Source organism: Heterodontus francisci, chromosome 25 (assembly GCF_036365525.1).
Source record: "Heterodontus francisci isolate sHetFra1 chromosome 25, sHetFra1.hap1, whole genome shotgun sequence".
NCBI lineage: Eukaryota > Metazoa > Chordata > Chondrichthyes > Heterodontiformes > Heterodontidae > Heterodontus > Heterodontus francisci.
In genome coordinates, this window is record NC_090395.1 from 71763496 (window position 1) to 72020472 (window position 256977).

Consider the following 256977-nt stretch of genomic DNA (forward strand, 5'->3'; position numbering starts at 1 on the left):
AGGAAAGCTTGCAGCTGAGAAATGACAGTCTAGCACTGTCTGTTGCATTGGAGGGAAACTAGGACAGGGAAAGATACCTACAGTTTGTGTAAACTAGTGCCAGGATCTGCAAGGCGTCCAAGAAAATGAAACATCCTGCCAAATCTACAATGCAACACTGATGCACAATTTTTTTTAAAAAAAAGAAACCTAGATTGGAAAGAAAATAAATGAGACCCAGGAAACCGGTTTAGAGTTGGTTTAGTATAATATATTTCAGCTTTGAGAGAGACATAGAAATCAGCTTTCCACAGTTTTCCTATAAAAGACCCATTTTTCCAAAGCATTATGCACAAAACATGTTTAATTAGAATACAACTGTATAGTGAAAGTAAGGTGATCTTGTAACTTCCCAATATAAAACGGAGTCACAATGACCAAAAGTAGATGTTAACTGTTGGGATAAGTCCATCAGGGAACATTATGGACTAAAAATGTCAATAACTATCATTGAACTATTAGTGCTTGATAGGGAGAAGAGGTGCAATGATAAAAGGCCAATATGTAATCAACTCTTAATTTCACTTGCAACATCTACAACATTGGAAACGTGTCCATGCTTTTTTTTGTATAATCATACAACTAAACTCATCATTAAATCCACATTGGCTATAACCACTATGCAAAAAGGTGAAAATACTGTCTGTTCAAGCGATGCACATGGCAAATTTCAGGAACAGTATGTGCAAACTGTCTTCTGGAGATCTTTTTTAAATCGAAGATATAAAAACGGGTGAAGCCTCTTCAGATATGTTAATTTTTTTTTGAAATTGGAATGCTGGCACTTTCCAATTAGGCAACAGTTCTTCATACCTGTAAACATCAAAAACAGCACAGTTAGTCACAGAATTAGATACACAGATAAATTCACATGAAAACATTTAATGGAAAATGTGATTACATTGACAAGAAAACACCATCTATATTAGTTGACAATACATCAAAAACCATAACAGCTAAAGTCTCCATATCATACAGAAGTGGGAGAAGAGGATACTTTGAAACAGAGGAAAAGATATTTGGTGTCCAATAAAAATCACATTAAACATTTCCAAAGACCCCTGTCAAAAACTGGACTTTGTTCAAACTGAACATACATATTGCCTGTGGATCCAAACTAATAAGAAATTCATCAAATCTCAGTCTGTGATGGCCAACAGTCGAAGGACATACAGAACTGGTTACTGTCACAGTAATTGCAAGAGGAACTGACCAGAGAGTTGGCAGAGAAAACAACTGAGGAATGTGAGCAAGCGTATAGAACATTCGAACTTTGGGATTGGACAAGATTGCAATGTTCTCTTCTGACCCTGTACACTCCCATACAAATGCTAATTCAGAGAAGCTCTAGTTATCCATTCAGAGTGTTCGATACTGGTCACCATATTATAAAAAAGAAATTAAGAGGCACACTGCAGAGGGTGAAAAACAGATTTACCAGAAATGCAGGGATATGCCTATCAGGAAAGGATAAACAGGCTGGGTCGCTTGAAAAGGAAAGGCTGAAGGGTAATCTAATAGAGGCTTTTTAAAATTATGAAAGGTTTTGAGAGGAGACACAGATGGTATGTTTCCATTGTGAGGATGGGAAAAACTAAAGGCCATCAGTATAAGATAGTCAGCAAAAAAAAAGATTCAGATGAAACTTCTTTAATCAGAAAGTGGTGAGAATGTGGAACTCACTACCGCAGGGAGTGGTTGAAGTGAATAGCACAGATACTGTTAAGGGGAGGCTACATAAACATGATGGAGAAAGAAATAGCAGGTTATGATGATCGAGTTACATTAGGAAAGAAGGGAGGAGGCTTCAGTGGCACATGAACACCGCATACATTGTTTGGGTCGAATGGCATGTTTCTGTGGTGTACATTCTGTCTAACCCTATGATACTGCCCTACCTTTCTAAGGGGAGTGATGGTAAATTTAAAGCTGTGGTAGACTGTTACTCCTCCCACTACAACTGACATACATTCACTTTGTTGTTTACAGTAAGTGAAACACAGGAAGTTGTTCATGTGATCAGGGCATTTACACACCATTGTATGTCAAAACAGAGATCTGCCTAATCACGGTCACTAGATCACCAGGTCAAACAGCATAACCTAAGGTTAATTAACAGGAATTAAAACTTCAAAACGGAATCTACAGCATAAGAAAGCAAGAGCTAATTCTGAACCAGCACCAAAAATGCACTGATCAGGAATTTTATAACACCAATGGTTCATTAATGTGCTTTAGGGAAGGAAATCTGCCACCCTTACCTGGTCTGGCCTACATATGACTCCAGACCCAGAGCAATGTGATTGACTTTTAACTGCCCTCTGAAATGGCCTAGCAAGCCACTCACTTGTATCAAACCGCTACAGAAAAGTTAAAGAATAAAACCAACGGACCATCCAATATCGACTTTGGCATCGGAAGCGACAAAAATGCACCCTGCCCAGTCCTCCTCACCAACATCTGGGGACTTGTGCCAAAATTGGGAGAGCTGTCCCACAGACTAATAAACAGCCTGACAGACACACTCACTGAATCATACCTTACAGTCAATGTCTGAGACTCCTTGATCAAGAAACATTGGGTGCTTGTGATAATAATCACATGATTGCAATAATCATGGGTGATTTTAATCTACATATAAACTGAAAAAAAATAATCAGATTGGCAATAGTAGCCTGGATAAGGATTTAGTTGAATGCTTTCGAGATAGTTTCTTAGAACAGCAAGTTCTGGAACCAACCAGACAGCAAGTTATATTAGACTTGGTATTGTGTAATGACAGGATTAATGACCTCAGAGTAAAGGCACCTCTAGGTAGCAGCGACCACAATATGACTGAATTTTACATCCAGTTTGAAAGAGGGAAGAGTGGGTCTAAGACTAGTATTTTAAACTTAAGTAAGGGCAACTATGTGGGCATGAAAGCTGAGCTAGCTGAAGTGAACTGGGTTACTTGGCTAGGAGATAGATCAATAGAGAAGCAGTGGCAGACATTTCAGGGGATATTTCAGAATACTCAGAATAAGTATATTAAGAACAGAACAGAACAGTACAGCACAGGAACAGGCCATTCGGCCCTCCAAGCCTGCGCCAATCTTGATGCCTGCCTAAACTAACACCTTCTGCACTTCTGGGGCCCATATCCCTCTATTCCCTTCTTATTCATGTATTTGTCAAGATGTCTCTTAAACGTCGCTATCATATCTACTTCCACCACCTCCCCTGGCAGCAAGTTCCAGGCACTCACCACCCTCTGTGTAAAAAACTTGCCTCGCACATCCCCTCTAAACTTTGCCCCTCGCACCTTAAACCTATGTCCCCTAGTAACTGACTCTTCCACCCTGGGAAAAAGCTTCTGACTATCCACTCTGTCCATGCCGCTCATAACTTAGTAAACCTCTATCATGTCGCCCCTCCACCTCCGTCATATTCTTACTAGAAAGAAAAATTCCAAGGGGAGGATCCACCATCCGTTAACTAAAGAAATTAGGGAAAGCATCTTCTTCTTTGGCCTCCTTGTCTCAAACTTAAAGAAAAAGCATATAACTGTCCAAAGATGAGTGACAGGTCAGATGATTGGTCAGAATATCAAAAACGGCAGAGAATGACGAAAAGGTTAATCAGGAGAAAGAAATTAGACTGAGGTGAAGCTAGCTAGAAATGTAAAAATGGATAGCTAGAGTTTCTACAGATATTTAAAAAGGAAAAGAATGCTGGTCCTCTAGAGAGTGAGAATGGGGAGTTAATAGTTGATAATAAAGAAATGGCAGATGAAATGAAAATATTTTGCTTCTGTCTTCACTATAGAAGATACAAAAAACATTCCAGTAATAGCTGTAAATCAGGAGATGGAAGAATCACCAGGGATGCAGGAGCGAGCAAACTGACGAAGCTGTGGGCTGACAAGCCCCCGGGTCCTGATGGGCTTCATCCTACGACCTTAAAGGATGTTGGAAAGGATGTTTCCTCTTGTGGGAGAATCTAGAACTAGGGGGCACTGTTTTAAAATTAGGAGTCGCCCTTTTAGGACAGAGGAGATATTTTTTCTGAGGGTTGTGCGACTTTGGAACACTGTCTTAAAAGGTGGTGGAGGCAGGGCCATTGAATATTTTTAAGGTATAGGTACGAACATACGAATGAGGAGGAGTAGGCCCCTCGAGCCTGCTCCACCTTCAAAGAGTTCATGGCTGAACTGATTACTCCACATTTCCACCTACCCTGATAACCTTCCACCCCCTTGCTGATCAAGAATCTATCTACCTCTGCCTTAAAAATATTCAAAGACTCAGCTTCCACCGCCTTTTGAGGAAGAGAATTCCAAAGACTCATGACCCTCACAGAAAAAAATTCTCATCTGGCTTAAATGGGCGACCTCTTATTTTTAAACAGTGAGCCCTAGTTCTAGATTCTCCCACAAGGGAGACATCCTTTCCACATCCAGATTGATTCTTTTGCCTAACAAGAATCTAAGATTATCAGGGGTAGATGGGAGGGTGGAATTCGAGACAAACAGATCAGCCATGATCTTATTGAATGGCGGAGCAGGCTTGATGAGCCAAATGGCCTACTTCTGCTAATTTGTATGGTCGTAACCCTGGGTTACCTACCAGAGATGGCGGAACAGTGGTATACAGTTGGGAGGGAGTTGCCCTGGGAGTCCTCAACATTTACTATGGACCCCATGAGATCTCATGGCATCAGGGCAAACATGGGCAAGGAAACCTCCTGATGGTTACCATCTACCGCCTTCCCTCCGCTGATGAATCAGTACTCCTCCATGTTGAACACCACTTGGAAGCAGCGTTGAGGCTAGCAAGGGCATATAATGCACTCTGGGTGGAGGACTTTAATGTCCATCACCAGGAGTGCCTTGGTAGCACCACTACTGACCAAGCTGGCAAAGTCCTGAAGGACATATCTGCCAGACTGGGCCTGCAACAGGTGGTGAGAGAATCAAGAGGGAAAACCAAACCTAACCTCACCAATCTACCTGTCACATAACATTATTGGTAGGAGTGACCATTACACAGACCTTGTGGAGACCAAGTCCCTGCTTCACAGAGGATACCCTCCATCATGTTGTGTGGCACTGCCACTGTGCTATACATGATGGATTCAGTACAGATCTAGCAGCTCAAAACTGGGCAACCATGAGGAGCTGTGGGCCATCAGCAGCAGCAGAATTGCATGCAACCACAATCTGTAACCCCATAGCCTGGCATATCCGCCACTCTACCATCATTGTCAAGCCGGGGGACCAACCCTGGTTCAATGAAGAGTACAGGAGGGCATGCCAGGAGCAGCACCAGGCATACCTAAAAATGAGGTGTCAGCCTGGTGAAGCTACAACACAGAACTACTTGCAGGCCAAACAGCAGAAGCAGCATGCAGTAGACAGGGCTAAGCGATCTCACAACCAACAGATCAGATCTAAGCTCGGCAGTCCTACCACATCCAGTCGTGAATGGTGGTGGACAATTACACTACTGACAGGAGGAGGAGGTTCTACAAACATCCTCATCCTCAATGACTGGGAAGCCCAGCACATCAGTGCAAAAGACAAGGCTGAAGCATTTGCATCTATCTTCAGCCAGAAGGGCCAAGTGGATGATCTATCTTGACCTCCTGAGGTCCTCAGCACCACAGATGCCAGTCTTCAGCCAATTCGATTCACTCCACATGATAACAAGAAACTGCTGAAGGCACTGGATACTGCAAAGGCTATGGGCCCTGACAACATCCAGACAGTAGTACTGGACACTGTGCTGCAGAACTAGCCGCGCCCCTAACTAAGCTGTTCCTGTACAGCTACAACACTGGCATCTACCCAACAATGTGGAAAATTGCTCAGATATGTCCTATCCACAAAATACAGGACAAATTCAATACGGCCAATTACCGCCCCATCAGTCTACTCTCGATGAAAGTGATGGAAGGTGGCGGTGACAGTGCTATCAAGCAGCACTTACACAGCAATAACCTGCTCACAGATGCTCAGTTTGGGTGCTGCCAGGGCCACTCGGCTCCTGTCCTCATTACAGCTTTGGTCCAAACATGGACAAAAGAGCTGAATTCCAGAGGTTCAGTGAATGACTGCCCCTAACATCAAGGAAACATTTGACAGAGTATGACATGAAGGAGCCCTAGCAAAATTCAAGTTAATGGAAATCGGGGGGGGGGGGGGGGAGGTGGAGAAATCCCCAATGTTTGGAGTCATACCTAGTAAAGGCTAGCTCGGGTCTGCAAATGAAACCCGACCCAAGCCCGACAGAGCCACATCTGACCCCGAGCCCTTTCATTTTATCTGCACAAGCTTAAAAAGCTGTAACGAAACAGCCTTTCAAGTCAATAAAGTACATTAACATTGGAGCCACTTACCAGAGGTGGTGATGGAGCATGCCCGACCCGGCTCAACCCGACCCCGAATGTCGGACCCGGAAGTGCAACCCGACCTGAACCCGACACATCGTCAGGTCCCGTCAGGTTTGGGTCAGGTAGCCATGCTCTAATACCTAGCACAAGGGAAGATGGTTGTGGTTGTCGGAGGCCAAATATTTCAGCCCCAGAACATCGTTGCAGGAGTTCCTCAGGGTAGTATCCTAGACCCAACCAACTTCAGCTGCTTCATCAATGACCTTCCTTAAATCATAAAAGGTCATAAGTGGGGATGTTCACTGATGATTGCAGAATGTTCAATACCATTCGTGTCTCCTCAGATACCGGAAGCAGTCCGAACTGACATGCTGCAAGACCTGGACAACATTCAAGCTTGGGCTGATGTGTGGCATGAATATGTTACTTGCCACTCAAGTGCCAGGCAATGACCATCTCCAACACGAGAGATAATCTAACATCGCCCCTTGACGCTGAATCCCAAACCAACATTCCAGGGGTTCCCACTGACCAGAAACTGAACTGGACCAGCCATATAAATACTGTGGCTACAAGAGCAGGGAATTCTGTGACGAGTAACACATCTCCTGACTCCTCAGAGCCTGTCCACCATCTACAGGACACAAGTCAGGAGAGTGATGGAATACTCTCCATTTGCCGGAATCAGCACAGCTTCAACAACACTCAAGAAGCTCGACACCATCCAGGACAAAGCAACTTGCTTGATCAGCACTCCATCCACCACTGGCGCACAGTGGCAGCAGTGTGTACCCTCTACAAGATGCACTGCAGCAACTCAGCACGGCTCCTTTAACAGCACCTTCCAAACCCATGACTCAACCACCTAGAAGGACAAGGGCAGCAGACACATTGGAATACCATCACCTGCAACTTCACCTCCCAGCCACACACCAAACTGACTTGGAACTATATTGCCATTTCTTCACTGTTGCTGGGTCAAAATCCTGGAACTCCCTTCCTAATAGCACCTAGGATGTACCTACACCACATGGATGGCAGCAGTTCAAGTAGGCGACTCATCACCACCTTTGCAAGAGCACATACGGATTGGAAACAAATGCTATCCTTGCCAGCAAGAATCACATCCCAGGAAATAAAATAAAAAGCTTCACCAGAATATGACAGCTTAAAGAGTAGAGCTCAAAACTGTTCACATTATTTGCGAAGTTAGAAAGGTTTTCAAAAAGATGTCAATAGGAAGTAGCTAGAAAGCAGAGGGCGCTGCACATCACAATATGAACCATTGACGAAGTGTGTTCTTGCTCCTTACTTTTCCTCAGGAGCTATGTGTAGTTCTACATTTTAATCGAAGTGCTGGACCAGTGCCAGCTAACATTCACACAAAATTATACAAAAAATGGAAATTGCTTTCAGCACAACACTGTCAGAAAAGGACAGAACATGACCCAGATACATTAAATAGTATAGCAACGCCATTATACTTTAGCCCCACATCTCAAGATCTCTGCACTTTTCCAATTATAGCCTCTTGAGCATCCCCAATTTTCTTCATCCTGCCACTGGTGGTCATGCCTTCAGCTGCCTGGGTCCCAAGCTCTGGAATTCCTTCCTGAAACCTCTTCACCTCTCTCTCCTCGAAGATGCACCTTAAAACCGACTTCTTTGACCAAGCTTTGGCCACCTTCCCATATACCTCATGTGGCTTGGTCAAATTTTGTTTAATTCTGTGAAGAACCTTATACATCAAAAGGCAGGTTGTTGTGCTGGATAGATTCAGAGTTCAAGCTTCACTATAGTCAGCTACCATACTAAAACAGGCACATTGTGCCAACTCTTTCTAGCTTCTACAATACAGAATATTTCACCACTTCATCTTCGAAACACTTACAAAATGAAAGTCATAGGAAAAGGAGGAGGCCATTTAGCCCCCTCGAGCCTGTTCTGCCATTCAATGAGATCTTGGCTGATCTGTGACTGAACTCCATATAAAATCAGAAGTAGGGATGTTGGCTGATGATTGCACAATGTTCAGCACCATTTGTGACTCCTCACATTCTAAAACAGCCCTAGTCCAGATTCAGCAAGACCTGGATAACATCCGGCTTGGACCGATGTGTGACGCGAATGTCACTTGCCACTTAAGTGCCAGGCAATAACCATCTCAAACAAGAGAATCTAACCATCTCCCATTGACATTCAATGGCATTACTATCACTGAATCCCCCACTATCATCCTGGGTGTCACCAATGACCAGAAACTGAACTGGAACAGCCACATAAATGCTGTGGCTACAAGAGCAGGCCAGAGGCTGGGAATTCTGCAGCAAGTAACTCATCACCTGTCTTCATGATGCCTGTCCACCATCTACAAGGCACAAGTCAAGAGTGTGATGGAGTACTCTCCACTTGTCTGGAAGGCTGCAGCTCCAACACTCGAGAAGCTCGATAGCATCCAAAACAAAGCAGCCAGCATGATTGGCACCCCATCCACCACCTTCAACATTCACTCCCTTCACCACCAACGCACAGTGGCAGCAGTGTGTTCTATCTATAAAATACACTGCAGCAACTCACCAAGGCTCTTCAACAGCACCTTCCAAACCCACGACCTCTACTGCCAAGAAGGACAAGGTCAGCAGATGCATGGGAACACCACCACCTGCAAGTTCCCTTACAAGCCACACGCCATCCTGACTTGGAACCATATCGCCGTTCCTTCATTGTTGCTGGGTCAAAATCCTGGAACTCCCTTCCTAACAGCACTGTTGGTGTACATACACCCCAAGGACTGCAGCAGTTCAAGATGGCTGTTCACCACCACCTTCTCAAGGGCAATTAGGGATGGGCAACAAATGCTGGCCTAACCAGCGATGCTCACATTTCCCCCATACGACTACAAAAACCCACCTTTTCCCCATATCCCTTAATATCTTTGGTTAACAAAATTTTAAATCTGAGGTGGATTTTAACAATTGATCTTGCACCAATTTTGTGGAAGAGAGTGTCGAAACTTCTACAACCATTTGTGTGTAGCAGTGTTTCCTAATTTCACTCCTGAAAGGTCTGGCTCTAATTTTTAGACTATGCCCACTAGTCCTGGACTGCCCAACCAGCGGAAATAGTTTCCCTCTATCTACCCTGTCTGTCACCCTTGGAAACTTGGATCAAATTACCCCTTAACCTTCTAAATTCCAGGGAATACAATCCTAGTTTGTATAATCTCTCCTTATAATCTAACCCTTGGAGTCCTGGTATCAACAGGTAAATCCATGCTGCACTCCCTCCTAGGCCAATATATCCTTCCCAAGTTGTGGTGCACAGAACTGCTCACAGTGGCCAGCATTCTATTAGCCTTATTGATTATTTTCTGCACCTGTTCATGATATTTTAATAATTATGTGCCTAGACCCCCAAGTCTCGACCTCCATTGCTTCTAGCTTTTCACCATTTATAAATTACTCTGTTCTATCTTTTTTAGGTCCAAAGTGGATGACCTCACATTTATCTACATTGAAATCCATTTCCCACAGTTTTGCCCATTCACTGAATCTATCAATATCTTTGTAATTTAATGCTACCATTTACTTTGCTTACTATGCTGCCTGTCATCAGCAAATATGGACATGTGGCTTTCTATTCCATCAACTAAACTGTTAATAAATACAGTGAACAGTTGCAGCCCCACAGATTCTTTTGGGACTCCAGTAGTCATATCCTGCCAATTAGTGGAGCTGCCCATTATCTGTACTGTCTGTCTCCTGCCACTCAGCAGTTTCCTAACCAGGTCAGCTGGCAGTTTTCTCTCCTCTGAAGCTTGTAGGGCCAAGCCAAGTCCATGACTTGAGCGGGTGACTCCACAGTGCAGTAATGCAGCAATCACTTCAGGCAAAACATTAAATCAAAGTCCATCATCCATTCTGGTGTACTAAGTGGAGGCTGAAAATCCCAAGGCATATTTGAAGGAGAGCAGGGAGTTCATTCAGTTCCTTGCCCAACATTCATCCCTCAACCAACAATGAGAATGTATTCATCTCCAGCTGCTTGTGGGCATTTATGGAGGCAAACTTAGTAGCCATCTACTTTGCACCGCAGTGTTACACTTGCGAACAATTACGTGTATGTGAGGCACTATAGGGCTTCTGGGAGATGTGAGAAGTCTGTCTTTTGCTATTTAAATTGAATTTCAATTTGAAGATTCTGTACTGCCCAACTTGCCAGTCTGAAAACTGAAGTGGCACTTGTATGCCCCCTGTAGACTCCCTCAAGTGGAGAATCAAGCAGTGCGTGCCAGAACAAGTATTTAAGCACTGTACTTCTGTGAATAAAACACAACCCAACCCTTTTACAGCCTCCCTATCTCCTTCAGTCTGGCACAATTAAAAAAGGAACATCTTGGAAATGTACAGAAAGCCAATCAGCATCTAAAACACAGGTTACTGTTTGAGGGGAGGCAGTTCCCTTTATCAGAACTAGTTGAGTGGATTTTCAGGAGGCATAGTTTTTATTTTAATTGCACTGGGGGCATGAGTGAACTCCATTCACTAGCTCTGTGTTGACTTCAGGTCCTGGGGTCAGAGTCTAGATTGTAGCAAAGATGGAGGAGAACCCATCAGGTCAAAAAACTTAAAATAAACTTAAATTTCGCAGACTGAAGAGTAATTACAACAAAAGCCAGAACCTCAACATTGCAAGTCATATTTAAACAGCAGTTGGCATTCCAACAGTAATTCCTGATGTGATGAACAGCACCCTCAATATGTCTTACCTGGCTCAGACCTGCTGCATAGCAGAAATTTAAAGCAGCATACATTGGGATTTCTTCTTTTTACACTTTTCCACTGGCGCTTTCCTATTGATCTGTCTGACCAGGTCATAAAAGATCTGCAGAAAGAGGAAAATGAAACAGTTTTGAGCACAAATAAGATTAGGATGGGGGAGAAGCAACGTTTCACACTAAATTCTGATGGGGATAGGTGCTGCATGTTAGGGCATCAAGTTAAATACACTTCACCTGGCAAAATAATGGAGGTGTTCTTCCTGCATTAGAACAGTGAAGACATTTTTAAAGTACTTCATTAGCTCTAGAGTGCTTTGGGACATCCTGAGGGTCATGAACAGAGCTAGATAAATGCAAGTTATTCTATGCTATTGATAGATTGATAGGAAGAATAATTTATTTTGTGACTGGGGGGGAATGGGGAAGAGATTAAAAAATGCTCATTTTTGTGATAAACCTAATTTCATTAGTATTAAGAAAATGCATCAGGTATACTCAAATATTAAATATCTTTTACTGCAAGGGAATAGACTAACCATTACATTCTAAAATGCTGCCCGATTGCAATAATTTATGCAAGACTTTAAATTTGTGATGGAGCAAATGAGTGAGCGGAAAGCTGAATCATAACTTTACTTCAGCAAACAAGCAGAATTTCTAGCAGTTTATGCCCAGCGCGCTGAATTTGCCCAAAGTGGTCATTCTACCCAAGTCAATATATTACTTTGCAAAGACTGTGTATTCAATTATTGAAATTGAAAAATGTATTGGCAAGTTAGTGGAGACCTTTATCTAAAAAGATGATTAGCGCTCTGGTCAGGCTGAACCCTGAACAGTGTTTATCCAGGTGGGAAGCAGAGAAGGACCACAAAGCTGTCCCGATGTCAGTGGGAAGGTTACATTAAAAAAATTGCCCTCAAGAGGTAGTGTACGAAAGGGGATACAAGATGTATAGATGGCAATAAGTGGAAAGAAAAAGGTTAATCCATAGAACTATTTGAAATTATAACTGTTGGACTGGTCAAGGGAACAATAAGTACAAACAGGGACGAGGTAAATTCAGGACAGGCGTCCAAAAGCACTTCACAGGGCTGAGGAGGCAAAAACTTGAGTTGGTGACATAACCTTGCCCAAGAATGACAACTGCAACTATCAACTCAGTTTTCCTGAGTGTGCCATGCAGTATCGGAAAGATGCTTCATCAGGATCATGCACATTTGCATCATTCCATGTTACATCACCACAGGATAGTAACAGAGGTCATCTTTACCAAGTTTATATTAAAATGTTTTATACCCATTGACTGAAGTTGATGTGCGAAAATGGTTTAGGTATTGCCCCCTGCAACACAAGTAAAACATCTTGCTGCTCAATGGCTGCAAAGTTTACTCTATACTGGAAAAGTCAGCAGTCATTCACCTCGTATCGGATGGGGGCTTATATATCTCAATATTGTGCAATACACCATAACCTTAAATGCGAGAGTGAACTTTTCTCATGTTGGCATGGTGATAATGACTTGTGTGTTAAGGGTAAGGGAGACCATCAGTGGGGAATGGAACACTTTGCAATGTGCACACTAAGTGTCAGCATTAAGCATTCCCAGGCTAGGTACAGCATGGTTAGACAAAGCAAAGCTCTCTTTTCTCTACCCCAAGTATGTGCCTCAACCGAACCTATTGCATCAGTGAGACAATTCTCCATTTCTCATATCAGCTTTCCTCCCTGACAGAAGTGACCAATTATCTTAAATGAGGGACAGTTCTGGGCTGTGACCAGCCAAAATCACATCATATTGAACTTCAACACCCAAATGTGGACATTTGGCCTCACCTCATTAACATTGATCTTTGACTTCGCAGAAGACTCTAAAAAGGCACAGTTGTTCCATTGTCTTGCTAGGTTCTGGCCCTGTTCTTTGCCCACTACTCGCTCATCTTCCAAGTCACATTTATTGCCAACCAGAATCATTGGAACCTGGAGGAAAAATAAAGCAGCAGTGTCAGGCTATTGCTAGTGACAAGACACACACTCAGACATTCCAAATTTTGACATCCCAAATCAACTGATGTTCCATTATTCCATCAATTTTACCCATCTATAGAATTTGGTCAATGGGTAAAATGAAAAGCCTAATGCTTCATATTCTGTATTTATTAGAATAATCCCATACCCATTAGCCTTTAATTATAGGAATAGAAAATTATGTCAGAGATTCAAAGCTATGGTGGCTGTCTAAATGGCCAGATTCCCATCTGACACAGTAAGCCCCATGGTGTCAACTATAACAGCAATCAGATTTTTCTTTTAAAATTAGGATATGAAATTAAGAGGAGTTGCATTTATATCAAATGAAAGTTGAACACTTCAAATTTCCCAGAACAGGTTGGCATCCATTTACCACATAACTCAATAATAGCACCGCCAACTAGGATGTGGGTGAAATGGGCCTACATTCCAGCAAACCTACATTAATAACGACACAAAATGATTGCAGTAGAATCACTGCCAGGTTTCTCCAATATGGTTTAGTTTAGGCACTAAAGTTTTGCTCAATACCAAAGCCTCTTATTGCAACACAAGCACCTTACTGTTGCAGCACTAATTTGTGTAAGCAAACTTCAGTAATAAAATGTTAAGTACGCCACCTTGTATTCATTTACTGGGAACAGTACTATAAGATTTAGATATCGAATCAGGTTTACATCTCGGCTTTACAGTACAGCGTGAAAACCTTCTTGGAAATCGGCTCACTGGCTTGAGCTTACAAAGGATTCCTTGTGGACCAGGCAGTAATTTAATAAATCTCTGGGTAGATATGACCAGAGAATGGGCCTTTCCCCGATTTATGGCTTTATTCATTCAATTGGGATCAAAACGTCTTAGCATAAAACTGCCATAACAAAAGACTGGTACCAATTTTTAAAAATATATTTCTCAATTAACTCTTGGACCTGGCTACACTAACAATACTGCATTTATTGCCCACCTCTAATTGTCTGGAAGCAGCAGCGATGTTTCCCCATGAACTGCTGGTGATTCCATTAAGGCCATTGAATATTTTGATGATGATTCTGTTCTGTAGCAATTGATTTACAACTAAATGAAAGCTTGCTAGATCACTTTGCAGAGCATCAATAGTCAACAAAATATAACAGAGAAATAGGCCATTCAGTTCTTCGAGTTTCCTCTGCAATTCAATATGACTATGGCTGATCATGTACCTAAACTCTACCTTCCCACCCTATCCCAATATCCCTTAATTCCCTTACTATAAAAAAAGCTATCGGTCTGTCTCGATTATATTCAATGACTGAGCATTCACAGCTTTGTGGGTAGAGAATTCCAAAGATCCACAACCCTTTGAGTGAAGAAATTTCTCCACATCATTCCTAAATGGCTGACCCCTTATTGAGATACTGACCTTCACCACCACCCCCGCCGGTTCTAGACTCCCCAGTCAGGGGAAACATCCTCCCAGCATCTCCCCCTAAGAATTTTATATGTTTCAATAAGATCACCTCTCATTCTTCTAAACTCCAGGGAATACAGGCCCAGTCTACTCGATCGCTCCTTATAGACCAATTCCTGGGATGAGGGGCTTGTCCTAGTGAAACTTTGTTGCACACTATTGTGGGGCTGGAGTCACCTATAGATCAGAGAGGATTGGGGTAATATATGCCTTTCCCTATAAGAAGTTAGTTTTCTTAATGACAACCCAGCAAATTTCATGCTCATTTTTCTTAACTCGAGGCCATGAAGTACCAAATTTGTTAATTCAGTTTTACAACTCACCAGAGTGGACAATTACTAATGAACTCTGGGTTTTGGGATGCAGTAATTACTATGCTACCACAATTTCCTCTAAAAAAGCATTTTTATAAAAAAAATCTGTAAAAAAAAATGGAGGATAGGAATAGGGAAACACTTTCATAATCAGCAAAAGATTCTAGACTTAAGTAGGAATAAGAGCTGGAATATATGAACACATCAGTTGGAGGGTGTTTGTGTGCATTTACACTGCAAGTTTAATATCTGCATGAAGAGATTTTGGCTTTCCACCAGTGCTGAGGTGAAGTGAAAGTCTAGAACCAGGGCTCAAACCTGCCTTCAGACTAGAACAGATTGCGACATTCCTGGAGAAAGGATGGAGTTGCCTTTCACTGTTCCACTTTGACACCAAATAGCGCGTGTAAATCCAGCATATTGCCAAACTTTTACAAAGCACTGAACCGTCAGTACGTTTTAAAACTTACCTTGCCTCAACTCTAATGTTGAGAGTGCGGATTCTCTCTTCCCCACCCTCTAAACATTTAAATCTCTAGCTGTCAGAAGACAGCTCTGCGCATGTTCATGTATGTGCAAAGTTTTCGCCTAAACAGGATGGCCAAAGTTCCAGCTAGGCAGAAGCCAAGTAGTGTAAACAAGGTTCATCCTGGTTGGAACCTTAACTGCAGCTTCAAGGCACCCTAAATATAAAGTTAATAAAGGTACACTGACAACCAGGAAGAACTGGACAGCAAAGCAGAAACAGGTAAAGTCTGTGTTTTAGTGGCTTGCATGCAATTACAGGAACCTCGATTAATGTAGTACATTTTTTCAGCATTACTGCATACCTGAAATCTTACATAACCAGTCAAGTTAGGGGATGGTCTGTAGGCTAAGACAGCACAATGAAGTTTTGAAACATGTATGGCTCAACATTTCAAGATTTCCCTTTAATCTGTTTTGCTGCACTTCAAACCCAAGATAGGCCTGTGATTTGTGCACCAGTTATTACTCTAAATAAAATCCTCTGCAAAGTCGCTGGGATCAGCCCAGTAGCAGATCTTAAAAGTTCACTTATTTCATGTACTTGTAGAGGACTAATTTGCGGGTTTATGGGAATAAAGCTAGATGTGGGACCAAACTGCACAGCTCTTTCAAAAAGGCGGCACAGCCACGGCAGGCTAAATGGCCGCCTTCTGTGCTGTACGAGTTTATGATATATACTGGAGCCTTTCGCCAACTTGAAAATTTCTTCTGTGTAAACGTGTCTTTCATAAACAGGTCTAAAATTTTGCAACGGTTGCACCATGGACAAATCGTCCCTTCTCCACCCCAACAGAAGCAGCTATTAAAGAAAGCTCAATCGCTTCCCCCTTAACAGATACTGTCAATATTATGGCTGCTGCAAGAAGCAAACTCAATCACCCAGCAGTCGATGTCTCCATCGACATTGCAATGCTGTGCATTCAGTCATTTTAGTTCAGTCATGAACTCACTAGACATCAGGCTATTTTAGATTGAGTATTATGTAATGAGAAAGGGCTAATTAATAACCTTGCTATAAAGGAGCCTTTGGGAAAGTGACCATAATATGATAGAATTTTACACTAAGTTTGAAAATGATATAGCTCATTCTGAAATTAGGGTCTTAAATCTGAACAAAGGAAACTAGGAAGGCATGAGGGGCAAGTTGAGAAAATACACAAAGATTGACGGTAGACAGGCAATTTCTAGTATTTAAAGTAGCATTACATGGTCTACAACAAATATACATTCTAAGACACAAAAACCAAATCGTGGCTAACAAAATATAAAAATTGCATTAGATCAAAGGAAATGGCTTATTAGGTTGCCAGAAAAAGTGGTAAGCCCGAGGACTGGGAGCAATTTAGAACCCAAAGGATTACAAAGAAACTGATACAGAAAGGGGAGAGAGAATATGAATGCAAGCTAGCGAGAAACAAAGTGGACTGTAAAAGCTTCTTTAGGTACATGAAAAGGAAAGGATTAGCAAGGACAAACGTGGGCCCATTACAGGCGGAGACAACAGAACTTAGAATGGAGAATAGCGAAATGGTGAAGAAACGAAACAATTACAATGCCCCTGTCTCCAAGAAGATACAGAAAATCTCCCAGAAATACTTGGGAACCAAGGGACTTGTGAAAATGAGGAACTGAGAAATTAATGTTAATAAAGAGGTTACACTCAAAAATTAATTGGATTAAAGGTCGATACATCTCCTGGACCAGATGAGCTACATCCTAGAGTGTTGAAGGAGATGGCTACAGATAGTGGATGCATTGGTGATTAGAATTTTGAAAGATATAGATTCTGGAAAGATTCCTGCAGACTGTAAAGTAGCAAATGTAACCCCACTATTTAAGAAAGGAGGGAGAGAGAAAACGAGGAACTGCAGACCTGTTAGTTTGATGTCAGTAGTAGGGAAAATGTAGGAATTTATTAAGGATGTGATAACTAGACACAGAAAATATGACTGGGCAGGGTCAACATGGACTTATGAAAAGGAAATCATGTTTGACAAACCTGTTGGAGTTTTTTTTTTTGAGGATATTACTTGCAGCATAAAGGAGAACCAGTGGATGTGGTGTATTTGGATTTTCAGAAGGCTTTTGATAAGGTCCCACACAGGAGGTTAGTAAACAAAATTAGACCACATGGGATTAAGGGCAATATACTGGTATGGATTGAAAATTGGTTTACAGACAGAAAACAGTAGGAATAAACTGGTCAATCGTAGGATGGCAGGCTGTGCCTAATGGGGTACTGCAAACATCAGTGCTGGGGCCATACCCATTCATAATCTAGATAAATGATTTGGATGTGGTGACCAAATGTAATATTTCCACATTTGCTGATGACAAAACTAGTTGGAAATGTAAGTTGTGAGGCGGATGCAAGGAGGCTTCAAAGGGACTTGAACAGGCAGATGGAATATAATTTGAATAGATGTGAAATTATTCACTTTGGTAGAAAGACGGAGTATCTTTAAAATGGAGGGGGGTTGGAAAGTACTGATGTCCAAAATGATCTGGGTGTCCTTGTTAGTGAGTCATTAAAAGTGAGCATGCAGGTGCAGCAAGCAATTAGGAAGGCAAATGGTATGTTGGCCTTCATTGCAAGGGGTTTTGAGTATAGGAGTAAAGATGTCTTGCTGCAATTGCACAGAGGCTTTGTGAGACTGCACCTGCAGTATTGTGTACAGCTTTTGTCTCATCTTAGGAAGGATATACTTGCCACAGAGGGAGTGTCTGGAATGGCAGGATTGTCTTTTGAGGAGATTGAGGAAACTGGGCCTGTATTCTCTCGAGTTTTAAAGAATGAGAGGTGATCTCACTGAAACTTACAAAATTCTGACAAGGTGGATGCAGATAGGATGTTCCCCTGGCTGGTGAGTCTAGAACCAGGGGACATAGTCTCAGAATAAGGGGTAGGCCATTTAGGACTGAGATGAGGAGGAATTTCTTCACTCAGAGGGTGGTGAATCTTCGGAATTCTCTACCCCAGAGGGCTGTGGAAGCTCAATCATTGAGCATGTTCAAGACAAAAATGGATAGCTATCTGGATACTAATGACATCAAGGGATATGGGGATAGCACAGGAAAGTGGTGTTGAGGTAGATGATCAGCCATGATCTAACTGAATGGTGGAGCAGGCTTGACAGCCTGAATGGCCTACTCTGGCTCTTATGCTCCTAGTAACCCTCCCCATTCATATCTATAAAAAAAAAATCAAACTTTTTGATTTTAATCAGAATCTGGAACTGGTGAAAAAATTAGCATGTAGAATAATCTTTGAAATGGGTACACTCAATGAACCTGCTCCAAGTACCCAGTTAAAATATATTCGAAGATCTTTTCAGAAACAAACATTTCGGAACTAAATGTAAAAACACAAACGGCACCACATTCCAGCAAGAACTTTTACTTGATTTGGATAAAGTAGCTTGGCAAAACGTTCTAATCTTTCTGATAGGAGAAAATCATATCAAAATGTACTTCAAATAGACTATGCTTCTTACAAAACTGCATGCCAATCATCCCAACAGCAGAGCAAAACCTCTGCGACTACTTTCCATTTTAATGGAACAGCAGGTTTACACATGAAGCAGTAGTTTTGAAGCGAACCGTTGACCTAGGCTTTATGTCAGGAGACGAGACTAAAATGCACTTTTCAAAAACGCAGGCCAAAATATCAAGCTCACAACTTGTTCCAAAGAAATTGCCATTCAAAATTGCTTCTCTCATTCCTTTCTGAAAGATGTAGATTACATTGTTTAGAACAAAGAATCATTTTAAGTTAACAAGTACTTCAGGTACACCATACTGTTTGTATTGGCCTGCTCAACTTTTAAACCAAATACTATAAATGAATGTGGAATCACAGATGTCAATCTGCCAAAAATACTTCAGTCCTTCTTAGGAAATCTTATCAAGGAAGCCACATTGATGGCTGATTCAGAGAACTTTGGGGGAGAGAGTTACTAAGTTTTACTTGTCATCCTAAATGCAGTCAAAATAGGGCAGGATTTGCACATACCCCAGCAGAATTTGCACTACAAAAGCCACCAAATGACTTACAATCGTCAGAGATGACAGACATCTACCCAGATAAAAAAATGTCTGCATACTTAATTTTTCCTATATAAATTCTTATGTCCACATTGATAATGGAAACTGCCTTTGTAAACTTATCACAGCTTCTCATTAGTGGTGACAACTGTAGCGCCGTATAGGCATATGTGTAATTACAGTGCAAGAAGTTTGCATAAGCAGGTTCTATTAAAGAAGTGGGCACAGGAATTTAGAATGGCAACTGAATTGTATCTGCAAGTCCTGCAGATGACCAGACAACATTTCCAACCATCCTTTAACCTTTGCTTCATTTGAATACACTTGATATTGATTTCCCACATGTAATGCCATGAAAGGTCACCTTGTTGGAAGAGGAAAAAAAAAAACTGGTTTCACTTTTTAAATGCATAGAATTGCATCAGCCGTGACTCAGTTGGTAGCACTCATGCCTAATAGTCAGAAGGTTGTGGGTTCAAGTTCAAATCTAGAGATAGAGCACAAAATCTAGGCGGACACTCCAGTGCAATAGCGGGGAGTGTGGCATTGTTGGAGGTGGCTGTCTTTTTGATGAGACATTAAACTGAGGCACCAGGCTGCCCTCAGGTGGACGGAAGAGAGGCATGGCATTATTTTGAAGAACGGGAGTTCTCCACAGTATCCTGGCCAATATTTACCCCTCAACCAACATTGCTAAAACAGAAGCAAAAGGCAGATGCTAGAAATCTGAAATAAAAACAAATTAGTTGATTTCTGATGAAAGGTCACAGATCTGAAACATTGACTCTGCTTCTCTCTCCAGATGCTGCCAGACCTGTTGAGTATTTCCAGCACTGTCTTTATTGCTAAAACAGATTATCTTGTCATTCTCACATCACCATTTGTGAGAGCTTGCTGTGTGCAGATTGGATGCTGCGTTTCTTGTATTACAATAGCAACACTTCAAAAAAATGGCTGCAAAGCACTTTATGTCCGGAGGTCATAAAAGGCCCTATATAGATGCAGGTCTTTCGACATGTAGCTTGAAATTTTTAAAACACAGTAAAACCCACTGAATACATTTGTTTACTACAGCTTAACACGTTACCACCAGATCAGGAGTGCTACCACAAAATCAAATAGCCTATTTTCAATGTTGCACACATCTAAATTATGCTTCATAGTCCTGGGCATATAGTACTATGAGCGGGATTATGGATTTCTTACCGAGGCACTTAAATCAGAAGTTTGAGATTGGTCTCAATGTCAACCGGTTCCAGTAATATCCACTGTCACAGGCTGAATGGCTTACCCGGAGACACCCTTGTTTGAAGTCACTCCAGCATATACTCACACCCCTGAATTGGAGAAACCATGTAATAAAATCTACAACATGGATTTAAGAAGTCAAGGGGTCACCAACCTGAAACATTAACTTTTTCTCCACAGATGCTGCCAGACCTGAGTATTTCCAGCATTTTGTTTTTATTTGGCTCTTCACCAACTTCATTTGCTTGCAATCTGTATTGTCTCTATATTGGAACACGGAGGTCACTCCAGTTACATGCAAATCTGTTCATAAGCAAAAGCAAAATACTGCAGATGCTGGAAATCTGCAATAAAACCAGAAAATGCTGGAAGTACTCAGCAGGTCTGGCAACATCTATGGAGAGTCAAACAGAGTTAATGTTTCAGGTCAATGACCCTTCACCAGAAAGTTAGAAATAAGGTCGAAATGGGGGAGGGTAAAAACAAGAACCAAAGGGAAGGTCATGAAATGAAAAAGAGTTGTGGCACAGAGCTAAAGGGAGTAATAATGCGACAAGTAAAGAGACAAAAGATGTGTCAAGAGGTGGTGTGGTGAATGGAAGAATAATGAACAGCTGCTGGCCAAAAGCAAAACAAGGGAAAACAAGATTAAGATTGAAACTTGCAAAGAAATGGAAACAAAATGGGGGAGAGGTGGTGGTGGTGGAGGAGGGGGAAAAGATTATGGTCTGAAATTGATGAACTCAACCTTACAGTTCAGAATGCTGTAAAGTGCCTAAATCAAAAGAGGAGGTGCTGTTCCTCAAGCTTGCGTTGAGCTTCATTTGAACACTGCAGTGGTCTGAGAACAGAGACGTCAGTGTAAGAGCAAGATGAGAATTAAAATAATACGCCACAGGAAGCTTGGGGTCATGCTTGTGTACTGGACAGAGGTGTTCCCCAAAGCAGTCACCCAATCTGCGTTTGGTCTCAACGTAGAGTAGATCACATTGAGGGCAGCAAATACAGTACACTAAATTGAGAAGTATATGTAAATTGCTGTTTCACCTGGAAGGACTGTTTGGGGCTTTGGAAGGTGAGGAGAGAGGAGGTAAAAGAGGTGTTGAATAACCTGCACTTGAATGAAAAAGGTGTGTGGGGAGGGGACGGGATATCGGGGTTGACTGACAAGTGGATCAGTGTGCCGCAGAGGAAACAGTCCTTCAGAATGCTGAAAGGGGAGGGCAAGATCTGTTTGGTGGCAGCAGAAATGGCAGAGGATGACCCGTTGAGTATGAAAGCTGGTAAGGTGGAAGCTGAAGAGAAGGTGAACCCTATCGCGGTTCTGGGAGGGAGGGGAAGGGGTGAGGGAAGTATGGGAAATGGGTCAGACATGGTCGAGGGCCCTGTCAACCACAGTGGAGGGAATCCTTGGTTGAGGAAAAAAAGATATATCAGAAGCGCTAGTGTGGAAGACTGCATCATCAGAACAGATGCGACAGAGATGGAGAAACTGGGAGAATGGAATGGAGTCTCTACAGGAAGCAGAGCGTGAGGAAGTGCAGTCATGATAGCTGTGGGAGTCAGTGGGCTTATAATGAATGTCCATAAACAGTTGTTTGTGGAAAGGGGATTGATCCAGAACAGGATCCATGTGTGCATCAGACAGATCCTGATCCATTTCCTTTTTTGGAAAATTCAGAAAACCTACACAAAAGGATTCAGTAGAGATGGAGGAAGAGGTGAATGCTCATTTGATGCACCATTAAGTCAGATGAGCACCTGTAGGGCTTTATCCTGAAAGCGTACACTTAGAGCTTCAGTTACCTCACACATTTGGTACAGTTCAACCTCTTAGTAAACTTTGAAACAAAAGGCTGAACAAGAGACAAAGGGAAAAGTACAAAAGGATATAATTCAATTATGTCTCAGACACAGCATTAACTAGTTAATGAACACAGCCGTGTAGGATTTGCAAGAAGTACATCATGCAAGAGTCAAGGAGTGTGGGGGGGGTGGGGGGGGGGGTGCAGTCACAGGGTGCCTTGAGTCACACCATATCTCTGATCTCAGCGGTAGCAGGGCTAAGTCACCTCAGACAACTCGTGCATCACCTAGCAACAAGTTGTTGGCAGTGGTATTGAGAGAAACGCAAGCCAGGTCATCTGCCCAACTGCAAGAAATGTAGGGAGACTGAAAGAAAGGACAAGAAATAAATACATGCAGAAGCAGCAGCATTCCTAATACAGATCTTTGTCAGGGCACAGATCAGGTTTTCCAGCTGAAGCAAGTTGGTCAACAGCTGCCTCACTAGCAAACTGGTCCCATTAGGACAATCACTAATCATAAAATGCTCAACCAAAATGGAATAATTCTCACCACAATATTTAAGGACCAAGATACAGACTTCTTAGCCTGTACCTTTGGTGCCAAATATTAATACTTGTCCACTGGAAATAATCATCAGCATTACTGTAGCAAAACAGTGATCATACTTCAAAAGTACTTAATTTGTTGTAAAATGCTTTGGGACATTGTGAGGTCATGAAAGGCACTATATAAATGCAAGTCTTTAAGTACACACCCTAATGTCTCATGATGCAAATCCCCTCAAGGTCAACTGCATAATGCAAACAACTGAGTCACCTTCAAAGATGATTGTGATCATTGTGCCCTTGATCTTTTGAGGTACTGTGAAATATCCTGTAGCCAAGATCAACTGCACCCCACCCCACCAGCCCCTGATCCTTGCCAATGTGACTTTTGCTTTGGTTAAGTTGAAAAGCCAATAGACATCCAACCTTTCCTCATTTTAAAGTTACACATCAAAAAGACAGGTATGTGTCTGCATATTAAAACCACAAGATATTTTTAAAAACTGTCCAAATCTGTTTAGTCATGCAGACCCCCCCACCTGCCAAGAATGAGGCATATTGATTTTGTCATATGAGCATTGATTTTAAACTGTTACTGGAGCGAGGCAATGACTTGTTAAACAGATCAGTTGTGGCTGGAAAAAACATTTGCATACCAACAGACAGTGCTTGGAGGGATAAAGGGGCTATTCCCTGCTCCAATTTAACCCACAATGGACTTTCAGCACCAGGTACTGTGTGTAAGAGGAGACATTCCAAGGTCGGCTAAGACAAGAGAATCCACAGACAGACATGGTCAGACCAGCTAGGCACATGACTAACCCACTTGGCAACCTGGGTTTTTCTGAATTGTACAAAGAGTTTGAACAGAGAAAAGACTGTTTTGCTCCTGAAGTGAGAAGACCTCTCCTGTCTGCTCCCATCTCTTTCTCACAAGCCTCTGGACTCACTGAGGACACATGAACTTCGAGAGAAAAGTCTCCTACATCAAACAAAGTTTAAGAATAATACTGGGCCCCAACAAAAAGCCAGACATACTGACAATCAAGGACTCTACTGTGAGCTCGAAGAACAGTAACCAAAATCATCTTCTGTTAATGCTTCAAACTATTCCACTTTATTTCTTCTGCTCTTTTCTGTCTCTATCTGCATGTGTGCATCACATAAGCATGCTAGCGTAGACGTTAACCGAATTAGAGTTTAAGTTTAATAAAGTTCAACCTTTTTTCTTTAAACTTAAGTAAACCTGTTTGGTTAGTTTAGAGTCATAGAGTCAGTCGTACAGCATAGAAACAGGCCCTTCGGCCCACTGCGTCCATGCCGACCATAATGCCTATCTATACTAATCCCACTTGCCTGCATTAATTCCATATGCCGCTATGCCTTGCTCATTCAAGTACCTGTCCAGATGCCTCTTAAATGTTGCTACTGTTCCTGCCTCCACCACCTCCTCTGGCAGCTCATTCCAGAAACCCAGTATTCTTTGTGTGAAAAATTTACCCCTTTGATCCCCTTTAAACCCCCTCCCTCTCACAAATCTATGCCCTCTAGTTTTAGTCATCCCGACCACAGGAAACAGACTCTGGCTATCTACCCTATCTATGCCTCTCAATTTTATATACCTCTATCATGTCCCCTCTCAGACTCCTTTGCGCCAGGGAAAACAGACCCAGCCGATCCAATCTCTCTTTATAACTCAAGCCCTCCAAACCAGGCAACATCCTTGTGAATCTTTTCTGCACCCTCTCTAGCTTAATCAATCTTTCCTGTAGTGCAGCAACCAGAACTGCACACAGTACTCCAAATGCGGCCTAACCAACGTTATGCACAACTGTAACATGAGGTCCCAACTCTTGTACTCAATGCCTCGGCCGATGAAGGCAAGAAAGCCATATGCCTTCTTCACCACCTTTTCTGCCTTATAATTGGAAGTTAGTGAACAAGGATTCACTAAGGGAAAGCTAAAAAAAAAACTGTTTAAAATTAAACCCAGTTACAGTAAGACTAGGTGCAGGATGAGAGGGAACTCGAGACCCCTTTCTCACCTGGTTGTAACAGAAATTTGGGGGCTACCGTTTGGGATTTTAACCACAGACAAATGAGAGAAATTGGAAGTGGGAAGCCAAATAGCACCCAATCGAAAAACAGCAAGATTCCAATACAGGTTTTCTTGTGGTTGTGTGCGCTTGAATACCAACAATTCTGCAGCTGAAGCTAGTAGCTCCCCAAGCCAGGGAGAAGTAAAGCACTGTCTATGGAGGAGCTGAGGAAAATGGCTGAGCAGTGTGGGATTACTGTACGTGGCAAGGCTAGGAAGTCTGAACTCCTAAGACTAGTGAACAACCATTTTTCCCTTGAATCTGCAGCAGAAACAGGGTTAGAAGTGGACTCCGACAGGGTATTGTTAGCAAAGATACAATCGGAACAGAGGAAACATGAATTTGAAGAAAAGGAATATGAGAGCGCGAGAGAAAGAATATTCCGGAAGGAATGCGAAGAGAGAGCGCTGAAACAGTTTGAATTAACTGGGGGGGGCGACAGTGTAACCCCAATGAAAGCATGGCCAATATGGAGGAGCATAATTCAGGGCTGGATCTTCTTCTTCTTTGGCCTCCTTGTCCCGAGAGACAATGGGTAAGCGCCTGGAGGTGGTCAGTGGTTTGTGAAGCAGCGCCTGGAGTGGCTATAAAGGCCAATTCTGGAGTGACAGACTCTTCCAAAGGTGCTACAGATAAAATTGGTTGTCGGGGCTGTTACACAGTTGACTCGCCCTTTGCGCTTCTGTCTTTTCTCCTGCCAACTGCTCTTCAACTCGCCATTCTTTAGCCCCCGCCTTTATGGCTGTGCGCCAGCTCTGGCGATCACTGGCAACTGACTCCCACGACTTATGACCAATGTCACAGGATTTCATGTCGCGTTTGCAGACGTCTTTAAAGCGGAGACATGGACGGCTGGTGGGTCTGATACCAGTGGCGAGCTCGCTGTACAATGTGTCTTTGGGGATCCTGCCATCTTCCATGCGGCTCACATGGCCAAGCCATCTCAAGCGCCGCTGGCTCAGTAGGGTGTATATGATGGCGATGTTGGCCGCCTCGAGGACTTCTGTGTTGGAAATACGGTCCTGCCACCTGTTGCCAAGGATTCTCCGGAGGCAGCGAAGATGGAATGAATTGAGACATCGCTCTTGGCTGACATACGTTGTCTGGATATAGAAATGTTAAAACTATCTCAACCAATCCCAAAATTCAATGAGTAAGATGTGGAAGCATTTTTCTTGTCTGTCAAGAAACTGGCAAGGCAGCTAAAATGGCCAGCTGAGACCTGGCCTCTTATTACCAAAGCAAGCCAACCGGAAGAGCCCATGAGGTTTATTTCCTGTTGCCAGATGAGAGTTAGTCAAATTATGAACTGACAAAAAATGCTATCCTCGGGTCATATGAATTCATATCCGAAGCCCAGCACCAAAAGTTTATAACCCTCAAGAAACAAGCTGATCAAACTTATCTGGAGTTTGAAAGTAGTAAGCAGCAGGCTTTTGACCAGTGGCTGAGGGTGCTTAAAATACAGCTCAGCTATGAGGATCTCAGAAGTAATTCTGAGAGGGGAATTTAAAAACTCTCTCCCACTCTCCATAAAGACTCATGTAAAGGAGCAGTGGGTTCAGAGAACCCGGCAAGCGGCCGATCTGGCTGATGAGTTTGCATTAATTTACCTGTCGGTTTCCCAGAGGAGACCCTTTCCTAGTCGCCCCCAGAAATCCGAAAACGGCAAAGGGTAGGAATGTGATAGGAACCCAAGCAGTCCTGGGAGAGAAAGAAAAGCGGGAGACACAGGGGGCCCTCCTCTAGCCAAAAGGGAAGGTGCTGTGAGCAGGAGTGAGACCCGGAGACCCGTGCGCTTCCATTGTAATAAGGCAGGTCATATAAAGGCTGACTGCTGGAAACTAAAGGGTTAATCGGGGCACATCCATTCAGCGAAGAAGGAATCTTGGATAACAGCACAACGGAGTAAACTGTAGCTTTAACTGCAGTAAGAGTGCAACCCAGGACATTAACGACTGCCAGTGCAGGAAAAGTTAATAGGAATCCTGAAGGCTATTAGGGTTTTGTGTTCGAAGGGAAAGTGACCCATATCCCTCGAGTGGGGCAAGCAAGCCCATAGTAATTCTCAGGGACACAGGGACCACTAGATCCCTTTTACTGGGAAAAGGCCTGACCTTTCCCCAGACTGCAGTAAACACCAGAATGGTGGTGAATGGTATTGGAGGGCAGTGTATGCCTGTACCCCTGCACTGGGTGCACCTGGAGTGTGACCTAGTTTCGGGACCGGTGACCGTAGGGATTGTCCCTAGTTTGCCTGTGGACGGGGTTGGCCTGCTCCTAGGTAATAATCTGGCAGGGGTGAAGGTGGTAGCTCCCCCAGTAGTGAAAGAAAGACCGCAGGAGGAGAGAAAAAGAGACAGGGCAGTGGCAGGAGATGGTCCCCTGCAGTTTCCCTGAATGTGTAATGAATCAGGTCATGATCAAACCAGCTCCCCCAGAGCAGACTGAATTGGCACTGCAGGCCATGAGGTCTGTCTGAGACTTTCTTTGGGAAGTTAGAAGACCCAGCAAGTGAATTCAATAAATTTTCCCTAGCTGAGGCTTAGCGAGCCAACCCAGTGCTGCGAGAGTTAGCACAGTCTGAAAGTGAAGCAGAGGGTGTCCCTGATTACCTCATTCTTTAAATAGTAGCACTGATGAGGAAATGCAGTACTCCTCACAGACCTGAAAGCAAGGAGTGGACAGTAGTTCACCAGTTAGTGGTGCCACAGAGGTACTGGAGAGAAATAATAAGGGCCCACGAGACTACAGTGGCTATACATGCCGGTATACAAAAGACCAAAGCCCATATAAGACAGCAGTTTGACTGGCCAAACTCCACAAAGATGTGGAGGAATACTACAGGAGTTGCCACATGTGCCAGGTTGAGGGGAAACCCCAACCTACAGTGAAACCTGGACCCGGGTCCTGTACCACTCCTAGGAGGGCCCTCCAGCAGACGGCTGGTGAACTGTAAGGGGCCTATGCCGAAAACAAAAGGGGAGAGGCAGGTACAGGGCTGGCGAAAGTTTAGAAAAGGAAGCGAAAAAGCGACCAAGAAGGCAGGTTAAAAGAAGTCCAGGTGGAATCCCAGATAAAAACCTCTACTGTCCGGTCAGCCAACCCTAAGAAATTTGAAAAGTTAAGACCCCACATTCTCCTATGTAAATGCAGGCACCAGAAGCACCCTGCCAGAGTTGCTAGTGGCATTTACAGGAACCTGCCAAGACAAAGACCTCTTGGGAGCAGAGAAACCCTGAGGGTGATGCCTCACCTAGTCCAAGTGCCGCAGGGGAGTACAATAGAGTCTGCACAAATACTTGAAGGCAGGAGTGTCCCAGAGGACAATGGGGAGATGAGCAAAGAATCCTCCTCCACAGTCAGAGGAGAACCACCCATCCCCTGAAGTCAAAAGTCTTTGCATTACTCAGCAAAACACTGAAAGTATGTTCAGGATAGACCCACCCACTACTGACTCTTAAAAAAAAAGATTCCAACTCAGGGCTAATTAAACCTAACCATCTCAAAGACACTGTAGGAAATGAAGGAAAATCTCCCCAAAGAACCACATCCTAATTGGGATGCCAAAAAAAAAAAAAGAACAGTTTAAAGCAACACTGCTACCAAGAAAAGACAGGCTGTAAGAGAGCGCGAGAGACACGCATGCTTTTTCCTGTATATTTTCTCTCAACCCTTTTTAATGAAATGCACTTTTCTCAAATCGCATTTCATTCCGCTGGATGTGAAGGTGTCATGCAGACCCCCAACCTGCCAAGAATGAGGCATATTAATTTTGTCACATGAACATTGATTTTAAATGGTTGCTGGAGTGAAGAAATGACTTGTTGAACAGATCAGCTGTGGCTGGAAAAGACATTTGCATACTAAGACAGCGCTTAGAGGGAAAAGGGGTTATTCCCTGCTCCAATTTAACCCACAATGGACTTTCAGCACTAGGTATTATGCGTAAAGACATTCCAGGGTCGGCAAAGGCAAGAGAATCCACAAACAGACGTGGTCAGTCCAGCTAGGCACATGACTAACCCACTTGGCAACCTGGGTTTTTCTGAATTGTACAAAGGGTTTGAACAGAGAAAAGACTGTTTTGTTCCTGGAGTGAGAAGACCTCTCCTGTCTGCTCCCATCTCTTTCTCAAGCCTCTGGACCCACTGAGAACACATGAACTTCGAGAGAAAAGTCTCCTACATCAAAGGTTGAAGAAGAATATTGGGCCCCAACAAAAAGCAAGACATACCTACATTCAAGGACTCTACAGGGAGCTCGAAGAATAGTAACCAAAACCATCTTCAGATATTGCCTCAAACATTTCCACTTTATTTCTTCTGCTTTTTAAAAAAATTCTTTCATGGGATGTGGACAGCGCTAGCTAGGCCAACATTTATTGCCCATCTCCAATTGCCCTCGAGAAGGTGGTGGTGAGCTGCCTTCTTGAACCGCTGTAGTCCATGTGAGGTAGGTACACCCACAGTGCTGTTAGGAAGGGAGTTCCAGGATTTTGACCCAGCAACAGTGAAGGAACGGCGATATAGTTCCAAGTCAGGATGGTGTGTGACTTGGATGGGAACTTGCAGGTGGTGGTGTTCCCAAGCATTTGCTGCCCTTGTTCTTCTAGTTGGTAGAGGTCGCGGGTTTGGAAGGTGCTGTCTAAGGAGCCTTGGTGCATTGCTGCATTGCATCTTGTAGATGGTACGCACTGCTGCTACTGTGCGTCGGTGGTGGAGGGAGTGAATGTTTTATTTTTTTTATTTAGAGATACAGCACTGAAACAGGCCCTTCGGCCCACCGAGTCTGTGCCGACCATCAACCACCCATTTATACTAATCCTATACTAATCCCATATTCCTACCACATCCCCATCTGTCCCTATATTACCCTACCACCTACCTATACTAGGGGTAATTTATAATGGCCAATTTACCCAACAACCTGCAAGTCTTTGGCATGTGGGAGGAAACCGGAGCACCCGGAGAAAACCCACGCAGACACAGGGAGAACTTGCAAACTCCACACAGGCAGTACCCAGAATTGAACCCGGGTCCCTGGAGCTGTGAGGCTGCGGTGCTAACCACTGCGCCACTGTGAATGGGGTGCCAATCAAGTGGGCTGCTTTGTCCTGGACGGTGTGGAGCTTTGAGTGCTGTTGGAGTTGCACCCATCCAGGCAAGTGGACAGTATTCCATCACATTCCTGACTTGCGCCTTGTGGATGGTGAACAGGCTTTGGGGAATCAGAAGGTGAGTTATCCGCCATAGGATTCCAAGCCTCTGACCTGCTCTTGTAGCCACATTATTTTTATGGCTCTATCTGCATGCATGTATCGCATATGCATGCTAGTGTGGGCATGTCGCGTATCCGTAGGTGTTAAGTTTAATAAAGTTCAACTTTTTCTTTAAACTTAAGAAAACCGGTGTCCAGTTTCTCTGCCTTATAATTAGAAGTTAGTGAACAAGGATTCATTAAGGGGGAGCTAAATAAAAGTGTTTAAAATTAAACCCTATGAAGGAAATATCAGGTGAATGCTGAGAGGGAACCCTGGACCCCTTTCTCACCTGGTCATTACATATTCCACATCAACTGGGCAACACTGGAGGGAAAATAGGGCATCAGGGTATGGTGATGCAGACTAGTATAAATTCACAAAAAATATATGCTTTTACATAAATTGTCAAAAGGATTTGTAGAACCAAACCAGATTCAAAGCACACATTTTTGTAAAGATGCTCATTTAAATAGAGACAACAGGAAATTTGATCCAATGCACCAAGCCTTAATGCTTATGGAGGCATAGAACACAATTGGCAAACTAAATCCCCACCACTGTGGAAATTCAAGGTTTTTTTTGGGGGGGGGGGGGGGGGGGCCGGGGGGTGGAGGAGAGTGTTGTGTTCTTCTTCTACAGTGTAAACGAGTCAATACGTGCAGCAAATCTGAACCACTTGGTCTCCATTTACTATACGCAGTGTGAATTCACCTCCAGGTTCAACAAAGCCTTTCAGCATTACAATTTCTGCAAAACGTCTGTACCCATTGAGCAACAATTATGTTAGACAAAGACATACACATTAAACTGTGAAATCTTCCTGTATATCCACATATGGTGGTAGACTGTGGAATCTTACTGTATTTGGAATAAATGATATGGACTCTTAGTACAATGAAGCATAGCTTATAAATTGAAGATAAATAGTGCCTGCTTTGCACTCATCAGCACGATATGGCACGGTCAAATTAAAATAAATTATATCTGGTACTAAAGTGTACATTAACTCCTTAACACAATATATTGCATGTAAACTGAATATACAAAACTGGCATCTTTGACTCAGTTGTACAATACACATTCAGCAACACCATTTGAAACTGCTGTTTTATACTGGTTAACATTTAATTGAAGCCTTCCACATTCATTTTTTTTCAATGTTATAAATTTTGACCTCTTTAGTACTAGGATGTAAAAACAGTTAACCTACCTTCATGACCTCTATTTTCAACAAGAATGCAGCAGCCTTTTGCAGCTACAAGTTCCTACAAAATGAGATTGCTTATCGTTTTAATAAGACTGAAGAAAAGTGGTCAACACAATGCACTAACACAAATGTGGAACTTAAATTTAGAAAAGAACAGTACAGCACAGCACAGGAACAGGCCATTCAGCCCTCCAAGCCTGCGCCGATCATGATGCCTGTCTAAACTAAAATCTTCTGCACTTCCGGGGTCCATATCCCTCTATTCCCATCCTATTCATGTATGTGTCAAGATGCCTCTTAAATGTCGCTATCGTACCTGCTTCCACCACCTCTCCAAACAGCAAGATCCAGGCACTCAACACCCTCTGTGTAAAGAACTTGCCTCGCACATCCCCTCTAAACTTTGCCCCTCTCACCTTAAACCTATGTCCCCTAGTAACTTACTTTTCCACCCTGGGAAAAAGCTTCTGACTATCCACTCTGTCCATGCTGCTCATAACTTTGTAAACCTCTATCATGTCGCCCCTCCACCTCCGTCATTCCAGTGAAAACAATCCAAGTTTATCCAACCTCTCCTCATAGCTAATGCCCTCCAGACCAGGCAACATCCTGGTAAACCTCTTCTGTACCCTCTCCAAAGCCTTCACATCCTTCTGGTAGCGTGGTGACCAGAATTGCACGCAATATTCTAAGTGTGGCCTAACTAAGGTTCTGTATAGCTGCAGCACGACTTGCCAATTTTTATACTCCATGCCCCGACCAATTAAGGCAAGTATGCCGTATGCCTTCTTGACTACCTTATCCACATGCGTTGCCACTTTCAGTTATCTGTGGACCTGTATGCCCAGATCTCTCTGCCTGTTAATACTCTTAAGTGTTCTGCCATTTACTGTATACCTCCCACCTATATTAGATCTTCCAAAATGCATTACCTCACATTTGTCCGGATTAAACTCCATCTGCCATTTCACCGCCCAAGTCTCCAACCGATCTATATCCTGCTGAATCCTCTGACAATCCTCATCACTATCCACAGCTCCACCAACCTTTGTGTCATCCGCAAACTTACTAATCAGACCAGCTACATTTTCCTCCAAATCATTTGTATATACTACAAACAGCAAAGGTCCCAGCACTGATCCCTGCGGAACATCACTAGTTACAGCCCTCCATTCAGAAAAGCACCCTTCCGCTGCTACCCTCTGTCTTCTATGACCGAGCCAGTTCTGTATCCATCTTGCCAGCTCACCTCTGATCCCGTGTGACTTCACCTTTTGTACCAGTCTACCATGAGGGACCTTGTCAAAGGCTTTACTGAAGTCCATGTAGACAACATCCACTGCCCTTCCTTCATTAATCATCTTCGTCACTTCCTCAAAAAACTCAATCCAGTTAGTGAGACATGACCTCCCCTTCACAAAACCTTGCTGCCTCTCGTTAATAAGTTCATTTGTTTCCAAATGGGAGTAAATCCTGTCCCGAAGAATCCTCTCTAATAATTTCCCTACCACTGACGTAAGGCTCACCGGCCTATAATTTCCTGGATTATCCTTGCTACCCTTCTTAAACAAAGGAACAACATTGGCTATTCTCCAGTTCTCTGGGACCGCACCTGTAGCCAATGAGGACACAAAAATTTCTGTCAAGGCCCCAGCAATTTCATCCCTTGCCTCCCTCAGTGTTCTGGGGTAGATCCCATCAGGCCCTGGGAACTTATCTACCTGAATGCTTTTCAAGACGCCCAACACCTCCTCCTTTTTGATAGCGAAATGACCCAGACTATCTACACTCCCTTCCCTAGACTCATCATCCACCAAGTCCTTCTCTTTGGTGAATACTGATGCAAAGTACTCATTTAGTACCTCGCCCATTTCCTCTGGCTCCACGCATAGATTCCCTCCTCTGTCCTTGAGCGGGCCAACCCTTTCCCTGGCTACCCTCTTGCTCTTTATATACGTATAAGCCGCCTTGGGATTCTCCTTAATCCTGTTTGCCAACGACTTTTCATGACCCCTTTTAGCCCTCCTGATTCCTTGCTTAAGTTCCTTCCTACTTTCTTTATATTCCTCAAGGGCTAAGTCAGCCTTCTCGCCCTTACAAATGCTTCCTTTTTCTTTTTGACTAGGCTCACAATATCCCTCATTATCCAAGGTTCCCGAAACTTGCCAAACTTATCCTTCTTCCTCACAGGAACATGCCGGTCCTGGATTCTAATCAACTGACGTTTGAAGGACTCCCACGTCAGTTGTTGGTTTACCCACAGTCGTTCCCAATCTAAATTCTTCAGTTCCTGCCTAATATTGTTATAATTAGCCTTCCCCAAATTTAGCACGTGCTAAATTAGCTCAAAAACTACTCTTATCCTTATCCACAAGTACCTTAAAACTTAGAGAATTATGGTCACTGTTCCCGAAATGCTCCCCTACTGAGACTTTGACCACCTGGCCGAGCTCATTCCCCAATACCAGGTCCAGTACGGCCCCTTCCCTATCTCGATATTGTTTCAAGAAGCCCTTCTGGATGCTCCTTACAAATTCTGCCCCATTCAAGCCCCTAGCACTAAGTGAGTCCCAGTCAATATAGGGGAAGTTAAAATCACCCACCACTACAACCCTGTTGCTTTTACATCGTTCCAAAATCTGTCTACATATCTGCTCCTCTACCTCCCGCTGGCTGTTGGGAGGCCTGTAGTAAACCCCCAACATCATGACTGCACCCTTCCTATTCCTGAGCTTTACCCATATTGCCTCGCTGCATGACCCCTCCGAGGTGTCCTCCCGCAGTACAGCTGTGAGAGAGTATCATTCCAAGATTGACTGCCTCAGCCTCAATTTCAGGCAGATTATTTGCAGTAAATGGCATGAGTTAATAGATACAACTACTATGTGTTAGATGGTACAACATCTGCAGTCTTGTTGATAGATTTATGTATAATCAAGTCTGAACTCCACCATTGGTGGCCATGCCTTCAGTCGCCTAGAAATTCTCTCCCCACAGCTCTCCACCTCTCTATCTTGCTTTCCTTCTTTAAGGTATTCTTTCAAACCTACCTCTGACTATACTTTAGTCAACTGACATATCTTTTTTTTGTAATGCTCCTGTGAAGTGTCTTGGAACCTTTGGTTACATTAAAAGGCACGATATAAATAAGCTCTCATTGAGCTACATTAACTGATTACCAATGTTACTGTCAACATCTTCCAAAGTGTGCTCCACATTCGTGCAGGCTCTTTTAGAACTAATGTCATGTCAGTAAACATGCCTCATGAAACCTTACAACATCCAAGAATTTTGTGCCTTTTGCTAGTACAGAATTGTTGACTACCAACACAAACTGACATTGCACTTGCCACTGGACAGTGAAAATATTGCAGTAGGATGCAAAAACAAAATTATGAAATTTTTATCTCAGTAACACTAAAATCTGGTCCAGCAGTTCGATTTTTGTGGATGGTTTTATGCCCTTACAATTGTGTCGTATATGCAACAGATCGCAATTGATACGCTCCTGAAACCAAATTACCAAATGCACATGTGAAGCAAAGGTCTCAAAACAGCCCCATTCATGGTGATCAAACATTTGCAGAAATGGCACCTGCCATGGAAACAAACACGACACAAGTTCTTGACACCTGTACATAGCATTTAGAAAGCTACGCAATACCAGCAAATTAAAGGTTCAAATCCTCCTGCAGGGCTGTAGTAAAAATGTTTTAAAAACTTTCAACATCTGTCAAGACTGAAAAATCCAATATATCTTGTCCACAATGGAAACGTCTCAGCTACACTCCACACTCTGGAATGGCATCCAATGGGAGTAGCTCCCCTCTGTCAGGTGGTTTTGGATTCAAACCACATTAGTCTTGAACACACTTTTGTGCAGCGTTCAGGGGCTTCTGCATTGTTAGTGCCAGAGGATCACCATTCCCAAGGCTTGCAGCACAATTAGATTCACACACTAAAACAAATGTTTACAACATGGCACGATGGGCTGAATGCTCATTAAATGATACAGCACAGAACAGCGACCAGTGAAATAATATTCAAACTTGCAATTTAATCTGAAACAGAACTTGTACAGAGGCTTCGGAGCAGGGTAGGTTGGGAAGAAAAAGATTAAGGTTTTTGAGAATGTTGCAATATTGAAGTGTTTAATGTTAAAGTACATAATCATAAAAATGCAGTGGTACTAAGAGGAGGCCTTCAGAGCTGGGACATCTGACTTACTCAGTTCTGATGAAAGATCACAGACCTGAAATGTTAACGGTTTCTCTCTCCACAGATGCTGCCAGACCTGCTGAGTATTTCCAGCATACATACGAACATACAAACTAGGAGCAGAAGTAGGCCATTCGGCTCCTCGAGCCTGCTCCGCCATTCAATAAGATCATGGCTGATCTGTTTGTCTCTCAAATTCCACACTCCCTACGAACCCCCCCGATAACCTTTGATTCCCTTGCCTAACAAGAATCTATCTACCTCTACCTTAAAAATATTCAATGACCCTGCCTCCACCACCTTCAGAGGCAGAGAGTTCCAAAGTCGCACAACCCTCAAAAAATTCCTCCTCGTCTGCCCTAAAAGGGCAACCCCTAATTTTAAAACAGTGCTCCCTAGTCCTGGGAGCACCCACAAGAGGAAACATCCTTTCCACATTCACCTTGTCAAAGCCGTTCACGATCTGATATACTTCAATCAAGTCTCCCCTCACTCTTCTAAACTTCAGTGTAAATAAGCCCAGTCTGTTCAACCTTTACTCATAAGACAACCTGCTCATTCCAGGTATCAATCTAGTAAACCTCCTTTGAACCGCCTCAACTTTTTGTGACTCCTGCACTAGAACACCTAGATCCCTCTGCACCTCGGCATTCTGCAGTCGTTCTCCGTTTAAGTAAGACTCTGCTTTTTCATTCTTCCTGCCAAAGTGAACAACTTCACATTATACTCCATCTGCCAGACTTTTGCCCACTCACTCAATCTATATTTAATGTCTGCAACCTCATGTCCTCTTCACAACATTTCCTACTTTGTGTCATCTGCAAATTTAGCTACCAAGCCATTGCTCCCCTCATCTAAGTCATTGATATAAATTGTAAAAAGTTGAGGTCCAACACAGACCCCTGCAGGACTCCACTTACCACATCCTACCAATCAGAAAAGGACCCATTTATGCATACTCTGTTTTCTGTCAGCCAGCCAATCTTCTATCCATGCTAATACGTTACCCCCTACACCATGAGCTCCTATTTTGTACAATAACCTTTAATGTGGCACCTTGTCGAATGCCTTCTGGAAATCCAAGTACATCAACGGACTCCCCTTTATCCACAGCGCATGTTTTTATTTCAGATTTCCGGCATCCACAGTATTTTGCTTTTACTTCCCCTGTAACTTCAGTCTGTGGATGGGGTGAGTTCATAAAGAGCCCTTGATACAGCAAGAGTTACAAGCCAATTGTATGAAGGAGCTGAACATACACAAGACTAAAGCACCTTGGGCTAGTGACCATATACCACTATCAGTTCAGTTCCCTTGCACTCCAATTCCAAGCCAGTTTTCCCACTGGCATTAGCATCCTGTAGTTTTGAACCAGTTTAAGGAATAAGCTAAATCAGTTACAAGGAATCATGGGTAACATCTTAATGGTGAGTGATCGACAATATCTCATCTGGTTTACACAAACTGTGACAGAGTATCAGTTTGCGGCAGATGGTTTAAGGGGACAGGTGATAGAGGGAATGGAGTTTTTTTTCTGCTCATAGTAATGCTAGCATTCAAGGAGATTAAAACCCAGAAACAGAGCTTGTACTACCAGCTCACAAAGGCAGATGTTTGCACAGTGGAGTATCAGCATCAAAGCACGATGCAGTCACAGTAGACCTGAGCCCACAGCCATTCCCCCTCCAGGACAATTTCTGACCAAGTATTAAAACAACCACCATTTCCCTTGGGACAACCATCTCATCGAATTCACATCCTGTCCTGTATTATAAATTTGTCACATTTAATAAAAACCTCATACCAAAATTCAAAGAATAAAAATGCAATACCGAGGGGAAATCGACACCCTCATTCAATTAAAGTTTTAAATGCAGTGTTCAATTCGGAGAGCTGAGTTTTGCTTTTAGTCTCTAATTTAAAGATGACCGAATAACTGGAAGGAACTTCCCCTTTTTCACTTGAACAGCCTTGCTGAATGAGACTGAATAGATTTTAGAAAGAAATTGCCGAGATTCAACCCATTATATCAGAGAGAACAGTTCATTCACTCTTTGCCACAAAAGCGCTTTTTTGAACAAAAATGAGCTTCTTGTAATTAGCGTCTCCGGGCAAGCATGAGGCTTATATTTCATAGGGCTTAAAAGCAAGACCAAAACTGGGAAAGTGGAAAGAACAGTACAAGTTTCTTAGTGTGCCAGCTCCTAAGTCAATTGTGCATGCAACTATAAGATATATTCTCAATTAGCATCAGCAATGTTACAAAGAAATAATGTGAAGGACTTGTGGTTCTTCTAGATGTTCTCAACTCAACATGCCTCCTCTGATTCACACAAATTCTAACGTCCCAGTTTTATCTGTTCCAAATACACCGATGAGGAAATTCACAGGCTCAAGTGTCTGAGGCAATGCAACTATTCACATTTCACAATTGCATGCACAGACTCACTCTGCTGTTCAAAGCATCAGCAAGTTGCCTTTTCTCATTACAGATGATCCTTTCATGGAATGGGGAGGATGAACTGTAGGACAGGGAACAGCATCAGGCATGACTCAGTGGGTAGCACACTCACCTGAGTCAGAAGGTTATAGCTTCAAGTCCCACTGCAGAGACTTAAGCACAAAAGTTCAGGCTGTTACTCCAGTGCAGTAACGAGGGAGGTGCTGTCTATCGGATGAGACATTAAACAGAAGCCCTTGCATGCTCCTCAAGGTAGACGTAAAAGTTCCCATGGCACTATTTTGAAAGAGTGTCCTTGTCAATATTTATCTTTCAAATCAACACAACTGAGATATATAACCTGGCCATCATCACATTGCTGTTTGTGGGATCTTGCCATGTGCAAACTGGCTGCCACATTTCCTACAACAGAGACAACACTTAAAAATATTTCATTGGCTGTAAAATGCTTTGGAATGTCCCGAGGTTGCGAAAGATGCTATACAAGTGCATGCTCTTTCAGGAACGCGAAGAAAATTGGTGCACAAACATTTAGGAAGGATTCACCATTAGTCTTTAAAAGGGGGACAGTTAAGAAGTAATTTCATAAATGCAATTCAGTGGAACCAAATATTCCTCCTACTCCTGCCCCACAGTACAAAACTTCCCTGGTTCTTGCTCCACAGAAGTAATGTGTGTCAGGATGTAGTTTTATTAAGTGAGGATTTGTGCAGTGTGCCACTGATCTTCAGGGATGTAGCTTTTAGCAACATAAAAAGGAACTGTTGCTTGTTATTCATACCAGAAATAAAAAGTTTTCTACAGCAAACAACTTTGCTTAGCAACAGACTGCATAAAAACTGACATTTTTAACAAGGGCAGTTTAAAAAAAGATTATAACCAGGGTTTTGTTGCTGGAGTAGGAATACAGGTTCTATAATTCAGATCATTCAATTCCTCTGGTCAGCAATCTAATTGTGTAATCCAGCTACTCTGGTTACCTTTTCTGCCGTGCACTTCCTCCCCTCAATAAGCCCTTCAAGATGGCTAAGTGCAACTTGTGGGCTGCTACCATGTCTGCTCTATTAATTTCACAAAAAAAACTATTGAGCAATATGCACAGACTGCAAGATTATTTGATTACAAGCTGGCAAGCATTGGTAACAGTTACAGCACATTGCTGCCACTGAATGCTTCGCAGAATGATACAGCATAGGAGGCCATTTGGCCCATCTTGCCAATGCTGGTTCTTTGATCAAGCTATCCAATTAGTCCTATTCAGCTGCCTTTTTCCCCATTGGCCCTGTAACTCCCTTTAAAAAGTTATCAATGAATCTGCTTCCACCAGCCTTTCAGCCAGGGCATTCCAGGTGTCTGTTCCTGCATCCCCTTTAAAATTGTACCATTTAGTGTATATAACCTCTCCTCCTCCTTCCCAATACTCCTATAACACAGAAGCTTGTGCCAAACCATAAACCAAGACTCCCACCCAACCTTCACCAGAACTACATTACTTTGTTCAGTAACTCAGATTATATTTGAGCAGCACTCAAATGATTCCTTGTAATTTTATTAAAAAGTGAGATTAAGATACCAGGAGGTAATTAGTAAAGTATTTAATAAGATCAGCAAGTTGATTTTTTAAAGCTTTTGGGAGCATTTGAGCAATAACCTAGTTTCCACATCAAAACTATTTTCATAAAAAAAAAGATGGACTAAATAAAAATATTTGTATAATTCTGAGGAAAATCCTTCTGGTGAATATATAGTAACTTACTTCTTAAATTCCAAGACTAAACATCAATGATGAACCCCTCTTGAACAGCACTGATTTTTTTCTTGCTTTCTCCTGTCCTTTGATGACCACTAGTCTTTTATATTCTGACTTTCTTAGCCTGTCTCCTTTGACTGAAGTGCAACACCCACAATTCCGTTATTATGCAAGTTGACTCCAAAAAGCTTGTTGTTTCCTCTTTCAGCACACTTATTTCCCATTATTAGCTCTTAACTCAATAAAGGCCATGTACTCAAGGCTGGACCTACTGCTCCCATGTGTGGAGAGGAGACACAAAAGCTTTCTTAAACTGAGGACACAAAAAAATGGTCTGTGGGCAGTCTATCTTTTGTATCTCTTTTGCTCAAAACTATTACCATCTCACCATTTTAAAATCATTACTACCATGGTCAGAACACCTCTGAACTTTCTACTTTTGTCACTTCTAATGGTGGAGGAAAAGGATGATGATTGGGAGGTGGGGGTGGGAGAAGGGGGAGGAGAGGGAGACATGACGTAACCTGAACCTGCTTACATAATATTTATAAATGCCCAACTGCAGTAATGTTGCATGGAAATGTAAAGTAACACACACATCCTTCCTTCTTATCTTTAAAAAAAAGCTGGTCAGTTATTTTTATCAACAGAAGAAATTCTAAATTCCGGAAGGTACATGGCAACAAGACTTGTTTGAACTTCGAAGGCAGAAGCAGAGTGATTTCAGCATGGTGCGTGCGGATCAGAATTGGTCAGGGTCAGACACTGAGCCTAGCACTTCAGTATATTAAAAGTTTAATACCAGCCTCTGTACAATCAAGTTTGGAGTTTGATTTTTTTCATGAATTAAACTGATTTAGTGGCAAGGTGAGAGCAGAGTCAGAGAAGTTCTTACATTTGAAGTAACAACCCAATTAATTGTATAAACATTTCCAACCTTACCATTTCAGCAGTTAAGTACACTTTCAGCAGAATTTTACCAGCCCCTCAGCATCGTGGATCGTGGCAGGGAGGCCCTGCCGCATAATACCGGCAGTGGCAACCCAATTATAATATGTAAAGAACTACTTACTTTTCCTGGTTATGCATCCTGCCGTCTCTTGATCCATACTTCCGCATTTTACGTTGAAAGGGCGGCCGTCACGTGCCATCCTTTCCACGAATCTGAGAAGTCGATGGGACATCAGGAGTACTTGACAGTGAAGTTAAGTTGAGATATACAGGGGTCTGAACTCTGCATACTTGAAGAGGGATTGTGGGGGGGGAGTTACAGGGGGCAAAGCTCTGCATACTGGAAGGGAGGTGGGAGTGGGGTGGGACTACTGGAGACAAAGCTCTGTAGGCATGAAGGGAGATATTGCATACCCTCCCTCCGTGAATGGTGCCCGCTCTGCACCATTGTACGTTTGTGTGCGATGGAGCAATGGCACTCTAGTCACCCTGTGTGGGGGGAGGGTGCCAGAACCAGCAGGAGTGTAAAGGTTACCTGGCTGGTGGGGGCAATCGATGCAGCTGGTAGAATCATGTGATCATGCTGTACCGCTCTTAAGAGCAAAGATGGGCGATGCCATGTCACGCCACAGTTAATCCATGAAAGCAGCTGATGTACCAGTTAACAACAATGCCTGCCGTGTTAGGAGCCTTCGATTAAGTGAAGGAAACAACTTCATTTATCAGATATAAAAACAAGAAATGCTGGAAATACTCAGCAGGTCTGACAGCATCTGTGGAGAGAGAAGCAGAGTTAACGTTTCGGGTCAACGACCCTTCTTCGGAACTTCGAAGAAGGGTCACGGACCCGAAATGTTAACTCTGCTTCTCTCTCCACAGATGCTGCCAGACCTGCTGAGTATTCCCAGCATTCGCAGTATTTTGCTTTTAAGTTCATTTATCACATGGAAATGGGTTTGTCTCACCCTAGATTGTGAGATCCACTTCTCCCGAGGATCCATATGTGCCGGAGGCAAAATCAACAGGCAGGTGCGGTCCACGCAGAGTCCCCCGGTCGTGAGCAGCAGCCTCCAAGGGGAGCTCACCATTACAGGTCACCGCGCATCTACAGGCCCCACATGACATACCAGTGGATGTCAGAGCAGCAGTGTCAGAGGCAATTGCGCATGTGGAGAGTGCGGTGACATCTCTGTGCCCTGCTCAACAATGACCTGCAACCCATGGCTTTGGTGGACATCCTATGCCTGTGGTCCTAGTTGTGGCAGTGTCTCTTAAGCTTGACGCCCATGCAGCATTTCAGGGGCCCACCGGAGACCTTTGTGAGATCACAGAGTCAGCAGTGCACAGCTGCAACAGGGAGGTCATTGATGCCCTGCACCGAAGGGCCAATGAGTATGTCCACTTTAGGATGGACCCGGCTGGCTGGGGGAAATGATCATTCATCCTGTTCCGGCATTGGACCCTTTGACAACGGATGGCCCCACGGCTACTCACCTCCACTGCCACCTCCAGCCAGGCTGCCTTGGTTAGGCTGGAGGGCCTCTTCTTGTCATCGCTGGGGAAAAGGACCCCCCGCCTTGCCCGCACAGCCTGGAGGAGAGTGAGCAGGGAGGCATCACTGAACTGTGGGGCCACCCTAGAGCATCCCTCTGCCATCCTCAGTTTTTGGTGCAGTCCTTTAAATGCAAAGGTTATTCCGCAGTGTAACTGCTCTAACTTCTGGCTGCAAGGCTTTTCTTGCACATGTTTGAAACCCAATGCAGGACTAGTGAGGAAATCTGTGCTGTTCTCATGGTTTTCATCTATTTCAGATCGACACATGTTCATGTACACTTTGCTTCTGCAACAACTGATAATAAATGGGTCTTTTTCCAAATGGTAGGCAGTGACTAGTGGGGTACCGGAGGGATTGGTGCTAGGACCCCAGCTATTCACAATATACATTAATGATTTAGATGAGGGAACTAAATGTAATATCTCCAAATTTGCAGATGGCACAAAACTGGGTGGGAGGGCGAGTTGCAAAGAGGATGCAGAGACACTTCAGGGTGATTTGGACAAGTTGAACGGGCAAGTGCTTGGAAGAAGCAGCATAATGTGGATAAATGTGAGGTTACCCACTTTGGTAGCAAAAACAGGAAGGCAGATTATCTGAATGGCTATAAACAGAGAGGGGAATATGCAACGAGACCTGGGTGTTCTCGTACACCAGTCGCTGAAGGTAAGCATGCAGATGCAACAGGCGGTAAAAAAGCCAAATGGTATGTTGGCCTTCATAGCGAGAGGATTCGAGTACAGGAGCAGCGATGCCTTGTTGCAATTATACAGGGCCTTGGTGAGGCCACACCTGGAATATTGTGTGCAGTTTTGGTCTCCTTATCTGAGGAAGGATGTTTTTGCTATAGAGGGAGTGCAGCGAAGGTTTACCAGACTGATTCTTGGGATGGTGGGACTGGCGTATGAGGAGAGATTGAGTCGGTTAGGATTATATTCGCTGGAGTTCAGAAGAGTGAGGGGGGATCTCACAGAAACCTATAAAATTCTAACAGGACTTGACAGGGTAGATGCAGGAAGGATGTTCCCGATGGTGGGGGAGTTCAGAACCAGGGATCATAGTCTAAGGATACAGGGTAAACCTTTCAGGACTGAGATGAGGAGAAATCTCTTCACCCAGACAGTGGTGAGCCTGTGGAATTCACTACCACAGAAAGCAGCTGAAACCAAAACATTGTATGTTTTCAAGAAGGAGTTAGATATAGCTCTTGGGGTGAAAGAAATCAAAGGATATGGAGGGAAAGCAGGAACAGGTTACTGAGTTGGATGATCAGCCATGATCATAATGTATGGAGGAGCAGGCTCAAAGGGCTGAATAGACTACTCCTGTTCCTATTTTTTTTTAATGTTTCTGTAATATTGATGTAATATTTTTAATTGAACTTGATCACAAACCTGAAAGTTAATACTGCTTCTCTCTCTCCGCAGATGCTGCCAGACCTGCTGAGTTTCCCCAGCACTTTCAGATTGACAGCAGTCCCACTCTTCAATAGTGAGGCAAGTATTTCTTTGGCAGCTGTAAGGAAACAGTTGCTGGGGCCCTTTAAATACACAGCTGACAAAAGGTCCCTCACCACACTGGATGTCCTGCCTCTCCCCACATAATATGGGGGGGCGGCGCATCAGTGATGCTGATGAGCCCCCCGCGGGCAGGCAGCCGACTTCAACCGCGCCGCGGCGATGTGCAGCGCGCTAATAAAATTCAGCCCTTTATGTCTGCACTAAAAAGGTAAACAATTTGTTCAAAGCTGCATATGTTAAGCAAGGCACATTAACTTCTCAAGTTACTCTGCAAAAAGAGTGTTAGAGGTTGAAGGAAAGCACATCAACCTATCTGAATATAAAATAGTTGTGACCGATTGTGATGCAAAAACATTTGATCAATCGTTCATGTCATACAAAAACACCTGAAGTGGCAAATGTCAACAGAGCCTCAGCCAGATGGGACACCCCTTAGAAAACCTCAAAACAAAATGCTGAGGCTTTGGTAAGAGCTGCATTTCAGAATAATGAATGCTATGCGAATAATTAAAATAAAACAACGATAGCTGACAATTATAGTTCAATTAGCCCAAAGTTAAGTGAAAAATGTCAGATCATACATGATGCTATTTGTGTTCCTCTACAGGTCAAATGTCCGTAGGAGCAGTCCCCATCAACAGAAGCAACAGATCATGCCTCACTAACTTGCTGGAATTCTATCAACTAACAGATAAGGACTAGCAAGTCAATATAATGTACTTGGATCTTCAAGAGGACAGTTGATAAAGTTCCACACACAAGACTTCTAAAGGAAGTTAAACAGAATGGCAAATTAGCTCACAGGACTGAGGACTGCCTTGGCAACACACAGAAGGTGCTGATGAATTGAAATGCTTGATTGTTGTTGTTGTTGTGGTGGTGGTGGGGGTGGTGGGGGGGGTGGTGGGTACACAAAAGAGAAGGCAGTGACCAGCACAGTTCCATGGAAATCTATTGAGTCTTCTCATCATTTACAACATTGATAAAAACTGGAGAATACCTCTTGTAAAGAACATTTGTTGTTATTGCGTGGCAAGGATATAAACAGCATTAAAGAACAGATGGACCGATTAAGCATATCACCAGAATGAATGATACCAGCAAAGTAACATACACAGGGACAGGAAACATCAGGCACATGCACACAATAAAGGATGCTCTTTTGTATGAGTGGATGCACTTGATATTATGAGTTTGAGGTACTGCGGACACTTCCTGCACACAACAGGAAATCTTTGCCCCAAATACCCCTTTCAGGTGAAGCAGTGATTTACTTGTACTTCTTTCAATTTAGTACATTGTATTTGCTGCTCACAATGTGCTCTCCTCTACATTGGGGAGACCAAACGCAGATTGCGGATCACCTCCGCTCAGTCTGAAAGCATGATCCTGAGCTCGAGGAACAGCACCTCATTTATCGATTAGGCACACTACAGCCTGCTGGACTGAACACGGAGTTCAACCATTTCAGAGCATGACGGGCCCCCCTTTTTATTTTTAGTTTTTTAAAATTTTTTCTTTATTTGTTTATTTTAGTTTAGTTTGTTTCTACTGTGCTTACCCACTGTTATTTTTCATGTTTGTGCTTGGGGTTAGGACTATTCATTTTCTGTCAATTAACACCCTCTCTGTATTCATGCTTTGTCTTTCAGCACACCATTAACATACCGTTTGCCTTTGCTCCATGACCTTCTGGTCAGTTATTCTCTGTGACCCTGTTCCATCAACACCTTGACTTTTGTTATTTCTTGCCCCACCCCCGCTTTACTTGCTTAAAACCTTTTACATTTCTAACATTTGCTAGTTCTGATTAAGGTTCACTGACCTGAAACATTAACTCTGCTTCTCTCTCCACAGATGCTGCCAGACCTGAGTATTTCCAGCATTTCTTGTTTTTATTTCTGCTGAAAGCCTGTCACTTTTCAGCTTTCAGATTCGTAAGACCCCTTTCATGTTGAGTAATATAGAACAAATCCCACATCTTTGCACAAAACAATCTCTTGGGACCCTGCCAATTAACAGTCCCAATAAATGCATTAATTTGTATCTGAATGCGTTCATCTAGAATTAGATGACCAATTCATATTTACTTAAGTGTTTTAATCTTGAAGCAGATTCTACAGACACTACTGTAAGAGCTGCTACAATTGTTAAAAGTTTATAAATGCCCAAACTGAAGTCCATCAACTGCCCAAATCAGAAGGTACAATGCAATGAATACTCAGTCTTCCATTGTTTCAAAATCAGAATATGATCAGCACAATACAAATAAAGCTAAACATAGGAACACATCATAAAACCCAATGCAAAGTTAGCAGCAGGTCAATATTTGAGCCTATGAAAACTAAGACAGTTGTAACAAAATTAACTGTAAAGTAAATTACCTTTTACTCCCTGCTCCTCTCCTCCGAACAGAGGAATATGCAGACATTAAAAGTGACTGAACCACGTGCCATTTCTCCTCAACTAGTTCAGCAACAGAATTGGCATTGAGAACAAGCATTCTGCCCACCCAGAGCAACTGAATTAATTGCATCAACACTGGACCTTTATTGAAGGGTCACTATTCACTTCATGTTGTTGTTAGCATGGCAAAGCAACACAAGAAAATATTATGAATCTTCCAAAGGCTTTCATGGTCAATTATTCATAAAGGTTGGAGGGTTTAACAGTCTACCCTGATCTTTAAATATTCAAGAGTCTTCTGGTCAAGCTGCCCAGCATAGAACATTAAAGGGGCAAAGTTGGTCAAACAATTGCTTAATTTATATAGTACTAAGCCTGGACTTCATATAATTAACGACAAATATCTGGAATTAAAAATACTTGAAAAAAGTGAAATCAGTTTAAAAATGCAATCATTGATCCAACTGCAGCACAGAAACACCGCTGCTGTGGTTTGCACACAAGCTCCAGATTAGATAGTTTCCCTGGACAACAGAAGGATAGAAAATATGAACCATTACACAAACAAGTCAAAGGATCTGTCAGCATCCAGTGTTTGAGTTCCCTCCTTCCCCAACCCAAACACGAAATGATCTACCTCAGACAGTGGTACTTCAGGTGGGTATTACAGGTTTATGTCGTGATGGTTTGGGATAGACTCAACATGGCCTTGCCCCATACGATTTTCACATATTTGTGCATCTCTTCTATTGTTCCACCCCACATTCATTCTCTGTGGGAAAGCCCTACTGAGTAAGCTGACTAAAGACAAGACTACAAGCTTGAAAATATTCATATAAAAGATATCATACATCAATTCAGAGAACCAAAGCCACAATAGAGCAACTAACTCAGGTACAGTGTAAGAGCTGGAAATCAAATTACTCATTCAATTTGGAATTCAGTTTAAAGCTTTAAACCTTTTTCAATCCGTACTGTACATAACTCAATGCGCTTGGCTGGATGTTGTACTAATTCTACATGGTTCAATTTCTCAAGCATTGAAGAATAAGCTTAATAGGGTTATGTCATTTCAGATAAAACTTTTGAATTTTTTTGCAGCTACTTTCAAAGGAGACTCAGTGCAAGGGAAAAGCGCCTTCATGCTTAGCCATCTTCTGAAAGGACTCGACCAATTCTAGGTATTCTCAGCAGCGATGGTGCAAGTAGATGAGCCAGAACATCTGTTTACATTATATTCTGATGGGATAAAACAGACTCTGGGTACCCACTTTAACCCTACATATAAACAGGTTTCAATGCTTTCAAACTATTTACATCCATTTATAAAGTTGTTCTTGCAGATTAAAGTTATATTAGAAATGTTGTAACAAAAGCAGGCACAAGGCTACTCATTTGTCATTAAGTAAAGATAAAGTACAAAGTTGCAAGCTTTCTTGTCTGAACAAGTGCTGACAATTAGGGAGAAAGAGACCTTGAAAAGAGATGAGATTTAGCAGTAAGTGAATAGAATTTGTTTGAGAAATTAAATGCAATGCACACCAATACTAAAAATGCTAATGCAATTATAAAGTGCACATTATATATTTAAATATACTGAGTCAGGATGATTGAAGTGACAAAATATTGAGCAAAGCATTTTATTTCACAGGTAAGCTATCAAGAGTGTGACAGATGCTGTTATATATGAGTGAGAGAGATCAGACATACAACAGTTTACAGTATTAGAGTGAAACTATATAGTACAAAGGGAGGGAAACTGTTTGGAATTGCGGTGTTTTGAACCATGAAGTTGGACTGTAACTAGTTCTTAATAGACTGGGGAAACCTGATCCAATTTGATTCGCTTCTCTCTCCACTACCCCGCGCCCCCCCCAGACAGAAATTCCTGTTCGGGTGGGGTTCCACTAGCAGCCCTCCAGTCACTCCATCAGTGGTAATGCATGTTTGAACCAAGGCAACTGGTGTTTGTAGACAACTGGACTATAGGGTGCATAACAGTCAAGCTTGAACCTGAACTGACCCAAAGATCAGCTGTGGTTTTCCATCCCTTACCAGCTGATTTGCTAACTCAAAGCAAAGCAGTGGCGCAGCGGTTAGCACCGCAGCCTCACAGCTCCAGCGACCCGGGTTCAATTCTGGGTACTACCTGTGTGGAGTTTGCAAGTTCTCAGTGTCTGCGTGGGTTTCCTCCGGGTGCTCCGGTTTCCTCCCACATGCCAAAGACTTGCAGGTCGATAGGTAAATTGGCCATTATAAATTGCCCCTAGTATAGGTTGGCGGTGGGGATGTGGTGGGAATATGGAATTAGTGTAGGATTAGTATAAATGGGTGGTTGATGGTCGGCACAGACTCAGTGGGCCGAAGGGCCTGTTTCAGTGCTGTATCTCTAAACTAAACTAAAAAACCAAATATTTTGCTGGATACCAGGGAGCAGGAACAAGAGAAGTTAAACTTAACAGTGAAGGATAGACTTGGGGGGACGGGGGTAGCAATACTTTCATTCTCTGGTCATGCTTTATCATCTTGAATTTGGATCAAGAAAATTTCTACTGGCATTGAGACCCTAGGGATTCAGTTCTCCGTCACTGCTAGACCATCTGGGTGATCTTTTCTGTTGGGGAATTCTATTGTGCATCATTGTTGTTACACTAAGAGTAGAGGGGGAATGCAATCCAAAAGGTACATTCCTGACCCCAGGAAATTAGGACGATGCAAAATCTGCAATCCCACCCTAGGTGCTTTCAGATTAATCTCAAACTGCACCCCACACGGTTTATCAAGCAGCCATTCTGATACTGTTACATCACTAAAATAGCCTAGCAGGGACTTATGATACAACATTTTAAAAGAAAAACAAAATTGGGCAACATTTCCTTCTATAAAATAGGAACTACTTTGAACAAGGACTCTTTTTCTCTTCCCCCACCCTTTAAGGAATAGCTTCACCCCTGGTGGTTTATTTTTATAATCGACTGGCATTGCATACAATGGATTTTGGAGTGTTGTAGCATTCTAAATAATTTGCATTTATATAGCACCCTTAACATAAAATGTTCCAAAGCGCTTCACAGCAGCATTATTTAATGGAATTTGGCATCGAACCACAGATGTTAGAGCAAGCCACAGGGATGTTAGGCAGATAACCAAAAACTTGCTTCTATGGCCAAGCTTTAACAGCATCTCAAAAAGCAGAGAAAGAGAGGTAGAGAGGTTTAGCGAAGGAATTCCAGAGCTTGGGGTCTTGGCAGCTGAAGACACGGCCACCAATACTGAAGCAATTAAAATTGGGATGCACAAAGGGCCATAATTGGAGGAGTGCAGAGATCAGAGAGGGTTGTGGGGCTGGAGCAGATTGCAGAGAGGGGTTGGGAGGGGCGAGACCATGGAGATTTCAAAACAAGGATGAGAATTTTAAAACTGATGCATTACTTAGCCAGGAGCCAACATAGATCAACGAGGACAGCGATCGTGGCTGAACAGGACTTGGTGCAAATTCAGTCACGGGCAGCAGAGTTTTGAATGACCTCAGGTTTACTGAGGGTAGAACATGGGAGGCCAGCCAGGGGGGCACTGGAGTAGTCAAGTCTCAAGATAAATGTATGGATGCAATTTTCAACAGATGAGCTGAGGCAGGGCGAAGTCGGGCGATGCTAATAGGTGGTCTTGGTGGTAATGCATATGGATGGTCGATAGTCAGCTCGACAAAGTTGTGAAGTAAATTTGATCGGTTGCACACTCACCAATAACTGAAAGGAGATATGAATTTAGAATGGTCAAGATGAAATGATGTGACTGACTCTAGAAATGATCTGGGTGGCCAGTGCACACTGTTCCCACGCCTACATTTCAAGAGGATTTGGAACCATGCGAGGAAGCCAAAACCATCAGTACAAAGTCAGACTTGGCATAGTCATTTAGTTTATACTCTACATATTATTTCCAGTTAACTCGTCCTCGAGAACTTTTAACTTCAGTTTTCTCTTCAATTTTTAACTGCATAAATAGTTTTTAAAATTCCATAGGAAATTAACTGTCTTTTTTTGACTAGTAAAATATACCTGATCAGAAATGTAAGTAATATTGTCCTGAAATTCTACTGCACTCAAGGGGCAAAATATCAAGTTTACTTACATCTTCCGTGTCCTTGACTCGTAGGATCTGTTCTCTCAGGTCCTGTAAGTCATTAAACGTTGACTGTGCGGTTATAGAATATACTAGTGCAAACCCCTGGCCGTTCTTCATATACAGATCTCTCATTGCCGTGAATTGCTCCTGCAATGGACAAGAGGGACATAAATTTGATGTTTCATCAGCTACAGGATTTGTACATGTAAATTTTGGTAGTAAACCTTATAAATCTTATTTGTCAAGAAGCACAGCAAAACCTAGGAGGATTGAAAGAATGAAAGAAAATTTGAAACGCATATAATTTGTTGCCCCGATGGCTTCAGCTGTTGTTGTATCTTCACACTCTGGCAGTAACCATATTTAGACCAGCTTTTAGTCCTGTACAGCGGGAGGGTCTTATGGGTTTCCACAAACTATACAATGAAAAGGTGGGGAGGAGATGCGGGAGAGACAAGGATCAAGCCAGAATTCAGAGTCAGAGATCTGGGTCTCCACTCGCCAGTACTGAATGGGGTTCAAGTCCTCCATGACTTTAGTAAAATAGGCTTTGGATGACATAGCTGAGGGGAATTTTGGTCACGAATGTACTTAATTTTACCTCTCAAAACAGATTTTTTTTTTAAAATTAAAAGAAACAAAACATCTAACCGTAACCTGCACCTAAAACAGTCAAGTTCACTGCGCAAATCAAACTTTCAACACACGTTTGCAGCCTTGGTTCTTCCTCACATTGCATGGCTGAGACTTCACTATCACCCGAGCTCTTTTCGACCACTCCTCCCACCCCCTCCCAGTCATTTAGAGGTACTGAGCAAAGGATCGCCCACATTCAGCTAGGAACAATTTGTGGTATAGGAAGAAACCTGTACTTAGAAAAATCTCATACTTCATGTTTTATACTAATACAATGCTTTAACTCAATGGAAATCAAGACGAATACTAAGTGGCAGTACCATCCCAAGACAATGCAGCTGATCTGAGCCAGGGTGGTCCACTGCAACAGTTCCTGAACACAGTAATAAACCCAAATCCAATAGCCTCAAACAAAAAGCTATATTGCAGCCTTTTGCAATACTGTATGAAAAACATGACAACTGTGTGGTTAACAAGCAGTTTATGGATTTAATGAGAACTGCGGAAAAAGTTCTGATGCCACTATAGATGCAGTAACGGAAATGCACATTTGTTTTTTTTTTTATTTGTTTAGGAGATATGGACATAGTTAGCAAGCCCAGCATTTATTGCCCATCCCTAATTAATCGAGGTGGTGCTGATGAACTGCCTTCTTGAACTGCTCTAGTCCATATGGTATAGGTACACCCACAGTGCTGTTAGCGAGGGAGTTCCAGGAAATATCCAGTGACAGCGAAGGAATGACAATATGGTTCCAAGTCAGGATGGTGTGACCTAGAGGGAAGCTTGCAGGCGGTGGTGCTCCCATGCTCCTGCTGCCCTTATTTTTCTCCCTGGTAGATGTCACCAGTTTGGAAATTGCTATTGTAGGAGCCTTGGCGAGTTGCTGCAGTGAATCTTGTAGATGGTACTTACTGCTATTACTGTGTGCCAGTAGTTGGATCTAGAGCACTAGTTTGATTAACTTAGGGCAGGGTACCTGTTAAATGCGAATAATTGAAAATTACTAAAGTTGGAGAAATCATTAAAGTTCTGAAAAATAAATCTAAAGTTGGAATGCTGTACTGCCTGGTTTAACACCAGAGGGAGCACCAGAGCTCAAAATCTCCTGGCAAGAACCCCACGGTGCTGTATTCTGAGAACTTCAGGTCTTAGAGCAATGTATCCAGCAAGACTATTCCCTGAATTACCCACAAACCAGACCAGAAGTCATTCAATTGCCAGTCTGCAAATTCAAGTTCAAACAAAAATTTCATACATGGGCTGCACAAAACAAGAAATAAAATGCACTACAGAATTTTATGGAACAAAGTCAGTAGGCCATGTCTTTTGCTGGCCTGATTTTCTCTGCTAGACTGCCACTTCAGATAGATTTTGACCTTCATCGGAACTCAGCTGCAACCCAAATATCTAATCGCTTTTGATTATTTACTGGCATCATTCCATTGAGATTCTGCCATTTGTAGGAACAAGCAACTCTTTCAGCACCAGAATTTAAATCTATTTGAGTTTAGAACCAAATATTTTAAAGAAAAATTCACTAACTTATCATATCCCCAAGGTTTAGATTAGGAAAATTGTAACCCAATTCTACCATTGGGATTTAAACTCAAAAGTAAAAAATAAATTGAAATCTTTGGAAATACTGCACAGTGCAGAGGGGAAAGATTGCAGCAACTATTAAAGTTCACACAGAACTGGAATATGAGGGTTACTTTAAACTCTAGCAGGGGTCTTAAGTGATTACTTAGAAGGCATTTTGACTACAGAGGAAGCTTAAATGACTAGATTTATCACAACTTATTTACAGGATAAGAAAGACACTTGGGTGCTTGTTGGCCTCTTCACTATATTGCAGCACGTCAGAGTATCATCTGCAATACAACACAAGATAATTCCACTCGGGTATACATGGAAATTAATCATGCAGAGTATACTCTGCATTAATCAACAGATGCTTGAGAACTGGTTAGAAGCAGCCTCCAGTATTGTTTGTATGTTATGCAATCACTGTTGTGTAGCTGTATTCAAGCACTATAGGGCTCCATTGGGCAATATTTCACTAACTGGCTGCAAAGCTTTACCTGGACTCAGTTAGCCCTTTGCAAAACCAATCTTTCTCGAGATCCTCTCAAGTTGGTGAAAATTCTAATAATGTTCATTTCAATCCACAAAACAGCCACCTTGTGGGTATATTGTGCAAGTATGTCAAAGACTATAATGGAGTACAATGTGGGAAAGTGTGAACTTGCCCACTTTGGCTGGAAGAATAGAAAAGCAACATATTATTTAAATGGAGAGAAATTGCAAAACTCAGATGCAGAGGGATCTTGGTGTCCTAGTACACGAAACAGTTAGTATGACGGTACCGTAAATGATTAAGAAGGCAAATGCAAGGTTGTCATTTATTACAAGGAGAATGGAATATAAAAGTAGAGATGTTTTGCTACAATTGTACGGAGCATTGGTGAGACCACATCTAGAGTACTGTGTACAGTTTTGGTCTCCTTACTTAAGGATATAATTGCATTGGAAGCAGTTCAGAGAAGGTTCACTCGTTTGATTCCTGGGATGAGAGGGCTATCTTATGAGGAAAGGTTGGACAGGTTGGGTCTGTAATCACTGGAGTTTAGATAAGAAGCGATCTTATTGAAACATAAAAGATCTTGAGGGGACTTGGCAGGGTGGATGTTGAAAGGATGTTTCCCTTGTCGGAGAGACTAAAACTAGGGGACACTGTTTAAAAATAAGGTGTCTCCCATTTAAGACAGATGAGGAGAATTTTTTTTGAGGGTCACGAGTCTGTGGAATTCTCTTCCCCGGACAGCAGTGGAGGCAGGGCCATGGATGTTTCTAAGGCAGAGGTAAACAGATTCTTAACAAGGGAGTCAAAGGGAATCAGGGATAGACAGGAAACTGGAGTTGTGTCCACAAAGAGATCAGCCATGATCTTGTAGAATAGGCGGAGCAGGCTAGAGGGACCGAATGGCCTACTCCTGCTCCTAGTTCGTATATATGTACCAGCTAGCAATGCTGCTGAGCTATGCAGCACTTGTATGGCAAGGAGGAGCTTATAATGGGGATGAGGCAGGTAGTGCATGCATGGTAAGGAATCACTATGCTTCAAAGATAAAAGATCCAGGTATGGTAGTGTAGTGGTTTTGGTACTGGACAAGTAACTCACTTGTCATGAGTTTAAATCCCACAATGGCAAGTTATGAAACTTAATTCAATAATTCTGGTCATTTGAGGGCTAGCATCACAAAAGCTGCTGGATTGTTTCATAAACGCAATCAACTCATGAATATCTTTCCAGGACTTCCACTCTTGCCCATCTGACCTATATGTGACTCTAGGTGGATTCTTAATACCCTCAGGGAAATATTCATTTGCCAATTTTGCCCATATCCCCTCCCGTCGGCATCACAAAGGGAGCGTTCCCTCCGTGAAACCCTAGTCCACTCCTCCATTATTATCCCCAACACCTCGTCCCCTTCCCATGCAATCGCAGGAGGTGCAACACCTGCCCTTTTACGTCCTCTCTCCTCACTATCCAAGGCCCCAAGCACTCCTTTCAGTTGAAGCAGTGATTTACTTGTACTTCTTTCAATTTAGTATACTGTATTCGCTGCTCACAATGTGGTCTCCTCTACATTGGGGAGACCAAACGCAGATTGGATGACCACTTTGCGGAACACCTCCGCTCAGTCCGAAAGCGTGGCCCCGAGCTTCTGGTTGCTTGCCGTTTCAACACACCCCTCTGCTCTCATACCCGCATCTCTGTCCTAGGCTTGCTGCAGTGTTCCAGTGAACATCAACACAAGCTCGAGGAACAGCATCTCATTTACCTATTAGGCACGCTACAGCCTGACGGACTGAACATTTGAGTTCAATAATTTCAGAGCATGATGGGCCCTTTTTATTTTTAATTCTTTTTTTCTTTATTATTTGTTTATTTTATTTTAGTTTGTTTCATCATTTTCTTTTACCATATGCCTACCCACTGTTTTTTTCATGTTTGCGCTTTGCGCCAGGGCTGTTCATTTTTCTGTCAATTAACACCCTCTCTGCACTACCACTTTGTCTTTCAGCACACCATCATACCGTTTGCCTTTGCTCCATGACCTTCTGGTCAGTTATCCTCTGTGACCCTCTGTCCTATCAACACCTTGCCTTTTGTTATCTCTTGCCCCACCCCCGCTTTATTGGCTTAAAACCTACTACATTTCCATCATTTGCCAGTTCTGATGAAGGGTCACTGACCTGAAACGTTAACTCTGCTTCTCTCTCCACAGATGCTGCCAGACCTGCTGAGTATTTCCAGCATTTGTTTTTATTTCAGATTTCCAGCATCTGCAGTATTTTGCTTTTACTCTAAAGAATTCAAGTTAATCAAATCTGAAGATACAATTATCTGACCAAGTTTTTAAAGACGTAACCAGGTATTCACTGACAGATTACATCTTTACAGGGATATCTTGGAGGGGGTAAACCTCGTCACCAGAACAGAACTGAAGGAGGTTCCAAATTCGAAAGGCTAGATCATATTTCCAGATGCTGATGGACCTGTATATCCCTAGCATTTTCTTCCTTCATACCTATTCTCAGTTGGTAATAAGCTTCTTGATTAGAGAGGGAGAGGGGAGAAAAAAAAAAAGTCATGCAGAAGTTTTAACTATTGCCAAGGCTGTCATATTGACCAATTTATGTAAACTATTTTCTGATTATTCATGCAATGCTACAAGATGCAGTTTTATAAAAATGGTATTTCATGGTGGGCAGCTACTCAAAACTTATACAAAAAGGAAATATTTCTTACTGTTCCTGCTGTGTCGAGGATTTCAAGCATACACTGTTGGCAGTCTACTTCAACTTGCTGCAAAGAGAAAACAGAATATATCTTAAGCAAACCTATCCACGTTCAAATACTGCTGCAGCAATTTTAACAGTACCCGTTATGCATTCATAACCAAAATCCCTCAAAGGATTAGAAGATATGATGCCTGACTCTCACTGGCACCGATTGAAGATAGGAACAGGAGTAGATCATTTTTGAACCTACTCTACCAATCAGCTCATGGCTGACGCATGCCTCAACCCCATTTACCAGTCTTTGATTCTTAATCCCTAGACACCCTTGCTTGACAAACATCTGTTGATCTCAGCCTTGAAAATTTCAACTGGCCTCCAAAATGCAGCCTTTTTGGTAGAAGTGCATTCCAAATTTCCACGATTCCTTAGTGGGAGAGTGCCTCCTGATTTCACTCCAGAACAGCCCCTCTCTAATTTTAAGATAATGTCTCCTTGTTCTGGGATGCTCAAGATGAAGTGTTTTGGCACTGGGGAATGGAACAGTTTCCATTTTGAGCATCTAGTTCTAGTTTCAAATATTTGGGTCAAGTTAAATATGCATGGTTAGATAAATGTGCAACCTTTAGAAGAGCACCCATTACTGCACTGACTTTTTCTAGGTTCCACACCAGCCATCCTGATTATGTAATTTAGTTTCATTGGCAGAGGGGAGCTTTATGCTGTGCAGCAATACCTAGATTAACACTGCTAAATTTACTGTACATGAAACACTGAAAATAGCATGGGGACCTTTTTACACTGCGACAGGGCAGATTGCAGCAATATTGCACTGTTAATGATTATCCATAGCTTCTAGTTACAATAATTTCCAGATATCTCACTGTGGAAACTTTTTGCCTCTTAGTTCAGTGCCAGTTCATTGATCAAATCAATTATCAACTTAATCCAAATTTATTGAGAACTGTTTCACTTCTGCACAGTGAGTCAGAAATGAAAGCAATGAGCCCATGCTAAAGTCGATCAGATGACAACACAAAATGGGAAGTTTTAATATAGTCCACTGTTTTGGATTTACTTTTACACAGTTTCAACTGAAGTTATTAGGAAAAAAGGGAAGTAAGTATATGCAAGCTTTTAGAAAATTATATAGCGCCAAGCTTTTGGATCTAAAAAAACGGTCACCAGAGCTGAATCTGTAAGGTAATCAATTCCTGCTGCATTTCATTTTTTAAATTCAGCAGTATCAAAAGCAATAACTTTTGCTCTGACACTCCTGGAAGCGCCAACTTCAGCTGGAAGCTTCTGATACTTTGCATAAGCAACGCGTCACACATTATTGTAGACATTAGGCTTCAGGAGGCTTTGGGCCACAGTGGAAACCGCTGTAGAGCCTGATCCCACCCTCACTAAATTTCTGGCAGGTGCTGGATAATAATGAGGAATAGGAAGTAAAAGTCAGTTCAACCACCAGCTCAAACAAAATGGGACAGTTGGCTGATTGTTGGTATGACTTGAAACAGGAAGGGCCTGACTTGGCTCCCTGTATTAGAAATCGCCTCCAAGCAATTAAATTAAATGGTGGCACAGGATATGCATGCCAGTTAACAAGATAAAAAGATCCCTAGACCAAAATAAGGGAAGATAACGTTCCTTGCCCGTTTGAAATACAGTATGAGACAGCTAGGCACCATCTCCCCACCCAATATAAAGCATTTATTGGAGCAGTGAATGCTTAGTTGGCTATAACATTGGACCCTGTAATGCATTCAAGGAGAAGCTAGTTAAATACATGAGGGACAAAGGATTAGAAGATATGTTGATAGAAGATGGGTGGGAGGAAGCTCAAGCGAAGCATAAACAGACCAGCAGGGCCGAACAGCCTGTTTCTGTACTGTAAATTGCATATGATCTTGTGTAATTGAGAATGGTGTGCTTGAAAAACTGTAGGTCAAGTCCTTCACTCAAGCAGATTCTCAATTGCAATTTGCTGCACTCCTACTCACTTATTACTAATGACACCATAGATATATTTAGTTTTTTTTTTTAAATTTCAAATCCTGTACTGTTAAGCCTCTGCAGCCCAGCCTGCGCACTTATCTAGTAGAACACTGCATGACATCAATTATACTAAATTCAAATCAAATTGCCCTTCAATTAAAATTGAAGGGCGGTCAAACAAACAAATCATATTTTGGTACTGAAATGTTGCGAATGCAGCCTACATTACCCCACTCCTGAGCAGTTAAGGGCAACCCCCAGCTACCTCCCAATTTATACCCTGGGCTGTTTCTCATCTTATGCGTCAGAGCTCAATTTTGGAATCTGGGGGACAGGATTTTCAGCTAAGTGTACCTGACTGGAACGTCCACCAGAAATGCTGTCGAGGCTGGGGGTCAATTGAAAATTTCAAAACTGAAATTGATAGATTTAATAAAAACCTACAGCAGAGATGGAGACCATTCAGCCCATCTTGCCTGTGCTGACTCTTTAAAAGAGCAGTTATGCTTAATCTCACACGCCTGCTTTTTATTCATAGTTCTGTAAGATTAAATAGCTGTCCGACTCCCTTTTACAATTTACAGGATCAGCTTCCACGACCTTTTCAGGTAAAGCATTCCAGATCCTGACAACAGTGAGAAAAAGATTCTCATCTCTCCTCTAGATCCTTTGCCAATGATTTTGAATCTATGACCTCTAGTTAATGGACCCACTCACCAGAGGGAATAATTTTTCTCTTTCTGCTCTTTCCAAACCTATTTTGAAAGCCTCTATTAGGTCACCTCTTAACGTTCTCCATTCCAAGGAAAACAGTCCTAAACTTTTCCAACCTCTCCTCACAAAAGTCCACGGTAACATCTTGGTAAACTACCTCCCACCCTTTCTAAGCCTTTATATCTTACTTGAAGTGTAATGCCCAGAACTGTCCACAATACTCCAGCTGAGGCCTAACCAGTGATTTAAAAAGTTCTAGCATGATCCCTTTGCTTTTATATTCTATTCCTCTATTTATAAATCCATTTGCTTTTTAACCACCTTTGCAACTTGCTTTGCCACTTTTAAGGGCATGTATATGGACACCAAGGTCTCTCTGTTCATCTACACTTTTCAAAATCATGTCATTTATAGTATACTGTCTTTCCATTAGTTCTCCAAAAGTGCATCACTTCACACTTCTCCACATTGAACACCATCTGCTGTGCTTCTGCCCATTTCACCATCTTGTCTACATCATCCTGAAGCCTATAATTATCAGTAGCTATGACTTTGCCAAGTTTTATATCAACTGAAAACTTTATAATGCTTCTCCCCACACCAAGTCTAGGAATATTAAGGGTTATGGAACAAAGGCAGATAGATGGAAGAAACAGATCAGCCATGATTTAACTGAATGGAGGACATACATGCTTGAGGGGCTGACTGGCCTGCTCCTGTTGCTATGTTCACCACAATCAGCTTTTTAGATATAATCCAATATGTAGATGTGATAAACGGCTTTGCAAACAAACTGCATTTAATACAGTAACAGTATTTTTGGAGCACTGTATTTTAAAATGCAACACTGTTACACATTCACTTTCTTGAAGCTGACTAAGCTGAAAAAGTGTGGGCAGTGGAAAATCCTAATCTAAATAGCAAACTTTGGATGACTTAGCATTTTTGTAGTATGGAGATTGGGAGACCAGACCAGCAAGGAGAAAATTACAGATTACGAAGGTGATCAGGACTTGTAACTGATTCCTCAATAATGGAAGTCTAACACAAAAGCAAAATACTTTTGCTGGAATCTGAAATAAAAACAGAAAATGCTGCAAATACTCAGGTCATACTATACTTGCTTAAACCCGTTACATCGCCAACTTCTTCCAGTTGTTACAAAAGGTCATTGACCTGAAACGCTGTTTCTCGCTCCACAGATGCTCCAGCACTTCCTGTTTTTAATGCAAGGCTAAAGTAGGTTTAAATGGACAGGATGGATAGTAACGGAGAAATGAAGTCGAGGAGCATGCAGCAAAAAAAAAAAATTCAGATTTCAATATAAAAATACTTTAACAGTATTCAATCTATTCCTCATGATTTAGGAATGCTCATTTATTTTCTAAAAACTTTGCTTTTGTATTGTTTAGTGGTCGCCATATGTCCAGAAGACAAATGTAATGTTTAGGACTCTGATCCCACATGTAGAGCTCTTATTGGCCCAGTAATGCGTCCACATACACATACTGTCACCATTAACATACCCCATTTACACAAGTCCAGAGAAGCCGGTTTTCAATAGTTAAGGTTTAGGGACACAACCTCAGCACCCACTCCCATCAAGCAAAATGCTCACAGAGACATTGCTTTTTAACACTAAATCCAGGACAGAACACTAGTCAGCTTCACATCACTTACCTGGTCAGGTTATCTGAAGCCAGGTGCACAGAATCACAGCCCCAATATCAGGTTTATTTCTCAAAAGTGGCACTGAGCTAGGCTGGCTGTCAATCAGTACATTGGACTATTCAAAAATATATTTGGTCAGTTTTAGGGCAACACCCAACAGGGCACATTTATTGCACATTCTTAGTAGCTTCAAGATGGTGGTGGCGGCGAGACTTCCTTTTGAACTTCTACAGACCTTGAGGTAATGGTTCATCTATGATTGTGCTAGGTTCTCTAGCTAGCACAATTATGTAGCCCTGCCTGGTTCAGATTACAGAGTCTACAACACATAAATAAGCCATCTGGCCTAACTGGTCTATGCCTACATTTATGCTTCACACAATTCTCTTCCCACCAACTCTTCACCTAGCCTGATCAGCATACTCCATTTTTCCGCCTCATGTGCTTAAATAGCTTCCCTTAAATTTATCTATGCTATTTGCCTGAACTACCCCTTGCAGTTGCACATTCTACATTCTTTGGGTAATAAAGTTTCTCCTAAATACCCTATTGGATTTATTCGTGATTACCTTATTTTTTACAGCCTCTAGTTCTGGTCTCCCTCACAAGTGCAAACATGTTCTCCACATCTACCCCATCAAACCCTTTCATTATCCTAAAGACCCCTATATCATATCTCTCTCTAAGCATTCTCTCCTTTAGAGAAAAAAAAGAGTAGCAGCCTATTCAGTCTTCCCAGATAATTATAACTTCTCAGTTCTGCTATCATCCTTATGAATCTTACAGGTAGCAGATTATGAAGCAAACTACAGAGGGCTGATATCTTGTTTGTCAAGCAACTGCAGGAGGAGACTGCAGATTCTTCACAACAATTTACATTTAAACAGGCAGACAAATAGACAAGTGTATTCTTTCTTCGGCCTCCTTGTCACGAGAGACAATGGGTAAGCGCCTGGAGGTGGTCAGTGGTTTGTGGAGCAGCGCCTGGAGTAGCTATAAAGGCCAATTCTAGAGTGACAGATTCTTCCACAGGTGCTGCAGAAAAATTTGTTTGTCGGGGCTGTTACACAGTTGGCTCTCCCCTTGCACTTCTGTCTTTTTTTCTGCCAACTGCTAAGTCTCTTCGACTCGCCACACTTTAGCCCCCGCCTTTATGGCTGCCCGCCTGTTCTGGCGATCGCTGGCAACTGACTCCCACAACTTGTGATCAATGTCACAGGACTTCATGTCGCGTTTGCAGATGTCTTTAAAGCGGAGACATGGACGGCCGGTGGGTCTGATACCAGTGGCGACCTCGCTGTACAATGTGTCTTTGGGGATCCTGCCATCTTCCATGCGGCTCACATGGCCAAGCCATCTCAAGTGCCGCTGACTCAGTAGTGTGTATAAGCTGGGAATGTTGGCCACCTCGAGGACTTCGGTGTTGGAGATACGGTCCTGCCACCTGATGCCAAGTATTCTCCGGAGGTAGCGAAGATGGAATGAATTGAGACGTCACTCTTGGCTGACATACGTTGTCCAGGCCTCGCTGCTGATGGGCAAGGTACTGAGGACACAGGCTTGATACACTCGGACATTTGTGTTCTGTGTCAGTGCGCCATTTTCCCACACTCTCTTGGCCAGTCTGGACATAGCAGTGGAAACCTTTCCCATGTTGATTTCTGCATCTAGAGACAGGTTACTGGTGATAGTTGAGCTTAAGTAGGTGAACTCTTGAACCACTTCCAGAGTGTGGTCGCCAATATTGATGGATGGAGCATTTCTGACATCCTGTCCCATGATGTTCGTTTTCTTGAGGCTGATGGTTAGGCCAAATTCGTTGCAGGCAGCTGCAAAACTGTCGATGAGACTCTGCAGACACTCTTCAGTGTGAGATGTTAAAGCAGCATCATCAGCAAAGAGGAGTTCCCTGATGAGGACTTTCTGTACTTTGGACTTCGCTCTTAGACGGGCAAGGTTGAACAACCTGACCCCTGATCTTGTGTGGAGGAAAATTCCTTCTTCTGAAGACTTGAACGCATGTGAGAGCAGCAGGGAGAAGAAAATCCCAAACAGTGTGGGTGCGAGAACACAGCCCTGTTTCACGCCACTCAGGATAGGAAAGGGGTCTGATGAGGTGCCGCTATGCTGAATTGTGCCTTTCATATTGTCATGGAATGAGGTGATGATACTTAGTAGCTTTGGTGGACATCCGATCTTTTCTAGTAGTCTGAAGAGACCACGTCTGCTGACGAGGTCAAAGGCTTTGGTGAGATCAATGAAAGCAATGTAGAGGGGCATCTGTTGTTCGCGGCATTTCTCCTGTATCTGACGAAGGGAGAACAGCATGTCAATGGTTGATCTCTCTGCACGAAAGCCACACTGTGCCTCAGGGCAGACGCGCTCGGCCAGTTTCTGGAGCCTGTTTAAAGCGACTCGAGCAAAGACTTTCCCCACTATGCTGAGCAGGGAGATTCCATGGTAGTTGTTGTAGTCACCGCGGTCACCTTTGTTTTTAAGAGGGTGATGATATCGGCATCGCGCATGTCCTGTGGTACTGCTCCCTCGTCCCAGCACAGGCAAGGCAGTTCATGTAGTGCTGAGAGTATAGTAGGCTTGGCACTCGTGATTATTTCAGGGGTAATGCTGTCCTTCCCAGGGGCTTTTCCGCTGGCTAGAGAATCAATGGCATCACTGCGTTCCAATTTTGTTGGCTGTACGTCCAGCTCATCCATGACTGGTAGAGGCTGGGCTGCATTGAGGGCAGTCTCAGTGACAACATTCTCCCTGGAGTACAGTTCTAGGTAGTGCTCAACCCAGGGGTCCATTTGCTTGCGTTGGTCAGTGATTGTGTCCCCTGATTTAGATTTGAGGGGGGGGGGGGGGGGGGCGATCTTCTTGATGGTTGGCCCAAAAGCTCTCTTAATGCCATCATACATCCCTCTGATGTTTCCGGTGTTGGAGGCCAGCTGAATATGACTGCATAGGTGTTGCCAGTAGCTACATATCTCTCTCTATCATATATATATATCTCTAAGCATTCTCTCCTTTAGAGAAAGAAAAGAGTAGCAGCCTATTCAGTCTTCCCAGATAATTATAACCTCTCAGTTCTACTATCATCCTTATAAATCTTACAGGTAGCAGATTATGAAGCAAACTAGAGGGCTGATATCTTGTTTGTCAAGCAACTGCAGAAGGAGACTAGTCTTCACAACAATTTACATTTAAACAGGCAGACAAATAGACAAGTGTATTCACTCCACAATTATGCTAGAGCACACATTAAAGCATTCTCTGAAGATGATTCATGCCACTTTGTCTCAATTCTAGTCTGCAATATGTTAACCTAAGTTGCAGTTTTTATGAACTATGGCATAAAAGATGAGCACTACGTGTCAACTTTATAAAAAAAAAATCAGTAAAAGATCCACACCTTGCAGATATTCCATGGTTTAGACTAGGTTGTCCAATACATTAGCTACATTTGGCCAACTGGAAATCCAGATGTGGCTAATTGTATTTGGTTATCAAATTAAAAATGAGTGATTGACAGTCATTGGGCAGGTGATCTCAATACTCACATTTGCACTATGTATTTATTGTAATGGTACAAGATACAGAGGCCTCCCCAACCATTATGCTCACACAAGCTTATAGTTCCTCACCATTTAAAAAAATTCTGTTTTTCTATGCTTTGTGCCAAAATGAATAACCTCATGAGATGAGGAGAAACATTTTCACTTAGATGGTTGTGAACTTTTGGAATTCTCCAAACCAGAGCATTGTAGATGCTCAGTCGTTGAATACATTCAAGGCAGAGATCGATAGATTTTTGAACTCTAAGAAAATCAAAGGATTTGGGGATTGGGCAGAAAGTGGAGTTGAGATCAGAAGATGATCCATAATATTGAATGGCAGATGAACTGACAAGCCTGCACCTGCTCCTATTTATGTCCTTATACTATGAGTCACATTAAAAAGCAAACAGCCATCTCAGTAACTCAAAGCTTATGGAATGTTTTTGTCTATGTGGAAAGGCTATGTACACACATATACCAATACCACCCACCTGCCTTTTCCCACACCAGCCTCCAACCAACCTCATTAAATCTCACCTTTCTGTAGGAGTCTTCTATTGTTGGGTCATACTTTTCAACAAATATTCCCTGGACAAACTGTACAGTCTGAAAGAGAAAATACAAAATATATCAGTAAACATTCACTAATAATCTACAAAATACTAGTTTCACCCCAGCTGGAGTTCTGGGCACTACATTTTAGGAAGGGCATGAAGACTTGAGAGAGTACAGAAAAGATTCACTAGAATGGTTTTAGGGCTCAGGAATTACGGCGACATGGAAAGACTCCAAATGTTGAGATTGCTCTCAGTTGAGAAGGCCAAGAGGAAATTTGATAGGTTTTAAAAAAAAATTATGAAGGTTTTAGACAGAGCAAATAGAGAAACTATTTTCAATAGCTGAAGGATTGCTAACTAGAGAGCACAGATTTATGATTGACAAGAGCCAGAGGAGATGTGAGGAGGAACTTTTTAATGCTATTAGTTAGGATTCAGAATGCACTGCCTGATAAGGTGGTGGAAACAGATTCAATAGTATCTTTCAAAAGGGAATTGGGATGAACGCTTGAAGGAGAAGATTGGATGGAATTGGAAGGGGAATGAGACTACCTGGACTACTTTCGGAAAGAGCAGATACAGAATTAATGAGCTTAACATCCTCTTTGTGCTGTATTATTCTGGGATTCTATTCAGAATGTCCTGCAGGGGTAGGACAAAAATGGGGAGAAAAAGCACAAGACTGAAATGTTTAAGCTGCCGGGCCAAGAGCACAAAACAATATACACCTAACACTGCAGCTTCAGAGACATATGAAGGGCGGCACAGTGGCGCAGTGGTTAGCACTGCAGACTCACAGCTCCAGGGACCCGGGTTCAATTCTGGGTACTGCCTGTGTGGAGTTTGCAAGTTCTCCGTGTCTGCGTGGGTTTTCTCCGGGTGCTCCGGTTTCCTCCCACAAGCCAAAAGACTTGCAGGTTGATAGGTAAATTGGCCATTATAAATTGTCACTAGTATAGGTAGGTGGTAGGGAAATATAGGGACAGGTGGGGATGTTTGGTAGGAATATGGGATTAGTGTAGGATTAGTATAAATGGGTGGTTGATGGTCGGCACAGACTCGGTGGGCCGAAGGGCCTGTTTCAGTGCTGTATCTCTAATCTAATCATGTCTACCTAGTACCACAGGTGAATGGCAAACAGGACATATTAATAACCACTATTTCATGGTTACAAAAATTAAAACAGAAGTCATGGACACAACTGCTAGAACCAAAATCCATGAAAAGACAAAGGTCAAAACTTTATGCAGCTTGCATGTGGTGTTTTGTATCGATTATGTTCATTATTGTAGTGGCTTGTAAACTCCAGCTGAGGTTTATTTATATATTGCTTTATAAAACACACCACTGGTTTGGGAACCACAGCATTGAGCACCTGATAATTGAGCATTACCAATGACAAAATACTGATTTTACTTTAAACAAAAATGACATTTGCCAGGTAGGGGTGAAATCTTTAAAATGAATAAATTTGTATTAGGATGAAGAATGGCTGCAGGGAAGCTACAATAGACTGTTACAATGTTTTATAAGAATTTTAAAAAGTATGGTAATCTTAAAGATTAAACACACTGGCCTAAGCTTCCTTACGAGAATGATGAGTTAACCCAATATGTTCATGTCAGAAAATCTAAACCACTAATTACAACTGTAATGGGTTGCAAACACGAGTCACAAACTACTCAAAATTCTTACCAAGGGGAATGAGTGTTTTTTTTTAAAAAGTGATTCTCAGCTATGAAAAAGTTATAAATTAAAAAGAACAATGCTGGAAACAGTCGGTCAATCAGCATCTGTGGAGAGAGGTAGTTAACCTTTATAGGCCAATGATCAGGAGATAGATCTGAATGAGTCAGGGAAGTGAAGAAACTGCTTTTTGTTTTATGTAAAGTTCTAATCAATTAACAATTCAATAAAAATTTAATTCTGCAAATGTGGGCCATTCTGTTGCCTCAGATAGCAAGGTAGAGGGTGAACCAATTTAATTTTTGTGGTTAAATGGCAGACTCTCCAGGAGCTGTGTTTTATTGTATCCAGCAAAGTTGAAACACGTGGAATAAAAGGGAAAGTGGCAGAATGAATATGAAGTTGGCTGAATAACAGGAAAGAGTGTAGTGAATGACTGCTTTTTTTGAACTGGGGGAAGATATGCAGTGAGGTTCCCCAAGGATCGTTACCAGGACCACTGCTTTTCTTGATGTATATTAATGATCTACACTTGGGTGCACAAGGCACAATTTCAAAACTTCCAAACTTGGAAGTACTGCGAACCATGAGAAGGATAGTGAAGACAAGCTGGCAGAATCAGCAGACATGCAGCAAATGAAATTTAATGCAGAGAAGTGTGAAGTGATGTATTTTGGTAGGAAAAACAAGGAGAGGCAAGATAAAATGAGTACAATTCTGAAGGTGCACAAATCGTTGAAGAGATGAAGAAAGTGATTAAAAAGGCACACGGGATCTGGCCTTTATAGATAGAAGCACAGATTACAAAAACACGGAAGTTATTAAGAACCTTTATAAAACACTACTGCGGTCTCAAATGGAATATTTTTTTCCAATTCTGGGAACCACATTTTTAGGAAGGATGGGAAGTATTTAGAGAATGAGAGGAAAAGATTTACAAGAATGACTCCAAGGATGAGGGACATCAGTTACATGGATAGATTAAAGAAGCTTGGATTGTTCCTTAGACGAGAAGGTCGGGAGATTGTTTGATAGAGATATTCAAAATCATGAGGGCTCTGGACAGAGTAGATAGAGAGAAACTGTCCCCATTTGCAGAAGTGTCGAGGACCAGAAGACTCCAATTTAAAGTGAATGGCAAAAGCAACAACAAGAAGAGCTTTTTTTTTAATGCAGCAAGTAGTCAGGATCTGGAATGCACTGCCTGAGTGTGTGGTGGAGGCAAACTCAATTGTGACATTCCAGAGAATTGGATAAGCAACTGAAAAAAAAAATTGCAGGGCTACAGGGAAAAGTCAGGGGAGCAGAACGGAGTTGCTCTTGGAAAGCTGGCATGAATACAATGGGCCGAATGTCTGCCTCCTGTGCTGTAACCATTCTGATTCTGTACTGCTGCTCTTTTCTAGGTCACTGTAGAGCTGCCCTATTTTTTGCAGCAATAAAAATTGTGTCCTGCACGAGTGACAAAATCAGCACACACAAAAAAAGACTAAGCAGCAATGAAACAAGCAGGAGCGAGACCTGCAGGGGTATGCTGCTTCAGATGTCAGACTGCCTGTAGTTTCAATACAAGGCCTCAGTACAAGTGCAAATATGGAATTATTCCAAAACGATAGGAGTAATATTAATCACCAGGATCTGTAAAGATGCTTCAAAAGCCAACAAGGCTGAATACACATTCAAAGGCCAGGAAAATTAAAGAAAAGCTGATCTCATAACACCAGAACAAGAGATGGTAGGGTCAGTGTTGACAGGTGACCAAAGATATGTGCAATGAAGTTTGACTAACTTATACAGCACTGAATACAAGAATATTTTGTTCAGCTCACTTCCATATCAGCAGCAGCACCACAGATAAAGTAACATTCACAATATTTAGAGTACAGTTGCCAACTTATGTAAAATTGAATGGAATCGGAGCAATTTGGTGCTTAAGATAGTTACACTCTAGAATGCAATGAAGGTTAAAACAATGCACATCAGGCACCGAGAACCCATTAGGCAAATAGAGTTGATCGTTAAAACTATGATTCACACCTGCTTTCATGCTGCAACTGTTGATGTTTGCAAACGGATGCCCGACCAGCTGTTGATGCAGCATGTACAAAACCAAATGCTACTAACAACCACTGCCTGGACGTTCTCAGCAATCTAGGCTACAACAATATTCTTTAAAATATTTTTAGCTGAGGCACCCAGGACATGTGGCAGATCAGGGGGCAGGGCATTGAATCATAATTGGGCTGCCCCAGTGAAGTTTCAATTTATTCACAGTGAAGACATGATAGTTTTTAGAATATCAAAATAAATAAGCCAAACTGGAGCCTTAAAAGATTTTCATGATTAAACCCTACTTGGATTGTATTGGAGTAGTTTACAAACTGGGTCTGCATCCTTGTCCTCCAACAAGGTATGGTTGGGGAGATTATGCAGAGCAACTGAGAAATAGCAACCATAAGTCAGGCTTAAAGTGGAGAAGGGGAAGAGTACATCTGAGATTCTAAACTTTAGGAAACATTTTGAAGGACTGAAGAGGGCACGAAGGCTGGAATAGATCATATTGTTAGAAAATACAAAGTACTCATAGATGGCGGAGTACCTCAAAGAAAGCAAAGTGGGCAACAAGACAAGCAATGTGGCAGCTAAAAGCCAAAAAAGCATTAACCTGACCAAGGGAAAGTCAGTGTACAAAGGATAGCAACACTTCATTCCCAATGCAGAGGTAGAATTTTCCAGTTGAGATGAGGAGCCATTAAGAAATTACAAAGAGGTGGCTCATAGGCTGGCGACCACAAGCACTTAGGCTGCATACAATAAGGACATTGCAGTCGGGTAAAAAAAAAACACATCAAGCTTATCCTGGCAGGTATCACTAGGGAATCACTAAAAACGGGCCATGAAGCGTGATGATTGGAGAATGGTGAAGAGAATTAGTGTTGCAACTGCAAGCCAGTGATGTTATGTGGTTAAGTAGAATAATTAAGGGCACCCTGAAGGAAAGAATATCAGACAGAAACTGCTTCTACTCAACATAGCGACCGCTTCTTCAATGCAGGAATCAATAAACAAAAGCCAATAATGACAACAGAACTGGAGCAGAGGTCCCCAACTCTTAATTAATTTGCAGTTTAGGTAAAAAGCAGAAACAATTTTATATTATATAATATAATAGCCCTTACTATACTGACATGTTTCTAATCAAAACAGTCAACACAAATATTATAATCCTTGGCACAGTTGAGGACTGTCACAATTTGTGGATTAAAAAAACATTTAGAAATCCAATAATTTATGTATCAAATGAATTGTGAGCTTTATGTTGACAGCAAAAGAAGTGGAGGAAGATAAATCACTGGGAGAAAATATTCACATTTAATTATGTAGAGACAAAGGCCTTGGACATATTTCAGTTACTGATCAAACTGTTCAATTTGGAAGGTTCAATGATGAACTTTATCAAATTCAACTAAATGAAACATCTCAGGAAAGCTAAATGAATATGACTGTAAGCCATACTATCATGCCTCAAGAACAGTTTAGTTCGTTCTTTTAACATTTTCAGCTTATTAGCTTAACGGGTAATAAAACTTCAAGAATTAACAAATTTACACTTATGGAGCATTTTACGTCCTCAGAATATGCAAAAGCATTTTACATCTGAAGAATTTTTGAAGTGCAATCACTTAAAGAAATAAGTAGCAGTCAATTTGACAAAGCAAGTTCCACAAACGGCAATGAAACAAATGGCTAACCTGTTTTGGTGATTTTGTCTGAAGAATGAACATTGGCCAGGACATTAGGACAACTTACTTCTCTTTCAATAACATCTACCCGAGCTGACAAGTCATTTATAAAACATTACATACGAATTAGGAGGAGTAGGCCACTCGACCCTGCTCTGCCCATTCAATAAGTTCATGACTGACCTGATTACTCCACATTTCCAACTATCCCCAATAACCTTACACCCCCTTGCACGGATGCACACTTAAAAACAGGCACATGTGCAACTGCAGCATTAATTGAATTTCAAGTTACAGTAATACTTTCAAGTCATTGGTTATATAAGAATATTGCCTTGTGAATGCATTACTTCAGATAAGGCATACATTAAGACAGTTACAGCAGCCGTTGAAAGGCGGATTCAAATCAGTGTGCTGTCAAAAGACTACGGGGCAGAGTTGTGTCTTGGGCAGTAACGCAGAACAGATGGTATCAGCTTGGCCGTCCCTTATATTCAGTTCTATTAACTACAATCAGGCATTTTGTATAATGGGCAGCTAACCTGATACTGCTGTCTAAGACAGATTTCTACTAATACCTGTTCCCCTTCAATCCCTTCTTAGCAAGATTAGCAAGAGAACTGCACCTGACTATAGTGCGTCTGGTCAAGGTAGTTGGAAACAAACAAAAAAAAAGGCAGGGTCCCAGGTTCCGATCACTATCCAGTTACTTTAGCCAGAAGTGTATGGATGAAGCTGAGTGAAGAGAGTGACTCAATTATGGAACTCCTCACTGCCCTTTCTCAAATCAATAGGTTTTTTAAAACATGCAGCATCACCCAATCAGTTCTTTAGTACATGCTCATCTATGCTTTTCAACCATGGGATGCTCAATTGAAAAGGCAATTGCCGTTTTTCCTCCCAGTAAATTAAATACACAGATAAAGCAACTTTTATTCCTCCTGCCCAAACACTCACCATCCCTTAAGCTCACATTCCTTACAATTATAGAAAACTAGTATCCCTCCACTACCTTGCTGTAGCGGCCAATCATCTGAAAGCCTTGTCATTGGGTTTCAGCAGACCAGTTAACTGTTGGAGCCATCATACTAGACATTTTATATTCACTCAAGATCCATTTACGAACATGTACTTCTAATGGGGGTACCAGGATAGTCATCAGAAGCAGGGAGCTGGACGATTTCTTTTTCACGTCCCTAGACCAGACCAAGTGTAGGGATCAACTGAGTGAAGCAAAGCCCAGAGATCTATATGTTTTGTACAACTTATCTGCATTTGCCCGCAAGCTAGTGGAGGAGCCTACCAAGACCTGGTTTTGCTTATGTTACAATTCCAATAAAGGTGGGCAATTTCCTGAGTTCAGCTGACTTGCTCACTGCACAGTTGGGTGTCAGTTTATAAAACACACCCTGTTTCCATCATGTGGCAACAGGTCCATGGTGTGGGGGGGAGCTAACAGCTCATGTCCAAAAGAATTTGCAGAACTGCATAGTACTTTTTAGAAAATGGAATTGCTTCGTATGAACAGCGAGACAGACGGTGCCTGCGATTTTCCTGTTTATTAAAATCACATGCTAGCAAGCAGACAATGTGCATTTATATCACGTCTTTAGTGTAATGTTCCTTTGTTTAAGAAGGGTAGCAAGGATAATCCAGGAAATTATAGGCCGGTGAGCCTTACGTCAGTGGTAGGGAAAGTATTTGAGAGGATTTTTCGGGACAGGATTTACTCCCACTTGGAAATAAATGGACTTATTAGCGAGAGGCAGCAAGGTTTTGTGAAGGGGACGTCGTGTCTCACTAATTTGATTGAGTTTTTTGAGGAAGTGACGAAGATGATTGATGAAGGAAGGGCAGTGGATGTTATCTATATGGACTTCAGTAAAGCCTTTGACAAGGTCCCTCATGGCAGACTGATACAAAAGGTGAAGTCACATGGGATCAGAGGGGAGCTGGCAAGATGGAAACAGAACTGGCTCGGTCATAGAAGAGAGAGGGTAGCAGTGGAAGGGTGCTTTTCTGAATGGAGGGATGTGACTAGAGGTGTTCCGCAGGGATCAGTGCTGGGACCTTTGCTGATTGTAGTTTTTATAAATGATTTGGAGGAAAATGTAGCTGGTCTGATTAGTAAGTTTGCAGACGACACAAAGGTTGGTGGAGTTGCGGACAGTGATGAGGATTGTCAGAGGATACGGCAGGATATAGATCGGTTGGAGACTTGGGCGGAGAAATGGCAGATGGAGTTTAATCCGGACAAATGTGAGGCAATGCATTTTGGAAGGTCTAATGCAGGTGGGAAGTATACAGTAAATGGCAGAACCCTCAGGAGTATTGACAGGCAGAGAGATCTAGGCGTACAGGTCCACAGGTCACTGAAAGTGGCAACGCAGGTGGATAAGGTAGTCAAGAAAGCATACAGCATGCTTGCCTTCATCGGTCGGGCATACAGTATAAAAATTGGCAAGTCATGCTGCAGCTGTACAGAAACTTAGTTAGGCCACAGTTAGAATATTGCGTGCAATTCTGGTCGCCACACTACCAGAAGGACGTGGAGGCTTTGGAGAGGGTACAGAAGAGGCTTACCAGGTTGTTGCCTGGTCTGGAGGGCATTAGCTATGAGGAGATGTTGGATAAACTCGGATTGTTTTCACTGGAACGACGGAGGTGGAGGGGCGACATGATAGAGGTTTACAAAGTTATAAGCGGCATGGACAGAGTGGATAGTCAGAAGCTTTTCCCAGGGTGGAAGAGTCAGTTACTAGGGGACATAGGTTTAAGTTGAGAGGGGCAAAGTTTAGAGGGGATGTGCGAGGCAAGTTCTTTACACAGTGGGTGGTGAGTGCCTGGAACTTGTTGCCGGGGGAGGTGGTGGAAGCACGTACCATAGAGACGTTTAAGAGGCATCTTGACAAATACATGAATAGGATGGGAATAGAGGGATACGGACCCCAGAAGTGCAGAAGGTTTTAGTTTAGGCAGGCATCAAGATCGGCACAGGTTTGGAGGGCCAAATGGCCTGTTCCTGTGCTGTACTGTTCTTTGTTCTTTTTCTTTGTAATAAAATGTCCCAAGGCTCTTCACAAGAGAATTGGCAATGTCATTTGTGACTTGTCAGATTTTAAGACAGGTGACCAAACGCTTGGCCAAAGAGGTAGGTTTTCAGGAGGAGAGAGGGGGTTAGAGGGGCAGATGTTTTGGGAAGAAATTCCAGAACTTGAGGCCCAGGCAGCTGAAATCACATCTGGCAATGGTGCAGCAATAAAAATTGGGGCTGAGCAAGGAGGCCAGAATTGGAGGAATGCAAAGATCTCATAGTTGTAGAGATGGAGGAGGTTACAGATAGGAAGATGCAAGGCTATGGTGAGATTTGAAACAGCAAGAATTGTTTTTTTTAAAAAAAGTGTTGCCGGAACAGGAGCCAATAATAGGTCAGCAAGCACAGATGAATGGGACTTGGTGCAAATTAGGACACAGGCAGCAGAAATTTGGACGAGCTCAAATTGGGAGTGGAAAGTAAGAGGCATGGACATGGATAGAAACATAGAAAATAGGAGGACGCCATTCGGCCCTTCGAGCCTGCTTAGCCATTCATTATGATCATGGTTGATCATCCAACTCAGTAGCCTGCTCCCGCTTTCGCCCCATACCCTTTGATCCCTTCAGACCCAAGAGCTATATCTAATTCCTTGAAAACAAACAATGTTTTGGCCTCAACTGCTTTCTGTTGATGAGGGCTTCAGCATAAAGATGGGCTGAGGCAGAGGAAGAAAAAGACAGCAGATATTATGGAGGTCCAAGTAGGTGGTCTTGGTGATGGAGAGGACATGTTCAGAAACTCAGCTCGGAGCCACTGGTTCTGTGAGCAAGCAAAATCACTCCAGTTTCACTCAAAGCAACATCATTGAATATCTGAAATGTTAGTTTTCAATAATCCCATTTACATTGAGTACAGTATATTACAACTATAAAAAGGAATATTGAGCTACCATTAGTGCTTTTATTGATACTCACCAGCGCAGACTTCCCCACACCTCCTGAACCGAGGACGACCAATTTGTATTCGCGCATCCTGTGACGTTCTTAAACAGCGTCACTATCTCTATGACAAAAAAGATACAACCCCATTTAAAAACAAAAATGCAATCTACAAAACTCTTATTAGCTTGGCAATCATCTGAACTTGCCAGTATTACTGACAAGCTGTTGCACAAGCCAGGTTTTTGAACACAATCTGATTTTAATCCACCAAAAACAAAAGTTATTACTTTCCACATCTTTAACAAAGCCCAGTGAATGTTTCATGTAGAGGAAGAAAAATATGCCTACAGTGACAATCCCGGATACCTGCCTATGAGGTTATTCCTTTATGCTTCCGTATGGCAGAGCAACAGTCACTTGATCCTAACAATGCTGCAATGTCAAGCAGAACAGCATGCTTGATAAAATGGAGGCCACCACCTCACTACAAGCACCTGAGGCTGAATAGATGAAACTACAAACAGTGAAGACAGGCTGCCCCAGAACTCAAATCAGATCAACCATGCCAGACGTACTAGGCTGCTGCATCAGCCATGCTTACGCACCACGTTCAACATTCACACTGGTGCGAAATGACTAGCCATCCTTAAAAAGCCAGCAGACTCTGCAATAAGCAATTCTGAATTGCATGTTACTGAAATGAAAATCAATTGCGGGGTGGGGGAGGCTGAACATAAAGATGCAAAAAAACCTATTCACCCAAATATCCTGTCCTTAAGAGATATTTCAAGCTATACAGCTATAGAAAATCTTATGTACTTTATCCCCTACAGGCAGATCACTTATAATTACATGCAGCATTGTCGAATCACATAACAGCTCACACACATCCCACATAATGTAGCATTTATGCACAAGTACTAACATATCCAAGGAACAAACATCCCCCAAGTTCAAGTTATGGTCAGTAAAAGAATGTGAAGAACATTGTTCATCTCAGTTCCTTCCCAGAACAGCATCTGCTCATATATAGCAATGCTATAATGGTGCTAGTACATCTCTTATTAAAATCTCTTTCCCGTCACCTGACCGCACCCTGATCTTGCATCTTGTTAAAAAAACACTCTTCCTGTCCCATCTTATGAGAGCCCACATCAAGAACTGGCAGCCATAATCGCCAGTGTAACAGAAGATAAAACTCAAAGAATCTACTCTGCACGTGCCTGCTCTGAAAGAGCATAATTCACTGCTTTAAAGGTTTTAAAATAATCGAACAGTCTTGACGCCACAAAAATATGCTTCTAGACCCAATGGTGTCATTACATTTCATGAACACACTGGTAAGAATCCATTACATCAAAGAAATACTTAGATCAATACATTGGAAGGGATTAAAGAAAAAACACAGCAAGTTGTTGCATTCTGGAATGCACTGCCTGAAAGGGAGGTGGAAGCAGGTGCAATAGCAACCTTCAAAAGAGAAGTGTATAACTATGAGAAGGAAATATATGCAGGACTATGGGGGGGTGCAGGGAAGAGAGGAGTGGGTCTAATTGGATAGCTCTTTCAAAAGAGCCAGAACAGGCCAAACAGTCTCTTTTTGTGCTGTGCAGTTCATGTAACTCAAGCCATCAACTCAAACTTCAACTATCAGCAACTGACTTGTAATCCCTCATGCCACACAACTCCAAATACTCTCCAGATAACTCAAGCTATATGAATAAAAAATCTATAACTGCTTTTAGCTTCAAATGAAAATGGCAAAGACATTTGACATGCCCATTATCCTGCAGTGAAATCCCAATGACTTTTAAATCAGTATAGTAAAATTAGTGATAGTGTTGCTATGTTACAACAAAGCAATTAAACTAGGTCACTTCTCAATCATGCCTTGTTTTATAAATAGAAGCTTCATCACACTATAATTTACTGACAGCCTCAGTACGCTGATCAATACCAGCTCACACTTTTGAGGTAAATCATTTTTCACACTGGTCTATCAGAAGTGAAAGTTGACCGACATGTAAAAGATTTTGCACAAATTTGAAACTTATGCACTTATCCTTCAAAATAGCAAGCCCTTTTTTTTTTAATAGAGATACAGCACTGAAACAGGCCCTTCGGCCCACCGAGTATGTGCCGACCATCAACCACCCATTTATACTAATCCTACACTAATTAATCCCACATTCCTACCATATCCCCACCTGTCCCTATATTCCCCTACCACCTACCTACACTAGGGGCAATTTATAATGGCCAATTTACCTATCAACCTGCAAGTCTTTGGTGGTGGGAGGAAACTGGAGCACCCAGCGAAAACCCACGCAGGCACAGGGAGAACTTGCAAACTCCGCACAGGCAGTACCCAGAATTGAACCCGGGTTGCTGGAGCTGTGAGGCAGCGGTGCTAACCACTGCGCCACCTATAAATTCATCTGTGAAACAGGTAAAAAATTATGCCGGAGCAAAGTGTACAATAAAATGGTATTGATAGCAAAACTATGCATTACAATCCTTTTAACAGTAGCAACTTGACTATCAAAACTTTAAAGTTTGGAATTTTGCATGAAACAAATGGTTCTCAAATTTATTTACTTGCACTCCATCAGGTTAGTATATATCTGGTTCTTTGTTTCCTGTACATTACTTAATGGATGCTTATTCTACAAATGACTTTGCAGAATTTGTACCAGCCATTTGATATGCTCAAAATCACTTCCAAGGCTTGAATGCAATAATCTGCCACTACCCATGCACTGAATGATTTCAATCCTGCAACTCAGAGTTTTCCAGAGATGTCCTGTAGAGAGTATGATAATTAGAGCATTTCTGGTTATAAAAACTCTCCACAATTAGAATTTCAAACACAAGCAAACCAATCAAAATTAGAAAATATTTAAAAACAAAATCAATAGACTTGGTAGAAATTCCTTTTATTTTAGTGAATCTTTTTGAGGAACAATCTAATCTAATTGAACCACCTTCAATAATACAATTTCTTCCCCTCCACAGCTCTCCTCCCTCTCCAGCTGCAATTATATTGTAGCCTCCCTTTCCTCAAAAGGTCCACAAGCATGCTCACACCATCCAACTTTGTACTTAGCTCTATTACTCCCCATTTGAATTCTTCAGTCCAGTTTGCATCCTATCTGCAGCATGAACACTACCCTGGTCACAGTCAGGTTGCTCATGACCCCTCCTCATCTTGCTAGACTTCTCCATAGCTGTGGTTGACCACTCCACTCTCAACATGTGCTGATACATCTGTATGGCACTGACTTCACTTGGTTCAGCCCCTATCCTAATCATTGATTTCAATTGAACACCTAAAAAGGATTCCTTTTGGTTCACGGATATATTCACACAAATTTATTTTTTGTCTTTTGCTGAAACTTGAATGAAATGGCAGCATGGTACCAATCACAATGCAACACACTGCAATTGTTAAGCCCCATACAAAAGTCGCATTAATAATCTCTAATACCGATTGCTTGAAGGACAGTGGCCCTTTCTGGAGCCTTCTAGAAGATTTAATTGTTATTTAAACATGCATACACACACACACGGAGAGAGAGAGAATGGCAATTTTATATATTCCTCACTGGTGAATTTTACATTTTATTTTTGATCAGGGCTTAGAGGTTGATGCTTTAAGAAAGTCATTTTCCATGCTAAATCTGGAGCTTAAAATTTATCACGATTTTAGTTGTCTTTCATTAAAAGTTACAATTTAAGATCATAAAATCCCGGAATGAGTCATTAAGAACTGAGTATCTTGTTGGCTATTTACTGATACAAATGTACAGGTGAAAAGATCTTTAAATTTGTAAGTAGGATGCTGGAAAGTGGATGACTTGTGCTATGCAGTTATTGCAAAAAATGGAGAACATAAGCCTACTTTTGTTTGACTTCATCAGTGAGACAAAAAATACCAACTGCAAATTCTAATGGCATATCATTTATAATCTAAAATTGCAAATTTTACTTTTCAGTCAACCAAAAAAAAAAGCTTTACATAAACGACATTTTTGGCATTTCTCCCAAAAGCTGCTGTCAGAGAATTTAGGGTAAACTGTCCTAAACTGGCTCAGAAACCAGAGTCTGTAGAAATATTTTAAAGATTTCTGAACTGGTTAAGCTTTACACTGCAACATTTGGATTTCATTCCAGGTCTGCCGTTGTTTCCCCTCTCTGCACTGCATTGCAGAACACTTATTAGTTCCGCTTCTGACCATTTCCTCCCATGCTACAGACAATTTTTTCTCAAAATATGCCTTTTTATGGAAATGCATCTCCTCCTGACTCAATTTCAAGCCTCCGCAGGGAGTAAGAGCAAGATAATTTCTGTGTTCGAAAGCCACTGGAAAAAACAATTCAGCTGATGATGCAGCTTGGAGTAAACACAGTGAATTGCATGTTTATATTCCACAAGCTGGATCTTGGCTAACCCGATGAACAGATCAGCTCAAAGACAGAATGACATCACTCACCAATTATCTTTTGTATAGTAGCCTCTTAGCAAATCCTCCTCTCCATGTAAGGTCAAGAAATACAAAAACTGCATAAAAGGAACAGGGAGAAGAGAAGGAAAAGAACACGATGCTTCACCACCTTGTTTCAGCAGATAAAGTGCTTTGCCATTTGAGATGATATATAAAAACATTCAAACTATCACCAGGATAATCTTGAGGTGCAGATGGCAGGGGATAACTTGGACCAGGAAATGCAGATGCACTTGCGGCATAATTTAAGGCACTCATTCTGTCCTTATTTTCCCTTCATCGGGGGGGGGGGGGGGGTGGAAAAGGAGAAAGGAGTGGGGGGGGGTGGAAAAGGAGAAAGGAGTGGGGGGGGGGGTGGAAAAGGAGAAAGGAGTGGGGGGGGGTGGAAAAGGAGAAAGGAGTGGGGGGGGGGTGGAAGGAGAAAGCAGGAGGGAAAGGAGGAGGAGGGGAGAAAGGAGGAGGAGGGAAAGGAATGGATTTCTCAGGCACAGTGTCTCTTTTGAAAGAACATTAGCTGGCACTTTAATCTCATCGCAGAGCCACTTAAAATAAAAGATTTTGCCAAGGACTGCCTTACATAGGAATTTTCACTGAAATGACATGTTGGAACTCATTGTTTTAAATATATTGTATAATGTACTCCAAAGCTAACCAAACACTATTGCAGTCCTGACTAAATGTACATCAAATTCCAAAATGATTCTTATTGACTATGGTTTATTGTTATGCAGCATACAGAATTTCATTGGAATCTACTGCATATTTCAAACAATGCCTGTAGTAATTGTAAGCAAGAATGCCACCATTCATCTCTCATGTGGCACAGCTTGTAAGCTTTGTAACAATCTTGGAAACAGATTTTTTTCATTTAAAAAACAAACTAAAAAAAAAATTCTATTTAAAAAAGGTCATAAAGGAATTGAAGTGCATTATCTTCAGAGTAGTAGTGCATCATTCAAATTCCTTGAGTTATAACCTGTAACACCATGTGCTCTGGCTTGTACATTTCCTGACAGCCTCATTTAAAAATTTAAGTAGAAATTCAAGGATACAAAAATGTAATCTAATAACATTGGAAATACTCCAAGATGAAAAATGTAATTATGCAGTAGGTCTTCACGTGGGAATGGGCCAATTTAACCTTATTGGCTATGCTAAAGTTGCTCCTTACCAAGCAGTTGATGACCAACGACTTAACTACTGAATAATGCTGGGATCCAGAGCGTGCGTAAGTTTTTGACAAAGTAAGGGTGTATATTATTGACTGAGGTCTACTACATGGCAATGAATATAGAATGTGTTAAAAACTTATTACTGGCTATGCCATCAGTGGACTGGAACATCAGCCCCAACAAAAGCTGATTACATGCTTCTTTAGACCTCTATAGCCATTTCTAGCAGGCTAATGCAATATTCCCCACCCCCTCACATTACAGACCTACAAAGCTGGATTTTATAACATGCCCACATGAGGGGAACCCTTTATATTAGACAACCCAAAATATTTCTTTATCACATTTCAAACTGCAGGATTGTATAGAAACAGTACTAGCTCATATTACTAGTCCAGATCACAATGTGGATATTTACATAAAAATAATAGCCAATAATAAAGATTTTTTACAAGGTATGAAAGATGACATGTCTCAGAATGGATCAGTGAAGGTCATGTACAAGTGAAAAGGAAATTGATCATTCCAAACTAATACCAAAGGCATTATGAATGAATCAAACCAAGAATCAGAATCCAGACTCCCTTCTGAAAGGCAAGGCTGATTAGCGCCTTTGTATATTCAATCCTGAAACAGAACTCAACTGAATACTGTAACTGCATTACACAACTCCATTCTTGCACATCACCAGACTAAGAACAACTTTCTGAAAATATTTTATTTCTAATATAGCAAGTCATTATGTTGCATATTTTCAGTCATTATGAAAATCCAAGGTATCCACCAAAATTGTCACTCAAATTCGCTGCAAGTTGGTAGCACTGGTTAGTGCAGATCTACACAAATATCCCTCATCCCCAGGATCTGGATTTGAATCATGCCCAACAGTGCGATTAGAAGTCTGCTGGCTGCACATCCTATGCCAGATCACACCAAGTCACTTACGATTTGCATGCGTCAGTGGCTCTCAAAAGGAGTTAAATGTAGAAAATAGATTGCACTAATCTGAAAAATTTGCAATTGCTCTTTGAAAATAAGTACACTGCAGCATTTCAGTAGCATCCCTATGAACAATTAATGCTACATTTTATTTGAACCCATCGAGCACTACTTATCAAGTAGTGCGGGACTCGCACCATATTAGCTGGGTGGTAATGTTTTTACCGTGTGAATGACTCCTCCCAGATGCATACTGACCACACAGCATAATCTTTTGTTCATGCAGCTGCACTCAATCATTTTTTGAGATTCACAATTCTGTGGCATAAACTATGAATACTAAAGTGAAAATTTTGGTTAAGAGGAATTGACCGATGTTTTAAAATTATTGTCCCTCTACACAAAATGGTTTGTAAACTTGGATACTGTCAAATAAGTGAAGAACTCTCACTGTCTCCACAACCATGATACAAAAAACCCAATTTCTAGACTAATCGGTTTTGCAATTGTTCTCTTGCCTTAAAATTCAACCACTGATCAAATGCCTTGCCAACAAATTTCTAACAGCTCCTTTCTGAAAATAGAGGGCCTACAGACAGCCAATCCTGGATTTTATCCAGCAATTTGAAAGTTTTAAGGAGTTTATTAAAATACGGATGCAACTGACTTGACACCGAGCTGCAACAGATAACCCAGCAGCAGTTGGGCTGAATCACCTTGTGATCAATGTTGTAATTAATGCCTATTATATTATTGCTTTAGTCATACTCGGTTGGCATTCCTGGAAGAAGTGCAAAGAACAACTATGACATGTTTCCCCATTTATGTCGCATTAAACCTAGTTTTCAAAATAAAGCACAGTAAGAAAACAATGAGCAAATAAACAAATAATAAAAGCTTGCTAAAAATGATTGAGCGCAACTGCAGGAATGAAAGATTATGCTGCGGTCAGTATGCAGCAGGTGGCAGGACCGTATCTCCAACACAGAAGTCCTTGAGGCGGCCAACATCCCAGCGTATACACCCTACTGAGCCAGCGGCGCTTGAGATGGCTTGGCCACATGAGCCACATGGAAGATGGCAGGATCCCCAAGGACACATTGTACAGCGAGCTGGTCACTGGTATCAGACCCACCGGCCGTCCATGTCTCCGCTTTAAAGATGTCTGCAAACGCGACATGAAGTCCTGTGACATTGATTAAAAGTTGTGAGAGTCAGTTGCCAGTGATGGCCAGAGCTGGCAGACAGCCATAAAGGCGGGGCTAAAGTGTGGCGTGTCGAAGAGACTTAGCAGTTGGCAGGAAAAAAGACAGAAGCACAAGGGGAGAGCCAACTGTGTAACAGCCCCGACAACCAATTTTATCTGCAGGACCTGTGGAAGAGTCTGTCACTCTAGTATTGGCCTTTATAGCCACTCCAGGCGCTACTCCACAAACCACTGACCACCTCCAGGCGCTTACCCATTGTCTCGAGACAAAGAGGCCAAAGAAGAAGTATGCATCTAGGAGGAGTCATTCACACCGTAAAATTATCACCCAGGTAATATGGTGCGAGTCCTGCATGACTTCATAAATAGCGCTCGAAGTTTAGCATTAATTGTTCATGGGGATACCCCTGAAATGCTGTAGTGTACTTATTTTCAAAAAGCAATTTCAAATTGTTCAGATTAGTGCAATCCATTTTCAACATTTAGCTTTTTTTGAAAGCCACTGACACATGCAAATCGTAAGTGACTCAGGATTGCACTTTACAACAAGCTCCTTTCAGCTTATGCGACTGAATTTGCATTTATTATTAGTGTCAAAATGACTGACACCATCTTCCTGATTCCTGCTCATGAGTTCACTGCACGCCAATTCAGAGACATCATCTGGAACAGAGCAGCTAAACACCATTACGCTACAGAACAATTAATGTATTTTTAATGGTCATCATTAGAACAAACCAAGCCGTTAAGTTTGGTCAAATTTAAGAATTTAGAGATGCAGTAAGCGAGCAAAATGGATTTTTTAAAAAATTCGTTCCTGGAATGTTTGGGTCGCTGGCAAGACCAGCATTTGCTGTCCATCCCCAATTGCCCTTGAAAGATGGAGAGCCATCTTCTTGAACTGCTTCAGTCCATGTGATGTAGTAGGTACAACCACAGCACTGCTCGGAAGGGAATTCCAGGATTCTGAACCTGCGAAGGAATAGGGATACAGTTTCAAGTCAGGATGGTGTGCGGCTTGGACAGGAACTTACAGATGGTGTTGTCATGTTTCTACTGCCCTTGTACTTCTAGGTGGTAGCGATCGTAGGCTTGAAAGTTGTCAAAGGAGCCTCGCTGTATTGCTGCAGTGCATCCGGTACACACTGCTGCCACTGTGCATTAGTGGTGGGAGTGAATGCTTAAGATGGGAATGTTGGTCAAGCAGGCTACTTTGTCTTGGATGGTATCGAGCTTCTTGAGTGTTGTTAGAACTGCACTCATCCAGGCGAGTGGAGAGTATTCCATCACACTCCTGTCATGTGCCTTGTAAGATGGTGGACAGGCTTTGGAGAGTCAGGAGGTTAGTTACTCGCCCATAATTCCCAGGCTCTGATGTGCTCTTGTAGCCATAGATTTCATGTGGCAGGTCCAGTTAAGTTTCTGATCAATGGCAACCCCCGAGGATGTCTGCCCGCGTAGAAAAATATTACTGATAAGTTTCAGGTTAACAGCTGTGGGTCACAATTCAGAATTTGGAAGTCTTTCATAAAATCTTACAGTAACAGCTGGTCAAGTCTTCATTGTGTTTTTCTCCACAAGGCAGTCTAATCCTTTCATACTTTCTCAAGCAATTATTTAATTCCCTTTTAAAGAATTCATCAACTCTGCAATTTGGACAGTGAATTCTATATTCTAATCACTTGCTGTAAAATGACATTTTCTAACTCAATTTCGAATTTTTGCCCTATTAGTTTCGTTAACCATTGTAAATATTTATGCATCATAGCCATTTTAATATTGAAGGTGACTTGTCAAGCTACTCCTTAACCTTCTCCGTTGTAATGAAAAGAGCCCAATTTCTGTCACTTTTCATAAATGCCACCTCTCATCCTGGCAAGTCCACTCAGCATCTTTCTTGTGGCTTTTAGATCTTTCCTCTAAAGGAGCTTCAGAGAAATGTCGTTAATAGGATAATATAATTTTATACATTACTCATAACACAAGAAAGTTTTTAAAGAACAGTAGTATATTTTGTAGGGTTTTCTTTAAACTTCAGGCACATTGCAGATCTTTTTTTAAATTAAGAAATGAGGTGAAGGCCAGAACAAAGCCGAAGAGATCAGAAAGAGACGAATAAATGGAGTCAGTGGTTGTGATGAAAGGCTTGGAATTTAATAGCATCCTTTAAAAAGTGACAAAGTTATACCCGGCCTTGCCACTACCAAGCCTGGATTTCCTTGTTTAGTTTTGGTCTTGTTATTGCAGAAAGAACCTAGAGTCCAACGTGGATTCCTGAATTTAGGGGGTCAACTTGACAGATTGCCCAACTGGAACTAAACTCTCGAGATGAAGATAACTGAGACTTAGTACAAATCCAACTTTTTATATAAACAAAAAATCTAGGTACAGAGAAATTAGATCCAGTAAAGTTGCTCCGGAAAAGGATTGGAGGACTAATGGGACAGAGTTTAAAATTAAGACTGCCAAAGGAAAACAGGAAATGTAGGCTCTCTTTAATAAAATGGATAATCTTTCTTTCTTTTCTTTTGGGCCTCCTTATCTCGAGAGACAATGGATACGCGCCTGGAGGTGGTCAGTGGTTTGTGAAGCAGCGCCTGGAGTGGCTGTAAAGGCCAATTCTGGAGTGACAGGCTCTTCCACAGGTGCTGCAGAGAAATTTGTTTGTCGGGGCTGTTGCACAGTTGGCTCTCCCCTTGCGCCTCTGTCTTTTTTCCTGCCAACTACTAAGTCTCTTCGACTCGCCACAATTTAGCCCCGTCTTTATGGCTGCCCGCCAGCTCTGGCGAATGCTGGCAACTGATCTCCCACGACTTGTCATCAATGTCACACGATTTCATGTCGCGTTTGCAGACGTCTTTATAGCGGAGACATGGACGGCCGGTGGGTCTGATACCAGTGGCGAGCTTGCTGTACAATGTGTCTTTGGGGATCCTGCCATCTTCCATGCGGCTCACATGGCCAAGCCATCTCAAGCGCCGCTGACTCAGTAGTGTGTATAAGCTGGGGGTGTTGGCCGCTTCAAGGACTTCTGTGTTGGAGATATAGTCCTGCCACCTGATGCCAAGTATTCTCCGAAGGCAGCGAAGATGGAATCAATTGAGACGTTGCTCTTGGCTGGCCTACGTTGACCAGGCCTCGCTGCCGTAGAGCAAGGTACTGAGGACACAGGCCTGATACACTCGGACTTTTGTGTTCAGTGTCAGTGCGCCATTTTCCCACACTCTCTTGGCCAGTCTGGACATAGCAGTGGAAGCCTTACCCATGCGCTTGTTGATTTCTGCATCTAGAGACAGGTTACTGGTGATAGTTGAGCCTAGGTAGGTGAACTCTTGAACCACTTCCAGAGCGTGGTCGCCAATATTGATGGATGGAGCATTTCTGACGTCCTGCCCCATGATGTTCGTTTTCTTGAGGCTGATGGTTAGGCCAAATTCATTGCAGGCAGCCGCAAACCTGTCGATGAGACTCTGCAGGCACTCTTCAGTGTGAGATGTTAAAGCAGCATCGTCAGCAAAGAGGAGTTCTCTGATGAGGACTTTCCGTACTTTGGACTTCGCTCTTAGACGGGCAAGGTTGAACAATCTGCCCCCTGATCTTGTGTGGAGGAAAATTCCTTCTTCAGAGGATTTGAACGCATGTGAAAGCAGCAGGGAGAAGAAAATCCCAAAAAGTGTGGGTGCGAGAACACAGCCCTGTTTCACACCACTCAGGATAGGAAAGGGGTCTGATGAGGAGCCACCATGTTGAATTGTGCCTTTCATATTGTCATATAAAATGGATAATACAGTTATCAAAAAGTGACAACTTTTTTTTTCAAAAAAATGACTGGCTACATTCCTGTTCCAAAAGGCAGAGGGCTCTTAGTTTAGAGTCAGGTAAACCAATAGGAGATTAAATAGACCAATGGTCTTTTCTTGCCCAGAATACTACTGCATTGCAACATACGAAGGGAAGACCGAGGGATCGAACAACATTTGCATGGAATTAGGAGGTTGACAGATGCCCTGCTCTGATAGCCCTAACCTTCATATGGCTGGTTCAGGTAAGCTTCAGGTCAATAGTGATACCCCACAATGTGGTAACTCTTGGTTAGGTTTCTGATAGATTAACAAATTGGGAAACAAATAAAATCATTGACAGTCGGAGTGAGATCACTGTAAAAAGCCTAAAGGGTGCGTACCCTAAAGGGGAAGCTGTCAAGAGTACAGAGGGGGAATCAGAGGATGAGCCATCAACTACAGATTTTGGTAAGATTTTGAAGGACAGTAGATAATGCACAAATAGCACTTTGCACGATGGCAGACACAGTCACAGGGTTTGAAGATGTTCAAGATAACGTCAGATGTTCAAAAGTATTTAAAACAGCAGAACTCGAAGATGCACAATGATTACCACTGGAACAGTGGTAACAAAAGTTTTAAAATCATGGAATAGGCCTGAACTTCCGAGGTGAAAGATCAATTGACGGTCAACAGTAGATTCCATAACTTTGGAAAGTACCAATGCAAGAACACTTCGGCGATAAGGTTGAAGGGGCGAAAATAATCCTTCAGAGTGAAGGCAAACATGCACAAATTTCCAAAGACAACAGGGTGGTGATGAAAAGATTAAAAAGCACAATGCATAATAAGGAGTGCCTTTTGATTGAAATACTTAACCAGGCCAAAATGGGATAAATATAATTTTGGTGCAATTCCTTAATGGAGGGTAGAGCTCGAATGAAACAATCTGCCAGATTTTAATAAAATGAACATGCAAGGCTTGCCTTTCATTAAACCTGCCTTTTTCTCTCTATTCCCCTTCCAAACACAATGCACCAGCCTGTCACTAAATGGCCGACAGCAAGAAAACACATTTAATCAGGGTGCTCACAATTGTGATTTCCTGCCAAATTGCTCACACTATTACAATTGCACTCAGCGGCTATAGGTTTCTTAGCAAATCAGCATTTCAATTGAAGTTCAGCAAATTGGTTATGAAAAAATTGCATTGGAAACACGCTGCTTGGCTAAAACAAATTTGATTAGCTTATGGATATGATGTGTGGCTATTGGTTGTTCTGTGGCCGCATGGCTAAAGTGTAGGATGCAACCCACTAATTTATTAAACACTACTTTAATTACAGAAACAACTGTAAACAAGCCAGTGCACGGAAAAGGAACCGGCAGTCATTATTCAGGAGTAGTAAAGGTCCCCCAAAATAATAAATTCAATGGTAATGGAACATTGAATGCTAAAATGCGACACCAGCATTTCCTTTTCTTTCTCCAATGGATTTCTCCAAGCACACTTTGAGCTGATAGAATGGAAAACATTTAAAATTGGCTACTTGCAATAGCCACACTTAATATGGCTTTATCTGTTGAAATATTCAATTCAAAAGACTCGATACTGCACGAGTCTGATCATAGTACATCATACTCAACGATTCCCTCATGTTTTTTGTCCTAGGGATAAGCAACTAGTTATTTAGAGCTCTTTATGTTCACCTCTGTATAAATTAAAGGCAAAACTCATCCCTTTGTGAGAACCCCAAGACCCACAGTGCAGGAAACCAAGGTTCTGTAGAACAGTGTTGTTTAATAGAAATTGCTGACTAGCTACAGGTGCGTCTATGGTACTATCGTTTGTCTAATGGAGCAATTTTTACTAGAAAATGCCATACACGCATCACACAAATATAGGTCGCATGTGCATATTTAAACATGTACTATTCAATGAGTGGCTCATTTTCCGATTCCCCAAAGCCTCTCTACCATCAGGGCACAAATCAAAAGTGAGGTAGAATACTTCACATTTGTTGGATGGGTGCAAGTTCAATACCATCCAGGACAAAATCAAGGTCTGCTCGGGTCTGCAAATGAGACCTGACCCGAGCCCGACAGAACCCCATCTGACCCCGAGCCCGACCACAGTCCTTCCATTTTTTCCCGTGCCGACCAGTTAACTTAACTTCAGTTTTTCACTTTGTTCCTTAACTGCACAAGCTTAAAATAACTGTAGAAAAACCACCTTTAAAGTCCAAAACATTAGTCACTTAACTGAGGTGGTGATACAGCGTTTCTAATCTGGCCCGAACCGAGCCCAAATGCCGGACCCTGAAGTGCGACCCAATCCGACATGTCGTCGGGTCCCGTAGCAGGCCTTTAGGATAAAGCAGTGACGATCAACACCCCACCCACTAGTTTAATCATCAACCCCTCATGCATCAGTGCACCATGCCAACAGCAGGCATTTCTACAGGAGGCACTACAGCAACTCGCCAAAGCTGCTTCTGCAGCTCTTCCCAAACTCTTGACCACCTTCTGAAGAACAAGCACATGGGAACACCAATACTTCCAAATTCTCAAATCATCCTGACTTGGCCACATATTGTTCCTTCATTGTCACTAGGTCACAATTGTGGAACCTTCTACCCAACACCACTGTCTTAGTACTTTCACATGGACTGCAGTGTTCAAGGCCATAGAATCAGAGTTTACAACACAGAAACAGGCCCTTCGGCCCATCCTGGCCATCAAGCACCTATCTATTCTAATCCCATTTTCCAGCACTTGGCCCGTAGCCTTGTATGCTATGAAGTTTCTAGTGCTCATCTAAATACTTAAATGTTGAGGGTTCCTGCCTCTACCACCCCTTCAGGCAGTGTGTTCCAGATTCCAACCACCCTCTGGATGAAAAAAAACTTTTCCTCAAATCCCCTCTAAACCTCCTTCCACTTACCTTAAATCTATGCCCCCTGGTTATTGACACCTCCGCTAAGGGAAAAAGTTTCTTCCTATCAAACCTATCAATGCCCCTCATAATTTTGTATACCTCAAATCATGTCCCCCTCAGCCTTCTCTGCTCTAAGGAAAACCACCCTAGCCTTTTCAGTCTCTCGTCACAGCTGAAATGTTCCAGCCCAGGCAACATCCTGGTGAATCTCCTCTGCACCCTCTCCAGTGCAATCACATCCTTCCTTTAGGGTGGTGCCCAGAACTGTACACAGTACTCCAAGCTGTGGCCTAACTAGCATTTTATACAGCTCCATCATAACCTCCCTGCTCTTATATTCTATGCCTCGGCTAATAAAGGCAAGTATCCCATATGCCTTCCTAACCACCTATTCTGCTGCCTTCAGCGATCTATGGCCAAGTACACCAAGGTCCCTCTGACTTTCTGTACTTCCTAGGGTCCTACCATCCTTTGTGTATTCCCTTGCCTTATTAGTCCTCCCAAACTGCATCACCTCATACTTCTCAGGATTAAAATCCATTTGTCACTGCTCTGCCCATCTAGATCATCCTGTAATCGAAGGCTTTCCTCTTCACTATTTACGACACCAATTTTCGTGTCATCTGCGAACTTACTCATCATACCTCCTATATTCACGTCTAAATCATTAAGGTACACTACAAATAGCAAGGGTCCCAGCACCGATCCCTGTGGTACACCACTGGTCACAAGCTGCCACTCGCAAAAACAAACCTCGACCATTACCCTCTGTTTCCTACCACTAAGCCAATTTTGGATCCAATTTGCCAAATTGCCTTGGATCCATGGACTCTTACTTTCTTGATCAATCTCCCATGCGGGACCTGATCAAAAGCCTTACTGAAGTCCATGTAGACTACATCAACTGCTTTACCCTCATCGACACATCTAGTCACCTTGAAAAATTCAATCAAGGTCACCTAGGGATGGGCAATAAATACCAGTGACACCCAGAGAATGACAAAGATTTCAATAACCACAGAAATAAAGCAATGAGCAAAAATATTTGACCACTCAACTTTTCATCTTGCCATTTTGCCAAGAAATGTACAATACAAAGATAGGTAGCAAAACAAATCGTGAGGAGGACACAGTCTGCAAATATATAACCAAGTGAGTGGACAAAAATTGGCAGATGGAGTATAATGTGGGAAAATGTGAGGTTGTCCACTTTGGTGGAAAGAATAGAAAAGATTTAAATGGAGAGAGATTGCAGAATGTTGCAGTACAGAGGGATCTGGGTGGCTTCGTACATGATTCACAAAGTTAGCATACAGCTACAGAAACTAATTAGGAAGGGGAAGGGAATGTTGGCTATTATTGCAAAGGGGATGGAGTATAAAAGTAGGGAAGTCTTGGTACAACTGTACAGAGCAATGAGACTGCACTTAGAGTACTGTGTACAGTTTTGGTCTCCTTGCAAGCAGTTCAGAGAAGGCTCATTAGGCTGATTCCTGGGTTGAGGTCTTATGAGGGGAAGGTTGAGCCTTTACTCATTGAAGTTTGGAAGAAAGAGAGGTGATTTTATGGAAACACAAGATTCTGAGGGGGCTGGATAAGGTAAATGCTGAAAGGTTTCCCCTCGTGGGGGAATTTAGAACTAGGGGACACAGTTTCAGAATAAGGGATCTCCCACTTAAGACAGATGAGGAATTGCTTCTCTCAACAGGTAGTTAATCTTTGGAATTCTCTACCCCAGAGAACAGATCACTCATGATCTTATGAATGGTTGAGCAGACTCCAGCACCAAATAGCTTACTCCTGCTCTCATTTGTTATGTTTTTAAAAAGGTTGAACAGGCATGCGCCGTGCAAATTTGTGCATTCTAATCACCTACCTGATGACATTGTCTGTTAGTGTTTTATTTACTAATCAGAAATGCAATTAGCCACATTTGGATTCCCAACGAGCCACATGTGGCTGGAGGCTAAAGTATTGGTCAACACTGGCACAGGTGGCCAGGATGATAATGCAGTAAATGGGTGATGCCAATATACTACATATAAAGCTTCATTATAACCACAACTGAAAACATCAGATATTGGTCACATCAGAATATAGTATGCAACAGTGGCAATAAAACTGATCTACAATCAATTGCCATTTTCTGCAATAGCTGTTAAATTACAAAACTGTACATCAAGCAAAAAAGATTAGCATCAAAACAAAATGGCTCACTGTTTTGCCCAGAAGACGTCCATTGCAATTTGCATCTCCGTTCCTATTATTCTTCATCAGTTCCAACTGCCCAATCATTAGCTTACAAGCGTAATGTTCTCCTGTAACTGTACTATAAAGCAAGCTGCGCAATGGCTTACTGCACAAACACAAAGGTTGGTGGAGTTGCGGACAGTGATGAGGATCGTCAGAGGATACAGCAGGATATAGATCGGTTGGAGACTTGGGCGGAGAAATGGCAGATGGAGTTTAATCCGGACAAATGTGAGGCAATGCATTTTGGAAGGTTTAATGCAGGTGGGAAGTATACAGTAAATGGCAGAACCCTCAGGAGTATTGACAGGCAGAGAGATCTAGGCGTACAGGTCCACAGGTCACTGAAAGTGGCAACGCAGGTGGATAAGTTAGTCAAGAAGGCATACGGCATGCTTGCCTTCATCGGTCGGGGCATAGAGTATAAAAATTGGCAAGACATGCTGCAGCTGTACAGAACTTTAGTTAGGCCACAGTTAGAATATTGCGTGCAATTCTGGTCGCCACGCTACCAGAAGGATGTGAAGGCTTTGGAGAGGGTACAGAAGAGGTTTACCAGAATGTTGCCTGGTCTGGAGGGCATTAGCTATGAGGAGAGGTTGGATAAACTTGGATTGTTTTCACTGGAACGACGGAGGTGGAGGGGCGACATGATAGAGGTTTACAAAGTTATAAGCAGCATGGACAAAGTGGATAGTCAGAAGCTTTTTCCCAGGGTGGAAGAGTCAGTTACTAGGGGACATAGGTTTAAGGTGAGGGGGGCAAAGTTTAGAGGGGATGTGCGAGGCAAGTTCTTTACACAGAGGGTGGTGAGTGTGTCTGGAACTTGTTGCCAGGGGAGGTGGTGCAAGAAGGTACGATAGCGATGTTTAAGAGGCATCTTGACAAATACATGAATAGGATGGGAATAGAGGGATACGGACCCCGGAAGTGCAGAAGGTTTTAGTTTAGGCAGGCATCAAGATCGGCACAGGTTTGGAGGGCCGAATGGCCTGTTCCTGTGCTGTGCTGTTCTTTGTACTGTTCTTTGTACTCAACAAAAACAATTCAAAATACTAGATTACATTTTTTGCACTTTTTTTTTTGCACTAAAAGTTTGAATTAGTTGACAATATTTACATTTGTGACATTAATATTCAGACAAACCTAAATGCAATGTTTTAATCTTGAATATTCAGTGATGAGTCATCAAATTCTCCAAATAAACTGGCAACAAGTCCATCAACAGTGTTTATTGCTGCTGACATTCTAATTGCAGCTATAGGTTTCTGCAGCTTACCATGTGGAAACACACTTTTACTTCAATAGAGCCTTTCACAAGCTCAATGGTCAAAGAATGAAAACTTTCAAGTGTAGTCACTATTGTTATGTAGGCAAGTGTGGCTTTCAATCGGTGTAGAGTGGTCCCACAAATAGCAATAATAAAATAAATGACCAGTTGTTTTAGTGATGTAGGCTCAGGGATAAGTGTTGGCCTGGACACAGGGAGAACTCCCCCACTCTTCAATGGGAGATTTTAAAGCCCACCTAAACAGACAGACAGCCTCAGTTTCATGTCTCAACTGAAATACTGCACCCCTGACAAAGCAGCACTTCCCTCGGCACTGCAGACTAGATTTGTGCGCTCAAACCCTGAAGCTGGAATTGAACTCAAAGTTTTAAACTCAGAAGTGACAGTGTTACCACTGAGACAAGCCGGCACTTGCCAGCAGCTAGTAATCCATGAACTCTCAGTATTACAGCTGACTAAAATTTACCAGTTAAAGCAGTCTGATGACATGTTTCTGAAGGTGGCAACCCCACAGCTTAAAAATGTGCAGGCAGAGGGGGAATGGGTAACTGCCAGAAGGACCAGGCAGGCAGGGTAGGGATCCCATGAATGCCTCTCGCTCTCCAACAGTTATTCAGTTCTGAATACTGGTGAGAATGATGGTTCCTCAGGGCAACGCAGGCACAGCCAAGTCCACAGCACCATGGATAGTTCAGCTACATAGTGGGTTGGGGGGACAGGAACGTGGCATGGGAGGAAGAGCAGAAGAGCAACAGTGGTAAGGTATTCAATAGTGAGGGGAACAGAAAGGCTTCTGTGGCTGAAAATGTACCTCCAGGACGGTATGCGGCCTCCCTGGCACCAGGGTCAAAGATGGCACTGAGCAGCTGCAGGACATTCTGAGCAGCGAGGGTGAACAGCCAGCAGTCGTGGTCCATATTGACACCAACATGGACAGAAAGAAGGCTGAGGTCCTGAAGGCAGAGTTTTGGGAGCTAAGTGAGTTTGAAAAGCAGGATCTTATAAGGTAGTGACCTCTGGTTACTCCCAGTGCCACGTGTTAGTGAGTACAGAAACAGGAAGATATAAGCTGATGAATACGTGGCTGGAGAGATGGTGCAGGAAAGAAGGCTTTTAGATTCCTGAGGCAACGGGACCTGTAAAAGCCAGTTTGCACCTCAACAGGGCTGGGACTAATATCCTTGCGGGGGGTTTTGCGAGCATTGATGGGAAGGGTTTAAATGAGCTTGGCAGAGGAATGGGAATTTGGAGTAGACTAAGAGAGAAGGAAAGTTGGAAAGAGAAGGCAGAAAATTAGTAAGCATGTTGGGAAGACAGGGGAAACAAAGGTTAGAAAATAGAAAACAAGGGAGATTGGCAGTGCTAAGTGGCATATACTTCAATGCAAGAAGTCTAGGGAATAAGGCAGATGAACTGAGAGCACAGATTGACCTGTGGGAGTGAGATATTGCAGCTATTACCGAGTCATGGCTGAAAGGAGGGCAGGAATGGCAGCTCAACATTCCTGATTACAGGGTTTTCATGAGGGGAGAATAAAAGAGAACTCAATATTAAACAACTATAGCTGTGAGGACAGATGATATGGTAGAAGGATCAAATGAAGTCACCGCACTATAGGAAAGAAGTGGTTGCACTAGAGAGAGGGTACACAGGAGATATACTAGGATGTTCCTTGGACTGGAGAATTTTAGTTATAAGATTCGATAGGCTAGGGTTGTTTTCTTTGGAACAGAGGCAGTGAGGGGAGATCTAATTGAGGTATATAGAAATTATATGGGGTCTAGATAGAGTGGTAGGAAGGCCCTATTCCCCTTGGTTAAGGAGCCCATAACCAAGGGCATAGATTTAGGGTACGAGGTAGGTGGTTTAGGAATATAGGAAATAACAGCAGGAGTAGGCCATTCGGCCCTTTGAGCCTGCTCCACCATTCAACTAGATCATGGCTGATCATCTACCTTAACGCCATTTTCTCACACTATCCCCATATCTCGATATCTTTAATATTTAGAAATCGATCAATCTCTGCCTTGAATATACTCAATAACTGAGCCTCCACAGCCTTCTGGAATACAGAATTCCAAAGATTCACCACCCTGTGAGTTAAGAAATTCCACCTCACCTCAGTCCTAAATGGCCTACCTCTTATTCTGAGGAGGAATAAGGATTGAGAGGGGATTCAAGGGGAAATTCTTCACTGAGGGGGTGGTGGGGATCTGGAATGCACTGCCTGAAAAGGGTGGTAGAGGCAGAAACTCTCATAACATTTGAAAAGTACTTGGATATGCACTTGAAGTGCTGTAACTTACAAGGCTATGGAGCAAGAGCTGGAAAGTGGGATTCAGCTGGGTGGCTGAATGGCCTTTCACCGCTATAAATTTCTATGATTCTATGGCCAAAATCAGCTTCCTTAGCTGATGCTACTCAAAGTAGGAATGTCAGTACTTAATTCAGCAGGGCATGAATCTGTACTACTGCAGGAGAGTCCACAGTAACACTGTTTAAAAGGAATTAACTGTGCTTAAAATTTAAGTTTGCACTTTTTAGTATTAATGAGCCTAATAATTTGATATTAGTACTAATCATAATGCCTTGAGAGATTTTTTTTGTTTTTAAAAAGAGATGCCTCTCCCTCATCCTGCAGCCTCTGGCAGATTGTCGGTACACATATCTCTGGATCTCCATTCATTCCTGACAGTGGGATGCTGGCTGAACTAGAATTTGGTACTGAATCATTTTCTAGCTCCCCATTATAAGTTGGCAAGGAGAATATGCTATGAAGAGGCTGGGCTATTCCAGTTTCAACACAAAGAAATTACTGATCCTGTTTATTTTAACTTACAGGAGACAATGCCTGCAGCTGCATCCTAGAAATCAGGGGCTTGCTGCATGGGGATTGCCAGAACTGGTCCATAGTTCAGCAGTGGTGTAAAGTGTTACAGCATTCCCAGCGATGGCTTCTGGCAAAATGTCAGTAAATGTCAAGTGCTCTCAAATCTCACAACCAATAAGGAAAAAAAAAAAGAGAACCCATTTATAGCTGCTACAGATTTAAGAGAGTGTCTTTTGGAGTTACAAAATTTCAAGAAAGCTTTTCAGATATTCATAATAGGTTAGGTTGGTATACAGAACTACAAAACCCATGTTATAGCTAATGCAACGCACTCAATGTGCAAAATTCTCTTACCCATAGGCCTATCAATCTGGTCTGCTTAAAAAATATTTAATATGGAAAAGCAAACCCGTAGCAACATTAAGTAAATTATGCAGCTTCTGTCATTATTTTGATTGTGCTCAAGTCTGCAAAGTTTTATACATAATTTGGCAGCAATAAAACCAAGTTCTCCTAAGCAAGGTAACTGCATCTTTGGACATTTTATCACTACCAAGGTATCATTTTTTATTTTCAGTACAGGACACTGAACCACTCCTTGGCTGCTTCACAATTGCTACGGTCTTCTCGCGCTCATTTGAAGTTGAATTTACATGTCATTTTTATCTCAAACATTGACTTTTTTCTTAAATTTTATTACATATCTCAATCATCCAACAAGTTAGCCAACTGCTCATCTATGAGCAGCTCTATAACAATTGCAGTATCCAATAGAAAGAAAACATGCTTATTTTAACATTTTACAAGGTAAAAACAAAGGACTCAAGACAGCTGGGATAGTGGTTTTCCTTGGAGATGAGTGTATTTTGCTTATACACATTTCAAAAATTCAGCCAAACATACTGCAGAGGAGGAGGCCATTCAGCCCACTGAGTCTATGCTGGCTGCTTGAAAGAACTATGCAATTAATTCCACTCACTTTCAAAGCCAAATTTATGAAATTAAATGCTGTAAAAATAATTTAATTGGGCTACAATAAATCTCTTTCCACTAGGATATCTAATTAGAGACTAGTGTTAATCTGGCACATGAAAGAGAATCAGGGATGAAACATATAGGTCAACAGAAAGAATACAGCCTTCAAAAGAAATACTATTGAGGAAAGAAACAAAAGCACATGAATATTCCTGAACATACTGTTTTCAATACAGCAAATGCCAAAGTACTGTACTTGCCAACTCTACAAGGGGAACAGTTGACTGATAGGGAAAAGGGTGGGAGATTAGGCTGTTCAAAAGTTTCTAGCATCCTGAATGGAAGATCAGCAGGCTGCTGCATAAAGTGAACACTTGAATATTTAATATCCTACAGACCTCTGCAACTTCAGGCTCCCATTATAGGGCAAACAGTCAATCTCTCAGCACACGATCTTAGACTTCAGATCTGTGTCTAACAATGGACACATTGTTTGGTTTCAGGGACAGCAGCCAACAAATGGAAGATACTCACCAGTTTCAACTGAACAGCAATATGCCGAACCAGAACAATCCACTGAGATGCTGCGTGAATTGGAAAGGGCAGGTAAAGAACAGCAGTTGGAAGGAAAAGGATAATTTAAGAAGTGACTACTCCACTGACTGTTTTATGAAATTCTCCTGCTGGCAAACTAGTAGGAATCGGTTTGGAGATATCCGAAAAGGAAGAATGCAGGACAAATACTGTACAGATACACGTTTCATTACTGAAAATAACTACGTAGTAGAATTTCCTGTGGAGGGACAAGAGGGAAATTATATCAGAAATTACATCCATCTCACTTCAAATTGTGATTTATTTCTAGACGACAGGCTTGTTTTTAGGATCTGTAAGGTGCGACACTGCTGCTCTCTATATCTTGTTATACAACTTACAATTGACTGCCGATATGCCAACTGAATTAATCAAAAATCACACAAATGCTATGCAGATCAGCAGAGGTCATTAGAGGTCGAGAGAGGATTTCCCTCAAACAAAATCCAAGCAATATTGTTAAGGAAAAAGATAATTGATGGACAGGTGGTTAAAGCCCTGGCCATTTCAGAATAACTTCACTGACATTTCTACAAGTTCAGAAACATTGGCCACAATTTTATGCCCCCCAAACAAGCGGGCTGGTGGGGGTGGGCGTAAAATTGAGTGGGAAGAGGGGGGCCGTTCCTGACTCACTCCCGCCCCTGTTGCAAATTTACATGGGACAGCAGCGAGAAATGGCCTGCCCACCCTAGGCCAATCAAGGCCTTTAAGTGGCCAGTTAACTGGCACTTAAGGGCATCCGCCTACTGCCACAGGTATTTTACCCTTGGCTGGCAGGTGGCTGAGGCATCAAAAAGCCAACTGGTGAAACCAGGCAGCCTTCTTGAGGGCTGATGGGGGGGCCCTCCTGATTGGGCACCCTGCACCCCATGGAGGACCGCCCCTGAAGCCCCAACCGCCCCCAGTGTGCAACCGACTCCCCTTGCCTCGCCGGGGCCCAACTAATTTTTTAGGGCCTCACTGGAAACACCTTTTTTCCGTGGCCATCCTTCCTGTTACTTCCAATGGCTGGTGTAGTCCCAGCTGTGGCCACCACTCCTGGTGGCGCTGCTGGGACTAAGCTACCAGCTCGCTGACTAGCCGGCAGCTTCATTAGGCGGGACTTCCTGCCTCAAGGAGTTGGAAGTCCACCCAAGACCAAATAAAGGCCTAGGGAGCAAAAAATTCCAGTCTAGCTCCCCAGGCTGGCCATCAACTTTTCGCCCAGTGGGCAGGGCTGGAAATTCCAGCCATCAGTTGCATAATTAGTTCAGCATGTCTTGTTAAGTCAAATACTTTGCTACTTAGAGCAGAGAGCTCTCCCTAGTGTCCTAACCAATATTATCCCTAAACTATTAAAACTAATCATCTGGTCATTATCATATTGCTGTTTGTGGGACCTTACTAATGCACTTCCAGCATTACAAAAGTGACTAAACTTCAGAAAAGTACTTATTGACTGTAAAGTGCTTTGGGACATCCTGAGGTCATGGACAGCACTATATAAAATATTAAGTCTTTCTCTACTGCTCCAGTTGAAGCAAGATATATTGCTAGATGCCAAGCTGTCAATTTCACACTCCAAGTTAATGAAAAGTTGTGGAACTGGTTTGCCATATTAGTGGAGTGGGCTGCAAAAGGAGATAACTAAACATATAATGCCTTCAATGTAATAAAAAGTCCCAAAGTGCAACTTGGAGGAGAACTTGCAGGTGGTGGTGTTCCCAGGCATGTGTTGCCCTTGTTCCTCTACGTGGTAGAAGCCATGGGTATGCAAGGTGCTGTTGAAGGAGCCTTGGTAAGTTGCTGCAGTGCATCTTGTAGATGGTACACACTGCTGCCTTCAGCAGATGAACTACTACTACACCCCCGCTTCAATACTTAATTCAACAAGTCTCAATTCAACACATTTAGTGATTTGATTCTCGTTAGTATTAATTATAAAAGTGCATAAGCCTAATTTCATCACGTTACTTTCATAGTTTAAATAAATGGCCTTTAGCTCCTTATAAAGTTCAATTTCTGGAGTTTAGTGTTAGTTTTATACCCATTCCTGACACACTAGGAAAGAGGGCATGTGTGCACGGGGGGGGCATGGGGGCAAGTGGGTAGTATAAGTGGAGTAAAAGCCTGCTACCCGACCCGAGCCCAACGACATGTGTCGGGTTCGAGTCGGGTCAGGTCGCACTTCCGGGTCCAGCATTTGGGCTTGGGTCGATCGGGCTGGATCGGACACACTCCATCACCCCTCAGGTAAGTGACTTGAATGTTAATTTACTTTTTGGACTTTAAAGGTGGTTTTGTTAGTTATTTTAAGCTTGTGTAGGTAAGGAACAAAGTGAAAAACGGAAGGCAAGTTAACTGATGATCGGGTCGGGTGCGGATGGGGTTCTGTCGGGTTCAGGTGGGGTCTCATTTGCAGACCCGAGCAGGCCTTTAATGTGGAGCGCACAACAGCCTATTTGGCAAGTACACTCCATATAGCTTGAGGATGAGACAGGAATGATGATTTATAGCCCCTTAAATGTTAAAAACCCTCTGACTAAAGTTAGCTCAAAAAGGTGCTTATTTCCCACATGGATGACCACACAAAAATACACTGTAATGGGCACTACTTTCCTTATCAGATGACAAAGGTAACTTAAAATTAAGACTATTTAAAAGCTGCTCCATTTGCTTTCCCAAAGGCTCATGAAGGCAGAAGCAGCAACACCAAAAACACATTTAAAAAGCACGCCTCACTTGCAGGAGTTTCAAAATATTTTCTAATGGCCAGGGAGAAGATGTAATGGATGTGGAGCTCAGGAAAGAGGGGAGGGCAACGATGAGGCTAATATGAGTGAACTAAAAGCACATTTGAAGAGGAAGGTTTTTAAGCAGAGAGGAAGGCAAGAAAAGCTGGTTGGAAAATTTCAGAGTGTAGGAGTTGAATGAGCACCCACTGATGGCAAGGGTGGAGCAAGGGATAAAGGGGAGTCTGGCACTTAAAGACCACCCTCTCTGAAGCTTTCACATCCTTCCTAAAGAGTGATTTCCAGAATTGGACACAATACTCCAGGTGAGGGCAAACCAGTGTTTTATAAAAAATGACTGGGGGGTGGGGGAGGAAGGGGGGAGGGGGCACGGCAGGAGCGGAGGTTTAAAAAGCGCAGCAGGAGACCCGAGACCCGATATAAAGCAAGGGGGGAGCAAGGCGGGAGCAGAGGTTTAAAATGCGTGCCAAAAGCCCAGAGTCGGAGATCAGAGACAGTGAGAAAGAGGAGCATGGCAGGAGCAGAGCAGTGGAAGAAAAACGAAGTGACATCAGAGTGACATCACAATCAACAGAGAGCAGAGAAACAGAACCGCCGGGGTGAGTATACAAGTAAGCTTTTAATTTAATTTAAATCAAACATAGCACCAAACATCACAGGCAAGCAGGTAGGTGATTGGTATGGAAAGAAACTATCAGTTTGGTGAGTATCTGGTGAGTGATTAAGATCCATTCTAATCATAACGTTTCAAATAGTAAGGGAACTAGTGGTAAGCTCAATAAAATATATATTAAAAAAAGGAAGATAAAATAATTGAAAATAATTTAGTTAATTAAAACCCATTAAGGATGGCAGGACAGGTGATGTGTCATGACTGCTGCAGCAGGTGGGAGCTCCTGGATGCCAGTGTGATCCAGGGCAAACACAGGTCTGCAGTAAGTGTTCTGAAGAAGGGTCACTGACCTGAAACGTTAACTCTGCTTCTCTCTCCACAAATGCTGTCAGATCTGTTGAGTATTTCCAGCATTTCTTGTTTTTATTTCAGATTTCCAACATCCGCAGTATTTTGCTTTTATATTACTGCAGTAAGTGCTTGTGGCTCCAAGAGCTTTGGCTCAGAGTCATTGAAATGGAATCTGAGCTGCAGACACTGCGACACATCAGGGAGGGGCATTTGGACATTTTGTACCAGGAGGCGGTCACACCCCTTGGAATACGGTCTTCTGATCTGGTCAGTGGTCAGGGACAGGAGAGTGTGGCTGCAGCTGAGGCAGGTAAAGGGACCCAGAGACCAGGAGTGCAGGAGCCTCAGCCTTTGCGATTGTCCGACAGGTTTGAGGTTCTTTCAGCTTGTTTGGATAAGTGGGGGCTGCAGGGTGGATGAGCAACTTGACCATGGCACCAGAAGCCATTCAAGTGGAGGGAGAAAAAAAGGAATGTAGTGGTAGTAGGGGACAGTATAGTTAGGGGGGTTGACAGTTCTCTGCAGCAAAGAGAGAGTCCAGAAGACTGTGTTGCCAGCCTGGTGCCAGGGTTCAGGACATCTGCTCAGGGCTGGAGAGGAACTTACAGTGAGAGGGGGAGGACCAATTGTCATGGTACCAACAACATAGGCAGGACAAGGAAAGAGGTTCTGTACAGTCAGTTGAGGAATGAGGCACCAAATTAAGCAGAACCTCAAAAGGCAATAATCTCTGGATTATTACCTGAGTCACATGCAAATTGGCATAGGTCAAATAAGATTAGAGAAATTAATGAGTGGCTCAAAGACTGATAGAAGTGGGTTCCGGTTCGTGGGGCACCAGCACCAGTACTGGGGAAAGTTGTGGCTGTACCGTTGGGATGGTTCACACCTGAACCGTGCTGGGGTCGGTGTTCTAGCGAGCCGCATAACTAGGGAAGTAGAGAGGGTTTAAAACTGAATAGTGGGGGCAAGGGATCAAATTTGGTAAGATATGGTAAATCAAGGAGTAGAGACAAGGCAAGAGAGAAAGGTATTAATATGGGAAATGGTAGACTGTGACAGGAAGGAACAGAGTGTACAAACCTAAGAGTAAATCAACAGATAAGGCTAGAGGTTACACAAATGGGACAAAACTAAAGGCTCTGTATCTGAATGCACATAGCATTCGAAACAAAACAGACAAACTGAGAGCACACATAGAAATAAATAAGTACGATCTGATAGCTATTACAGAGACTTGGCTGCAAGACGACATAGATTGGGACCTGAATATTGAAGGGTATATGGCATTTAGGTAGGACAGGAAGCTAGGCAAAGGTGGAGAATTAGTTCTGTTAATTAATGATCGTATTAGCGCAATAGAGAGGGATGACCCAAGTTCAGGAGACCAGGATGTAGAAGCAATAAAAACAAGCAATGTTGGAAATACTCAGCAGGACTGGCAGCTTCTGTGGAGAGAAGCAGAGCTAACGTTTCAGGTCAGTGACCCTTGATCAGATGAAGGAGTGTGTACTTGTGGGAGTGGTGTACAGGCCACCTAATATTAACCACACTGTAGGACAGGGTATAAAGGAAGAAATAATGGCAGCTCGTAAGAAAGATACAGCAATAATTATGGGGGATTTTAACCTACACAGACTGGAAAAAATCAGATGGGCAGAGGTAGACTAGATGAGGAGTACATAGAATATTTTCAGGATAATTTCTTGGAACGATACGCTCTGGAGCCAGAGAGCAGACTATACTAGACCTGGTATTATGCATAGAGATAGGAATAATTAGTGACCACATAGTTAAGGCACCCCTAGGTAGCAGCCATCATAATATGATTGACTTTTACATTCAGTTTGAGGGAGAGAAGAATGGGTCCAAGACTAGTATTTTAAACTTAAATAAGGGCAATTATGAGGGCATGAAAGCAGAGCTAAATTGAACTGGCAAATCAGGTTAAGGGATAGGTCAATAGAGATGCAGTGGCAGACATTTAAGGGGATAGTTCAAAATACACAGAATAGATACATTTCAACGAGAAAGAAAAATTCCAAGGGTGGGACCCGCCATCGGTGGTTAACTGAAACAGTTAAAGATAGTATCAAAACTTAAAGAAAAAGCCTATAATTGTGCAAAGATGGAAGGCAGGTCAGAAGATTGGACGGAATATAAAAAACAGCAAAGAGTGACTAAAAGATTGATAAGGAAGGTAAAATTAGAGTACAAGAGAAAGCTAGCTAGAAATATAAAGACAGATAGTAAGAGTTTCTATAAACATGTAAAAAAAAAGAAAAAAGTTAACAAAGTGAGCATTGGTCCTATAGAAAGTGAGTCTGGGGAATTAATACTGGATAATGAGGAGATGGCAGATGAATTGAACAGATATTTTGCATCAGTCCACTATTGAGGATACAAGTAACATCCCAGTATTAGCTGTGAGTCAGAAAATGGAAGGAAGGGAGGAACTCAAGAAAATTACAATCACCAGGGAAGGGGTACTGAACAAATTTTTGAGCTGCGGGATGACAAGTTCCCGGGTCCTGATGGACTTCATCCTAGGGTGTTAAAAGAAGTGTTTAGTGAGATAGTTTGTGCGTTAGTTTTAATTTTCCAAAATTCCCTAGATTCGGGGAAGGTTCCGCTGGACTGGAAAATAGCGAATGTAACTCTTTTATTCAAAAAGGAAGGGAGACAAAAAGCAGGAAACTACAGGCCAGTTAGCTTAACATCTATCTTAGGGAAAATGTTAGAAGCTATTATAGACGTTATTGTAGGGCATTTAGAAAAATTCAAGGTAATCAGGCAGAGTCAACATGGTTTTGTGAAAGTGAAATCATGTTTAACCAATTTATTGGAGCTCTTTGAGGGAATTACGTGTGCTGTGGATAAAGGGGAATCGTAGTACTTGGACTTCCAGAAGACATTTGATAAGGTGCCACATCAAAGGTTATTGCAGAAAATAAAAGCTCATGGTGCAGAGGGTAACATATTGGCATGGATAGAAGATTGGCTAGCCAACAGGAAACAGAGTAGGCATCAATGGGTCACTTTCTGGTTGGCAAGATGTAACGAGTGGTGTGCCACAGGGATCTGTGCTAGGGCCTCAACCTTTTTCCAGTTTAAGTAAATGACTTAGATGAAGGGACCGAAGGTATGGTTGCTAAATTTGCTGATGGCACAAAGATAAGTAGTAAAGTAACTTGTGAAGGGGACATAAGGGGGCTACAAAGGGATATAGATAGGTTAAGTGAGTGGGCAAAGACCTGGCAAATGGAGTATAATGTGGGAAAGTGGGAAACTGTCCACTTTGGCAGAAAGAATAAAAAAGCTCATTATCTAAATGGTGAGAGATTGCAGAGCTCTGAAATGTAGAGGGATCTGGGTGTCCTAGTGCATGAATCGCAAAAGGTTACTATGCAGGTACAGCACGTAATTAGGAAAGCGAATAGAATGTTATCATTTATCGCGAGGGGAATGGAATACAAAAGCAGGGAGGTTATGCTTCAGTTATACAGGGCATTGGTGAGATCACATCTGGAGTACTGTGTACAGTACTGGTCTCCTGATTCAAGGAAGGATGTAAATGTGTTGGAGGCAGTTCAGAGAAGGTTTAATAGACTAATACCTGGAATGGGCAGGCTGTCTTACAAGTAAAGATCGGACAGGCTACACTTGTATCCGCTGGAATTTAGAAGAGCAAGAGGCGACTTGATTGAAACATACAAGACCCTGAGGGGTCTTGACAGGGTGGAAAGGATGTTTCCCCTTGTGGAAGAATCCAGAACTAGGGGTCACTGTTTAAAAATAAGGGGTCATCCATTTAAGACCGAATTGAGGAGAATTTTTTTCTCTGAGGGTCGTGAGTCTTTGGAATTCTCTTCCTCAAAAGGTAGTGGAAGCAGAATCTTTGAATATTTTTAAGGCAGAGGTAGACAGATTCTTGATCAGCAAGGGGGTGGAAGGTTACCGGGGGTAGGTGGAAATGTGGAGTAATCAGTTCAGCCATGAACTTAGTGAATGGCGGAGCAGGCTCGAGGGGCCAAGTGACCTGCTCCTAATTCGTATGTTCACCATAACTTCCTCACTCTATGCCTGTACTTAAAGCCCATGATCCCGTATGCATTTTTAACCGCTTTCTTGACGTGCCTTACCACCTTCAATAATTTGCCCACATATACCCCCAGGTTTCACTGCTGCTGCACCCCTTTGAATTGTACCCTCTATTTTATATAGTCTCTTCATTCTTCCTACCAAATGTATCTTTCATACTTCCCTGCATTAAATTTCATCTGCCATGTGTCCACTGATTCCACCAGCCTAAGCCCTCTTGAATTCTTTCACGATCATCCTCACAGTTCACAATACCAAATTTTGCCTCATCTGCAAATCAGAATGGTTCTAGGGATGAGGGACTTCAGTTGCGTGAAGAAATTGGAGAAGCGAAGGTTGTTCGCCTTAGAGAAGGTTGAGCGATTTGATAGAGGTAAGCAAAAATCATGAAGGATCTAAACAGAGTAGATAGGGAGGAAACAGTTTCCATTGGTAGAAGGGTCGGGAACCAGAGGACACAGATAAAGTTAAATGTCAAAAGAACTAATGGCAGCATAAGGAAAAACTTTTTTCTTTTTACACACCAAGTTAGGATCTGAATTGCATGCCTGAGAATGTGATGGAGGCAGTTTCATCGTGGCTTTCAAAAAGGAATTGGATAAGCATCCGAGGAGAAAAAATTTGCAGAGCTACAGGAAAAGAGCAAGGGAGTGGGACTTGGAGAGTGTGGCCATGGACGCCATGGGCCGAAGGGTCTCTGTGCTGCAACCAATAATTCTATAATAAGGAAATGACAGACATAAACAAATATTTTGTATCTGTCTTCACAGAAGACAATAAAAAATACCAGAAATAGTGGGGACCAAGGGTCTAAGGAGAGTGAGGAACTTAAAAGTAATTAGCAAAGAGAAAAAGTACTGGAGAAACTAATGGGTCTAAAAGCCAACAAATCCCCAGATCCGAGAACCTACATCCTAAGGTTCTAAAAAGAGGTGCCTGCAGAGATATTGGTTACTTTGGTTGTGGTTTTCCAGAATGCCTTAGATTCTGGAACTGTCCCAGTGGACTGCAAGATATCAAATGTAACAGCGTTATTCAAAATAAGGAGGGAGAGAGAAAACAGGGGACTAAAGGCCAGCTAGTCTGACAATCAAGGAAATGCTGGAATCTGAATAAGGAAGTGGTAACAGGGCACTTAGAAAATCATATGATTAAGCAGAGTCAACATCATTTAAAGAGAAAGAGTGCTTGGCAAATCTACCATGCTTTTTTATTTTGAGTGTGTAACTAGCAGGGTAGATAAAGGGGAAACCAGTGGAAGTAGTATATTTGGATAAGCTACCGCATGAAAAGTTGTTACACAAGATAAAGGACTCATGGGGTTGGCGTAATATATTAGCATGGATAGAGAATTGCTTAAAGGACAGGAAACAAAGTACGAATAAATGTGTTATTTTCACGTTGGCAGACTGTTATTACTGGGGTGTGGCAAAGACCACTATTGGGCCTCAGTTATTTACAAGTGAATGACTTAAAATGAAGCAACAGTGTAATGTCTCCAAGTTTGCTGTAAGGTGGGTGGGAAATTAAGCTGCGAGGCGGACACAAGGAGTCTGCAAGAGAATAGAGACAAGTTAAGTGAGGGGCAATAAAGTGGCAAATGGAATATAATGTGGGGATAATGTATGCTGTAAGGTTACTCATTTCAGTAGGAAGAATAGAAAAAAAAATAGAATATTTAAATTGTGAGAAGCCATTAAATATTGGTGCCCAGAGGGATCTGAATGTCCTTGTGCAAGAAATGCAGTTAACATGCAGGTAACAGCAATTGAGGAAAATTGTATGCTGGCTTTTATTGAAAGCAGGTTGGAATACAGAGTAAGGAAGCTTTCCTTCAATTGTATAGGGCTTTGGTGAGATTACACCTGGAGTACTCTGCAGTTTTGATCTCTGTACCCAAGGAAGGATATACTTGCCTTAGAGGGGGTGCAATGAAAGCTCACTAGATTGATTCCTGGGATAAGGGGATGGCCTATGAAGAGAGGTTGAGTCGAAATGACCTATACTCTCTAGAGCTTAGATAAGAAACAATTTCGTTGAAGCATACAAGATTTTGAGAGAAGTGACAGGACAGATGCCAAGAGGCTGTTTCCCCTGGCTGGAGAGTCCAGAACATAGTCTCAGCATAAAGGATCGGCGATTTCAGACTGAGGTGAGGAAAAATTCCTTCACTCGGGTTCTGAATCTTGGAATTCTCTACCCCAGAGGGCTGTGGATACTCAGTCGTTGAGTACATTCAAGGCAGAGATAGATTTTTGTACACTAAGGGAATCTAGGGATATGGTGGTCAGGTGGGAAAGTGGAATTGAGGACAAAGATTAGCCATGATCCTATTGACTGGTGGAGCAGGATCAAGGGGCCACTTGGCCTACTCTCGTTTTATGTTATGAAAACTGGCAACAAAAAGTGCTCATTAGTGTTACAACAGACAGACATGGTTCTGGGCAGTCACACGTCAGCCATGCACATCTTAACATTGTTTAAAAGGTAGAACTAGCTTATAATGCCAAACAGATGGTCTTCCTAACTGCAGCCAGGTTACAATGTTATGGGTATACTGGTAATATTAGGGGCTATGGCTGATGTTACTGCAGCAGAGTAGCTCTGTGCATGGCAAAAGTACAAGGTCAGTTTTGAAGCTATTCACTGGTCACATGTTAAACTAATCATTTATTTTTAAGCAAAGCAAGAACTTTGAATCAGATCAAAATGAGTCTGCCATTTTAAACAATACGAAATGCAGACTCAAGAAGCAGATTTCAGCCTACAGAACATATTCTACAAATCTGGCCCAGGTTAAATAAAATCACAACTCCTACCCAAATGTTGGAACATCAACTCACAGAACACCCTCCAGATAGTTATTCTGGATTTGTATAGTCCACGGCTAAGTCACAACTCATTCAACAAGATAGCTATCAAATTTGTTTCTACTGTTGACAGTTTCAGGAAGAAAAGGGAACTGCACCAGTTTCCTACTCAATACAAATAACGAGATTAGTTAATTGTATCATGCAACAATTGTTCCTCTTCAAAAGTTTTTACTTTTGCATATCCTCTAATACGAATTGTTACCGACTTTATTATAATCCTTTGCTTTATGTTCCAAAGAAAAAGCACGTAGATTCAGCCCACCAAATCTCACCTCCCCACCCCAATATTCTAACTATTCTATCATTGGGAATATTCAAAATAGTTACATGCAATCAGTTTTCTGCAACCACCCTGCCTGTTGGGCTCATTCAAGTGAAGGCAGTTTTATTTCCTGTCCTGGTCCTTTATTTCTGGCCTAAATTTACTTTTCAGTAATCTATTTAGGATCCTTAGTCCTACTTTTCTGTTTTTGAAGAAATAATTTAGGTCAACCTTGGCGTTACTGTTGCATATACTTAAATGTAATAATTGCTGTACAATTACATGATAGGAACATATAAATATACTCTTCCAAAATGCATAAATTTCAGGGAATTATATCCATTTGTATTATTAAAATCAGGCCCAAGGCAACTCAATGATACAGCACAGAGAATGGCCAATTAGCCGACAATGCTAGTTCTGATTCCAGAAGAGCTGTCCATTTAGTCCCATCTGGGGAATGGGGCTACGATTAAAGCACTTGTGTATGTATGAATATACATATTAAAAAATATGCACACTTCCTGTTTGATTCCCCATCACAATTTTTTGGTCAAACTTTAATGCTGACAATGTCAAAATGTACATACTTAGACTGGAAATCCTACATGTACAAGTTACCTGGAAAAACAATTACAAGCTTTTGACAGGTGATACTGTTGAGGGAGTTTAAGGCTTTCTCCCAACTTTGTCGCCATCTTGTATAATAAACTTCACTCAGTAACTGACCATGGAAAATGTCACAATTACCTTTTTTTTTAGTTCAAATATTAATCCACTCCCCTTTTAAAAGTTATGAAATTTACTTCACCAATTAAGGGTTGTGGGGCATTCCATGAACAGCTCACTGTATAAAAAACCCAAACTTCCCCTTTTTGTAAGTCTTAATAGGGAAAAAGTTGTTAAAAGTTTCTGCTGCACATATATGCAGCACAACCTCTAGTATTCTATGCTTGAACTAAGTATTTGATAGTGGAGAAAATTGGTCTAGCTTAATACATGTATTTAAATTAAAGGACTGATAAAATACTCAAATATTTTCAGGTTACAACTTCATAGTTAAGGGGAAGCTACATAAATGAGGAAGAGGATGCTGATGAGGAAGGATGGCAAGAGGCCCAAGTGGAGCAGAAATACCAGCATGGATTGGTTGGACCAAACAGCCTATTTCTGCACTGTATTTTATCTAATAGTGCTATGTAAATTCATACTCCCTCACTGCCAACTCAACTAATCAAACTATTTTCCCCCTATTCACCTTGCAAAATGCTTCAAAATTTTCAACATCCAATCGCATTCCCTTTTGACCTTCGTTGTTTGAAAGCACTTGTTTATTTAGTCTTTTACCAAAACTAAAGCCTATTATAGTGCAGAAGACATTCACTAACTCGACAGCCTTGACAACCTCAAGTAAGGTACCCAAAAATGGGCATGCAAAAGTATACTTCATTCACCACTGCTTTGCTTTTTTTTTTATAAACAGCGAGCAGTGTCAAAGTGGAAGCAGGAATATTTGCTGCTAGTCTCCAGTAAGAGTTTAACGATCTTGGTTATATGACCAGTTATATAACTGAAGAGGCATCAAGTACTGACTATGCACTGACCCTTTGAAAAAGGAGGGAAGTTTGCTAGGCAACTGTAATCCAAGAATGTAGCAGACTGAATTTGCCAATTCTGCAACAGAACCATATTTCAAGAGTTTTAACATCTTCATACAGACTTGAATATATATATATATATCAATTATACTATTTAACATCCACCAATCTGTTACATTAACATGGATTGGACCTATTTAGTCAATTTATTTCCCTAAACAGAAATGCACATAATGTTCACAGAAGCTACTTTGAAACTGAAATGTACCCAAAGTGTCAAGTTTCTTATCCTGAAAATTGAAGTAAAGGAAATTGAAATCAGCAAGGTCACTGATTTACAATTTTTGTTGAGGGAATAAATCCCTAAATTTACTGAAAATGGGATCCGACTTACTCAGGTCACTCTGGACATGAGCGCCGAGCTGAACACAAGATTGGTTTGAAAAAAAATGTTGCTGAAAATCAATGACACCTAACATCCCTTAAAAAGCAAGCTGTATTACATCTGAAAGAGTACATTTATGTATTGTTGCTGAACCAACCAGCTCACTGGTTATCCAAAAGGAAATGGGGAAGGTAGCCAACACGGTCATTACAATCCTGACTAGAGCAGCACTGACAGCCTGTATTTCTTTTGGATAACCACAGCAAATGTAATATCACTGCACATTCCTCTACATGGAAACCTGAAGTAGTTGTTTCCAGGACATAACAGAGGGATTATTTGTACTTGGAATCAAACGGGCATTGCAGAAGGGGGGCGGTTTGGATATGGGCAAAGATTTTGGATTCAGTACATCAGTTGTAATGCTAATTACGTGTTAGTCAACAGCAGCCAGGACAAAGTCTGAACATAATTGGCCTCTGCAATTCTAGGCTGAAGTTTCTGTATTCACTATTCCTGCTATTCCCACTTCACTCAAAGGGTTGTGAATCTTTGGAATTCTCCACCCCCGAGTGTTATGGATGCTCCATCGTTGAATACATTGAAGGCTGGGGTGGACAGGGTTTTGGTCTGTCAGGGAATTAAGGGATATAGCGAACGGGCAGGAAAGGGGAATTGAATCCTCAGATCAGCCATGATCATTTTGAATGGTGGAGCAGGCTCGATGGGCCATATGGTCTGCTCCTATTTCTTGGGTTCTTGTGTAGTAGGAGTATGCATGGCAATGGAAAGACACTCAAGGACATGGATGAACAAAGAGACGACCTAGTGGGGATTAAATCTCTAATTCCCTGCAAGGGGGAGTACAGTAGATAAAACCATAAAGAGGCCAACAAAATCTTGGGGGAGTGGTTCTTATAATGCGGGCATAGAGTGTAACAGTAAAGAGGTAATGATAAATATGTACAAAACTTGAGGTCACAGGATTAGTGTGCACAGTTCCAGACACCCTATTACAAAAAGATAAAGCCAGTGAATAGCATAGATTAATCAAGACAATGCCAAGAATGGGAAACTATAATTCTGAAGATAATCAAGATAATAAGGCTTTTTTAAATTAGAACAGAAGACCACAAGATTTAAGAGGATTTTTAAAATTAAGAGTTTTGAAAGAAAAAGTGAATAAGGAAAGGCCATTTCCTCTGGTGCACAAATCAACAACAAGAGGTCACTAATTTAAAACTGGTGGTGAGGGGGTGAGGAAAGTGGAGAAATTTCTTCATAGTGTTTTTTTTTTAAAACATGCATTGTTTGGCTGCAGGGAAAAGTTGAGGCAGACATTATGGCACATTTTAAGGGAAAACTGGATGAATTTACAAAGATTTTAGTATGGACTATGGAGAGCAGGGCAGTAGGATGTGTTTTCTTTTTAAAGCAAAGATCCAACACAGCCAAGATGAGCTGAATGGCCTCATCCTCTGGAGCAAAATAAAATGGTTCCAAGGAATGGTGACAACAATTCAAAGATCAGCTGTCACAACAGTCATATTTGTCAGCACTCACTTGCCTTGGCTCACACCAAGAATGGCCATTTCATCAAAGTGTTGAAAAGCTGGTCCATGGAACCATATGGAAATAAGACTGTCAGAACAGGAGAATTCGGAAATAAAGTTGTAACTGTTAAAGATATCATGGTATGTTGCCGTTATGCCTTTTCAGGTTTGTTGCAAGTTCAAACCAACAACTAGATTTTTTTTTAAATGAGGTTATGGGATGGAATGTGACCCTGACTTCTTTATTTGTGTGAACACTTATGAATATTTACGATAAGGCCACTGTTTCCTTCAGTTAAAATAAGCAACACGCTTTAACTTTTAAGATGGCACTGGACATTAAATAAGCACTGCAAACCATGAAAAATCACATGGAATAAATTAGACAAATTATAACATGGAAACAGGCCATTTGACTCAGTTGTGTTTATCCTCTGCATAAGCCACAGTCCCATTACATACACGCCCTGCTCCCAAGTCACAATTATTACAGCGCAGGAGGCCGTCATTCAGCCCGTCGCATTCGTAACCGCTCTCTGAAAGAGCAAATCCCTTAGTTCTATTCCCCTGCCTTCACCCCATAACCCTGCACATCCTTTTCATATAACTGCCTAATTCCCTTTTGAATGCTTCAATTGAACCTGTCTCCACTATGTTCTCAGGCAGCACATTCCAGACCTTAACGACTCGCTGCGTGAAGAAGTTTTTCATTCATTTTTGTTTCTTTTACCAAATACGTTAAATCTGTGCCCTCTCGTTCTCGATCTTTTCACAAGTGGGAACAGTTTCTCACTATCTAATCTGTCCAGACCCCTCATGATTTTGAATACCTCCATCAAATCACTTCTCAGCCTTTTCTCCAAGGAAAACAATCCTAACTTCTCCAATCTATCTTCATAACTGGAATTCCTCATCCCTGGAACCATTCTGGTGAATCTTTTCTGTACTCTCTCCAACGCCCTCACATCTTTCCTCAAGCGCAGTGCCCAGAATTGGATGCAATACTCCAGTGTCTTATACAAGTTCAACATAACTTCCTTGCTCTTGTACTCTATGCCCATTAATAAAGTCCAGGATACTGTATGCTTGGTTAATCGCGCTCTCAACCTGTCCTGCCACCTTCAATGACTTATGCACATATAGACTCAGGTCCCTCTGCTCCTGTAACCCCTTCAGAATTGTACCCTTTATTTTATATTGTCTCTCCATGTTCTTCCTACCAAAATGAACCACTTCACATTTCTCTGCATTGAACTTCATCTGCCACCTGTCTGCCCATTCCACCAACTATGTCTATGTCCTTTTGAAGTTCTACACTGTCCTCTTCACAGTTCACAATGCTTCCAAGTTGCGCATCATCTGCAAACTTTGAAATTGTGCCCTGTACACCAACGTCGAGGTCATTAATATACATCAGAAAAAGCAAGGGTCCCAACACTGATCCCTGGGGAACTCCACTACAAACCTTCCTCCAGCCCGAAAAACAGCCATTAACCACTACGCTTCGTTTCCTGTCACTCAGCCAATTTTGTATCTATGTTGCTACCGTCCCTTTTATTCCATGAGCTACATGTTTGCTCACGAGTCTGTTGTGTGGCACTGCATCAAATGCCTTTTGAAAGTCCATGTACACCACATCAACAGCTTTGCCCTCATCAACCCTCTGTTACCTCCTCAAAAACCTCCAACAAGTTCGTTAAACATTATTTCCCCTTAAAAAACCCATAGTGGCTTTCCTGTATTAACACGCATTTGTCCATGTGACTATTGACTTTGCCCCGAATTATTTTTTTCTAGAAGGTTACCCACTACTGAAGTTAATCTGACTGGCCTGCAGTTGCTGGGCTTATCTTTACACCCTTTTTGAACAAGGGTGTAATGTTCACAATTCTGCAGTCTTCTGGCACTATCCCCAAGTCTAAGGAAGACTGTAAACTTATGTCCAGTGCCACTGCGATTTCCACCCTCACTTCCCTCAGTATCCTGGTATGCATCTCATCCGGCCCTGTTGCTTTATCCACTTTAAGTACAGACAGCCTATTTAATACTTCATCAATTTTAAACCCCTCTAGTGTCTGACTTACCTCCTCTTTCAACATTGCCTGGGTTGCATCTTCTTCCTTGGTAAAGACAGATGCAAAGTAGCCCTTTTATTTCTTTCTACAACTGCATATTCTTAAATGTTGACATGGTCTCCACATCATTCAACAAATCCAGGGAGAGGAAAAGGAAAGGATACTGGCTGGGACAACTGGAATGAGTTCTAGGCACTAGTAGGCTGAGGTGAATCAGTCCAATGGTCCAAACCTGCAGAGGGAAGGCTAGCAGGGTAGTGAAGTAGAGATAGAAGCAAGGCCAAGAAGCACTTGAGAGAATACATGCATCTTGAACACTGGTCAAGACTGAAACACAGATCAGAAACCAATATCTGAATATATTAGCCTTTTCTTTAACTCTTTCACCTCCACAGCAAAATCACTTCCTAATGTATATTTAAAACTGACTATATAACAAATTCCACATTGGCAAAATACTTTTAAGTACAAAAGCCATTCTAGTAAAGCTACAACAATGGTATCTTTCCGGCAATGTGGAAAACTGCCCAGGTACGTCCTGTACACAAAAAGCAGGACAAGTCCAACCCGGCCAATTACCACCCCATTAGTCTACACATGATCAGTAAAGTGATGGAAGGTGTTGTCGACAGTGCTATCAAGCTGCACTTGCTTAGCAATAACCTGCTCAGTGATGCTCAGTTTGAGTTCTGTAGCCACTCATCTCCTGACCTCATTACAGCGTTAGTTCTAACATGAACAAAAGAGCTGAGCTCAAGAGGTGAGATGAGAGTGACTGCCCTTGACATCAAGGCAGCATTTAACCGAGCATGGCATCAAGGAGCCCTAGCAAAACTGAGGTCAATGGGAATTAGGGGGAAAACCCTCTGCTGGCTGGAGTCATACCTAGCACAAAGGAAGATGGTTGTGGTTGTTGGAGGTCAATCATCTGAGCTCCAGGAGATCACTGCAGGAGTTCCTCACGGTAGTGTCCTAGGCCCAACCATCTTCAGCTGCTTCATCAATGACCTTCCTTCAATCATAAGGTCAGAAGTGGCGATGTTCGCTGATGATTGCACAATGTTCAGCACCATTCGCGACTCCTCAAATACTGAAGCAGTCTGTGTAGAAATGCAGCAAAACCTGGACAATATCCAGGCTTGGGCTGATAAGTGGCAAGTAACATTCGCGCCACAAGTGCCAGGAAATGACCATCTCCAACAAGAGAGAATCTAACCATCTCCCCTTGACATTCAATGGCATTACCATCACTGAATCCCCCACTATCGTTGACCAGAAACTGAACTGGAGTAGCCATATAAATACCGTGGCTACAAGAGCAGGTCAGAGGCTAGGAATCCTGAGGCAAGTAACTCACCACCTGACTCCCCAAAGCCTGTCCACCATTTACAAGGCACAAGACAGGAGTGTGATGGAATACTCCCCACTTGCCTGGATGGGTGCAACCCCAACACCACTCAAGAAGTTCAACACCATACAGAACAAAACAGCCCACTTGATTGGAGCCCCATCTACCAACATTCACTCCCTTCACCACCGACACACAAAAGCAGCAATGTGTGCTATCTACAAGATGCACTGCAGCAACGCACCAAGGCTCCTTAAGCAGCACCTTCCAAATCTGCGACCTCTACCACCTAGAAGGACAAGGGTAGAAAATGTATGGGAACACCACCATCTTCAAGTTCCCCTCTATGCCACACACCGTCCTGACTTGGAACTATATCGCCGTTCCTTCACTGTCGCTGGGTCCAAATGCTGGAACCTCCTCCCCAACAGCATTGTGGGTGTACCTACCCCACATGGACAGCAGCTATTCAAGAAGGCAGCTCACCACCACCGTCTCAAGGGCAATTAGGGATGGGCAATAAATTCCGGCCTAGCCAGTGGCACCCACATCCCATAAATGAATTTAAAATAAATCACAAATGATACTTACTTCTCTACCTGCATGAGCCTCAGTCACAGGCATGCCATGCACATTAAAATAGTTTGTGACTTTGCTTGAAAGGTCCAATATCAGTTAGCATCATAGAATCATTTATGGCACCGGAGACCATTCGGCCCATCAAGTCCATGCTGGCTCGCTGCAGAGCAATCTAGTCAGTTCTAGTGATAAGCAACAGCTAACATTTTTAGTAGGTTCTAGATTTATACAAAAGCCTATGATTTAAGGCAGACCTACATTCTGCACAAATGAGTATTCCTCCAAAAAGGATCTAACAGAGGGTTGCATACCATCAAAAGGAGAAGCAAAGGAATATACTGTTCTGATGCAAAGTTCGAGCAATTTTCCCAAAATGTTTAAAATTCTATGCAGCTGCACCACCTGAAAAAATCCATCAAGAACATTTGTTGATGTCTACCAAGTACAGAGAATGTGAAAAATTTCACCAGGTTAGAAGGGTAATAAACCAAAGTGAGAAATTCCAAAATCACACCACTGCCCAGGTTTCCAGCAATATTCCCTCTAAACCGCAGTCACACAACCCAAAAGCCCCCTAGCAGGCCACGTACAAGTCTGCCCCTTTGCGTGGCCACCCACGCGTGGTAACTTCAAGAAATTTAAAGGGGCTGCATATTCCAAAATAAAAAATGAGGGAATGTTGGTTACCAGTATGTCACATGATCTTGAACTGCAGATACAACGAAGTACAAAAAATATTTAACAGCTAATTTATTGTACCAGCACAAAATCACCACTTAAAATCAATACTGAAGGTCCCAATTTTACTATGGCAACTGATCCAAATGATAAACTTTTTGTTCAGGCTTAGTAATACAGGTTTGGATAAAACACAGTTGTTCTGGGCGTAATCCTACTTAAAGCATTTGCTCCATGAGTAATCCTCAAAGCAAGAAATTTAAATTGGTGAATGCCATGATGAAAGAATCCCAAAATGAGATTCCTGCAAGGCATATCTGAGAAATGTTCCAAAAATTCAGACAAGATTAGTACATCATGCTGTACATGGAACAGCAGCCAGACTGCAATTTTATGCTGTCCCACTTCTGCTGGTTTCAATGAATCCACGGCTAATCAAGTGTCCAGACCTAATCGGGCGAGGCAAATTATTCTAATATCAGAGCTTGATTATGTTCCCTGCAGACCCAAAAATGGGACTTGAGCACTACAATGAGCACTGAATGAAAGAAGCTGCTGTGTAACACTTTTGATACCGGTCTCACTAACAACTGCACAGGTTGCGAATCTGAACATGGAAATCTTAGCATAGGAGGAAACCTATAGTGTTTGTATCAGTGACCAATTAAGAGGTCAAACAGAACCATGCACAGTCTGTGCAAACCTGAACATTACAACTAACCAACAATGGGCATTAACAAAGGAGGGTCAGTAAAATCTTTACTTGCCTTTTGTTTTCAACTACCTTTTTAGTTTCAAAGAATTGGGAGTTCAGATGTCAAAACTCCTTAAAAAAAAGTTTCACTTATTTCAAAGGGCAGAGTTCTATAATCAAAGTAGTAAAGGTATGCCAAAATTACTGGATAAGACGACTTATTGAACTTTAGAGAGAAAGATCAAGCATAGTGAGTCTCTGTCTGTGATTTACCATCAAATTGACCACATCATATAACTGGACTAATTCACAGATCCAGGGCTTCATTAAAGAATCCTCAGGGCCTTGAGCATCCAAGAACATTCAAGGCCCTCCCCTCCCTGTAGCCCCATATATTAACAGTCTATTCCTACCGATTAAGTAGCCAAATTTGCAAAGAACTGCAAAGGGTTCCAGAAGCTCCTGCACTGCATCTTCCTGCACAGCTGCTGGGTTCACATACCAAACACAAAATAGGGACAAACCCTCTAACTACCCTGCCCCCACTGCTCAGATTCCAGCCACTGCCTGCCATGCACTACACTTAACGCAACCAGCAGGTAGCAGTTGGAATCTGAGCACAGGAAGGGGGAAGAATGGTTAGTTACGCTCAGTGCACTTGCATCCACGTCGTGCAATGTTCATGGTGATCCCGGCAAGGATCCAAATTTGGCTTTGGGGGGGGGGGGGGGGCGCGCGGGCAGGACCTGCCGGGCAAAGGTGCTCCATAAGCCCATGCGTTAGAGCACCACAACCAAGTTACCCTGACAAAGTACCTCAGACATGACAACAAAACACCCACTAATCAGAAGAATTTCTTTGCATGGAAACATAAATGCTTTAATGGGTATTTGTACAAATACCCATTAAAGATTAATAGAACCCAAATGACCCTACTTATTCAATAATCAATTAACTCCATAACTGAAGTAACATTGGAATAAATTCGTCATTGAAGGTTGTTATGGGTGTTGGGGAGAAGGGGAGATGAACAGTTCAGAGGGGCAAGAGAGTCACATTACAGTCTAACTGCAGAACAGTAGTTTCTGTAACCTTGCAGTATCAGTCTCGGAACCATAGTGACAGCACATTCTGGAAAGGTAACCAAGGGCTCCAGGAATGCTTTTGTTTTACTATAAACCTCAGTGTATTAAAAGCCAAGTACGACCTTCATGACTCATACATCCAAACGGGCGGGCAAGTTGAAGGTTAGTACTTGCCAATTTCGTTGCTTGCTGCATGAACCATTAAATCAAAACAGCACAGAAATGAACACACCAAACGAACCCTGCACCTTCAGACAATGCATGTAGCCAGGAGCAGCAAGTTTCTTTATTGTCTAGCTTCAGGCTTACTAGAGTAGCTATAGTGTCCCTTTCTACACTATTACACAGGCCTCCTGGCATTGTCAGTGCCATGCATATTCATAATCTGAAGATGTCCACCAGCCTGGTGAAAGCGAGGCCACCTATTACAATCACATGGTAAGCAGAAGTTGCAAAAAGGTTCAAAATCATGACTGACAATTGTAGCAGACTTAAAGGTCAACTGAAAGCTACGACTTTCATAGCCTTCAAATATATTTCAACAAGATATGTTTCAATAGGGCTCTCTGGTGGGGAGAGGGAAAGAGAAACAGAGAAAGAAGTGGCTTATTTTCAGTAACTACTAATGCACACTGTTAGTCCATCAATTTACATACAAATATTAAGTTAGGACAGGTCAGTAAGGAGGAGAGATCAGGCTTATTTTAACCAAATTATCCCAATTATCAAAACCAATTGTTCATTTGGGCAACATTAAGTACACAAGTAGACCTCTTAAAAATTCACTTCAGATGACAACTTGCATTGGAGTAAATGTTCCAATGAGCGAACGTAACAGAAAATGAAGTTTAAAAAGCAGCAAGTTGGGAGAGACAATCTCAAGAAAGGCTGCCAGCAGATTTTTAAAAAGGTGGCTATTAAAGGGATGGGAGAAGTAGCAAGGTGAAGGAATTTAAGAGGAAGTTTCAGAGTAGGCCTAAAACTGATGAACTCCTGTCACCAAAGAAGTTGGGGGGTTGGGGGAAACTGTACAAGAGTCTCAAAGGACACAGCTGCAGAAAGTTGTACAGGTCACACGAGGCCAGACCATGGAGAACAAGCAGCCTAAGAAAGGTTACTGAGGGGAGATGTGACGGATGAGCAGGACAAGAGGTAGGTATCAGAATTTTGATTAAATTAGGAGCTATGTTTGGAGGATGCAAGAAAGCCTAGAAGCAAAAATAAACATGGTTCAGTGGCAGTGGTGGAAGTAAGCAGTCTTGGTGATGGGATACGTGGTTTGAAGTTCAGCTCAGAGCAAACATGGCAGAGTTTAAGCACCATCTAACTCACCCTGAACATGTAGCCAGGGAGGGATGGAGTCAACAAGGGTACAGAGGATTGAATGGAATGGTCTCCGAATTGTCAGCTGAGCAAAGTTCAGGCTCACCCATGCCATGACTTCAGATGAGCAACCTGCCAATGCACAGAAATAAACAAACACTCTCATCAAATCCTCAGCATATCTGCGATAAAGCCTGGCTACCCGACCCGAACCCGACTAGACCCGACTACATATCGGGTTTAAATTCCAAGTCCAGCATTCGGCCTCGGATCGGATCGGGCTGGACACTGCTTCTGGGAAGTCACAGGATCATGATTCCCCACAACTCTAGCTGCAGGAATAGTCTGCTGCCGGAACAGATGAAGGATATTTGGGTCGGGTGCGAAAAAAAATGAAAGGGCTCAGGCTTGGGTCGGCTCTGGTCGGGTGTGGCCCAGGTCGGGTTTTAATTTTATACCCGAGCCAGGCTTTAGTCTGCAAGCTATTCATCAATGGATTACTTTGAAGTGCAGTGCCTTGTTATCTAGGCAAATACAGCTGCCAAATTATCCAGAAGCATCACTGAGTGCAATGTCATTAAGGCAAAAATATGCAAACAAGGAAAAAGGATCAAGAATAAAACTTTTAAAGGTACTGAGGGTGCCCTGTTGTACCTTGGCAACTGCAGTTGAGGAAGGAGGTTGTGCACCATTTAATTTCAAAAGGAGGAAGGGTAGGAAAAATTTGATAGGAGCCAAAGACAGTTGCAGTCTTACAGTATTCAGTGAGGTCACTAAGCGTAGTGTATTGCTATCACTATTCTTTGGGGGAGCAGGGAGGACAGTTGAGTGCTACACAATAAACCGTTGCATTTTAATGTGCATACACTTTGACTGATGAACTTATTTCATCACTTCAAATGGCTACCACCATCACCAGAAATTTTTGTAGCCACAAGTATTTCACCTTAGTGCAATGCAGTTCATTTTAATAGCTCTAAACATGACCCATAATTGTACATTCGGGGATTTTCTTCCCCCTCAGTTCAATAGATCATAGTACCATGCACACACCCATCGTTCTGTTTTACTGCAAAAAGGTTAAGAAACTCCCTTTTCCTATAGTTCAATAAAGAAATTGACACTGTATATTAAACTATATGGGAAAAGAGAATTCTCTGTGGTATTATGACAAGATCTACAAGAGACTCTGAAGACGGTCACAAATTGGTTCCATGCATTTCAAAGAAACAGAGCATAAATAGGCCTTATGGCCGCTTGACCCTGCTCCACAATTCAATAAAATCATAGCTGAACTTCTACATCAACTCCACTCTCCCGTCCTATCCAGATATCCTCAATTCCTTTAGAGGCTGAAAATCTATCAATTTCAGCATCCACAACTCTCTGGGGTCAAGAATTCCAATGAGTCACAGCCCTCTAAGTGAGGCAATTCCTCCTCACCGGAGTCCTAAATGGCTGACCACTTATGTAAGACTATGATTCTCTAGTTCTAGACTCTCCAAGCAGTGGAAACAGCCTATCTAGCCTGTCAAACCTTGAAGAATCTTACACCTCCTATCTTCTGAATCCCAGAGAATAAAGGCCTATTCTACTCAGTCTCTCCGGAGGACAACCTTCTCATCCCAAGAAAATCAAACAATTGACTACAGTAAAAGCAAAATACTGCAGATGCTGGAAATCTGAAATAAAAACAAGAAATGCTGGAAACACTCAGCAGGTCTGGCAGCATCTGTGGAGAGAGAGAGAGAGAGAGAAGCAGAGTTAACGTTTCGGGTCAGTGACCCTTCTATAATTGACTATAGTGTTGCTAAAGTGAGAAGCTGTGTTAGGTTTTGTGCCATGGACGAACTCTTGCTCTATCCTTGCTTTATCATCCAAAAAATTAATGTGTAAAGCTTAAAATTCTCAAAATGTATAATTAGAACGTAACCTAGTACATTCATCACCCATATAAAAGCAAAATACTGCAGATGTTGGAAATCTGAAATAAAAACAGTGCTGGAAATACTCAGCAGGTCTGGCAGCATCTGTGGAGAGAGAAGCAGAGTTAATGTTTCACGTCTGTGACCTTTCATTCTGACGATCAGAATGAAAGGACACAGACCTGAAATCTTAACTCTTTCTCTCGCCACAGATGCTGCCTGACCTGCTGAGTATTTCCAGCACTTTGTTTTTATTACATTCATCACCCATAACTGGTTGCAAGACAGGTGAAAAAAAGATGCACAATGCTTTTAACTACATTTCATCTTTCATGCTGGCTTTGAGAGTCAATTAAGACAGTTATGAGAGATTACAGGAGCACTTTGTATTTGTTAGTACATTATATGCATTAAAGAAAAGGAACTCGTGCATCAACCTGTGGAAATGTGCAAATGAAGCAGCAGCCAAAACAGTTAGATCACACACTCCAGAACAATTGGTTATTTTAAATCATTTCAGTGAGCAATAAGTAATTGTAATATTTCAGGGTTCAGAGATAAAGAATAAGGAGATATACGCATTAAATAGTGCAGCCACCAATTCAGTAAAACCCACTGCTATGGAAATCTCATCAGAAAATCTTTATACAACCTACTTCTGAACTTGTCAGCACAAGTGTCATACCATTTCATTCGAACATACAAATGTGACAGCTCCAAACTACTGGAAGGAACAGGGAGTGGTATTCCAGTGCATAAATGCAATTTTTACAGGAGTTTGAGAGAATTAACTTAGGATTTTATATGGTGCTCTTCATAATCTCAGGACATCCCAAAAGCACTTCATGGCCCATGAAGTAATTTTTTTGTAAAAAATGTAGTCATAGTTTATAAAGTAGGAAAAGTGCATTTTTACTGTTTTTGTTTTAAAAACGTTTTCAACTACTCCCACTGCACCCCAGTCCTGCAAAATCTAAAACCTTATGCCAAAGCTGCTTAGTTCAGTCTCACAAGGGCATGCTAGCATGCCTGAAACTGACCAACTGCCCTCCTTTGCAGGAAATGATCACATCATTGCACACCCCTGCCAGCTTCCTTCTAATGAAATAGTCATGATCATAAGCCCGTGGTTATGATGGGTGCAAACATTCACTCCAGCAACTACAGCCAACTGACTTAAAATTAGTGATTTAATGCAGTAGTGTGTTAAGATGAAAACTTTTGATAAAAAGCAATGTTTCAGAAAAGGGGTGTGAAATGGTATATTCCCTTATAACTAGCTACACCCATCTTATAAAAAAAAAGTACATGGGATAATTTAACTGTGTAAAAGAAAGAATTTCTAATTTTGCTCAGTGTTCCCAGCTTTCTGAATGTTCCCTGTAAAGAGCAAGAGGGCAAATAAATGTACATTCCAATGATCTACCAGCAATTAAACCTTTTCTTCGCCCCTCCCCGTCACACCCCACTTTTACAAACATCCATATTCTTGGGTCTACTGCGCACGAATATGGAGAACTAAATGTTAACAGTATCCAGATCTCAAGGCCAGTTTAAGCTTCAGGATACACTGGATTTTATCCTTCTGGATCTCCAATATGCCCACTTGGAAAATGTAGTAATTGATGCTTTGTTGAACCGCTCTTCCCATGTGTTATTCAGTCTTAACATAGATATTGCTTTTCTGAAGTTACCTCAACTTAAGCTTCGATCACACGCTGTCAAACAAATCTACTGTAACAATTGAAGTTTCATTGGACAATTATTTTTGTATTAAGATACATTATAACATCCAGCCTTTTGCTCTTACTACCTGGACCACAGACTGTGCAATCTAGAAGATTCAAAGTCAACAAAAAAAAAAATTGAGTAGGAGTAACGTGTGGCTACCCGACGCGAACCCGACAACATGTGTCGGGTTCGGGTTGGGTCTCTCTTCAGAGTATAGCATTCAGGCTCGGGTCAGACTGGATGTGGACAGTGCTGCCTTCATCCGAGAAGTAATCTTCAATTGAACATTCAGGTCAAGGCAGGAAACGTGCAGCCCGTTCTCCCCACACTGCAGTGAGCGAGTGTCTCTATGACGTCATCGCACTCATGCTGTAGCTTCCATGCATCCAAAAGTGATTCTACACTATGGATGCTCGAGAGAGAAAGTTTGGTGGGGGGGGGGGGGGGCTGCATGCAATTGGTTCCTGGTGACGAGATCAAGCTCAGATTCACAACTCTATCTGCACGATTCTGCAGGAATAGCCTGCTGCCGGAACGGATGAACTGGGTCACAACATTTGGACAAGGTAGAGAACAATAACCTGTTTAATATAATTATTATGGTAGTCGGGTCAGGAAAGGGAAAAAAATTAAAGAACTTGGGCCCAGGTCGGGTTCAAGTTGGATGTGGTCGGGTCAGGATTCAATTTTATTCCCGAGCAGGCCTTTAAGTGGGAGGCATTCAGCAGTTCGTTTAAAAAGTCATGTTAAAGTGTGCTTTGCTTCCAGTGATGACACATATTTAAGTTTATAACATAAAATCTCTCTTCCTTTCACACCTCCCTCTACCCATTTGTGTTAACAGAAATATAAATTTACTTTAATTATTCAGCTGCACAATGTACAATTTCCAGCTCAACGCCTCTTACCATTTCAGACTTTATTTAGAATTGAACAAAATTGCTAAATCCATTAGAAAAGCAGTGTAGCATTACACAAGCTGTAAAAGGGAAGGCAAGGAAAAGCACAACTTATCCAGTATTAATCTAGCACACCTTTCGTTAGAGTAGAAGTAAACTACTAGTCGGTCACAAATTTTTCCTCAATATTAATAAAATTTGTAAAAATACATTACAATTCAAATTGGACATTACATAAAGTGGAATACAGGTCAGTTTCTTTCAATACAGTACGTGAAGTCCCTCAATACACTTGCCATTTCAGGTTATATTTACAATGTACATTTACATTACATGTCAAAACATTCTCTGGTGCATACAGCCCGAGGGGGTTTTACACCGTTTGCAGCCCCTTGGTACACTATGGCAGGAGGTCCTTCCATTGAACCTTTGCAATAGCTGCCCCAAGCTTTACTGAGTCTTTCGGCACAGTCCTGAACCTTGGAATGTGCCAGTCTACAACACTCAGTTGTGGATAGCTCTTTGCGCTGGGAGACCAGCAGGTTTTGGGCAGACCAAAGTGCATCTTTCAGAGTTGATGGCCCTCCAGCAGCAATTGATGTTTATCAGCATGGGTCTCTGGGAACTGAGCCCTGCATTACAGAGCTGCTCAGGATAGACCTGCACAAAACCACTGCATCTCTCTTTTTTTTTTATTTCCAAAATATACTTTATTCATAAAAATCTGTAAAAATTACATTGCCAAACAGTTTCCAAACAGCACGAAAAAATACAAACATTGCAAAAGAGATCAGTTTCTTTCAATAATGTCATGAGTTTCTTCCCAACCCTTCCGTTTCACAATTGTCATGTCAATTACAGTTTTACATTTACAGCAATTGAGAATATTAACGATACAGTTCGAGGGGTTTCCCATGGTTCCAGCCCCTCAGTCCAGCTTGGTGGGGGAACCTTACACTGTGGTCTTTCCCCATTGAGCCTTTGCTGCGGCTGCCCCAAGCTTTAGTGCGTCCCTCAGCACGTAGTCCTGGACCTTGGAATGTGCCAGTCTGCAACATTCGGTGGTGGACAACTCTTTGCGCTGGAAGACCAGCAAGTTTCGGGCAGACCAAAGGGCGTCTTTCACCGAATTGATAGCCCTCCAGCAGCAGTTGATGTTTGTCTCGGTGTGCGTCCCTGGGAACAGCCCGTAGAGCACAGACTCCTGTGTTACAGAGCTGCTTGGGATGAACCTTGACAAAACCCACTGCATCTCTTTCCACACCTGCTTTGCAAAGGCACATTCCAGGAGGAGGTGGGCGACCGTCTCTTCCCCACCACAGCCAACGCGGGGGCACTGTGCGGAGGGGGCGAGACTTCGGGTGTGCATGAAGGATCTGACGGGGAGGGCCCTTCTCACCACCAGCCAAGCTACGTCTTGGTGCTTGTTTGAAAGTTCTGGTGATGAGGCATTCCGCCAAATGACTTTGACGGTCTGCTCGGGGAACCATCCGACAGGATCCACCGTTTCCTTTTCCCGTAGGGCCTTGAGGACATTCCGTGCAGACCACTGCCTGATGGACCGGTGGTCAAAGGTGTTTTTCCGCAGAAACTGCTCCACGAAGGATAGGTGGACTGCATCTCTTTCTAGATTTGCTTTGCAAAGGCACATTCCAGAAAGAGGTGGGTGACTGCGTCCTCCCACCAGAGCCACCTCGAGGGCAGTCACATTGAATATGAGGCGGCCAGGGTTAACAAAGGTAAATGAGAGGAACCTATCCTCAAGCATGTTCATCCAGTACTTCTGGCAGCCATTACACTGTCACACCAATCATTTCCAATGGGTCCCAAAATATTCTGACTGATCAGGGTTCCGTTTGACATGATTCCTTGGGCAAAAAATGTATTAATCTTTGTTTCATCAGTAAACTGTACATACAGAGCTGCTTTGCCAATTTTTCTTATTCATTCATGGGATGTGGACGTCGCTGGCTATGCCAGCATTTATTGCCCATCCCTAATTGCCCTTGAGAAGGTGGTGGTGAGCTGCCTTCTCGAACCGCTGCAGTCCATGTGAGGTAGGTACACCCACAGTGCTGTTAGGAAGGGAGTTCCAGGATTTTGACGCAGCAGTGAAGGAACGGCGATATAGTTCCAAGTCAGGATGGTCTGTGGCTTGGAGGGGAACTTGCAGGCGGTGGTGTTCCCATGCATTTGCTGCCATTGCCCTTCTAGTTGGTAGAGGTCGCGGGTTTGGAAGGTGCTGTCTAAGGAGCCTCGACGCGTTGCTGCAATGCATCTTGTAGATGGTACACACTGCTGCTACTGTGCGTTGGTGGTGGAGGGAGTGAATGTTTGTAGATGGGGCTCCAATCAAGCAGGTTGCTTTGTCCTGGATGGTGTCGAGCTTCGAGTGTTGTTGGGGTTGCATCTATCCAGGCAAGTGCAGAGTATTCCACCACACTCCTGACTTGTGCCTTGCAGATGGTGGACAGGCTCTGGGGAGTCAGGTGGCGAGTTACTCACCGCAGGATTCCTAGCCTCCGACCTGCTCTTGTAGCCATGGTATTTATATGGCTACTCCAGTTCAGTTCCTGGTCAATGGTCGCCCCTAGGATGTTGATAGTGGGGGATTAAGCGATGGTAATGCCATTGAATGTCACGGGGAGATGGCCATTGCCTGGCACTTGTGGCGCGAATGTTACTTGCCACTTATCAGCCCAAGCCTGGATATTGTCCAGGTCTTGCTGCATTTCTACCCGGACTGCTTCAGTATGAGGTGTTGCGAATGGTGCTGAACATGTTGAAATGTTAGTTACAATGTGCCCAAACCATAAAGAATTTTTTAAAACTATAACATACCTTCTTAGATAACTTTCAAACATAACTCTGAACTGTATCCCTCATTGTTTAAAAAAAAAGGATTCCTTTGTCAATAATTAGATGAAATGTACATCTACAAGTATGAAATATACAATTACCACACACATCTAGTTTGTTCCAGGAATTCTCATGACGACAGGCAGGACAAGTAAGCTTCCAGCAATTAACAAGAGAAAAAACATAGGGAGGAGTATCAAAAAAGATGTTGGATATCGCCGATACCACAGACAGTAACTCACCTATTATGGAAATTCACCGTTTTTGAGATCATGTAATTCACCAAATTTGCAGTTTTGTGACTTTGTACTTGATGAACTGTCAAATGTCTGACCACAGACAGCTTTACTCATTTCAACAGTCAACCCAACAGAATTGGCATGCATGTCACCTTATAAATGTAAAAGCCCAAAAAATCTTGCTCAAGAATGAGACGCCAGAGTCTATGACGAAGCAGTGGTTGCTACTTCCTTTCGCCCAAAGTGTGACTATTTGCATAGAATATAAAGCACAAAACCAGGCCATTCAACCTAACAAGCCCATGCCATATTTATGCTCCACCCAAGCCGCCTCCCATCCATCGAACTATCAGCATAACCTTTTATTCTCTTCGCCGCTCATTTGCTTATCCAGCCTCCTCTTAAATATCATTTACACTATTCGCCCCAACTACTCCCTGTGGTCGCAAGTTACACATTCTCACCACTCTGGACAAAGAAGTTTCTTTTTTATTTATTATTTCTCAATTTTAAAGGAGTTTCTCACATTTATAATACCTTTCAGTTTCATGTCCACATGATCTGTCTGTCTCTGGTAAATACTTGAGCAAAATAATTTATTATTTCTGCCATTTTACTATCACTACCTGTCCCCTGGTGGCCCTATTCCCATCCTGACTCCATTTTTTAAAATTTGCGCCTGTAGAATATTTCACTATTTTGTCTCAAGTCCTTTATAACTAGCTTAAAAGTTCCACTTTGCTTTCCTAATTTTTTTTTTTTTTTAAATTTCTCCCCTAATCTCTTCATAATCTCCCTCGTCATGCTCTTCCTTTCTGTCCATGTACTTAATTTATGCCCCTTTCTTTACCTTGTTTCCCTTGCATCTTCATTCACCCATGGTGTCTTGAATGCCTAGTTTGTTTTTTTAAAAGCAGAATACATTTTTCTTGGTCTCTGCTAAACACAAATATTTCCCATTACAGTTCTGAATCATTGTTTACCAATATTATTTTCCATTTTATTTCCCCAAGTTCTATTTTCAGCTCCTGAAAAATTAGCTCTTGTTCAATCTGTTACTCTAGCCTTCCTCATACTTATGTCCTTTGCAATTATTACCCGAAACCATATTATATAATGGTGACTATTGCCTCGATGATCCCCTACATTTACTTCTCTTATCTGCTTTGGTGCATTCCCCATTACCAGATCTAGCAGCAAACTCTCCTGTTTCTTACATACTGGATTAGAAAGGAATTCTGTACACATTTTAGGAACCACTTTGCATTCGTCTTCTGGCCAATTAATTTTGGGGCAGTTGAAATCCCCGATTACATATGTTTCTCATTTCCCTAATTTTTTCAGATATTTTTTCCTCCACCTCCCTTCTATTAGGTGCTCTGTAGACAAGTGTGATAGATCCTTTATTAGATTTTTTTTTAGATTTAGAGATACAGCACTGAAACAGGCCCTTCGGCCCACCAAGTCTGTGCCGACCATTAACCACCCATTTATACTAATCCTACACTAATCCCATATTCCTACCACATCCTCACCTGTCCCTATATTCCCCTACCACCTACCTATACTAGGAGCAATTTATAATGGCCAATTTACCTAACAACCTGCAAGTCTTTTGGCTGTGGGAGGAAACCGGAGCACCCGGAGGAAACCCACGCAGACACAGGGAGAACTTGCAAACTCCACACAGGCAGTACCCAGAATTGAACCCGGGTCGCTGGAGCTGTGAGGCTGCGGTGCTAACCACTGCGCCACTGTGCTGCATATCTCTCTTCATATGGGCGCTGCTTCCATCTTACTGATGGCTGTGTTACTTATTTCTACTGCTATTGCTATTATCACTGAGTATAGCTACGCCATGACACCTTTATCTCCCACTAGCTTTTCAAAATGTTATACCCTGCAACATTCAATCCCCACTCCTATATTTTCTGTAGCCATGTTTTAATAATCTTGACTATCTGGCTCAATGTATTAATGCCTTCAGTTCCCCTGTTTTGTTATGGACACTGTGTGCATTGCTGTACAGACAGATCAACTCCAATAGCAGTTCCTTCCACTTTATCTTTAGCCATCTTTCTAACTCCTATTCTCTAACCAGTCAATCCCATGCTCTCTTTTCCTATTTCATTCATTCTCCTTTCATTTCTTATAGATCCCTCCCCCGATCTTACTAGGTTACAGCCTTTGCCACTTCCCTATTTACCCTATCCGCTAGGATACTGGTCCCATTCTGGTTCAGGTGGAGTCTGTCCCATTGGTAGAGTTTTGGTGCCTGTGTCCTGTGAAAAGTGGAGCAGGCCTCAGTGCTGTAATCATTAGGCCACTCAAGCTCAAACTTTGCTCTCCAAAACCAGAAACTGTCAGATATAATGTAATGGTTACCAGCTATAGGGATCATGTTAAATGTCATACGCCATATTGAAAGATATTCCCTCATTTGTAACTGTTAATCTGGCATGATATGGCACACAAGTGATAAAAGGCTGCTCTATAACTAATCATTGAGAGAGTACTGTCTAGGTTGACTGCACCATTCAGTATTCCTTTGTGGGCGCTGAGACGATACTGCAGACTCTGGATAATTGAGTGCAAACCCACATTGTTGTTTCTTTGTGGAAGAGTGCACTGAAGCTCAAATGTGGCACTAAAATTAATGCTTTTACAGCTTATTTGGGCCATTTTCAGAAAAGAAAAAATTAATAAAACTTTGGGGGGGTGGGGTGGTGGAAGGAGGGAAAAGAAAACTCCACCTCTGCAATGTTTCAATATTGGTACAGCGAGGTGCATGAATTTCAGCTACATTAAAACACCCACATTAGAGCAGAGAAGACTGAGGGGGGGGGACACAATTGAGGTATACAAAATTATGAGGGGGCATTGATAGGTTAGATCGGAAGAAACCTTTTCCCTTATCGGAGGGGTCAATAACCAGGGGCATAGACTTAATTAAGGGGCAGGAGGTTTAGAGGGGATTTGAGGAAAAAAGGGTGGTTGGAATCTGAAACATACTGCCTGAAGAGGTGGCAGAGACATTTAAGTAGTATTTAGATGAGCACTTGAAATGCCATCGCATACAAGGCTACGGGCCAAGTGCTGGAAAATGGGATTCGAATAGTTAGGTGCTTGATGGCTGGCAGAGACATGATGGGCCGAAGGGCCTGTTTCTGTGCTGTATAACTCGATAAAGCCAACCATTTCAGAGCTCCCTTCATACTAAAGGCAGTTATAATATTGTCATTAGTGTAATTTTAATGTACACATTTAGAATAAACTTTAGTGTTTGCAATACATTTCTTGCGATACTCTTAACTGATTACTTAGAATTATTTCCACCGCCAGTACTCCTCCCCAGTGTTGTATCGTACAAAAAACTGCTCTCTCCAACCACAAACCAAGTTGCAAAAAGACAAGTCTATATCGACAGATATTTCAGAGTTTAAGTGTACACGATACCAAATCTCCAAACATCCACCACTGAACTCCACTGAAATCCCAGTGGTTCCACTGAAATCTCAATTCAATATCTGGGACCAGCCGATGTGGAAAGTGTTTGAACCAAGAGTATACACAAATACTCACTTATCAGCTGCCTGGGTCCCAATCTCTAATTTCCTCCCAAGTCTCTCGGGCTCTCTACCCTCTTTTAGATGCTCCTTGCAACTTATTGATCAAGCTTTTGGTCATCTGTTCCAGTGTCTCCCCGTGTGGCTTGGTGTCAAATTATGCTCGATAACACTCAAAGTGCCTTGGGATGTTTTACTATGTTGGAGGGACTATATAAATTAGTTATGTCCAAGTCAATGTTGTCTTTTCCCATTTTGGTAACCACGTTGAGGCTCGTGTCAAAACTTACACAATTCTCTATGGAATTTCTCCCAAATGAATCTATCAGCAGAACAGTTCACCAGTGAGACACACCTAATTTTTTTGTAGCACTGTAAATTTGGCAGGGGAGAAGGGCCACTTTATATTGAAAATCTCTTTCTCTCCACCCAATGAAAACACAGGCTACTTTAAAAGAAAGCCACCCCAGGGACAAATCTGACCTTCTAGAGAACAAAATGATCCATTTGAAGTTCAAAATATTGCCCTACCTGCATCACATGACAGGAATGACAATTCCTCTAACAAATAAAGCCTCAACTTCTGGAATCAAGCCAGAGGCTTAACAGAAAAAGCATCTAAACAAGTATATTTAAAGATTATTTTAGATGTTTTAATGTAGTTTTCCTTTGCATTTGAAAGATCTATAAACAAAGGTTCAGGCATCTACTATGAACAGTGGTATAATATACAAGATTAGAAATAACCTCAAAAATCCCTTTCACTTGATGGAAATTAGGCACTTCATTTACTAGTCAGGAAGGCTTGCGCACTTTACAGTACTATTCTCCTCTCCCTATACTTTCCTTGGTTAGCAAAATGTTTCCTTTTTCTAATAATGGACCAAATAATCTGAAGAGCCACAATTTTCATGGTACATTGTGTATATTTGGCACATGCTTAACAGAAGTGTCCTTGCATGTGTTACAAAGCTTGTGATTTGCCCTTGACTTCCTTACCACAGTACAATGACGGTCATTGAATGAAGAGATCTATTTTTATTCCAAATTGACTACAAGGGAGCCCCAAAAAACAGTGGAAATGAAAAGATGCGTTTGTGGAATTACAACCACAAGCCTCTTCTAGCTGCCATAAGGCAGTATGAAGAGGTGCAAAGTTTCTCCACAGTAGAGAATATAAACATTACATTTTAACTGGTATGTTACAATTGGCACCTTATTGACCATTACTAATGGAATCCTGTAACAAACTCTAGCTGTACTAAGCCACCTGTTAAAAGTAATAAATCTAAATTAATGCAATGTAAACTATTGCAATATACATGACCAAGCATGTCTCCCCAAAGGCAAAAAACTAGTTCTCCAGATGCTTCACAGCAGCAAACAAAATTCAGCACAGTCACATAAGATACTAGAAAGGCTGACAAAAAGCTTGGTCAAAGAGGTAGGTTTTAAAAGAAGCAACATAAAAAGGGGCAGGGTGGTGGAGAGGTAGAGAGATTTAGGAGCACGCTTATGGTCTAGACAGCAGAAGGCATTGCCACCAGTGGAAGTGATAGAAATCAAGGATGTGCAAGAGGCTGGAATTGGAGGAGCACAGAAATCCTAGGGTTGTAGGGCTGGAGAAGGTTAGAGATTTTTTATTATCCATTCTTGGGATGCGAGCATCGCTGGCAAGGTCAGCATTTATTGCCCATCTTTAATTGCCCTCGAAAAGGTGATGGTGAGCCACCTTCTTGAACCACTGCAGTCCGTGTGGTAAAGGTACACCCGCAATACTATTAGGGAGGAGGTTCCAGGATTTTGATCTAGCAATGAAGGAATGATGATATAGTTCTAAGTCTGGATAAGAAATAACTTGCAGGGGAACTTGCAGGTGGTGTTCCCATACATCTGCTGCCACTGTCCTTCTAGGTGGTAGAGCTCACGGGTTTTAAAAGTGCTGTCAAAGGAGCCTTGGTAAGTTCCTGCAGAACATCTTGTAGATGGTAAAACACTGTTACCACTGTGCTGGTGGTGGAGGGAATGAATGTTTAAGTTGTTGTTTTTGTTTGTTGGGGTGACGATCAAGTGGGCTGCTTTGTCCTGGATGATGTTGAGCTTCGAGTGTTGTTGGAGCTGCACTCATCCAGGCAAGCAGAGAATATGGCATCAAACTCCTGACTCGTGCCTTTAGACGGAGGACAGGTTTTGGGGAGTCAAAAGGTGAGTTAATCGGCACAAATTTCCCAGCCTTTGACGTGCTCTTATAGCCACAGTATTTATGTGGCTGGTACAATTAAGTTTCTGGTCAACGGTAACGCCTAGGATGTTGATGGTGGGGGATTCAGTGATGGCAATGCTGTTGAACGTCAAAGGAAGATGGTTAGATTCTCTTTAGGCACTAACGCTACCTGCCACTTATCAGCCCAAGCCTGAATGCTGGCCAGGTCTTGCTACATGCAAGCATAGACTGCTTCATTATCTTGAGTTGCAAATGGTACTGAACATAGACCATGGAGGGATTTCAAAACAAAGTTTAGAATTTTAAAAAGTGAGGCATTACCTGACCTGGAGCCAAAAGGTCAGCAAGCACAGGGACGATGGATGAATGGGATTCGGTGTGAGCTAAGATGCTGGCAGAGTTTTGGATGTTTATGGAGGGTGGAAGGTGGGAGGCCGCAGAGACGAGCATTGAGAGAGAGAGTCGAGCCTAGAAGCAACAAAAGCATGGATAAGAGTTTCAGTGGCTGAGGCAAGGATGAAGTCGCAATGATACGAAGGTGAAAGCAGGCTGTCTTAGGTGATGGAGCAGATGTGGTCGGAAGCTCGCAAGGCTGCAAATGGTGTGGTTCAGCCTCAGACAGTCGCCAGGGAGAGGGATAATACTTAGCATATCATTAACATATTCAACACTTCCTGCATGAGACCAATAAAAATTTACAAAATAACTGCACTGCAACTTCAGAAATAGCAAGGCATATTTAGTATATTGGTACTAATACTCAACAGTAAAAAAAAAGTCCAAATGCAGTGCTATACACTGGATTCACCCGGTCATAGATATCTGACCATTAGTACTTTAGTTTGCTATTATGTAGAGCAGAAAACTTTCAGATCCAACTTGGATTCAGAAGAAAAGCTGTGGGCTAACTGCAATGCTGGGCGTTTTCCACATGCTTCACATCGTATAATAATTTCACAGGTCTACTATTAGCCTTTCAATAATACTGAATGGCAGCACAGATGAGCATTTAAGTTACAAATTAATAAGTTACTTGTGTGTATATACACACACACTCCAAGGTCCATCCCACTGATCAGCCCCATTCACAGGCAGAAGGAAGATTAAAGGAAATATTTTGTAACTATTATACACGAGTCACACTGTTACATACGAACATACGAATTAAGAGTAGGCCACTCAACCCCGCGAGCCTGCTCCACCATTCAATAAGTTAATTGCTGAACTGATTACTCCACATTTCCACCTCCCCTTGCTTATCAAGAATCTAACTACCTCTGCCTTAAAAATATTCAAAGACTCTGCTTCCACTGCCTTTTGAGAAGAGAATTCCAAAGACTCATGACCCTCAGGGAAAATTTTTTTCGTCTGTCTTAATGCGCAACCCCTTATTTTTAAACAGTGACCCCTGGTTCGAGAGTTGTGTTGAATACTGCAAACAGCACAAGAGGAAACCACGCTGCAACCATCTGCAGACATAAATTTGTACTAGATCGCAAGCAGGAAGTGTTGATCGCTAATTTTATTATTTTTTAAATTTATTTAGAGATACAGCACTGAAACAGGCCCTTCGGCCCACCGAGTCTGTGCCAACCACCAACCACCCATTTATACTAATCCTACACTAATCCCATATTCCTGCCACATCCCCACCTTCCCTATATTCCCCAACCAACTACCTATACTAGGGGCAATTTATAATGGCTAATTTACCTATCAACCTGCAAGTCTTTGGCTGTGGGAGGAAACCGGAGCACCTGGCGAAAACCCAAGCGGTCACAGGGAGAACTTGCAAACTCCGCACAGGCAGTACCCAGAATTGAACCCAGGTCGATGGAGCTGTGAGGCTGCGGTGCAATTCTTGAGAAATAATGCTAGGTAGCCTGATAAAAGCAGCAAACGAATACAAAAATACATATCGTTGTTGTTAGTACTGAGCAACCCATGCACCTGCAATAAATTTGCCTAGTAAAAAAAAAGCCCCCAAACCAAACTTGTGCAAACTAAGCACCACCCTCGACCATTTGATACAGCTTTGTGCCAGGAAAGACAGGTTTTGTTAAGTAAGCATTTCCAAAGTGGTAAGAGTACCTAAGTACTGTGTCTAGCTCTAAAAGTAGCACATGTCAGAGGCTGCAATTGACAATTCAATCTATATCTTTTTAATACAAGGAAGCAATCTGGAATTGAACCTTTTAGGAGGGCAATTTGAATACTGTATACGCATGTAATAATCCAGAGCTTCAAGGGGTCCTTTCTACCTCCAATATTCCATATGCAAAATCTTCCAGATACAAACATCTCAAACTGCAAATGCATTTATCCTCTCCAAATGTTGGATCTGAAAAAGTGTTCTGCTTTACATAATAGCAGACGAAAGTACTGATGGTTAAAGATCCAGGACAGCAGGGGGTGAATTCAGTGTATAGCACCATATTTGGAATTTGTTGACTTGACTTTTTTTTTTAAACTGTTGAGTATTAGTACCAACATACTAAGTATGTCTTGCTATTTTGAAAGTTGCAGTGCAGTTATTTTGTAAAAGTAGGTGGACACACTGTACAATGGGGAGGTCTGGAACTGAGCAATTTACCTTCTCCCTCTTCCTCCCCACAAAAGGGTTTCCTTGGAGAATTCTATCACCTATGCCAAAAGGAAGCAAAAAGACATTATGCTGTAAAAGTGGGATGTCCAAAATACAGCCTATGGGCCATATCCACCCAGAAGGCCTAATTAACAGATTGTCTTTATATTTCCTATGCACCGGTTTATCCAGTTTGACAGCTTGAAAACTTCTTAAAAAAAAACTATTCTTAGCACTGTTGCCTTATTAGTAGAAAAGTCCTAAATGAGAGCTAGATCCATATGTATCCAAGGTCAAATTAGAACCACAGAACCATAGAAAAGTTGTGGCACAGAAGGAGGCCATTCAACCCATCATAGATGCGCCGGCTGAAAAGAAAACTAGCCGCCCAATCTAACCCCACCTTCCAGCACCTGGTCCGTCGCCTTACAGGTTACAGCACTTCAGGTGCAGGTCCAGGTACCTTTTAAATGAGTTGAGGGTTTCTGCCTCCACCACAAATCCAGGCAGTGAATTCCAGACACCCACCGCTCTCTGGGTGAAAAAGTTTTTCTTCATGTCCCCTCTAATCCTTCTACCAATCACCTTAAATCTGTGCCCCCTGATAATCAACCTCTCTGCTAGGGGAAACAGATCCTTCCTGTCTACTCTATCTAAGCCCCTCAATTAAGTCACCCCTCAGCCTCCTCTGTTCGAAGGAAAACCACCCTAGCCGATCCAATCTTTCCTCATACAGCAACTTTCAAGCCCTGGCAACATTCTTGTAATTCTCCTCCGTACTCTATCCAGAGTAATCATGTCCTTCCTGTAATGTGGTGCACATGTATATTCAAACTCTATAGTTGCTTCGACACAGAGACCAACCCTAGTGTCATTGTTCCCAACAGGAGGTTTTGCACAGCCAGCTACAGGTGTTAAATTGCCAGGACTCAAAAAAACAGCCACTAAAAGACTCGGATTTATCATTTAATTGCTGCCAGGACGCTTCCCCTCCCCCCCACCAAGGATCAAAATTGAAGAGCCGAAATCCTCCTTAAAACTATCCGTTAAATTGACCCAGTACAAGACAACTGAACTGCTTCAGAGAAGAGGTCCATAGACAGCTTTGCCAAATTCTTGTAGAACCAGACAAAATTGTGCCAAAATTCAGTGTGCTGGCTTTACTGAAATAAAAAGCTCACTTCAAACCAAGAGGTACAAGCCTGCCCATCATTCAACATCTCTGGCATATTTTGATAGTGATACTGGCTAAGTCAGTATCCCTGCCGATCAGCAATATTAGATCACTAACTGTTGCAAGGTGGAATGCGCTGAAATTTTGTATGTTAAGCTTGCAATGTATCAAACAAAATAAACGTTAAAAATTGTACCCATTTACCCCCTACGCAAAGATCAGAAATTAATACTGCCACAGGATCCCTCCAGTACCTGCTCCAAATGGCCATTCTGCATGCATTATTAAACCTGGGGACTTGATCTGTATGACTCTGTTCCAGAATGGCTTTATCAAATAAGCCACAGAATCATTAGTGCAGGAGGCCACCATTCGGCCCATCGTGTCCACACTGCCTCTCTGAAAGAGCAATTCCCTCAGTTCCATTCCCCTGCCTTCTCCCCATAACCCTGCACATTCTTGCTTTTCATACAAGGAATTCCCTTTTGAATGATTCAATTGAACCTGCCAGATTCAGACAGCACATTCCAGACCTTAACCACTTGCTGCGTGAAAAAGTTTTTCCTCGTCACTTTTGCTTCTCACCAAATACTTCAAATCTGTGCCCTCTTGTTCTCGATCCTCTCATGAATGGAAACAGTTTCTCCCCATCTATTCTGTCCAGACCCCTCATGGTTTTGAATACCTCGATCAAATCACCTCTCAGCCATCTCTTCTCCAAGGAAAAAAAAAAGAGTCCCAACTTCTCCAATCTATCTTCGTAATTGAAATTCCTCATCCCTGGAACCATTCTCTTGAATCTTTTCTGTACTCTCTCCAATGCTCCAACTGAGGCCGAACTAGTGTCTTATACAAGTTCAACATAACTTCCTTGCTCTTGTACTCTATGCCCCAATTAATAAAGTCCAGGATACTGCGTTTTATTAACCGCGCTCTCAACCTGTCCTGCTACCTTCAATGACTTATGCACATAAATGCCGAGGCCCCTCTGCTCCTGCACCCCCTTTAGAATTGTACCCTTTATTTTATATTGTCTCTCCATGTTCTTCCTACCAAAATGAATCACTTCACATTTCTCTGCATTGAACTTCATCTGCCACCTGTCTGCCCATTCCACCAACCTGTCTATGTCCTTTTGAAGTTCTACACTATCCTCTTCACAGTTCACAATGCTTCCAAGTTTTGTATCATCTGCAAGCTTTGAAATTGTGCCCTGTACACCAAGGTCTAGGTCATTAATATACATCAGGAAAAGCAAGGGTCCCAACACTGATCCCTGGGGAACTCCACTAGAAGAATAAAAGCAAAATACTGCGGATGTTGGAAATCTGAAACAAAAACAAGAAATGCTGGATTCACTCAGCAGGTCTGGCAGCATCTGTGGAAAGAGAAGCAGAGTTAACGTTTCGGGTCAGTGACCCTTCTTCGGAACTGACAAATATTAGAAGAACCTTCTTCCAGTCCGAAAAACATCCATTAACCACTACTCTTTGTTTCCTGTCACTCAGCCAATTTCAGATCCATGTTGCTACCGTCCCTTTTATTCCATGAGCTACATGTTTGCTCACAAGTCTGTTGTGTGGCACTGTATCAAATGACTTTTGAAAGTCCATGTACACATCAACTGCATTGCCCGCATCAACCCTCTATTACCTCCTCAAAAAACTCCAGCAAGTTTGTTTAACTAACATGATTTGCCCTTAAAAAATCCATTTCTGGCTTTCCTTAATTAACTCTGATTTTTCCATGCGACTATTGACTTTGTCCCGAATTATTTTTTCTGGAAGTTTTCCCACCACCGAAGTTATATTGACTGGCCTGTAGTTGCTGGGCTTATCTTTACATCCTTTTTTGAACAAGGGTGTAACGTTTGCAATTCTCCAGTCCTCTGGCATCACCCCAGAGTCTAAGGAAGACTGAAAAATTAGGGCCAGTGCCTCTGCAATTTCCACCCTCACTTCCCTCAGTATCCTTGGATGCATCTCATCCGGTCCTGGTGCTTTATCCACTTTAAGTACAGACAGCCTATCTAATACTTCTTTATCAATTTTAAACCCCTCTAATGACTGACTTACCTCGTCTTTCAACATTGCCTGAGTTGAATCTTCTTCCTTGGGAAAGACAAATGCAGAGTATTCATTTAATACCTCAGCTATGCCCTCTGCCTCCAGGTGTAAATCCCCTTTCTGGTCCCTAATCGGCCCCACTCCTCCTTTTACCATTTATGTGCCTACTCTGGGATTTCCTTTAATGCTAGCTGCCAGTCTCTTTTCATGCTCTCTCTTTACTTCTCTTATTTGTTTTTTCACTTTCCTTCTGAACCTTCTATATTCAGCTTGGTTCTCAATAGTATTTTCTACCTGGCATCTGTCATAAGCACACTTTTTCTTCTTTATCTTAATCTCTACCTCTTTTGTCATCCAGGGAGCTCTGGATTTGTTTGCCCTACTTTTCCCCTTCGAGGTAACATACCTTGACTGTGCCCAAACAATCCCTGCTTTGAAGGTAGCTCATTGTTCATCTACTAGTTTTCCTGCCAGCATTTGACTCCAATTTATTTGCCCCAACTTCAATCTTATCCCACTGAAGTTGGCCTTCCGCCAGTTAGTAATTCTTATCCTGTATTGCTCTTTGTCCTTTTCCATAGTCAGCCTAAACCTTGATACAACGATCACTATCCCCTAAATGCTCTCCTACCGATACTTGATCCACTTGACCCACCTCATTCCCAAGAATCAGGTCTAGCAGTGCCTCCTTTCTCGTTGGACGAGCAACATACTGTCAAGGTAGCCAAAAATCACTTTTCATGACTATAGACGAGTGAAAAATATTTGCTTCCTCCACCCAACCAGAGCCATTTTCAGAGTGATATGCTGCTAAATTCCTACTATAGATTGCCACTGTAAACATTCATTGCAGTCTGACCATGAAACTATTTAACAAGTTATTTACTGAGCTGATTAATTCACTGTAGCAAAGAACCTGGAGGCTACTTGCAAGATACTAATTTGTCCAATTGAATAAAAATTGAAAGAACACTGTTACAAGCAGATTCTACAGAACTGTTAAAATGGTTACAACAGTTAACTAGCTGTTAACATAAAAGGTAACATGCATAATGTTAAATGCTACAAAACTTGAAACTATATCCAGCTATTTAAGAACAAACATTCTATATAAATGGCAATGTTACAAGTGCTTTCATTTTTTTGTTAAATTTAGAATTGGTGTTTTAAAACTGAAAAAAGGATTCCATAGATGCTGGAACTTTGGGTGCTCTTTTTATTTTTAAAAAAGGGGAGGTCACCAGAAGGTTTGGACTGGGTTAGAACTGTAAACCGTTACTGGAAGGCTCCCATTTTCAAATAAAAATCCATCAGGGCTGTTTTTGACTTAGAGAGATGTTTACAAAGAAGTGACAAGCCAAGATTTATAGATGTCAGACTTGACTTCTGGAAAGTTTTGGTTTCAATTAGAATGGTTAAAAAAGACAGTTGGCGTTTTGCCTGCAAAAGAACCACTCAATTCTCTCTTGAAAACAAACCCTGCATAAAGTATGGCAGTTCCCTATTTAGAGTCATACAGCACAGAAACAGGCCCTTCGGCCTATCGTGCCTGTACCAGCCATCAAGCACCTACCAATTCTAATCCCATTTTCGAGCATTTGGCCCATATGTATGCTATGACATTTCCAGTGCTCATCTAAATACTTCTTAAATGTTGTGATGGTTCCTCCCAATATAAAGGCAGTGCGTTCCAGATTCCAACCACCCTCTGGGTGAAAAAAAATATTGCCTCAAATCCCCTCTAAACCTCCTGCCCCTTAACTTAAATCTATGCCCCCTGGTTATTGACCCCTCTAAGGGAAAAAGTTTCTTTCTATCTAATCTATCAATGTCCCTCATAATTTTGTCTACCTCAATCACGTCCCCCCTCAGCCTTCTCTGCTCTAAAGGAAAACAACCCTAGCCTCTCTTCATAGCTGAAACAGTCCAGCCAGACAACATCCTGGCGAATTTCCTCTGCACCCTCTCCAGTGCAATCACATCCTTCCTATAGTGTGGTGCCCAGCACTGTACAAAGTACTCCAGCTGTGGCCTAATTAGCATTTTATACAGCTCCATCATAACCTCCCTGCTCTTATATTTTATGCCTCGGCTAATAAAGGCAAGTATCCCATATGCCTTCCTAACCACCTTATCTACCTGTGCTGCTGCCTTCAGTGATCTGTGGACAAGTACACCAAGGTCTCTCTGACCTTCTGTACTTCCTAGGGTCCTACCATCCATTGTATATTCCCTTGCCTTGTTAGTCCTCCCAAAATGCATCACTTCACACTTCTCAGGATTAAATTCCATTTGTCACTGCTCCGCCCATCTTACCAGCCCATCTATATTGTCCTGTAATCTAAGGCTTTCCTCCTCACTATTTACAAAACCAATTTTCGTGTCATCTGCGAACTTACTGATCATACCTCCTATATTCACGTTTAAATCATGAATTTACGCTACGAACAGCAAGAGTCCCAGCACCGATCCCTGCGGTACACCACAGCCTGTGGTCACAGGCTTCCACACGCAGAAACAACCCTCAACCATCACCCTCTGCCTCCTGCCATTAAGCCAATTTTGGATCTAATTTGCCAAACTGCCGGATCCCATGGGCTTTTACTTTCTTAACTAATCTCCCATGCGGGACCTTACTGAAGTCCATGTAGACTACATCAACTGCTTTACCCTCATCTACACATCTAGTCACCTCCTCGAAATGTTCAAGTTAGACACTATCTCCCCCTGACAAAGCCATGCTGACTAACCCTGATTATTCCCTGCCTCTCCAAGTGGGGATTAATCCTGTCCCTCAGAATTGTTTTCCAATAGCTTTCCAACCACTGATGTTAGACTCACCGGCCTGTAATTACCTGATTTATCCTTGCTACCCTTCTTGAACAATGGTACCACATTCGCTGTCCTCCACCCCTCTGGTACTTCTCCTGCGGCCAGAGAGTATTTGAAAATTTGTGTCAGAGCCCCGATCTCCTCCTTTGCCTCATAAAACAGCCTGGGACACATCTCATCCGGGCCTGGAGATTTATCCACTTTTAAGGCTGCTAAAACAGCTAATATTTCCTCCCTCTCAATACTAATATGTTCAAGTATATCGCAATCCCCCTCCCTGATCTCTACACCTACTTCGTCCTTACCCCTAGTGAACACAGATGAAAAGTAATCATTTAAAACCTCACCTAGATCCTCTGGCTCCACACACAGATTGCCACTTTGGTCCCTAATGGGCCCTACTCTTTCCCAACTTATCCTCTTGCCCTTAATATACTTATAAAATGCCTTAGGATTTTCCTTTATCTTGCCCGCCAGTGTTTTTTCATGTCCCCTCTTCGCACTCCTAATTACTTTAAGTACCCCTCTACACTTTCTATACTCCTCTAGGGCCTCTGATGTTTTCAGCACTCTGAATCTGCCATAAGCCTCCTTTTTTTTTCCTGATCCAATCCTCTATATCCCTCGACATCCAGGGTTCCCTGGACTTGTTGGTCCTACCCTTCACCTTAACGGGTACATGTTGGCTCTGAACCCTCACTATTTCCTCTTTGAATGACTCCCACTGGTCTGATGGAGGCTTTCCTACAAGTAGCTGCTCCCAGTCCACTTTGGCCAGATCCTGTCTTATCATACTGAAATCGGCCTTCCCCCAATTCAGTACCTTTATTTCTGGCTCGTCTTTGTCCTTTTCCATAACTACCTTAAATCTTACAGAGTTATGGCCACTATCCCTGAAATGCTTCCCCCACTGACACTTCTACCACTTATCAAGCTTCATTCACTAGGATTAGGTCCAGTACTGCCCCTTCTCTTGTAGGACTTTCTACGTACTGGCTCAAAAAGCTCTCCTGTATGCATTTTAAGAATTCCGCCCCCTTTAAGCTTTTTGCACTAAAAGCCTTTTCCTCCTGTATTTGAAAAAATCCTGCATGTTTGAAGGAACTTTTGCATCAAATATGTGGGAACTGAAACCTTTGTTGCTGCACTCCTGCTGCAAGACCTATTTGGAGCCTCTGTAGCTTCATCTCTTGGAAAGCCTACCCAAACTGATCAGCACCGCCTGGAAAGAATTGTTCTAGGAAGATCCCATTAATAGCCATCGACAAGTATTTGGGATGCCTAACCAAAGCAAAGGACATCTTCCCTACCTTCTTCGCAGCTTGTGTTTTTTTTTATTCCTTCTATTTCTTTGTAACAGCTGTAAACAAAAAATCCTTTTTCCTGGTGTATGTATATGTGCGTGCGTGCATATGAGGGGGCTAGGATAAATAAGGGGCTTTAATATTTCAATGTGTGTGTATGGTTTACTTCATTATTGGTTAGGACTTGGTTTATAACAAACTGATAATTTTGCTGTTTAAAGAAACCTGGTCGGTGTGTTTTATTCTGGGAAAAATAGAGTACATGATTGACTATCGGTAGGTGGGAAAATTTAAATATATGTTGTGACCTGCGGAAAAGTGGCTCTAGAATAAACAGTGCACTCCACCCATCTAGGTCCTAACAATAAATTTATGACTGTTTGCTCACAACACAACCACTAGGTGGCCCAGTACTGGCACATGCTCAAATGCAGCCTCATCGACTGAAACGTCACTGTCTACGACATCCAGGGAGCCGCCAATAAAGAATGGCGCTGTTCAATTTGTCACAGAAAACAAATTAAACCCAAGCCTCCTCAATGGCTGCAATCGCCGCCTCAATTCCAACCCCAATAGTATCCCGCTCCCTCCTGCGCCCATCTGTTCACTCCCCACTTTCCCCAACCGCCTCCCGAAGCCGGCTCACTCCCTGCTACGCTGCTTCCCCCTCGCGGCAACTCCCTCCCCGCATCGTCCCGTCACCTCTCGACCGCTCACTTCTGAGCGGCACGGCAGGGAGCAATCAGCCGGGTGGTGGGTGGGGGGGGGGGGGGGGGGGGGATGGGGGGAGTAGGTGCAGTGGGCAAGCAGCTGCCATGGTGGAATTTGAATACATGTCCCCAGGGTATTAGCCTGGGCCTCTGGATTACTAGTTGTGACATAACCACTACGCCATCATCTCCACCTGAACCAGTGGCCAAAAAAACTTTTGTTAATACTCAGTTTTCAAATTGGATTCTTTGCTAGGGGTATTGAAAATCCAAATGTGTCTCAGAATCTCTCACAAAGGCAGGGGGTGGGGGGCAAATCACAAGTTCAGGACCAAACAGACTAGCTGAGTTAGGCTTCACAAGATTTTATTGTATTTTGGTGGGAAATTGGCTTATCCAAGTCAATTTCCAGTTTTCCGGCCAGGCTAGACTAGTTTCCAAATTACAGCATGCTTCATAGTGTTAAGAATTGGGCTTCTGTTAACGTCTATATACAAAAGGTCAGTGGGGTCTCTAAAGTTTTATCTACAACAGTGCTTTTTGCTTCACACTGTTTATTTAAATAAAAATGAATAAATGTAATGATATTAAGAGTCTAAATCTCTGCCTTGATAGGTATAGATAGCATGTTACAATTCAGTTATTTGGTTTACATTGCAAGGAATCTAAACTGCAATTCCAAATACTCATCATTTACCTAGATAAAGGGTACACTCCAGATAGTAGGGTAAATGAGGACCATTCATTGAAGTGGCTGATTATGTTGAATACAACAAAAAAGGCTAGTCTAAAAGCACGACGATCATTACCTTACTACCAAAACTGAGTTTGTCACTTAAAGTTCCAATTTGTTCACCCAAGAAATTCTCTGGTGTTATTTACTTGGCATTACTGAATCACTACTTCCTGATTAACGTCATCTCTTTTATACATTTCAAGCTTAGTACATTATGAACATTAATCCTTCACCTTGCTCCCTCAGGTTTAAAAGTTCAAGTCAACAATGTACAATAAGAGTGTTCAACATGGCACCTATAAACTCCAAGCTCAAGGCCAAGAGGCCCAAGCATAAAATTTGTTCTAAAACCAATGGTTCCCACTGAAACGATTGGGGGAGATTGCCAGTGTTTTCGCACTAAACGACACAACAGGAATTAAACTATCTAGTTGAAAAATTGCATATAGCATACTTAGAGAGTTCTCCGGCTATTAGCTACCAATGAGTGGGTCCCAAGCAGCAAGTCAAATAAGCCTGGCTTTTTTAAATATTGGCAGCCAAAAGGGCCTTTTTTTTATTGTTCGGACTGCCCCCAGATTTCTGAGCCCAACAAATGCATTGATCTGGCTGCAGCACAATCTCTCTCGAAGTTATTCCGTCAGTACTTTGCACATACACACAATCCAAACTCACAGCCAATCTGTACATACGCAAGATACTGGGATTCACTTTGCAGCCTGTTACGTTTTTTTTTAAAGAGATACAGCACTGAAACAGGCCCTTCGGCCCACCGAATCTGTGCTGACCAACAACCACCCATTTATACTAATTCTATATTAACCCCATATTCCCTACCACATCCCCACCATTCTCCTACCACCTACCTACACTAGGAGCAAGTTACAATAGCCAATTTACCCATCAACCTGCAAGTCTTTGGCTGTGGGAGGAAACCGGAGCACCCGGCAGAAACCCACGCGGTCACAGGGAGAACTCCACGCAGGCAGTATCCAGAACTGAACCTGGGTTGCTGGAGCTGTGAGGCTGCAGTGCTAACCACTGCGCCACCCTAGAAAAAGAATGCAGTACATTCAGTCCCTTTCCAGAGACCTGGCCTACAGTACAACAGCAACTCAATCAAAAACATCCTTCAGCTCAATCACCATTGGTCAATTTCTCACATGGTGCCATTCTCAGATCCTGGGTAGAACCAGAGCGAATATATTCAGCAGCTTTCAGAAAAACCTACAACAAATATGGCTCTGATACAGCTAAAACAAGTTGGTGCTTTTATAGTTCCAGATGCAGCTAATATTGAGAGAGAAAGTGAGTACTGTTGGCTGTACTTGAACAACCTGAAGTCCCTTGTCTATATTGCTTGGCAACGCTCCCATATTTGCAAAAGCTTGCTGAATGTCCAAGCAAAAATCATCTTTTCCCACAACACTGTTAAACTCTACTTACAACAGCTTGACGAGTTTGCTAAAATTTTCTAGGGAGTCATGATAATCACAATATCATGGGACACTGTGAATTTAGATCAATGGTATTAGACAAGATACTGTACTTCAATTTACTCTTTCATAACTGTTGCCTGCAAGTGTACAAAACATTATGCTAATACAAGAGCTACAAGATAATCATATACCAACACACTTTCCTAGATCTGTAGGAGTCCTACTTTATACAAATAATTTCAGTCATCTCTTCCAGCTGGAACTAATTTTATAAGAGCAATCATGCAATAAAGCTTATGCATTTGCTAACTTGCAGTTACTACAGAAAGTTTATTTTGAAAGCCATTTTCTAGCTGTGAAGCTCTGAGGATGTGAATGGCATTAAATAAATGCAAGTTCCTTTTTCTAGCTATATTCAGTCTACTGCAGCTCAAACTAGCAAACAAATTCATGCTTCCACTAAATTCTCTAGCACCCCACCAAACCTCCCACGCCAAAAAAAGGAATGCCTTTTGCTTCTATTTCGCAAGCAATGAATTTGGTATAATAATTTATTCTGTCAATAGAAATTACAAACTACTCTTATAACAAATCCTTCAACATTAGATTATGCCTACAGATGCAGATTGAATGATTGGCTGCATTTTCTGGGGATAAAATAGGAAGAAACTGGAGATGCAGCAGAGCTCCCAGGGTAAGCTCCTATAAGCAAGCTTTCCAAAAAAAAACTACATTGCTGTTCTAGTCACTGTCACATTTGCACACTGTTGGCATCACCTAGAAATCAGTGTTCATAATACAGCACAATAAAAGAATGAGCATTATATAAAAGCTTAAGTACGTCTCAGAGATATTGATGTTTTAGTGTATTTCTGCTGCCACCTATTGCAGTGTTGATAAATATTGAATTTTTGGCTGCGTCACTATTAGAACTTAAATTGACAGGTGGGCTATCTCGTAAGTAAAACGTTTTCATAAATGTGAGTGTTGGCCTATTTAAAAAGTATGGAAACATATGCAAGCCTCCGATGGATAAGGAAATTGTAGACTTGGCTCCATTTTCACAATGGACAGAGGACAAAAATTAGCAGCACAAGGGAATTCCTAAAAATAAGTCAAGACGAAGAAGTTAGTGGATTAGAAGAAAAACAGTAATGGAGAACATAATGGAACTTAAAATAGGCCAATGTCTGGGACCGGATCGTTTCCAACCCAGGATATTAAAAGTGTGAGGTCATAAACTTAAAGGCATGTACAATTTTTCAAAGCTCTCTAGATGTACAAATTGTGCCTCTGGATTGGAAACTTGTAAATGTCACTCCATTCTTTCAGAAGGGAGGGAGGGAGGGCAAAACAAGGTACCTACAAACATATTATTACCAATTGCTAGGAAATTACTGGAATCTCAGACAGAGTGACTGAGGACTTGGACAAGCATCAGATCAAAGCACGTAATCACTGATGTGTGAATGAATTTTTTTTGAGGTGGTCACTAGCATGATGGATAGGGAGAACGTGGTCTTAGATGGACTTCCAGAGGTATTATAAAGGTTCCACGCAAGAGACTGGCAAATATCAATGCGCACAGAATTGGAGGTAACTTTGTGACATGGGTCAGTAAGTCAGTAAGTAATTGAAGGGTTGGGGGTGGGGGAGGTGGTGAAGAGATCATTCTGATTGGTGGGAAGGTGATGCTGCCAAGGGCCTCAGATTTTCACCATATATGTTAAATAATCTGGATGAAAGAGCGAGTTATATATCCAAATTTGAAGACAATTGCAAAAGGTAAATCAAAAAGGCTAATGAAATACTTGCCTAGATCACGAGTGGGTTGCTATTCAAAAAAGTAAATCTGTGTAGATGTGCAAGGAAAAGATTCAGACCAAACAACATAAAAAGGAACAACCTCTAATGCACATCTCACTATTGATTAGAAAGGAATCATAAAACCTTTCACCCACACCTTCCAAGCTGGAGATCAAATGAATCAAGGAAGTCAGGAAGATAGGAAACATCAGAGAAAGCTAACTTTTAAGTTAAGATAGAGCTTTATTCAGTACACTGGATCTAACATAGCAATCAACATCACACGTAGTCTAATACTTAAGTGAGACATGTCGTTACCTGTCCTCAGACTGAAACCGCCCGATAATTACCGCAAGATATGGGGCACTTTCACTGACCAACATGGATAAGCTTTGCTTCTATGGAAATAAAACTGATTATCTCAACGAGTAGAAGATGGTGGGAGACAAAGATAACCAAAAACTGGGGTAGGAGGGGAAAGGGAAGAGATGATGTGGTACAATAACCATACAAGTCAGAAATTCTACCAATAACCCTTTTTACATATTTCATTTTCTTGCACTGGTAAGAATCACTTAATTCCATACATGTTCTACTGCTACACTTTAAGAATGTCAAGTTACCTCTACTGCACTCCCAACCTTAGGAGTTGTCACATTTCAAAAATGGATTATAAAACTTGGATGTCTGGCAATTTAAGGCTTAAAGTTCCAAAAAAGGTTTCTACATCAATGAATGGTTTTGGACATCATCCAAACAATTATTAAATTACTGCCATGTAACTCAGTGCTATCCATCTCGTACTACTTACCTGCATTTCTCTTATGTATGCTAAAGGTTAGGGCATTAGAAAAGTTATTGTATCTCGCCTTTACTTATGAAATAAACTATAACAGTTCTGAAGTCAGAAATGGAAATCTGTAAATATTTGCTGATCTCAGTTGCTGGTTCCTATCTTGATTTATGGGAATTTTAGAACAATTACTTACAGAAGTAACAGATAAAGCTTTTTAAAGTTGTATCAATTTTGTAGTATACATTTTCCTGCAATATCTTACCAGAGGGCAGATAATTCAGTTATCAGCAATATGCCACTCGCACTGCATTTCCTGTTTTTTTCAAGACATTTAGGTCTGATTAGTGTATATTTTCACTGCATTTATGGAGGATAAACTTTACTGCCACAGATAACTCCAATACTACTGATGCTTTGGCCATTTACAATGTGGTTCCTGTCAATTTGATAGAGTTCACAGAACAAAACCCAATTTCTCTGCTGTTTAGGGCTTCAAAAATAAGACAATTACACAAGCAACATCCGACTGTAATCATTAGATAAAAGGTCATAACTGTCCATTATGGTGCCTCCCACCCAGATAAACAATTCTTATTAAAAGGCACATGCCTGCTTTAGTGATTTCTTCATACAGTTTGTAATAAACTCAAGACCATATTCAACTTTCTTCCTTAAGCAACTGATATTCTAAACTCTTGAATATCCCACCCATAACATAATAGAAAATATATCACCTGTACAGTTGCAAAGAATGATATCTAATAAAAGTGAACATTTAATGAATCATAACAAAATCCATCCCCAATTAAAAATCAGTAGTAGCTATAACATGGTCCATCTAAAGAGATGGGCATGTTGCAAGTACCCTTGATTTTTAAACTGCAAGCCCTGAACATGCTGCTGCACAACAGGGGAAAAAAAAGTTCCTCTCAGGAATGTGGTGTGCATGCTGATTTAAAAAAAAATTCAAGAAAAATCAAATTGTAGCGAGGTAGACATAACTCCAGAAGCATATGGCAAAACTGAATTTGTTTTATAGGTTTTTTTTTTAATATAAAGACTATAGCTCTCCTTTTATAGAAGTATCCTGTAATGTCTAGTGTAATGCCTGCCGATAAAGCTGGAGTTATAGGCTGGCATGAATAAAGCCAGCTCTCTCAAGCAGGTCACACAAAAACACAAATGAGTTCCGCCAATATTTTCAGTTCGTGAAAGTCTATTTCGCTGCATGATGGCATTAATAATTCCCTCATCTGCCCCTAATGGATAAAGCTGGTTTTAGATGCCAGTATTTTTTTTTCAAATTGCCTATATTAATTGCAATCTCTTCCACCAGATTAAATTCTGTATCTGGTGTGCATTTGTTAGCGTAGACTAGAAGCTAGCAAAAACAAACTGGGAGATCTTACAGCTTACAAAACTTTTATACTATACATTTACTTCTACCCCAAAAGGTACAGAGATGGAGCAAGACCTTTTGAGAAACCCTTTATTGGAAAACAACCCTATTCCAAGAGGCTTTTCAGTCTTGTAAATAAATTAACCAAGACACAGAAATTAGTCCTTACCGGAGGCCAGTTTTCATTATGCTTTTCTCAAAACTGCCCTTCAAAGGTCAGATGGATGACAAATGTCATTGCAAGTTGTGGTAAACAAGAATCTCACTTACCACCCACCCTACCAATTCAGATTTACGTTTGTGTCAACCTTAGCTCACCTGTAGCACTCTTGTCTGTCAAAGGGCTGTAGATTCAAGTCTCATTCCAAAGACCTTGCCCACATAATGCAAAATGTCATTCCAGTGCAGTACCGAGAGAGTGCTGCAGCCTTTCAGATGAGACATTCAACCCAAACCCTCTGAGGTGGATGAACAGTGCTATGGGATTTTTTTTTTTTTTTTAGAAAAGAGGAATTTTTCAGGGTCCTGAAAAACATTTATGCTTCAAATAACATCAGAAATAAAATTATCCAGTCATTCCCCACATTGCTGTTTGTGGAACCTTGCGGTGTGCAAATTGGCTTCTGCCTTTCCTACACTGCAACAATTACTACACTTCAAAAATACTTCACCGGCTGTGAAACAGTTTAGGACATCCTGAGGTTGCAAAAGATGTTATATAAATGCAAGCTTTTTTGTTTTCAGCTCTGTAAATAGCATTTGTGCTTAGCTAGTTCAGACTTTTTGGTTCTCTTCATTTGTCTTACCCATTTTATATTTACAACATTAAAATTGTAAGAAACTTTCCTTCCTTTTTGCACTGATGTACTTATTTTTTAAAAGAGAGAAGACTGGTATATGAATTGTCACTGAGGAAAGGACAAGTAACTCATTCTCTAATGCTCCTCAGTCAATGAAGCCAAGCTCTCCAACTATTAGGGGCTGGAATCATCTGCTTCTCTCAGAATCATAGAATGGTTATAGCACAGGAGGCGGCCATCTGGCCTGTCGTGCCCATGCCAACTCTCTAAGAGCAGTTCAGCTAGTTCCACTCAGCCACCTTTTTCCTGTAGCCCTGGATAATTATCTGAAGAGAGAAAATTTCCAATCACCTTACATCGGTGTCCTCTGTGTCTCGATCCTTCTGCCATTGGGAACAGTTTCTCCCTAGCTACTCCTTCCAGACCACTCAATTTTGAACACCTCTATCAAATCTCCTCTGAACACCAGCTTTGCCAATCTATCCAAGTAACTGAAGTCTCACACCCCTGGACTATTCTCATAAATCTTTACTACACCCTCCCCAACGCCTTCACATCCTTGCTAAAGTGTGGAGGCCAGAATCGGGTTTTTCATAGAATCACAATCATAGAATGGTTACAGCACAGATGGAGGCCTTCTGGCTGCCGTGTCTGTGCTGGCTCTCTGAAGGATCAATTCACCTGGTGTCACTCCCCCACCTTTTCCCCATGGGCCTGTGCATTCTTCCTTTTCAGTTTTGTATCATCTGCGAATTTTGAAATTGTGGCCTGTACACCAAGGTCTAGGTCATTAGTACATATCAGGAAGAGCAGAGATCCTAACTCTACCTACGGAAAACCCCACTATAAACCTTCATCCAGTCTGGAAAAACAACTTTTCACCACTACTGCTTCCTGTTACTCAGCCAATTTTGTAGCCATGTTGCTATTGTCCCATTTATTCCATGGGCTCTAACTCTGCCAACAAGCCTGTTATGTGTCACTTTAACAAATGCCTTTTGGAAGTCCATGTACACATCAACAGGATTTCCTTCATCAAAACCTCATCAAAAAACTCAAGCACATTAGTTAAACATGATTTGCCCTTAAGAAATCCATGCTGGCTTTCCTTAATTAACCCAAAAGATATAAAAGTCATTTAAATACTTAAATATTTTCATGAATCCATTGCCAATATAAATTTGGTTTAAATACATAACCAACTATGTATATCATAAATGCTTCTGTACAATATATGTACTCTTCTGAAGCATCACAGGAGTTTGTAACACAGAAGGTCATTCAAGTCCATTGAGTATGTGCTAACTGTGCTACAGAAATCCAAAACTAATTCTGCTACACTGCTCTTAGTCCTGTATTTTCCTCTGATTCGAATATTTATTCAAATGTCCCTTGAAAGTCTGCCTCAACCACTCCCTGTAGTAAAGCATCCCATGCTTCAGTAACCTGATGGCAAACAAAAACTTCCATCCAATCTTGGTCTAAATTTTACATTGATAAATTCTCACAGACTCCCCAACAAACAGAAGTTATTTCCTATCAAAACCCTAGAAATTTAGAAAACTAAAAACACTTAAATCTCCACTTGGCTCCAGTGGAAACTGTCCCAGTATCACAACCCTACCTTCATATAGTTCTGAAGGGTCACTGACCTGAAACGTTAACTCTGCTTCTCTCTCCACAGGTGCTGCCAGACCAGAGCGTTTCCAGCATTTCTTGTTTTTATTTCATAGTTTCCCATCCTGGCATCATCCCAGTGAATCTACAGTGTACACTGAGTCCTTTCCAACTGGGGACCCCCACCACCAGACTGCACAACTACAGCCTAACAAATGTTTCAGTTATCTATACTCTTGCATCCCAGCTCATAAAATCCAAAATGCTACTTTTTGTCAAGAACATTATCTACCATCTCATTGTGAAGCAGATAACCATTTATGAAAGGTAATTTCCTCGCCCCTCCTCCGCTGTCAACAGTGCCAAATCTGAGGTCTAGTGCAGGGCAAAGTCCTGCTACCCGACCCGAACCAGATGGGACCCGACGACATGCGTCAGGGTCTGGTCGGGTCCAACAAACACATCAAGGTAAGTGTTAAAAGTTTTTTTAAAAAACTGCCTGAGCTGCGAGTCCGGGACGTCAAGCAGGGAAACTGAGTACAGTGAGCGTCTCAGACGTCATTACGCTCATGCTGCAGCTTCCTGAAGATTGGAAGTTGGAAGGTAAGTGAAGGGAACATTGCGGTGGTCGAGTCTTTTTGTGATTTGAGCAGGCCTTTAGTGCAGGGAGGAAAATTCCTTGTTACTGCATTACTCAACACAAACAATCTTTTGCATTAATTGGAAAGGAGTCTTCTATTCAATTAATGCTGGAATATAGGCAGTTTTGTGGTGTTAACACTCAACGAAAGACCAACCTGTCTGAGCATAATCACGTAAACCTGTTAAATACAAAGCAAAAAAAAAGTGCTGAAAAAACTCAGCAGGTCTGGCAGCATCTGTGGAGAGAGAAGCAGAGTTAACGTTTCAGGTCAGTGACCCTTACTCAGAACTATAAATATTAGAAATGTGAAAGGTTTTAAGCAAGTAAAGCGGGGGGGTGCGGCAAGAGAGAACAGAAGAGAAGGTGTTGATAGGACAAGGTCACAGAATAACTGACCAGAAGGTCATGGAACAAAAGCAAACGGTATGTTAAGTGTGCTGAAAGACAAAGCGTTAGTACAGAGAGGGTGTGAATTGACTGTAAAGCACAAAGCACTCCAAGCACAAACATTTAAAAAAAATTTAAACCGCAGCACAGTAGAAACAAACTAACCAAACTAAAAAATAACTAAATAAGAAAAAAAAAAGGAAAAACGAAACATAAAAAGTGGGGGGGGGGGGGGCCCCATCATGCTCTGAAATTATTGAATTCAACGTTCAGTCCGGCAGGCTGTAGCATACATAACTGGTAAATGAGATGCTGTTCCTCGAGCATGCATTGATGTTCACTGGAACACTGCAGCAATCCCAGGAGAGAGCTGGGAGCATGAGAGCTTGGGGGGGGGGGGGGGGGGTGGCGTGTTGGAATGGCCAGCAACCGGAAGCTCGGGGTCACGCTTACAGACTGAGTGGAGGTGTTCCGCAAACTGGACATCCAATCTGCGTTTGGTCTCCCCAATGTAGAGGAGACCACATTGTGAGCAGCAAATACAGTATACTAAATTGAAAGCAGTACAAGTAAATCACTGCTTCACCTGAAATGAGTGTTTAGGGACTTGGATAATGAGGAGAGGGGAGGTAAATGGGGAGGCATTACGCCTCCTGCAATTGAACGGGAAGGTGCCGTGGGAAGGGGACGAGGTGATGGGAGTAATGGAGGAGTGGACGAGGGTGTCGTGCAGGGAATGATCCCTTTGGAATGCTGACAGGAGAAAGGGAGGAGGAAAATGCGTTTGGTAGTGGCATCACGCCGGAAGTGGCGGAGGATGATCCTTTGGATCTGGAGGCTGGTGGGGTGGAAAGTGAGGACAAGGGGAACCCTGTCATGGTTCTGGGAGGGAGAGGAAGGGATGAGGGTAGAGGTGCAGGAAATGGGCCAGACACAGTTGAGGGGGGGGGGGGGGGGGGAAAAAAAGAGAGGGAGGGGGGGAAAAGAATCCTCGGTTGAGGAAAAAGGAAGACATATCAGAAGCACGGTCGTGGAAGGTAGCATCAGAGCAGAATGGAATGGAGTCTTTACAGGAGGCAGGGTGTGAAGAGGTGTAGGTGTGGGAGTCAGTGGGCTTATAATGAATACTAGTAAACAGCCTGTCCCCAGAGATGGAAACAGAGAAGTCGAGGAAGGGAAGGGAAGTGTCGGAGATGGACCACGTGAAGGTGAGAGAAGGGTGGAAATTAGAAACAAATTTGATAACGTTTTCTAGTTCCGGGCAGGAGCAGGAAACAGCACCAATAGTCATCAATGTTGGGGGAGGGGGCCTGAGTAGGACTGGAACAAGGAATGTCCAACCTATCCCACAAAAAGGCAGGCATAACTAGGACCCATGCAGGTACCCATAGCAACAACTTCTACTTGAAGGGAGTCAGTGGAGTTGAAGGAGAAGTTGTTCAATGCGAGAACAGTTCTGCCAGACGGAGGGTGGTGGTGGTGGATAGGGACTGGTTGAGCCTCTGTTAGAGGAATAAGCGGAGAACCTTCAAACCGTCCTGGTGGGGGATGGAGGTGTAGAGAGATTGGACGTCCGTAGTGAAGAGGCGGAAGTTAGGGATAGGAAACTGGAAATTGTCAAAATGGCGTAAGGAGTCAGAAGAGTCACGAATGTAGTTGGGAAGAGGCTGGACAAAGGGAGAAAAGATAGAGTCAAGATAGGAAGAACTAAGCTCAGTGGGGCAGGAACAAGCTGAAACAATGGGTCTACCGGCTCAGTCCTGTTTGTGGATTTTGGGCAGGAGGTAGAAGCGGGCTGTCCGGGGTTGTGGGACTACAAGGTTGGAAGCTGTAGTGGGAAGATCTGCAGAGGAGATGAGATCAGTGACAGTTCTTGCTTAAAACTTTTACATTTCTAATATTTATCAGTTCTGAAGATGGGTCACTGACCTGAAACGTCAACTCTGCTTCTCTCTCTCCACAGATGCTGCTGGACCTGAGTATTTCCAGCATTTCTTTTTATTTCAGATTTCCAGCATCTACAGTATTTTGCTTTTATTTAACTACAAAGCAAGTTCAATACAGACTCACTCTGTACTATGTACTTACTTCTCCATGGGGTAAGATAAAGATTCTCAGTTAGTTACTCAATGACCATTGCAAATCTAGTTTTGATATTTAAAAAAATACGAACTTCTTGTATCTATTCCAGTTTGCAGATGTAACTCATGCCCATGTATTGAAGAGTAATCTTTTTCCCGTGTCCCAAGGAGTTTAAGAACTTAGCCCCACACAGTCGAATAAAAAAGCGGCACAGATGGACGTAATGACAGATCTTTGAATTTGAATCCACTTACCCACATGTCCCTGGCAACAGCAAAAGCATTACAAATTAACTAGAAACTTCTGGGAATTTTTAATAAATCAGATGCCATGAAGTAGAACTAGTTCTGACTCAAGGCCCTGTAGCGTTTCTGCGGCAAACAGGATGGAAGTCCCAGCACATCAGTTTCACCAAGGAGGCCTTTGGCGAGGGAGGAGAGGGAGAATGAATGAATAGTAGGTGTCGCATTCTCCTGCATTGCTCAAAATGAAGGTTGCAGTGCCACAAGATGGCAAGTGGCCAATCTACTTGCATCACAGAAAGCAATATTTTGACTCCTTAAGTGACAGAGCGGACGAACACGCACTCTTTTTTGAAAAACAGCATTGGAAATCAGGGAACTTTTCCAACGTTACCACGCAGCCAACATTTCCAGTCTAAGAACAGATGAAAAGTAAAGTTGCTCTTCCTCATTACACCAAAAAATTGCCAGAATCCTAACTCAAGTTATTTGCTGAACCATGAAGACTGCAACCCAATCAGTCCCATTCAGGAAGTTAATTCACACATCATTCTGCTGATGCCATTTCATTGAAAATAAAACTGCTACCAAAAAAACACAAGAACTGTTAAAGATTTGTTCAGCTCATTTCAAGTCCTGCTCGTGCAAGATAATTGGGTTGGCCCACAATTGAGAAAAAGGGATCTTATTCAAATGATAACATTGATGTAATCATACAGGGCAGGTATGCCAATACTCTGACTCCATGCCAACATTATACATCAGAGACCAAATACTTCCCCATGTAAGAAGGTTATAGCTAAACCTAACCATCTTTTGGGCCTCCTTATCTCGAGAGACAATGGATACGCGCCTGGTGGTCGTCAGTGGTTTGTGAAGCAGCGCCTCGAGTGGCGATAAAGGCCAATTCTAGAGCGACAGGCTCTTCCACAGGTGCTGCAGAGAAATGTGTTTGTTGGGGCTGTTGCACAGTTGGCTCTCCCCTTGCGCCTCTGTCTTTTTTCCTGCCAACTACTAAGTCTCTTCGACTCGCCACATTTTAGCCCTGTCGTTATGGCTGCCCGCCAGCTCTGGCGAATGCTGGCAACTGACTCCCACGACTTGTGATCAGTTTCACTGGATTTCATGTGGCGTTTGCAGACGTCGTTAAAGCGGAGACATGGACGGCCGGTGGGTCTGATACCAGTGGCGAGCTCGCTGTACAATGTGTCTTTGGGGATCCTGCCATCATCCATGCGGCTCACATGGCCAAGCCATCTCAAGCGCCGCTGACTCAGTAGTGTGTACAAGCTGGGGATGTTGGCCGCCTCGAGGACTTCTGTGTTGGAGATATGGTCCTGTCACCTGATGCCAAGTATTCTCTGGAGGCAGCGAAGATGGAATGAATTGAGACGTCGCTCTTGGCTGACATACATTGTCCAGGCCTCGCTGCCATAGAGCAAGGTACTGAGGACACAGGCTTGATACACTCGGACTTTTGTGTTCCGTGTCAGTGCGCCATTTTCCCACACTCTCTTGGCCAGTCTGGACATAGCAGCGACAGCCTTTCCCATGCGCTTGTTGATTTCTGCATCTAGAGACAGGTTACTGGTGATAGTTGAGCCTAGGTAGGTGAACTCTTGAACCACTTCCAGAGCGCGGTCGCCAATATTGATGGATGGAGCATTTCTGACGTCCTGCCCCATGATGTTCGTTTTCTTGAGGCTGATGGTTAGGCCAAATTCATTGCAGGCAGCCGCAAACCTGTCGATGAGACTCTGCAGGCACTCTTCAGTGTGAGATGTTAAAGCAGCATCGTCAGCAAAGAGGAGTTCCCTGATGAGGACTTTCCGTACTTTGGACTTCGCTCTTAGACGGGCAAAGTTGAACAACCTGCCCCCTGATCTTGTGTGGAGGAAAATTCCTTCTTCAGAGGACTTGAACGCATGTGAAAGCAGCAGGGAGAAGAAAATCCCAAAAAGTGTGGGTGCGAGAACACAGCCCTGTTTCACACCACTCAGGATAGGAAAGGGTTCTGATGAGGAGCCACCATGTTGAATTGTGCCTTTCATATTGTCATGGAATGAGGTGATGATACTTAGTAGCTTTGGTGGGCATCCGATCTTTTCTAGTAGTCTGAAGAGACCACGTCTGCTGACGAGGTCAAAGGCTTTGGTGAGATCAATGAAAGCAATGTAGAGGGGCATCTGTTGTTCACGGCATTTCTCCTGTATCTGACGAAGGGAGAACAGCATGTCAACGGTCGATCTCTCTGCACGAAAGCCACACTGTGCCTCAGGGTAGACGCGCTCGGCCAGCTTCTGGAGCCTGTTCAGAGCGACTCGAGCAAAGACTTATGCTCCTGTTAACAGTTTACGATGTTAGTGTAAAGCCCCAGAAATGTATCGTCAACAACTTGCAATTATACAGCACATCCCCACATCATTCAGCAATGTCCCAAACATTCTGCATACAATTATGCTGCAACACAATAGCCATGTTGCACCCAGAAAGTCCCACAAACAGATGAATGACCAGTTAAGTGGTGGTGTTGGTTGAGAAAAATTGGCTGTCCACCGAAGTTCTTCAGGCTCATTCGCTCCTTCCATGACAACATTCATTGCACTGTGCAGTTTGATGGCTCCACTTCTGACAGTTTCAGAGGGAAGAATGGAGTGAAACAGGGTTGTGTCCTCGCCCCTACTCTGTTTGGCATCTTCTTCTCCGTGCTCCTTCAGGTATGAAAGGAGTCCACTTGCACGCTAGGTCAGACAGCAAGCTCTACAATCTATCAAGGCTGAATGCAAAGACAAAACACATCACACCCTGATCAGAGACCTCCTCTACACTGATGATGCTGCGCTAGTCACTCACACAGAAACTCAGCTAAAAGCCCATGGACTCTCTCTCCCATGCCTGTAACTTGTTCTCCTTGACAGTAAGTGTCAAGAAAACCGTGGTCAAGGGACAAGGTCTTGCATCTCCCCCCGATCACACTAAATAATACCCCACTGGAAGTGATTAGCAAATTCAGCTACCTTGGGTCCATGGCGACAGATAACCTGCTCCTTGATGCAGAGCTCGATACACGCATAGGGAAAGCAGCTACCACCTTTGGCAGACTTGCGAAACATGCATGGGTTAACACCAAACTGATGGTTTATAAGGCCTGTGTTCTCAGCACCTTGCTGTATGGCTGTGAAACACGGGTGACTTACAGCTACCAGGAAAAAAAGCTCAATAATTTCCATCTTTGCTGTATGCGGCGCATTATGGGTATATCCATAAGGGTAGTAATAGTAGGGGATTTTAACTAACCCAATATTAAATGGGATAGTTTTAGTGCAAAAGGAATGAGGGAGAATTCTTGAGGTCCACTTTTTTGCCCAGTATGTAGCAAGTCCAATGAGAGAGCACAGTTTTAGACTTAGTTTTTGGAAATGAAGCTGGGCAGGTGGAAGGAGTGGCAGTGGGACAGCATTTTGGTGGTAGCGATCATAATTCAGTCAGTTTTAACATAATTATGGAAAAGGAGAAAGATAGAACAGGAGTTAGAGTTCTCAATTGGGGCAAGGCCAATTTTACTAAACTGAGGAGTGATTTAGTGAAAGTGGACTGGAAACAGCTACTTGATGGTAAATCAGTGTCAGAACTGTGGGAGGCATTCAAAGGGGAGATTCAAGGGGTTCAGAGTAAACATGTCCCTCCAAAGAAAAAGGGTGAGACAGCCAAATCTAGAGCCCCATGGATATCAAGGAGCCTACAGGGTAACATTAGGCAGAAAAGGAAAGCTTATGCCAAAGAGAACTCAATATTACAGACAGCCGAGAAGTATAGAAAGTGGAGGAGTTAATCAAGGATAAGTCAGCACGGATTTAAGGGAAGATCTTGTTTGACCAACTTGATCAAATTTTTTGAAGCAGTAACAAGGAAGATAGATGAGAGTAGTGCAGTTGATGTGGTCCACATGGATTTTAGCAAGGCTTTTGACAAGGTCCCACATGGCAGACTGGAAATGCAGCAAGGTGGATACAGAATTGGCTCAGAGGCAGGAAACAAAGGGTAATTGTTGACGACTGTTTTAGCAACTGGTGGGCTGTTTCCAGCAGCGTTCCGCAGGGCTCAGTACTGGATCCCGCTTTTTTGTGGTGTGTATTAACGATTTGGATGCAAATGTAGAGGGCATGATCAAGAAGTTTGCAGACGACACAAAGATTGGCTGTGTGGTAGACAGCGAGGAGGATAGTTGTAGGGTGCAGGAAGATATTGATGGCCTGGTCAGATGGGCAGAAAAGTGGCAAATGGAAATCAACTTGGAGAAGTGTGAAGTGATGCACTTGGGGAGGTTAAACAAGGCAAAAGAATACATGATTAATGGGAAAATACTGAAATGTAGAGGAAGTGAGGGACCTTGGAGTGAATGTCAAGGCATATGAAATACTTTCCTTTATTAGCCGAGGTATAGAATACAAAAGCAGGGAGGTTATGCCAGAACTGTCGAACACATTGGTTAGGCCACAGCTTGAGTACTGCGTGTAGTTCTGGTCACCTCATTACAGAAAGGATGTAATTGCATTAGAGACGTTACAGAGGAGATTTACGAGGATGTTGCCAGGACTGGAAAAATGCAGCTATGAGGAAAGATTGGATAGTCTGGGGTTATTCTCCTTGGAACAGAGAAGGCTGAGGGGAGGTCTGATTGAAATGTACAAAATTTTGAGGGGCCTGGATAGAGTGGAGGTGAAGGGTCTATTCACATTAGCAGAGAGGTCAGTGACGAGGGGGCATAGATTTACAAAAGTGATTGGTAGAAGAATTAGAGGGGAGATGAGGAAAAACCTTTTCACCCAGAGGGTGGTGGGAGTCTGGAACTCACTGCCTGAAGGGGTAGTTGAGGCAGAGACCCTCAACTCATTCAAAAGGAGTCTGGAGATGCACCACAAGTGCCATAATCTGCAGGGCTACAGACCAAATGCTGGAAGATGGGATTAGAATAGGTGGATCGTTTTTCGGCCAGCGCAGACACAATGGACCAAATGGCCTCTTTCTGTGCCTTAAACTTTATGATTCTACCCTGGCAGGACAAAATTACAAATGCGGCAGTCCTGTCAAAGGCAGAGCTCCCAAGTGTGTTGGCACTAATCAAACAGAGGTGGCTTTGGTGGATCAGACACATCCGCAGGATGGAAGACAGTCGCATACCCAAGGACCTTCTGTATGGTGAGGTAGTCAGGGCCAGATGACCACTGGGGCGATCAAAGCTCCACGTTGAGGATGCTTGCAAGCATGACATGAAGGCCCTAAATGTCAACTATTGTACTTGGGAGTCACTAGCTGGCGAAAAAGGGAAATGGCAACACATCACGTGGACTGGTGTGACCTACCACACTGACCAGTTGCTACAGCAGCTTGGCAACAGGCACCAATGTCAAAAACAACTCTTGTCACTTGGCAGTTTCACGTGCAGCACTTGTAGCAGAATCTGCCTCTCAAGGATTGGTGCATCAAGAGAAGACACTCCATCTAAATGGACTGTCTGCTGCACATCTATCATCTTTTGTAGATAGAAGGGTGCCAACCAACCAAATTGAGAAAAGAACGTTGGTCAGAGAGAACATGTCACCTTCAAATAGCACCACAAGATCTTGAAAGATCACCTAAATTATGGAAACATACAGATCCTCAGTTGAGCATTGCGCACCTTAAGCAATGCTCCCTCAGTAAGGCACACAAAAGTATTCCTGGATTATATGCTCATATCCTGCCTTGAATCCATAACCTCAGTTAAAAACTTGGTTAGTAGCATTTTTACTTAGTTGACTTGTTTAATATTGGAGAAAAATCAGAGGTGGGAAAGTTCCTACCATATTGTGAAGCATTGTTTTTATCAATTTTATTAGGTGTGCCAAGGGTCAAAGCATTTTTTAAAAAAAATTAAATTTCACTCTTTGGAAAGAAAACAAAGAATTTTCTCATAATTTGAAGGCCAACATTATAAGGGCCTTACATATGGTGAGTATAAATATTTTGTACAGGAAAGGCACTATTTTGAAATAGGGGTGGAGCAATTTTATACACGCAGCTCAACTGAAAAAAGTGTTGACCTAATGCTTTCAGCTATACTGACAGCAAACAACATTTCATTGGATTTCAAGCAAAACCACGTGAACACAGAAGACTTCTCATTTAAAGATGCATATTCCAAATATAAGCACACATCACTGCTGGTAATATTGCAGCTATCCTTTATAAAAATAAGTTCCCAAACAGTTCAGGTTATTCTGAGCACAAGCTTAACAAGTTATGCCTTGAAACAACTAGAGAGAGTCTGAATTAAAATGGGAAGACTACAGTCCCAAATTCAATCATGGTACTAGCGAACAGAAATGTATTTACACACCTGCATGATGCCAGTCCTGTGCACAGATGATGTGGTTTCACACTTATGTCTCGAATGTTCTTTTGGGGCATATTCCTCAAAACAAGGATCAGAATTCCTGCTTTTATATCGCATATACAACTAGTCTGCAAGGCATCTTCCTTGAGGGATATGTTCAAATATTTGTAGATTTAATACCTTTTTTAAAATAAAGGGACATGCTTGATATGCTCTCCGCTGGAAGATTTAGACTGAATAAGGGGGTGGATTAGGAAATGATAAAAATATGCACTGCAACTGAATAATCCTCATGAAAAGTAATCTCAATAGTCCAGTGGCCGATATCAAATTAAGGCACAAAAGGACCCTGCCTCAAACTTTCCCCTCTTGCCCTACAACTTTTATAAAGATGGTGACTTCATTCCATAAGCACAGGGCAGCCTTCTGAAACCGCACCCAATCCCAGCGCCAAGTAGCCATTCACAGACAAGTTTTCATTTCCATAAGCGTAACCTCCAGGCTATGTAACTTTGGCAGGAGAGCAGGAGAAAAGAACTCACACCATCAATTCTCTCTTTCCAACTTTAAGTACAAACATTTTCAGCAAAAAAAAAAGGTGGAGAGGAAGGAATCAGTTTTTTTTTTAAATAAAAAAGGTAGCAATTCTGGTCAATTTCCACCCCCTTTTTGTCCACAATCGCTACCCCAGGATCTCTAATATCCTACTGCCACTCCAGCCGAAGATAGCTAACTCAACACAGACCATGAATTAAACCTGGGGGGCTTCTGATTATTTTTAACATGTCTAAAGGATGTGGAATGCCCTTACTGACATCAGGAACAGCGACAGGAAATGGAATTCTGCCAAATGTAGCATTAAACAAATATATTTCACATGTAGGAACAAATTATACAAAAATGCAACACTGCTACAAATGCAGTCACTTCTGCAAGCCCAGCCACGCCCATCCCACGCTAAAAATCTTGGGATTTTAAGATGAAATTGATCGAGGTTCAATGGTTGGTTTGTAGACCCCGTACTCAGTGTATTCTTCCAGTGAGCCATTAGGATCTTTTAGCGTTCTCTACAAAAACAGTCAAAACGTTTCTAAATTTCTTTAAATTCTTTTTCATGGGATGTGGGCATCACTGGCCATGCCAGCATTTGCTGCCTAATTGCCCTTGAGAAGGTGGTGGTGAGCTGCCTTCTTAAACTGCTGCAGTCCTTTGTGTAGCAGTTTTATGGCTTGCTTGACCATTGCAGAGGGCAGTTAAGAGTCAACCACATTTCTGTGGATCTGGAGTCACATGTAGGCCAGACCAGGTAAGGATGGCAGATTTTCTTCCCTAATGGACATTAGTGAACCAGATTGTTTTTTTTTTTTACGATAATCGATGGTAGTTTCATGTTCACTATTACTGAGAACAGCTTTCAATTCCAGACTAATTGAATATAAATGCCACCAGCTGCTGTGGTGGGATTGAACCCATGTCCCCACAGTATTAGCCTGGGTCTCCAGATTACTAGTCCAGTGACAGTACCACTATGCCACCTTCTCCACTACTCCACCATCTTCTAAACAAAAAACAGTCACTACAAAATCATCTAATAGTTACCATGACAGGTACTAGAACTTTCATGGCACTTTCACTGTGCAAAATCTCCCAAGCATTACTCTGAGAAGTAGGGAATACCGGAGATAGTTTGGAAGAACCTTTTTAAAAGACAGGTGAAGTAACAATGCAGACAATTTAAAAGGGATTTCAATACAGTAAAACTGACAGCTTATGGCTCTACCATCAATAGTGGGATGGTGAATGCACAGGAGGCCAGGGTTGGTAGACAAAAGTCACGGGGTTGCAACACAGGATTGAAGAATGTTACAGAGGTAGACTCGGGCAAATCTTAGAGGGATTTGTAAACAAGGGCAAGGATTTTTAATTCAACGATCAGTCGGGGTCATTGAGGACAGAGATAATGGGAAAGTGGGACCTCTCAGATAGGAATTAGGCAGCTTTGGACAAGTTGAAGTGTATGTAATGTTCAGCTCAGGAAGAAAGCACAGCAGAAAAAGTCCACCAGTATCAGAGGCATGAAATAGGGTTTCAATAACAATGGAAAGGGATGGAGGAAGACAAGGGTGGAAGCTGGCACCACTGCAAAGGCGTCAGCAGAAATGCCTAGGCTTGTACTGCACCCTGTACCCCACAATTATTCTGTCTTAAGTTTTGTTAAAATTGTAGCACAACTCAAGTTCCACATTATACATACACAATAAAGGCGTTATTCTAAAACAGGAAGTGCACAAGACAGAGATCACATACAGCAGGGCACCTCTTCCCATTTTAAGGCTTGAAGGTTTCATTCCCACACATACACACTGTTAACACAAACACAGGAAGCTTGTAGTCTGTACAGTTTCAAGACGAAACACGCTGCATTAAGCATCGCTCTCAGGTTAGGATTGTGTGCAACAGTGTCAGTTCTCAGATCCCAGTAACTGCCAACCAGCATATTCTGTGCTCAGATAACAACTACAGTAGAAAGGGGCATGAACTGTACATTATAATGCTATCAAAAGATGCTAAAGTTCATCTTGTGCAACTACTCTTCTGGTAAAGAAAGAAGTTGACTAAAACCAATGTTATTCACTCTGTTTAAAACTGCTGTGATGAAATACCATCCAACCCTACACAATCCCACAGGGTAGTTGAAGGTTTAACTAGTTTTTGAAACTTTCAGATTATGTAGACATTTCTCTGTGCTGTTCCTCCAGTGTGGCAACAGCACACTTCAATTTGTCCAAAAGCAACCTTCTTTTTTGCAGTGACATCATATTTACCGACATTTCCTCTCAATAATTGAACCAGAAGTCATCGCTCTTCATAGTACACAGTTAATTGTAGAGGTCAGTGAAGCTTCGACAAAACCAGCCCAGGTTTGGACAACATATTAAAATGTTTAAAGCATATCAACTCCAAACCATGTTTGATGATGCCTTCATGTTAGATAAAATTGCACTAAGCACTAATATCACAAAAAACTATTGTAACAAGGAGACTTTCAAAGTCGATGCTTAAGCTGCACTGTACAGACATTTTGAACTCTCCAACACAACCAAATCCAACGTCCTGTGCAGATTCCTTTTAAACAGGCATGCTCAGTTCACATTACAAGCACAGAGATGGAACTGGTTAAATTTTGTTTGACTTTGTAACATTAAAAGGGATCATTATCACTAGTTACAGTACTGTTGCAAGGTGAAATGTACTGCTATTACCATGGTAGAAACATTTTTTTTTTCAAAAATCACTATGCCAACAAACTTACAATGTTGTACGGCATTAAATGCTCTCCAAACACAACTCGAAGACAAAAACCTATAACTGCACAGCCAGCTATTGTCGAAAATCAGGAACACATGGTATAATCATTTCACACTCACCATCATGCTTACTGAAATCCTACAACACTGAACATCACAACTGAAAGTGAAAATATTTAAGTGAAGAAACCAGCCATGTTTCAAAGTTCAAAATTCGACTGTTTCACCTCAGGGTGGGAGCAATGACTTACAAAGCCCGAATCACAAGGGGATCCTTAAATAAACATTACAGAATAAGGAAGGAGAGTCAGGAGCCAATCAGCACACCAAACTAGTGCAGGTGGAAACAAACTACTTACAATACACCACACCTTTTAAAGAAGGACCTTGGTCTGCATCAATCTGTACTGCTGAGTTTGCATTAAAAATGTGGTGGGAAATAACAGCCAGAAAAATCAGTTATAAAAAACATGTAGCAAATGCAACCATTTTCAGAACTTAAATAAGGGCTAGAAGCGCACAGGTCAAGCAAGTGTTTGCAGATCCTGATTTCACTCCCGCAAGATTCCAGTATTTTGCTTGAATTGTAGTTTCCAGTCTCAGATTTTCAGTAATTTTTCTTTCCTATCTATCGCCAAGAAAAATCGAATCAAAAACCTCCCTTCACATTCACTGGAAGTTAAGAGATTGATGATATAGACTTCACTTACTCAGGGTCCATCTCTCCCTTCATATAAATAACCACACAAATTTAGTGTAGATCCATACAATGTATCTGGATTCATTTCTGCAAGAATGATGGTCCTTTGCGTTCGAAAAGTCCATCAGATACAGCAAGTCTGAGTAGGTAATTAAAGCAAACTATTCAAGTGCTTCAGATGATTTGAAAAACAGGATCCTTAAAAGTACCATAAAGTTACTTTAAATCAGAGGTTGATATACTTCACACCAAACATTTGAAAAGCAGAGTCCAGAACTGGATCATGGGAATGATATATTTATACTAAAAATTGACAGGAATCTGGTGAACGGGGCCACCTAAAACATTAATAATCTTCCTCTCTCAATAGTCTGGCATATTTCCACCATTTGCTGTCAATCACCAAGCTTAATAAGCATTACAGTCCCATTCAAAAAAAATTACAAATAAATAGATCTGCAAGCCATGGCAACTCATGCAAGATCACATCTGTACCTGTGCAGGTTGGATTCCCAGAGACTGGCATGCAAGAATTGCTTATGCCACTCCCAAAATCATACATCCACAAGGGAAACGAAAACTGGATCGACAAGTCTGCCAGCCAGTTATGGGAGCTGGATTTGGTATAAATACCAGGAGGCCTTTTTCAGTGAACCCAACCAAACACATGCCAGCATAAAAGCAACTTGAATTCAACACCCACCACCACTGTCAGACCTGCGCCCGATGCTACTCCACCCAGGCACTGTACAGCTTTCCATGAGAAGTGTTTTCAGTTCAAGGGAGCACAGTGAGAAAGTTGCAGAGGTTCATCACCTCTTTAGGCTGATTATTCAGCTTGCATATTTACTCATTCCTTCATATTGAAGCTTTACAGGAGTTTTCACACAGGCATTTTTACTGAAATTGCTCCTGTCTGAGCACAGCCCACACTCAAGCAACTACAACCACACGAGGATTACACTGGATAGGAGACCCGCTCCCCAACATTGCCAGGGTAGGATGCTCTATTCGGGGGTGGGGTGGGGTGGGGGGGTACAGCTCACTCCAGCCTCAGGCGAGATAGAGAAATAAGGCAAACTTCTCCTCCCTCTCTTTCGCTTCAGATACCCCCACACCCTTCCCTACCCACCCCCATCCCGGTCACTGAGACCCAGAGCCTCCTTCCCTGGGCCCAAGTTAAGTCGAGGTCTCGGCCAAACCCTCACGCCAGCTGGAGGAGACACTTTCCTCCCCATCCCAATCCCTACTCTTCTCCACCCCGCTCAGAGCCTCCAGGCCTGCGCTGGGAGACGGGCCCGGGCCCTGTCGGGAGCGGTGCCGGCTACGGGTGTGAGGAAGGCGGTGGCTCCAATAGCGCCCGATGGGCTCGCCCCGGCGGCCTCCCCCGGTACCTCAGGCTCTCCCCAACCCCCACCGGCCCCGGTACCTCAGGCTCTCCAACCCCCACCGGCCCCGGTACCTCAGGCTCCCCCCACCCCCACCGGCCCCGGTACCTCAGGCTCCCCCCACCCCCACCGGCCCCGGTACCTCAGGCTCCCCCCACCCCCACCGGCCCCGGTACCTCAGGCTCCCCCCACCCCCACCGGCCCCGGTACCTCAGGCTCCCCCCACCCCCACCGGCCCCGGTACCTCAGGCTCCCCCCACCCCCACCGGCCCCGGTACCTCAGGCTCCCCCCACCCCCACCGGCCCCGGTACCTCAGGCTCCCCCCACCCCCACCGGCCCCGGTACCTCAGGCTCCCCCCACCCCCACCGGCCCCGGTACCTCAGGCTCCGCTCCCTCTGTCGGTCCGGCTGCACCCGCTCGAGCTCTCGAAAACGTCACTGGCAGCCTCGCTCTGGCGCCTTAAAAGGGAAACAGCTCTGAAAGCAGCAGCGGCCCCACCAGAACACACCCCCACACACACCCCACCCCCACATAGCCCAGACACACACCTCCACATACCCCACACACCCCCCACACATAAACACACCCCCACATAGCCCAGACACACACCTCCACATACCCCACACACCCCCCACACATAAACACACCCCCACATAGCCCAGACACACCCCCACACACACACCACACATAAACACACCCCCACATAGCCCAGACACACACCTCCACATACCCCACACACCCCCCACACATAAACACACCCCCACATAGCCCAGACACACCCCCACACACCCCCCACACATAAACACACCCCCACATAGCCCAGACACACCCCCACACACCCCCCACACATAAACACACCCCCACATAGCCCAGACACACCCCCACACACACACCACACATAAACACACCCCCACATAGCCCAGACACACACCTCCACATACCCCACACACCCCCCACACATAAACACACCCCCACATTCCCCAGACACACCCCCACACACACCACACACATAAACACACCCCCACATAGCCCAGACACACACCTCCACATAGACCACACTCACACCCCACATACCCCACACACACATCCACATACCTCCCACACATACCCCACTCACACCCCCACACACACATCACACTCACACACAGCCCAAACTCACTCATACATCCCAAACTTTCACACACAAATCAAACTCACCCAAACAAAGAACAAAGAACAAAGAAAATTATAGCACAGGAACAGGCCCTTCGGCCCTCCAAGCCTATGCCGATCCAAATCCTCTATCTAAACCTGTCGCCTATTTTCTAAGGGTCTGTATCTCTTTACTTCCTGCTCATTCATGTATCTGTCTAGATACATCTTAAAAGACGCCATCGTGCCTGCGTCTACCACCTCCGCTGGTAATGCGTTCCATGCACCCACCACCCTCTGCGTAAAGAACTTTCCACGCATATCCCCCCTAAACTTTTCCCCTTTCACTTTGAACTCGTGTCCCCTTGTAATTGAATCCCCCACTCTGGGAAAAAGCTTCTTGCTATCCACCCTGTCTATACCTCTCATGATTTTGTACACCTCAATCAGGTCCCCCCTCAACCTCCGTCTTTCTAATGAAAATAATCCTAATCTACTCAACCTCTCTTCATAGCTAGCGCCCTCCATACCAGGCAACATCCTGGTGAACCTCCTCTGCACCCTCTCCAAAGCATCCACATCCTTTTGGTAATGTGGCAACCAGAACTGCACGCAGTATTCCAAATGTGGCCGAACCAAAGTCCTATACAACTGTAACATGACCTGCCAACTCTTGTACTCAATACCCCGTCCGATGAAGGAAAGCATGCCGTATGCCTTCTTGACCACTCTATTGACCTGCGTTGCCACCTTCAGGGAACAATGGACCTGAACACCCAAATCTCTCTGTACATCAATTTTCCCCAGGACTTTTCCATTTACTGTATAGTTCACTCTTGAATTGGATCTTCCAAAATGCATCACCGCGCATTTTCCCTGATTGAACTCCATCTGCCATTTCTCTGCCCAACTCTCTAGTCTATCTATATTCTGCTGTATTCTCTGACAGTCCCCTTCACTATCTGCCACTCCACCAATCTTAGTGTCGTCTGCAAACTTGCTAATCAGACCACCTATACTTTCCTCCAAATCATTTATGTATATCACACACAACAGTGGTCCCAGCACGGATCCCTGTGGAACACCACTGGTCACACGTCTCCATTTTGAGAAACTCCCTTCCACTGCTACTCTCTGTCGCCTGTTGCCCAGCCAGTTCTTTATCCATCTAGCTAGTACACCTTGGACCCCATGCGCCTTCACTTTCTCCATCAGCCTACCATGGGGAACCTTATCAAACGCCTTACTGAAGTCCATGTATATGACATCTACAGCCCTTCCCTCATCAATCAACTTTGTCACTTCCTCAAAGAATTCTATTAAGTTGGTAAGACATGACCTTCCCTGCACAAAACCATGTTGCCTATCACTGATAAGCCCATTTTCTTCCAGATGGGAATAGATCCTATCCCTCAGTATCTTCTCCAGCAGCTTCCCTACCACTGACATCAGGCTCACCGGTCTATAATTACCTGGATTTTCCCTGCTACCCTTCTTAAGCAAGGGGACAGCATTAGCAATTCTCCAGTCCTCCGGGACCTCACCCGTGTTTAAGGATGTTGCAAAGATATCTGTTAAGGCCCCAACTATTTCCTCTCTCGCTTCCCTCAGTAACCTGGGATAGATCCCATCCGGACCTGGGGACTTGTCCACTTTAATGCCTTTTAGAATACCCAACACTTCCTCCCTCCTTATGCCGACTTGACCTAGAGTAATCAAACATCTGTCCCTAACCTCAACATCCGTCATGTCCCTCTCCTCGGTGAATACCGATGCAAAGTACTCGTTTAGAATCTCACCCATTTTCTCTGACTCCACGCATAACTTTCCTCCTTTGTCCTTGAGTGGGCCAATCCTTTCTCTAGTTACCCTCTTGCTCCTTATATATGAATAAAAGGCTTTGGGATTTTCCTTAACCCTGTCTGCTAAAGATATTTCATGACCCCTTTTAGCCCTCTTAATTCCTCGTTTCAGATTGCGCCTACAATCCCGATATTCTTTCAAAGCTTCGTCTTTCTTCAGCCGCCTAGACCTTATGTGTGCTTCCTTTTTCCTCTTAGCTAGTCTCACAATTTCACCTGTCATCCATGGTTCCCTAATCTTGCCATTTCTACCCCTCATTTTCACAGGAACATGTCTCTCCTGAACGCCAATCAACCTCTCTTTAAAAGCCTCCCACATATCAAATGTGGATTTACCTTCAAACAGCTGCTCCCAATCTACATTCCCCAGCTCCTGCCGAATTTTGGTATAGTTGGCCTTCCCCCAATTTAGCACTCTTCCTTTAGGACCACTCTCGTCTTTGTCCATGAGTATTCTAAAACTTACGGAATTGTGATCACTATTCCCAAAGTAGTCCCCTACTGAAACGTCAACCACCTGGCCCGGCTCATTTCCCAACACCAGGTCCAGTATGGCCCCTTCCCGAGTTGGACTATTTACATACTGCTCTAGAAAACCCTCCTGGATGCTCCTTACAAATTCTGCTCCATCTAGACCTCTAACACTAAGTGAATCCCAGTCAATGTTGGGAAAATTAAAATCTCCTATCACCACCACCCTGTTGCTCCTACAGCTTTCCATAATCTGTTTACATATTTGTACCTCTATCTCACGCTCGCTGTTGGGAGGCCTGTAGTACAGCCCCAACATTGTTACCGCACCCTTCCTATTTCTGAGTTCTGCCCATATTGCCTCACAGCTCGAGTCCTCCATAGTGCCTTCCTTCAGCACAGCTGTGATATCCTCTTTGACCAGTAATGCAACTCCTCCACCCCTTTTACCTCCCTCTCTCAGAGCCACCGAAATACTCACACTCACTCAAACTCTCACACTCAGCCAAACACTCAAATGCAACCAAACACACACACACACACGCAAACACTAACCCTCACCCAAACACACATACTCATACACGCACACTCAAGCTCACACATCCCCAAACTAATATACGCACATCCAAACTCTCTCCCACACACACCCAAACTCATACACACAAGCTCACATTTAAGATCACACATGCACGCAAACACAAACTCACACGCACGCAACCAGCAGTGCTACTGCCCTCCAATGCATGGGCTCACTCAGCTGGACAACACAATGAAGAGAAACATACTTTTTCAAAAATATCCGTCGCTCCACCCAATGTGCCACAAGTTCCTAGAGCTTTCAAGTTTGGTCCTCAGTAAACGCACTGATCGGATTCAGTGCACCTGCACGCTGACGCATACATGCGAGATGTCATTGAGCCAATACCTTGCACAATCACAGTCTTCAGTGTGGCACAGCATGCTCACACCTGCACAATTGATCAGGCTCCCCATTTCAATACCAGTTTATATGGTGACTGGCAGATAATCTGCCAGAAAAGGGATTGAAGGTGGAGGGACTGAGTGGTTCAATACATTAGTACATGGGCCTTTCATATCTAGACTACTGAGCCCTCGTCTATTCTCTCAGGTGGATGTAAGACTGCATGGCACTATTCGCAGAGAGTGGGGGGGGGGGGGGGGGGCGGTGGGGGTTATCCCTGGTGTCATGGCCCTGAAACAACACCTAAAAACAGATGATATGGTTATTTATCTCGTTTCCAGTTTGTGGGAGCTTGCCTGTGTGTAATTGATTGCTGCATTTTCTATATTTACCACAGTGACTACTCTGAGGTCACGAATGATGCTGAATAAAGAGAAATTCTTTCTTTCTTAGGACCAGGGTTCAAATTCTGCCTGGACTAGTGTGACAGAAATCTCCCTTGCCCCACCCAGGACAATAAGATGAAAGAGGTTTGGGTAGTCCCAGTCCAGTTCGTAATGGATTAACAGAATAAAACTACCCCTAATTGACACGAAGTTAGCAAGCTGATTCAGAGAGCCATAAGATAGTTGGTGAGGGTTGTATGAAAGTGCTACAGTGTTGAAACATTGAAACATTCTTGAGAACCCCATTTCTAACCTGGTAATCCCAGCTTCCCAAAGAAACACCTACATTTATGGAGCACCTTAACACATTTCTCAATACTTCACATACAATTAGTTACTTTAAAATGCAGTGATTGATGCTGTAGAGAAACATGGTGGCCATTTTGCACACAGCAAGGCCCCATAACCAGCAATCAAAAGAACTTGCATTTATATAGTGACTTTCACATCCTTAGAACGTCCTAAAGTGCTGTACAGACAATGAATTATTTTTGGATTGTAATCACCATTACATAGACAAGGCACACAGCAAGGTTCTACAAACAGCAATGAGTTAAATGACTGATTAATCTGTTTTAGTGACGTTGGTTGTGCAATTAATATTGGCCAGGGCACCAGGGAGAATCCCCTTTCTGAGGGAAGGTGGGGATGTGGTAGGAATATGGGATTAATGTAGGATTAGTATAAATGGGTGGTTGATGGTCGGCACAGACTCGGTGGGCCGAAGGGCCTGTTTCAGTGCTGTATCAATAAATAAACATATATAATTATACTGTTAAGACAACAAATAGAGGAAGAAATACATAATTCTGATGGCCAGTGGACCACCCAGAATCTTGAAAACCTAAGGCTTCTTCTGAGTCAGGCACTCAGGCATATTGTTGGTGCAAGGGTATGTTTATTCTGCAACCAACTATCCTATACCATTAGATCAGCCATGATCTAATTGAATGGTGTAACAGGCTAAATGGCATCCTCCTGTTACTGTACTTGGCCTGACCAAAGTGGATACCAGCAATTGGTGCTCAAAATGGAAAGCATTCCACTTCCCATTGCTAGCCATGGTAATCTCAACATCTTGGAGGAAAAAAAAGGACATGTGGCTTGGAGGCATCTAAAGATCACCTCTCATGCTTCTAAACGCCAATGAATATAGGCCTAGTCTACTGAATCTCTCCTCCTCGAACAATCCCCTCATCCCAGGAATCAGTCTAGCAAAACTTCATTGTACTTCCTCTGGAGAAAGTATGTCTTTCTTTTGATAAAGAGACCAAAATTCCACACAGTACTCCAGGTGTGGCATCACCAATCACCTGTATAATTGTACCAAGACTGCTTTACTCTAATACTCCAATCCATTTGTAACAAAAGCTAGCATGCCATTTGCCATTTCTCTTCCCGCAGATGCTGCCTGACTTGCTGAGTATTTCCAGCATTTTCTGTTTTATACCATTTGCCTTTAATCTTTTGCCTTTACCTTTTATACCATTTGCCTTCCTAATTGCTTGCTGTATCTGCATATTAACTTTTTCTGATTCATGTACAAGGCTACCCAACATTTACCAACATTTCCCAATCTCAGACGTTGGTATCAGATCCAGTTCAGATGAAGCCCATCCCACCTGTAGAACACCCACTGCCCCAAAACATATCCCAGTGTCCGAAGAACCTTTCTAGCCACACATTGGTATTTCTAATTCGCTTCTTCCTAATTTGTAGAACCTGTGGCATCAGAAGTTTATCCTGAGGTTACTACCCTCGAGGTCTCGTCCTTTAGTCTAGAACATAACTCCTCAAGTGTTCTTTGCAAGAGCTCCTTCTTGCTCGTCCCTGTCATTGATTGCTGTGTGAACCATCATTTCCACCTTAGGTTTTCTGTCTGTTCCATTATGTCCCTTTAACCTGGCATGTGGGAGGCAATAAATCATTTGGGACTGCCAGTCTCAGCTGCAAAAATAGACTGTTTATCCCCCTAATTATAGAATCTGTCACAACTACCATGCTCCTAATCTCATGTCATGTCTTTCCCTTTACTTTGTGCATAACATTTTGCTCCGAGATGCTACAGTTTTACTCTTGCACCCTTTCTAAACTTGAAACTCTACTGCCCAGATCCCAAATTGCTCCAGGTCTCATTTGTCCATCATCCCTGTGCTTTCTGGCCTACATTAGTTCCTAGTCTGGCAACTCAGCCAAGATACACACTATACAGGGAACAGAATTGAAGCCAATGGTGAAAGAGATCTGGGTGTTACAGTGCAGCACTCCCTAAAGGTTCAAGGCTGATGCTGTGAGGCATCTCCTAGACTAATTTTGATCACCTAAAGGCAGGCAAGATGGTCCAGTAGGTCTTTTCCTGTTTCTCATTTTAATAGCTTTTCATGTAGGTAATAGTCTTGAGGGGATGAATGGCCTACTTCCTATATTTCTATCTAATAGATTATATGATTAGGTGTCACTTGTAGCTCAGTGGGTTGCCCTCTTTTCTCTAAGCTAGCAGGCTTTGGTTCAAGTCCCACTCCAGGACTTAAGTACCACAACCAAAGCTGATACTCCAGTGCAGTGTTGAACATCCTGTCTTTTGAATGAGGTGTTAAACCAAGGTCCCTGTCTGTCCTCTCTGGTGGATGTGAAAGATCCCATGGGCACTATTTTGAAGAACAGCAGAGGAGTTATCCTTGGTGTTCTAGCCAATATTTATCCCTCAACTAACTCCACTATCTAACAATCATATTATCATATTGCTGTTTGTAGGAATTTTCCGTATATAAATTGGCTGCTGTGTTTCCTACACAACAACAGTGACTACACTTCAAAATACTTCATTGGCACTGAAGTCCTGTGGTCGTGAAAGATGCTATAGAAATTTCTTTATGTGTACAAATCAAATAAAGACAATGGATACATACGAACATACGAATTAAGAGCAGAAGTAGGCCATTCGGCCCCTCTAGCCTGCTCTGCCATTCAATAAGATCATGGCTGATCTGTTTGTGTTTCGAATTCCACACTCCCATCTACCCCCGATAACCTTTGATTCCCTTGCCAAGCAAGAATCTAAAGTCTCATTTGTGATGTTCCCTATGGTAAATAACCTGCCAGCATTCACTCTCTAGACTCACAATAGCAACGGGTTTGGGGATTGATGGTTATTTGTGAAACTAGAGCCAAACCCAAGTCATCGCCTTTAGAAAATAAGGGGAGAAAGTTGGAAGTTAAATGGTGAGTGACATCTGTCAGACTGAAGATGGCTAGGGGGCAGTGATCTCTGGACAACAACATGTAGCTGAAATGTCAAGTGACAAACATCCCCTTTCAAATATGCAAAATTTAATCTTTCTTTCCATATTTATATCAAATCAAACAGATGTTCTGGAAGGAAGGGAAAGGGAGGAAGTTAGTAGAAGTCATCAGCAGTAATCAATTTAAGAGAAGGACACAATAACCACACAGCACATCCTGACAGAGCAGATATTGCAGTTTCAGTCATGCAGAGGAACCATTTCAAAAGTGAATTCAAAATTCACTTGGGGGGTGGGGGGAATCAGGCTGGATGATGCAATGTGGCAGATGCTGGCAGTTCACCTCTAGGACCTGGCTTTGAAAACAGACTGGATTAATAGGTTAAGACTCTTTTTATCTTCTGGCCATAAGGTTCTTCATCAAATGAGTTTGGGACCTCAATCTATTTTGTGATAACCATGACCCATCCCCAAGCACATAACTATCTTTGATTCATCATAACTTCACTAAGGGAAACCACAAGATACTGAGGAGGTTGGGTGAGTGGAAAAATGACATGCTGATACAGTAGTGGGTGTTCCCCTGAGCTTCAGGCTGAATGCATTGTAGAGGAAGCTTTAGTTTTCATCAAACTGAGCTAGAACTGCCCTGGGAGCACTCAGTGCTAACTGAAACCAAAATGAACCCGAGTGCAGACTTCACAAAAAAGATATAGAAATCCACATTGGAGGAGGAGCATTCTCGAGTGGGGTGTAGGCTGGCAGCCTCATTTCCTCACAAAGTTATGATATTTGGGAGGGGTGAATCTCCTTTGATTCCTGCTCAGATTCCAACTTGATGATAAAACTTGTAGAAATCTTCTTCATATTTTCCCCTTCTCCTTCCCCCATCAAAATGCAAATATCCATGTGAGTGCTTTGGATTTTGCTTCCAAATAAAGACTTATCCTCTGCCCATAACTGACAGCTACACATGGACACACTTCCCATTCGGTAGGAACATGGAGTAGGCTACTTAGCCCAGTTGAGTGGTTGAGCAATCAACACATTTCTTTTAACAAGAGTTGTCTGTCACTTCTCCGATATAATCAGAAAATCTTCTAAATTGAATGAAAGCTATCAAAGCAAAGGACAAAAAACTGCAATTTCAATATCAAAGCAGAACATATCCTATAATAATTGAAAACCAAACAAGAGCCAATCCGAGTGTGATTCAGTATTGTCTGGCAAAGTGCTCTCTGAATTTAATCAGCACAGAGGACACTTTTAGGATGCCAGAAGCACATCCATGAGAAATTCAAGCCTGACTTCTGGACAATACCAAGAGTAGAATACAAATGATATCCCACGAATCTTCAGAATAGAAATCAGATGATGGTTACAAGAGCACAAATTAAATATGGATGAGAAAGGCCATTTGGTCCATGATAGCACATCCACTTAGAAAGCACCTACAATCTCCTCATCACATATTCCATAGGAACATGAGACCATTTAGCCCCTCGTGCCTGTCCTGCCATTCAATGAGATCATGGTTGATCTGTGTTAGGTTTCATGATGCATGTTGAGATCAGAAATGGGCCACAATTCATCTCTGCTGTTAACGCTGGGGGTCAATTGAAAATTTCAAAACTTAAGAATTGATAGATTTTTGTCTGGCAAAGATATTAAGGATTATGGAACCAAGGTGGGTCGATGGAGTTCAGAAACAGATCAACCATGATCTAATTGAATGGCAGAACAGGCTCAAAGAGGCTGGATGGCCTCCTCCGGTAGCTAGAAGAAAAGTGCCTGGGATGTTTGAAAGTTCCTCAGCTGACTGGGAGCATTGTTACTTCACCAGCCAAGCAAAGGGAGTCAATAGTAATGGGGAGAAGTGTGAGGATCTAGCTGAGGTTGGGGGGTGAACACTGAGTGAGGCAGATGTGATCTCCACCTTTTGCTTGCTGTCTAGATGCTTCAAGCATTCCCCATGGAAAGGATGGTTGGCTATAGCTAGGAGTCCACCCATATGAATTTACTCAGAGGAATGAGACAAACAAATTTCAGTCCATCAACTCACTGGAAATCGAGCTGTTCTGAAAAACGAACTTTTCACCGTCTTTTATAAATCTCTTTTGGGTGGGTGGGGGTGCTGCTGAAGGTGATCCAGTTGACCTCAGTGACTCAGGGCCAGAGAGAGGGGCAAAGAGTCAGGGATGCCCACCCCGTTTGCTAATCAGCTGGAATATGTATGGATGTTGGCTGAGGTTGGGATCAATTTCAGCTCCGATGCCCTCCCTGGCTGAGTAGCTTGCTCGTAGCTTGCTAAATGTGAAGGCTGACCATTTGGGCAAGGCGCTGGAGGGCCACCAGTATCCCGACACTTCAGGAGAGTGACATCCAAAACTCTGTCGCCCCGATCCTAACTCGCACCACTTCCCGTTCACCCATCACCTTGTGCTTGCTGACCTACATTGGCTCCCGCTCCAGCAACACCTTGAATTTAAAATTCTCATTCTTGTGTTCAGATCCCTCCATGGCCTCATCCCTCCCTACCTCAGTAAACTCCTTCAGTCTTACAGTCTTCCAAGGTCTCTGTGCTGCTCCATCTCCGACCTCTTGTGCATCTCCCAGTTACTTCACAGCAACATTGGTGGCCGTGCCTTCAGCTGCCTAGGCCCTAAGCTCTGGAATTCCTTCCCTAGACCTCCCCGGTTCTCTTTCCTCCTTGTGGTCTCTCCTTGAAACTTGACTTTTTGACCAAACATTTGATCACATGTCTTAATATCTCCTTATGTGTCTCAGTGTCAAATTTTTGTCTGATAACGGTCCTGTGAAGTGCCTTGGGAGGTTTTACTACATTAAAGGTGCTATAAAAATGCAAGTTGTTGAGAGGTGAGGAGATCATTGGAGGCAGTATTAAAATACAATTAAATTCTGTAATGCTGCTCATTAACTCAGGGGTCTATTGAATGGAGAGGCTGCAGCTACATATTAGAAGTGAACACACTTAGAATTGTTCCTTCAGACTTACCAGTGTATCAAGGACCCTGTATTACGTGTTCCTAGATTCACTGAATCAACTAGAGTTACGTGAAAGCTGTGTCTGTAGGCGTTTTCCACAGAGGCAGCCATTCCCACTGCCTGGGGTTCTGAGCTGATGAAGACTGAGGTAATCCAATTGGATGTTATTCTATAAACTAACATGTACAGTGAGTGTCTTGGAAGGATTAGTGATTAGATGGACATAACCTCACATCTCCTGTTGCTTAGTGACCATACAACCCCTCTGTTGCCAAACGGGGAAACATCTTGTTGAAACAGTCAAGGTATTAACCTTAAAATAAAAGCAAAATACTGTAAATGCTGGAAATCTGAAATAAAAACAAAAAATGCTGGAAATACTCAGCAGGTCTGGCAGCATCTGTGGAGAGTTAACATTTCAGGTCAGTGACCTTTCATTAGAACTGGGTTACTAACCTTCCTGCTTGAGTCAGCTCAGGTCCGTGGGATGTGTGATTTGTTAACCCTTTAAAGTTCAATTTAGTGGGTTAAACATTCCTCTACCTCTTTTTTCTTTTCTATTTTTCCTTCCCTTCTTTGTCTGAGGACACTTGTACAAATCCATCGATAGCAGGTGTTACCAGGTATCAGTCCAAAATGCCCCTTCTTACATTGTGAGCAGAGACAATGATGAGACCACATTACAGCCACCTAGTAGTAATTGTATTGGACTAGTAACTCAAAGGTTGTGAGTTTGAATCCCACCATGGAAAATTGTGAAGTTCACGTCAATAATTCTGGTGATTTGTGGGTTTGTACTGGGAAATTTGCCCAACTGAGGTGAAATTCCAATGGTTTCACTCTTACTCAGTGTCATGCTAGTCCCCACCTGCCAAGAATGAGGCACATTAATTTTGTCATGAACATTGATTTTAAACTGTTACTGGAGTGTTGAAGCAGCTCAGCTGTGGCTGGAAGAAACACCTGTTTATTGGCAGATGGTGTTTGGAAGGACAAAGCAGCCATTCCTTGACATTCAACCCACAGTGGGCTTTTGATCGCCAGACGTTGAAGGTGGGGGAGCTCGCATTCCAGGTTGGCTGCTAAGATGGCCGAATACACAAACGGACATGGTCAAACCAGCTAGTCACATGATTTATTTGCTGAGCAACCTGAGTTTTTTGAATTTGTGAAAACAGTTTGGGCAAAAAGCTGTTTGCTCCTGGACTGAGAAGATCTCTCCTGTCTGCTCCCATCTCTTTCTCACAAGCCACTGAATCCACTGAAGATGCATGAACCCCAAGAGAGAAAAGTCTCCTATAGCGAACAAGGTTTAAGAAGAATACTAGGCCCCAACGAAAAGCAAGATCTGCCTGCAATCAAGGACTCTACAGTGATCTTGAACAACCGTAACAAAAACTCTTCAGATATTGCCTCAAACTTTCCACTTTATTTTTCTTCTACTCTTTTCTGTCTCTATTTGCATCTGTGTATCGCGTATGCATGCTAGCGTGGGGCGCGGCATGTATCCGTAGGCGTTAACCGAATTCAAGTTTAAGTTTAAATTTCAACTTTTCTTCTTTCAACCTAAGAAAGCCTGTTTGTGCTGTTTTCTTTGCCTTATAATTGGAAAGCAATGAAAAGGGATTCACCAAGGGAGAACTGAAAACACGGTGTATTTAAAATTAAACTCAGTTCCAGTAAGACCAGGTGAAGGCTGAAAGGGAACCCTAGACCTCTTTCTCACCTGGTCGTAACACTCAGTCTGGCCTACATGTTACTCCAGTCCCACAACTTTTGGTTGACTCTTAAGGTCCTCTGAAATGGCCTAATTAATTTGCACAATTGTTACTTTGGGACAAGAGGGATGGGCAGTGCAATGTGACCTGCCAACATTGCCCATCTTCCTGAGGTTATAAAACCGCCCAGTTCTGCTTTCATCAGGTCTCCGCTCACTTGCACTTTCCAGGCAGGTCAATGGATAATAATCAGGAGTGGGAATCCGGGTTCAATTTTTTCCTTCTTATCCCAAAATGTGAGGTCAATTGTAGTGTCCTGTTACCTTAGCTGAGATGAACCTTAGGGACGTAAGAATTGCTAGATGATAAAAGACCAGAGTCCATCTAGTTCACCTTCCACCATCCTGGTAGTCCCATGATACAATGATAACGGAATTATTGACCAATCACAACAATCAGTCTCTTTCAATGAGTCTAGAACAGACCCAGATATGAGGTGGGGAAAACCCCCAGTGGTGGAGAGCATTAGGAACCATAGGCCCAAACTCACCTTTTCCTCTCGAGCATGCTCTACTCACCACACGTCCTGTCTTGAATTACTCACATACTGCAACCCAAAATCTTATTTTATGCAAGAAATCTAATTTGCATTTGAATGAATCATTACCAACTGCTTCCTCCATGTCCCTAGAGAGCCCGATTGACCACTTGCTCACTGAAATATTGCTACCACAGATTAGTTTTGAATTTACCCCCTTCCAGTCAGGCTGTATCCTTTGGTTCTATTGCCCTGACCAAGGAGAAATATAAAAATTTATTGCACAGAAGGAGGCCATTCAGCCCATTGTGTCTGTGCCAGGCTAAAAAGAGCTATCCAGCCTAATTCCACTTTCCAGGTCTTGGTCCGTAGCCCTGCGGTTACAGCACTTCCAATGCATATCCAAGTGGTTTTTAAAAATTTGATGAGGGTTTTTGCCTCTACCACCTTTCAGGCAGTGAGTTCCAAATTCTCAACACCCTTCCTCAACTCCCTTCTAATCCTTCTACCAATTACTTTAAATCTATGCCCCTGGTTATTAGCTTCTCTGCTAAGGGAAACAGATCCTTCCTATCCACTCTTTCTAGGTCTGTCATAATTTTATACACCTCAATTAAATCTCCCCTCAGCCTCCATTGCTCCAAAGAAAGCAACGCCAGCCTATCCAATCTTTCCTCATAGGTAAAATTTTCCATTCCTGGCAACATCCTCATAAATCCCCTCTGTACCCTCTCCAGCGCGATCACATCCTTCCTGTAATGTGACCAGGGCAGTACTGTAGCTGTGCCCTAACAAGTGTTTTATGCAGTTCTAGCATAACCTCCCTGCTTTTATATTCTATGCCTCAGTTAATAAAGCGAAGTATCCCATATGCCTTCTTAGCCACTTTACCTACCTGTCCAGCCACCTTCAGGGATCTGTGGACATGCACTCCAAGCTCCCTCTGTTCCTGTACACTTATTAGAATCCTTTTTTCCCCAAAATATACTTTATTCATAATATCTGTAAAAAATACATTACAAAACAGTTCAAAACAGTTCCTAGTTGACATTCCAGAAAATGCAAAGGAAATCAGTTTTCTTCAATACAGAACATGAGTTTCCTCACAACCCTTCCATTCCATTTTACATGCAACGTACATTTGCATTACACAGCAAAACCATATTTTGGTGCATATGGCCGAGGGGTTTTACATACTTTCCAGCCCCTCGGTTCACTATGGCGGGAAGGCCTTGCACAGTGGCCTTTTCCCATTGAACCTTTGCAGCTGCTGCCCCAAGCTTTAGTGGGTCCCTCAGCACGTAGTCCTGGACCTTGGAATGTGCCAGTCTGCAACACTCGGTCGTGGACAACTCTTTGCACTGGAAGACCAGCAAGTTTCGGGCAGACCAAAGAGCGTCTTTCACCGAGTTGATGGTCCCCCAGCAACAGTTAATGTTTATCTCGGTGTGCATCCCTGGGAACAAACCGTAGAGCACAGACTCCTGTGTTACAGAGATGCTTGGGATGAACCTCAACAAAAACCGTTTCATCTCTTTCCACACTTGCTTTGTAAAGGCACATTCCAGAAAGAGGTGGGCAACCATCTCTTCCCCACCGCAGCCACCTCAAGGGTAGCATGTGGAGGCGGTGAGATTATCAGAATCCTACCATTCCCTCTATATTCCCTTGCCTTGTTTGCCCTCCCCAAATGCATTATCTTCTGGGATTGAATTCCTTTTGCCACTTTTTAATCCACCTGGCCTGTCCATTGATATTGTCCTGCAATCTACAGCTTTTTTCCTCATTATCAACCACATGGCCAATTTTTGTTCATCTGCAAACTTCTTAATCATGCCCCCTACAAGTTAAATCTAATGTTAGAGCTTGTCACAGTCTATATTATCTAGTCATATTTACCCTCTGCTATATGTGGTTGCGTAACTCACCAAGTGGTTCCTTTCTCCAGTCGGCAAACAAATGTTTGGTTGTACCTTACATACTCAAGACTGCAATAAGTGACGGTTTATGTCACTTCCTATCTACGCCCATTGTGAAGCTGAGACATCTTGGGTCTGAATGGGCACCAGAGAATTGAAAAGGATAAGACGAAAAGAGGAAGTAGCGGTTATATCGTAGATCTTGGTTATAAGGCACAACTGAGTTGACAGTTTTCGGGTTCCTGTAAAATGAGTTATATCAGGAAGCAGTGTGGTGAATCAACATGGTGAGATGCAAGGAGGAGGATTAATACATAGGATAATATATTTTTAGCTTAGGACAAAATGAAAACAGAGTTCAGAGAAATGAAATATTGATGGAGGTGGCAAAGGGGAGAGGGAGATTGTATAATACTTGAGGTCATTGGTTACAACATATCCTCATGTTTATGATCTTTATTGATCTATTGCACATTTACAACATTTTCTAGTTTCATTTACCAATTGCATCTACTCTTCAACGGAGAATTGTGACCATGCAGACTTGTTAGATTTACAGTTTCCCACATGAAGTAATTTGTAATCTTTATAATCTGCACTATATACAACACTTGAGCCCCGAAGGTCCAGATTCACTCTTGTTTCTGGTAGGCCTTTTGGGAGGGTGGATTTTAGGGGCATTAGTCTGGGAACGCCCAACATCATGTTGTTCTGCTTTCACACAGAGTTAGAATAGTATCAGCAGAGTTACGCCTGGTGAGAGCTGGCATATGGCCGGACCACAACAGAAGTGTGGGATTCACTCTACCTCTGTAACCTCCTCCAGCCCTGCAATCCTCCAAGAACTCTGCATTTCTCCATTTCTGGCCTCTTGCATGTCCTTCACTTTCTTCATTCCACCATTGGCGGCAATACCTTCAGCCTTCTAAGCCGTCAGTTCCAGAATTCCCTGCCTAAAGCTCTCCGTCTCTTCAACTCTCTCCCTTCCTTTAAGATGCTTCTTAAAACCTATGTCTTTAAATAAGCTTTTGGTCACCTGTCCTAATGTCTCCTTCTTTGGCTCAGAGTCAATTTTTGTTTCTGTGAAGCACCTTGGGATGTTTTACTACATTAAAGATGCTATATAAATGCAAGTCATTGTTTTTTTTTGATGTTATTCTATTTGAGGGTCTGCCTGTTTTTAAATCTTCCAATGAGCAATGCACAAATATTTCTGGGGGGTATGGGTGGGGAATTGCCTTCTCACCTTCTGCTGGGCATCTATAATGGAGAAATGCCCAAAATGCACCCCTTTGGTGCCACTGCCAAGCAAATCAAGGAACCGACTATGCCACCTTTAATGGGGTCATTCCAGAGGACCCATGTGGATGCATCTCGCTTATTGTGCCAGGAAGGACCCACCACGGGATTGTTAAAACCTTTGAGTGTAACATATTTCATCAAATTAAAATGAAAATGGAACCAAAGAAAAATCATTGGAACCCTTCTAATGTGGTTAAAAAGCTGTAAGGTATTCTTACCAACATTTCACTGTCGTTCCTGCAAAAAACAAGGTTGGCAGGGAGGTTTACTCTGTATCTAACCCATGTTGTACCCATCCTGGGAGTAGAAACATAGAAACATAGAAAAATAAGAGCAGGAGTAGGCCATTCGGCCCTTTGAGCCTGCACCACCATTCAATACGATCATGGCTGATCATTCAAACTCAGTACCCTGTTCCCGCTTTCTCCCCATATCCCTTGATCCCTTTAGCCCTAAGAACTATATCTAACTCTTTCTTGAATATATTTAATGATTTGGCCTTAACTGCTTTCTGTGGTAGAGAATTCCACAGGTTCACCACTCTTTGGGTGAAGAAATCCCTCCTCATCTCAGTCCTAAATGGCTTACCCCTTATCTTTAGACTGCGACCCCTGGTCCTGGACTCCCCCGCCATCAGGAACATCCTTCCTGCATCTTGTCTGTTCAGTCCTGTTAGAATTTTGTAGGTTTCTATGAGATCCCCTCTCATTCTTCTAAACTCTAATGAATACAAGCTTAATTGACCTAATCTCTCTTCATAAGTCAGTCCTGCCATCCCAGGAATCAGTCTGGTGAACCTTCGCTGCACTCCCTCCATAGCAAGAACATCCTTCCTCAGATAAAGAGACCAAAACTGCACACAATACTCCAGATGTGGTCGCACCAAGGCCTTGTATAATTGTAGCAAGACATCCTTGCTCCTGTACTCAAATCCTCTCGCTATGAAGGCCTACACACTATTTGCCTTCTTAACTGCCTGCTGCACCTGCATGCTTACTTTCAGCGACTGGTGCACAAGGACACCCAAGTCTCGTTGCACCTCCCCCTTTCCCAATCTATCACCGTTCAGATAATAACCTGCCTTTCTGTTTTTGCCACCAAAGTGGATAACCTCACATTTATCCACATTATACTGCATCTGCCATGTATTTGCCCACTCACTCAACCTGTCCAAATCGCACTGGAGCTTCTCAGCATTCTCCTCACAGCTTACACCCCCACCCAGCTTTGTGCCATTTGCAAACTTGGATATATTACATTTAATTCCCTCATCTATATCATTAATATATATTGTGAATAGCTGGGGTCCTAGCACTGATCCCTGTGGTGCCCCACTAGTGACTGCCTGCCACTCAGAAAAAGACCCGTTTATTCCTACTCTTTGTTTCCTGTCTGCCAACCAGTTCTCTATCCATGTCAGTACCTTACCCCCAATTCCATGTGCTTTAATTTTGCATGCTAATCTCTTATGCGGGACCTTATCGAAAGCCTTCTAAAAGTCCAAATACACCACATCCACTAGTTTCATCCTCAAAAAATTCCAGTAGATTTGTCAAGCATGATTTCCCTTTCGTAAATCCATGTTGACTTTGTCCGATCCTGTCATTGTTTTCCAAGTGCTCTGCTATTACATCTTTTATAATGGACTCTAGCATTTTCCCCACTACTGATGTCAGGCTAACCGGTCTATAATTCCCTGTTTTCTCTTTACCTCCTTTTTTAAATAGTGGGGTGATATTAGCTACCCTCCAATCCATTGGAACTGTTCCAGAGTCTATAGAATTTTGAAAAATGACCAACAATGCATCTATTTCTAAAGCCACTTCCTTAAGTACTCTGGGGTCTAGATTATCAGGCCCAGGGAATTTATTGACCTTCAATCCCATCAATTTCCCTAACACCATTTCCCTACTAATACTGATTTCATACAGTTCCTCCTTCTCACTAGACCCTATGTTCCCTAACATTTCTGGGAGGTAATTTGTGTCCTCCTTTGTGAAGACAGAACCAAAGTATGTATTTAATTGGTCTGCCATTTCTTTGTTCTCCATTAGAAATTCCCCCGTTTCTGACTGGAAGGGACCCACATTTGTCTTCACTAATCTTTTTCTCTTCACATATCTATAGAAGCTTTTACAGTCAGTTTTTATGTTCTCTGCAAACTTACTCTCATAGTCTATTTTCCCCTTCTTAATCAATCCCTTTGTCCTCCTTTGCTGAATTCTAAACTGCTCCCAATCCTCAGGTTTGCTGCTTATTCTGGCCATTTTATATTTTTCATCCTTGGATCGAATACTATCCCTAATTTCTTTTATAAGCCACGGTTGAGCCACCATTCCTGTTTTATTTTTGCACCAGACAGGAACGAACAATTGTTGTAATTCATCCATGTGCTCTTTAAATGCCAGCCATTGCCTATCCACTGTCAATCCTTTAAGTAACGTTCCACAATCTATCATAGCCAACTCGTGCCTCATACCTTCGTAGTTTCCTTTATTAGATTCAGGACCCTCGTCTCAGAATCAACTCTCTCACTCTCCATCTTAATGAAGAATTCTATCATGTTATGGTCGCTCTTCCCCAAGGGACCCCGTACAACAAGATTGTTAACTAATCCTTTCTCATTACACAATACCCAGTCTAGGATGGCCTGTTCTCTAGTTGGTTCCTCAACGTATTGGTCCAACAAACCATCACATATGCACTCCAGGAATTCCTCCTCTACAGTATTATTGCTAATTTGGTTTGCCCAATCTAAAGGTAGTGTTTGATGAGGACAGTGTAGAGGGAGCTTTACTCTAAATCTAACCCAAGTTGTACCTACCATGGGAGTGTTTCATGGGGACAGTGTAGAGGGAGCTTTACTCTGTATCTAATCCGTGGTGTACCTACCCTGGAAGTGCTTGATGTTAACATGGGGGTGTCTAAAATGTAAGGTGCTCTATTCCCCAGCACAAACTATCCTCAATTCAATGAGTACAAAACAAATTCACAACATAAGGAACTCGGTGTTCTGCACTCAGACTTCACTCACAGCTGGAACTGACTGTATCTGTATTTGCAGAGTAGAAAACGGAAACCTTTGCATCCTGTAAAAACTGTACAACAGGACCCCTTTTGAAGAAGTCATCCTGTTTTCTCGACACTTTTATTTCCCAATGTTGTCCCCTCATTTCCTGAGGTGCCGTTATTGGGGTATGATACCATGGATTTCAGCTGCCCTCCAGTATTTTGCTCAACTGTATGGTATTCGTGTGTGACCTAGGCAGTGAGAATTATTGGGCAATTCAACTGTGGAGGCAACAGACCCAAACTAAATTGAACTTCAGTTGAAAACTGAGCATGTGTGCACTTTACGACAGGATAGCAATCACTAGCATCGATCTCTTGCCTCAAGTACTGAGGCCAATTTCAGTTCCCCATGTGCTATCCTGACAGAGCCCAGCTGAAACCATAGGATCCAGTGTAGCATTCGCCAAGGTTTTTCGGCAGTACTTCCTAAACCTGCAACAACAAGGGCAGCAGGTGCATGAGAACATTATCAACTCCAGATTCCCTCCAAGTCACGCACCACCCCGACTTTCCTATATATTGCCCATTCCTTCATCGTCGCTGTATCAAAATTCTGGAACTCCCGCCCTAACAGCACTCCGGGAGCATCCTCACCACATTGACTGCAGCAGTTCAAGCGAAGGCCTGCTACCATCTCTTTCATTAGGGACAGGCAATGAATGATGGCCTTTCCAGTGATGCCCACATTCTGAGAATGTATTAAAAATATGCAGCACTGCCAGGCTGATCAGTTACTGTTCCTCGTACAAACTTGGAATGAGCTGATCCCAGGTGAAATAGTGTTAGGGATATTACAGTCGCCCACACTGTCCTGAACTAGGGAGGAGAAAGATCAGCTCAGGTTCTTCATCCTGATCATTATACATCGACCTCATACTTGGAGTGAGTGTGTACAGATACCGGGGCCAGGAACAGGCTCTTCTGCAATTCACTCCACAGTCGAATAGCTTGCCGTCACTCACTGTCAAAGCTCCCATACATAGAATTGCTATTTAGGCAACAGGCCGTGAGGGAGTTGATGCCTTTGCAATGCCAGGAGAGGAGTAAATTTTGCAAAAGGTAATTCAGTATTCAGTATTTCGCACCCACATCACAGTCTGCATCAACCTGATACTGAAACTGCTTCACATTGACAGAAACTGTGAATAATTGCATAAAATTTCAAGGAAACTGTTGAAGTAAATTAAATACAACGATCAACACATTGCAATCTAAAGCTGTACATTCCCTAAAAGTGTCTGAACACAACAATGAAAATAACACACCCTTTGTGAAACTCAGTGGAGACTTGGGAAATACCCCAAGGACTGGAGAGATGGCTCTTCCAGTTTTAAACCTCCTTACTACCTCCTAGTGCTGGGTTCATATTGCCTACTACTCAGATAGCAGTGATGACCTGTAAGGTTAATTCATTCTGTGTATGTTACTACTCTTTTCTTTTAGTTGGCAAAAACTCAGAAAGTGAAATATCCGAAGGGAGCACCCGAATCTGGAAATGTTTCAGATAATGGCTGACCCAAAGGAAAAGGGTAGCTGTGCCGAGAGGGTTTTATGTTGATATACTATTTCTGGCAATGTGTTGAGGTGTTGGCCTATGCTAAGAATAACACAGCCTTCCGTCCTGCGATGGGAGTGCAGCTGTAGCAACAGTAGCCATGGGACAACAGGGAAAGTGGGACTGAAGGCCACTGCAGTAGGAACTGTGTGAGTGAGTACAAGAGAGCAGAATCATCGAGCCTAATCAGTGAACAGCATGTCCTGTCACATTAGTCCAACTCTTACTTCCCTCAACAGCCATTCTGTGACCTTGATGCTTGAGTTGAGATTGTCAATTTGGTGCCAAAGTCGGGTGCTCTCAAAAGCCTGAAATTGGTCAATGCCAACAGCACAAAACTGACTCTTAGCAAATCGCCAGCCGATTTTTTCACCGTGCCAGTTTCTATTTTCCATTGATTTGGAAAATATTGCTAATATCTTTATTTGCAAACCAATTAAAAGTGACAGTGAGACTAGGAAACAAGTCTCCAAAAAGAATTTGAACTGTCATTCTGTGAACTTCAATCTCAGACCAAAGGAGACCACAGTCCTCATCAATACTAAAGGTATGGACTAAATTTGCAGACAGGGCTGGAGTTGACACTGGAGAGGAGTAAATGTAGGCCTTTGGAGCAGGGTAAACCCAGAGCAATGTCGACCTCACTACTACTTGTCCAGGGTGATCCGTTGGGTCGCCCTGAAAGTCTTTAAACCTACCTGGTTTAAATGGTTAGACAATAGAGCTCTCCCTGTCCAGTGTATACACACACAGACACACACACAGACACACAGGCACATACACAGACACACACACAGACACACAGACACACATACACACAGACACACACACAGACAGACACACACACAGACAGACACACAGACACACAGGCACATACACACAGACACACAGACACACATACACACAGACACACACACAGACAGACACACACACAGACACACACACAGAGTTCTCATTTCAGTGGCCTCCAATCTCACTTGCTGTATTTGTCCTGTGGCACTGTTGCTACAGCTGTGCACCCTTGTGTTGTCTAAACATCCAAGTGCCACTGTCAGTTGTGGCTCAGTGGGTAACACACTCTCTTCTGAGTCCAGGAGATTATAGGTTCAAGCTGCACTTCTGAGACTTGAGTGTATTATCTAGCTCTCGCTGTTGCAGGTGCTGACTTTTGGATGAAATGTTAACCCAAAGCTCCATCTGGGGAGCAAAAGTTCCTGTGGCCACTATTTGCAGAAGAGCAGAAAAATTCTCCTGCCTGACATTTGTCTCTCAACCAACACTGAAAAAGAACACCAATGATTTGGTCATTATCATGTTGTTGTTTATGGAAGCTTGGTGTGTGCAAATTGGCTACTGTGTTTCCAACATTACACTGGTTGTAAAGCACTTTGAGACATCCTGAGGTTGTGAAAGGCGTTAAAGAAATGCAAGTCTTATGTCTCCAAATGATGTCACCAGGAGATAGCATGTAGACAGTAAGAGAAAAGATTGCATCTCTTTGTCACCTTTCACAACCTCAAAACACTTTCCAACTAATGAAATGTTTATGAAGTGTAGACACTGTTGTAATGTAGGAAATGCCACAGCCAATTTGCACATAGCAAAATCCCACAAATAGCAACATAATAATGACTGTTGTAGTACACCTTTAAGAAGGTGTGATTATGTTTTCAATGTACAACAGAGTAAGGGAAATTATGTAATGTACCACGTGACTTCTACTCTGTGTGTGAGTCTGTAGAGAGTAGTTGTCCATACCAGACCTGTGGGGAGACCAAACGCAGGTTGGGTGACCTCTTTGCGGAACACCTCCGCTTAGTCCGAAAGCTTGACCCCGAGCTTTCGGTTGCTGGCCATTTCAACACAACCCCTGCTCTTCTGCCCAAATCTCTGTCCTGGGATTGCTGCAGTGTTCCAGCGAACATCAACGCAAGCTCGAGGAACAGCATCTTATTTATCGATTAGGCATGCTACTGCCTGCCGGACTGAACATTGAGTTCAATAATTTCAGAGCATGACGGGCCCCCCTTTTTATTTTTATTTTTAGTTTTTTTAAAATTTGTTTACTTTATTTTAGCTTGTTTCTTCATTCATTATTTTTTAACCACTGTTTTTTTCAGGTTTGTGCTTTGGGCCAGGGTTGTTCATTTTTTTGTCAATTAACACCCTCTCTGCACTAACGCTTTGTCTTTCAGCACACCATTAACATACTGTATGTCTTTGCTTCTTGACCTTCTGGTTAGTTATTCTCTGTGACCCTGTCCCATCAACACCTTCCCTTTTATTATCTCTTGCACCAACCCCGCTTTATTTGCTTAAAACCTATTACATTTCTAACCTTTGCCAGTTCTAATGAAAGGTCACTGACCTGAAACATTAATTCTGCTTCTTTCTCCACAGATGCTGCCAGACCTGTTGAGTATTTCCAGCATTTCTTGTTTTTATTTAAGACTACTCCTAGTTGTACACATGCAGAATAGTCATCAATAAAGAACCTATGTTATGTGTTAACTGATCCCTTATGCACACTTGGTACTTGTGCATCGTCAACACTGACACAAGGAGAAGAAAACACAATGACCAGATGATTTGTTTTTTCTGTGATGTTGATTGAGAGATAGGTATTAGCCAGGATACCGAGAAGGACTCCCCTGCTCTTCTTAGAAATAGTGCCACGGGATCTTTAACATGCACTGAGAAGGCAGATGAGGCCTCAGCTTAAATCTCATCCAAAAGGCAGCACCTCCTTCAACTGTGCAGCACTCCCTCATTAAATATCAGGCTAAACTTTGTGCTCAAGTGGGAATTGAAGTAGTAACTGTTAGACTTAGAGGCCAGAGTGCTATCCACTGAGCCAAGGCTGACACTTCTTTCTGTCCTTATTGCCTGCATTAAATCTGAAGTGAAGCAGAGTGTTGCTCTCTACTCCAGAAAGTCTCATTCTGCTTAGACTCAGTGTCACATATACTACAGGGTAAATTCAATGGATGGTAAATCATCGGCAGCTTTCCAATACGCTGAGTATACGCTTTTTTTTCAAAAATATACTTATTCATAAAAACCTGTAAAAAATACATCACAAAACAATTCAAAACAGTTTCAAGTTGGCATTCCAGAAAGTGCAAAGGAAATCAGTTTTCTTCAATACAGAACGTGAGTTGCCTCACAACTCTTCCATTCCATTTTACATGCCATGTACATTTTACTGCAAACCCATATTTGATGTATACAGCCCGAGGGGTTCCCCATGGATCCAGCCCCTCAGTTCACTATGACGGGAGGACCTTACACAATGGTCTTTCCCCATTGAGTCTTTGCGGTGTCTGCCCCAAGCTTTCGTGCGTCCCTTAGCACATAGTCCGGGACCTTGGAATGTGCCAGTCTGCAACACTCTGATGTGGACAACACTTTTCGCTGGAAGACCAGCAAGTTTTGGGCAGACCAAAGTGCTCTTTCACTGAATTAATGGTCCTCCAGCAGCAGTTGATGCTTATCTTGGTGTGCGTCCCTGGGAACAGCCCGTAGAGCACAGACTCCTGTGTTACAGAGCTACTCGGGACGAACCTCGACAAAAACCACTGCATCTCTTTCCACACCTGCTTTGCAAAGATGACCTGGCAGTAGCATTAGGCTCACATAACATCACTCCCGTCCCGTAACTATAGCGTCCGGGCAAGGTAAAACCACTTCACAGTGATACTGCCCTTGTAAATCTAACCAGAAAGAATGAAATTGTGGGAGGGAGAGAGAACATAAATCACTTACCTAAAACTGAACACCCATCTGAGAACTGACGCAAGACTTGCAGTAGAACCTTGTCTGACTCAAAGGAGCTGTTAAAGGTTTATAAAAGCAAGTAAGAAAATGCATTACATCAGGCAAGATGGAATGGCCATTACAATCCAGCTGAGTTTCCTTGGGATTAATTTCTTTGGATTAACTTCTGTTATTCACAAAATCAGAAACTGGTGACAGCACAAAGGGAGGCGATTTCTCATCGTGTCTGTGCCAGCTCTCTGCAAGAGCATGTCAGCTGGTCCCACTCCCCATGTGCCCACAATACAAAATGAAAAGATAGCAATGCTTAATACTCATGGAGTATTTAACCCAGATTATTTAATGGTGCGTCCTAAATATCTTTGTGGCAGAGTGGTGCAGGAAATCACATGATTAAACACCCATAAATCCCCATCGCTAGGTTGTTGCAGTGAAGACCATCCTGCTGAGAAAGAAGAGAGTGTTTTTCACAACCTCAGGACATCCCAAAGCACTTTACAGCCAATAAAATACTTCTGAAGAGTAGTCGCTATTGTAATGTAGGAAACAAGGCAGCCAATTTGCACACAGTAAGCTCCCACAAACAGCAATCTGATAATGACCCAATCATTTGTTTTTGTGATGTTGGTTTGAAAGATAATATTGGCTGGGACAGCAAGAGAATTTGCATGCTGTTCTTTAGATAGTGCTCTTGGGATTCTTTACAACCACCTAAAGGGGCATATTGAGCCTCGGTTTAAAGTTTAATCTGAAAAGCAGCATCTCTATTGACAGAGCGCTCCTTCAGTACTGCACTGAAGTATCAGTTTAGATCAGTTTAGAGGTTCTATCTGTCCCCGGTGTTGCGAAGGATGGGTCTGGTCACATTGCCGCGGAACGCACCATGCAGTTGGGCGGCGCCGTACCACCTATCCTTCGTGGAGCAGTTTCTGCGGAAAAACACCTTTGACCACCGGTCCATCAGGCAGTGGTCTGCACGGAATGTCCTCAAGGCCCTGCGGGAAAAGGAAACGGTGGATCCTGTCGGATGGTTCCCCGAGCAGACCGTCAAAGTCATTTGGCGGAATGCCTCATCACCAGAACTTTCAAACAAGCACCAAGATGTAGCTTGGCTGGTGGTGAGAAGGGCCCTCCCCGTCAGATCCTTCATGCACACCCGAAGTCTCGCCCCCTCCGCACAGTGCCCCCGCGTTGGCTGTGGTGGGGAAGAGACGGTCGCCCACCTCCTCCTGGAATGTGCCTTTGCAAAGCAGGTGTGGAAAGAGATGCAGTGGTTTTTGTCAAGGTTCATCCCAAGCAGCTCTGTAACACAGGAGTCTGTGCTCTACGGGCTGTTCCCAGGGACGCACACCGAGACAAACATCAACTGCTGCTGGAGGGCTATCAATTCGGTGAAAGACGCCCTTTGGTCTGCCCGAAACTTGCTGGTCTTCCAGCGCAAAGAGTTGTCCACCGCCGAATGTTGCAGACTGGCACATTCCAAGGTCCAGGACTACGTGCTGAGGGACGCACTAAAGCTTGGGGCAGCCGCAGCAAAGGCTCAATGGGGAAAGACCACAGTGTAAGGTTCCCCCACCAAGCTGGACTGAGGGGCTGGATCCATGGGAAACCCCTCGAACTGTATCGTTAATATTCTCAATTGCTATAAATGTAAAACTGAAATTGACATGACAATTGTGAAACGGAAGGGTTGGGAAGAAACACATGACAGTATTGAAGGAAACTGATCTCCCTTGCAATGTTTGTATTTTTTGGTGTTGTTTGGAAACTGTTTGGCAATGTAATTTTTACAGATTTTTATGAATAAAGTATATTTTGGAAATAAAAAAAAAATCAGTTTAGACTGGAACAAACACCAAGACATAGCTTGGCTGGTGGTGAATGCAGTGCTATTGCTTTAATTGCTTGAGTATTAGTCAACTTACTGTTGCATATGTAAATAGTTTAGTATACACATCACAGGAAGTGATGTAAGCCAACTTGTGATATAATAGTTGGAGTAGTGTTAGTCGACAGACAGAGTATGTATCTTAGAGCTTTCCTGTCAGTCTGTTATTTTGTAATAAAGAACACTACATTCAACTCACCGTTCAGCCTCAGATTGTTTGGTATGTTTGTATTGAAAGGCCTTTCCCGTCAGATCCTTCATGCAAGCCTGGGGTCTCAGCACCATTGCACGCTGTCCTCGAGGTGGCTGTGGTGGGGGGGAAAAGACCACCTCCCACTTCCTTCTGGAATGTGCCTTTGCAAAGAAGGTCTGGAAAGAGGTGCAGTGGTTTTTGTTGAGGCTCATCCCAAGCAGCTCCGTAACACAGGATTCTGTGCTCTACTGGTTCTTCCCAGGGATGCACACCGAGACAAACATCAACTGCTGCTGGAGGACTATCAAGGACACAGTTTGGTCTGCCTGAAACTTGTTGGTCTTCCAGTGCAAAGAGCTGTCCACGATCGAGTGTTGCAGACTGGCACATTGCAAGGTCCAGGACTACCTAATTTTCTTTTGGGCCTCCTTATCTCGAGAGACAATGGATATGCGCCTGGAGGTGGTCAGTGGTTTGTGAAGCAGCGCCTGGAGTGGCTATAAAGCCCAATTCTGGAGTGACAGGCTCTTCCACAGGTGCTGCAGAGAAATTTGTTTGTTGGGGCTGTTGCACAGTTGGCTACCTAATACAAGTATTAAAAACTGCTATCTTTCTGTTTTGTATTGTGGGCACATGGGGAGTGGGACTAGCTGCTATGCTCTGACAGAGAGCCGGCACTGACACGATGGGCTGAGGGATGCACTAAAGCTTGGGGCAACCACTGCGAAGTCTCACTGGGGAAAGACCACAGTCTGCAACTATCCCGCCATAGTACACCGAGGAGCTGGAGGCTGTGGAAAACCCCTCAAGCTGTATGCTTGACAGAAAACATACATTGTAAATGTAACCTGTAATTGAGATGCCTCACTATACTTACAGAGTGCCACATACTGTAATGAAAGGAATTGAACTATATTGCGCGTTACAATTTGAACTGTTATGTAATGTACTCTTACAAATTTTATGAATAAAATATACTTTTTGGACTGTACGTTCAAGTGACTGACGCAGCTTCTGAAGCCTTGATCTTCTCATTCAGAGAGGAGAGTGCCACCACTGAGCCAAGGCTGACACCTACATAGGGATGTGGTGATACAGCATAGGTCACAGTTAGTGGGGGGTTGTGATCAATATCTCCATAGCCAACAGTGACAGGATGAGTGAGAAAATGGAGATATTGATCACATCACAGGGCTGACTAACATATTTGGCGAATGTTACAGTAAGTGCAAATTATGGAATTTCCCTCCTCAGAAACCTAACAGCTGGTTCCCTCAAACAAATTCAGATTGTGTTGTTCAAATACTTGTCTTCAGTTGAACAAAATATAATTTAAATTGTTTGTGTGAACTATTGGGTTCAGGCAGGTGCACAGATGTTAGTATTAGGGAAGGGAACCCTTTTTCATTTCAGGCAGGTGAGCCCCAGTTTTAACTTGAGGCACAATCCAGATGGTAATGAGTCAGGTAGCGTGTGTCTGCCATTTTAACCACAGGCGCTGCCTCGTTCCCAGCGGGCAGGATGGATTAAAATCGGCTTCGTACTGTCAATATTATGCACTCCTAGCTAAGAAACAGCACACGCTTGATGTAGAGTAAGTGCCTGATTTTCGTTTTGGCCTCAATCAGGTTCAATTCTCAGCAGGCTGGGCCTCATAGAACCGTACAGCACAAAAGGAGCTCATTCAGCCCATCGACTCATGCTAGGTCCCCTTGCCTGCACCGAGTGGTGTATGCAAAATCCACTGTTTCACTTCTGAATGCTTGTCCCCAGCCAAAATAAATCTGAACAGCCACCAAAGAACTCATTGCAGAAAAATAGGAGGATATTCCAGCTGCCCTTCTTCGATATCAAAGGACGAATGACAACTTGTGTTGGACTGTGAACTTAGGACGTGTATGAGCTTTAGCACGAGGTTTGTACACACAACCTCCTTGAGGGCAAAAGTTGTTTCCAAGTAAGACAAACTGACCTGAATGAGCTGTGGAGACCAGGGTGCAGATTTTAACCCCTCCCCCCAACCCACCCTCAGTCACTGCAGGTTGAGTAGAGCATGACTACCCGACCCGAAATCGACTAGAGCCGATGGCACGTGTCGGGTTCAGGTCGGGTCGGGTCACTCTTCCAGGTCTGGCATTCGGGCTTGGGTCGGGTTGGGCTGGGTCGGACATAGTGACAGCCGGGACGTCAAGGCGGGAAACATTCCGCACTAATCTGCAGTAAGCAATCCCATCCAAGGTAGAGCACAACCTCTTCAATAAAGTTGATTATATTCCGGTGGTCGGGTCGGATCGGGTCGGGTCGGGTGCAGGAAAAAATGAAAGGACTCGGGCCGGGTTGGGCTCGGGTCGGATGTGGTTCTGTTGGGCTCAGATCGGGTTTCATTTGCAGACCCGAGCCGGCCTTTAAGGTCAAGTGTCGGGGTTGCCAACTCTATTTGGATGTATTTCTACAGGGTTCATCACATGATCTCCTGCCTCCAACTGTCCCTGCCCCATCACGCTGTCACCATTGGTCGGCTGACACATCCATCCTGATGAACCCCCCACCCTCCCACGCCAGTTGGAAACATGCTGTTGAAGGAACTTTGGCGAGTTGCTGCAGTGCATCTTAAAGATGGTGCACACTGCTGCCACTGTGCGCTGATGGTGGAGGGGGTGACTGTTTAAGTAAGCGGCACTTGCTTAGCAACAACCTGCTCAGTGATGCTCAGTTTGGGTTCCGCCAGGGCCACTCAGCTCCTGACCTCATTACAGCCTTGGTTCAAACATGGACAAAAGAGCTGAACTCAAGAGGTGAAGTGAGAGTGACTGCCCTTGACGTCAAGGCAGCAGTTGACTGAGTATGGCATCAAGGAGCCCTAGCAAAACTGAGGTCAATGGGAATCAGGGGGGAAACCCTCCGCTGGCTGGAGTCATACCTAGTGCAAAGGAAGATGGTTGTGGTTGTTGGAGGTCAATCATCTGAGCTCCAGGACATCGCTGCAGGAGTACCTCAGGGTAGTGTCCTAGGCCCAACCATCTTCAGCTGCTTCATCAATGACCTTCCTTCAATCATAAGGTCAGAAGTCGGGATGTTCACTGATGATTGCATAATGTTCAGCACCATTCACGACTCCTCAGATACTGAAGCAGTCTGTGTAGAAATGCAGCAAGACCTGGACAATATCCAGGCTTGTGCTGATAAGTGGCAAGTAACATTCGCGCCACTCAAGTGCCAGGCAATGACCATCTCCAACAAGAGAGAATCTAACCATCTCCCCATGACATTCAACAGCATTACCATCGCTGAATCCCCCACTATCAACATCCTAGGGTCTACCATTGACCGAAAAATGAACTGGAGTAGCCATATAAATACCGTGGCTACAAGAGCAGGTCAGAGGCTAGGAATCCTGAGGCGAGTAACTCACCACCTGACTCCCCAAAGCCTGTCCACAATCTACAAGGCACAAGTCAGGAGTGTGATGGAATACTCTCCACTTGCCTGGATGGGTGCAGCTCCAACAACACTCAAGAAGCTCGACACCATCCAGGACAAAGCAGCCCGCTTGATTGGCACCCCATCTCCAAACATTCACTCCCTCCACCACCAACGCACAGTGGCAGCAGTGTGTACCATCTACAAGATGCAATGCACCAAGGTTCCTTAGACAGCACCTTCCAAACCCGCGACCTCTACCAACTAGAAGGACAAGGGCAGCAAATACATGGGAACACCACCTTCTGCAAGTTCCCCTCCAAGTCACACACCATCCTGACTTGGAACTATATCGCTGTTCCTTCACTGTCGCTGGGTCAAAATCCTGGAACTCCCTTCCTAACAGCACTGTGGGTGTACCTACCCCACATGGACTGCAGCGGTTCAAGAAGGCAGCTCACCACCACCTTCTCAAGGGCAATTAGGGATCGGCAATAAATGCTGGCTTGGCCAGCGACGCCCACATCCCGTGAATGAATTTTAAAAAATGTAGTGCATGGGTGCCAATCACGTTGTTTACTTTGTCCTAGATAGTAATGCTTCTTGAATGTTGTTGGAGCTGAACTCATCCAGGCAAGTGGAGATTATTCCATCACACTCCTGACTTGTGCCTTGTTCTTGTGGGAGAATCTTTATGGAGTCAGGAGGTGAGTTACTTGCTGCAGAATTCCCAGTCTCTGACCTGCTCTTGTAACAGCCGTTGTGTTTCTAGTCAATGGAGACTCTCCGGACATTATGGTGGGGGAATCCAGCAATGATAATGCCATTTAATGTCAGGAGGAAGTGGTTAGACTCTCTCTTGTTGGAGATGGTCATTACCTGGCAATTGTGTGACATGAATGTTACTTTCCACTTATCAGCTCAAGCATGGATGTTGTCCAGGTCTTGCTGCATGCAGGCACAGACTGTTTCATTATCTGAGTTGATGCTGAGTTATTTGATCTCATCCAGAAAAGCAGTCAAACATAATAACTGACCTCACTCTCTAAATTCACAGATGCAGGAAGAATATTTGCATAAGGCTGCCAGTGACTGTGGAACTGCATTCCAGCGAGTGTTGGAGGGCTTGACAGGGTAGATGCTGAAATTGTTTCCCCTGACCGGAGAGTCTAGAACTGGGGGGCACAGTCTCAGGATAAGGGCTCGGCCATTTAGGACTGAGATGAGGAGAAATTGCTTCGCTCAGACAGTTGTGAATTTTTGCAGGTCTGGATGCTCACCGGTTGAGCATATTCAATACTGATGGATTTTTGGCTGCTGTGGGAATCAAGAGATATGGAGATAGGGTGGGAAAGTGAAATTGAGCTAGAAGATCAGCCATGATCTGATTGAACAGGTGAAGCAGGCTCGATGGGCTGAATGGCCTACCCCGTAACAATTTTTCATGCCCTTATGCTGATGTGCGAAGAAGAGAAAGAAAGAAAATTGGTGGGAAATATACTTCCTTGTGAAAACAGCTTAGATTTGGAATGAGATTAAAGGTCCAAAAGCTAATTTAAAAAAAAGAGATGATCAAATGGGACCGAGTAATTCCTGTGGCTGTAGGAACCACAGAAATATCACCTGGGGAAAATAATTGATTCAGATCGCACAAAGTAAACCTGCAAGTCTCTTTTGATTTGGATTCAGGGTGAAACATTTGCAGAACTTTTTATTGGGGGATTAAGCAAATTGAGTGGCGACTATGAAGGGTAATTTGCATAAAGTCAGTGACAGAGATACAATTTGAATTGAAACAGCTTTTAAATATCCATCTGCTAAAGTTCAATGAGAAAGGCACTGACACTGAGAAATGACTATGATCAGTAGGTATACTTATCACTGCTTCAGAGATGCTTCATTCGTAGGGATTATAGGTTCATTACCAGATGTGGCAATGTTTTATACAGCTCTTGTGTGGGTGCTTACTGATGAGTAGCTTGCTTCTAAATTCAAGTTATTTAAATACTTTATTCAGGTGCATGAATGGGAGCTAATTTCCATATTCCAATCAGGAGTCTTAATGTTCTAAAAGCAGTGCATCTCATTGCCTGCCTTAAATTAAATGTCTGTCTGCAGAACCCATTGGCAATGTGAATATTAAACATCGTTCAAAAGCACACGTTCAGGAGAAAATGAGCTGGGGGGGCGGGGTGGTGGGGGGGGGGGGGGGAGGTCACATGTGTCTGCTCCACAGGGTGGGGGTGGCTGGGTTTGTGTGCGTATAAGTCTTTTTTCCAAAAATATACTTTATTTATAAAACTTGTAGAAATACATTACATAACGTTTCAAATTTGACATTACATCTAGTGCAATGCAGTTTAATTTCTTTCAATACAGTCTGCGGCACCCTGAGGTACCTCACTACACTTACAATATGCATTTTATATTAAACATACAGCCCAAGGGGCTTTACACAGAATCCAGCCGCTATGGCGTACTATGGTGGGAGGGCCTTCGAGTATAACAAGTGGGCAGGTTCAGAGTGGATATCAAGTTTCTGAAACTCTCAGCTCCTTTAAAATGTCAGCTGCAGCTCAGTGATCGCACTGTCACCTCTGAGTCACGCAGGTCTTGGACTCAAGACCCCCCTCCCAAGAGCTGTCTACTTGATGAAGGCTGACTATCCCACCATTGCACTGAATTTTAGATGTGATGTTAAACCAAGGCCCGATCTGCCCTCTGAGGTGGAAGTAAAAGATGCTACCGAACTATTTAAAGATCACGGGGAAGTGTCTTGTCCAATATTTATCCCTCAACTAACATCACTAAAGCAAAATGATCTCATTGCTGTTTGTTGGATTTTGCTGTTTATAAATTAGTTCTCTACATGAAAGCAGGGACTACATTTCAAAGGTACCTTATTTTCTGTGAAGTACTTTGAAATGTCTTGAACATATGCAAGGAGCTATCTAAATGCAAGTTCTTTCATTCTTCTATCCATTATGAAAAGAATGAAAGAAAGGTTTGCATTTATATAGCGTCTTTCATGGCCTCATGGTGTCCCAAAGGGCTTTACGCAAATGAAATACTTTAGAACTGTAATCACTGTAATGATGTATAAGAGGCAGAAGCCAATTTGCACACAGCAAGCTCCCACAAACAGCAATGAGTTAATGACCAGGTTTTAGTGATGTAGTGACGGATAAATATTGGCCAGGACACCAGGAAGAACTCCCCTGCAGCTCTTTGAAATCATGCAATGAGATCTTTTATAGCCACCTGAGAGGGCAGACAGGGCCTTAGTTCAACATTTCACCGTAAATTCAGCACAATGGTGGTGGCTAAAGCCTCATCCAAAATCTGGCACAGTGCTGCATTGTAATAACCTAGATTATTAACTGAAGTCCCTGGACTGAGATGTGAACCCACAACCATCTAACCTAAGAGATGAAACTGCTACCCATGGAGGTAAACCACAGTCTAAAATTTTGCTACATAAAAAGACCCCCCTACAACTTCCCCAGGGGCACAGGTGGCATGAGCCCTGGCAAAATTCACCATCTCATGTCCATGTTTTGATTTAGTTATGGATCAGACTTAAGGTTGCTGACAGAGTTTTTGTTCATTATTGCTTTCACCCCTTTCAAAAAGGATTAAAAAATCAGGAGAAAGAATAAGGTCAAATTTGCTTCAGTTGCCCTTGGATTACGTGAGGAATAATAATTAGGTGGGACATCGATTGCTGTTCATTCTCCAGTGATCATTAACCCTGCTGGAACATCAACAGAATACTGAAGGGGAATTTAAGCTCTGGAATTCCATGCTAAAAACTCCTGGCTCAGAGGAGTGGAGTAAAATACTCTGGAAGCATTCCAGAAACAGTTAGACTGGATGGATGGATGAGCTGAGATAAGCTTCCTCTGTATCCCTTCTCTCACCCTGTGTGCATGCAGTCACAGTGAGAATAGGATCAGGCTAGGCTCCAATATCCTTCATGGTGGAACAGCCTGCTAACACCCACTGTGTAGGTTGGCACATAAAAATTGGCAACTTTGTAGCCTCCTTACAACCCTCTGAGATATCTGCTCTCCTCCAATTCTGGCCTCTTGCGCATCCCCAATTTTCATCACTCCACCATTGATGGCACTGCCTTCAGCTGTCTGGGCTCTAAGCTCTGGAATTCCCTCCCTAAACCTCTCCACCTCGCTCTCCTTCTTTAAAACGCTCCTTCAAACCTACCTTTTTGACAGAGCTCTTGCTGTCTTGTCCTATTATCTCTTATGTGGCTCAGTGTCAAATTTTGTTTCGTAATGCTCCTGTGAAATGTAAGTTGTTGATAAGAATAAAAATATTATGGGAATCTCTGCAGACACTCTTCAGTGTGAGATGTTAATGCAGCATCGTCAACAAAGAGGAGTCCCCTGATGAGGACTTTCCGTACTTTGGTCTTCGCTCTAAGACGGGCAAGGTTGAACAACCTGCCACCTGACCTTGTGTGGAGGAAAATTCCTTCTTCTGAAGACTTGAACACATGTGAAAGCAGCAGGGAGAAGAAGATTCCAAACAGTCTGCAGAGACTCATCGACAGCTTTGCGGCTGCCTGCAATGAATTTGGCCTAACCATCAGCCTCAAGAAAACGAACATCATGGGACAGGATGTCAGAAAGGCTCCATCCATCAATATTGGCGACCACGCTCTGGAAGTGGTTCAAGAGTTCACCTACCTAGGCTCAACTATCACCAGTAACCTGTCTCTCGATGCAGAAATCAACAAGTGCATGGGACAGGCTTCCACTGCTATGTCCAGACTGGCCAAGAGACTGTGGGCAAATAGTGCACTGACATGGAACACAAAAGTCCAAGTGTATCAAGCCTGTGTCCTCAGTACCTTGTTCTACGGCAGCGAGGCCTGGACAACGTACGTCAGCCAAGAGTGACGTCTCAATTCATTCCATCTTCGCTGCCTCTGGAGAATCCTTGGCATCAGGTGGCAGGACCGTATCTCCAACACAGAAGTCCTTGAGGCGGCCAACATCCCCAGCATATACACCCTACTGAGCCAGCAGCGCTTGAGATGGCTTGGCCATGTGAGCCGCATGGAAGATGGCAGGATCCCCAAGGACATATTGTACAGCGGGCTCGTCACTGGTATCAGGCCCACCGGCTGTCCATGTCTCCGCTTTAAAGACGTCTGCAAACGCGACATGAAGTCCTGTGACATTGATCACAAGTCGTGGCAGTCAGTTGCCAGCGATCGCCAGAGCTGGCGGGCAGCCATAAAGGCGGGCGGCACAGTGGCGCAGTGGTTAGCACCGCAGACTCACAGCTCCAGCGACCCGGGTTCAGTTCTGGGTACTGCCTGTGTGGAGTTTGCAAGTTCTCCCTGTGTCTGCATGGGTTTTCGCCGGGTGCTCCGGTTTCCTCCCACCACCAAAAGACTTGCAGGTTGATAGGTAAATTGGCCATTATAAATTGCCCGTAGTATAGGTAGGTGGTAGGAGAATATAGGGACAGGTGGGGATGTGGTAGGAATATGGGATTAGTGTAGGATTAGTATAAATGGGTGGTTGATAGTCGGCACAAACTCGGTGGGCCAAAGGGCCTGTTTCAGTGCTGTATCTCTAAATAAAAAAATAAAAAATAAAGTGTGGCGAGTCGAAGAGACTTAGCAGTTGGCAGGAAAAAAGACAGAAGCGCAAGGGGAGAGCCAACTATGTTGGAGAGCCAACAGCCCCGACAACCAATTTTATCTGCAGCACCTGTGGAAGAGTCTGTCACTTTAGAATTGGCCTTTATAGCCACTCCAGCTGCTCCACAAACCACTGACCACCTCCAGGTGCTTACCCATTGTCTCTCGAGACAAGGAGGCCAAAGAAGAAGAAGAAGAAGGTTATGGGAATGAAAGTGAAAACAAATCCACAATTAATTTTGTGAATGGAATAATCCCTTGCCTTAGTTGAGTGAATTAGACACAGCAAAAACAAATTGATATGAAGGTTGACCTGGGATTAATTTATCCTCCGTGCCTTTCACATTGCAACCCGATCAATTAATAATTCAATTCTTCCAATTAACTTGATACTGAAACTGAAAGGATTCAGAGATCAATAACGCATTGGGAAATAGTGTGATCACCTCAACTCAGTTTGTTGTTCTCTTGGAATAGTCTTTCTGTGAAAGTATAGCGGACTCCTGATGGCTCAGCATAAGATTGTTGACTGGCTGGCATGGAAGAGTATCATCTTTCGTGAGCAATCTGTAAGCCACGGAGGGTCCTGGCTGGCAAACCCTCCACCACCAAGGATTCCCCCTCACCCTGGATCACGTTGACCCCCCCCTCCCCACCCCCCAAGCCCCCTCTTGCTGGCCCCAGCAATCCCGCCTCACTTATTTGAGGTCCAGGGTTCCAGCGCTGGGCTTGGGTCCAAGGCCTCTGCAACACCGGCAGTGGCCACTGCTAGCGGTGGCACTGCTGATACGCGCTGTGGGCCCAGTGATTGGCCAGCAGCTCTTGGAGGCGTGATCCCCATCTTTAAAGGGACGGGGATCCCGGTGCGGGACACTGAGGCATCAAAACGACAGAGGATCGCTCTGGGGGGACACAAAAGGGCCGAGACGGGGATCCACCAGCCTTTATAGCCTGGTACAGAGAGCCCCACCTCCTCTACAAAATACAGCCCATTGAGTCATTACAGCAGAAGCAAATTGATTGGAAGCTTGACCTATGATTAACTTATTTTCCATGCCTTTCATGATGCAACTTGATGAATTAATAATTCAATTCTTCCAATTAACTTGATGCTAAAACTGTAAGGATTCAGAGGTCAATGATGCATTGGGAAATAGTGTGATCATTATGAAATGATCTGATCACCTCCGTGCAGAAGGAGGCCATTCGGCCCATTGAGTCCATGCTGGCTCTCTGCAGAGCAATCCAGTCAGTCCCATTCCCCCACTCTATCCCTAAAGCCTTGCAAGTTTATTTCTATCAAATCCCCATTTAATTTCCTTTTGAAATCATTCATCGTCTTTGCTTCCACCACCCTTGTAGGCAGCAAGTTTCACATCATTACTACTCGCTGTGTTACAAAAGATCTTCCTCACATACCACCTGCACCTCTTGCCCAAAAACCTTAAATCTGTGTCCCCTAGTCCTTGTACTATCAGCTAATGGGAACAGTTTTTCTTTGTCTACCTTCTCTAAACCTGTCATACTCTTGTACACCTCTATCAAATCTTCCCTTAATCTCCAACAACCCCAGCTTCTCCAACATAACCTTCTTAATGAAAATCCCTCATCCCTGGAACCACGAGATAATCTGTTTTTAGTGATGTTGGTTTAAGGATAAATATTGACCTCGGACACCAGCGAGGACTCCCCCTGCTCTTCTTTGAAATAGGATCTTTTATGACCACCTGAGAGGGCAGACGTTGGTTTAACATTCCATCTGGAAGGAATCACAGAATCGTTACAGCACAGAATGAGGTCATTCGGCCCATCGTGTCTGCGCTGGCTCTCCGAGGTACCATCAACAGCATAGCACACAACATACCAATTTAACCCTCTAAGTCCCAGTATCATTCTGCTGTAGCCCAGATTCACCAGGACGATACCGGGGCTAAATTGGTTAAATTATGACAACCGGTTGCATAACCTTGGCTTTTATTCCATTCAGTAGCGGAGATTAAGAGATGATCTGATCGAAGTGTTTAAAATGTTAATGGGATTTAGCAGGGTAGAAAAGAGAAACTATTGCCTCTGGTGGGGAAAATCAGGAACATTGGGACACAACCTTAAAATTAGAGCTGGCCGTTTAAGAATGAAATCAAGAAGCACTTTTTCACACACAGGGTAGTAGAAATTTGGAATCAACCCCTCCCCCAGCAGCACCACCCACCCCCCAACCCTGTGGATACTGGGACAATTGGAGCTTTGAAGACTTGAGATTTTTGCTCAGTAAAGGTGTCAAAGGATAAGGAGCAAAGCTGGGAAAATGGAATTGAGATACAGATCAATCTTGATCTAATTGAATGTTGAAACAGGGTCAAAGGGCTGAATGGCCTCCTCCTGCACCTAATGTTACCTTACAGCCCGGTGAACAAGACTTTTCACATGAGTTGCCAAGTATTAAAAGGATATAGAAGCACTGAAGAAGGTTCAAAAAAAGATTTACCAGAGTGATGCCGGAACTGAGAGGTTTTAACTACTAGGAAAGACTGACCAAGCCGAGGCACTTTTCTCTAGAAATGGGAAAACTGAGGACTGACCTGATAGAGGTTTTTAAGTTTATGATAGGATTTGACAAGGTAGACTTACAGAAGATATTTTCATTTTTGGAGGAGACCAAAACTAGAGGCCATGAATATAGGATAATCACAGCAATCACAACTGTATTAAGTGTCCGCAGCTCGAGGAACTTTGGCTCAAAGTTGATGAGCTGGAATCCAAGACTCAGATACTGCAATGGATCAGGGAGGGGCAAAGTTACCTGGACACTTTGTAGAGGTAGTCACAGCCCTTAGGCTGGGTACTTAAGATTTGGTCCATTCTCGGGGGCAGAGCGTACAAGCAAGACTGCATCAACCCACTGCACTTTCCTTATTGGTGGATGGCTTCTTGCATTCTCACTTTTGGTTTCCTTTTCACTCGCATCTTTTATCATTATCCCACTTTCTGTCCTTCCTGGACCCCTGGGGATTACTATGGAAGTGTTTTCCCTTACCCTTGTAATTCTTTGCTCCTCAATATGAATCTTTATGTTAAGGGGGATACTATTTTTAAATTCTTGTAGTAAAATCACTTCTCTCAAATTTTCATATTAAGGCTAGGATAGACAGAGTTTTAGTCTCTCAGGGAATCAAAGGATATGGCAAGAGGGTGGGAAAGTGAAGTTGAATCCTAAGATCAGCCATGATCATTTTGAATGGTGGAAGAGGTTTGATGGGCCATATGGTCTACTGCTGCTCCTATTTCTTGTGTTTTTTTTTCTATTCATTGATGGGATGTGGGCGTCGCAGGCCAGGCCAGCATTTATTGCCCATCCCTAATTGCCCTTGAACTGAGTGGCTTGCTAGGCCATTTCGAGGGCATGTAAGAGTCAACCACATTGCTGTGGATCTGGAGTCACATGTAGGCCAGACCAGGTAAGGACAGCAGATTTCCTTCCCTAAAGAACATTAGTGAACCAGATGGGTTTTTACAACAATCGACAATGGTTTCATGGCCATCATTAGACTAGCTTCAAATTCCAGATTTATTAATTGAATTCAAATTCCACCTTCTGCTGTGGTGGGATTCGAACCCATGTCCCCAGAGCAATACCCTGGGTCTCTGGGTTACTAGTCCAGTGACAATACCAGTACGCCACCGCCTCCCTGTTGAGAGGATAACTTGAAAGATCGGATCCAGCGATCAACAGGCATGTGTTTCACTCTTTCAAATTCAATAAAAGTTTGGGCAGGTCTTTTCCTAGCATTTCTAAATTTTTGCCGACAGGGACAAACTCATATGCAAAGTCTACAGGAATGCCCCCTCTCTCTTTATAAAGGGGCTGTAAAGTTTTTAACATTCACCTAGAGGATGTAAGCTACATCGTAATTATTGCAGGCCTGCGAGGGAGGAGGCCGGGAGGTTTGTGGGGGTCGGAAGAAAGGATATACAGATATCGGAGAAGTTGCAAAAAGGTCTACAAGGATGATGCAGGAACTGAGTGGTTATAGCTATCAGGAAAGATTGAACAGACGAGTGCTCTTTTCTCCAGAAAAGGGAAGTCTGAGAGGGTGACCCGATAGAGGAGTTTAAGATTATGAAAGGGTTCAATATGGTAGATTTGGAGAAGATGTTTTCATTTGTTGCGGGAGACAAAAACTAAAGGCCATAAATATAAAATAGTCACTAATAAATCCATCAGGGAATTCAGGAGAAACTTCTTTACCCAGAGAGTGGTGAGAATATGGAACTTATTACCACAGGGAGTAGTTGAGGCAAATAGTATCGATATATTTAAGGGGAAACTGGATAAACACATGAGCAGAAAGGAATATTAGGATATGCCGATAGGGTGAGATGAAGAGGAGCAGGAGGAGATTCATCTGGAACATAAACACCAGCATAAGCCAGTTGGGCTGAATGGCCTGTTTCTGTACTGTAAATTCTATGTAAATTAACTCTTAAATTTCTCAGGGGCGTTGAATGGATTTTTCCAATCCCCTACATGATACGAGAAGATACGAAGACTTTGCAAGCACAATCAAACCAGCCACAATAATGAGCCAGTCTCACAGATCATTGGTGTCATTATTTCTGGCCGAGGACAAATGGGGAAATCCTTTTGTTTGGTCTCGGTGTTAATGGTTAATCTAAAAATTTCCTTCAGTTTCGTTGAAACCATGTCGATTACTGGATTTCACTAAAATGAAAAGGCTGACCAGGAAGTCCTAACTTAATTCTTTGAGAGAATCGTACTGAATAACATAAACTTGAAAAGATTTTTCTTTTATTTTTCTCAGAAAGGGTCAAAATTCTCCTCTGCTTCGCCATATTTCCTTAATGTTCATTTGTCAAAATATTACTGTCTAAATTTTGAATGGTTCGAATTTACAAACAAAGGATAAATGCAATCAATACTGCTTCCATACTCATAGAATCATACAGCACAGAAGGAGGTCATTTGGCCCATTGTGCATGTGCAGGCTCTTTGGTAGAGCTTTCCAATAATCCCACCTCCCTGATCTTCCCTGGAGCCCTGCAACTTTTTCCTTTTCAGATCTTTTCCTCTTCATTTATCCAATTCCCTTTTGCACGTTACTATTGGTACGAGCAGGTAAGAAAGGGGTCTAGGGTTCCCTCTTAGCCTTCACCTGGTCTTACTGTAACAGGGTTTTATTTTAAACACATCATTTTTTTAGCTCCCCCTTAGTGAATCCTTTGATCACTAACTTCCAACTATGAGGTAAAGAAACTAGCCAAACAGGTTTTCTTAGGTTTAAAGAAAAAAGGTTGAAGTTTATTAAATTTAAACTCTAATTCGGTTAACGCCTACGGAAAAGCAATGCGCCCATGCTAGCATGCATACGCGATACACACATGCAGATAGAGACAGAAAAGAGCAGAAGAAATAAAGTGGAAAAATTTGAGGCAATATCTGAAAATGGTTTTGGTTACTGTTCTTCGAGTTTGCTGTAGAGCCCTTGATTGTAGGTAGGTCTTGCTTTTCGTTGGGGCCCAGTATTCTTCTTAAACCTTGTTCGATGTAGGAGACTTTTGTCTCTTGAAGTTCACATGTCCTCAGTGGGTCCAGAGGCTTGTGAGAAAGAGATGGGTGCAGACAGGAGAGGTCTTCTCACTCCAGGGGAAAACAGTCTTTTTTTTTTCAACAACTGTGACTAGTTCAAAAAACCCTGGACCAGCCAGTTAGTCATGTTTAACTGGTTTAACCAGTCCTGGCTTTTGTAGATTGTATCACCTTAGTCTCTGGAATGCTCTTCTTTAAACCTTCATTGTCTGGTGATAAAAATCTATTGTGGGTTGAATATATCAGGGAATGGTCCTTTTGTCTCCACAAGCACTGTCTGTTAGTATGCAAATGTTTTTCAGCTAAGTGTCTGGCAGCCCTTGTAACAGGCCTTCTCTTCTTCCCAGCAAGTTTAAAAATCAATGTTCATATGACAAAATTAATATGCCTCATTCTTGGCAGGTGGGGGCCTGCATGACACTATTCAATCTGCTTCCACCATCCTTTCAGCTGGTGCATTCCAGATCATAACAACTTGTGCCAAAATTCTCCTTATCTCCCCTCTCATTCTTTTGTCAATTTAAGCACTTGTTTCTATGCTTTTAACACAGGTGAGTTAACACTTGTGTTAAAATAGCACAGGGAGGAGTACAGTACCAGGATACTAAGCTCTTGTGTGACAGAAGCACTGGTTAGAATTTTTGTCTTCTGGGGTAGAAATTCCATTTTGAGCTGTGGCACAAAACAAGGCGATAGTGAATCGCAGCATCCACCCATCTGAGTGTGAACTTCAGGCAAGGGGTAGATGTATGTTTAGACGTGGATATCCAAACATTGCTGTCCAATTTGCAATGCTCCACTGATAGCTTCGCGAAAACAACATTTTGTGGCTAACCTCACCATTGATGTAAATTAACTGTCGTGACGTTGTTGTATTTACACGGTAGATACAAACTAAACTGGCAACAGAGAGATAAGTCTCGACATTTTGAATCTGAGTACTCTTGAATGACACAATAAGCATTAGTTACTGTCAGTCAAGCTCCCTGGCACTGAAAATTAACTATTACAAGTGTGATATCTCATTTCTTCAGATTTTAATTGTTGTTGGAGATTTTAAAAATATTGAATCCTTTCCATTTGACTCTTTTTTCTCTTTCTCTCAATCCAATCTTTCTTCCCCTTTATTTCTTTTTCTGTACCTGATTTGACATTGAATCCACTCCTTCAAATGTTCAGTCCTTGTGCTGTTAATTTCCCTATCCTTCAGTCTGATTGGTTAAGGAGATGATACCCTGTCGCTTGTCTGTTCAGGTCCCAGGTGTCTTGTTTCCTTCACTGTGCTGATATCAACTCACACTTTCAGTAACTTGCCAAGTAAAATCTTTTTAATGACGCGAAACATGCAAGGGAAAGTCTAACTACTATAACAACAACAACTTACATTTATATAGTCCACTGAATATAGTGAGATGTCCCAAGGTGATTAACAAGAGCGATATCAATGGAAAAAACATTTTGACACATTTTGATACCAAGCTATAGAAGGAGAAATCAGGAAAGATGGTCAAAAGCTTGATCAAAGAGATAGATTTTCAGGAGCATCTTAAAAGAGAAGAGAGATAGACAGGTGGAGACATTTACATAGAAACATAGAAAATAGGAGCAGGAGTAGGCCATTCGGCCCTTCGAGCCTGCACCGCCATTCAATACGATCATGGCTGATCATCCAAACTCAGTACCCTGTTCCCGCTTTCTCCCCATATCCCTTGATCCCTTTCGCCCTAACTCTTTCTTGAATTCCTGATTTAGGGACAGAGCTCCAGAGCTTAGGGCCTAGGCAGCTGAAAACATGACCACCAGTGATGGAGCAATTCAAATCGGGGGAGCGCAGGCGGCCAGAATTGGAGGAGCACGGAGATCTTGAAAGCTTCTGGGCTGAAGGAGGTTACAGAGATAGGGAAGGGGTGGGGTGGCGGCCATGGGGGGATTTGAAAGGAAGGATGTGGATTTTAATATTGAGGCATTGTCGGACGGGAATCCAGTGAAGGTTAGAAAGTACAGGGGTAATGGGTGAATGTGATTTGGAGCGAGTTAAGATTTGAGCAGCAGAGCTCTGGACGAGCACAATTTTACGTAGACAGAAGTTGTTAGATGCCCTGCCACAGCAGAATTCAGAGCCATTCATTTTAAACAGCTCTCGATCCTCTGAGATGCTGGATTGTGTTCAATCACCTGGCTGAACATTTTGCTATCAAATAATCTGGGCCAACAAACCCAGATGACTAAAAGATTTATACTGAGCCAGGTGCTCCCCAATGGCAGCACTTGACCAACCATTCTGCATTGCTTCCTGTTTACTTTGGCTGTGACTTCTTGTTTAACATGAAACGCTGTATCCTTGGTGATGGAAGTACTGAAACTAAAATGTTGTCAGGCAGGTGGATACCAAGAGCTGCAAATGCTGCTATAACTGAGCTGATTGAATAGAAAAACACTGGGTTCATCATCAAAGAAACTATCCAGGAACAGTGAAAATAAGGATATAGGGAATTTTCAAAAGAGGAAATAGCCTACAGGAAAAAACAACATTTTTTTTTGGGTGATCTTGCCACATCCTCACCACAGCCCTCAATCGTCTCTTTCTACATCGGATCATTAGATACAGGAGGAGGCCATTCAGCCCCTCGAAACTGTTCTGCACCTCAACTCCATTTACCTTCCTTTGCTCCATAACCCTCGATACTCTTAGCTAATAAAAATCTATCGATCTCAGTCTTGAAAACCACATCTGTTTCCGAGCAACCACAGCCTTTTAGGGAAGAGAGTTCCAGATTACCACCATCCCTTTTTTGTGAAAAAGTGCTTCCTGATTTCTCTTCTGAATGGCTTAGCTCGAACTTTAAAATTATGTCCCCTTGTTCTTTACTTGCTCATTAGAGGAATTTATTTCTCTGTATCTACGCTATCAGATCCTAAAAAACCAAGAAAGACTTGCATTTATATGGCACTTTTCACGACCACCAGATGTCTCAAAGCACTTTACAGCCAATTAAGCACTTTTGAAGTGTAGTCACTGTTATAATGTAGGGAACACAGAATCCAATTAGCACACAGCAAGATCCCACAAACAGAAATGAGATAACGACCAGATAATCTGTTTTTGATTGAGGGATAAATATTGGCCGGGACACCAGGGAGAACTCCCCTGCTCTTCTTCAAAATAGTGCCATGGGCTCTTATACATCCACCCAAATAGTACAGCACTCCCTCAGTACCACACTGAGGTGTCAGGCTTGATTTGTTTGTTCAAGGCCTGGTGTGGGCCTTGAACCCAGACCTTTGAGCCACAGAGGTACCAATGATACTAACTGAGCCACAGCTGACACACAGTCAATCATGCACCTAAATCAGATCATCATTCAATCTTCTATATACAATGGAATAGAAGCCATGTTTATATGACCTGTCCTCATAATTTAAGCCCCTAAGCTCTGGTATCATTCTGGTGACTCTGCACTGCACCCTCTCCAAGGCCAATATATTCTCTCTGAGCTGTGCTGCATAGAACTGAATGCAGTTGCTTCAGATGGGGTCTGACCAAGGCTTTGTATCACTTTCCTCCCTTTGTATTCCAATCCCCTTGAGATAAAGGACAACATAGCATTAGCCTTTTTGATTGCTTTTCCTCGTTGTCTATGGGCTTTTGATGATTTGTTTACTTGGATCTTTTGCTCTTCTACACTTCCTAATTTCTCACTATTTAGAAAATACTCTGACTTATCTTTCTTGGGTTAAAAGTGGGTGATCGCACACTTCTTCACATTGAACTCCATTTGCCATAGTTTTTACCCACTCACTTAATCTGTCCATGTCCCTTTGAGACTTCCTGTGGCCATCTCCATTCCTTACTCTCCATCCGAACTTACATCTCGATTCCTTCAGGGATTAATAAAATTGAAATTCTAATTTCCAGGTTTCATCCACTCCCTTTAAGTCTTCAGGTGGAACATTATCAAAGTTTTCTTGTCTTTACAGTGGGAATCCTGCCAGGAGCAAGCTCTGCATACTAAATAAACCCCAACCAAGGATTGCTAAATCACATCAAATCCTGTTCACCCACTCCTGTGCTCGCTGACCTACATTGGCTCTCAGTCCAACAATACTTCTATTTTAAAATTCTCATCCCTGTTTTTAAATCCCTCCAAGTAGAGGCCTGCTACCCGACAGAACCCGACGACACGTGTCGGCTTCGGGTTGGGTTGGGCCCATCTTCCGGGGCCGGCTTTCAGGCTCGGGTCGGGTTGGGCCGAGTCCAGATCGTCGGGTTGGGTCAGACCAGACACACACGGTAAGTGCTCTGCCGGTAAGTGTTAAAAATAAAAAAACTTACCTGAGCTGGGAGTCCGGGGCGAAGCTGAGTCTGCGCAGTGAGCGAGTGACGTCGCTATGATGTCTCGCGCATGCGCTGAAGCTTCTTGCAGGTTCAATGTCAGGAAGGTAAGTTAAGGGATGGTCGGGTTGGGCCGAGTAGTGGCGGGTTCGGGTCAGGTCGGGCTCGGGGCAAAATCGGAGAGACTCGGGCAGGGTCGGGCTCAGGCCCGTTGTGGTTCGGTTGGGTTCGGGTTGGGTTCTTTTTCCCGACCTAAAGCAGACCTCTATCTCCAAGGCCTCATCCCTCCCTATCTCTGTACCCCCTACAAACCTTTGAGATCTCTGCACTCCTCCAATTCTGGCCCCTTGCACATCCCTAATTTTAATTGTTCCACCAGGTGGCCAAGTCTTCAGCTGCCTGGGTCCTAAACTCTGGAATTCCTCCCTAAACCTCTCTACCTTTCTGCCTCTCTTTCCTCTTTTAAGATGTTCCTTCAAATTGACCTCTTTGACCAAGTTTTTGGTCACTGTCTTAATGTCTCCTTATGTGGTTTAGTGTCAAATTTTGTTAAAGTTCCTGTGAAGCACCTTGGGACATTTTATTGCAGTAAAGACACAATATAAATGCAAGTTGTTGTTGAAACTGTTGTTAAAATTATGATGGGATTGGGGTAGTAGTTGGAAGCCCTACCCTGCTACTAACTCACCAACAACTGGAGATTCAGCCCATGCCTCATGCAATGAGATTGCCCACTTATCTATCAGTGCCTTTGGAGCTGCATCCCAGTACGAGCAAATCCTTTGTACGGAAAGAAATAAGAAGGATCCTGAACGATCACATTCATAAGTCATTTTCAGGTCTTCTGTGTCACCACTCATGTTCTTAATTAGTCCTGAGACTTAATTGATTAGTTTGTAAGTGACATTCACATTTTTAAAAATTTGTTTATGGGGATGCGGGCACTACTGACCAGGCCAGCACTTATTGCCCATCCCTAATTGCCCATGAGAAGGTGGTGGTGAGCTGCCTTCTTGAACCACTGCAGTCCATGTGGGGTAGGTATACCCACAGTGCTGTTAGGGAGGGAGTTCCAGGATTTTGACCCAGCGACAGTGAAGGAACGGCGATCTAGTTCCAAGTCAGGATGGTGTGTGGCTTGGAGAGGAACTTGCATGTGGTGGTGTTCCCATGTATTTGCTGCCCTTGTCCTTCTAGTTGGTAGAGGTCGCGGGTTTGGAAGGTGCTGTCTAAGGAGCCTTGGTGCGTTGCTGCAGTGCATCTTGTAGATGGTACACACTGCTGCTACTGTGCGTCAGTGATGGAGGGAATGAATGTTTGTGAATGGGATGCCAATCAAGCGGGCTGCTTTGTCCTGGATGAGGTTGAGTTTCTTGAGTGTTATTGGAGCTGTACTCATCCAGGCAAGTGGAGAGCATTCCATCACACTCCTGACATGTGCCACTTTGGTCATTCAATCCAAAATTAAATTATCAGTAAGTTTTTGTAAATTAATTCTTGTGATGTGGGCATTGTTGGCAAGGCCCACACTTATTGCCCATCAAAGGTAGCAGTGGGCAGCCCTCTTGAATTGTTACAGTCCATGTGATAAAGGTGCTCCTCCAATGTTGTTTGACAACTGAGAGGTTTAGCAGGTGAATTCAGAGGACAATGAGCAGTCAACCATCTCATTATGAGACTGCAGTCTTAGGTAGGTCAGGACAACAGGTTTCCTTTACTAAAGGCTATTAATGAACCAATCTGGTTTTTGGACAATCTGACAATTTTATGGCCACTTTTACGAAGACCACTGTTGTTAATTTCCAGATTTCTAAACTGAATTCAGAGTCTGAATCTGCTATGTGGGGATTTAAACTCATTTGCTTTGGATTATTAACCCACTAATGTAATCACTGCACTACTGTGTCCTCTGAGGAAACCTGATGATAATTTAAGGATCATCTAGTACTACCTTATGGACGTGGAAAGGCTGTGCGGTTTCTCAACCTGACCACGGCATCATGATTTCACTTCTACTTGATCTATGAGATGTGTAAATTGGTTGTCAGTCACGCTGGTACGGCTGAAAGTAAATAGTTCTGAAGAAGGGCACCCATCATCTCGTACAAACACAATCGAAGGGATATGATCCTTTTATTCTTACGTTCAGTTACATGAGGTGTTTTAATATTGAATGATGCAATACCATAATTTCTAATGTTTAATGCTTAAAAAAGGGTAGATTTTACGTTTGTTCCACCTGGAATGGATCTAGTGGCAACAAAATACTCACATTTAGATTGTGCCTTTCATAACCTGAGGATGTCCCAAAGTGCTTTACAGCCTATCTAGTATTTTTGGACTGTTGTAATTTAAGCCAATGCAGTAATAAACATCTTGCACACAGCAAAGTCCCACAAACAGCGATAAGATAATGACCAAATATTTTGTTTTCGTGATGTTGTTTGAGGGAAAATGTCCTGCTCTTCTTTGAAAAGTGCCATGGATTATTTTTACATCCACCTGAGAGCGCAGCTGGGCACATGGCTTAATGTCTCATTTGAAACACAGAACCAATGACAGTGCAGCACTCCCTCAGTGCCAAACTGCACAAGGCTCTGGCATGGGACTTGAACCTTTATCCTTCTGACACAGAGGTGAGAGTGTTACCACTTGTTCCTCAGCTGACGCCTTATCAGAAAATTGCCGGGAAATTGCAGTTTCCGTTACACACTCATGGCGCACGAACCTCTGCTTCAGCAGCATGAAATGTGAACGCTTTCTCTTCAGTCTCCTCCATGGTGAAGAACAGCCTCTGGCACAGAAAGCAGAAAGACCTGCTCCAAGAAAGAAAGAAAAATAAATGAAAGGTTTCCATTTCTATACCACCTTTCACGATCTCAGGACATCCCAAAGTGCTTTACAGCCAATGAAGTACTTTGGAAGTGTAGTCACTGTTGTAATGTAGGAAACGCAGCAGCCAATTTACACACAGCAAGCTCCCACAAACAACAATGTGATAATGACCAGATAATCTCTTTAGTAATGTTGATTGAGGGCTAAATATTGGCTCAGGGCACTGGGCCAAGCCCCCCTGCTCTTTTGTAAATAATGCCTTTGTCTACCTGTCTTTGAGACTCAAAGGTGAAGGCAGAGAGCCCAAATACCTAGTTGACTAAAGATTTAGATATTTAGAAGGTTTTCACTTATTGCACAAGGTAGGAGAGTAGGTCAACATGTCCCAGCCCAGTCACAAAGGGCCCTCAGGCAGCAGACTGATGAGATTCATTGGTGCCTTGTTGAGTTATTGGGTGTTGCCGGTTTAATCAGTCTTTGTTTATAATCTGCTATTTCTTTAACTTATTTACATGGTTTTGTGAATATATTTCATCACAGCATGTTTCAGCAGGGGATGAGTGCATATGAATTGCAATTTCTCTCTTGTTTTTCTCAGCTCATTCTGTGCTTAGCATAGGCAAGGCAGCATAGCCAGAACCTTTGGATGGGGTGGGCATGAGGGGGAAAAGTTTACTCAAAGTTTATTTTTTCATTGGGTCATGTTTCCTCCAACCTAGGCTTCAAATCCCAGAATTTCCCAGATGACCTTCCACCAACTCTAACCCTTCACCAGCATTGCTTTGTACCTCCAGTTAAAACAAAACAGAAACCAACACAAAGGGACAGACTGAAGAGGTTGGGGGAGTTGATGGATGAAAATATGGAAATGGTGCACAGGTTTATGCCCAACAGTAATCTGCATGTATACAGCACCATTAACAATACACTTCTGCACACAAAGGGTAGTCGAAATCTGGAACTCATGCCCTGAAAAGTTATTTAAGCTTGGAGGTCAACTGAAAATTTCAAAACTGAGATTGATAGATTTTTGGTGGGTAAGGAGATGAAGAGTTATGGAACCAAGGCAGGTAGATGGAGTTTAGATATAGATCAGACATGATCTAACTGAATGGGGGAACAGGTGCAAGAGGCTGTTCCTACGTTCCCAACTACCGAAATACGACTAATAGCTGACTCTGCCAATGTACCAACAACACAGAAGGTGGAGTAGACTCAGCTGTGCTTGAGTCTGGTTAGATAGCCTTGTTGACTGGTCAACTCTATATGGCTGAACATGTCTGATCCTTGTGTGTGGAGGGGTTTGGACATCTAGCAGAAATTTTCATGAGTTGCTCTTTACACATGCAACTGGTGGCTTTTAAATGCTCTTTTTTCCAAAGACAACTCACAAAAATGATTAACTTGGCCAAAACTCGAGTGAGATCACACCTCCCTCTGTGTACATTGGTATTTGTGAACTGCTTTATTATTCTGTAACGCCACAGGTTCCACTAAGTTAAGAGAAGCAGCATTAACCCTTCTACTGGCAGTGGCCTATATTTAGATCCCTATATACTGTGCTCCAGATAACAATAACCTACATTACAGCCTCTTCCCTGCATTCACCTCCAGTTAAAGCAAAATGAAATATCAGGTCTGTGAATCAAATGAGTACAATTCCTGAAGAATTAATATTTTATTTTCACACTGGATATTCCCCCTCCTATCCTGAGGCCCCGGCTTCTGGCTAGGCTGGGGTTCCTCCAGTGTCCTTTGACCTTAGGTCAGTTGTACATTTCTCATAGACTTTGAATGTTAGGAGGTTATTTGATCACTGGTAGGGTAGTGTAGGGGAGGGAGAGGGGAATCTGGGCCAAAATCAGAGTTGAGCTGAGTCTTAGCCCAGTCTGACCTTCACATGAATAGCTGAGGTCACTGGATAGCAATGAGAAGCAGGACTCCTGCTGATGTTTCTGCTCCCTAGCCCAGGGGTGCTGTATAAAGCTCTGGTTAGACCACAACTATAGTATTACATCCATTTCTGGTCGCCACTCTTTCAGAAGGATGTCAAGGTTCTTGAGAGGGTGCAGAGGAGATTTACCAGAATGGTTCCAGGGATGAGAGATTTTAGTTACAAAGTTAGGTTGGAGAAGCTGGGGTTGTTCTCCTTGGAGCAAAGGAGATTGGGGGCAGGTTTGATAGATACACAGATTTAAAGTTTTAGGCAAGAGATACAAGAGGGATGTGAGGAAGAACTTTTTGATGCAGCGAGTGGTAATGACCTGGAACTCGCTGCCTACGAGGGTGGTGGAAGAGGAGACAATCAATGATTTTAAAATGAAATTGGATGGGCACTTGAGGAAATAAACTTGCAGGGCTACAGGGATAGAGTGGGGTAATGGGACTGACTGGATTACTCTACAGAGAGCCGGCATGGATTCGATGGGCCGAATAGCCTCCTTCTCTGCCATAATAGCTCTAGAACTCTATGAGTCTCTGACTGTAGCCATCCGACTGCACCTCTTTCCCCACACTTGAGTTCAGCCAACTCAGCACTGACCATCAAAAAAACACAAAGAAAAATCAACTTCTAGAAATCCACAGCAGATATGTCAGCATCTGTAACACAACATCTGTATATACTATAGGAAATAGTACACCCTGGATATTATTGGAACAAAGGAACAGGAGGAGGCTATATATCCCCTCAAGCCTGCTCTGTCATTCAATGAGATCATGGCTGATCTGTGTGGGTTGGTAACTTAAACATATTAATGAGTCTGGCAGCCTCTAATGTAAGCAGCTTTGTAGGTGGCTGGGTTTCCCAGGCCTTCGAAAACCCAGCAGCTGAAGTGAAGCAAGGCAGATACAGAGAGAAGATAAGTGCCTTCCCATTGCTGCTTGTGAGCCAGAAGCAGCAATAAGACATTTCTCTCTCGAGAGAGAAAAGATTGAGGGATAATATAAGAGATGAGTAGGTGGGGTTGAGATCTATCAACAAGGGCCAGGCTACTTGTGACCCATAATCATAAGATTACATAGGATTAAATAGGATATACAGCATAGAAGCAGGCCATTTCGCCCTATCAGTCCATGTTCCACTCGAGTCTCCTCTCGTCATCCCTCATCCAAATTTAACAGCATAACCCTCTATTCCCTTCTCCCTCATATGTTTACCTAGCTTCCCCTCAAATACATATGAACATATGAATTAGGAGCAGGAGTAGGCCAATTCATCTATGCTATTTGCCTCAACCACTCCTTTGGGAGCAAGTTCCAATCTTTTCTTGTTCCTAAAGATCTTTGTATTCTTATGCTCCACAGTTGCTTTCACAGTTGGAAAGTGCTATGAAAACGGTTCAGCTGCTCTGCTCTTAAACATTTAAGTAGAAACATTATTTCTACTGAAGCCAAGTGAACTGTGAACGGCTGGGTGGTCTGGTGCTGGGTCAGTGATCTGTTACCTCTGAGCCCAGTGTGATAGGATGAAAGATTCTCCCTGATGGAGCTCTGATGTGCCCTATGAACTTGTATCTCTCTGGATTGTTCAATGCGATATAAAGAGGCCGGCTGACAGGGGAGTGGGTGGTGCAGCCTAATACAACATTGACTTTTCCACCTCTGGTCTGAATCCAACTCAAGCAGATGGGTGAAGATCTCATCTCTGTGATAAAGAACTGGATAGCACCGTGAGTTGGAATAATGCCATCTCACATCTGACACTCAGACTCAACTATCATAGATCTTTGTGTGGGAGCTCATAAGTTCTACAGACTGAGAAAAATTACCTGCTTGTAATATAATCAAGAGTGCTCTAAGATCGGTATTAAGAGTAGAGAAGCTGGGATTGTTCTCCTTAGAGCAGAGAAGGTTAAGCGGAGATTTACTGTAGGTGCTGAAAATCATGAAGGGTTTTGATAGAGTAGATAAGGAAGAAACCATTTTCATTGACAATAAGGCCAGTAACTGGAGGACACAGATTTAACTTAATTGGAATAAAAGACACAGAGGAGATGAAGAGAAAGGCTTTTCACTCAGTGAGTTGTCACAGTCTGGAAAGCGTTGCTTGAAGGAGCGGTAGAAGGAGATTCAATAATAACATTCAAAGGGGAATCGGATAAATACTGGAAGGAGAAAAATTGCAGAGCTATGGGGAAAGAGCAGGGGAAGTGAGACTAATTAGATAGATCTTTGAAGGAGCCGGCACAGGCATGACTTTTTTTTATATGTTCATGGGATCTGGGTGTCACTGGCTATGCCAGCATTTATTGCCCATCGCGAATTGCCCATGAGAAGGTGGTGGTGAGCTGCCTTCTTGAACTGCTGCAGTCCTAGGGGTATAGGTACATCCACAGTACTGTTAGGAAGAGAGTTCCAGAATTTTGACCCCACTACAATGAAGGAACAGCGATATAGTTCCAACTCAGGATGGTGTGCGGCCTGGAGGGGAACTTGCAGGTGGTGGTGTTCCCATGCATCTGCTTCCCTTGTCCTTCTAGGTGGTAGATGTTGCGGGTTTGGAAGGTGCTGTCTAAGGAGCCTTGTCCAGTTGCTGCAATGCATCTTGTAGATGATACACACTGCTGCCACTATGTGCCGGTGGTGGAGGGAATGAATGTTTGTGGATGGGGTGTCGATCAACCGGGCTGCTTTGTCCTGGATGGTGTCGAGCTTCTTGAGTGTTGTTGGAGCTGCACCCATCCAGACAAGTGGAGAGTATTACATCACACTCCTAACTTGTGCCTTGTAAATGGTGGACAGACTTTGGGGGGTCAAGAGGTGAGTTACTCACCACAGAATTCCCAGCCTCTGACCTGCTGGAGTAAATGGACTCCTTCTGTGCTGTATGTTTCTATGATTAAGTATCTTAGATGTGGCCTGCAAGATACAATATGATGCTCTGCATCCGGTTTTGGAATTGGTAAAAGTAGTACAGGGTGAAAAGTTTGAAAACCCTGAGCAATGCAAAGTTACGATTGTGAGAGGAGGGGATTCCATTGTTATTAATTAGATTTAGAGCTTGTTCAATATTTCACTTAAGAGCAATGATGCATCGAAGTAGACATATGTAGCTCATGTCATCAGAAAACAGGAAACAGATGCTCACTGACGAAAGGATGCAGATGCTTTAACAATTATTTTCTGTTCCAGTCCACGTGGCATTGATATTCTGAGCAGATGTTCTATATTGAAGCAGGAGATCTTTCTACAAGTTGTCCCATCTCCCACTGTCTCCATTGCATGGTCTAATGACCTGCCACACTAACAACAACTGGCATTCATATAGCACCATTAATGTTGTAAAACATTCCAAGATGCTTCACAGGAGTGTTATCAAACAAAACTTGACAGTGAGCTACATAAGCAAATATTAGGACAGCTGACCAAAAACTTGGTCAGAGGTAGGTTTTAAGGAGCGTCTTAAAGGAGTTGAGAGAGATGATGAGGTGGAGAGGGTTAGGGAGGGAATTCCAGAGCTTACGGCCCAGGCAGCTAAAGGCATTGTTAGTTGTATATTAATTGTGTATAATTGAATGCAGGTGGTGGGCATTAACTAGGGATTCACTTGGATTCCTATAAATAGCAACAGACTGGAGCTTGGGTGGGACTTGAGGAGGTGTATGTTTGTAATGTGTATCCCGTATGAACATACAAATTAGGAGTAGGAGTAGGAGTAGGCCATTCGGCCTCTTTGAGCCTGATTCGCCATTTAATAAGATCAGGGCTGATCTGATTATGGCCTCAACTCCACTTTTTCCCGTTATCCCCGATACCCTCGGACTCCCTTGTTAGTCAAGAATTTATCTACCTCTGCTTTAAATATATTCAATGACTCTGCCTCCACTGCTCTCTGGGGAAGAGAGTTCCAAAGACCCACAACCCTCTGAGAGAAACAAAATTGTCCTCATCTCCATCTTAAATGGGAGACCCCTTATTTTTAAACTGTGACCCCTAGTTCTAGTCTCTCCCACAAGGGGAAACATCCTTTCAGCATCCACCCTGTCAAGTCCCCTCAGGATCTTATATGTTTCAATAAGATCACCTCTCATTCTTCTAAACACCAATGAATATAGACCCAATCTCTCTAATCTTCTTCATAAGATAACCCCCAAGATAACAATCGAGTGAACCTTCTCTGAACTGCCTCTATTGCATTTATATCCTTTCTTAAGTAAGGAGGCCAAAACTGTACACAGTACTCCAAATGTGGTCTCACCAATACCCTATACAATTGGAGCAAAACATCCCTACTTTTATAGGTCTGGCAGCATCTGTGGAAAGAGAAGCAGAGTTAACGTTTCGGGTCAGTGACCCTTCTTCGGAACTGACAAATATTAGAAAAGTCACAGATTATAAACAAGTGAGGTGGGGGTTGGGCAAGAGATAACAAAGGAGAAGGTGCAGATTGGACCAGGCCACATAGCTGACCAAAAGGTCACGGAGCAAAGGCAAACAATATGTTAATGGTGCGTTGAAAGACAAAGCATTAGTACCGATTAGGTGTGAATATACTGAATATTGAACATCAGCAAGTGCAAACCTGAAGAAAAACAACCTGAAAAAAACAGTGGGTAAGCAAACTGAACAAACTAAGATGAAATGAAATAAATGCAAAAAAAGATTGTAAAAAATGTAAAAAGGAATGCAAAAAAAAAAGGAAGAAAAAATAACTAAAAATGAAAGTAAAGTGGGGGGCTGTCATGCTCTGAAATTATTGAACTCAATGTTCAGTCCGGCAGGCTGTAGTGTGCCTAATCGGTAGATGAGATGCTGTTCCTCGAGCTTGCGTTGATGTTCACTGGAACACTGCAGCAATCCCAGGACAGAGATGTGAGCATGAGAGCAGGGGGGAGTGTTGAAATGGCAAGCAACCGGAAGCTCAGGGTCCTGCTTGCGGACTGAGCGGAGATGTTCCGCAAAGCGGTCACCCAGTCTGCGCTTGGTCTCTCCAATGTAGAGGAGACCACACTGTGAGCAGCGAATACAGTATACTACATTGAAAGAAGTACAAGTAAATCGCTGCTTCACCTGAAAGGAGTGTTTGGGGCCTGGGATAGTGAGGAGAGAGGAGGTAAATGGGCAGGTATTACACCTGCTGCGATTGCAAGGGAAGGTGCCCTGGGACGGGGACGAGGTGGTGGGGGTAATGGAGGAGTGGACCAGGGTGTCGCGGAGGGAACGTGTATTCACTATACCCTCTGACCTCCCCCTCTCTGATGCTGAGCGTTCTGTACTCAGCAAAGGTCTCAGTTTTATCCCCTTACGCCCCCACCTCAATGAATTTCGCGCTCGGCATGACGTTGAGCTCTTCTTCCGTCGCCTCCGCCTCCGGGCTCACTTCTTCGACCAGGAGTCCTCCCCCCGACCAGCAGACCCATTCACCCGCCTCCAGCATTCTCCCTCTACCTGGACCCCTCACCCTGGCCTCTTACCCGCTCTTGATCTCTTCATTGAAAACTGTCGGCGAGACATTGGTCGTCTCAATTTCTCTGCCCCCCTCACTCACTCTAACCTGTCCCCCTCTGAACTTGAGGCACTCCGTTCTCTCAGGTCTAACCCCGACATGGTCATCAAACCTGCAGACAAGGGTGGTGCTGTTGTTGTATGGCGTACCGACCTCTACCTTGCAGAAGCTCAGCGCCAACTCACAGACACCTCTTCCTACCTCCCTCTGGACCATGACCCCACCACCGAACATCAAGCCACCGTCCAAAGGGCTGTCACTGACCTCATCTCCTCTGGAGATCTTCCCTCTACAGCTTCCAACCTCATAGTCCCGCAACCCCGGACAGCCCGCTTCTACCTCCTTCCCAAAATCCACAAACGGGACTGTCCCGGCAGACCCATTGTGTCAGCCTGCTCCTGCCCAACTGAACTTATTTCTTCCTATCTAGACTCTATCTTTTCTCCGCTGGTCCAGTCTCTTCCCACCTACATCCGTGACTCTTCTGACGCCCTACGTCATTTTGACAATTTCCAGTTTCCTGGTCCCAACCGCCTCCTCTTCACGATGGACGTCCAATCTCTCGACACCTCCATCCCCCACCAGGATGGTTTGAGGGCTCTCCGCTTCTTCCTGGAACAGAGGCCCAACCAGTCCCCATCCACCAACACCCTCCTCCGCCTGGCTGAACTTGTTCTCACATTGAACAACTTCTCCTTCAACTCCATGCATTTCCTTCAAGTAAAAGGTGTCGCTATGGGTACCCGCATGGGTCCTAGTTATGCCTGTCTTTTTGTGGGATATGTCGAGCATTCTTTGTTCCAGTCCTACTCAGGCCCCCTCCCCCAACTCTTTTTCCGGTACATTGATGACTGTATCGGTGCCGTTTCCTGCTCCCGCCCCGAACTAGAAAATGTTATCAACTTTGCTTCCAATTTCCACCCTTCTCTCACCTTTACATGGTCCATCTCTGACACTTCCCTTCCCTTCCTCGACTTCTCTGTCTCCATCTCTGGGGATAGGTTGTCTACCAATATCCATTATAAGCCCACTGACTCCCACAGCTACCTCGACTACACTTCTTCACACCCTACCTCCTGTAAGGACTCCATTCCATTCTCCCAGTTTCTCCGTCTCCGACGCATCTGCTCTGATGATGCTACCTTCCATGACGGTGCTTCTGATATGACCTCCTTTTTCCTCAACCGAGGATTTCCCCCCACTGTGGTTGACAGGGCCCTCAACCGTGTCCGACCCATTCCCCGCACCTCTACCCTCACCCCTTCCCCTCCCTCCCAGAACCGTGACAGGGTTCCCCTTGTCCTCACTTTTCATCCCACCAGCCTCCATATCCAAAGGATCATCCTCCGCCATTTTCGCCACCTCCAGCGTGATGCCACTACCAGTCGCATCTTCCCCTCCCTTCCCCTGTCAGCATTCCGAAGGGATCGTTCCCTCCGCGACACCCTGGTCCACTCCTCCATTACCCCCACCACCTCGTCCCCGTCCCAGGGCACCTTCCCTTGCAATCGCAGGAGGTGTAATACCTGCCCATTTACCTCCTCTCTCCTCACTATCCCAGGCCCCAAACACTCCTTTCAGGTAAAGCAGCGATTTACTTGTACTTCTTTCAATGTAGTATACTGTATTCGCTGCTCACAGTGTGGTCTCCTCTACATTGGGGAGACCAAGCGCAGACTGGGTGACCGCTTTGCGGAACATCTCCGCTCAGTCCGCAAGCAGGACCCTGAGCTTCCGGTTGCTTGCCATTTCAACACTCCCCCCTGCTCTCATGCTCACATCTCTGTCCTGGGATTGCTGTAGTGTTCCAGTGAACATCAACGCTAGCTCGAGGAACAGCATCTCATCTACCGATTAGGCACACTACAGCCTGCCGGACTGAACATTGAGTTCAATAATTTCAGAGCATGACAGCCCCCCACTTTACTTTCATTTTTAGTTATTTTTTCTTCCTTTTTTTTTTGCATTCCTTTTTACATTTTTTACAATCTTTTTTTGCATTTATTTCATTTCATCTTAGTTTGTTCAGTTTGCTTACCCACTGTTTTTTTCAGGTTGTTTTTCTTCAGGTTTGCACTTGCTGATGTTCAATATTCAGTATATTCACACCTAACCGGTACTAATGCTTTGTCTTTCAACACACCATTAACATATTGTTTGCCTTTGCTCCGTGACCTTTTGGTCAGCTATGTGGCCTTGTCCAATCTGCACCTTCTCCTTTGTTATCTCTTGCCCAACCCCCACCTCACTTGTTTATAATCTGTGACTTTTCTAATATTTGTCAGTTCCGAAGAAGGGTCACTGACCCGAAACGTTAACTCTGCTTCTCTTTCCACAGATGCTGCCAGACCTGCTGAGTGAATCCAGCATTTCTTGTTTTTGTTTCAGATTTCCAGCATCCGCAGTATTTTGCTTTTATCCCTACTTTTATATTCTATTCCCCTTGCAATAAACGACAACATTCCATTTGCCTTCCTAATCACTTGCTGTATCTGCATTACAACTTTTTGTGATTCATGGACCAGGACACACAGATCCCTCTGTACCTCAGAGTTCTGCAATCTCTCACTATTTAAATAATATGCTGCTTTACTATTCTTCCTGCCAAAGTGGATAAGTTCACATTTTCACACATTATACTCCATTTGCCAAATCTTTGCCCACTCACTTAACCTATCTATATCCCCTTGCAGATTCCTTATGTCCTCTTCACAACTTACTCTCCTAACTATCTTTGTTTCATCAGCAAATTTAGCAACCATACATTCGGTCCCTTCATCCAAGTCATTGATATGAATTGTAAATAGTTGAGGTCTCAACACTGATCCCTGTGGCACTCCACTTGTCAAATTTTGTCAACACAAAAATGACCCATTTATACCTACTCTCTGTTCCCTGTTAGCTAACCAATCCTCTATCATGCTAATATGTTACCCCCAACACTATGAGCTCTTAATTTGCTTAGTAACCTTTGATGTGGCACCTTGTCAAATGCCTTCTAGAAATCCAAGTATAGCACATCCATAGGTTCCCCTTTATCCACACTCTTTGTTATTTCCTCAAAGAACTCCAATAAATTAGTCAAACATGATTTCCCTTTCATAAAACCATGTTAACTCTGCCTACATTGAGATTTTCTACATGCCCCACTATAACCTCCTTAATAATAGATCCCAGCATTTTCCTATGACAGATGTTAAGCTAACTGGCCTGTAGTTTCCTGCTTTCTGTCTCACTCCTTTCTTGAATAGAGGAGTCACATTCACTATTTTCCAATCTGATGGGACCTTTCCAGAAACTAGGGAATTTTGGAAAATTAAAAACAATGCATCTACTATCTCAACAACCACTTCTTTTAGGACCCTAGGATGAAGTCCATCAGGACCTGGGGACTTGTCAGATTTTAGTTCTAAAAGCTGTTAATAAATGCTTATAAAAGTATGCAAAGATTGGCTCCTGTTTTATCCTTCATTACCAGGCTTTCTGGATAGTAACAGGCATGGCTACCAATGGTGGAGGGATTAAAATCAACGATGCTAGAGAGGTGAGAATTGGAGGAGCACAAATATATCAGAGGGTTGTGGGGATGGAGGAGGTTATAGAGATAGGGAGGGGGCGAGACCATGGAGAGATTTGAAAACAAGGATGAAAATTTTAAAATCAAGGCATTGCCGAACCAGGAGCCAGTGTAGGTCAGCAAGGGCAGAGGTGATAGGTGAACGAGACTTGGTGCGAGTTAGGACATGGCCAGCAGAGTTTTGGATGACTTCAAGTTTAGGGAGGGTGAAATGTGGGAGAGAAGCGAGGAGCATAGAAATAGTTGAGTCTGGAGGTAACAAAGGCATGGATAAGGGTTTCAGCATCAGATGAGCTGAGGCAGGGTGGAGTTGGGTGATGTTACAGAGGTGCAAATAGATGGTCTTAGTGATGGAGCTGATATTTGGTCAGAAGCTCATCTCGGGCTCAAATACAACACCAAGGTTGCAAACGGTCTGGTTCAGCCTCAGACCGTTGCTCGGGAGAGGGATGGAGTCAGTGGTTAGGGAATGGAACCTGAAACAACTTGGACAGCTCAGTTGAGGCAGAGAATGCTGTAATGTTTCAAGATTACTTCCAGACTCTGATAAAGAGCAAGAAATGTTCGAATAGTGAAGAGCGTCCAAATGAGTTCAGAGTTCAAAGCATTGAGTTCAATAATTTCAGAGCATGACAGCTCCCCCCTTTCTATTTTTATTTTTGGTTATTTTTTCTTTTTTCTTATTTTTTGTTTATTTTATTTTAGTTTGTTTCTACTGTGCCTACCCACTGTTTTTTTCATGTTTGTGCTTGAGCAAACCAGGTTGCTCAGTTTTCTGTCCAGTAACACCCTCTCTGTACTAACGCTTTGTCTTTCACCACACCATTAACATACCGTTTGCCTTTGCTCCATGACCTTATTGTCAGTTATTCTCTGTGACCTTGTCCTGTCAACACCTTCTCTTTTGTTATCTCTTGCCCAACCTCCAGTTTACTTCCTTAAAACCTTTCATATTTCCAATATCTGCCAGTTTTGATGAAGGGTCACTGACCTGAAACCTTAACTCTGCTTCTCTCTCCACTGATGCTGCCAGACCTGCTGAGTATTTCCAGCTAAAGGCCTGCTCAGGTCGGGAAAAAGAACCCGACCCGAACCCAACCGATCCACAGCGGACCCGAGCCTGACCCGGCCCAAGTCCCTCCAATTTCGCCCCGAGCCGGACCCGACCCGAGCCCGACCCCACTCGACCCGACACGAGCCCGACCCGACCATCTTTATACTTCCCTTCTTGACACCGAACCTCCAGGAAGCTGCAGCGCATGCATGATGACGTCATAGTGACGTCACTTGCTCTCTGCACAGACTCAATTTCGTCCCGGACTCCCGGCTCAGGTAAGTTTTTATTTTTAATACTTACCGGCAGAGCACTTACCGTGTGTGTCCGGCCCGACCCGAGCCTGAAAGCCGGACCCGGAAGAAGGGCCCGACTCAACCCAAACCTGACACAAGTCGTCGGGTCCCGTCGGGTTCAGGTCCGGTAGCAGGCCTTTATTTGTTTCTTGTCTGTGTTTCAGTTAACTGCCAAGCTTTGTTTGAAATCTAAACCAGGCAGCTTGACTCTGATTGGTCAAGGCATTGCCTTGAGGAATGAACGAGTGAATGGTTGTCACTTATTTTGTTTAGCTGAAACAGGCGCAATGTTTGTACATGTTCTTTCCGTCTGCAAAGAACAGGACCCTGTGTATTAATATATGTAGCTTCCAGTACGCGCAAATGCGCCACACTGCGAGCCCTACTGACAATTTTAAATTGGTTTTCAGCGTAATTATTAGCACACTGAGGATTATTTATCAAATGTTATCCAATCGCAGAATCACATCTAATGTTGGACACTGTGCTTTGAGTTTTGCAAGCACGGGCTGGTTGGATACGGCGAACAGCAGAAGGGGCATGTTGTTTGATACGGTCCACCATATATATATGTATACCTTGCCTATATATCTTGCATCACACTGGCATTGAAATTTAAATATCACATTACTCATTTGTGTGATAGGCAGGACGTCTTTTAATTGACGGCAGCATCCTGCATCATCAGCCCCACTGTTCCTCTGGCAACCCCTTTACTGTTAATATGCCTATCGAAGACCTTTTGATTCCCTTTACCATTAGTCACCAATCTATTCTCATACACTCTCTTTGCCCTTCTAATTTTCTTTTTCACTTCTCTGTACTTGTATATTCAGCCGGATTCACCTTTGTTTTATTAAGCTAACATCTGTCATACGCCCCCTTTTTCTGCTTCATCTTACTCTCCATCTCTTTCGTCATCCAGGGAGCTCTGGCTTTTGTTACCCTTCCTTTCCCCCTTGTGGGCAAGTGCCTTGCCTGTACCCGAGCCATCTCCTCCTTAAAGACCGCCCATTGCTCCATTTCATTTCTACCAGCCAGTCTTTGACTCCAATTTACCTGAACCAGCTCTCTCCTGAATTCACTAAAATTAACACTCCTTCAATTTAGTATTTTTATGATAGATTGCTGCTTGTCCTTCTCCATAACTAATCTAGATAAATCTATTTTCAGTGATGTTAGTTGAGAGATAAAGATTGGACAGGAAACTGGGGAGAACCCACTGTTCTTCTTCCAAATAATTCTATGGAATCTTTTATGTCCACCTGAGAAGGTCTCAGTTTAAATTTGCATCCAAAAGATGGCACTTCTGACAGTGCAGCATTCCCTCAATACTGGGTATAAGTTTGTTTGTGAACGAGGTTGTAAGTTTGTAAAGACAGCACTCCCTCAGTGCTGCACTGTAAGTGTCAGCCTAGATTTTCCCACCAGAATAAGGAGAATTAGCAAAGGAAATGGCTGTCACCAGCCCTAGATCCCTGCCTCTCTTATATCCCTCTCACTATCAACACTATCCGCTTTAAAGACGTCTGCAAACGTGACATGAAGTCCTGTGACATTGATCACAAGTCGTGGGAGTCAGTTGCCAGCGATCGCCAGAACTGGCGGGCAGCCATAAAGGCGGGGCTAAAGTGTGGCGAGTCGAAGAGACTTAGTAGTCGGCAGGAAAAAAGGCAGAAGCGCAAGGGGAGAGCCAACTGTGTAACATCCCCGACAACCAATTTTATCTGCAGCACCTGTGGAAGAGTCTGTCACTCTAGAATTGACCTTTATGGCCACTCCAGGTGCTGCTTCACAAACCACTGACCACCTCCAGGTGCTTACCCATTGTCTCCCGAGACAAGGAGGCCAAAGAAGAAGATCAACAGAAGGACAGTATGTTGAACAAACAGACAGTTTCTTGTCATTAGGTGAGACTCCCACTTCCCTCTTTTATTTCTTGCCAGGTCCGACGAAGAGGATGGTTGAGATTCCTTCCTCCAGACCTCCTCCATGGTCGCTCCCAAAGTGGTTGCCATGAAGAACGTGGAATGACTCAGGGTGACTCTCCTGATTGCTACTGGCGACATGGTTGCGATTGCAAGTGCAGCAGATTGACTGAGATTGTCAGCCTCAGGTTGATGAGGGCTGTATTCCCGAGTAAGACTATGGCCCCTTTAAGAACCTCCTCTTTAAAGATAATTGTACCTGGAGTGGGAAGAGATTTCCCTCAGCCAGGTGGTCTCATCTAAGGTGGAAATTGGATTGTTCAATGACTACAGTTTGTTAATGAAAGGAAGTTAAATGAGGAACATAAACCTATTTTCTACCACCTACCGCCCCTTGTTCTGATTAAGCCTTTAATTTCCAGATTAGCTATGCACCATTAGGTTCCTGCTCCTGTTGAAACATCCTGATTATAACTTTCAAGGAGAAATGGTTGGAGAATGCACATCACACTTTGCCAAGTGTTCAGAAACTAAATCGCCGATGAGGTTGCCAAACCCCAGGATAAGAACATAAGGACATAAGAAATAGAAGCAGGAGTAGGCTATTTGACCCTTCAAGCCTGCTCCGCCATTCAACAAGATCACGGCTGATCTGATCTTGGCCTCAACTCTGCTTTCTTGCCTGTTCCCCTAAAGCTTCACTCCCCTGTAGTTCAAAAATCTGTCTATCTCAGCCTTGAATATATTCAATGACCTTGCCTCCACTGCTCCCTAGGGTGGAGAATTCCAAAGATTCATGACCCACTGGGAGAAGAGATTCCTACTCATCTCCGTCTTAAATGGGCAATGCCTTATTCAGAAGCTATGCCCTTCATTCTCCCAGGAGGGGAGCATTTACCCTGTCAAGCGTCCTCAGAATCTTATATGTTTCAATAAGGTCACCTCTGATTCTTCTAAACTCCAATGAGTAGAGGCCCAACTGCTCAGCCTTTCCTCATAAGACAACCGCTTCATCCCAGGAATCAGCCTAGTGAACCTTCTCAGAACTGCTTCCAATGCAAGTATATCCCTCCTTAAATAAGACCAAAACTGTATATAGTACTCCAGGTGTAGTCTCACCAATGCCCTGTACAGTTGCAGCAAGACTTCCCTATTTTTATATTCCATCCCCCTTGCAATAAAGGCCAATATTCCATTTGCCCTGGGTTATCCAGGAATGAAAGAACCCAGGGAGAAAAATCATAGGAGCATTAAAAAAAGGTTTGTGTTTTCATTTTCTTGAAAAACCTTCATTTATTAGTGATAAAAATATTGGAGATGGGAAAAAGGCTGTTTGTTTGGGTGGGATGGTTGGTGGGGTGGAGGTCATGTGACAAAACCTGCAGGAATTTGTCCCGTTGGAGTTGGCAACTCCAACAATCAAAACTGAAATTTTCCCCCACTTGCTCTTGAATCCAGCTTCCTTTATCTGTCATTCTCGAGAGGAGAGCCCCTACAGGGAGCACCTCCTGTAGTAATGTAATATGATATATAATACAGCATAATTATATGATGTTAGCTTACAAATCAGCCATGATCAGATTTAATGGTAGTACTGAGTCCGGTTCTGAACCCCACACTTTCGGAAAGATGTGAAGGCATTGGAGAAAGTGCAGCAAAGGATCAGGAGAATGGTTTCAGGGATGAGGAACTTCAGTCATGTGGATAGATTGGAGAAGTTAGGACTGTTTTCCTTGGAGAAGAGAAGGCTGAGAGATGATTTGATAGAGGTATTCAAAATCATGAGGGGTCTGGACAGAGTAGATAGAGAGAAATTGATCCCATTGGCAGAAGGATTGGGAACGAGAGGGCACAGATTTAAGGCAATTGGCAAAAGAAGCAACAGCGACGTGGAAAAACTTTTTCACGCAACGAGTGATTAGGATCTGGAATGCACTGCCTGCAAGTGTGGTAGAGGCAGATTCAACCGAGGCATTCAGGAGGGAATTGGATTGTTATCTGAAAAGGAAGAGTGTGCAGGGCTGTGGGGAGCGGTTAGGGAAGTGACACTAGGTAAACTGCTCTTTCGGACAACCAGCGCATACATGGTGGGCCGAATGGCCTTGATCTGTGCTGTAACAATTCTGTGATTCTGATTCTGAACCAGCTCAAGGGATAAATGGCTTCCTATGTTCCTGTGTTCCCATGTAATCATGCATCTGGAAGCACCAGATTGCCAAATCACTCCTGCTCTTCCTAAATACACATTTCAAACAACAACAACTGACACTTATATAGCACCTTTAACATAGTGAACAGTCCCAAGGTGTTTCATAGGTCCATTATTAAACAAAGTTTTGACACAAGCCACATAAAGATGTGGTAGGACAGGTGACCAAATGTTTGATCAAAGAGGTTAGTTTTAAGGAATATCTTAAGAGACGCGAAAGAGGTGGAGAGGCGGAAAGGTTTAGGGAGGGAATTCCAGAGCTTAGGGACCAGGCAGCTGAAGGCACAGCCACCAATGGTGGAACGATTAAAATGGAGGATGAGCAAGTGGCCAGAATTGGAGGTGTGTAGAGATCACAGAGGTTTGTAGGGCCTGGAGGAGGTTACAGAGATAGGGAGGGAACAAGACCATGGAGGGATTTGAAAACAGGGAAAAGCATTTTAAAATCAAAGTGTTGCCGGACCAGGAGGCAATGTAGGTCAACGAGTATAGGATTGGCAGTGTGGCCTTACACACATGGAGGGAGTAACTGCAGGAAGAGTATCACAGTGTTCAATCCTTACACTGTTTGCCCTTTTGTCTCTTTGGCAGAGCCGTCCGGCTAAAGCATCACTTCCTGCTTGTTTCCACCTCCTTCACAGTCAGCATTCTTTTACTGAAATTCCCACATTCCTTGGCATTTGTATATCTTTATCCCCAGATAATTTGTTTCTTTTTTTTTCTGCACAAGGGTAGCCAGCGTTTTAAGATTTTAACCATTTGCAGATAGGAAGCTTTTTTTTATTCATTCACAGGATGTGGGCGCCGCTGCTAAGACCAGCATTTGTTGCCCATCCCTATCTGCCCTTGAGAAGGTGGCGGTGAGCCGCCGTTTTGAACCGCTGCAGTCCATGTGGGGTAGGTACACCCACAGTGTTTTCTGTAATGGCTGAATACAACTGAGTGGCTTGCTAGGCCATTTCAGAGGGCAGTTAAGAGTCAACCACATTGCTGTGGGTCTGGAGTCACATGTAGGCCAGGCTGGGTAAGGAGGGCGGATTTCCCTTCCCTAAAGGACATTAGTGAGCCAGATGGGTTTCTATGGCAATCCAGTAGTTTCATGGTTACCGTTACTGAGGCTAGCTTTTTATCCCAGATTTATTTAATTGAATCTAATTCCCCTAGCTGCCATGTTGGGATTTGGCCCCATGTTGACCATTAACCCAGATCTCTGATTGCTTGTGCGGTAACATAACCACAATGCTATTGTACGCTCGACAAAAATATAAATACAGAGCAACGCCTGAAGAGGCCAATAAGTAGGAAATGGACAAGAGATTCAGATAATATACACCTATTAACATCATGTCCTTGTATTTATTATTTCCCCCATTGTGTTCAGAATATTCTCCCTCCTTCCCCCAGGCACTTGTTCTTGCTGTGGTGCCGTTCAAAAGAGGGAAGTCATGTCCCAGGACCTTACCCAAGATGCCGTTGAGCCTTAATGATGGATGCCAACAGACTATTCAACCTTGGCCGGCATCGCAGATCCCATCCTTCCTGCTTGGAATTCGACCCATGGGTGATTGTTCCACTTCTTAGCTCAGGGAGTGCTGAAACCATTGGTAACATGCCAGGCAACCATCCCGGCTATTACTAACTCAGTCCGTGTGGGGAGATGTTCCTCCCCATGTTTTCCTGGCCCGTTCTTCTGATTGTCTCTTTTGTCCCTCAATTCCCTCGTCTCCTGGAACCGTGCTCGGACTTGCAGCCATTCCCTGGTACCAGGCCATCCCCAATGTTTGCTCTGCTTTATGCTGGCAATGCAACATGAAATGGCTCCATGAGGCCTCCTCTTGAACATGGGGTGGGGGGGGGGTCTCATTGGCGAGATTCCCACTTTAAAATGAGTCATGATGGTGAGACTCTCTTTAAGCGGGATCGTGATAGCGTGACTCCCACTTTAAAAGGGACCCCGATGGAAACAAACCACCTCTATAATAGGGGTCTTGAAGGTTCATCTTTTAAAGGGATCCTGAAAGTGAGAGAAATGGTGCAATTTCATTTCACCGATATATGATGGAAAAGGAAGTCATGTGGTTATTTTAATGATTTGCCATTTCTCTATTGTCCATTTTGCGCAATCAGCAAAGGCCAATTTCCCTCTCTTAGAAAAGGAGTCCCAGTTGTAAAACTTCCTCTTGTGAAAGGTTTTAGTTGCCAGGGTCCCCTCTTTCAAATCTGCCATCATACTGAGAGACTGCGTCTTTAACTAGGATCCCAGTTACATATATCCCTTTTATCGGTTGCTGTTTGGCCTCAGTAATGCTTAGTTCTTATTGTTTAGGGATTAGTTCAAGAAGCCAGCTAGCTAGTTCTCTGGCTGAACCCCCTTAGTCAGGGTGGGGACAGGAAAAGAATCCTCAGGAGATGATGGAACAGCCAAATCATTCTCTGCATTTCCCCTCCCCCCATAGCTTCAACTCTGACATCTAGCGTTCTGCAGGGACTATAAATGGGGTCATTTTTTTTTTGTTCTTCCCTCCCCCAATGTCTATTTCAGGGTTTCTTTGTTGTGTATTCACAATCATGTGACCAGTGCAGGACAACTCAGAAGTTACAGAGTATGTTATTTAGCGTGTCTGTTCTCTGTATGTGATCAGAACACTGTTCTCTCACTGTTTTTTTTTTATTTCCAAAATATACTTTATTCATAAAAATCTGTAAAAATTACATTGCCAAACAGTTTCCAAACAGCACCAAAAAATACAAACATTGCAAGGGAGATCAGTTTCCTTCAATACTGTCATGAGTTTCTTCCCAACCCTTCCGTTTCACAATTGTCATGTCAATTACAGTTTTACATTTACAGCAATTGAGAATATTAACGATACAGTTCGAGGGGTTTCCCATTGATCCAGCCCCTCAGTCCAGCTTGGTGGGGGGAACCTTACACTGTGGTCTTTCCCCATTGAGCCTTTGCTGCGGCTGCCCCAAGCTTTAGTGCGTCCCTCAGCACGTAGTCCTGGACCTTGGAATGTGCCAGTCTGCAACATTCGGTGGTGGACAACTCTTTGCGCTGGAAGACCAGCAAGTTTCGGGCAGACCAAAGGGCGTCTTTCCCCGAATTGATAGTCCTCCAGCAGCAGTTGATGTTTGTCTCGGTGTGCGTCCCTGGGAACAGCCCGTAGAGCACAGACTCCTGTGTTACAGAGCTGCTTGGGATGAACCTTGACAAAAACCACTGCAACTCTTTCCACACCTGCTTTGCAAAGGCACATTCCAGGAGGAGGTGGGCGACCGTCTCTTCCCCACCACAGCCAACGCGGGGGCACTGTGCGGAGGGGGCGAGACTTCGGGTGTGCATGAAGGATCTGACGGGGAGGGCCCTTCTCACCACCAGCCAAGCTACGTCTTGGTGCTTGTTTGAAAGTTCTGGTGATGAGGCATTCCGCCAAATGACTTTGACGGTCTGCTCGGGGAACCATCCAACATGATCCACCGTTTCCTTTTCCCGTAGGGCCTTGAGGACATTCCGTGCAGACCACTGCCTGATGGACCGGTGGTCAAAGGTGTTTTCCCGCAGAAACTGCTCCACGAAGGATAGGTGGTACGGCACCGCCCAACTGCATGGAGCGTTCCGCGGCAATGTGACCAGGCCCATCCTTCGCAAAACCGGGGACAGATAGAACCTCAGCACGTAGTGACACTTGGAGTTTGCGTACTGGAGCTCCACACACAGCTCGATGCAGCCGCACACGAAGGTGGTCATCAGGATGAGGGCTACGTTGGGTACATTTTTCCCGCCCTTGTCCAGAGATTTGAACATCGTGTCCCTCCGGACACTGTTTACTCAAGCTCACCTGCGGTAGATGATGCTGTTAGGATCAGGAGTGAAAGGAAAACAGAAAGACTTGCATTTAATTGCACCCTTTCACACAAATACGCACTGTACCCAATCCTTTCAGGACATTTCAAAATGCTTTGTAGCCAATGGCGTCTTATTAAAATGCAATCACTATTGTAGTGTAGGAACTGTAACAGCCAATTTGTGCACAGCAAGCTCCCACAAGCAGCAATATGATAATAACAAGATTGACTGTGTTTCTGTGATGTCGGTTGATGGGTAAACATTGGCCAGGATAACCTCCCTGCACCTCTTTGAAATAGCGCCAAAGGATCTTTTATGTTCACCTGAGAGGGCAGGTGGGACTTTGATTTAAATTACTCATTTTCAAAGACGGCATCTCCGACAGTGCAGCACTCCCTCGGCACTGCACTGGTGCGTCAGGCTGGATTGTGTGCTCAAATGTCTCGAGTGGGACTTGAACACATAACCTATTGACTCAGGTCGGAGTGCTACCCACGGCGTAACAGCTGGCAGAATCATTGGAGCTTCACTGGGGTGAATGTTTACCTTTTACTGCTCCTGGTGTAGCAACTGCATATCAGACATTCAGATTCATATCCCCAAATTTCTGGATATCCATTCCTGGTGCCTGAAGCCCTGTGCTGGGAGCCAAAAGATGCATGTTTACCCCCATTGACCCTTTTCTGATGCTCCAAAATCAAGAGCTCAATGAGCAGGGAACAAGGCTCATAATATTTCCATGATCCAGTGCTTTGGAAATTTAGAACAAAAAAAACTATCTTCATATAATTTATTTAACATAATAAAATACCCCATGGTGCTTCACAGGAGCTTTATCAAACATTGTATGACACCAAGACACATAAGGAGATATTAGGTCAGGTGACCAAAAGCTTGGTCAAAGAGGTAAAACCTTTAAGTAGCGTCTTAAAGGAGAAAAGTGAGGTAGAGAGAGATGGAGAGATGTAGGGAGGGTATTCCAGAGGCTGGGGCCCAGGCAACTGAAGGTGCGACCACCAAGGTTTAGATTAGAGATACAGCACTGAAACAGGCCCTTCGGCCCACCGAGTCTGTGCCGAACATCAACCACCCATTTTATACTAATCCTACACTAATCCCATATTCCTACCAAACATCCCCACCTGTCCCTATATTTCCCTACCACCTACCTATACTAGTGACAATTTATAATGGCCAATTTACCTATCAACCTGCAAGTCTTTTGGCTTGTGGGAGGTGGAGCGATTAAAATCAGGGATGCTCAAGAAGCCAGAATTAGAGGAACGTAGATATCTCGGAGGGTTGTGGGGCTGGAGGAGATTACAGAGATAGGGAGGAGTGAGGCCATTTAGAAACAAGGAGGAGAATTTTAAAATTAAGACATTGTTTGATCAGAAGCCAATGTAGGTCCGCGAGCATAGGAGTGATAGGTGAATGGGACTTGATGCAATTTAAGTCACGGGCAGCAGAGACTTGGATGACCTCAAGTTTACAGAGGGTGGAATGTGGGAGACAAGCCGGGAGTACATTGGAATAGTCAAATCTTCATCTAACAAAGGCATGAATGAGGGTTTCAGCAGCGGATGAGCTGGGACAGGGGTGAAGTCGAACAATGTTACAGGGGTGGAAACCTTAGTGATGGCACGGATATGTGGCTGAAAGCTCATCTCGGGGTGAAATGTGACACCCAGGTTGTGAACAGACTGGTTTAATCTCAGACTGTTGCCAGGGAGAGGGATGGTGTCAGTAGCTAGGGAATGGAGTTTGGAGCGGGGACTGAAAACAATGGCTTCAGTCTTCCCAATATTTAATTGATGGAAATTTGTGCTCTTCCAGTACTGGACGTCGGGTAAGCAGTCTGATAAGCAACCTGCAACACAGCTGTGCCTTTCATGGGGTTAACATTTGGAACTCGTTAGCACTCTGTTGCGAATATCCACCAAGTTCCATTCACACATCACCCCTCACTGACATACATTGGCTCCCAGTTGATCAATGCCTCAGTTTAAGAATTCTCATCCTTGTTTCCAAATCCCTCCTTGGTATCACTCCTCCCTATCACTGTAACCACGTCCAACATTACAACCCTCCGAGATCTCTGTGTCCTCGAATTCTGGCCTCGTGAGTGTCCCTGATTTTAATCACACCACTATTAGTGGCTTTACCTTCAGCTGCCCAGATCCTAAACTCCAGAATTCCCTCCCTCAACCTTTCTGCCTCTCTAACCCTCTCTCTCGCCTTCTTTTAGATGCTCGTTAAAACCAAATTCTTTGACCAAGCTTCACCTGTCCTAATCTCTCCTTAAGTGGCTGTGTCAGATTTTGTTTGATAATGCTCCTGCAAAAGAACATAGGAACAGGAGGAGGCCATTCAACCCCTCCAGCCTATTCTATCATTCAGTGAGATTATGGCTGATCTGTGAACTAACTCCATATACCTGCCTTTGCCCCCATATCCCCTCATATCTTTAGTTGTCAAAAATCTATCAATCTCAATTTTAAAATTAACAATTGATCGAGCATCAATTGTTATTTGCGGAAGAGAGTTCCAAACACCTACCACCCTTTGCGTGAAGAAGTGTTTCCTAATTGCATTCCTGAAAGGTCTGGCTAAAACCCGAGTTTGTGTAATCTCTCCTCGTAATCAAATCCTTGGAGTCCAGGTATCATCCTGGTAAATCTGTGCTGCACTCCCTCCGCGGCAAATATATCCTTTCTGTGAAGCACCTTGATACATGTTACGATGTTAAAAGAGCTATATAAATACAAGTTATGGTTGAGGTGAATAGTATAAATGCATTTAAGGGGAGGCTAGATAAATACATGAGAAATAAAGGAATAGAAGGCTAATGCTGATAGGATGAGATGAAGAGAGGTGGAAGGAGACTCATGTGGAGCATAAATACCAGCATAAACCAGTTGGGCCGAATGGCCTGTTTCTGTGCAGTAAATTCTATGTAATTCTAAGTCACACAAAGAACTCGATGTAACAAATTCTGTCAAATCTAAGAACAGAAGTAGAATGTTTCAGAAAAGCAGAGAGAAACTTTTAGGGAAATAATGCAAAGAGGAAGAGATTAAGATTTCCAGAAAAGCTGCCGACAGCATTAAAGCTTTTTATATCTCCGGCATGCATTGTTCTGCAAATGTACTTGATGAGTTCAAACATTACAGGAATAGTACATTTCCCCTAAAGCTGCCCCTGAATTTTCTTTTATTTTTACTTACAATTTCCTTATGGATGGGAAGATATAGTAAGAACTGAAAGTTTTATTAGGAATGAAAAGGTCAGAGAATTTGGGTTAGGCCTCCAAACCCTATCCCTTTTAGATTGGTCTGAACCCCAACTACCCAACTTCTCAACAAACCCCTCAAACCCTTCTTGCCTCAGAAACACATCTGATGGCTGTCAATCCGTCTCCACTGCAATGGTCATGCTAATTTGTTTTTTTAAAATAATTCCCTCTTGCTCCTAACTTCCTCATTGTTTACATGCAATGTCTGGAATTTGACAAATTTAAATAGAATCAGATTTTGTCAATCCATTTCACAATATCAATGAGGTGAGCTTCTATTTGCTGATTCCATCAATCCTTCACATATCCTACACTCCTGATTTTTAAAAATTCATTCATGGGTTGTGGGCATCGCCGATTAGGCCAGCACTTATTGCCCATCCCTAATTGCCCATGAGAAGGAGGTGGTGAGCTCCCTTCTTGAACCGCTGCAGTCCTTGGGTTGTAGGTAGACCAACAGTGCTGTTAGGAAGGGAGTTTCAGGATTTTGACCCTCGGACAGCAAAGGAACGGTGATATAATTCCAAGTCAGGATGCTGTGTGACTTGGAGGAGAACTTGCAGATGGTGGTGTTCCCATGGTACACACTGCTGCCACGATGCATCGGTGGTGGAGGGAGTGAATGTTTGTGGATGGGGTGCCAATCAAGTGGGCTGCTTTGTCCTGGATGGTGTTGAGCTTTGAGTGTTGTTGGAGCTGCACCCATCCAGACAAGTGGAGAGTATTCCATCACACTCCTAACTTATAGTTAATGACATGTAGATGCTGGACAGGCATTGAGGAGTCAGGAGGTGAGTTATTCGCCAGAGAATTCCCAGCCTCTGACCTGCTCTTGTAACCACAGCATTTATGTGGCTGGTCCATTTCAGTTTCTGGTCAACGGTAACCTCCCCCAGGATGTTGATAGGGGTGGATTCAGCAATGGTAATGCCATTGAACACCAAGGGGAGATGGTTAGACGTTCTCTTGTTTGAGATGGTCATTGCCTGGCACTTGTGTGGCGCGAATGTTACTTGCCTCTTACCAGTCCAAGCTTGGATATTGTCCAGGTCTTTCTGCATTTCTAACACGGACTGCTTCAGTATCTGAGGAGTCTTGAATGCTGCTGAACATTGTGCAATCATCAGTGAACTTCTGACCTTATGATGGTGGGAAGGTCATTGATGAAGCAGCTGAAGATGTTTGGGCCTAGGACACTACCCTGAGGAACTCCTGCAGTGATGTTCTGGGACTGAGATGATTGACCACCAACAACCACAACCATCTTCCTTTGTGCTAGGTATGACTCCAACCAGCGGAGAGTTTTCCTCCAATGACTCCAGTTTTGCTCGGGCTCCTTGATGCCATACTTGGCCAAATGCTGCCTTGATGTCAAGGGCAGTCACTCTCACTTCCCCTCTTGAGTTCAGCTCTTTTGTCCATGTTTGAACCAAGGCTGTGATAAGGTCAGGAGCTAAGTGGCCCTGGCGGAACCCAAACTGAGGGTCAGTGAGCGGGTTATTACTGAGCAAGTGCTACTTGATAGCACTGTCGACGACCCCTTCCATCACTTTGCTGATGATTGGGAGTAGATTGATGGGCCAGTAACTGGCCGGGTTGGATTTGTGCTGCTTTTTGTGTGCAGGACATACCTGTTTGTATTGTTTATCTACTTCTACAAGAACAATGTAATTCTCCCATGAAAGTATTTGGCTCAAACCATTTTTAAATTAGGTGTACTCTCTTAAATATACCTGAAGTGTTCATATGTTTGAACTCATATGGGGAGATGGTGGCAAAGTGGTAACGTCACTGGACTATTGATCCAGAGCCTAGGCTAATGAGCTGGCAACATGGGCTCGAATCCCACCACAGCCGATGGTGAAATTTGAATTCAGTTAATAAATCAGGAATTAAAAATAAAGCTAGTCTAATGGTGACCATGAAACCATTATTGTTATAAAAAAAAACATCTGATTCACTAACGCCCTTTAAGGAAGGAAATAATCTGTCATTACTTGGTCTGGCCTACATGTGACTCCAGACCCACAGCAATGTGGTTAACTCTTAAATGCCCTCTGAAATGTGAAAAGTTCAAGGGCAATTAGGAATGGGCAACAAATGCTGGCCTAGTCAGCGACACCCACAATCCACAAACAAATTTTTAAAAATATGCAAAGAATGGAAGACTTGCGTTTATATAATGCCTCTCATGACCTCAGGATCTCCCTTTTAAAGAATAGTCACTGTTGTAATGTAGGAAAAGAAGCAGCCAATTTGCACACAGCAAGATTTCACAAACAGCACTGCAATAATGACCAATCTGTTTTAGTGATGTTGGTTGAGGGATAAATATTGGCCAGGACACCAGGGAGAATTCCTCTGCTGTTCATTCAAATGGTGCCATGGGATCTTTTGTACCCATCTGAGAGAGCAGACAGGGCCTAGATTTAACACCTCATTTGAAAGACATCAGCATTGCACTGGAGTATCAACCTGGACTCTCAAGTTTGAGCTTAAGTCCCCGGAGTGGGATTTAAAGCCACAATCTTCTGAATCAGAGGTGAAAGTGCTGCCCACTGAGTCACGGCTGATATAAAGTTCAGTAGAGGAATCTTTCTATTGTTGGACGCGAACCGACATTATCCCATTGACCAATCCCATCAAAAACTGGACTTCCTGGACAAAATGGCTGCTGCACCTGCCTCCTTAACAACGCTCACTGCACATCACACGAATGAGCTGGGTGTCTGAGACATTTCCAGGTGCAATAGTGAGCCTGCTGTCTTATCACGCGGATTAGGGTTGTAGCAACGTAACTGTAGGAACAAGGACAAAGGAGCTGCAATCCAAACTGAACTAGCATCAAAGGTCAAAGCACCATGTGAGAGATTGAGCAACACGTCTCCTAAATGCAGGCATTTGTTTTTATTTTCTGTCTAGGTTGCTCTGGGATACCAGCTGCAGTCTGGGCTGCCTGAAATGATAAACACTGCTGTTTACTTAGATACTACTCATCATTCATCATACTTACCTTGATGGTACTTATTGTACTTGCCAACATTGTACATAACCATTGAGAGTGCTTTCCAATTATGATCTTATTGATAGTTACTTTGATTGCATTTATATTTACCATCAACAGTATTAGACAGTATTTATAAGGCTTAACCATGTCGGAGCTTATTATTAATATTCCATACTGTTGATGGTACTTAACTTTGACACTGTCTAGCGGCAGAGTTCCATTAATACAGGAACATAGGAAGGAACAGGGTGAGACCATTCTGCCATTTGAGCTTGCTCCACCATTCAAAGCGACCAAGACTGTATCTGTAACCAGTAAAAGCTAATGCTTGACGGTTCGTAATTATAAACCTGTATCCTGTGTTTTATTGTTAAAATAACACCTCTCCTCAATAGGCTAACACATGACTCAATGCTGTTTCCTCATTGGTTGCTACCAGTTCAGACTGAGTTTGACTCAAGTCCAGGTTTTCCTGGTGAAAGGTCACTTTTACTGGACCTCAAGGCAGTAGGGTTCTTAGGTAGATATGAACAAACCTTCGAAGTGCTGGCAGCATCCGTGGAGAGAGGAACAGAATTAACGTTTCAGATCAATAACCTTTCGTCAGAATCTGCAAGTTCCCCTCCAGGTCACACACCATCCTGACTTGGAAATATATTGGCTGTTCCTTCACTGTGGCTGGGTAAAAATCCTGGAACTCCTTCCCTAATGGCACCTTCACCTCTCAGAATGCTGCAGTGCAGAAGAAGGCTCACCACCACCTTACCAAGGGCAACTAGGGAGCAGCAATAAATTACAGCCTTGCCACCAACTCCCAAATCCTGAATAAATCTTAAAATCACAGCTTCATCCCTCTCTGATTGATGCTGGCACTAGGTGCCTAAGTTGGGAATTTTATTCATTCCCCAATATTTATGACCTTGATAAACACAAAGTGCTAGTTCAGGTATGATGGATTGAATGGCCTCCATCTGGTGCTGTATCATTCTATGACTCTGCGGCAAAATTTCTGCATGACACAATACGACATAAATAAAAATGTAAGAAGTGTTTAATCTGAAAACCTAAGCATAACATCGCCTGATTGCTTTATCTCATCTTCTCTCCTATCTTATAGAACCTCCTTTACCATGGGCCTGTTGTGGGCCAAAGCCTTCACTTCAGAATCTCTCAGAAGATAAAACTGCTGCCTCTCCATTGTGTTGTCGGACGTTCTGGTTCTGACCCGTGTGAGCAATCTGCCTGAGAAAGGGACCATAAAATTCTCACGACATGAGCCTCTGCTCTGCAACTTTTAGCAGCTGTTGGAGGGCAGGATTGGAAGATGAGGGACAGCAACGTAGTGGTTATGCTCCTGGACTAGTAAACTGGCAAACCTGAGTTCAAATCCCACCATGAGAATTTAACTTCAGTAAAAAGCTGTAATAATGAAGCTGGCAGAATGCTGTTAAAGCCCAACTGATTCACTAAGGTCCCATTAGGGAAGGAAATCTCCTGTTCTCACCCAGCCTGGGCCTATATCTGACTTCAAATCCACAGCAATGTGGTGGACTCTTAACCGCCTTCTGATGTGACTCAGTGTGGTTCACGAAGAAGGCTTATGGGCAACAAATGCTGAACTTGCCTGCGACTGACACCCAGTTTAAAAAAAGGCCTAGAAGCAACTTCCTCTTTCAACACCAGAGAGCATTTTAATAGCAAATACTTTTATCTGATATGTAACATATATTGATAAATAGAATCAAAATAAATTCAAAACCTTCTCCCGATAGCCTGCTGTGTAAAGACATTGGTATGAAGCCATATAGATATGAATCCCCGCATTGAGTTACAAAGTATTATGAAGTGTTTATAGCACTGACACAGGCTATTTGGCCCAACTGACCGATACTGTTGTTTATGCTCCACATGAGCTTCCTCCACCCTTCTTCATCTAACTCCATCAACATATCCTCCTGTTCCTCTCTCCCTCATGTGCTTGTCATGAGTTAGTCAATCTCAGCTGGGATACATTTAGTGATGCACACACCCCTGGGATAGGGACTTCGAGGAAAAACAATCAGCCAAGTTTTCCCGCTGCGATGCTCTCCTCAGTACCCACGGGTGAGGAACTACAGCACGGCATTCCCATGGAATTCCAAAGTCAGCACATCAAGGAAGGAGGTAAGAAAAGTTTAAGACAATTAAGGACTCTGCTCGGCCTTAAGTGAATGAAGTCATGAATGCTACAAGTTATTAGAACTTGTCACTAGTTGGTATAACTTGTGAAAACCTCGCAGTTGTTTTCTCCAGTGCAGTCTCTGAATTATACCCAGTTCACACACTGAGGAAATTCAGAGTATATTCATTCAGAATGAAAGTACTGTTCTGTCAGTTCCATTTCCTGGGTACAGAAATGCTGGGAAACAGCCCTAGCATATTGTGATCAGTTTAAATATGAGCAGTTGAACCTGTGCCGCTGTGAATGGGAGGTGCCTCATTTGGATTGCAGCCAGCAGATCAGTCACAAGTTGTGTGTAATACAGCATCTTTAATTTGGTGAAAGAAACACCCACAGGTGATTCACAGGGGTGTGCAATGGAATCACGAGAGTTCTGAAGGAACACGTCAATGAAAGTTTGGCACTCCTTACACACAGGCTTCTGTGGCCAATAGTGAGGGCAAGGGAGGAAGGAAGGACCTACATTTCTATAGCACCTTTCACAACTAAAGCACATACAGCCAATGAAGTACTATTTGAAATGTAGTCACTGTTATAATGTAGGCAACGTGACAGTCAATTTGTACACAGCAAGATCCCACAAACAACAATGAAATAATGACTTGATACAGGGATAATTATTGGCTAAGACACCAGGGAGAACTCTCCACCATCTCTTCTTTGAAATAGTGCCGTGGGAGTTTTAAGGCAATCAGGACTTCAGTTTAACATCTCATCCCAAAGACGGCACCTCTGACAGTGCAGCACTCCCTCAGCAACTGCTTTGGGAATGTCAGCCTGGATTTTGAAGAAAGTAAGATCATGGAAGAAAGAAGATAAATAATGGTAATTTTTGTGGAGTTGTGCAACAGGGCTAAGTGGAAGGAGAGTGACAGTGGGATCAGAAAATTGTGTGCGGTCCATTTTGTTACCAGCTGCGAGACAGATGCCCTATCTCATCATCTAGTCTAGATGGGATTGGGTTTGTGAGTACTGATCATGTTATGAAAATGTTTCCAAAATGAAAACATGTGTGCTGATTGGCTGGGTTAACTGAGACATTGTGCGAAGGAATGTTCTCTGATGGGTCAGATTCTGAAGTGATAGCTTCTGGATTCGAGCAAGTTGGCTCACAAATGTCTACATCAAGGTGGCTGGGTCATGGGCAGACTCCAGTCCTCAGTGACTAATACACTGCTTCTCCTTGCTGCTCTTTTCCCAAAAAACAGATGGAGGTTGGAGCAGTGGGAATATCAGTTATAAAGGACAGTCTGACTCACTGAAATATTAAACACACATCAGTCCATTGGGCTGCTCACCACCCGCAGACAATATGTGGCTGCAGTTGTTACTTTTAGCTTCCTCACTTCTCTCCTGATGCAAGAAACCGCCTGTGCTAGAGTACAGCCCCTTGGACCTCCTGCATTACCTCATCCATTCTTTCTATACATGTACAAATGTAAGGTATGATGGAAGGGGTTGTTAACAGGTGCTATTAAGCGGCACTTGCTCAGCAATAACCTGTCACAGACGTTCCACCAGGGCTACTCAGCTCCTGAACTCATTACAGCCTTGGTCCAAAGATGGACAAAAGAGCTGAACTCCAGAGGTGAGGTAAGAGCGACTGCCCTTGACATCAAGGCAGCATTTAAACGAGTTTGGCAACAAGGAGCCCTAGAAATATTGGAGTAATTGGGAAACAGGGAGAAAACTCTCTGCTGGTTGGAGTCATACCTAGCACAAAGGAAGATGGTTGTGGTCGTTGGAGGTCAATCATCTCAATCATAGAAAATTTGAGGCACAGAAAGAGGCCACTTGGCCCATTGTGTCTGTGCCGGCTGAAAAACGATCCACCTATTCTAATTCCACCTTCCAGCATTTGGTCCGTAGCCCTGCAGATTACGGCACTTGAGATGCATATCCAGACTTCTTTTGAATGTTGAGGGTTTCTGCCTCAACTACCCTTTCAGGCAGTGAGTTCCTGACTCCCACCACCCTCTGGGTGAAAAGGTATTTCCTCATCTCCCCTCTAATTTTTCTACCAACCATTTTAAATCTATGCCTCCTAGTCACTGACCTCTCTGCTAAGGTAAATAGGCCCTTCACCTCCACTCTATCCAGGCCCTTCAAAATGTTGTACATTTCAATCAGATCTCCCCTCAGCCTTCTCTGTTCCAAGGAGAACAACCCCAGCTTATCCAATCTTTCCTCATAGCTGCATTTTTCCAGTCCTGGCAACATCCTCGTAAATCTCCCCTGTACCCTCTCTGGTTCAATTACATCCTTTCTGTAATGAGGTGACCAGAACTGCACACAGTACATTGGCCTAACCAATGAGTTATATAGTTCCAGCATAACCTCCCATCTCTAATATTCTATACCTCGGCTAATAAAGGAAAGAATAAAGGAAAGTCCCCGGGCATCACTGCAGGAGTTCCTCAGGGTAGTGTCCTAGGCCCAACCATCTTCAGCTGTTTCATCAATGACCTTCCCTCCATCATAAATTTAGAAGTGGGGATGTTCGCTGATGATCGCACAATGTTCAGCACCATTCGCGACTCCTCAGATACTGAAGCAGTCCATGTCCATAGGCAGCAAGACCTGAACAATATCCAGGTTTGGGCTAACAAGTGGCAAGTAACATTCGCACCACACAAGTGCCAGGCAATGACCATCTCAAACAAGAAAGAGTCTAACCATCTCCCCTTGGCATTCAATGGCATTACCATCACTGAAACCCCACTATCAACATCCTGGGGGAGGGGGTTACCATTGACCAGAAACTGAACTAGATCAGCCACATAAATGCTGTTGCTACAAGAGCAAGTCAGAGGCTGGGAATCCTGCAGCGAGTAACTCACCTCCTGACTCCTCAAAGCCTGTCCACCATCTACAAGGGCGCAAGTCAGGAGTGTGATGGAATACTCTTCACTTGTCTGGATGGGTGCAGCCCCAACAACACTCAAGAAGCTCAACATCATCCAGGACAAAGCAGTCTGCTTAATCAGCACCACTTTCAACATTCACTCCCTCCACCACTGACATACAGTGACAGCAGTGTGTACTATCTACAGGATGCACTGCAGCAAATCACCAAGGCTCCTTCGACAGCACCTTCCAAACCCATGAACTCTACCATAAAGGCCTGCTCGGGTATAAAATCAAAACCCGACCTGGGCCCCAGTCCTTTAATTTTTTTTTCGCGCCCGACCCGAGGCAACCCAACATGAATATCGTTCATCCGTTCCGGCAGCAGGTTATTCCTGCAGCTAGAGTTGTGGGGAATCATGGGTAAGCCTGATCCCATGACTTCCCGGAGGCAGCACCATCCAGCCCGACCCAACCCGACCCGAGCCCGAATGCTGGACTCGGAATATCGACCCAACCCGACCCGAGCCCGACACATGTAGTCGGGTCTAGTTGGGTTCGGGTTGGGTAGCCAGGCTTTACTCTACCACCTAGAAGGACAAGGGCAGAAGGGAAGCAGGTGCATGTGAACACCATCATCTGCAAGTTCCCCTCCAAGCCACACACCATCCTGACTTGGAACTATTTATTTATTTATTTATTTAGAGATAAAGTACTGAAACAGGCCCTTCGGCCCACCAAGTCTGTGCCGACCATCAGCCACCCATTTATACTAACCCTACACTAATCCCATATTCCTACAAATAAATTCATAAGAGAATTCAGCAGCAACTCGTTTAACCAGAGAGTGATGAAAACATAGATGTGTTTAAAGGAAAGCGGGATACACATGAGGGAGAAAGGAATAGAAGGATTTGTTAATAGGGTTAGAGGAAATACTGTGAGAGGAGCAGGGAGTATTTATGCTGAATAGTCTATTTCTATGCTGAAAATTCAGTATAACTCAATGTAACTCAGTGTAACTGTGAGTTTAGCCTGGCTATTTTAATCATGTAGGATACTTCACTCAAACCTGGCCCTGTCCTCACTCAACACTCAGTAGTGATTCATTCAATAATTATCAGGAATAAGGACACTGGAAGAAGGAACTTGCATTTCTGTAGAGCCTTTCACAACCTCACGACGTCCCAAAGCGCTTTACAGACAATGAAGTTCTTTTTGAAGTCTAGTCATTGATATAACTTGGGAGATGCAGCAGCCAATTCGTGCACAGCAAGCTCCCACGAACAGCAAGGAGATAATGGTTTGGTGTCCTGCTGAATATTTATCCCTCAGCCAACATCACTAAAAATAGACTGTCACGTTTCCTACATTACAAGAGTGACTACACTTCAAAAGTACGTTATTGATTATAAAGTGCTTGGGGATGTCCTGAGGTTGTGAAAGTTGCTATATCAATGCAAGTTTTTTCTTTTCTACTCATAAAATGTCAACCAATTGCCCCATAATTTCCTGACTCCCTTATGTGAAGATGCCACTATCTATAGCAAATAATGGGTAATATTATATAGTAATTTATAGAGGCCAAGGGCTTAATCTACAGTTTGTTGAGCTGAATGTCAATTATTGAAATGGTGCATTAATTAACCCGAAGGTCGGGCTCATTGCTGCCAATCCAGAGGCTGACATAGTGATGAATTCATGTTCTTGACCAGGATCTCAAGCATCTAGGTCGCTTTTCGTCATTTGGGAGCAGTGGCCAACCAGCCACGTGGGATTTTCAGGCTGTTAGCTCTTGCTAATCTGTGCAAGCAAATTTCCAAAATGGGCACTTGTCTAATGAAGCTGTCTGCCGGGAGGGTGAGTTTGTGAAATGCACCCCTTGCGTGGAGGCTTTGAGAGTTTCAGCTGTGTTATAATATCCGGTGTCAGCCATGGCTCATACTCTCACCTCTGAGGCACAAGGTCATGGGCCCCACTCCAGAGATCTGAGTACAGAATCCAGGCTGGCACAGCATCGAGGGAAGTGCTGCACTGACGAAGGTGCCATTTTTCGGATGAGACGTTAAACTGTGGCCCTGTGTGCTCGCTTGCCGCTGCCTCAGGCCACCTCCTGCTGAAACCCTCATCTGTGTTTTTTTTACTTTGAAACTCCATTTATTCCAATTTACTCCATTTCTCCCCATTGGCCTCCCATCCTTCACTCTCTGTAAACTTCAACTCATCCATAACTCTGCTGCCCGGATGCTAACTCGCACAAAGTCTCTTTCACTCATCACCCCTGTGCTTGCTGACCTATATTTGCTCCCTCTCCAAAAACACTTCGATTTTAAAATTCCTCCATGCCCTCATCCCTCTCTATCTCTGTAACCTATTCTAGCCCTACAACTTCTGTCATCTCTCTAATCCTTCAATTCTGGCCTTCGAGCATCCCCAATCTTAATGGTTCCACCATTGGTGGCCATGCCTTCAGCTTCCTCCCCAAACCTTTCCATCTCTCTGCCTCCCTCTCCTCCTTTTGGATATTCCTTTAAACCGACCTCTTTGACCAAGCTTTTGGTTACCTGCACTGCTTCCAACAATATCTCTATGGTTGCCCCTCAAATCATGGATTAACCCCTTACCCAAAAGCATCCATAAGTTAATACAGTCATTTGTTGGATATAGTTTGTTGTCAGTGCAGCAATTATTATTTCCACCCTTTATTTAGGTGATGGACCTTTAGAGCTGGGCTGTTCAGGCAATGATATCCGGAAGCATTTCTGCACACAAATGGTAGTGGAAATGTGGAAATCTCTCCCCCAAGAGTTGGGGCTGGGCGTCAATTGTAAATTTCAAAACTGCAATGGATAGATTTTTGTTAGATGAGGGTATTAAGGGTTATGAAATCCAGGCAGTTAGATGGAGTTGAGGTACAGATCAATCATGATCTAATTGAATGGCAAGACAGGATCGAGGGGCTAAATGGCCTCCTCCTGTTCGTGTGATGTCAGTCAAGGTGCATTTAATTATTTGCTTACACTTTGAGTGCCCTTTCTTAAACAAAAAATGGCTAAATCACAAATTGGCTCATGAGGAAGATTCCGAGTCAGAAACCAACAACCTATTTCTTTTTTCAACATCTGGTAGGTCAGGCCATAGAACTGGAAATAAATCTGCATTTTGCAGGCTGACCGAATGCTAGTTTAGTTAATGTGTTACAGTCTTCAAAGAGAATCTCTGGGTTATAGAAATGCTAACAAGTTTTGTTCAGCTTTTCCATCTGGATTAGTTCTCTCAGTCTGAGAGACCTGCTTCTAATTATTGTGGATAAACACTTGGGTCAAAGTATCTCATTTGGATGCTTTTTCCCTTAAAAGGGGCTCTTTACAGTATTTGAATCGCTCTCTCTACTTTATGACTAATGCTACATTTGGCATTCCGATCAACTCTCCATTCTTGTTTCTTCTAAAGTTATGACTGCACTGCATAGTCCCACACACTCATCCTGCTCCCTGCCATGCGATTTATCACCAGCTTCATCATACTTGGTGCCTCAGAACAGTGGGCAGAACAGTGGGACCCCCCCACCCCCCACCGCGCTCCCCAGCTCCTTCAGTCTAACGTCGGTGGTGGGAAAACGTCTAGAAAAAATAATTTGGGACAAAATCAATAGTCACATAGACAAATGTAAGATAATTAAGAAAAGCCAGCATAGATTTCTTAAGGGAAAATCATGTTTAACCAACTTGCTGGAGTTTTTTGAGGAGGTAACTGGGAGGGTTGATGAGAGCAATTATGTTGATGTGGTGTACATGGACTTTCAAAAGGCATTCGATATAGTGCCACACAACAGACTTGTGAGCAAACTTGTAGCTCCTGGAATAAAAGAGATGGTAGCAACATGAATCCGAAATTGGTTCAGTGACAGGAAACAAGGAGTAACGGTTAATGGATGATTTTCGGGCTGGAGGAAGGGTTCAGTGTTGGGACTCTTGTTTTTCCGGATATATATTAATGACCTAGACCTTGGTGTACAGGGCACAATTTCAAAGTTTGCAGATGATACAAAACTTGGAAACATTGTGAACTGTGAGGAGGACAGTGTAGAACTTCAAAAGGACATAGACAAGTTGGTGGAATGGGCAGACAGGTGGCAGATGAAGTTCAATGCAGAGAAATGTGAAGTGATTCATTTTGGTAGGAAGAACATGGAGAGACAATATAAAATAAAGGGTACAATTCTAAAGGGGATGCAGGAGCAGAGGGACCTGGGTGTATACGTGCATAAGTCATTAAAGGTGGCAGGACAGGTTGAGAGAGCGTGGTTAATAAAGCATACAGTATCCTGGGCTTTATTAATAGGGGCATAGAGTACAAGAGCAAGGAAGTTATAAAAACAAAATACTGCGGATGCTGGAAATCTGAAAAAAAAACAAGAAATGCTGGAACCACTCAGCAGGTCTGGCAGCATCTGTGGAAAGAGAAGCAGAGTTAACGTTTCAGGTCAGTGACCCTTCATCGGAACATCCGATGAAGGGTCACTGACCCGAAACATTAACTCTGCTTCTCTTTCCACAGATGCTGCCAGACCTGCTGAGTGGTTCCAGCATTTCTTGTTTTTATAGCAAGGAAGTTATGTTGAACTTGTATAAGACACTAGTTCGGCCTCAGCTGGAGTATTGCGTCCAGTTCTGGGCGCTGCGCTTGAGGAAAGACGTGAGGGCATTGGAGACAGTACAGAAAAGATTCAGGAGCCTGCTTCCAGGGATGAGAAATTTCAGTTACGAAGATAGATTGGAGAAGTTGGGACTGTTTTCCTTGGAGAAGAGATGGCCGAGAGGTGATTTGATAGAGGTATTCAAAGTCATGAGGGGTCTGGAGAGAGTAGATAGAGAGAAACTGTTCCCACTCACGAAAGGATCGGGAATGAAAGGGCACAGATTTAAAGTATTTGGTAAGAGAAGCAAAAGTGACATGAGGAAAAACTTTTTCACGCAGTGAGTGTTTAGGATCTGGAATGCGCTGCCTGAGAGTGTGGTGGAGGCAGGTTCAATTGAAGCATTCAAAAGGGAATTAGACAGTTATATGAAAAGGAATATTGTGCAGGGTTATGGGGAGAAGGCAGGGGAATGGAACTAAGGGAATTTCTCTTTCAGAGAGCTGGTGCAGACGCAATGGGCTGAATGGCCTCCTTCTGCGTTGTAACTATTCTGTGATTCTGTGATTCAGTCCTCCCTGCCTCCTACAGATATTTAAAACTCAAATGCAGTCATGAGGGATGAAACTTCCAACTAGGGCGGGGCATAAATCAGGCAAGGTCGAATCAGCTGTCAGTTATAAAGAAAGACTTGCATTTATATAGCGCCCTTTATGACTTCAGGATGTCCCAAAGCATTTTACAGCCATTGAAGCACTTTTTTTCAATGTTGTCACTGTTGTAATGTAGGAAACGTGTCAGCCTATTTGGACACAGCAAGATTCCACATAGAGTAGCGTGATAATGAGCAGTTAATCTGGATCAGTGATGTTGATTGAAGGATAAATATTGGGCACAGGACACTGGGGAGAACTCCTTATTCTTCTTCAAAATATTGCTATTGGGTCATTATGTGTGCCAGAGATGGCAGAAGAGGCCTTAGTTTAACATTTCATCCAAAAGACGGCACCTCCAACAGTGCAGCGCTCGCTCAGTACTGCACCAGAATGTCAGTGTAGCCTTTGTGCTCAGGTCTCTGGATTGGGAATTGAACCCATAACAACAATAATAAAAATTGCATTTATATAGCACCTTGAATGTAGTAAAATGTCCCAAGGCACTTCATAGCAGCATTATCAAGCAAGAATTAACACCGAGCCACATAAGGAGATATTAGGAGAGGAGACCATAAGCTTGGCCAAAGCAATGGGTTTTAAGGTGCATCTTTAGAGAGATGCAGAGAGGAAGGAATTCAAGAGCTTAGGGCCCAACGCAACTAAAGGCACGGCCGCCAATGGTGGAGCAATAAAAAAAATCAGGGATGTTCAAGAGGCCAGAATTGGAGGAGAGCAGAGATCTCGGTAGGTTGTAGGGCTGGAAGAGATTACAGAGATAGGGAGACAGTGAGGTCATGGATGGATTTGAAAGCAAGGATGAGAATTTTAAGATCAAGGTTTTGGCGGACTGGGAATCAATCTAGGTCAGTAAGCACAGGGGTGATAGGTGAAAGGAGTGTGCAATCCTCTAACTCAGAGGGACAAGTGCTATCAACTGAAGCACAACTCACCATGGGAAGGAAAAAGTCTGGGGGCGTATTTTGTCCACGTCCCTGTTGGAATTTTCGACCTATGTTTTGATCTTGACTCTTTTAACTTCCCTCTGAAGTGACCTCGAAAGCCTCTCAGTTGTATCAAACTACGTTTTATGCAATGAGGGACTGGCAATAAAAGTCAGCTTTGCCAGTCATAGAGTCATAGAGAGATACAGCACTGAAACAGGCCCTTCGGCCCACCGAATCTGTGCTGACCAACAACCACCCATTTATACTAATTCTATATTAACCCCATATTCCCGACCACATCCCCATCTTCCCTCAATTCTCTTCCCACCTACCTACACTAGGGGCAATTTACAATGGCCAATTTACCTATCAACCTGCAAGTCTTTGGCATGTGGGTGGAAACCGCAGCACCCGGCGGAAACCCCCACAGACACAGGGAGAACTTGCAAACTCCGCACAGGCAGTACCCAGAATCGAACCCGAGTCGCTGGAGCTGTGAGGCTGCGGTGCTAACCACTGCGCCACCCCTAAAAAAATGTTTTCAAATTTTTTTATTTTTGGTTCCCACCCACAAAGAGCCGGAACCTTCTGGACAAGTAGTAAAAGAGCTATAACCAACTTGAAAGTAGCGGCCGCCTGCTATCCAGCCCTACCCCGCACCTCTTACAGTGAAGGTGAGGGAGCGTGTTCAAGCTGATTACAGGAGCTGATAAGGTCAATAGAAACTGTTTCCTCTGGTGGGGAAGTTCAGAATAAGGGAGAATAACCTTAAAATTAGAGGTAGACCATTCAAAGGTAACATCAGGAAACACTTCTTCACACTAAGGCTAGCGGAAATCTGGAACTCTCTCCTGCAAAAAGCTGTTGAAGCTGGGAGTCAATTGAAATATTCAAACTGAGGTTGATAGATTTTTGTTAGGCAAGGACCTTAAAGGTTCTGGAACCAAGGTAGGTAGATGGTTAAGCTATAATCTAATTGAAGGGTAGAATAGACTCCTAGGGCTGAATGTCATCCTTGCATTCCTCTGATCCAGTGACACCCACATCTCAAGAATGAATTAAAAGAATCAATTATTTAAGAGCAACTAGAGGTAGACTTTTTTCATTCTTATTTCAGATTTCCAGCGTCTGCAGTATTTTGTGTTTATATTAGAGATGGGCCTTGCCAGCATTTCTCACACACCCAACCCAAATGAAAAAATAATGAGTCATACCACTGAAAACAAAGGAATAACATTTGAAAACAAAAATAGAGATGACGTTGAGATAAATAAATGGAATGAATCTCTCCCTTTTTCTTTTGTATAATACGAGCTCTGTGTGTCCGTCCCCTTGGAGAGCTGTAAAGTCCAGAATACAATTGAAAACAGGAAGCTACACAGGAATGACACTACTGGTCAGGTTGGGCACGTTGCCCGGAGAGATGCTTTGCCCCTCGGACGTAGTGTCTATAAATAGGATTGTACAGTCGCCATCCAGTCCCTGGCCTCACATCAGCTGACAATTCAGTACCACTTTGATGTGACGAAGGGAATTAATTAATTGGAGGTTGACATTTCAGATCGAGACCGTCCTTTTCTTGCTACCTTGTGTCCTTAGTTGAGGCTCATCCCTAATCTAAATCTCTAGAAGCAATCAGCAATGTCTGACAGCCATTGAGGTAGAATGTCGGATTCACTTTGCATGTTGCAAAGCCACTGTCCGTTTGTATTTCTCCCTCACTGCCTGATGCTCAGTGCTGGAACTCAGCTGGAACTTCCATATCTCCTCTGCCAAAATAATGCCTCAAGCAAGCTTGGGTTCTTTTTTTGTGCCGAACATTTACTGTCCCTTTATCAATATGGAGTTGAATAAGGTGTTCAAACTCATGAAGAGTTTTGATAAATAAGGAGAAACTGTTTCCACTGGGAGAGGATATAGATTTCAGATAATTGGAAAATGAACCAGAGTTGATGTGAGGAAACATTTATCACAGTGAGTTGTTGTGATTTGGAATGTACTGACTGAAAGGGCGGTGGAAGTAGATTCAATAGTAACAAAATAGTAAAAAAAAAATCCGGGTCAGCTGTGGCTCAGTGGTTAGCCCTCGCCTCTGAGTCAGAAGGTTGTGGGTTTAAGCCCACTGTAGGCGTTAACTACAGTAGTCAAGGCTGATTTTCCAGTGCAGTACTGAGAGAGTGTTGCATTGTTAGAAGTGCTTGCTGTCTTTCAGATGTGATATTAAACCAAGGCCTTGTCTGCCCTCTCAGCTGGATGTAAATGATCCCATGGGCAATTTTGAAAAACAGCAGGGGAGTTACCCCCAGTGTCCTGGCCAATATTCATTCATCAAACAGCATCACAAAAACAGATCATCTGGCAATTGTCACATTGCTATTTGTGGGAGCTTGCTGTGCACAAATTAGCTGCTGTGTGTATCTTACATTATAACAGTGACTACACTTCAAAAGTACCTCATTGGCTGTAAAGCACTTTGAGATGCCCTGTGGTCATGAAAGGTGTTATATAAATGCAAGTCTTTCAAAAGACAATTCCATAAGTACATTAAGGGAGAAAATTTACAAGGCTATGAGGAGTGGGATTAATTGGATAGCTCTCTTCCCTTAGGCAGTTCATTGGGATCAAGGATGACAAATCTGTACCAAAGAGCCAACACAGGCACGGTGGGTCGAATGGCCTCATTCTGTGCTGTATTATTCTATGATTCTAAGAACTCTTAGCTCTATAAACCCTAAGCTTGCCCAAGAGTTCAATCCTGTTGCCCTATCTGGCTAAAGTGTTGTAGGTCCTCTCTCGCTCTTCATGGGATGTTGGAAAATAATCTTCCTTTGCGTGTGACCTTTATGTCTCTATTTTAATGATACTACAATAGTCAGTACTACTTCGAACTCGTCCTCACTACAGTCTAATTCCATCATCTTTGAACATAAAATCATAAGAAATAGGAGCAGGAGTAGGCCATTCAGCCCCTCGAGCCTGCTCTGCCATTCATGTGATGGAATACTCTCCACTTGCCTGGATGGGTGCAGCTCCAACAACACTCAAGAAGCTCGACACCATCCAGGACAAAGCAGTCCGCTTGATTGGCACCCCATCCACAAACATTCACTCCCTCCACCACCGACGCACAGTGTGTACCATCTACAAGATGCACTGCAGCAATGCACCAAGGCTCCGTAGACAGCACCTTCCAAACCCGCGATCTCTACCAACTAGAAGGACAAGGGCAGCAAATACATGGGAACATCACCACCTGCAAGTTCCCCTCCAAGTCACACACCATCCTGACTTGGAACTATATCGCCGTTCCTTCACTGTCGCTGGGTCGAAATCCTGGAGCTCCGTTCCTAACAGCACTGTGGGTATACCTGCCCCAAATGGACTGCAGCGGTTCAAGAAGGCAGCTCACCACCACCTTCTCAAGGGCAATTAGGGATGGGCAATAAATGCTGGCCTGGCCAGTGACGCCC

At 43.1% G+C, this 256977-nt stretch overlaps 1 protein-coding gene and 1 non-coding gene across 6 annotated transcripts; both read right to left on the reverse strand.

Annotated features, from left to right (window-relative positions):
- Positions 1 to 228: 228 nt before the first annotated feature.
- On the reverse strand, positions 229 to 181974 carry rap1aa (RAP1A, member of RAS oncogene family a). 5 transcript variants are annotated; one of them, XM_068057486.1, is made up of 9 exons: positions 181896 to 181974; positions 180863 to 180969; positions 74095 to 74182; positions 64635 to 64703; positions 56165 to 56221; positions 50716 to 50856; positions 13025 to 13168; positions 11180 to 11295; positions 229 to 852 (listed from the first exon to the last, which is right to left on the reverse strand). In XM_068057486.1, the coding sequence occupies exons 3-8, from the start codon at positions 74149 to 74151 to the stop codon at positions 11209 to 11211; spliced, it is 555 nt and encodes a 184-aa protein (XP_067913587.1). In that variant the 5' UTR covers positions 74152 to 74182; positions 180863 to 180969; positions 181896 to 181974; the 3' UTR covers positions 229 to 852; positions 11180 to 11208. The 5 variants fall into 5 exon arrangements, with proteins under 5 accessions (XP_067913587.1, XP_067913588.1, XP_067913586.1 ...); XM_068057487.1 differs by lacking the exons at positions 180863 to 180969; positions 181896 to 181974 and adding exons at positions 132562 to 132708; positions 167010 to 167065; XM_068057485.1 differs by lacking the exons at positions 180863 to 180969; positions 181896 to 181974 and adding an exon at positions 167010 to 167089.
- A 72089-nt stretch (positions 181975 to 254063) lies between these two features.
- LOC137384142 (U7 small nuclear RNA) lies at positions 254064 to 254127 on the reverse strand. The gene has a single exon (XR_010977534.1). It is a non-coding gene; the product is annotated as a U7 small nuclear RNA (small nuclear RNA).
- Between the last annotated feature and the right edge of the window lie 2850 nt (positions 254128 to 256977).

Bases quoted from the DNA above. Each gene is read 5' to 3' on its own strand.
- rap1aa (XM_068057486.1), bottom strand. From the start codon at position 74,151: ATGCGCGAATACAAATTGGTCGTCCTCGGTTCAGGAGGTGTGGGGAAG. The intron at 64,704-74,094 runs GTGAGTATCAAT...TTTCTCTTTCAG, and splicing joins GTGTGGGGAAGTCTGCGCTG to ACTGTACAGTTTGTCCAGGG. The intron at 13,169-50,715 runs GTAAGTAAACTT...TTTTTCCTCCAG, and splicing joins GAGTCAAGGACACGGAAGAT to GTTCCAATGATTCTGGTTGG.